This window comes from Aegilops tauschii, chromosome 6 (assembly GCF_002575655.3).
Source record: "Aegilops tauschii subsp. strangulata cultivar AL8/78 chromosome 6, Aet v6.0, whole genome shotgun sequence".
NCBI classification, from domain to species: Eukaryota; Viridiplantae; Streptophyta; class Magnoliopsida; order Poales; family Poaceae; genus Aegilops; species Aegilops tauschii.
In genome coordinates this window covers 230937071-231225428 of record NC_053040.3, presented here as the reverse complement: position 1 = coordinate 231225428, position 288358 = coordinate 230937071, and the positions used below count along the sequence as shown (strand labels likewise).

Genomic DNA, 288358 nt, shown 5'->3' with positions numbered 1-288358 from the left:
AAGAGCGCTACAACTATAGTTATAGCAGTAGCGCGCCTGCTGAAAAACGCGCTACCACTATAATTCCAATCGTGTTGGCGGTAGGCTAGGAATAGTAGTAGCGATGCCACATAAAGTGCGCTACCACTAAGTGCATTGTAGCAGCGCGTTTCCCACGTAGGGCGCTACTGCTAAAAAAGAAAAGAAAATGGAAAAGAAATAGAAAAGTAAATGAAAATGAAAGAAGTAGAAAAAAGACAAATGAAAAAAGAAAATGTAAAGATAAAACAAAAGAAATGAAAAAATAAACTGCTTCTCATAGGAGTAGCGCGTTTTGCTAGAGACCGCTATAGCTAACTTAGCTATAGCCTGTTTTTCAACCAGCACTACTACTAGTTCGGATAAACCACCGCGCGGGCTCCAAATTTTGCCAAGTCTTTTCCCCCCTGTCCACCCTGTTCCCCCAACTCCTCTGTCGCCGCCGTTGATCGCGCACGCCCTCGACCTCACCGCCGCCGCCAGAGGCCACCCTCAACCTCACCGCCGCCGTCCGAGGCCGCCCTCAACCTCACCGCCGCCGCCTGAGGCCGCCCTCAACCTCACCGCCGCCGCCAGAGGCCGCCCTCAACCTCACCGCCGCCGCCTGAGGCCGCCCTTGACCTCACCGTCGCCGCCCTCGACCTCACCGCCGCCGCCCGGGCCCGCCCTCGCCGCCCCTGCCTCCGTCGCCGAGCACCTCCCGCCACCGTCTCTCCCCTCTCTTTAAGCCCCCCCACCCCTCCCCCACCCCTCCTCTCTCTCTGCATTTTCTTCCTGCCATGTTAATTAGAAGTAGTAGTAGATGTTAATTAGTAGTAGGGTTCATAGATGATTTTTTTAGTAGTAGTAGTAGTAGATGATGTTAATTAGTAGTAGTGGTGGTACTAGTTAACTAGGGTAGTAGGGTTAATAGTAGATGTTTTTTAGTTAGGGTGATAATAGATGTTAAGTAGTAGATAATGCAGTTGTTAATTAGTTCAGTAGGGTTTAGTTTTTGAATAGAGTTTGTTTAACTAGATGTTAATTAGGGCAGTAGGGTTTAGTTTAGAGTAAAATTTAGTTCAGTAGTTAAGTAAATATAATCTATATTTGGTTTTTGGATTGCGTTTGAGAGAGCATGAGATTTGTGTAGATTTTCTAGAAGTGTTAAACACTAGGAGATGCAACATAGAAGTGGTTCAATTGTGCCCAAGTGGCCTTTTGTTGTTTCCAGGGAATGAAGCCGAGTGGCTAATGTTTTGCCAGAATGTTGATTAATTTCTGTTCCGGCAAATATCAGGTGCTCAATTTGTCCACTTTTTAGCAAAGGTCATGCTGAAATTTTCCGTGAATTTCAGCATGACTTGTGCTACAAACTACAACATATCGAGTGCCCGGGATTTGCCGCACCGGGAAGGAATCAACGTTCCTGCCAAACATAGGCCTTTTTATGTCATTATTCATTTTATTAGGTCTAATATTAATTGACTAGATTTAATCATAGGAAACATGGATGAAGGACAGCGTTCTGGTGATTGCGACGACGTCTACCGGGCGAAAGATGAATTTTTGAACCTTGCCGAGGATCAACGGTTGTTCTTGCTGGGCCCACCTATCGGATCGGAGACTGAGACCGACATTGAGACCGGTGCTGAGACTGAGACCGGCGCCGAGACCGGCACCGAGACTGGCGGAGCTGGTATAGAACCGAAAGCAAAGAGGCAACGGCACCCAAACCAGCTCATCACTACAAGAGTGGTGGTCACTGAGGTGGACGACGGCAATTTTGAGCCAAAAGTTCCCGTGGAAGCGCACGCGTGCTATGGCAATCAAATAGGCTGCACCGTACGGACAACCGCCACCACCAACGATGGGAAACTAAAGAAGATGCAATATGAGGCCCTCCCTCCTAAAGAAGTTGCACCAGGTATTATTGTTCCTGGGTCGGGATGAAAAGAAATATACTGATCCAGATAAAGACCCAGCAATGAAGAAGATAAGCAAATGTGCCATGACCAAGTTTAGCGATGCGTTGGCTGCTTGGAAAGCAAGGGTGAAACATCGGATCATCAATAAAAAGGACCCTACTCTGAGATTGTAAAGGATAATCCGACAATCACAGCAGAGCAGTTTGAAATATTCAAGGAGGCTTGCGATGCCAAATCTTAAGGGGCTTCAACTGAGGAACATGGGGTGCCACCACCTCGGAAGCCATGGTTATCGCGGGAAGAGGTCCATATGGGCCAAGCAGGACGCGGAACGCGAAAGTCTGGGCATCCCAGACCCCTTGGCAGACTTCACCGTCCCGCAGGAGTGTGATGTCCTCAGGGCCCGATACCATTGGGACCCAGTCAAGAAGGTTTTCGAGACGGACCTAATCACGACGGAGTTCATGAGACTGCTGGTAATTTTAGGTTCTGATCAATTCGACTGCATGTTTAGTCATATTTGTAAACGATCCTTGTTCCTTTTGCAGAGAGAGCAGCACAAGATTGCGGCTGAAAGCTACTCGCCGTCTAAGGCATTGGCGAGGCCCAAGTGGGACACCCCATTCAACCGGGCGTTGAACATATTGAAACGACTTCCAGTGGACACTCGGCCGTCGTATGGACGCGTGCACGGTGTCGGAGACGGCGCCATGTGGAAGAAGTACTACCGTGAGACCACGGAGGAGAGAAAGGAAAGGCGAAGGTTAACTGAAGAAAACATCGACAAGAAGGTTGATATTGTAGTTCAGAAGAAATCAGCTGAGACAGTCGCAACAGCGGTAGCTACCGCAAAAGAGGCGACGAGAAGGTTGATATTGTAGTTGAGAAGAAATCAGCTGAGACAGTCTGGTGTCTTCGTTCCGACCGTTGTCAGTTGGAGCAGGCAAAATCCAAAAAAAAGCAACGGACTTTCCCCTTGCCGACTTCGTTGGGAGCAGCTCAACTAGCGTTGCATCGGCTCCCGCACCAGCTCATAGCAGCCCGTCCTCCATCTCAGACGTGCTTGGCGGTGCTTCGTCTTTGGATGAGCTCGACACCCTCACGGTACCTGTCACACCAGCCCTCTTCAATAAATGTATAATCCCCCGTTTCCGTTGCCTTCCAGATGTCCCATGTCGCAGACATGTCTTTGTAGGCCGACGTAACCCCGTGCACCATGTTATACACCATCAGTGACCAGAAGGTGGACGATAATGAAGCCGGAGGAACCATTGTTCCACAGCCGGCCGATCCCCCCTGATGTCTTCATGGTTTTCGTGGCCAGTGTCAAACCGGGCCACGAGAATTTGGCTCCTCCGGTACGAGGGGGGATGACGACGAGACCCGGCGGCTGCTTGGCGATTGCAATGGGTGGGTCCTATTATGGCCAAAGAGTCTGCTTCGTCTGGAGGGGGCCGGGAGCACACCCACGAGCCCGCAGGCTCAGCAAGGTATGAACATCAACACCCCACCTACCCAATTAGCGTCGGCTGTCGTGCGGGGTGATAGCGGACGGGGTGAGGAAGAGGCTCCATTAGTCACTGATGACGTCGCCATAGATGAGGATGACGATGACGATGACACTCAAAAGTATCTCAATACTAGAGCCTATGATGTCGGAGGATTGATGGCTCAGCAGTACGAGTACTCAGGGTTTGAGCGTCACGAGTCGGTGCCTGAATTGCCGCCTACTGAGGTTGAACGTATTATAGACGACCTTCCGGTAGCAAAGAAGCATAGGAAGAGACCGACGAAAGGCAACAAAGTTGCTTCTATGATCCAGCCGCCTCAGCAGCCTCGGGTTCAAGACCGTATACGTATCCCCGGTGTGGCAAAATGGCATATCCCCGGTGAACCAATCCTACCTAAGGCAGTGGTAGAGGCCACACACTGTGATATAAGGAGACTTCATGACGATGTGCTGCGGAGAGAGAAAAGCCTCATCGCCTCAGAAAATCCAGGATACCCACTCTACGTGGTTAACGTGCCGCGGCAAAGGTCGTATGTCCACACATTCCCCGCGGAGAAGTTCTTCCTTTGATTTGATTACATATTTGACATGTTTCACTTGAAGAAGCTGGATTTCACGTTTGTCTGCCATTATGCCTTGTACATAAACTACATCATCGGGATTGAGCAGATACCTTATATCTGTGTCACTGACCCGTACTTCATGCACGAGGGCTTCTTGACAGTCTGCGCAGTTCACCGTGAATACACGAGGAACTACATCATCGATTTCATGGTTGAAAATAAGGACAAGGAGACGATTCTCGTGCCTTATCATCCCCTGTAAGTCATCCACGCGGATATCCTTCCTTCGATTTCAATCATTCTTTGCACGGTGGATGCTAATTAATTTGAGGTGTACTTATTTTGCGCAGTGGCGGGCGCGCTGTCCTCATCATCCTTTACCCCCGATACTCCCATGCTCTTTACTTGGACTCATCGAAGAACATGCACAAAAAGGATTACACCCACATCAAGTATGTTCTCGACAGTGCTATCTTTTACTACGGCGTACGGGGTGGAGAGATCAAGGACAAGAAGAAAAGGGACGGTAGGCCCGCCTTCGGCCATAAGACCGACTTCTGCTGCATCCAGCAACCGAGTGATACTTTTAGTGATGGATTCTTTGTCCTACACCACATGCTGGAGTACATACGGGATCAGCAGAACCTTCGCATGTCACCTAAATCTGGTGATGCCCATATTCTACAATGGGCAAAGAACGTAGAAGATATCCCGGATCATCAACTTCTAGCTGAGTTCTATCACTTACAGCATGAACTTGCCCAAGTCATCATGAAGGAGGTCCTCGAAAAAGCATGGATGTTCTACGAGGAAGGGAAATGTCGTGGGAAGATGTCCGACCACGCGTAGTCTCTCAGCGTCTCGACCTGAAGCCTTTCACTAAGCTTGGGGAATATCTCCCTGACTTGGATGGATGGCACGACATGTTGGAGTGATTGTCGATATATGACAATGTGTCCGTCTAGTCCATACTTTCAGTATGACGAAACTTTGAGTTATGCACGATGAAACTTTATTTATGATGTAATTAAACCGTCCTCCTCGACTAGCGAAGATCACTCTAGTTAGGGCATTTTGGGTACGTTGAACTTTGTTATTTATGCTTATGATATGTTGCTTCTATTTTTGCCAAGTCTGTCTCTTTCTGTTGCTCAACTATATATGTTGCATATCATCGACTCATGTGACAATGCAGGTGCATAGATCATTGATGGTGAAGAAGTGCTATGCCAGGACTGTCAGGCCCAGGCATACCAGCATCCGGTTTCCGAGCGACAGCCAGTAGTTAGTTTAGGTTGGAAGAAGTGCGAGAGAGGGATACGAACTCATGTACTGCATAGTTCCGCTCTCACTCATAGTGATAGCTCTTCTCGCGTATATCATTGTTTAGATGGATGACGATGTAGTTGCAAGTAATCGAGGCTTGTATCGCTATTTTCGAGATGACAAAGAGAGACCACTTTGTGTTGGATGATGATTATGATGATGACATGATTTGATGACATGATTACATTTGTATGTGTATGATATGCTAAAGATTATTGTATAAAGCCTGTTCAAATACAAAACAAATATGCAGAAAAAAACAAATACTAATAAAACTAATGGTAGCGGGGGGAATAAAGTTAGCAGCAGCGCGCCATTACCAGTAGCGCTCCCTAGTTAAAAGTGCTGCAGCTATTAGCAGCAGCACATTGTACTAAAGCACGCTGCTGCTAGCCGAGTATAGTAGTAGCATGGGGCAACACACGCTACTGATACATGTTAGCTGTAGCGCGGAACCCCGCGCTACTGATACACCAAATACCCACGCTACTGCTAGGCTTTTCCCTAGTAGTGCTCCTTAGTAATCAAATGAAGCAACTAATGGAGCTGCACCGGATAGCGGAGCCGGCCATGAAGAACCTCTGTGTCTGCTGGTGGCCCTCCGAGCCCATACTGAACAGCTAATTTGGCTTGGTCCAAAAGATGCATGACGCCTCCCTCTCTCTAGATGCCGTGAAGTGCTCAGTATGCATTGAGGGGGCTCGGATGGCATTCTCGAAGACCAGGGTACATTGGCCGAAAATCAAGCCAGTCGAGATGGCCACCGGACCTCCACCTGCTGGAAAGGAGCATAGGTGCCCAGAGCGGTCTTTCTCCATTGTAATGGACGGCACTCGGGCGGTAGAAGCCCAGTGCTCGAAGGATGTACTCCTTGAGTGATCGAACTTATCTTTCTATTTAAAAATGGTAGAAGCCTTTGTACTTGCGGTGTGGTTGATCTGTATGGTTTATCATACTTGCATGTTTCTTAGTTTAATTTTGACTCTTGTGTGGCCTTATTTATCCTGAAAGTTGTCAGTCTTCTGCTTCACCCCAACATAGATGCTACAAGGGTGTTTCGTCCTCCGCGCTGTGACTCTTAGCCGACGTCTTGGTGCCCGAAGGCGGTACTGCCGGAGGAAAACAAGGTAATCAGACTATGCGGCTTTATTGCTTTCACTTAGTCATAGGAGCTTGACTGCGGGGGCTGGTGACTAGCCCCGAGTGTGATATTCAGGAGATCTGAGGTATGTACCTGTATCATTTGTCTTGGCCGAGGACATAAACCCTTCGTATTACACGGTATAATCGCCAACGATTTTTAGTTTAACACTGGTCATCAGACGCCGACCCTTTCTCGCTTATTATGACAGTCAATTTTTGGCTTTCTCCACTGAGGTAGCACTACTACATGATGCCGCTAACACGGCACTATGATCAGAGACCCTTCGATGAAACTGTGCGCAATGCAATAATTGCAAACGGTGGTGTAAAAAACCGTCAAAAAGGTGCAAAACGGTTGCGATGGAGGATGCATCAAACACGGTTCAGATTTTAGTTGCGTGTGCGATGCAGGGCATACGGTTCCATTCAATTAACTGTATGTGATGAGGAGGAACAAAAGAAATGGGTAGCTAGATGAAGGTGTGTGTGATGTACAACATACGGTTCACTCCGATGAACTATTTTTGATTAGGCAACACAAAAGAAACGGTCAGCCAGATCAAGGTGTGTGCGATATACGGCATGCGGTTCACTCGGATGAACTGTTTGCGTTAAGACAAGAGAACAGAAACGGTTCAACTTAACAAGATGTGTGTGATACGCGGCAGATGGGTCTGTAACCGGAAACATGTGCGAAGACCGATAACAACACAGACAATTGCTGCTAACAAGCCGTGTGTATTGTGAGCAAATGATTGCTGGTATACAATTGTGAGTGATTGATGAAAACATCACCGACGGGTTCCAGTGTTTAGTCCGTGTGTGATGTGATTTTCTTTGTCCGCACAACTTCTATGCTCTGTCTACAGAGCATCAACATATATACTTAAAAAGACAGCATTGCATAACCAAATTAAGCAGACAATTACACAAGTGACTACACACATAACATTTACACACACCAAAGTAAGCAATTACATGCATACTAAACTAGGAGAAACGAGGATCTAATTATCTACTCATTGTTGCGACGACGCTTGCCATTTCTCTGCTTCCGGCTGGATCCCTGGCCGTTTTGGGGAAGGAGGCACTTCCTCATGTCAATGATCTGCCTGTACATGTCATAGCTCATGTATACCTCCTTGGCCGCGTTCATGACGTGAGCTTTGTCGAGTTTCTCCATCCAGGCCGAGTGCCAGGCACACTTGTCGTTGTTGCACAAATCCTTCATGTCTCTGTAGTAGGGGTCGATGATGGCCTCGACGAGGTGAACTAGTGAGTCCTCTCATGCTCCTTGCTGCCCTAGATCTTGTAATTGCCCTGGATGTCGACAAGATTCTGGAAGGCGATGCCCGAATTCTCGAGCGCCTTTACATCGTTGGTGATGTCCACCATAGCGAACATGTAGTGGGGGCTGTTCACAAACCTGGCAAAATGCTCGCAAGGCCTTGTGGCCAGGCAGTAGTGGTAGACGAGGACGTGGTGGCGCACGCACATCTGGGCGACGTTGACCTTGGGACGAGAGCCGGCACGAGCGCGGGTGTCGAGGTTGAACCCGACCACCTTGTACTTCTCCTCGGCAAGCAACAGCTCCATGATGTGGATGGAGTGCTCCACCCAGACCAGGTCGTTGGTGTACGCCACCGAGAGGTCCATGAACCTTCTGTGGGTGTCCACCATGGCACGCATGGTGAACTGCTGCTCGTCGTCGGCAGCCGCTCGGAGTGCCATTAGAGCCGCGTAGGATACCCTCTAAGAATTTCTCGTGGTGGGTGTGCTTCTTGCAATGGTGGGGCGCGATCGAAAGGTTGAAGAGACACAACGGTTAAATGGTCGCTGTAATAAATGGGGGTCGGCCGGCCTGTAATCGTCACGTCTTGTCACGGCGTTCATAGCGGAGGATTCCAGTGCATGCTTGACAACACCGCACCTCACGCGTGGGCTCGAAGAGGCGCCAAATGTATCGTTGGTGAGCCTGTTCCCGTGCTACCATGCAGTTTACCGCGCAAGCTTCCCGCCCGGCTAGTTTGGCCACGCGGCGGCTAGAAGAGGACAAATCATGGGCGTTTATTGGCAAAAAGCTTGTAAAAACAAAGTGTGTGGAATGACTTCGGTCATAAGTTTACCTGTGGGTGATGAGGTCAAAGTTACACAGAAGGGTGATGATGGACACTCTAGTGCGATAATTAATTATGCGCTCTACAGGGCACACGGTGGAAGAAACCAACTGTGTGCAATAATGTCGAAAATCGCAGTCGAGTTAGCTATACAAATCATGTGCTGTGAGATAGACAAGGTAAACAGATTCGAGAATGGTTAATAAAATCTAAGACCATTGCATATAAAGTCAAAATAGTCCTACCAATATACGAGTTTCATACGCTGCCATTTCAACGATTGTACCACAAAAGCTCAAAATATTACAAGGTTCAAATTCCAGAGTTATATGGCTCAAATTCAAAGATTACAAGGTTCAAACTGATATTAGAAATGAAATTCAGCTCATCAGCTGCAAACGCTCGCGCTGATCCGCTGAACATGGATATCAGAGTGGTGCAAACTAATATTACCACTTCTAAGTCTGGTTTCGAACCTCACAATTTTTTCAAAGGGGTCAACCACTGAGAAGTCATGTATGGGGTTGACACGATGACTTCCGATTAGTCTGTCATCTGAAGTTCCAAAATGAAATTCAGCATTTTTGGAGCCTATTCCATTCTGCCGCAGGCGCCGGCGCTGATCAACAAACCATTCATTTTTGCGAAATAAATGTAGGGAAAACCTCATTTCCTTCAGCACCCTTGCTCTGAGAACAAAGAACCTGGCGAATATAATCTCCAGTAAGGTCCCTCGGTAGGAGTTCGAAGTAATTTCTGAGATTTGCAGATCTAGGCATTCGACGTGATTTTATCCACCACTAGGCCTAATCTTATTATCCACCACTGGGCCTAATCTTATCTGCAAAATAAGAAAACGTGTTAGTGCCTACATGCAGTTTTGAACATTACTACAGGCCTATTTGGTTTGGAGGATTTGTAAAATGCACTAACATGCCATCTTCGATCTACCATGATTAACATGGGCATTTGATTACATTCTAGAAAAATGTAGCCTTCTTCACAAGAGGTTGAAGTGGATGAAAAGTTCCCTAAGAAAACTAGTACAGATGAATCCAAAGGAGAAATGCTTATTGATTGTAACCATATGGATCAAGCAACCAATATGTGGGGGGAACATGTATGTACTGAAATCCTCCAAAAGAATCCTTCAGAAATCATAGTACATTGTCATTGTAAACTTGGAAAAAGGTGTCACAAATTGAACTCCCTTATGGTTAACATTTCACAAGAAAGGAACATCACCTCGATATATAGCTACTCCAGGCATGGAAAGCATCTCAGGAAACTGACAACTTGCTCCCGGTTGGGGCAGATAGATTCTAGTCCCAAGAGCTTCAATGTGCACAGTTTCGGGGTCAAGCTTGTTCGAATCTTTTTCTGAATGACAGAGGAACAAACATCATCAAAATTAGAAATAATGTTAATTTGTAGAAGGAGAGGTAGAAGGCTGCCGTTGTACCTGAACGGGTGTGGATCCAATAACAAGTTCGGAGTGTTTGTCAGGCGAGTAGCCCACCACTGTCAATTTTGGCGCAGAAATGACATTGATTCTTTTTGGACCTTCTTGATCAACTACAAGTAATCTCTCAAGTGCAGGTGTGTTCTCAATGACCATACCGTGGTACACATCTTATGATGTCTTCCTGCCGCACCAGCAACACACATAAATAGTCCGGAGAGTCATCGAGGTGATGTGGAAGGTACTCAATCCATTGATCGCCTGAAGACGAAGGTACTCGAGTGCAGTACAGCCATGGAGCAGGCGCTCCATGTCACCGTTTGAGTGGCAGACGGCGAGGAGCTCGAGGTGCTTCAGTCGTGGTAGAATAAGAGCGAGAGCGCCATTAAGGGGGGAGTGGCAGTTCCTGAACTTGGCGACGCGCAGCGTTGGCGCGAGGCGGCGTGCAGACATTGGCAGCGACCACATATGCCCATCATCAAAAGTAAGCTCCTCGAGTTGATCTAGGGCGGGGGATCGGAACCAGTCGTCAAGCTTGGCTCGGTCCTTGCCGTTGGAATGGAACTTGCCCATTCTAAGGCCTCTGGTTGGGCCAAGGTGACTATCGAGGATCTTGGAGAACGCATCCAAGCTTTTGCGATAGCCATGGCAGAGCTCGTGGGTGTCGATGAGCTCGAGAGGGCTGGAGTTCCATAGGGGGCACCACCGTCGGGAAAGGAAGGTTGTCCGTGCCCCATATTTGATTGGGAGGAGGGAGTTGATGAGTATCAACATATCATCGGGGAGGCTGCTGATGAAGTCTAGGCCTGCTGGAGTCACTTGCGGTTCTAGCTCGCCCCGCCTCCGCTTGTTGGCAACCCCGTTCTCCACCTCCGGAGTCTCCTTGTCAGCGGCGCTTTCTGATAGAAATGGGAGTACAGGGAATATTTAGTTAAAACAAGGCAATAGAAAAGTGTATTGGTAACTAGAACTTATTAGGTAGGAATATAGTAAGAAAAGGGAATAACAGTTGGTTGCTTAAATACTACACAATTCATTTGATATTGCTGGGTAAGTCAACATGCAGATAGTTGAAAAGAAAACTTACTTCAAACAAAGTCTGGACGGATGATATCTTCGGCGAAGTTACCATATATCTCATGACCAGGCCCTTTTATGTGCAGTGCAATTCCAGTGCCAGCTTTTAGTTCATAAAACTTAGCAATTTCTCTCCAAAATCCAGTACCAAAATAGGAGTTACCACGTTCATCAAGTCTTACAGTAGGAACAATTGTAAATCCATGGTTTGTGTGCAGTATGACATCCCTGCAGTCTTGATTTATGTAAAGGGAAAGATTGTGCACTACAGATTCTGTTGCATAGCAAGGGACGCGCTACAGAAAATGGTAGGATTGTTAAAGAAAATATGGTAACATGCAAATATGGGCCCAAATTGAAAGAACTGTACAACAGTCGAAATCGAAGGACAAAAATTTAGAATTAAACATACAGGGTAAACATGATGTCATGGAAATATGAGAGTAATCGAAAGAACAATACATCATTAATTTGCCTAATACAGAAAGAAGAGGGGGGAAATCCCCTTTGACATATATGCTGCATGTGGCACCTTTTATCCAAATATAGTAATATTTAGAATATGTTCTGGAAAGTAGGCCATGCTAGCCGATTTAGAGTGAGATTGAACATACCGCGCGAATCATCAAGTCATCTGGTACGGTGAGATGGAATGTCTGGCGGAGGCTGCAAGGTCCTGATGTGTCCGCGCACTATACACTCTCTGAACGGAAGAAACCCACAAATCAGCTCGAATAAAAATGAATTTATGGTTATTTTGGCCGGGTGATTAAAGGAGGCAGATGAACTGGGATAAGAGATGAGATAATATCTCATTAAATTAGTTACATTGTTGTCCATGAGAAATAACCCTCAGTACGGCAGATTCCCCAACCGAGCGGAGCTGGGTCGACAGCGAGCAGCGTCGAGAAAGTCGATGGCGATAGGCAGCGGCAAGCGGAAGTGGCTAAATGCGGTGGGCTTTGCAAGCATCCTGGCGGCAGCGGCAGGCGTCGAGCTAAGTGTTTACCGCCGTGATAGGCGGTGCCATGCAGAGACGCGGAGGAGCCTTTATAGGTGTGAATGGGGACCGGAGGGGGTGGCAGGCGGGGTGAGGGTTTTTGTGACGTGGGGATGGTGAGGGTTTCTTTTTTCTTTTTTGAATTGGGTGGTGAGGGTTTTCTGTCCCACAAAGAATTTTGGAGGTGACGGTTTGCTAGAGCCAACCGTGTGTGATTGACGCAACAGGCAAAATGAAAGTCATTGCACACGGTTCCAATTTTGGGAACCGTGTGTGATTGACATACTATCTTCGTCCTGGTTTATTGGTCCCCTTTGTAATTTTTACCAAATATTTAGCTAAGAAATGTTTATGCATGTCACCAAAAATTATATCATTGAACGATATAATACCCATCCAACGATATATTTTTCGCTGACCTGCACTAACATTTTGTCAGTTAAACCTTTGGTCAAAATTTAACACAAATTACAAAGGGGACCAATAAAGCAAGATGGAGGTATATTCCATCAACCGAACTGATTGCATCCATATCCCACGGTTAGACATAAGTAAACATAGATTAAACATACTCAGACATAGATAATAAGCGTACACGTACACAAACATAGTTCAACCATAAGTACATAGTTCAACCGTCATTAAGCATACTCAAGCGTCTATAGTTCGATCCCACATCTCATCTCACATGCCAGCACGATCCTGAAGCTTCTCCAGGTACTCGGCGTACGCGCCGTGCGCCATCCTACGAGAATACTTCTGCTTGAAGGAGCCAACGGCCCGTCCTCTTGCATGCGCCAGAACACTTAGATACGCGTCATGAAGCATGTGGTTGCAAAATGGGCATCGATAGCCGCCGTTCCAGGTCCTAATACGCATGTGATGCATTCCCACATAAAGCTCCCTCAGGATTTGCCTCTTGTACCTCCTCTGGCCATCTTCATCCTCGTTGTCCACATCATCAGACAACACCTATACAAATAGTAAAACAAATTTGGCATCAAATCAATGATTAGATGCCGTGAAGTGGGATTAGGAATTTATGGCTATTTATTTATACATATCCAGAGATTATGGTTCAATTTTTAAGGACAGTCGTCTATGTACAAACAAATCTTGAAGAAAATAATTGCAAAAACATATGTAGGTCATTCAAAATCAATTGTCAAGTCCTGACTAGGAATTATTAGCACGAACACTAAACCTAGTCGGATTACTAGCAGAAATCATTTGCACAGATGAAACAACTAATCACTTATCACTTGTACCATTCAAACAATCAATACACTACACGGATCTAATAGAACTTACTCAGATGTCATGCATTGGGAGAACATAACCATAGGATTTCTATTCCAAAAAGGGGGAGGCAGGAGTAACCAGAGAAACCCTATGATCTATTTGACACATAAATGGGTATAGATGAGTAACCAGCTGTTCGTCGTCATCGGAGTCGTCGCCGGAGTGGTCGTCGGAGTCGTTGCCGGGGTCGTCACCAGAGTCAGTGTGGAACTCCGCCTCCGGCTGTGGATGCTCGAAGCCGTCGACGATGTCAGGGTGCAGCGATAACTTGCCGGCGGTGATGGCAACCTCTGTCTCCATCTCCACGCCGTGCTCCGGTGCTTTAGTAGCCCCGGCGTCGCTACTCCCTCCGATGGGCGCTTCGGCGGCATCCTCATACACTGACGGCTTTGAGGACAGAGAGCAGCGTCGAGGATGCAAGCGGAGAGATAGGATTGTGTGTGTGGCGAGGATGGGGGGTGTGGCCGCTCGGGTGCACAATTAATATGGAGTAGTGGGAGTTGTAGGAGAGAGGCGGGCGGCGGTCAAACCGATGGCTCGCCTCCCGGTGAGCCTGCGCACCAGACTACTTCCATGCCTACCAAAGTTTCACACAGGTACCCGCACGCCTCCCGATGACACTCCGCAGCGAGCATGCCTCCGTCAATTCACACACCTGCACGCACGCCACCCGGTCTGCCTGCGCGGCAGACTGCTCGCATGTGTCCCGTCAACTCACGCCTGCTCGCACGGCACACGGGTCACGCGGAGGCACGTATATTGTTTTTCTATTTGGATGATTAATGATGCCACTTTATTGCTTAACCGAAGCATGGCACGTTTTCGGTGTACAAAAAGAGGGGCACGCTTTTGTACCCCTTTATGTGTGCACGGGCAGTCAGAGCCACACCCACGACCACACCAAGTAGAACAGGGGAGGTGAGCCAAGGTAAGACCGAAGCCCAAGACAATCAAAGCAATGCCAAGGCCAAGACCACAAAAAGCAGAGGGGTGAAGCAGGTTCCCCAGGCAAGACCCTTGTCGGGCGGCCTCAGCGGCCCCGACAAGACCCTTGCCGGGACAGTTCGCCCCACACCAACAGAGCGAGCCACCCTTGAGCCCACGGCCCCCAACGCCGTCATCAACATGGGGTCAGGGCTCGGGAAGGCACCTCTGTGGTGGCATGCAGATCTTTGTGAAGACATATTCAAGATCAGATGAGGATCGGAAGACGACGATTCTCGGCAAGATCCCTGCCGAGGAAGGCCACCAGACCCCCGGCAAGGTCCTTGCCGGGGGTCGACAGCACGCCACGGCAAGACCCTTGCCGGGCCACCCGGCAAGACCCTCACCAAGGACGCTAGCGGGGCCACCGCCAAACCCGCGCCAAACAAGCTTCCACCACCGTTCACATGGAGCTGCCAGCCCAACCAGCTGGGCAGGCACCTGCGTGGCAACATGCAGCTCCCAGGCCAACTCATCGAGCGCCTGCGTGGCGGCATGCAGATCTTCATGAAGACTCCACCACCACGCCACCTCAGCTGCCTGACTGCCTACATGGCACCACGCACCTCACTGGCCAGGGCGCGTGTCAAGGCGAGGAGGAGCGGCGACGGACGGGACGGGACGGGCCTCGCCCCCGTCCCCAATAAAGCAAGGGACACCTAAGCTATACATTAAATGTGTCTTGTCCTGTAATACGAGCGATAAGCTCAGGGCACTGTACGCCTTTCCACCTCATGTGTGTCACTGTGGCTGCCCCTTTCAACTATAAAAGGAGGCCCATGGCATACTGGAGGAGGATTCGACTCTTTCGAACCACGCACTGACCACAACTAGTTCGAGAGCTCAAGAACTCTCAGAAATACACCCACCAAAGCAGGACTAGGGTTTTACGCATCCTCACGGCCCGAACCTGGGTAAACGATCCATGTGCTATCTACTAGCCCTGCTCTCCTCGCAACCCTGCGCCCCGACAACCGTAGTAGGATTCTTGTGATCCCATAGGTGTCGTTCCACACCGACATCTTTGGCGCGCCAGGTAGGGGGCGCAATTGTGAGAATCTGGTCTGGTACTTAGCCTAGTAGTTCTTCGTTGCCATGGCCCCTAAGAAGATGACGGCCACGGCGATCGGCTCGTTGGGAGCCGAACGGCCCGTGCCGGTGCGGACGAGCAGCAGACCAGTCACATACAGGACCCCGGCCGCGGCCCGCGAGCACTAGCATCGCCCAGGTAGTCGGAGCCTGGCGAGCGGCGTCGTTCGCGCGCCAAACGACTGGCTACACGTCGCCGGATCCAAAGACGGAGCTGGCCCCCCCGCAGGCGGCGCGGGGCCCTCCAGGGGCGTCGTTGTGCCGACTCCGGGCGGCGCGGCGACCTCCAGGATGCCTACACCGGCGACCACCGCGCGTTCTTCCCATGGTGTGCGCGCCGAGCAGCGTCACCACGTTGGTGACCCTGGGCACCGCCGTGGGAAGAGCCATGTGCGTCATCGGCAAGAGGAAGGGGTTCAGCACGCTCGCCGAAGCGCTGGTGAAAATGGCACGCAGCCGCTGGGTCGTGACGGAGCTCCTTCTAACATAGTTAGAAGTCAAAGCGCACCGCGATCCACGTAGCTGTCGCCGCCGCCCACACCAGCGGAAGCTTTGGCGCGCGCGCAGCTGCTCCTCGATTTCCCTCCTGCTGCTGAGAAGCTCGACGAGTGGAGGGCCACCATCCGGAGCCTCGTCACCGTCGCCAACAAAGACGATCCGCGACTAGCGGGGCCCTCGGGTCGGTGCCCCACCGAGCCACGACATGCTGGCGCTGGGAGGACCGATGAAGCTGCGGCCACGGTGCACTCTCCTCCTCGTCGCCAGCCGCCGCGGGCGTCGGCCCGTCGTGACGACGCTTGTGATAACATCTCCATAGCGTCGTCCGACCCGCGGACCCTCCGCGACCAGCGCCAGGTCCTTCGGGAATGAGCTCACGAAGACGCTCGAACCATCGTCGAGCGTCGGTGCGAAACGCGCCGCCAGTCGGACAAGCGGGCATGACCCACTATGGACCACCCGGCACCGGGGGGCTCCGGCGTCGTACCTTACGAGGTGGGCTGCCCGGTCTTTACCCGTGAGCTGCGGCAGTTCCAGTGGCCGTCCCACCACACGTTCAAGCCCGACGTCGGCGAGAAGTACACTGGCAAAACCCATCCGTCCGAGTTCCTCAGCATCTACACCATCACAATGCAGGCTGCTGGGGCTCGCGACGACAAGGTGCTTGCCAACTATTTCCCGCTGGCGCTCAAGCCCAATGTGATGTCTTGGTTGATGCACTTGCCGGTGGATTCCATTTCTTCTTGGTCAGATCTGTGCCATGAGTTCGTTGGCGCCTTCACAGGAGGCCACCAAGCTCATGGTCAGGCCAGTGATCTGCACATCATTCCCCAGAAGGAAGGGGAGACCCTGCGCAAGTACATCCAGAGATTCAGCCGGGTGCAGTACAACTTCCCCGACGTTCATCCCGCCGCTGTGATTAGCGCGTTCCACCAGAACGTGCGCAATCGCAACATGCGCGAAGAGCTGGCGATGACCAAAGTTAAGGACGTGGCCGAGCCCTACGTCCTAGCCGATAGGTGCGCCCGGGCTGAAGAGGGAAGGAAGTACCCCGGCAAAGACGCCGGCGCGGAAACCGACTCTACCGATGAAGACGCCGCTACCCGACGAGGAAGGGCCGGCGTCGCAACAGGAAACGCAAAGGCAAGACCGTGCTTGCCGTTGAGGGATCTGATGACACCGGTGCCGGCAAGAAGGTCAAAGCAGACGCCCCCGGCAAGGAGATTGCCGGGTGCGCCGCCTGCTGAGCCTTGGCGGCTACCGACAAGCCAGGAAGCTCCGGCAAGCAATACTGCAAGATCCACCGCACCAAGGTCCACGACCTCCAGAACTGCCGGCAGAACTTTGACCTACATCGGGAGTGGTTAATTAATTTCACCATCGATGAGAATTCTTTTGGGTTGTACATATTACGACATGAGCATATAGTATGTGGTGAAGAGGGGGCAAGGGGACCATCATATGTAGTACGTTTCATGAACCCCGCTCTGTGTGGGTGCATGGTTTATGGTTTTTGAGGCATGTGGCACATCAAAGTTGTGCATTTTTGGTATTCAACAAATATATGTTTGGCCCACATGCAAAGCGGTGGTGGTTGTCCTCTCGCACCCACTTAAACGGTTATCAGCGATATCGATGCTTTCCATTTGTGGGCCCGCTTGGTCCATCACTACTTTTTGCCTGACAACACAAGAGAGGTTAATTTGACTTAAGAGGGGATTTTTTTTTGCTTGTAATACGGTGTGTGTGTGTGTATATATATATGGGTCATGTTGTGGAATGACACGCATGACACAGTTTGAGCACACACACATGCATGTGTACGCATGAATCCCTCCCATCGAGTCGAAGTGGCTAGTACAATGACACATCATGAACCGGTCTCGCTCTGTGTGGGGAGCTAGTGTATGATTTTTGATGCACGCGCCACATCAATGTTGCGAAATCGTATTCAAACATGCATGCACGCATCACCTCCATACATATGCATGTAGTGGTTGCCTTCGAAGGGTACACTCCCTCGTGTGGTTATCGGCGACAAGCCTATATATTCATGGGCCCACGTGTACATCCATGATCACCTTAACCGACAACAAGATAGGTTACCGTGGCAGATTCTTCATTTGGTTCGTGTTATCGTAGTATAGGTCATGGTGAGATTCAGACGTAATTAAGTTTGAGCACATATACTATGCACGCATGCATGCATGAATCCCCGTCGTTGGCTTGAAGTGTGGTGTAACATACATATGCATCGTCAACCTGACCCTCACTCAGTGTGGGGATTTCTAGTTTGAAATCACGGTGCCACATCAAAGTTGTTCCATTGTTACTCAAAAACACACCTCTCCATACATATGTTTGGGCCACACGCATGCAGTGGTTGTCTTCGGGGACTAGCTACTTGCGTGATTATTGGCGAGCTAGCCCATCTCCGGGGTCGCATGGACGGCCATCACTTTGACCAAAAACAAGAGAGAGGTTGTACGACCAAGGTAGATTATTCTTGGTCCGTTTTACGATCCATCTTGGTGAGATATGCCTCTCTAGCCCGCCGACTGAAAGTGTGTGTGGGGGGGGCTGCTACTTCGCACTTTGCTAGGTGAACCTCGGTTGGGGGGCATGCATTCATAGCTTAGGATTTCCTTCGTGGCGACACAAGGGGGAGCTCCTAGCTGCTACTTCGCACTTTGCTAGGTGAACCTCGGTTGGGGGGCATGCATTCATAGCTTAGGATTCCCTTCGTGCCGACACGAGGGAGGGGGGCTGCTAGCTACTTCGCACTTTGGTAGGTGAACCTCGGTTGGGGGGCATGCATTCATAGCTTAGGATTCCCTGCGTGCCGACACGAGGGCGGGGGCTGCTAGCTACTTCGCACTTTTCTAGGTGAACCTCGGTTCGTGGGGGCATGCATTCATAGCTTAGGATTCCCTTCGTGCCGACATGAGGGAGCGGGGCTGCTAGCTACTTCGCACTTTGCTAGGTGAACCTCAGATGGGAGGGAGGGGGCATGCATTCATAGCTTAGGATTCCCTTTGTGCCGACACGAGGGGGGTGGGGGCAAGCAATACCATGCGCTTTGTGAGATAGGTGCCACATCGAAGTTGCATTTGGTATTTGAAAATCAAACCACCCTTTTCATACATAAATTTGGTTCACATGCAAGTGTGTTCGTCTTCTGACCCTCTCCCGTGTCATTTTTCGCCAAATTTATGAACATTAGACAAGTCGGATGATGCAACAAAACGGTTCACTCAAACTAACAATGTGCATTGGGCTCCATGAGGCTTCCCCTCTCAAAAATATCTACCCGCCTGCAGCTTTTTTCTTTTTGATAACACACGGTTATTGTGTTTCGACCGTGTGTGCTGTTTCTTGTTCCCAATACCGCCCGCATCCCTCGAAAATATCTGTCCGGCTCGAGAGTTTTTCGATTTCATAACACACGGTTGTTCTCTCCGAACCGTGTGCGATGCACCAGCATCAAAATTTTCAATAGCACAGGCATTTCACTCCCGCATTTGACTCCCGCGTAGTAAAATTTTCAGTACCTGCGTCATTTCCTCAAACACCCCCCGCCCCCCCTCCACACACACACACACACCAAAACCTCATCGGGCGTGCGCACACACACACCATCCCTCGCTCGAAACACTAGCAAGGTCCCCGCTGCCGCCGCCGCAAGGCCTCCCTTGTCAACATCTGCCGGTTTGCCCGTGCAGCTTACCCACCGATCTCCATACCCAGGCCGCCCTGAATTTCTTAGATGACGCCTGCCAAACGCCCCCTTTCCCACAGATCCCCATCCCCCACTCCAGAGCGTCGCAGCCTAAGCCCGGCTATGCTCCCCGTGGAGCTCGAGGAGCGACTGGCCCAAAAGAGGTGTATCGCGGTCTCTTCGCCCGATGTCGCCGAGGAAGCTGACGACCATTACTAGCAGCAGGCACTCAAGCAGCGGGCTAGAGTATGCGGGCAAGTCTCGGCCGCCTGCTAGGACATCGAGGTCATCGACAGCGATGGCCTGAGGCGGGCTATGTCATAGGTTAAGTGGCCCACCCCCAACCCCTTGGGTTCAACCGCCGTCGATCTCATCCATGGCCCCGCCGCTGGTCTCCTCTGGCTCGCTGTCAACAATTTGCCATCCTGCATCGCCATCGAGCCCCTTTTGTCATTTCTGAAGGACACGTTCTGCGATGTTGGCTTGGGATCCACAGCTTTCAGGTCAGACCTCATCGACGGCGACCACGAGGAGGGCACCCTCTCCGGCTCTTCCAAGGGGAAAGAGCCCATCTGCTCTTCCAAGGGGAAAGCGCCCGTCTGCGACATCAGGGAGGGCACCCTACAGCCATGCTCTTCCAAGGGGAAGGAGCCCATTTGCGACAACATCGAGCGCATCCAGGGTCCGTGCTATTGCCACGGGAACGAGCCCATCTGTGACAAGTGAGGAAACCAATGATTTGTTTTTCCGTGCCTCTTCACAGGGGGAAACCCATGATTTGTTTTGTCGAGTCCCTTTTGTAGTGTAGTGAGAATATGTCTAGTTTTAATTGCTATATTTGGTTGTTTGCAGTATGACTTGTTTATTTCAGTTGTTCACAATGTGATGCTCTATATGTGCAATTATTTACTGTGCAGTACATTTCATCAGTCCAGTTTTAAACATACCGATACGAATGCATATATTTGCTTGTTGTTAAGCCTGTTATAGCTAGCATATGCCTCTTTTAAATTTTTTGATTGTTCGGTTGTTTGTAGTTAGCATATGTCCACTTTCAAATGCTATCTTTGGTTGTTTGTAGTATGCCTTGTTTATTCCAGTTATTCACAACGTGATGTTTTATATGTGCAAGTATGAACTGTGCAGTTCAATTTAATCACTACCAGTTTCAACAATACCTCTATGAATGACTACATTTGGTTGCTGCATCTTGTAGTTAACGCGCCTTTCCATTTTTATTTAACAATAACAAGTGTACTTAGATAGGCACAATACCAGTTTGAATGACTATGTTTGCTTGTTGTTAAATGTTAGGCCCATTGCAGTTGACACACCTTTCCACATGTTTTGCTTTACTAGCATGCTTAAACCTCCACACTAAAGCAATCTTTTGGAGATTATTTTGTCTGCCATGGATAATTTTGGTTGATGTTTAGGCTGTTGTGCTTAACATGCTTCTCGATGTACCTACACAGGACAATTTTGGGAACGACTGCTGTTTTTCATCGAGGTTAGTTTCATCCCATGGCTTATATATGCTCACTGTTCAGGATATCGGTAGCTGGTACCATATAGGCCAGGGGCTGATAAGGGACTAATCAGTGAATTGGACTTTTAACTGAATATACCTGCAACCCATTTGTCGTTAGGTTAACTAGGGCCATATGTAATATATCTGAGGCTACATAGCAAAATGCACTGTACTTAATGCCTAAATATGCAATCCTACGCTACATAGCAACAAGGAAGAGTGTTGCATTAATGTTCTGATGATGTCTAGATATACGTAGAAGAGCAGCAGTGTCGGTGTACAAAAGTAGGGGTCCCTTTTTGCACCCCTTTACTTGTGCGCAGGCAGTCGCAGCCCCACGCCCCTGACCACGCTTGGCGGGGCAAATGGAGCAAAGACACAAAACAACCAGACCAACGCCAAGACAGAAACACAAAGAGCAGAAGGGCGAGATGGACTCCCCCGGCAAGACCCTTGCCGGGGCGGCCTCCACAGCCACGGCAAGAGCCTTGCCGGGGCAACTTGCCCAAGCGCCAGCAGGGCTGCCACCCTCGAGCATGTGAGTTCCGACGACCACAACCACATTGGAACCCAAGCTCGGGAGGCGCCTCCATGGTGGCATGCATATCTTTGTGAAGACCAGAAGCATACAAAATCAGATGAGAATCAGAAGACGACGATCCTCGGCAAGATCCTTGCCGAGGATACCCACGAGACCCCCGGCAAGATCCTTGCCAGGGACGACCACGACGCCGCGGCAAGACCCTTGCCGGGGCCCCGGCAAGCCTCTTGCCGAAGGCATCCGCGGGGCTGCAGCTAGGCCCACATCTGCCAAGATTCCACCGCCCTTCCCATGCAATTGCCAGCCCAACAACTAGGCGAGCACCTGCGTGGCGGCGTGCGGTCTCTAGGCCAACTCAGCAAGCACCAGTGTGGTGGCATGCAGTTCTTCGTGAAGACCCTACCTGTGACGCCCCCGATTTGACCGTACACTAATCATGCACGCAAATGTGTACGATGAAGATCAGGGACTCACGGGAAGATATCACAACACAACTCTAAAACATAAATAAGTCATACAAGCATCATAATACAAGCCAGGGGCCTCGAGGGCTCGAATACAAGTGCTCGATCATAGACGAGTCAGCGGAAGCAACAATATCTGAGTACAGACATAAATTAAACAAGTTTGCCTTAAGAAGGCTAGCACAAACTGGGATACAGATCGAACGAGGCGCAGGCCTCCTGCCTGGGATCCTCCTAACTACTCCTGGTCGTCGTCAGCGGCCTGCACGTAGTAGTAGGCACGTCCAGCGTCGTAGGTGTCGTCGTCGACGGTGGCGTCTGGCTCCTGGGCTCCAGCATCTGGTTGCGACAACCAGATAGAAAGGGAAGGGGAAAAGAGGGAGAGAAGCAACCGTGAGTACTCATCCAAAGTACTCGCAAGCAAGGAGCTACACTACATATGCATGAGTATATGTGTAAAGGGGCATATCAGTGGACTGAACTGCAGAATGCCAGAATAAAAGGGGGATAGCTAGTCCTGTCGAAGACTACGCTTCTGGCCATCTCCATCTTGCAGCATGTAGAAGAGAGTAGATTGAAGTCCTCCAAGTAGCATCGCATAGCATAATCCTACCCGGCAATCCCCTCCTCGTCGCCCTGTTAGAGAGCGATCACCGGGTTGTATCTGGCACTTGGAAGGGTGTATTTTATTCAGTATCCGGTTCTAGTTGTCATAAGGTCAAGGTACAACTCCGGGTCATCCTTTTACCGAGGGACACGGCTATTCGAATAGATAAACTTCCCTGCAGGGGTGCACCACATAACCCAACACGCTCGATCCCATTTGGCCGGACACACTTTTCTGGGTCATGCCCGGCCTCGTAAGATCAACGCGTCGCAGCCCCACCTAAGCACAACAGAGAGGTCAGCACGCCGGTCTAATCCTATGCGCGCAGGGGTCTGGGCCCATCGCCCTATGCACACCTGCACGTTGCGTACGCGGCCGGAAGCAGACCTAGACTAGTGGTGTTCCAGTCCAATCCGGCGCGCGCCACTCAGTCGCTGACGTCAAGAAGGCTTCGGCTGATACCACGACGCCGGGATACCCATAACTACTCCCGCGTAGATGGTTAGTGCGTATAGACCAAATGGCCAGACTTAGATCAAATACCAAGATCTCGTTAAGCGTGTTAAGTATCCGCGAACGCCGACCAGGGCCAGGCCCACCTCTCACCTAGGCGGTCTCAACCTGCCCTGTCGCTCCGCCACAAAGATCCACTTGCGGGTACTCCTACGAGCCGACCCGACTTTAGTCATCACATGTGTCATGTATGTAGTATATAAGTATATACCCGTGATCACCGCCCAGGTGATCACGGCCCGATAGTATAGCACAGCAGACGGACAAGAATGTAGGGCCACTGATGGAAATCTAGCATCCTATACTAAGCATGTAGGATTGCAGGTAAAGGTATCAACAGTAGTAGCAAGGATAGGCTATGCATCAGGATAGGATATCGAAAAGCAGTAACATGCTACACTACTCTAATGCAAGCAGTATAGAGAAGAATAGGCGATATCTGGTGATCAAGGGGGGGCTTGCCTGGTTGCTCTGGCAAGTAGGAGGGGTCGTCAACTCCGTAGTCGAACTGGGCAGCAGCAGTGTCGGTCTCGTAGTCTACCGGAGAGAAGAGGGGGGAAGAAACAGTAAATACAATGCAAACATAAGCATGACGATGCGTGACATGACAATGAACAGTGCGAGGTGTGTCCTAACGCGACAGTAGGTGGTACCGGCGAAGGGGGGGGAACATCCGGGAAGTATTCCCGATGTTTTCGCGTTTTCGGACAGACGGACCGGAGGGCGAAAGTTGCGAGTTCGATAGGTTAGGGAGGTGTGGTGGACGAACGGACTGCGTATCCGGATTCATCTCGTCGTTCTGAGCAACTTTCATGTTGAAAATATTTTAATCCGAGTTACGGATTAAAAGATATGATTTTCTAAAGATTTTATTAATTTCTGGAATTTAATTAATTATTTAATTTAATTCGAGATTTGGATTTATGACATCAGCATGATGTCATGCTGACATCAGCAGTCAACAGGGGTTGACTAAGTCAAACTGACATGTGGGTCCAGTGGGACCCACCTGTCATTCACTGTTTAGGTTAATTAGTGCTTAGCTAAATAATTACTGCTTAATTAAATTAAACAGCATTAATTAACTTAATTAATTTTGTTAATTAATTAATTAAAATTATTTTTATTTTATTTTCTTTATTATTTTTATTAATTAATTTATTCTTATTATTATTATTAATTTATTTTATTTATTATTTTATTTTTATTTTTATTTTATTTAAACCGTTCTGGGGCGCTGGGGCCCGTTTGTCATTGGGCCAGGGGGTCGGGCCCAGTGGCCAGTGGCTCAGGTGGGGCGAGGCCCACCTGGCAGTGGCCCAGAGGAGGGGGGCGATGCGGGTGCGGGTTATCGGGCACGGCCCGAACGGGCAACGGGGCGGGGCGCTGGGCGCGCACGGCGCACGCCGGCGGCCAGGGCCAGGGGAGGCGGGGCTCCGACGAGCCACCGGAGCGGCGACGGAGCAGCGCGAGCGGAGCAGAGGCGAACGGCGGAGGCGAGGCTGCGGCCGTGCGGGCGGGGTCGCCGAAGGAGGGAAGGGCGTCGGGGCCGGAGTGGCCGGAGCGGGACGGCGGCGGCACAGCCCGCGGGCAGGGCGGCACGGAGAGGAGCGCGGCGGACGCGAGCCCGTCCGGAGCTCGGGCGCGGGGCGCACGGGGGAAGGGGGGCGCGCGGCGCGAGGTCGACGCGGGCGCGCGGGCGAGCGGGTCTGGGCGCGCCGGAGCGCGAGCGGGGCGGCGGTGACCGAGAGGAGAGGGGGCGGGCGACGGAGGCCGGTGGCCTCACCGTGGGTATGCAGGGTCACGGCATGGGGGTCGAGGGGGAGACGGGGACGACGGCGATGCGGTGACGAAGCGCAGTCCGGCGAGGAGGAGGAGGCAGGCCGGCAAGGCAGCGCTCCGGCGAGGCGAGGGCGAGGCCGGCGGGGGCGGTCGGCGGCGGTGGCCTCCAGTGGCGGCGGGGTCGAGTGCCTCCTCGGTCCAGATCGGGGAAGGCAGAGGAGGGGGGGATATTTCGGGGGTGGGGGGTGTCGGTGGGGGGGGCCTGGGGAGTGGATAAGGGGAGAGAGGTGGGCCGGGGTGGAGCTGGGCCTTTCGGCCGGGGGGTTGGCCCAGTTGGGCCAGGTCCAGTGGGGGGGGCTTTTGTTTTTTTTGTTTTTTGTTTTCTGTTTTGTTTTGCAATTTCTTTTATTTATTTTCTTTCACCTTTTAATCCATTTTAAAATACTTAGGCATTTTCTAAAAAGGAGTTTTCTCCACAATAATTACCAGTGTATTATTTGGCACCCACCGAACATTTTTGTTTAAATTTTTGAAAACTTTTATTTTCCACTTTAATTTTAATTGAAGTTTGAATTAGGAGTTTGAAAAGAAATGTGATTCCAATGTGATCAAGCCCTGTTTAGCAACATGATTAGCTTAATCACAGAGAGTTACTGTAGCATGATTCTCGGGGTGTTACAAATCTCCTCCACTACAAGAAATCTCGTCCCGAGATTTAGGAGGTAGAAGGAAACAGTGCGGGGTATTCTTCGCGTAGACGACCCTCTCGTTCCCAAGTGGCCTCATCCTCAGAATGGTGCGACCACTGGACTTTGAGGAACTTGATCGCCTTCTGACGTGTGCGGCGTTCAGCTTGCTCGAGAATGCGGACCGGATGCTCCTTATAGGAGAGGTCTTGTTGCAATTCGAGCACTTCATGATCCACAGCTCGGATTTGGTCCTTGAAGCAACGGCGGAGCTGTGACACATGGAACACATCGTGAACCTGAGAAAGGTTCGGCGGTAGCTCCAGTTGGTATGCCACTTTTCCACGCCTTTCGAGAATAGTGAATGGGCCAATATAGTGAGGAGCTAGTTTGCCCTTGATCCCGAAGCGGTGAGCACCCTTCATAGGTGTGACTCGAAGATAAGCCTTTTCGCCAGGTTGATAGACCATGTCTTTATGATGACGGTCATACTGACTCTTCTGATGTGACTGAGCAGTCTTGAGATTCTCACGGATAATGCGGACTTGTTCTTCGGCATCTTGGATAATATCCGGACCGAAGAGTGGACGTTCCCCAGTTTCTGACCAGTTCAGAGGGGTTCGGCACTTTCGTCCATATAACACTTCGAAGGGGCCATCTTCAGACTAGCTTGATAGCTATTATTATAAGAGAACTCAGCATACGGGAGAGATTCCTCCCATTTCTTGCCGAAGGAAATAACACAAGCTCGAAGCATGTCTTCGAGAACTTGGTTGACGCGTTCAACTTGCCCTTGCGATTGAGGATGAAATGCAGTACTGAATGACAGATGAGTTCCCATAGCTTCTTGGAAACTTGCCCAGAATCTTGAAGTGAATAAGCTGCCACGGTCTGAGCTGATAACCAATGGAATACCGTGGAGTGAAACAATCCTGGACATGTAGAGCGTTGCCAACTGACTAGCAGTGATCGTTGCTTTGACCGCCAGAAAATGTGCAACTTTAGAAAGCCGGTCAATGACGACAAGAATAGCATCATTACCTTTCTGTGACTTGGGAAATCCAGTGACGAAGTCCATCTCAACATGGTCCCATTTCCATTCAGGAATAGAGATAGGTTGCAGAGTTCCAGCAGGCCTTTGATGTTCTGCTTTGATACGACGGCAAACGTCACACTCAGCAACATAACGAGCAATGTCTTGCTTCATATTAGACCACCAGAATCTCTGACGGATGTCTTGGTACATCTTTGTACTACGAGGGTGGATACATAGAGGCGTATCATGAGCTTCTTTCATAACTTCCTGTGTCATATCCAGGTTTTTCTCTGCACACGGCACCACTAGGCGGCCCTTGAAGTATAGGGTGCCATCCTCAGCAATGGTGAAGAATGAGGGCTTTCCTTCTGCGAGGTAGCGCTTAATCTTGTGGGCTTCAGAGTCATACTTCTGTAGCCTTTTGATGCTGTCCTCGAGATCTGGTTTAGCAACTAGGGTATTGAGGGAACCCTGGGTAACAACGTGGAGGTTCACCTTGCCAAACTCCTTAGGAGGGGGAGCGAGTGCACCCAGAGGAACAATATGGAGGTTCAGCTTCCTGAATTCTTCAACAAGCGAGGGCTGAACTTTATGAACCTGGAGGTGGTTGCAGTAAGACTTGCGGCTCAAGGCATCAGCCATTACATTAGCCTTGCCTGGCGTATAGGAAATACCCAAGTCAAAGTCTGCAACAAGCTCCATCCATCTCTGTTGACGGAGGTTCAGATCTGGCTGAGTAAACAGATACTTTAGACTTTGGTGGTCAGTGAAGATCTCGCAACGATTACCAAGAAGGTAATGTCGCCACTGCTTCAGCGCATGAATGACAGCAGCAAGTTCGAGGTCGTGAACTGGGTAGTTCTCTTCGTGAGGGCGCAATTGCCGAGAGGCATAAGCAATCACTTTGCGGTCTTGCATTAGGACACGGCCTAATCCTTGACGGGAAGCGTCGCAGTAAATGACGAAGTCCTTCTTAGTATCAGGTGGAGCTAGAACTGGGGCAGAAGTCAACTTGTCTTTGAGTGCCTGGAAACTTTCCTGACATTTGTCTGTCCATTGGAACTTGACACCCTTATGCAACAGGTTAGTCAGGGGCCTGGCGATCTTGGAGAAGTTCTCGACGAATCGACGGCAATAGCTGGCGAGACCGAGAAAACTTCTGACTTGCTTAACGTTCTTGGGAGGAGTCCAATCAAGAATAGCCTGGACTCGTTCAGGGTTGACGGCAATACCATCCTTAGAGATGACATGCCCAAGATAGGTTACTTCCGGTAGCCAGAATTCACATTTGGAGAACTTGGCATATAGTTGATGCTCTCGTAGCTTCTCCAGCACAAGTCGAAGATGTTCAACATGTTCTTCTTCGTTCTTGGAAAATACCAGGATATCATCCAGATAAACCACGACGAACTTGTCGAGGTAATCCATGAATATATAGTTCATCAGACGAGAGAAGGTGGCTGGAGCATTGGTTAAACCGAAAGACATGACGGTGTACTCGTATGAACCATAGCGAGTCACGAAGGCGGTCTTTGGGATATCCTCTTCGCGAACACGGATCTGGTGGTAGCCCAACCTCAAGTCGAGCTTAGAGAACACTGACGAACCCGCCAGTTGATCATACAGATCATTGATCCGAGGAAGAGGGTATTTATTCTGAATGGTAGCTTGGTTTATAGGACGGTAGTCTTGAACTAACCAGTTTGTCCCATCCTTCTTCTTGACAAAGAGAGAAGGTGCTCCCCAAGGAGAGCAACTTGGGCGAATAAATCCTTTGCGAAGAGATTTGTCGATTTCCTCCTTAAGCTCAAGGAGTTCATGCGGCGGCATTTTGTAGGGTCGCTTGGCTATAGGAGTGGTGCCTGGTTTCAAGTCGATGATGAATTCGACGGCTCTAGCAGGGGGAATCCCTGGAAGTTCTTCAGGGAAGACGTCGAGGAATTCACGCACGACGGGAATGTTTTCAATGCTCTCGACTGGTGCAGCGTTCAATGCATTCAATGCATAGAGCCTTGCCTCAGCATTTTGCACCAGATTAGCTTGGTAAGCAACTATTTCATCTGAAGGGTGTAGCAGATGGACGGTTTTAGTGGCGCAAACTATAGAAGCAGTATGCGCTTTCAACCAATCCATACCCAAAATGAGGTCGATGTTAGACGACTTCAGGATAATGGGAGAGGCATAGAATTCCAGCCCTTCGATTTCCACGGGACATCGATGCCAACCAAGGAGGTTTGACACTGTCCCACGGGGGTTTTGACCAGTACCGAAGTGTTCATCTCCTCACATTTAACGTCGTGCTTGTATGCAAAATCTTCTGACATGAATGAATGCGATGCACCTGTATCAAATAAAACGGATGCTGGTACTGAATTTACGAGGAGTGTACCCATCACAGTAGCAGGCTGGTCTTGAGCTTCGTTGAGATCAACGTGGTTGCATGAGCACGACCATAAGACTTAGCATTGTTGTTGCGGGGCTGATTGTTACCACGGCCAGTTGCTGGAAGGGCCAGTTGATTCTGGTTCTGGTTGCATTCTCTAGCACGGTGTCCTGGTTGACCACACCTGAAGCACAAGCCATTATTCGGAGTGGGAACAGGAGCTTGGGATGGTGGAGCTGGAAGTCTTGACTGCCTAGACGGTGGTGGAGGCAGACGAGGTGCAGCATAGGTCTGCCTTGGGGCAGATGCATTTGGACGGTACATGCTGTTCGGGATCCATATCTTACGCTTCTATGCGGGCGAGCCCGAAGATGAGCCCGTGTCACGGTTGCGCCTGTGAGAGCTCTGGTATTCCTGCAGACCAGTTTCGACATTGATGGCCTTGTTCACCAAGGTGGCGAAATCAGCAAAGTCATGCACTAGAAGTGCGAGCTTGATGTCAGCTTGAAGGCCATCACGGAACTTCTCCTGTCTGCGTGCATCAGTTGCAATGTCTTCTTCAGCATAGCAGGACAAGTCCAGAAACTCCCGCTGATAAGCTTCGACAGTTTTGTTGCCTTGGGTGAGGTTGCGGAACTCACGCTTCTTCCGGTCCATGACTCCTTGAGGAATGAAGCGGGCACGGAAAGCTGCTTGGAAGTCTGGCCATGTGATGATTGTTCCAGCTGGCAGAGTACGCTTGTGGCTGTCCCACCATTGAGCTGCGGGTCCCTTCAAGAAGAAGGAAGCAAAGGTGACATAGCTGGCAGGGGCTACATCAGCAGACTCCATCTCATAGGTGATGTCACGGAGCCAGTCATCAGCATCCAGAGGCTGAGTTGAGCTGCGGTAGATGGTTGGGTTGAGGCGTATGAAATCTTGAAGAGTCACTTGGGTTGGCTGCTGGTTCATATTGGGCGAGGAAACTGAGCCATCATATTTTCCATGAATTGGCGGTTCAGTTCAAACTGTTGGATCATACCAGCCATGTACTCAGGTGGTGGTGGGGCATCGCCACCACGACCACGACCACTTGGTCTAACCATCCTGCTAATATATAACAGGGGTAGTTCAGCATTGAGAAATATTTGCAAAGACAAGAATCATTCATGATGAAACATGCATAACGAGAGGAGCACGATAGCTACTACATAGTAGTCGGCATAACTTACAAAAGGGGTCATGCATAGAGTTCAGTACACAGAGTTCAGTACATAGACTAAAACATCATAGGCGGCACACAGGCTCGCGGCGACTGCAACTAATACTTAACTAAGCAAGACTACATCAGTCCCAAGAGGTACTGTGGAGGTAATCGTAGCCCGACAGCTGGTAGTGAGGCAACGGATAGCCCTCCACGTCAGCAGACTGGGGGCCGCGGATACTCAGGTGTAGAGCCCGACGCTCAGGTGGCAGAAGAGGACCAAGTGCGGGAGAGTAGCCTCCCACCTCTGGCCAACCGACACCGTGGGGCATCACGGTCCTGGCTGGGTAGATCGCAGTACGCGGTACCTGTCCAGATCGGACAAAGGGGTGCAGCAGCGTCAGAGCACGGTAAAGGTGCTGACGGGTGGTGTACATCTCGTGGCGAAGAGCTCGGTTAGCTCGATCCAGCCCATCAGCATGCAGAACCAGGTTCTGATGGTAAAAGGGCTCTCGGGTGACAGTGGAGTAGGCAGCCGTATAGTATCCCTCCGCACCAACATCAGAGGCGATAGCAATGTGCCTGAAGGGGGAGGTGTCCAACTCCCGATACTCTCCACGAAGACGTGTCAGAGCAGCATAGGCAGCATCGTGGACAGCCATATCGATGGTCACACCAACACCATGTGCGGTCTGCAGCACAGTAGTGGAGTCATACTCCCGCGAGTAGAGGTGGACGATGGCACGGTACTGCTCCTGGTTAAAGTCCTGGTACTCCTCGTAGACGGTGTACTCAGGGTGCCAGCGATAACCCAGATAGGTCATCATCTCAACTAGCACCGCAGGTGATCCCGAGGCACCAATGGCCGTCGTGTGGCGAACGACCTGCCTCGTGGGTTCCATCTAAAAGCAAAGACGTTTCAAAGGAGTCAAATGACAGTGTGTGAATTGTTCAAAATACTATTCTAAGAAACAACTATGGCTTATCCAACTTTGGGGTGAATGTGGTCACGGGATCCTAGTGTTAGAGTTAGTAAATTCGTTTAACCCGAGTAGAAGAGAGTTCAGAGACCCAGAGTAAAGGTCGAGGAGTAAAAGATCCTAGTACCACCCAACGGCGACGTGGGCCCGTAAGACACACAGCCATGTTAGTAAAAGTTTTGTAATGTCTAGACTCGACTTCGGCCAAGGAGTGTGGAAAGGGGGATTCCTACAGGCAGTCGGCTCTGGTACCAACTTGTGACGCCCCCGATTTGACCGTACACTAATCATGCACGCAAATGTGTACGATCAAGATCAGGGACTCACGGGAAGATATCACAACACAACTCTAAAACATAAATAAGTCATACAAGCATCATAATACAAGCCAGGGGCCTCGGGGGCTCGAATACAAGTGCTCGATCATAGACGAGTCAGCGGAAGCAACAATATCTGAGTACAGACATAAATTAAACAAGTTTGCCTTAAGAAGGCTAGCACAAACTGGGATACAGATCGAACGAGGCGCAGGCCTCCTGCCTGGGATCCTCCTAACTACTCCTGGTCGTCGTCAGCGGCCTGCACGTAGTAGTAGGCACCTCCAGCGTCGTAGGTGTCGTCGTCGACGGTGGCGTCTGGCTCCTGGGCTCCAGCATCTGGTTGCGACAACCAGATAGAAAGGGAAGGGGAAAAAGAGGGAGAGAAGCAACCGTGAGTACTCATCCAAAGTACTCGCAAGCAAGGAGCTACACTACATATGCATGAGTATATGTGTAAAGGGGCATATCAGTGGATTGAACTGCAGAATGCCAGAATAAAAGGGGGATAGCTAGTCCTGTCGAAGACTACGCTTCTGGCCATCTCCATCTTGCAGCATGTAGAAGAGAGTAGATTGAAGTCCTCCAAGTAGCATCGCATAGCATAATCCTACCCGGCAATCCCCTCCTCGTCGCCCTGTTAGAGAGCGATCACCGGGTTGTATCTGGCACTTGGAAGGGTGTATTTTATTCAGTATCCGGTTCTAGTTGTCATAAGGTCAAGGTACAACTCCGGGTCGTCCTTTTACCGAGGGACACGGCTATTCGAATAGATAAACTTCCCTGCAGGGGTGCACCACATAACCCAACACGCTCGATCCCATTTGGCCGGACACACTTTTCTGGGTCATGCCCGGCCTCGTAAGATCAACGCGTCGCAGCCCCACCTAAGCACAACAGAGAGGTCAGCACGCCGGTCTAATCCTATGCGCGCAGGGGTCTGGGCCCATCGCCCTATGCACACCTGCACGTTGCGTACGCGACCGGAAGCAGACCTAGCCTAGTGGCGTTCCAGTCCAATCCGGCGCGCGCCATTCAGTCGCTGACGTCAAGAAGGCTTCGGCTGGTACCACGACACCGGGATACCCATAACTACTCCCGCGTAGATGGTTAGTGTGTATAGACCAAATGGCCAGACTCAGATCAAATACCAAGATCTCGTTAAGCGTGTTAAGTATCCGCGAACGCCGACCCGGGCCAGGCCCACCTCTCACCTAGGCGGTCTCAACCTGCCCTGTCGCTCCGCCACAAAGATCCACTTGCGGGTACTCCTACGAGCCGACCCGACTTTAGTCATCACATGTGTCATGTATGTAGTATATAAGTATATACCCGTGATCACCGCCCAGGTGATCACGGCCCGATAGTATAGCACAGCAGACGGACAAGAATGTAGGGCCACTGATGGAAATCTAGCATCCTATACTAAGCATGTAGGATTGCAGGTAAAGGTATCAACAGTAGTAGCAAGGATAGGCTATGCATCAGGATAGGATATCGAAAAGCAGTAACATGCTACACTACTCTAATGCAAGCAGTATAGAGAAGAATAGGCGATATCTGGTGATCAAGGGGGGGGGGGCTTGCCTGGTTGCTCTGGCAAGTAGGAGGGGTCGTCAACTCCGTAGTCGAACTGGGCAGCAGCAGTGTCGGTCTCGTAGTCTACCGGAGAGAAGAGGGGGGAAGAAACAGTAAATACAATGCAAACATAAGCATGACGATGCGTGACATGACAATGAACAGTGCGAGGTGTGTCCTAACGCGACAGTAGGTGGTACCGGCGAAGGGGGGGGACATCCGGGAAGTATTCCCGATGTTTTCGCGTTTTTGGACAGACGGACCGGAGGGCGAAAGTTGCGAGTTCGATAGGTTAGGGAGGTGTGGTGGACGAACGGACTGCGTATCCGGATTCGTCTCGTCGTTCTGAGCAACTTTCATGTTGAAAATATTTTAATCCGAGTTACGGATTAAAAGATATGATTTTCTAAAGATTTTATTAATTTCTGGAATTTAATTAATTATTTAATTTAATTCGAGATTTGGATTTATGACATCAGCATGATGTCATGCTGACATCAGCAGTCAACAGGGGTTGACTAAGTCAAACTGACATGTGGGTCCAGTGGGACCCACCTGTCATTCACTGTTTAGGTTAATTAGTGCTTAGCTAAATAATTACTGTTTAATTAAATTAAACAGGATTAATTAACTTAATTAATTTAGTTAATTAATTAAAATTATTTTTATTTTTATTTTCTTTATTATTTTTATTAATTAATTTATTCTTATTATTAATTTATTTTATTTATTATTTTATTTTTATTTTTATTTTATTTAAACCGTTCTGGGGCGCTGGGGCCCGTTTGTCATTGGGCCACGGGGTCGGGCCCAGTGGCCAGTGGCTCAGGTGGGGCGAGGCCCACCTGGCAGTGGCCCAGAGGGGGGGGGCGATGCGGGTGCGGGTTATCGGGCACGGCCCGAACGGGCAACGGGGCGGGGCGCTGGGCGCGCACGGCGCACGCCGGCGCCGGCGGCCAGGGCCAGGGGAGGCGGGGCTCCGACGAGCCACCGGAGCGGCGGCGGAGCAGCGCGGGCGGAGCAGAGGCGAACGGCGGAGGCGAGGCTGCGGGCGGGCGGGCGGGCGGGATCGCCGAAGAAGGGAAGGGCGTCGGGCCGGACTGGCTGGAGCGGGACGGCAGCGGCACAGCCCGCGGGCAGGGCGGCACGGAGAGGAGCGCGGCGGACGCGAGCCCGTCCGGAGCTCGGGCGCGGGGCGCACAGGGGAAAGGGGGGCGCGCGGGCGAGCGCGTCTGGGCGTGCCGGAGCGCGAGCGGGGCGGCGGTGACCGAGAGGAGAGGGGGCGGGCGACGGAGGCCGGTGGCCTCACCGTGGGTATGCAGGGTCACGGCAGTGGGGGTCGAGGGGGAGACGGGGACGACGGCGATGCGGTGACGAGGCGCAGTCCGGCGAGGAGGAGGAGGCAGGCCAGCGAGGCAGCGCTCCGGCGAGGCGAGGGCGAGGCCGGCGGGGGCGGTCGGCGGCGGTGGCCTCCAGTGGCGGCGGGGTCGAGCGCCTCCTCGATCCAGAGGTGGGGGTGGGGGGTGTCGGTGGGGGTGGCCTGGGGAGTGGATAAGGGGAGAGAGGTGGGCCGGGGTGGAGCTGGGCCTTTCGGCCTGGGGTTGGCCCAGTTGGGCCAGGTCCAGTGGGGGGGCTTTTGTTTTTTTTGTTTTTGTTTTCTGTTTTGTTTTGCAATTTCTTTTATTTATTTTCTTTCACCTTTTAATCCATTTTAAAATACTTAGGCATTTTCTAAAAAGGAGTTTTCTCCACAATAATTACCAGTGTATTATTTGGCATCCACCGAACATTTTTGTTTAAATTTTTGAAAACTTTTTTTTCCACTTTAATTTTAATTGAAGTTTGAATTAGGAGTTTGAAAAGAAATGTGATTCCAATGTGATCAAGCCCTGTTTAGCAACATGATTAGCTTAATCACAGAGAGTTACTGTAGCATGATTCTCGGGGTGTTACACTACCACCATGCCAACTCAGCAGCCTGCCAGCATACATGGCACTGCATGCCTCGTTGGCCTGGACGCGTGTCGAAGCAAGGTGGAGCGGTGTCGGAGGGGACGGGCCTCGTTACTGTCCCCAATAAAGCAAGAGGACACCTAAGTAGCACATTTAATGCGCCTTGTCCTGTAATGACAGGCGATATGCTTGGACACTGTATACCTTTTCACCTCCTATGTGCCACTGTGGCAGCCCCTTTGTCATTAAAAGGAGGCCCGCGGCGTACTGAGAGAGGATTCGGACCTTTTGAACGAGGCACGTACCGTAGCTAGTTCAAAAGCCCAAGAACACTCAAATATACACCAAAGCGGGACTAGGGTATTACGCATCCTTGCGGCCCGAACCTGGGTAAACGACCTTCGTGCTGGCTTCTAGACCCGCTCTTTGCACAACCCCACGCCCGCCAACCGTAGAAGGGTTTCAAGTGATCCCATAGGTGTCGTTTTCCCCTATCATGTTTAGCGCACCAGGTAGGGGGCGCAGTTGTGAAAATCCGGCCTAGCAGCTAGTTTGGCGGTTCTTCGTCACCATGGGTTCCAAGGAAGAAGATGACCAAGCGAGCGACATCATCTACAGACATAGCAACCACTCGTATGGCGACAAAGAAGCTAAGTCATGCAAAACTTTGAGCAATTCCTTTTTACATAAGATTATTTTCCTCGGAGATCCTGCTGTCTGTATGATAAACCCGCACGCAATGGGGCCCTTCCACTATTGGCAACGCCTCGTTCTGTTCTGAGTCCGCTCAACAGTTCGAGCGGCCGCGTCGAGAAGGGCAGGGTGCCTTTCCACTACTGGCAATGCTTTTCTTCTGTCTCGTGTCCGCTCGAAAGTTCAAACGGCCACACTGGGAGCGGTAAGGTGGTTTGCCTGGCTGCAAGCGCACCCGGCCGGCTGTTGAGGATCCGTCCTCAAGACACCGCAGCCTAGGTTTACGCGCCGGCAAGCCTATCCAATTAAACATAGGGTGGACATACAAAGAGAAATCGAACCGGGAAATAACATGCATCGTTTCAAAGTACTGCAGAGTTATATTACACCAATTGTTGCTGCGGTTCTAACTAAAGATTAAAAAAATCTTGGTCGTGAACCTGCAGCGGCGATGAGAAACGGGGTGCCTAGTCCCGGCGCTGGCCTTCTATCCTCCGAACTCCGTCGACGCGGCTGATGATGGGCTTAATACGTTCCTCGAGCGTCGCAAGGTCCACATCCTCCGGCAAGCTCTCCAGCGCGGTGTCAAAGTCAAGCTCGGGGTTCCAGTACGCCACCTTGGTGAGAACCTTGGTCATGGCACCCCAGCAAAGCTTCCAGGCCTCATCGGCCAGGGAGGTCGCCCTGTTGGAGCGGAACTGCTCTAGGGCCCCGAGAACACCCTCGAAGAATAGGGTCAGTTTGACGTTGGGGCTCACATTCGGCTTCGGGGCGTACCTCATGTTTGGCATCCCCATGGCCGCCAGCTTCGTGGTGATCCTGCCGGCGATGTTGGCGAGGCGGCTGATCCAGAGGTTCTCGCCCTTCACATAATCCTCGTGGTTGGCGGCGCCATTCCTCCGCAGCTGCCTCTCCTTCTCTAGATTCTTGGTCAGGGTCTCCTCCCGGGCCTTGACCTCCGAAAGCGTCCCCTGGAGACCCTCCAACTTCAGCTTCAGGTCTTTGATGGAGTCGTTGGCCTTGGAGAGCTGCTCAGCCTTGCCGAGGACTGCGGCCTGCGCCTCCACCAAAGCACTGTTGAGTGTGTCCTTCTACTTCGCCACCTTCAGAGCCTGATCCTTCAGCCCATCCCGCTCCACCTCCAGCTCCTTCACCTTGCCAGCATGGACCAAGGCTTGGGCATCGAGCGCCTCCCTATGCCTCTGCTCTAGCTCCTGAGTCCGCTGTGCGACAAGCTTCCCGGCCTCCTCATCCTTGACGCGGAGGGTGGCGGTGAGCACCCCCTCACGAACAGCAAGATCCTCCTCCTGGGAGTTTAGCTCGGCCTGGTGCTGGTGTCGAGCGGCCTCGTCTTTGGCGGCCTGCTCCTTCGCCAGCTCCTGGGCCTTCTCGATATCAGCCTGCTTCAAGACAAGCTCCTGTTTGCGCTGAGCCAACAGATCCTGGGCGATCCTTAGTTCCTCGTGGGCTTGGCGGAACCAAGCCTGCGTCTCGGCGACGCCACCCGTGAGGTCCGCCTCCGCCTTGTCCATCGCCGCCATCCTGGACTTTGCCTTGTCCAGGCTGGCACAATGGAGCGCGTCGAGCTTGTGGAAGTTGGCGCTCATGCCCCGAAGGAGCTGCTCCTCCTGGGAACTGCCGCCACCGGCGCTCGGTTCGTCGACAACCTCGAGCCCAGCGGCGGCGAGCACCTCGTCATCGAACACCTCCCCCTCGGTGGGCGCCCTGGTTCTCGCCGCCCCTGGGAGGTGGACGAACAGGTCGTCGCTCACCTTCAGGTATTTGCCCGAGCCGGAGGCGGCTGGGAAGGAAGGTTGGTCGTCGACCGCCCCCTCCTCGGCAGCGTCCTTGCCGGTCTCCCCGGCAGGCCCCTTGCCGGCCTCCTCGGCAGCGGCCTTGCCGGCCTCCCCGACAGGCCCCTTGGCGGCGTCGTCATCAGCGGTCTTGGCGGCCTCCTCGGCAGCGATCTTGTTGGCCTTGGCCTCAACATCCATGGCGACCTCCTCGATGATAGTATCGATGTTCTCCTGATCCACGGAGGAAGCGCCTAGATGCCAAGAAGTAGGATAAGGCCGAGCCAAATCAAAGTTCAAAAAAAAGAGAATTCAAAAGAAGAAGAAGAAAGAACAGGGACAGGCAGCAAGCAAACTTACCAGCACCGGGCTGGGAAGAAGTGGCGCCCTCCCCGCCAACGTTCGTTGCCGGGGCGGAACCACCAGCACCCAAGTTCGTCTCCTCCTCCTCCATAGGCGTGGGCTCGGCGGTGGATTCCCTTGCCGGGGACGCCCCTCGGGGCGGCGTAGTCGAGTGGGGTGGCGTGTTGCGGGTAGCCCTCGGCGGCTCCTCCTGCTGCCGTTCTTCTCCTGCAAACCCGGCAAGATCAGCATAAAAAATTCACACCCTGAAGTTCATTAATGGAGGAGTGAGTGATGGACTCACGCTGGGGGCTGAAGCGGGGGCTGCGTCGGGGGCTGCTCTCCGGGCTGCTCTCTGCCACCAGCGGCGTACTCGAAGTACCCGTCGGGGGCTTGTCGCCCGTCGAGACCTTGGCCCTCTTCATCACCCTCTGCGCCAGCATCTCCGTGCCCCTGTGAAGACAACATCAGGTCAAGCAAAGATGACGCAGGAGTAAAGTGAGGGGATAATGCAGGGGGGGCGAGATACTTACACTTCCTCCACCTCCTCCTCCACTGGCTTCCTCTTCCTCCTTGGGCTGAGAGACCCAAAATGGAAGACGACCTCCGTGTTGACATCTGCGGGGGGAGAAGGGGGGATGGAGTCCGGCAACGCTTGGACGAAGAAGAGGCAGTCGCTTTCTTCTTCGCCACCGCGGCCTTCACCGCCTTCTTCGCTGCCGCGGCCCTCGTCTGGCGCACGGACTGCTCCTGGACCTGTTGCCGTGGCACGGCCCTGTCGGGCCGAACTGGTTCATCGGAGCCAGCCCGGCATAGGACGCGTCTCCTTCCTGGGGCCGGAGGGATGTCGGCCTCGGCCTCCCCCTCGGTCGACTCTTCAACTACATCTTCGACAAGAGGAGCCCCAACGCCGGCACTGCTGGCCTCCCCAGTGGACTCCACCCATCCGGCGAGCTCCTTGTCCTCCGCGGCCGCGCCGACCTCGTCCTCCATGGCGCCAACGCTGCCGGCCTCTCGGGCCAGCTCCGCCTCCGCCGCCCTGGTGGCAATATAATCCAGCTCCTCCTTGGTGGTATCCCGGATAAGCGCAGGTTCATCACGGACGTACTTCTCCGACAAGCTATCAAAAAAGTCCTGCACCCGCTCTGCTTCCTGTTCGACCCAGCTCGGGTCAAGGCTGTTTGCATTGAAGTCCGGCATCATAGCAATGATGTCGGTCTGGCGAGAATTGTTTCTTAGCGGGACCACCCCCACCGGCAACCCAAACAAGGGCCCCTTGACGGCCTTGCCGGCCTTCGCGGCCTTGCCGGTCCTCTCAGCCCTGCCATCGTGATCCACGTCGAGCTGGAAGAGCCTCTGGCAAAAGTGGGCGTGCCCCATCACCGTGAAGTTGTGGTTTAAGCCAGGGCAAAGCCTCATGATGTCAGCCGCATTCCTGTAATCCCAGGCCGGCCTCCCCTTGTTCTGCAATGGGGCCATCCGGCGGTGGATGAAATCAGCCCCAATCATTTCAAGGGTGAGCCCCGCCACGGTTAGGCGATGGATCCTGGTGGTGGCGACCGAGAGCTTCTTATCGTTGGCATCGATGTCGCCCCAGTCATCCCTACGGACCGGGGGCGCCTGACGGACCCGACAGAACTCATGCGGGTCTTCCTCTTTAATCCAGCACCATCGGCCCCGCCACTCTTCCCACCTCTCCTTCTGGGCGCCCTCCAGGTATACACCCATCTCCTGGCTCCTTGGGATCCAGGCGACATAGCCAAAGATGGCGCCTCCTTTCTGGATACGAGGGTAAAAATAGTGGCGGAAGAGCGTCGTGCTGGGATGCACTCCGGCGAAGCCCTCACGGAGATGGGCAAAAATGGCCATGCACGCCACCGCATTTGGGGTGAAATCTAGAAGGTGGAAGCTGTAGGTGTGCATGACGTCATTGAAGAAATCAGAGAAGGGGGGACAGAGACCACAGGAGAAGTAGTCGACAAAGAAAGGATACCGATTTGGGCCGGCCTCAGCGAAATCGGCCGGGATGATGTGCGTGGCCGGATGCCCTGTCGTCTTCGCCCCCCACAGAGGCTTGAAGTAGTCCCTGAGATGGATAGCGTCGACCGTAGAGGGGAAGTAGGTGTGTTGCGTCCGAAGCACCGCCAACTCGCTCTCCGGCTCCTCCCTCTCCCCGGCATCCTTGGCCGCTCCCTTGCCCCTGATGGTTTTGGGCGCCATGGCAGCTTGAGGGGGCGAAGAATCAAGAGCAATGGGGACAGCGGCGGCAAGCAGAGGCAAGAGAGTTTTTTGCTTTAGGGGAGAAGTGGGGGACGGCGGTTCCGAGATTGAAGAGACGCGGAGGGTAAATGAGCAGCACGCCTGCAGTTTTCTCTTTATTTTTGGGGAAGGCGCGGGCCGCCTCTTTACCATTTACTGCGATGTGACGCATGAGGGCAGCAACTGCCCCACGCATGACCCCCACGTCACGCACGACCCCCACGTCGCGCATTCAACACGGGTCGTGGGGAAGCGCAAGCGAGCGGGGCAATTACTGCGGTAAAAACCCCACCGCCCGCGCGCCCGCGCATCTTTCTGGGCCTGGCCCAAAGCTCTCCGCGCTTATATGTGGCCCAGGCCCGGGGACTCCTGTCGGTGTACAAAAGTAGGAGTCCCTTTTTGCACTCCTTTACTTGTGCGCGGGCAGTCGCAGCCCCACGCCCCTGACCACGCTTGGTGGGGTAGAGGGAACAAAGACACAAAACAACCAGACCAATGCCAAGACAAAATAACAAAGAGCAGAAGGGCGAGATGGACTCCCCCGGTATGACCCTTGCCGGGGCGGCCTCCACAGCCACGGCAAGAGCCTTGCCGGGGCAACTTGCCCAAGCGCCAGCAGGGCTGCCACCCTCGAGCATGAGAGTTCCGAAGACCACAACCACATTGGAACCCGAGCTCGGGAGGCGCCTCCATGGTGGCATGCAGATCTTTGTGAAGACCAGAAGCATACAAAATCAGATGAGAATCAGAAGACGACGATCCTCGGCAAGATCCTTGCCGAGGATACCCACGAGACCCCCGGCAAGATCCTTGCCGGGGACGACCACGACGCCGCGGCAAGACCCTTGCCGGGGCCCCGGCAAGACTCTTGCCGAAGACATCCGCGGGGCCGCAGCCAGGCCCACATCTGCCAAGATTCCACCGCCGTTCCCATGTAACTGCCAGCCCAACAACTAGGCGAGCACCTACGTGGCGGCGTGCGGTCTCTAGGCCAACTCAGCAAGCACCTGCGTCGTGGCATGCAGATCTTCGTGAAGAGCCTACCACCACGCCAACTTAGCAGCCTGCCAGCCTACATGGCGATGCATGCCTCGTTGGCCTGGACGCGTGTCGAAGCAAGGTGGAGCGGCGAAGGACGGGACGGGCCTCGTTACCGTCCCTAATAAAGCAAGAGGACACCTAAGTAGCGCATTTAATGTGCCTTGTCCTGTAATGACAGGTGATAAGCTTGGACACTTTATACCTTTCTACCTCCTGTGTGCCACTGTGGCAGCCCCTTTGTCTATAAAAGGAGGCCCGCGGCGTACTGAGAGAGGATTCAGACCTTTTGAACGAGGCACGTACCGTAGCTAGTTCAAAAGCCTAAGAACACTCTAATATACACCAAAGCGGAACTAGGGTATTACGCATCCTCGCGGCCCGAACCTGGGTAAACGACCTTCGTGCTGGCTTCTGGACCCGCTCTTTGCACAACCCCGCGCCCGCCAATCGTAGAAGGGATTCAAGTGATCCCATAGGTGTCGTTTTGCCCCGACAAGCAGCAACAACAACAACAACACATCCCTATTTGGATACTCAACTTAGCTTGAGGTTAGAGTTAGTTTCTTGCTCATGACTAACACTGAACTAACTCCATCCAAAGAGTTGTTTGGATGGCAGGGTTAGATTGACAATAAATGCACTAGGAGAACTAGCTGCAATTAGCACCTCTTGGGTTCGATAGTTTTTTGTGTGGGTTATAGATGCAACTAGTTCAAACTAGCCCTCATGTTTAGATATACTTTAGGGCTTTTTGATCCCGAACTAGCTCAAACTAACTGTAACCCATGGATACAGCAGCAGCTAATCAGCAGATAATTTGTAAGAATGCACTAAACTCCTTCCGGCCCATACTGTAAGATGTTAATTCATCTAATATGTGAGTATATTGGATGTTATAAGATATTATAAAAAGAGTGTTGTACTACATCATTGCGCAATTGCTGTTTAGCTTCTAATATTAACTTGGTGCTTTTAGGTACATATGGCATTGGTAAAGATCCGTACTTCGACCCTTTCTGCGTATGGGGCAATGAGATATCAATGAACCAGCATCAAGTGAAGAAGCTGATAAAGATTGTTAGTAAAATGGGTCCAAAGATGGAAATTAAACTATTTGTTTACACTTTATCCAAGACAACAGCGAACTGCAGGATGTTAAGTAAGAACTCTGCAGCCTTCTTTTTACTACCTATAATGAGTTGTGTTAGATAACAATGTCTGAATCTTTTTCCTTTGCAATGGTTGCCAAAGCAGTTTACTCAAGATTACCTCTCAAACTATATGATTGGTGGGCATGCAAAGGTTAAAGTATTTCTACCAGAACACGATGAAGACCGCGAGGGATGTGCGGTCGGCCATCAAAAGGGGTTGGACTAGAGTCGTGTGTGCCTTTGGAGGAGGGCACAATATGGGCATTCCGCTTCACCTTGTTCAGCAACCAGCATGTATTTCGCCTCTTTCTTTACCATCTTCAATAGTAGAAGTATACAATTGTGGTTCACCATTCTTTATTTGGTTCTTATGTAATTCTTGAACATATGTACCTATGAATCAAATAATGCATTGGTTGTTTGAACCTGATGGATATGAATAAAGTTGTAGCATACATTCAAATTCAAATTCAAATCCGGTACAATTTGAAATAGCAGCAATTAAATTATGGTGAAATTACGCTCTCCAGGTCGTTACGGCACACACGGTTGGTAAAACACAAACGTTTGTGATATACACCATAATCTGAGACGGTTCACCGAGAGGAAACGTGTGCAAGCATCCACACGGTTGCTGTTTGCAAAGCGTGTGCGATGTCAGACAATATCACAAACGGTGCGGGCAAACTAAACGTTTGTGTTAGTTGCCTTTTCGTACACGATTCGCAACCATGAACTATTTCTTATGAAGTATGCATCGTAAACGTTGCACCACAGAATAGCGTGTGCGATAGTTGTCGTGTACGACGATGTTATGGCGGTCTGACATTTCGTAATCCTGTCCGACACTTGTACGACGATTAGCTAATCTTCTTAATTACTTATCGCATACAGTTTGAGAAAAGCAAATGTGTGTGATTCTATGCTTATCATACACGTTCTATAATAGTGAACCATTTGTGATGGGCTGCGCATCGTAAATGTAGCACCACTAAATACCGAGTGCGATGGCAATGCAAGCACAAACGAGTAGGAGTATTGTAGGGTCCCTATCCCCGACGGTTTCTGGGTCATGTGGAAAGGACCCCCCTACCGATGTCACTCACTAGGTGACGGTTCCAAATCCCATCGTGGAAAGGGGTTAAAAACCGTTTGTATAGCACCGACGCGTACCAGTGTACTTAGCCAGGCTATCCGGAGGTACAACCACAGTGGTTCTCCATTACCATCTTAGCCGAACGTGCCGAACGAAAGAGGGTAAACACAGGAGCCGGGCAACCCAACTATTGACCCAAGACATGATTCAGAACTGGTGCATATATTGCAATATCCGAGACGCGGAACACATAGAGAAAGAGTAGTGCCGGACTTGAGGGATAGGGCGAGTATTATGTTCGTGCCCCCAGTCTACCCGATTGTTTCTTCAAGGAAAACATTGTGTCAAACTGGTTTATAATGGCGTTGAAGAGCGAGAGAAAGGTACAATAAAAACTGCAGGAGGAACTTGAAGAGTGATCTTTATAAAAGCTCATTACGTCTATCCGTACAATCCGAGCTGCCAAGGCATCTGTTACAGGCACTTTATAAGAAAAAGGAAATGTTTTACAGACGAAAGGTTTACACAAGTCCTTGAAGCGTGGTTTGATATCCCTAGTGTGCCCTGCTGCAGGTTTGCCTCTTTGCTTCTGTAGTAAAAGGAGCTCCATTGAGGGTTTGAGAGTCGGTGTGACGGGCACTTGGCTAGGAGTCATGAGAGGTCGCCGAGCTATTCTGGCTTAAAGCCAGGTCGGTCCATGATGGAACCTGTTCGACGTCCGAAGACGCGAGTGACCATAGTTCGGTTGAGCCGAGCACTTGGTTTTTAGATGAATTTGGCCCCCACAGCTGCCCATGGTATTTTTAGTGCGAAGTTGTGCTGACTAGGCATATAATATGCGAATGGGGTGGGCGTGATGTGGGGGCACAACCCTATATACATGGGGCGGCGAGGTGGTCCTCAAGTGGAGATAGAGCTCGGGACCATTTCCTTGCTTCTCGTGCCTTCACGGCGGGCTGATAATGGGCCCCCTCTATATTGGTTTGCACCTCGGTCGCTAAGGCTGTTGTATGTTCTTTAGTCCGGAGTGAGCGTTCCATATTGCCATTGACTATGATGACGCCCTTAGGTCCGGGCATCTTTAGCTTTAAGTATGCATAATGGGGACGGCGTTGAAATGAGCGAACGTTGTGCGGCCCAACAGTGTGTGATAACCGTCGTGGAATGGGACGATGTTGAAGATCAGGTCCTCGCTGAGGAAGTAGTCCGACGAACCAAACACCACTTCCATGGTAAGGGTGCCCGAGCAGCGGGCCTCCACACCAGGATTACCACTTTGAAGGTAGTGTTACTGGGTTTGATCCTTGACGGGTCAATACCCATTTTTCTCACCGTATCTGCATAGATCAGATTGAGGCTGCCGCCTCTGTCCATGAGGACTCTAGTGAGGTGGTACCCATCTATAATGGGATCGAGGACTAGGACGGTCGACCCTCTGTGACGGATACTGGTCGGGTGCTCCCTACGATCGTAGGTTGTCGGGCATGCTGACCATAGGTTAAATTTTGGGGCTACAAGCTCTATGGCATAGACATCCCGAAGTGCGTGCTTCCGCTCCTTCTTGGGTATGTTGGTGGCGTAGATCATATTCACCGTCTTTACCTTGGGAGGGAACTTTTTCTGGCCCCCATTGTTCGGCCTGCGAGGTTCTTTGTCGTCCTCGCTGCGGGGGCTTTTGCCTGCATCCTCGTCTGTGATTTTGCCAGCATGTTTGATTACCCAATAGTTACGATTGGTGTGGTTAGCGGGCTTGTCAGTCGTGTCGTGGATCTGGCAGGGTCTGTCCAGGATTGTGCCCAACTTGGTGGGTCCGTCCTGGTTCCCTTTAGAGAGCTTCCTCCGAGGTCCTGACTTGGGGTTACGGAATCCTCCATTGACTGATGTGTCTTCGGCTTCACTGCCGTTATGGCGGTGCTTGTTTCGGTTGCGCCGTGGATTCCCGTTTCCATCCCGGGTGTCCGAGGTCACGAGGTCTTCGATTTTGGTTCTTCTATGAGCCAGCCAACTATCTTCTCTCGCACAAAACCGGGTCATGAGAGAGGTAAGTGCTGCCATTGTCCTCGGCTTGTCTTCGCCGAGTTGGTGTGTGAGCCATTTGTCCCGGATACTATGTTTAAATGCGGCTATGGCTTCAGCGTCTGGACAATCGACGATCTAGTTCTTTTTGGTCAAAAACCGATTCCAAAATTGCTGGGCTGACTCACCGGTCTGTTGGACCACATGGCTCAGGTCATCAGCATCCGGAGGCTGGACATAGGTGCGTTGAAAGTTAGCTCGGAAAACGTCCTCGAGCTCTTCCCAGCTCCCGATGTAGTCTTCTGGGAGACTCTTCAACCAATGCCGAGCTGGTCCTTTGAGCTTTAATGGCGTGTAGGTTGAGGGAGTCCTGGATAAGGGGGTCCTCGGGTGTCCGAGCTATGGGACATGGGCCGGGCCGATGGGCAGTGAAGATACAAGATAGAAGGCTTTCCCTCGTGTCCGGATGGGACTCTCTTTTGCATGGATAGCAAGCTTGGCGGCCAGATGTGTAGTTTCCTTTCTCTGTAAACCGACTTTGTACAACCCTAGTCCCCTCCGGTGTCTATATAAACCGGAGGGGGTAGTCCATAGAGGCCATCATAATCATATAGGCTAGACATCACTACTGGAATCAGCTTCTTTGCCGTCTGCCATGAAGACGGCAAAGGCATACATCCCGGACGGCAAACACCTTTGCCGTCAGCTAGCGGACGGCAAACTGTCTGTTTGATCACGTCCCAGCAAAGGCCTTCTTTGCCGTCCGCTTCTTAGAAACGAACGACAAAGGATTGTGCGGTCCGCCATCCGAGGCCAGCAGACGGCAAAGATAACGGACGGCAGTGGGGTGGGGTGGGAGCCGTGAGGGGGTTAACAACACGCTTTGCTGGCCGCCAGCGGATGGCAAAAAGGCAAAGCTCTTTGCCATCCGCTGACAAACGGCAAAGAGCTCAGCTCGGCCAGCACTGAGAAGCTGCCATGTGTCCAGCTATGCCGTCCGACAGCCAATGGCAAAGAGGTTTGAATCTTTGTCGTCTGCTGGTGAACGACATAGCTGGCCCTGTTTGCCAGTCCTATTTGGTCACTTTGCCATCTGCCAGTAGACGGCAAAGTGACTAAATAGGCAGCCGGTGTTCCCTGTTTATACAGGTAGCTGCCACGTGTCCTCTTTGTCGTCTGCTAGCAGACGGCAAAGAGGCTATGTATCCCCTGTTTTTATTTGACTCCATTTAATTTCACAGGAATTCACACACAGATATACATATATTTTTTTCACAGGCACAGCAGACATATGATGTATCCAACACATAGCTCCATCCATGACAACATACATACATAAGAAACACAGTTCCATCCATACATATTACAGTAATATCACAATGTTCATCCAACACATTGTTCCATGCATCCATATAACAAGTTCCACATTTTTCATCGATACAAACGAAAAGAAGAACAGGGAAACAAGCACTCCATCCATGCAAGCTTCCATATAGTGAATTAAATCTGCAAAATGGGAAACAAGAAAGTTAGAAGAAGAAGACTAGAATCAGAAGAAGAAGAAAATGAATAAGAAGAAGAGGAAGAAGAACAAGTAAGCATACTTAGGTAAAATGGAGCTAACCTAGCTAATTATGCCATTTTTGAGTGAACTAAGCATATTATGCCATTTTTTATATAAAGCAGCTTAGTATAGGTCATTATTGAGCTAACCTAGGTAACTAAGCATATTAGAGCTAGCTTAGAGCTAACTTCATTTTGGAGAAGAAGAAGAAAACTAGAAGAAGAAGAAGAAGAAGAAGTTCTTCTTCTTCTTCTTTTCTTCCTATTCCTTCTTTTCTTCCTCTTCCTTGATTTTCTTCATCTTATTATGTCATTTGTGGACTAAATAGGCTAAATTATGTCATAAATGGACTAAATAGGCTAAATAAGAAGAAAAATGGCATTTTTGAGCTTACCTAGCTAATTATGCCTTTTTTACCTAACTAAGCTTATTGTGTCATTTTAGAGGAGAACAAGCTAAGTATATGACATTTATGAGGTTAGCAAGGTTAGTATATTGTGTCATTACGAATAAAAACAAGTAAGAGGAGGAAAAGAAGAAGAAGAAGAAGAAGAAGAAGAAGAAGAAGAACTTCTTCTTCTTTTCTTCCTATTCCTTCTTTCCTTCCTCTTCCTTGATTTTTTTTCATCTTATTATGTCATTTGTGGACTAAATAGGCTAAATTATGTCAAAAATGGACTAAACAGGCTAAATAAGAAGAAAAATACCGTTATCACGGAGGTGTAGGAATGGTCGGGGCTACGCCAGTGGCAGACGGAGGTGAAGGACCGGTCGGGGTTCCGCCATTAGCAGACGCAGAAGGATTGGTTGATGCTTGTCGGGAGCCATGCTGCACCAAAGATCATGTCCAATAATGTCTCGTTAGCATGATGCAAACTGAAATGTGAATACTAGTAACTAACGACCATTCAAATCAAACTCACCGTGGTCGCCAGAGCAATCTGGGGCATCAGCAGAGGGGGCTGACCATTCTTCTCGCACATGGTATGCACATTTGGTTCTCACGAGTCAGTCATATTAGTTAGTAATGCGAAAATTACGTGCATGATTGGGCTAATATGCGCGAGAAACGTACCACGATGAGCTCGTATAGGGCCCGGCTGGACGCCTCGTTTCAGTTCCTCTCCTCCTCCAACAGCTTAGCCGTCCTCTCCTCCAGCTCCCTCTCCCTCTCCGCCGCCTCCCTTTTTGCCTACTCCAAAAGCGCCTGGGTGTTCAGTCTCTCTTTCTCAACCATGGCCTGCAACACACCACTCCTCATTAGCATTGTAATCATCGACGCAAGCAGACACAATGTAATGGAGGAAAGGTGAGAGAGTATGTATAACTAACCGCCATGGCGAGCTCCACGGGCCATGCACGAGGCGTTATCTCAGGATCAGAGCTACTCTGGCGCTTCTTGATCTGCAGGAGAGTCCTAGGACAACGTATCAGTCCATCACCAATGGCTATCGAGCCATGGGACCTCCCGCCACCAGATATCATCACCAGCTCTATATCAAAAGGATCCTGGTTGGGGTTAAAGTCCTCCTCTTTCCTCGCCTTCCCCTCATCTCTATACTTCACAAGCTTGTGGTGGGAGGAGATGTTGGTGAAGCTCTCTAGATGATCTAGGTCAAACTCCGTGAATGGCTTGGCCTTCTTGTACGGGGCAGTATGGGCCATGCCATAGAGGTCGAACAGATTTGGCACATGCTTCTTCTTGTGGTGCGCCTGAGAGAGAGGAACAAAATATTAGTTAAGGGCTCAAGCTAGCATGAAGAATGATATTGCTATGTAAATAGGTCATTTTGGAGCTAATTAAGGTTATTATGTCATTTTCGAGGAAAATAAGCTAAATTTAGGTTATTATGTCATTTTAGAGCTAATTATGTCATGAATGAACTAGCTAAGATTAGTTTAGGTCGTTATTGAGCTATCGAAGGTAGTTATGCCATTTTTAACTAACTAAAGCATATTAAGTCATTTTATAGAGCTATCTAAGGTTATTATGTCATTTTAGAGCTAAATATATCATAAATGAACTAGCTAAGATTAGTTTAGGTCATTATTTAGCTATCCTAGGTAGTTATGCCATTTTTAGCTAACTAAAGCATATTTAGTTATTTTATAGAACTATCTAAGGTTATTATGTCATTTTAGAGCTAGTTATGTCATAAATGAACTATCCAAGGTAGTTATGCCATTTTTTAACTAACTGAGCATATTAAGTCATTTTGGAAGGGATAAATGCTAGCATGAAGAATGAAATTGCATGAATCATGTAGCAAACCACATACCCAGTTCTCCCCGTACTCAAACAGGTTAGAGCTCCCTTGATGGTGTGGCACACCTTCCATTTGGTCGCGCTTATCCTTGGCCCTATGGTGTTCGACTAGCCATTGGGGAGAGCACCACGCATCCACCAACGCCTCCCAACAGTCCATCTTATCCACACACCATCTCGGGGGCACCTAAGTTGGTCAAGAGAAATTTCAGCGCTACGCCTACGAATCAAATCAAGAAAACTAAGTTCAAGGCCTTAAGAATAGGTAATTACCTGCATGTACTTCTCCTTACTCAGAAACTTGCCGCAACACTTCTTCTTGGCCCTCCTAATACCCTTCGAGGCGTAGTAGTCTCGAACGGCCTACACCCGAGCCTCGTGTCATAAGTTCTGAAGTAGGCGCTTGCACTCGGTTTCGACAACCATAGACGCGGCCTCCTGCTCTCCCTCGGAAACCCTGTAGAAGGTCTGCAATCAAAAAAGACAACACTGATTAGTACAATCACTAGGTAGTGTTGATTTTTAATTCTGTAAAGGAGAAATTACCCAAAACCGACGGAACACCATGTCAGCCACCGTCTCGCACAAGACACCGGCGACCATCTCCTCCGGCGGGGCCGGGGCAACCGAGTACAGCTCCCAGCTCAGTGCTAGCTGTGGAACCTGGCCCTCACCGGGCAACGTGACCCACCCAGGGAAGTGATGTCGGCAAAGCACACCAAGGACATGGTTGGGCATGCGGACACCACGGGGGTGTACCCAGCCCCTGCAGTATGACAAGGCCAACGCATTAGATATTAATTTGAAGGAACATGAAGGCAAAAGGTTAAAAATAGTAAATGCACTTACTTCAACCCATTAGGCGCAATCAACCACCTCTGGTCGGGGGTCGTCGGCACGGGCGGGAGCTTTGTAGAGCCACGCTTGTAGACCTTCTTGCCCTTCTCAACCAGCTCATTGTCGCTATAGCTATCATCAGAAAAGGTGTCCTCGCTACCATCAGTAGGGCCACTAGCCTCCGGAGTCTCGTGGGAAGAATACTCCGAGATCGGAGTCTTCTGGGACGAAGACTCCGGGACCGGAGTCTTCTGGGACGAAGACTCGGGGACCGGACTCACGTGGGGCGAAGGATCGGCAACACGAGTCTGGTGGGGCAAAGGATCGGCGACCTGAGGCTCATGGACCGGAGTCCGAGACGGGTCCACATCAGACGGAGCAGTCCTGTGGTCGGGTGAATCAGCTGGGGGTGGTGGCGAGGAAGGCGTAGCAACCTTCCTACCTCTCCCGCTGCCACGTCCACCTCTAGCAGCCTTCTTCGTCCTCCCCCGACCTCTCCCAGCCGAAGAAGAAGTGCTCGCCGTTGTTGTCTGCATACTGTCTAGCAGCGCTCTGCGGAGTGACTGGGGTGGAATAATGGAACCACCCCTCCCAGTAGCGCTCGCAGGAGGCTCGGGGCGCTCGGGACCCTTGCCCACCATCTAGTCAACACCTGCAATGACAAAGAGTAAACAAAATTAGTACAACATAAAAAATTTGAATACCTGACATGAATAATATGTATATAATTTAAGTGTATCATCATCATGAACATAATAAAAAATTGAATACCTCACATTACTAATATTACTCTGAATCGTCTATATATGCTCCGGGATCATTCAATGCACCATCGTCATCACTATCAGTGACGTGCTCTTCATCATCGTCAATAAATGCATCAACATGTGGAAGGCCTCCTTTACGTAATTGTTCAAGCATTGACAGGTCATCTGCAGCAGTAACTTCTTCTTGTTCCGGCTCTTCTTGTTCTAGCTCAGGGGTGAAGTCGGATTCACTATCGTTGTCTACTTCAATGTTCTGGGGTGGAGTAGAGCGGTTCTTGAAATGTTTTTTGGAAAGACGTATTTCTTGGAAGAATTCTCCTTCGTCATATGTGTCTTGGTTAATGTGAGGTTCATAATCCTCTTCATTGGGGGAGGTGGTCTAACACGTGGCGGCACTTCATAAACGACATCCCAACCACTGAGATTTGGATCACTTTGACAGGCCCACGGTAGATAGAAAACTTGGGTTGCCTGTTGAGCCGTAATATAGATATCGGGAATATCCATATGGGTGCTTTGTTTGATTTCGACTAGCCCTATATGTTCATGAGTCCTTCTAGTCTCCCTCGGCTGGAACCAATAACATCTGAAGACTACGACGTTTGGTGGGTTTTCACCATAGAATTAAAGTTCATAAATTGCTTCAACTGTTCCATAATACTCGATATCTCCTTCACCGATAGCAGAGACACAACAATTTGTATACTTTCGGTCGGCCATAGATAGCTCTTTGCCATAGGTACGAAAGCGATACCCGTTGATGTCATATTTGTCAAATGAACGGACCTTATAGTCAAAACCATTAGCTACTTGTCTCAATTCGGCACCCATAATCTCTGAATTAGCCTACATGTTTAAGATGAAAGGATTGTTGCATTAGTCACAAATTAGCCAAAGAAATGAAATGATCTAATGGAAATTACCGTTTTTTTGAACCAAGAGATGAAACTGGGATATTCGCCTTCTTGCTTTGCCAGAAGCTCATACTCTTCGACGGAATCCTTTTGGATCACCGCTCCATACGAGAATATGGCAACGTATTGACTGCATCAAATATCCAGGAATAAGGGCAGTTCAAAGGAATTAGAAGTTGTGAAATAATGTACCGAGATCTTACTCGATGTACGGCCACACTTCTGTTAGGTTGTTGAAGAGATACAGCGAAATGGTCCGCCATTCTTCAACATCCAATGATACTGGTTTCCAACCACTGGCTAGTGCGAGATTCCCTTTGAATAGGCTGAGGTTGGATCGACCCTTTTTAGGGTCGTCAGGATTGTACCGAGGCTTCGGATTATGCAAATGATGATTTTTGGCTTCTTAGTGTGCTGTCACGAAGTTTGCCGCCTCCTCGGTGATGAATGCCTCGGCCATCGATGCCTCACATCTACGTTTATTTTTACATTTTGCTCAAAGCGTCTTCCGCATCCTCTCAGTTGAGTAGCACCAACGATTTTGCACGGGCCCCCCCCCAATCGTGCCTCGGTCGGGAGATGCAAAATCAAGTGTTGCATTGGATTAAAGAAGCTTGGCGGAAAGATCATCTCTAACTTGCAGATCAACTCTGGCGTCAACTGTTCCATATTCTTTTAGGAGGCCAGGCGATAGTTCTTTCGCACAAAGAACGCAGAAGAAATAGCTCAGCTCTGCCAGTACTAGCCATTCATCCTCAGGGATGAAGCCACGAACATCACCGGCATTATCCGCTCAATCCATATGTGCCAATCATGACTCTTTAGACCAAATATTTTCAATTTTTCAAGACTCGCTCCCCTCTTTAGATTTGCTGCATACCCATTGGGGAACATCAAATGGATTTTGCTACCTCTTGAGCACTGTGTTGGTTTTCCCTTGAAGAGGAAAGGGTGATGCAGTAAAGTAGCGTAAGTTCCCTCAGTTTTTGAGAACCAAGGTATCAGTCCAGTAGGAGACCACGCACCTACACAAACAAATAAGAACCTCGCAACCAACGCGATAAAGGGGTTGTCAATCCCTTAACGGTCACTTACAAGAGTGAGATCTGATAGATATGGTAAGATAATATTTTTGGTATTTTTATGATAAAGAGAAATAAAGATGCAAAGTGAAATAAACGGCAATAGAAATAGCTAAGTGTTGGAAGATTAATATGATGGAAAATAGACCCAGGGGCCATAGGTTTCACTAGTGGCTTCTCTCAAGATAGCATAAGTATTACGGTGGGTAAACGAATTACCGTCGAGCAATTGATAGAATTGAGCATAGGTATGAGAATATCTAGGTATGATCATGTATATAGGCATCACGTCCGCGAGAAGTAGACCGACTCCTGCCTGCATCTACTACTATTACTCCACACATCGACCGCTATCTAGCATGCATCTAGAGTATTAAGTTCATAAGAACAGAGTAACGCTTTAAGCAAGATGACATGATGTAGAGGGATAAACTCATGCAATATGATATAAACCCCATCTTTTTATCCTCGATGGCAACAATACAATACGTGCCTTGCTGCCCCTGCTGTCACTGGGAAAGGACACCGCAAGATTGAACCCAAAGCTAAGCACTTCTCCCATTGCAAGAAAGATCAATCTAGTAGGCCAAACCAAACTGATAATTCGAAGAGACTTGCAAAGATAACCAATCATACATAAAAGAATTCAGAGGAGATTCAAATATTGTTCATAGATAATCTTGATCATAAACCCACAATTCATCGGATCTCGACAAACACACCGCAAAAGAAGAGTTACATCAAATAGATCTCCAAGAGAATTGAGGAGAACTTTGTATTGAGATCCAAAGAGAGAGAAGAAGCCATCTAGCTAATAACTATGGACCCGAAGGTCTGGGGTAAACTACTCACACATCATCGGAGAGGCTATGGTGTTGATGTAGAAGCCCTCCGTGATCAATGCCCCCTCCGACGGAGCGCCGGAAAAGGCCCCAAGATGGGATCTCACGGGTATTGAAGGTTGTGGCGGTGGAAATAGGGTTTTGGCTCTGTATATGATGTTTCCAGGGTATATGGGTATATACAGGAGTAAGAAGTACGTCGGTGGAGCAACGAGGGGCCCACGAGGGTGGAGGGCACGCCCAGGGGGTAGGCGCGCCCCCTACCTCGTGGCTTCCTCGTCTGTTGCTTGACGTCCACTCCAAGTCCTCTGGATCACGTTTGTTTCGAAAGTCACGTTCCCGAAGGTTTCATTCCGTTTGGACTCCGTTTGATATTCTTTTTCTGCGAAACACTGAAATAGGCAAAAAACATCAATTTGGGCTGGGCCTCCGGTTAATAGGTTAGTCCCAAAAATAATATAAAAGTGTATAATAAAGCCCATTAGTCATCCAAAACAGAATATAATATAGCATGGAACAACAAAAAATTATAGATACGTTGGAGACGTATCACATTTTCACCCACAGAATAATTTCCTTCATAGCTGGCCTTCCATGATTGAACCATGCCTTTGGCTTCGTCCAGTTCCGCTTTCCTTTCGGTTCTTGCATGTTTTGTAACGGTCTATCACATAGGTCCTCTTGATCGACTCTAGCCTTAGTATTATCCTTTGATTTCCCCTCTATGCCGAACAATGTACCAAAAATGGCTTCGTTTTCAGTGTGCATCATGTCGATGTTGTGTGGGCAAAGGAGGTCTTTGAAGTAAGGCAGATCTCACAAGCATGTCTTGTGAGTCCAGGCGTGTTCCTTATTATACCCCTTGAAATACCCCGGACGCTTTGGATCTGGCTTGAGAGCGTTTAACTCATCCAGGGTCTGTTGGCCTGTCAACCCAGCTGGTGCAGAGTGTTTGACAACTCTACCTTTGATGAAGTTCTTCGTGTCTTTCTTGAACTTATGGCGAGGATCTAGAAACGGTCTATGCAAGTCGAAGCAAGTATACTTGTGCCTTGCCGTCAGCCAACGAAACTCAAGAGCTCCCTTGCATGTGGGGCACGGGAACCTTCCATGCACACACCAGCCAACGAATAGCGCATACGCCGGCAAGTCATGCGTCGAGTACATGTACCAGATATGCATTATGAAGTTCTGTTTTCTAAAGGCGTCGTATGTCTTGAACCCATTATCCCAAGCTTCTTGCAATTCGCCCTTAAGCGGCTGCATGTACACATTCATATTCTTCCCCGGATAGTTGGGCCCTGGAATTATCAACGTCAGGAAAATGCTCTTTCTTTGCATAATCTGCCCGGGGGGAGATTGAGTGGAATGACAAACACGGGCCAACAACTGTATGGGGCTGCCGCCTGACCAAACACACTGAACCCATCCGTGCTGATGGCGACTTAAGGATGCCTTGGATCTGCCTTTTTTCCTTATGTAATGCATCAAAGCGCTTCCACGCTTCACCATCCGATGTGTGCACCATCATCACATTCCCATCTGCATCTAGTTCGGTTCTTTTTCCCGTTTTGTGCCATGTCATCTGTCTAGCCGTCTCTTTGAACATGAAAAGATGTTGAAGTCTTCGTACGATTGGCATATACCGAAGAACATTAACGGGTATTTTGGTCTGTGTCTTCTCACCCATAACGTTGTCTACCACAACATACCTGGAAGAATTGCAAATGGGACAATAGTTCAAGTCCTCGTACTGAAGCCTAAATAAGACACATCCTTTCTCACAGGCATGTATCTTATCATAGGGCATCTTAAGAGCACGGAGGATTTTGTCTGACTGGTACAGGTTTGCAAGTAGCACATGGCCATTGGGCAGAAATCATCTAAATACTATCATCATCGCGTCGTAGCATTCTCTGCCCAAAGTTGAATTGAGCCTTCAAAGCCATTATTTGTGAGATGGCATCCAGCTGACAAAGCTCAGTGTGCTCGTGGAGAGGACGTTTTGAGGACTCCAACATTTCAGTGAAGGCCTTTGCAGATTCCTCCATCTCCTCGTCCGAGTCCCGAGCATCATCAAAACCTTGCACCATGTCTTCCATCCCGGTACCATGCTCGTCGGTGCGACGACGAACCACCTCTGCTCTGGCACGTTGGGCAGACTCACCATGAAATGTCCAGACCGTGTAACCAGGCGTAAAACCAAACTTCTGCAGGTCTTTACTTATTTCAAGCTCATCACTCTTATTATAGTTGTCGCACCGGACACAGGGGCACCAGCTAAATTTCTGGCCATTTGCAAATGCGGCTCTAACAAACCCTTTGGTTTTTGTTAACCATTCCTCGGTCCAAACTTTCTGTCTAGTATAACCGGTGTACATCCACGCATGATCACTCATATTGACTTCCTACTGGACACACAAGAAATATATACATAATTAAGCAAACCATATCCATCATTTAATGGAGTTTGTCAGTTTTATTACGTCCATGCAACCTACACACTAATAGGTAAAGATAGGTCCTAATCCCACCCGAGTATGTGTAGATTGGGTTCATTTTCCCATGCTCTGCTCCGGATCTGACGTAAAATTTTGGCAGCACCTCCCCGCTGCTCTCCTGATACACGTCTCGGTAATAAGCAGAGAGGATGTGTACCCGGAGAACAACAGGGAGGCACTGACGAAATTCTGCATCGGATCCGGAGCAGAGCATATGGGAAAACGAACCCAATCTACACATACTCGGGTTGTCCATGGATAACGTTGGACAATTCGAAAGAATCACAATTATAAATATGCAAATGCATGCATATTTATAGGTGTAACCCTTTCGAACGGGAGACGCATAGTGGTTACGCATACTGATGATTGACACCTATATCTAGCAAGTTTCACAGGCACGAAGCCCGGAACAGAGCAAATGGAGGGGGGGAGGAGATGTCATTTGTGCTCACCAACGAACGCAGGGGCGGAGCTCGTCGAACGCACGGGGAGGTCGTCAAACACCACACCCTCGCAGTGACGAAACAACTGCATATTTAAATACACCCGATCAACACAAATATATATATATATATATATATGATGTTTTGCATAACAAAATCGAAAAATATACAACCTAACTCATAATTCACAAATATATGACCCCGTCGGGGTCGGGGTGTGGTTGTGGTGTGAGGGTGTCGGGGTCAATCGGGGTGTCAGGGTGTCGGGGTCGGGGTCGGGGTGTGCTGTCGGGGTGTGGTGTCAGGGTGTCGGGGGTCGGGGGTCGGGGTGTCGATTGTCGGGGTCTCAGGGTGTCGGGGTGTCGGGGTCGGGGTCGGGGTGTCGGTGGTCGAGTCGGGGTCGAGGTGTGGTGTCAGGGTGTCGGGGTGTCAGGGTCGGGGTGTCGTGCCGGGGTGTCGTGTCGGGGTTGGAGTGTCAGGGTGTGGGGGTCGGGGTCGGGGTCGGGGTGTGGGTCGGGGTGTGGTGTCAGGGTGTCGGGGTGTCGGGGTCGGGGTGTCAGGGTGTCGGGGTGTCGGGGTCGGGGTGTCGTGCTGGGGTGTCGGGGTGTCGTGTCGGGGTCGGGGTGTCAGGGTGTCGGGGTCGGGGTCGGGGTGTGTGTCGGGTGTCTTTTTCTTTTTCTTCTTCTTCTTCTTCTTCTTCTTCTTCTTCTTCTTCTTCTTCTTCTTCTTCTTCTTCTTCTTCTTCTTCTTCTTCTTCTTATTCTGCTTCTTCTTCTTCTTCTTCTTCTTCTTCTCCTCCTCTCCTCTAGCTTTCTTCTTCTTCTTTCTTCTCCTCCTCCTCCTCCTCCTCCTCTCTTCTTCTTCTTCTTCTTCTTCTACTTCTACTTCTTCTTCTCCTCCTCCTTTTTCCTCTTCTTCTTTTCTTCTTCATCTTCTTCTTCTTCTTCTTCTTCTTCTTCCTCTTCTCCTTTTTCCTCTTCTTCTTCTTTTCTTCTTCTTCTTTCCTTGTCTTCTGATTTTTTTTCATCTTTCTTATTCCTCTTCTATTTATCTAAGCCTAAGCCTAAACCTAAAAACTCAAAACTACACCTAAACCTAGAACTAACCTAAAACAAAACAGGAAAATAAAGAACAAAAAACAGGAAAAAATAGAAAAAAAATTACCTCTTGCTCCCGCGAGGTCGGCCGGTGGGGCGGGGCGGCGCAGGGGCCGCGGGGAGGGGTCCGGCACCAGGGTAGCCCAGCGCAGGCCTCTCCGGCGACGGGGCGCAGCGGGGCGGTCGCCGCGGCCTGGCTCCTGTTGGCGGGGGGAGGGCTGGGCGGCGGCGGGGTTGGCCGGCGGCGGGGGCTGGGTCCGGGGGCGGGGCTGGCCGGCGGCGGCGACAGAGGAGAGAGGCAGGCATGCGGGAGGGAGAGAGAGAAAGAGAGAGAGGGGGAGACGGCTCGGCCCGTTAAGTGGGCCTTCTTTGCCATCTGCTAGCAGACGACAAAGAGGGCGACCGATAGGGCTGGCCCACGTTTCCTCTTTGTCGTCCGCTAGTGGACAGCAAAGAGGTGACTACTTTGCCGTACGCTAGCATACGGCAAAGAATCTTACCTAGCCATGCCGTGCCCTGTGGGGCCCACCTGGCTCTTTGTAGTCTGCCGTCTAGCTCTTTGCCGTCCGCTGGCTGACGGCAAAGAAGCAGCTGACGGCAAATAGCCTTTTTGCCATCTGCACTTTCTTTGTCGTCCGCTTCCACAAAGCGGACGGCAAAGAGCCTCTTTGTCGTTAGCTGGCAGACGGCAAAGAGGTGGCAGACGGCAAAATGCCAGATTCCAGTAGTGCATCTAGGGTTTAGCCATTACGATCTTGAGGTAGATCGACTCTTGTAATCCCTATATTCATCAAAGTCAATCAAGCAGGAAGTAGGGTATTACCTCCATTAAGAGGGCCCGAACCTGGGTAAACATCGTGTCCCCTGCTTCTTGTTACTTTTGATCCTCAGACGCACAGTTCAAGACCCCCTACCCGAGATCGGCCGGTTTTGACACCGACATTGGTGCTTTCATTGAGAGTTCCTCTGTGTCGACAATAGAAGGATCGATGGATCGCCTTGTCGTCAACGACAAAATCACCTCTGGAAAGGCCCTAGCTCCTGGGAAGATCCCACAGCTTGGCAGTTTTACCATGGGCGCCCGCTCAGCCGTTAAGCCAAAGCCGGTCCCCCAAATTGCCAAAAATCATCTCCGCATTGGCCTCGAACACTCCGATATGATGGATCAAGCTGATGTCTCGTCTTTGAACGAACTGCTAGATCGCATCGCCGCCCTCGGGGTTACAACAGACTATAATCAGATTGGGCTTAAACCTGATCAGAGGGGAATCAGTTCCCCGCCAGTCACCCATCTGGTTGCGGTTGTGGAGGAGCAAGCCAAGGATACCTCTCCCCTATGCTGAGAACAAGCTATGTTCGGATTTCCGAGCCCTGCGAGCCGGATACCCATCTTCGGGAAGAGACTCCCTGTCCTCCGAACATCGAACCAGGCGATGAGCCTGAAAACTCCCAGGATACTCCGGATCCTGGGCTAGTGACCTCAGAAATTCTTAAAACGCCGGATCCCACAGTAGGTCAGGGTTCGGATTTAAGCCCGCCCACCCACCACAAGCAATATTCCCCAAGCAATTCCGGTCCTCCGGACATATGCGACCTAATGTATGTGCGGCAGCAACCTCAGGAAACAGTCCATCACTTTTGGGCCAGATTCCTCCTTGTTAAAAACAAGATCAAAGATTGCTGCGACGATGACGCGCTTTCAGTACTTTGCCGCAACTGTACGGACGAGGGGATCCTCAATGCCCTCAACCGACGCCGCATACTGCACTTTGCAGATCTAGCACACATAGTACATAAGTATTGCGCAACAGAAAGCGCCTGGAAAACCCAGACAGCTCAATGGGAACCAGCTGCCTTTAAGCCACCCAACGGACGGGCAAAAAGGATGCACCCTCACGGGGCACATTATCATCACCCTACGGACAAGAAAATTAAGCCCTTGACGGGACACAGAACTGTCCTTGATGAATGGCTCGACAAGCCCTGTCAGATACACATGATGCCAAATTTCGAACCAACACACAGCCTTCGGGCATGTTGGGTACTCCGGCAGGTGGCCAAAAGTGGTGAGGCTATCCTCACCAATACGACCTCAGAGAAATACTCTCTGGAGGACGATGATCTTAACATCTTTACGGTCTTCGAGACCTTTTCTTCAAATAATCAGCGTAAAAGGGCACTCCGCGACCTCGCCGAAGTCAACCAAGTAGCCGAAGTAAACCCTTGGAATGATGTGGCGATTACTTTCACCGCCAATGACGAACCAAGGGCTCGATCAGTCCGTGCACCATCCGCTTTGGTCTTAAACCCAATCGTCGATGGCTTTCGGCTTGCTAAAGTTCTCATGGACAATGGCAGCGGACTGATTCTCATCTACAAGGACACGCTCGATAAAATGCAAATATACAAGAGCCGCATCGAGCAAAGCCGTACATCCTTTCGAGGCATTATCCCCAGTCGAGAAGCACGATGCTTGGGGAAAATCAAACTCGATGCGGTATTCGGCACACTAGAGAACTACGGGTCCGAAGAGTTAATCTTCCACGTGGCACCTTTTAACAGCGGATATCACGCGTTGTTGGGGCGAGACGCATTCACACGCTTTCAAGCCATACCCCATTATGGGTACATGAAGCTCAAAATGCCCGGGCCCAACGGAGTTATCACCATCACCAATGATTCGAACATAGCACTCCACGCCGAAAACAAAACCGCATCCTTGCTCCTCGAGGCATTATCGGAGGCCCTTGCGGCCGAGGAACTCACTGCTCTGCGTTCAACAGTGGACAGAGATGACATAATCCTCGATAAGAGGCCCAAATCCACTTCTTTCAAGCCAGCAGACGAAATAGTCAAATTCCAAGTTCACCCGACGGATCCTAATAAAACAACAGCCATTGGAGCACAGCTGGATCCGACGGTCGACACCGCTCTAAGAGCATTCCTGCGCGAAAATTGGGACATATTTGCCTGGCATCCTTCGGATATGCTAGGTATCCCATGCAGATTGGCCGAACACAGCCTCAACATTATAAATGGGTACAAGCCAATCAAGAAAATGTTGCGGCATTTTTCTGAACCCAAGCGACAAGCTATGGGAGAGGAGCTAGCCAAACTACTCGAAGTCGGGTTCATTAGAGATATCAAACACCCGGATTGGGTCGCAAACCTGGTCATGGTACCACAGAAGGACAAATCCTGGCGCCTTTGTGTCGATTTCAAAGACTTCAATAAGGCCTGCCCTAAGGACCCCTTCCCACTACCCCGCATTGACCAAATCAATGATGCAACTACAGGACACGATTCACTGTGTTTCCTCGACGCATACTCCGGATACCATTAGATTAAGATGAAGGAATCAGATCAGGTCGCAACGGCATTCATTACTCCGTATGGGCCTTTTTGCTTCAACACTATTCCTTTCGGACTCAAAAACGCCGGTGCCACTTACCAACACATGATTCAAACATGCCTGGAAAAACAAATTGGCAAGACAGTGGAGGCATATGTAGATGATGTAGTCATCAAAACTAAACATGCCGAATCATTGGTGGACAACTTACGCCTTACATTCGACAACCTCCGAACCTACGACATACGGCTCAATCCGAGAAAATGCGTTTTCGGCGTTCCGGCCGGAAAGCTGCTCGGGTTCATTGTTTCCAATAGAGGAATCGAAGCAAATCCGGCCAAAATCCGAGCCCTGTCACAATTGGCAACACCAACAGACCTAAAGCAGGTCCAAAAACTAGCTGGGTGTGTGGCAGCCTTGAGCCACTTTATCTCCAGATTGGGAGAGAAGGCGTTGCCACTCTATCGCCTGCTCCGACGTACTGACCACTTTGAGTGGATGGACGCGGTAACAGCTGGGTTGGAAGAAATAAAAACTTTGTTAGCAAACAACCCAATCCTTGCCAAACCTAACATCGGCGAACCTATGCTACTATACATATCTGCAACTCACCAGGTGGTAAGTGTTGTACTCGTCGTCGAACGAGAGGAAGAGGGACACAAATTCCCACTCCAAAACCCAGTATACTATGTATCGGCGGTTCTCAAACCATGCAAATCCCGATACCCGCACTATCAAAAGATAGTGTATGCGGTTTTCATGGCATCTCGGAAGCTGCGGCACTACTTTCAAGAGTGCTCGATCACGGTGGCCTCTGAGGTACCACTCAATGACATCATAAACAATCGAGATGCCACCGGCCACATTGCTAAATGGGCTATCGAGCTCTTACCATTTGAAATAACATACAAGCCACGCCGAGTTATTAAATCTCAGGTGTTGGCTGGCTTTGTCGCCGAGTGGACAGAAGCCGAACTCCCTAAAGAGTACGGCACATACTCCAACTAGGTGATGTACTTTGACGGCTCCAAAATGCTAGCCGGATTGGGGTCGGTGTCATCCTAACATCCCCTAGAGGGGACACAGTCCGTTATGTATAACAAATCATGTATACGGACTCCAATAATGCAGCCGAATATGAGGCACTAGTGCATGGTCTCCGGATGGCCGTTTCTATGGGCATACAACGCCTTGAGGTGCGCAGGGATTCGAACCTCGCAATATCCCAAATAAACAGAGAATTTGATGCAAAGGATCCAAAGATGGCACCTTACCGCAACGCCATACTCAAAATATCAGCTTGGTTCGAGGGGCTCGAGTTTCATCATGTGGCCCGTGACAGTAATCAAGCAGCGGACATCCTTGCTCGAATGGGCGCTAAACGTGACCCCGTCCCACCTAATACCTTTGTGGACAGGCTTTTTAAGCCATCCGTGGTATGGCAGGACGAGAGCGGAAATACCAGTCCGGCGCTGATCACACCCCCGCATGCCGAACACGATTCGGATATCATCGGGGGCTCGGGCACCGAACAAATGCCTTCCGCCCATGTAATCATGGCGGTAATCGCTCCATGGACCGAACCTTTCCTGGCCTACCGTAATAGGCGAGAGCTCCCTGATGACCAGAATGAGGCTCGTTGTATCGTTCGACACTCGAAAGCCTACAAAGTTCATGAAGGAGAACTCTAGAAGAAAAGCACTACTGGAGTTCTTCAAAGATGTATCTCCGAGGAGGAGGGGCGGCAGCTCTTGGCGGAAATACATGCTGGCCTTGGCGGCCATCATGCCGCAGCTCGGGCCCTTGTAAGCAAGGCCTTCCGTACCGGTTTCTTCTGGCCCACGGCCCGAGCAGATGCATAGGCCCTTGTACAGCGCTGTGTCGGATGCCAGCTTTTCGCCAATCAAAGCCATATGCCGCCCACGGCCCTAAGAAAAATCCTCATTACCTGGCCATTTGTGGTCTGGGGCCTAGACATGAGCGGACCCCTTAAAGGTTATGGTGGATAAATTCACTAAGTGGATAGAGGCCAAACCAGTAAAAATGGCCGAAGTCGGACCGGTGATAGATTTTATCTCCGGTGTTGTGCACCGTTATGGTGTCCCACATAGTATAATTACTGACAATGGCTCGAACTTCATAGCCGACGAGGTGAAAAATTTGTGTGCTAATCTGGGTATCAAGCTCGATTACGCCTTCGTATATCACCCTCAAACAAATGGTCAGGTTGAACGGGCCAATGGCCTGATAATGAGTGGCATTAAACCCAGACTAATGCGATCCCTAAAGGAGTCGGATAAACACTGGGTCGAGGAACTCGACTGCATACTCTGGGGGCTGCGAACCACGCCCAATCACACGACCAGATACACACCCTTCTTCATGGTGTACGGCGCAGAGGCTGTCTTGCCCTGCGATATTATCCATGACTCACCTCGAGTAGCATGTATGAGGAGAAAGAGGCCAAGCTTGATTGGCATGACAACTTAGATGGCCTGGAGGAGGAGCGTGATGTCGCAAAAGCCCGTTCTGCATTCTACCAACAACAAGCTCGAAGATACCAAAGCAGAGAAATGCGACAAAGACTTATAATGTCGGTGAACTCGTTCTACGCCTACCAGAGAAGAAAAAGGACAAGCTCAAACCCAAATGGGAGGGTCCCTTCATTATAGATGAAGTTCTCACTGGAGGAGCCTATCGCCTTCGCAATGCATCGGATAATCGCTTAGAGCCGAACCCATGGAACGCTGCTAGGCTCCGAAGATTCTACGCCTAAGTCCGGACACATACCTTTGTTCGTTCCCTTTTTCCCCTTTTCAATTTTTTCTTTTTTCCTGTTTTTATACGATCTTTAGCGTGTGTTCGGGTAAGAAGCACACTTGAGGGGTATACATCCTTAAATGCACACACCCACCATAACTGGGGGCTTCTCTCAATAGAAGCTTATTATTATTTTGAGAATAAAGCTCACTATATATATGTGTTGTTTGCTCATAAATGTCCTGTCTTCGCCATTATATGCACCTCTATGAGTTAAGTTTTTGCCAAGCTGGGTTGCCTGGCTCATGTGCTTATGCCCTACATTCCTGCTTGTTCGGCTAGGGCATAAAGGGAGCACCTCTGCGATTGTTACAACCGGGTCATCCGGACATGTACCTCAGACGGGTGAAGCCGAAAGCTAGCGTTCTTACGGGAATATTTGGTCGGCGGACAAACAACAAACTGCCTTCGTTGCAATATAAACTCTCAAAATATAAAAACTCTTGTGATTCTTTCGCATCACAGCTTGGGCATGCATAAATAATGCATGTTGGCCCAGGGAAAGGAACCCTTAATGGAACTATTCTCTCTGGAAGATGTTTCTTACGTTAAAAAGTAATATAACATAACTCCCCGAATATAGTTTGTATGTTCAAGCATTATGACCGGATTGGCTGGTTTCCGAACATACTTGGTGTTTCCCACAGGTATAGTATTCGGAAACACTCCAACCCGTGGGTTTCGGAGGTAGAAGCGAAAGGTTTGCCATGACAATCTTTTCCAGTTCGGACGGAGATAAGTTTGGTGATAAAGTACATTGTTACATGGAATCAAATGCCTACTCTTTATCTATACCATCTATCAGGCTGTCTAGTTTATAGTCCTGTTGTGAAAATTTGGCGGCTGTCTTTACTTGGTCATGCACCAAGCTAACCGGAATTTCATGTCCGTCTGGTCCCGAGGTCCGACCCTGGCCATATGATTCGGATCAAGTCCGGTATACCGTGTTTTCACCATGGCCCAGGCTTCTCGTGCACCTTCTCGACATGCTGATGCCTTCCGTAGCTCAAAACGAAGACGAGATCCCTTGAATAAATTCACGAGCTCCTCCATAATTCCTGGAGGAGAATCGGATGGCCATAAAGCCTTAGCCATGTTCCTCATTGCTTTCCGAGCTCGCTCGTGCACTTTGGATAGCACTTGCAGCAAGTTGCCTTGAAATCTGGACACTTCTCCCTCGGGCCGCCCAGTTAACAAACCTACAGGAACAAATTTCGTTAAACTTTCCGTTAGGGGACAATATGAAAGTTAGGTTTAAGGACATACTAAATATGCCGACTTTCAGCTTTCTGTTCTCCTTCAAGGCATTCGACAGTTGGGCTCTTACGTCCTTTAGCTCTTCGACTTGCTTGATGTTTGCATCATGTAGCTTGTTCTTCTCATTAATGGTTCGTGTTAATACACGTCGACCAGCGGCTTCTTGCCCCTCGGCATGTTGTTTGTCCTCCTGAGCAGCCTTTAGCCTCTCCTCCAACTGATCTGCCGATCCTGCTGCTGTAAACAAAACAATGCATATTTAAAAATCATTATTGGCACAAAATTGTTTTTTTACACTATTGTGCTTACCATCCTGTGCCTTCTTGGATTTCTTCAAATTTTCCAGTTCGGCGGTGACAACAGTTAGCTTGGTCCGGCATTCTTCAAGCTCCTTGGACAACATGTTATTCATCTCCGTGAGTACGTGATGATATAATGACCCTTAAATCAGTTGGGCCAACTGCTTCAAGTCTCGGGGGCTACTGGCTCATGATTATTGAATATACGCAAAGTTTTTACCCGCATATCCTTTGAAAGCTGGTGAGTGGCTCCGGCAAGTCCATCCCGAGCAGCTCGGATATATGCATCCGCAGAGCTGAGGGCATTGAACGCCTCTTCAGTAAAACTTGGGTCGCGCATGGCCTCTTTCCGCCGCCGATGATTCATCGCGCTCTCCACTTCGAAATTGGTGACGGACACATTATCTGAATCCTCTTGGACATGACAATCTGGCGTCGTGCCCGTATCAACCCTAGTCCTTGTGGCAGGGTCCGAGGCCGGATTGGTCGATGCTTGGCCGGCGAGGTCCCCGGATATAGTCTGGCGTATGCTCTTCCTAAAAAAATGGCCCAGCGGAAAATGTCACAATTCGGTCCATCTACCGAGTACATGTTAAAAACTATACCTCTTTAGTGAAGGCGGGGGCCTGGTAGTATCTCCGTTTGCCTTCCTTTTCAAAGACTCGCCCTGCGCGGGCGTCGCCTTCTTAGAGGACGCCTCTGATATAACTCGGCGAGACGAGCGCCGCCCCTTCGGAGCACGAGACAGTGCGGTGGGTGAGGCGCAATGGGAAAACTCTTTTGGAGGAGACTTCTCCTGGGTAATTACATGGGAGGAGGGGAGAAGGCCGGGGTAATTGGCTATAATGGCCACTTCGGTGCCATCATAGCTCGCCTGATAAAAGACTCCCTCCTTAAGTTCTATAAATATATCCGGATCTTCTTCATATCCGAGATCCAGGTCTCGAACATGGTCCTCTGGCTGCGGAGCGGGGTTGTAGATCCCCTCGATGACCTTTCTCCACTCCTATTAAAAGTAGTCGGATTAAATTCAACTAGCATAACTCTGGAAAAAGGTTGAGTGATGCCAATAATAAAAAAACTCACCCAGTCGATGGGGTTATACATGGAAAAACCTTCCCGACATTTCAAGCGAGTGAAGTCTTCCTTCTCCTCTTTGTAAAGGTCAGCTAAGATGGTGGCCAGGGCGGCAAAATTGTCTGGACCCTTGCATAGACAATGGGATGCATCGTCCTCCCCGTTGTAATTCCACATAGGAAAGCCTCTAGATTGGAGCGGCTGAACGCATCACGTTATTGAAATCGCCATTACCTCGATTATAGACAGCCCGGAGTTGGCAAGTACTCTGATCTTGCTTGCTAACCTCGTAACCTCCGCACTGTCATCTTCCTCGAGGCTTCGGGGACGCCAGCTGGCGCGCTTCTTTAAAGGAGCACTGGAGAAGTCGGGAAAGCCACGCCAGATTGGGTCTGGAAGAACGACGTCTTCAATATAAAACCGTTCCGAGGGCCACTCTTCGGATGCCTTCTTCGGAGTGCCAGACAGGTATCATGTCCCGGCTATGCGCCATACTTCGGCGCCGCCCACCTCGAATATAGATCCCTTTTGGGAGCAGGGGACGAGGCAGAAAAATTTCCGCCATAGCTCGAAATGAGCCTCACAACCTAGAAACAGCTCGCAAAGGGCAACAAAGCCCGCGATGTGCAGGATGGAGCCTGGCGTCAGATTGTGCAGTTGGAGGTCGTAATACTCCAGGAGACCTCTAAGGAAGGGGTGGATAGGAAACCCTACGCCTCTCAAAAGGAAGGAAACGAAGCACACCCGCTCCTCTTTAGAAGGATTGGGGAAATTCTCTGCCAGGGCTTCGCCATTGACGGAAGTTAATCCAGCCCGAACGGAGACTAGATCCATGGGAGGAAGATACCCATGTGTCTGAAGTTCATTCAGATGGGCGCGGGATGCCGAGCAGCTTTCCCAGTCGCCTTTTTGAGGGCCGTGGGGGCGTGAGGAAGAGCTAGGAGCGCCGACCATGTTTGGACAATTTCCTATCGCGAGTTCTAAGGATTTTCTCGTGGTGTGGAATGGAATCTGAGATCTAATCTCCTTAAATAGGCGCCTTCCCTGCGTGGTCGAGGGGTTATTTGTAAAAACACCTAGACCATTCACATTCATTTGACACGTGGAAGCCTAAGCGACGGCAGCAAAGAATCAATAGAATATGATATTTAATGTGGAGCCGAATTATCGTCAATCCGAAGTGTAATGAAGAACCCGCCTTGCAAAGCCGAATACATAAAGCCAGATACTACGTCGTCATTGAAGGAAAGTTCGGGGGCTACTGAGGGAGTCCTGGATAAGGGGGTCCTCGGGCGTCCGGGCTATGGGACATGGGCCGGGCTGATGGGTCGTGAAGATACAAGATAGAAGGCTTTCCCCCGTGTCCGGATGGGACTCTCTGTTGCGTGGATAGCAAGCTTCGCGGCCAGATGTGTAGTTTCCTTTCTGTGTAAACTGACTTTGTACAACCCTATCCCCCTCCGGTGTCTATATAAACCAGAGGGGTTAGTCCATAGAGGCCATCATAATCATACAGGCTAGACATCTAGGGTTTAGCCATTACGATCTCGAGGTAGATCGACTCTTGTAACCCCTATATTCATCTAAGTCAATCAAGCAGGAAGTAGGGTATTACCTCCATTAAGAGGGCCCGAACCTGGGTAAACATCGTGTCCCCTGCCTCCTGTTACCTTTGATCCTCAGACGCACAGTTCGGGACCCCCTACCTGAGATCGGCCGGTTTTGACACCGACAGAGGTCTTCTCCTCGGGCCATATGGATGTGGAGAAGGAAATCTTCGATCCACACGGCTGGGTTTGTTGTCCCTTTGTAGGGCTCGATGTTTACGGGTTGAAACCCTTCTGGGAACTAGTGTTGCATCGCCTCATTAGTAAAACACATGGGGTGAGCGGCGCCCCTTACTCAGGCTACGTCGCGTCGGAGCTCAGTTTCCACCCAGGCCCGGTGCTGCTCCCGGGCTCTATCATTCCGATCAAGCCACGCTTGGTATTCTTCCCATCGATCGGGAGGGTATCCTCTCGATCCATAAATGGCTCTTGATTGACCCGCTCTAGCGGCTAGGTCATGTCGCAGATCATATCGATATATATGGTTGCGCTGCCTCCTTGCCTTTTCAGCGGGGGTGGACAGGTGGGTTTTCAGCCTCTCTAGCCAGCATGTCCCGTCCTCCACGGGGCCGGTCTCGCTGGTCCCTTGTGTTCGTCTGGGCGGTACGGGCTCGAGGGGCCTCGTTGTCGAATTGCGGCAACAGTTTGCGCTTGGGGTAGCTCCTCGTTTGTTGCTTGTAGCCATACCCTTCTTTGGTTGTTATGACTTTCGTCCATATGTCATTGAGGGTGTCTTTTTTGTCTTTTATTTGTTGTTGCTTCTTCTTCAAGCTCCGCGTGGTGGTTATGAGTTGTTGCTTGAACCGCTCCTATTCCAATGGATCTTCTGGAACAATAAAATCTTCAACTCCAAGGTTGACCTCCTCTTTGGAGAGAGCATGTAGTTGCTATCTTCGGAATCATTGGGGTCCTCGGGGTTATACTGACCTTCATGCCCCTCTGAGCCATCAGGCTGGTGCTCGGGGGCGGGGTCGCCGAGGTCTTCCACGTTGTCCGGGGTGTCGCCCTCTCCAGTGCCCGTGTTGCTTGATACGTCTCCAATGTATCTATAATTTTTTATTGTTCCACGTTGTTTTATCATCAATATTGGATGTTTTATAATCATTTATAGTCATTTTATATCATTTTTTGGTACTAACCTATTGACAAAGTGCCAAGTGCCAGTTGTTTTTTTCCATGTTTTTTACATCGCAAGAAATCAATATCAGACAGAGCCCAAATGCCCCTAAACTTTGCGGAGAATTTTTATGGGCCAGAAGGAACACAACGGGCCCTAGTTGCACCTGGGGGGAGTCCCGAGGAGGGGACAACCCACCAGGGCATGCCAGGAGGCCCAGGCGCGCCCTGGTGGGTTGTGCCCACCTCGGGTGCCCCCAGACCGCCTCTTTGCTCTATAAATACCCCACTATTCCAGAAACCCTAGGGGAGATGACGAAATATTCATCCAGCCCCCGTAGAGTCCATTACCACCAGATCCAATCTAGACACTATCTCGGATGGGGTTCACCACCTCCATTGGTGCCTCTCCGATGATGCGTGAGTAGTTCTTTGTAGACCTTCGGGTCCATAGTTAGTAGCTAGATGGCTTTCTCTCTCGTTGAATTCTCAATACAGTGGTCTCTTGGAGATCCATGTGATGTAACTCTTTTCGCGGTGTGTTTGTTGGGATCTGATGAACTTTGAGTTTATGAGCAGTCATATCTTTTTATATCCATGAAAGTTGTTTGAGTTTCTTTGATCTCTTATATGCATGATCTCTTATAGCGTCATATTTCTTCTCTGATATTTTGTTTTTTTGGCCAACTTGATATATTTATCTTGCAATGGGAAGAGGTGCCCGGTAGTGGGTTCAATCGTACGGTGCTTGATCCCAGTGACAGAAAGGGAACCGACACGTATGTATCGTTGCTACTAAGGATAAAAAGATGGGATCTATATCTATGCAATAGATAAACGGATCTTGTCTACATCATGTCATCGTTCTTATTGCATTACTCCGTTTTTCCATGAACTTAATACACTAGATGCATGCTGGATAGCGGTTGATGTGTAGAGTAATATTAGTAGATGCAGGCAGGAGTTGGTCTACTAATCTTGGACGTGATGCCTATGTAACGATCATTGCCTGGATATCGTCATAATTATTTGAGGTTCTATCAATTGCCCAACAGTAATTTGTTTACCCACCATTTTCTATCTTTCTCGAGAGAAGCCACTAGTGAAACCTACGGCCCCCGGGTCTTCTTCCTCATATATTTTCTTGCGATCTACTTTTCCTTTGCATTTTTCAGATCTATTAAACCAAAAATACAAAAAATACTTTGCTGCACTTTATTTTATTTGCGATCTATTATTTCAATCTACTACAAATTTCTGGCATCGTTACCCGAAAAGGATTGACAACCCCTTTAACACGTCGGGTTGCGAGGTGTTGTCATTTGTGTGCAGGTGTTGTTTACGTTGTGTTGCTTGGTTCTCCTACTGGTTCGGTAACCTTGGTTTCTTCACTGAGGGAAATACTTACCGTCGTTATGCTGCATCATCCCTTCCTCTTTGAGGAAATACCGACGTAGTCCTAGCAGACAGGAGCTTTTCTTGCGCTATAGTCAGAGAGCGATCAATAGGAATTTCTGGCGCCGTTGCCGGGGAGGATCTTCATCATAACCAGGTTCCTAATCACAAATCTCATCTCCTCACAATTTACATTATTTGCCATTTGCCTCTCGTTTTCCTCTCCCCCACTTCACAAAATTTGTCGATTTATTCGCCTCTCTTTTTCCGTTTGCCGTTTTCTTGCCGGATCTGTTTTTGAGTGCAATCTTGTTGTGTAGTCATCATGACTCAAGAGAACACCAAGTTATGTGATTTCTCAAATACCAACAACAATGATTTTATTGGCACTCTGCTTGCTCCTCCCGCCACTAGTGCGGAGACTTGTGATTAATACTGCTTTACCGAGTCTTGCTATCAAAGACCAATTTTCCGGTACACCTAATGAGGATGCCGCGTCCCAAATTATTTCCATTTTCTTTGCGTGATTCTGCAAAAATTTGGTTCTCTTCTTTGCCTCGTAATAGTATCGATTCTTGCAATAAGTGCAAAGATGCTTTTATCACTAAGTATTTTCCTCTCGCAAAAATTATTTCCCTTAGAACCCAGATCATGAATTTCAAGCAACTTGAACATGAGCATGTTGCACAATCTTCAGAAAGGATGAAAATGATGCTAAGGAATTTCCCAACTCATGGGTTAAATCTTTGGATGATCATACAAAAATTTTATGCGGGATTGAATATTGTTTCTCGTAATCTTTTAGATCCTCCGCAGGTGGTACTTTTATGGAAATTACTTTGGGTGAAGCCACCAAATTTCTTGATAATATCATGGCAAATTATCCACAATGGCATACCGAAAGGGCTCCTACTAGTAAAAAAGTTAACTCGGTTGAAGAAATTTCTTCTTTGAGTGAAAAAGTTGATGCTCTTATGAAATTGGTTGCTAGTAAAAGTGCTTCTATTGATTTTAATGCTATGCCTTTGTCTACTTTGATTGAACAAAATAGTGATGCCATAGATGTGAATTTTATCTCTCGAAATAATTTCAACAACAATGCTTATAGAGGTAATTTTAATCCTAGGCCTTTTCCTAGTAATTCCTCTAATAATTATGGTAATTCCTATGGAAATCAATCTTATAATAATAATAGGAGCACCTTTGTTTTTGAGAATAATATTAAAGAATTTATCAACACTCAAAAGGTTTTCAACACTTCCATAGAAGAAAAGTTGAGTAAGCTTGATGATTTGTCTAGAAGTGTTGATAGAATTGCTCGATGTGGAAAATCCCAAGATGAAAATTTTTGTGCCTAAAGTAGATGAATCAATTAAACTCTTTATGTTTCTATGGATGAAAGTAAGAAAAGAACCACAATGCTTAGTGCTAAAAGAGAATTTTTAGAAAAAGCGTTTTCTAGTGATTTCTTTCGCAAAAGTGATGAAGATCTTAAAATGATTAGAGTTTCTTCTCTTGATTCCTTGTTTAGTAAAGTTAAGATAGATGAAAAAGGGTCTGGAGAAGAGTCAACTTTAGGTAGAAGGCGTCCCAATATTTCGGAGGGTGAAAATACTGTTGAGAAAATTGATAAAAGTGGGTTTGGAGAGGTCAAAACTTTAGCTAGTGATGTGCCCACTCTTTTGGATTACAAAGACTTTAATTATGATAGTTGCTCTTTGATTGATTGTATTTCTTTGTTTCAATCCATGATAAATTCACCCCATGCTTATGAACAAAATAAGGCTTTTACTAAACATATTGTTGATGTTATGATGAAAGCTCTTGAAGAAAAATTGGAATTAGAAGTTTCAATTCCTAGAAAATTTCATGATGAATGGGAACCTACTATAAAAGTCAAGATTAAAAATTATAAGTGTTTTGCTTTGTGTGACTTGGGTGCTAGTGTTTCTACAATTCCGAAATCTTTATGTGATGTGCTTGGTCTTATCGATCTTGAAGAATTTCTTTGAATTTGCACTTGGCGGATTCTACTATTAAAAAGCCTATGGGAAGAATTAATTATGTTCTTATTCTTGCAAATAGGAATTATGTGCTCATAGATTTTATTGTTCTTGATATTGATTGCAATCCGTCTTGTCCAATTATTCCTTGTAGATCGTTTTTACGCACTATCGGTGTCGTGATTGATATGAAAGAAGGCAATATTAAGTTCCAACTTCCTTTGAGAAAGGGTATGGAACACTTTCCTAGAACTAGAATTAAGCCACCTTATGAATCAATCATGAGGGCATCTTATGGATCTCGAACCAAAGATGACAAAACTTAGATCCTTGCTTTATGCCTAGCTAAGGGCGTAAAACTATAGCGCTTGTTGGGAGGCAACCCAATGAATAATTTTTTTTTCTTTTTTACTTTCTGTTATTGAGTTTTAACACAATTATGCTACTGTTGTGATTGTGTTTTTTGTGTTTCAATTAGTGTTTGTGCCAAGTAGAACCGATAGCATCTTCTTGGGTGATAGTTGTTTGATCTTGCTGAAAAAGACAGAAACTTTGCGCTTACGAAAATAATTCTCAGTTTTTATCCGAAAGTACTTTTGACCTAATTCTTTTTGCAGAAGATTAATATACAAATTTCTCAGGCCTTCCTATTTGTTCAGAATTTTTGGAGTTCCAGAAGTATTCGAACAAATCAGATTGCTACAGACTGTTCTGTTTTGACAGATTCTGTTTTCTTTGTGTTGTGTGCTTATTTTGATGGCTCTATGGTTTTCCTTCATGAGTTTTTGCAATAGAAAAGTTGGAATACAGTGGATATAATAAAAAAACAAAATAATAATTGGTTTGACACAGCACTTATAGTAGTGATTTATTTTTATGACACTAACGGATCTCACGAAGGTTTTGTTGAGTTTTCTGTGATTGAAGGTTTCAAGTTTTGAGTTATCTTAATATGGATGAAAGAAGGATAGAAGAGCCTAAGCTTGGGGATGCCCCGACATCCAAAGCTATTATCCAAGAATGAGCAACCAACTAAGCTTGGGGATGCCCCCGAGTGGCATCCCCTCTTTCTTCTAACAACTATCGATATTTTACTCGAGGCTATATTTTTATTCGTCACATGATATGTGTTTTGCTTGGAGCGTCTTGTATGATATGAGTCTTTGCTTGTTTTATTTTGTGTTTTAAGTCATCAATCCTTGCTGGACACACCTACTTGAGAGAGCCAAAATTATATCATGACTTGTTAAAATTGCTCTCTATGCTTCACTTAAATCTTTTATGAGCTAGGACTTGCTCTAGTGCTTCACTTATATCTTTTTGAGCACGGTGTGCTTTATTATTTTTGAAGAAATGCTCTCTTGCTTCACTTAGATTTATTTGAGAGTTATTAAAAAATTTAAGAAATTCTCTCTTGCTTCACTTAAATTATTTTGAGAGAAAGAAAATGTGTTATGCTCATGATCTTCACTTATATTTTTTTGAGCTTATGAAAAGCAACAGATGAAAATTAGTCCCAAAGTGATAGATATCCAAGAAGGATAAAGAAAAAGAAAAAAATTCATGAAGATCATTGGACAAAATAAACTTGATTCTTAGTAATGGTTTTGAGATATGATGATGTGATATGTGAGTTATGTTGATGATGTAATTGTGCTCTAGTAAGAATATTGGTGTTAAGGTTTGTGATTCCCTATGCAAGTACGAAAGTCAATAGTCATGCAATGAAATTATATCCTACTTGTGGTGCATTATTCGGTGTTATTTATGCTTAATGCTTGCTTATGAGATTATTCGTTTCTTGGTTGGTCGCTTCCCAATCTTTTGCTAAGCCTTCATTTTGCACTAAGTATGACCTCTACTTGTGCATCCAAAAACACTTAAACCAGTTTTGCCACATGTGTCCGCTATATCACCTATATGCGGTATTCTTTTGCCGTTCTAAGAAAATTTGTATGCGCCATCTCTAATTTTCAAAATAAACGTCTCTTTTGTGTGTTTGTTTCGCTCGCAGAGCGGTGAAGGGTGGCTAATATTTTCCATGCTAGATGTGTTATTCTCAAGATGAGTGTTTATTCACTTGTCATTGCACGAGAGTAAGGCAAAGGTATTAGGGATGCCCAGTCCCGAAAGCAAAAAAAATGAATTTACTTTATGTTGTCAAATAATAAATTCCTTGGACAGTGTTGGTATGGAGGGCACCCGTGGATACGATTAGCCATGGAAAGTGAAAGTATGGTGGAAAAAGGAATAAACTTTATTTTCTATTTGGGAACCGCCTATGGCATATCTAGCATGGAAAGTGTTTGGAACTCTGAGTCGTTTTTGTTGGTGGGATGGATACGCCTCCCAAAATGTTTTTATCTCTAAGTTTTTCGCTTTGAGCTCTGGCACCTCTACAAATCCCTACTTCCCTCTGCGAAGGGCCTTTGTTTTACTTTATGCAATTTTTTATTTTGAAATTCGAGTCTCCATCTTCTCTTATAAAAAGCACCAACTAGGAGGCAATATGATTGTACTTAAGTATTGGGTGTAGCTAATATTCGAGTGTGTTTCATAAATGGATCAATGTTTGAGCATGATGGGCTAGGGATAACTTATTTTAGCGTTGATATTTTGGAAGACATGGTTGCTTGTTGATATGCTTGAGTATCTAAATTATTATTTCAAAACTAGACTATTGCTTTGAATCACATAAAAGTCCAAATGTCCATGCTATAAAGAAAAGAATATGATATGACATGATGAACAGCACTCCACAACAAAAATTCTGTTTTTATCACTTACCTACTCGAGGACGAGCAGGAGTTAAGCTTGGGGATGCTGATACGTCTCCAACGTATCTATAATGTTTTATTGTTCCATGTTGTTTTATTATCAATCTTGGATATTTTATAATCATTTATAGTCATTTTATATCATTTTTGGTACTAACCTATTGACATAGTGCCAAGTGCCAGTTGTTGTTTTTCCATGTTTTTTACATCGCAGGAAATCAATATCAGACGGAGTCCAAATGCCCCAAAACTTTACAGAGAATTTTTATGGGCCAGAAGGAACACAACGGGCCCTGGTTGCACCTGGGGGCGAGTCCCGAGGAGGGGACAACCCACCAGGGCACGCCAGGAGGCCGAGGCGCGCCCTGGTGGGTTGTGCCCACCTCGGGTGCCCCCCGGACCGCCTCTTTGCTCTATAAATACCCCAATATTCTAGAAACCCTAGGGGAGTCGACGAAATATTCATCCAGACGCCGCTGAGTCTAGAACCACCAGATCCAATCTAGACACCATGTCGGATGGGGTTCACCACCTCCATTGGTGCCTCTCCAATGATGCGTGAGTAGTTCTTTGTAGACCTTTGGGTCCGTAGTTAGTAGCTAGATGGCTTCTCTCTCTCTCTCTCTCTCTCTCTCTCTCTCTCTCTCTCTCTCTCTCTCTCTCTCTCGCTGAATTCTCAATACAATGGTCTCTTGGAGATCCATATGATGTAACTCTTTTTGCGGTGTGTTTGTTGGGATCTGATGAACTTTGAGTTTATGATCAGTCATATCTTTTTATATCCATGAAAGTTATTTGAGTTTCTTTGGTCTCTAATATGCATGATCTCTTATATCCTCGTATTTGTTCTGCGATATTTGGGTTTTGTTTGGCCAACCTGATCTATTTATCTTGCAATGGGAAGAGGTGCCCGGTAGTGGGTTCGATCATACGGTGCTTGATCCCAGTGACAGAAAGGGAACCGACACGTATGTATCATTGCTACTAAGGATAACAAGATGGGATCTATATCTACGCAATAGATAAATGGATCTTTTCTACATCATGTCATCGTTCTTATTGCATTACTCCATTTTTCCATGAACTTAATACACTAGATGCATGCTGGATAGCGGTCGATTTTGGAGTAATAGTAGTAGATGCAGGCAGGAGTCGGTCTACTAATCTTGGACGTGATGCCTATGTAATGATCATTTCCTGGATATCATCATAATTATTTGAGGTTCTATCAATTGCCCAATAGTAATTTGTTTACCCACCGTTTGCTATCTTTCTCAAGAGAAGCCACTAGTGAAACCTACGGCCCCCGGGTCTTCTTCCTCATATATTTGCTTGCGATCTACTTTTCCTTTGCATTTTTATTTAAATCTATTAAACCAAAAATACAAAAATACTTTGCTGCACTTTATTTTATTTGCGATCTATTATTTCAATCTACTACAAATTTCTGGCATCGTTACCCGAAAGCGATTTACAACCCCTTTAACACGTCGGGTTGCGAGGTATTGTTATTTGTGTGCAGGTGTTGTTTACGTTGTGTTGCTTGGTTCTCCTACAGGTTCGATAACCTTGGTTTCTTCACTGAGGGAAATACCTACCGTCGCTGTGCTGCATCATCCCTTCCTCTTTGGGGAAATACCTACCGTCGCTGTGCTGCATCATCCCTTCCTCTTTGGGGAAATACCGATGTAGTCCTAGCAAACAGGAGCTTTTCTGGCGCTATAGTCAGAGAGCGATCATTGCTTCCCTTGCTTCGACGCCCCTTGGATCGTCGGCGTTGTCTTCGGCATTTGAGGGGTCCTCGCCGGGCTCGCTGGGGGTGTCGTCCCCATTGCTAGCGCCGTCACTGTTGTCCTTGGGGGTGTCCACCATGTAAATGTCGTAGGTGGAGGTGGCCGTCCATCGGCCTGTGACGGTCCATCGGCCTGTGACGGGAGGGGCAGTGTCCCTGTGGTCCATAGCTTCACTGTCATCGTCCATGTCATCGGCCTCCTCGGAGGCGTAGTCCAGCATGTCGGTTAAGTCTTCGACAATGGCTACTAAGTGGGTGGTGGGTGGGACGTAGAATTCCCCATGGCCTACCTCAAGACACGGCTGAGCGCAGGCCGAGGGTGGGCTATCTAAAATAGTCATTATCTGGATCTGGTCGAGAACCTTGTTTAACAGGGCGAGACTGGTCGGATTGGAGTTTGAGGTTTCTTCGGAGTCTTCCTCCGGAGTGATGGTAAGGTGAGAAGTGAATTCGTCCGAGGCTGATCCCTAGTGTCCGGATGTGGAGCTGTCGCCAAGGCTTTAGGCCAGATTTGTTGTAAGTTGGGGGAATCCGGCCGAGAGTGATTCCCGGTTTTCAGACATAATGCGGGCATCTGAGCTCAAAGCTGGCCACACGACAAGGCCCAATCCCGAGATCGGATCGGGGAGAGGCCCCGAAGTTAATGCTTCGGGGTCCGCAGGCGCCTCAGGTGAAGTTGAGAAGGGTGAAGATCATATTGCCCCGAGCATCGACAACGTGCTCTAGGTTACCAAACTTGATCTCATGCTCGGGGGCGAAACTGTCGACCTGGTCGAGATGACCGATCAAGTCTACATGCAGCATGATGCTGCCAGACACGAAGAGCTGGCCGGGACAAAGGTGTCCCCGGCCTTGATGCCGTCTCCGAAGATCAGGCGAGCCATCGATCCTTTGGCGATCCAACAACGGAACTCTCAATGGAAGCACCAATGTCGGTGCCAAAACCAACGAATCTCGGCTAGGGGGCCCGAGCTGTGGATCTTGGATCCATGGGGAACAGGGGACTATGGACACATGTTTACCCAGGTTCGAGCCCTCTCAAATAGGTAAAACCCTACGTCATGCTTGATTATATTGCTTGTGTATATGAGGATTACAGAGTCGATCTACCACGAGATCAGATGAACTAAACCCTAAACTAGTAGGATGATGGTTGTTGTTCTAGCCTCTATGGACCAAACCCTATGGTTTATATAGATACCGGGGGTACTAGGGTTACACATGTCGGTTACAAGGAAAGGATAAACATGCCGATTCTTCTTATCGTGACTTGGAGGCCATGCCAAGGCACCAAATAACCTCCTGTCCGGATACGGGGTCGTCCCGTAGTTCGGACTTCTAGTAGTTACAAAGCGGCCCACCTGTCCGGCCCACCAGAGATAGGTCGGCAGCCCAAGGACCCCTTAATCCAGGACTCCCTCATGTGGGGGTTAGGCTTAGCTCACGGGTGGGGGCAGGGGTCATATAGGCCAGTTGGGAGCGGGTGGGCCGGCTGTGCCGTGCCCCATTTGGGCCAGGGGGAGTTTCTGTTTTTATTTTTATTTTTGCTTTTGTTTTACTTTTACTTACTTTTTGTTTATTTTTTCTAATTTATTTCTACTTAGTTTTTTTTCAAAACATACAATTAGCACCTAAATTAGTATTACTAAAGTTACTACTGCCATATTAGTTCTTACCCCTAAATAAAATAGTTTAATATTTTATAATTTATAAAAGGCATTTAATTAATTATTTACGCCATTGTTTTAATTATTTTAGTGCATTTAAATATTTTATAAAAATATGATCTCTCCACAAATATTCCTTATGAATTATCTGTCACAGTTTGTACTTTTTAGTTCTGACATTTGAAAACTTTAATTATCTGACTTTATTTTAAATTTGAATTTTGAATTGGTTTGGATCAACGTGGAACTTATCAATAGTAACAGTGTTGACATGGCATCATTAGTAGGGGATTACTGTAGCTTAATTATTTGGGTGTTACATTATAGTATGTCAAAAATGGTAATTACAGTAAACTCAACATGGCAAACAAAGTGTAGTCTACATGGAAATTATGGTTTTTTCAACATGGCAACTATATCAAACTTTCGCATGGCAAACATAGCTTACTCCACATGGCAACTACCTACATTCCGCAAGGCAAGTATAGTACATTCTACATGGCAACCAGAATATATTCTACATGATAGTTATGGTTTGTTCTCCAATTGACAAATATGGTTCTTTCCACATGGCAAATATGGTTGTTTCCACACGGCAAATGTAGTTAATTTTAATTTTTTGGGCAGTTAAAGTGTGACTCAAATGGCAACCATTCTACTCTCTTACATTTTTTGCACATGTCAAACTAGCAGGTGTGCATTGCATATTTATAGTATGTCAAACATGGCAATCATAGTAAACCCAACATGGCAAACAAAGTGTAGTCCACATGGCAATTATGTTTTTTAACATGGAAACTATATAGAACTTTCACATGGCAAACATAGGTTACTCCACATGGAAAATACCTACATTCCACATGACAAGTACAGTACATTCTACATGGCAACCACAGTACATTCAAGATGGCAAAACAAAGGGCAAAACACATTACCTAAAAAGATTTTGTTGGTGTATATTTTGCTCATCTGCCTCTCCATTCGTTTGTATGTGGGGAAATTAGGTTGCTTAAGTGTTGTGTCCGCTTCTTGCTGCAGTTCTGCACCTAGTATTTTCTGCTGCAAAGCTGTATATTGCTTGGCAAACTATAGCAATGAGTTGTCGGGGCTCACGTAATGCTTCAAAACCGCATCGAGACCTTCACTGTGCTGCGTAGTTTGCAGAAATGGGTAGAAGCATTGCATGAAGAAGGCTGGCACCAAGTACTTTCGCCTCTCCCACGGGTTTTGAAGGGTCTCATTGTCCTGAACTTGGTATTCTTCAATCATGGCCTTCCAACTCCGTTCCAACTCTTCCATTATCAAGTTGTGGTCCACAACTCGAATGCCTTATGTAGATCTTGACGGTTAGCAAAGAACGGCCCTAGAGTCTCTTCTGCTTTCCTTATAATATGCCACCTGCAATGCATGTGCACTGCAAGGGGGAAGAGTTCCTTGATGCCTCCACGCATGCTAAAGTTTTGGTCCGTTATTATGTTCATTGGAGCAAGTCCATCCATGCACTCCAAGAAGGTTTTTAACAGCCACGTTTAGTTATCGATATCTTCATTTCGTAAAAGGCCGTAACCTAACCGCAAGGACTGGTTGTGGTTGTTTATCCCTAGGAATGGAGCACATGGCATCTTGTACATGTTCAACAGATATGTCGCGTCAAAAGAAATGCAGTCACGAAAATGTTTGCAGGATCTCCGCGTTGCACCATCCACCTAGTACATGTTTTGAGGCGATCCTCGTCGTCGAATCTTATTCTGTAGAAGAAATTGGGGTCCTCCTTTTCTTTCTCTTTGAAGTAGTCAATGGTGTCTTCTACGTCATCTAACTTGCTTTCTCTGCGATACTTTGCCTTCAGGTTTGTGATGTCCGCTGGTAGGTAGGGCAATCTACTCAGTACCTCGACCATTCTCGCAGTATTGACATTGCAATCGTGCAGCAATTTTATAAACTGCTTCTCCTAGGGGCAGAATCCTCGGTGGGCGCTCAGAAATTTTACCAGGTCAAACTTCTGAATCATCTCATTATTGTGATTGTCGACAAACTCTTTGACGATGTACCAAGCCCTTCCAATTGAGCCTCATTCTGGCAGGGCATCCCATCTTCAAAACGACGCCTCTTCTGCCATTTGGTACGATTGGCCCACCAGCCTTGGATTTCATATTCTTCTCGCTTTGTAGCATCTCAGCTCACCTCTATTGTACTCCCCGGTTCTTTCCAATTTTCTACGGTATTCCATGTTTATCGCGAATCCACTGATTTTTGCATAACTTTGGTAGTAGTTCCTGGCATCATCAAATGTACTAAATTTCTGACCAATGTACGGTGGTTGAGTTGGCATGAATTCAGACAATCCCTCTCTTCCTCTTTGTGCATCTCGTCATCATTTTCCTCATTCACTTCTGTATTGGTGGTGGTTTCTTCTGTTTGTACGTTGCTTGTGTCGGTGCACACATGCGTGTTGGTTGTCATTACTGCAACGATGGCAAGCCCCGACAGTGAATCTACATTGTTCATGCTTGGCTGGTTGGCCTGCTTGTGGAACGACCCTCCTGGGTGGCCTTAGGTACCTGTAGTAGACGTAGTTGGCACACTGCTGAATGTAGTTGAAGCTCCTGCATTTTTTCGAGAATGTGCATAGTTAGTGCTTTTTTTAGTGGAAACTTTTTACGATCACACATGGCAACTGCAGTTGAGCCCACAAGGCAATTTTATTTCCCAATGTATGTCTGATGTATTCAATCATGTATGGCAACTGCAATAGTTCAACTATGGCAAATGCAATTGATTTCACATGCCAACTATATTTGTAAGGACATGGCAAATGCATTTGAAAACTGATGGCAACTACAGTTTGAAACAGACATGGCAAATGCACTTGACAAGTCATTGCAACTGTACTTTGACAGACATTTTCTTTTTTTGTAAATGCAGTTCTGATAAGTGACGGCAACTGCAGTTGATCAGAGATGGTAACTACTCTTTATCAGTCATGGCAACTGCAGTCGATCAGACATGGCAAACACAGTTGACAATTCATGGCAAATACATTTTCATCAGACATGGCAAATGCAGCTGGTAGGTCATGGCAAATGCATTTGATCATAGATGGCAACTGTAGCTTACCACACATGGCAAATGAAGTTGAATCAGATACGTCAATTGAAACTTGACAAGTGATTTTTGGCAAGCGCATTTGTTATGTGATGGCAACTTCAGATGGTAAGTGAACAGTCATGTAGCACATACTTTCTGATTTTTCTGACATTTTTGTGCGTGCGAGCAGTTTTTCATGCCTCACCTGCGTAAGATGTTGATGGCAGGACTTCCGCTGTGAGCTGGTCCCATGTGCTGCACGCCATTCTTGCGTTTTACAAATTTTGTAAGCTTGATACTTCCTCATGTATGTTGCTCTTATGGTTTTTATGAGTTCATATATCTTTTTGTTCTACTTGCTATCACATTTTACTTTTCCGCATGATTTTTTGGGGTACATAATACCTTGATTCGCCGTATGTGATACTCGTAGTTGGTGTCCTGTTTCTGCATTACTAGTAGTTCCTTGTGGTGCAGCTTGCTACGGTTCTCCCGAAGGTGTGGTTGTATCGTAAGTCCCTGCGAACATGTCAGTACAAACATCAACCATATGCCACCTTATTTATACAATCATGGAAAATCTTCCTTTTTCCTCGGTGGATCGTACTGATGTCTGCGTATGCTGAAATGAGTTCATTGTGTTCTAGCGCATCCCACGGGGGTGCGTGTGGCTGTCCGTAAAACCAAGGAGTAGACTCGTCTCCAGGATCGATTCGACCTTTTTTTTGCCTTTGCTTCTTCTCAGTTTCTCCACCACTGTAGAATGAAATAATCATGGTATGCATGAGTATGAATTTCTCTTTGTTAGTGTAACTAAAATAGACACGACAATTTTTCATTGCCATTTGTGAATGGCATGCATCCCTAGCATAGCATGACAACTAAAATGTTGAAAGCCGTGTCTATGTTTGTCAATGCAACCTTTCTGGAAAATGTACACGAACTCTATTAAGCACATAGTTTTTGGGGTGGCTAGCAATCGCATGAAATTCGGGCGGCAACTATCAACATAGTTACATTGCAAGTACTATTGTAGGTTCATTTGGCGGCAACAACTTACATAATCGGGTGGCAACTTACAGCAAACATGTTCGACAATTTTTCCCAAACATCCCCTTTTGGAGAAAAAACTTTGCTTTTCCCCTGTCCCGGCACCCCCAAACCCCCATGTTTTTCACTGCATTGGATCTGACTTTCAAGTAGATCAAATCGGTGGCAACTCCAAGGTTCCAAAGATGCAGCTCGAATTTAAGATAGTTGGCATGGCAGTTTAACAGATCCAATTTTGGATCAAGGATTCCTTGGTGTGAGGCATGGCAAGTTTTGTTGGAAAAATTGAAACGTGGGGGAAGAGGAGAAGGGCTAGATTCATGTGATTACACACCTTGATGAATTTGTTGTCGTTCTTCTTCGTCTAGATCGAGTTAGGGTTTGCTACGGTTACCATGGCAACTTGAGAAACCATAGGATGGAGGCAGGGGAAAGGAGCCGATCAGGAGGTGGGCGTTGGAAGAAGGGTTATGTGAGGTTTTTTTGGGTGGTGACTCTCTCGTGGGGGACCCACGCTAGTTCGTGGGGAGGGGCAGGTGCTAGTTGGTCGGGCAGGCTAGCGGGGTTCATGCCCGAATGTGTGGGCCGTTAGGTCGTCGCGCGGACGTGCGGGTGTTGGGGTCTTCGTCCGAACGGCGGCCGTGCGGGCTGGCTTGGTGAAACACCGGATGGGTCGTGCGGCACGACCCCCTGGTAGCCCGCACTTATGGCAGTTATCGGCGTAATTTTGATAAGAAGGGTAGCACATCCCTAAAAAAAGATAAGGAGGGTAGCACACAAAACAAACCCTGAGTAGCATATGACTTTTTTCAAGAACACGTTGGACTATATAACTGGGAAAACTCTTCTGATCCACCGGCTGATAGTACAAGCTCGTAAGCCGCCTCCTTCTTCTGACGCGTGTCCCGCGTGGGCCTCACCACTCGCACGCTTCACGCGCCTTTTGTTCCCCACAGTAGAAATCTTATCCCCTGTTCTCGATCCTTCCTCTTCCTCTCTTCCTATGGTCTCATCCCCATCTCACCAAAGTCAGAAAGCAAGACGCAGCTATGTCACCGGGTGCACGAAGAGGCCGGAGGCGACGCCCAGCTGCACCTTGTAGCGAGATCCCACCACCCCGCCGCTCCGATGCTGCAGGAGGAGGCTCCGCCGGCGAGCGGCTCTGGCCGCGGGCACTGCTAGGCTGTGGCTCGGCGGCTGCTAGCCCGCACGAGCTGCTCCATGGGGCAGACGACGACCACTACTGACGCTCTTGTGTTCCAGGTTCCAACAACCCCGAGGTGCCGACGAGCGTGCGGAATCAAGCTGCCGCAAACCCAACATCGACGATCCTGCATCGCAACTTCGGCAATGTCGATGCCTGCTGCATCGCAACTCCGGCGGCGTTGACGCCCGCTGCATCGCAGCTCCGGCACCCGGTGCATCGCAACTCCGGCGGCATCGACAGCCGTTGCATCGCAGCTCCGGCGGCGTCGTGGCCGCTGCATTGCAGCTCCGACGACGTCGACGGCCGTTGCATCACAGCTTTGGCGGCCGCCGCATCGCAGCTCCGACGGCCGCTGCATTGCAACTCTGCCGGCGTTGGCGCCTGCTGCATCGCAGCTCTGGCGGCCGGCTCATCACAGCTCCGATGGCGTCGATGACCGCTGCCTCACAGCTCCGACAGAGTCGACGCCCGCTGCATCGCAACTCCGATGGCTGCTGCATTGCAGCTCTGGCGGCGTCGATGACCGCTGTCTCACAGCTCCGGCAAAGTCGACACCCGCTGCATCGCAACTCCGATGGCCGCTGCATCGCAGCTCTGGCCGCGTCGTCGACGCTCACTGCATCAGAACTCAGACGCCCGCTGCATGGCAGCTCCGGCGGTGTCGATGGCCGTTGCATCGCAGCTCCGACAGTCATTGCATCGCAGCTTCGGTGGTGTCCCAACCGTTGTCGCCGAGCTGGTAGTTGTGCTTGGAGCGCAACAGCGGGCGCTGCATGGGTGGTGCCTCTGTTGCGTGAGAGGGAAGATGTTGACGGGTAATGTGAGACCAAGCGGACGGCTACGATGTGCATGATCGGATGATTACCAAGACGGCTGATAACTCACATTTATCATTCGGCTTACGCCTAGCATCCGCCATATAACTGTGGCTCCAGCCAGGGAAAGGAGCCACTCTTGCAGCACTTTGGCCAGCCCACCCCGCTGGTCTCGCTCGGGATACCCCACGCGACGAACACAACAACACCACGGCCAAAAGCGAAGCAAGAAATTCCTCTTTCCCTTTCCACTTTCCTCCCCCATTTCCACCCACCATCCAGCAGGCAGAGGCCACCGGCCCCTCGCTCCTTGTCGCCGCTCTGGATGGCCACCGCTCCCAACATCGAGATGATCGCCTCTTCGCTGCGCAGCTGCTCCCTCAACGGCGGCGGCCGGCGGCCGGGCCGGCGCCACCGCCACGGCCACGCCAGGGGCGCTGAGGGCAGCAACGACAGCGAGGGCGTCACCGTCGAGCTCAACTCCGACGTCGCCCTGCCCTACCACTGGCAGCAGTGCCTCGACATCCGGGTACGCACACGTCCCCATCTATACATTCCGTCATTTGTTCCCCTTCACAACATCCGAATCGGAGGGATCGATGGCCGTGCGCCCCCGTGCGCGTGCGTGCATGGGCGTGTGCGCTCTCCCAATCATTTGGACATAAATGACAAGCGGCTTACGAGGTAGTTGGGTGTCTGTACTTAGTAGTTTTGAGGCCCGGATTCGATGGGTCAATCATTCGCATCATTTAATGGCCAAAGCGGCTGAACACTTGAGACGGATTGAGCTTCATTAATCGCCTCCACTTTTGGCCCCCTCTTTTGTTCTCTTGTTATTGGACTCTTGCATAATCTGTTCCTAGCCGGCAACTCTTTTCTCTTGCAAAATTTCATTTTGATTATTTGATCCGTCTCCTTGTGATTTCTTTCCAGCTTCAGAAAGGCTCGACCCTTTCCGCTGGATGCCAACTTGTTCTCCCCCATTGCTATGCTGCTGTTTTCTCTTCTTGAAATACTACTAATATCCTAGTGCGCCATCAGATCTGCGTTTGTCTTGTAAATCCTGACATATCTGTGTGGATCCATTCCTTTTTGCTCTGTGTCCCTCTCTTTGTAAAGCTAGATTTCGCCATAGGTTTCTTCTGGACCACAGCCATGTCGATTATCACCGTAGTTGTGAGGATCTTTATTGCCCTAGGATAGAGGAACTAGGATAGATGCCACCCTGCTTCCAACAAACTAGTGACTTGAAAAAGTTAGTTAAAAAGGAGGTGCGATGTAGCCTGAATCTTCACCGTTCGATTTCCGAATCCTAGAGAAAAAAAATATGTTGCGGGTTTTCTCATTTTATTTTCTTATTACACTACACAAATACTCTCCGCACTCGCTCCTCTTCATTTTGATTCTCTCCGCACCCATCTCTGTTTTTTTCCAAGCTAAAAACCACCACAACTGTCACACACTGACCGAAGAGAATCTTGCATATATTCCCTGCGAGGTCACGAGTTGCATAGAGCACATTTCATCTGATCCAGCATTTCTATTCCACATTGCTCTGCCCCTGTATTGATGTCCATCGGTTCTAGTTGTCAAACATTTTCCTTTTGCTTGGTAATCCAACATTGTGTTCATGGCCTATCTCAAATCAAGATGTACATACATTTTGAAAGTTTTTTTGCAACATCTCCTCATTTCTATTTTTAGTTGATTTTTCTCAACATCTATTTTTTTTCCCACGATTTTTCTCAACACCTAGATGCTACTGGGAATCTATTGAACTTGCTACCTTTTTTTCCTAATGATCTGATGCAGACGGGGCAAGTGTACTACATCAACTGGGAGGACGGCACCCGGACGACTATCGACCCTCGCACGCCGTCGCTTTGCTCCGCCTTGTCGACGCCGCGGTCCACCTGTTTCACTTCACACCGCGCAGCCTTCACTTCGTCGTCCAGCTCTGGCTACACCTCCGCGGCGTCCAGCGTCACCGGCGGCTATGGCTACGGCTATGATGACAGCGACGGCTATAGTGAAGGCTACGGTGACGACGAGGAGAGCAGCAGCAGCAGCAGCCGGAGCTCCGGCGTCTCGTCCGTGCTCTCGTCTTTCTTCCCCAGTAACGAGCCCGCCTCCAGCGACAGTGGGCACGCCACCAGCCACGTGCTCGTTGCGGTCGGGTGCAGGGCGTGTTTCATGTACTTCATGGTGCCCAAGAGCGTCGGCCTATGCCCCAAGTGCGGCAGCTCCGGCCTCCTCCACCTCGGAGCCTCTTACGCCTGAGCTGCCAGCCTGCTACCACCTGGTCCCCCGTGAGTCACTACTTGCGAGGCGTGGTGCAATTTCGTGGCTGTCATGGACTACCGAAGACAGGGTTTTGTGCGAGGAGGTCCCCAAATCGTTGCCACTGATTCCTGGTTCCTGTGCTTGTGTGCCAATGTACGGGACAAGGGAAGGAAAGAGACCCATGTCATTGCTTTCTCTATGTCCTCGTGGGACTCGACGACAGAGACTAACCTTCCGTCCTTCCATTTCAAGAGTGAACATTTGTGCTCCAATTAAATACCGTTGTTGGGTTAGCATTTTATTATTTTATAAAATATTGAAAGGGAGCAAAAGACCATGGCATGCACACAAAGTTTGTAGTTTTTTTTATAACATAGTAAAAACTACAAACACGGATGCTCGCATACATGCATCCTATGAATGCACGCACACCCTATCCCTTTGAACACCATCGAGATATTGAGTCGGCGTAACATCATAAGATTAACGAAGTCACCCCAAGTGCCTTTGTAGTTGACGAGAACGTCCCCTCACATTGAACGAGCATCATCGGCTGAAATAAATTTAGAAAAATATGAGCACTACCGGCAAGTCCACGGCGTGAAACTTGGTAGGTTGGTTTCAACACAAGAAACCTAATTATCTGAGCTAGGTTCAACTCGCACAGTATCAACTAGTTGCTAGTTGGTGCAGTGCTTACTTGGCAATTTGGCTATATTATTATATTTATTTCTAGATTTTTTGGCGATTCAGAACTTTTAGACATCATACAACATTATGAAGTTCATGTCGAAAGAAGGGAGATTCTGGCGACCCGGCCCAAATGGATCGAAGTCTTTGTGCTTAAGTGCTATTACATGAATCGGCTTGCTAGCACACACAATACTTGATAAATAACAGAGTTCAATCACACACTTTATTACATCAGAAATCCACAAATTGAGTATTTATTACATAAATATGGTTGAAGGTCATCTAAATCGAGATACTACGGAAGCATAGAAGAATAATGGGTCCATCAACTCCACTGGTAGAATTGAGTGTAGAACAACGACCTATCGCACATTACTCTTCGTCGGAATAATCTGAAACATGATAAGTTGCTGCCGTGTAGGTCAGCACATGGAATATGCTGGCAATATCACACCCTGGAATAAAAATGATAATTTTTATCTCTACATACAATCTGGCTGGTGGAAGGCTCTAAGTTTCAAGTTTTTGAACAAAGCTAATTTTGTCCTATATCAAATTAATTAAATTATTGCTACAAGTTCATGTCATTATTGTGATGGTTCCTTCTGCTCAATCCGAAACCAAATTTATTTATGACCCAATTCATTAAAAATGATGAGATCACTCAATAATTTCACTTCTAGATGCTCAAGTTGTTCGTAACCGGGGACACGACTAATCGATTAGTTTTACACTCTAGGGAGGTTTGTGCAAATTTCCCCACAAGACTCAATCACCTCCTTTGTAGTCCTCACACTGCCTGATGTTTGAGAACCGGAATATCGAGACAAAGTCTTTGAGATATGTTACCCCTTAACCATGGATAGGCCGACACACCTACATTCCTTTACATCTGCTAGCCTACCTGGAATGGTTCCCACAAACTACTCAACTAAGCCAGAGCCAATAATAGCTTGTGTCCGCACACGTAAGCTTACTACTCTCTTAACAACTTTCATGATTCAGGAATACCACCCCGTGTACAATAGAAATGCTAAGCAAATAACTATAATAATGATTCCCGAGGTGTTTCAAGGTTCATAGGTTCCCACCTCAATGATCTAGAAAGCATACCCACAACTTATTCCAACCATGTATAGTATTAAGTGAGACTAAGTGCATATCAAAAACATGGGTATGTAAAAGTATGATCAAAGTGTGAACTTGTCTTGATGATGATTCTTGAACTCTAAAATTGATAGTACCTAGTCTCGCACTCCAAACAATCTAGCGTAAGCAAACAATAGCACAAACATAAGCAATCAAAGATCCAAAACAAAAGCAAAGACTAGAATTATGCAAAAACTCCAAAAAGATCCAAACCAAGCTTCTAGACAGAAACATGTTTTAACAGTAGGTAATTTATGTGACCATGATCCCAAAAGAAAATAGATGTGAAGAGCTTCAATTTGCAAAAAGAATCAAATCAATCGGGGTTATGGATTGAAAGTTATGGCCTAATTAAATTTAAACTTGAAACTAGTTAACTTCAAATTTCAAAGTTTCAAAAATATTATTTTCTGGGTCTACTGGATAGATGGGATCAATATGAATCAGTAGGAAAAAGAATCAATGCGATTGGATTTGTAGAACTAAAGATATACTAATAAGAAACTTTGAAGAAAATCTATAGAAGAAAACCTCTGCCATGGCATCGTTTATTAAAGCGATACATTGCCACTACTGCTGCATGACGTGCCACCTGGCGCGGCACGATTGGCTACGGGTGTGTGTTGTGGGGCTTAAGCGGCGGACGATCGAAAATCAAGAAAACTGAGCGGCTGTGGCTAAATAAGAAACATAGCGGTTTGATTTTATTAAACTGCTAGGGGTTTGATTTATTAAGCGTTGGAGTGGTTACTGAGGTAGGATTGGATGATGCAAGACCCGGGTCAATGTTTTGTGACTTCACTGCGTCTTCGCGTAAATCTAAATCCCATTTCTCAAAAAAGTGACGAGGACATGACTACCTTGGATACGACCAAAAATATTGCATACATGCATATTTGTCAGGTGATCTCTAGTGCAAACTATTCAATAATCTATTTATGTTATCCAGAACAAAAATACTTCACACACTTTTGTGTTTTGTCTAATTGCAGGTGTATGGAACATTTGTACAATCCACATATGAAGATAAGGCAAAAGGAGAAGTTTAGGTTCTATTCAAAAAGTCCTTTCACGTCACTTTTGGGCCAAGAGAAGATAGAGTCCAAGTCTATCACGTTCTGGGTTCAGATTCGGACTGCACAGATATACCTAACTTAAAACGCCAACAACTTTTTCATACGGACTCCGAATTGGGGGATTGTTTTTTTGTTGGAAAATAGATTTCGTCCTCTTTCCAACCCAATTGGATTCACCTTTAAATTCGACCGGAGCGTTGAGATATGGACGAAACAATCTGACGCTGCAGTAGAATCCGAGTCAACCAACAAGTCCAAAGGTGTTGCATCACCTCCACTTGGGCCATGAGCCTTGTACGACCTAGGGTTCGTTTAGGCTGCCTTGGGACGTGCTCCCACCTCCTTGACCGCCACCCCTTGCTCCTATATAAGTAGATCCATGTAGTAGCTTTTTCCTTGGGATTTGTTTAGTTAAAAGTTAGCCATTGCAACTTCGTGTACTTCATTTGTGTCCAACGACCAGACCAAGACCGCTTCCGGATCCCCACCTTTATCAATACTTCATCTATATTCGCAATATTCAGATTGCTTTATCATATTCTTGCTTGTTCTTCGATTGCTTGCAGGAATAGACCTTCGTGGCCAGGTTGATCGTGCTCCAGCGTGGTCAATAACCTCTCGGAGTTGGTTTAGCGATTGCTAAGGCGCAACATGGTGCACGTTGTAGTCAGATCGTCAAAGTCATCTCCACCAAATCGATAGTTATCATCTCATCGAAAGATCGGGACACCCTCGCCTCTATCAAAAAGAGAAAAAACCCGCCCAAGAAGGTGAAGAAATCCACCCCTACCCGAGTTTCCACATGAGAGGCATGTTTTGGAATAGCAGAGGTCTTTCAGACTTGGCTAAACATAAACACATCGGTGATTTGTGTGCGAGAACATGGGTTGGATTTCGTGGCAATTTTCGAGGCTGGTAAATGTGACTTCCGTGCACATGTCCTAGACCACTTATCAGGTGGCTTCGACTTCACATGGCATAGTCTACCAGCATGTGGAACGTCTGGAGGAATCTTACTTGGGATACAAACCGCAACCATGGACTTGTTAGCCTTTTCGACTGGTGACTTTCACATGAAATTCCACCTCTGAAATAGAGTTGATAATTTTACATGGAGTCTGGTTGCAGGCTATGGGCTGCCCAAGATGAGCATAAATCCGCTTTTCTTTGGGAATTGGTGAACCTAGCTAAGGATAGCCCACATGCAATGCTTATTGGATGGGACTTTAATATCCTTAGGTACCAGGAAGAGAAAAATAATGACCACTTTGACACTCACTGGCCTTTTCTGTTCAATGTTGTAATTGACACTTTGAATCTCCGAGAAGCTAGTTTGCCTGGCCGACAATTCACTTGGGCCAATAACCATTCTGTGCCAACATACGAAAAGCTTGACAGGGTACTCATGGATACCGAATGGGAGATAAAATTTCCTCTGGTAACTGTAAGGGCCTAGAGCGTAACGAGGCGCTATCGGATCATGCGCCCATCATTTTTATTCTAATTCTACGAACCCATCCGCTCGCCGCCCTTGGATGTTTGAATTGGGATGGTTGCACCGAGATGGCTTTGGAGACATAATCAAGAATATATGGCAGAGATCCGCAATTGGTCGCACACCTATTCAGAGATGAAACTTTAAAATAAGAGCCATAAGGCGATACCTATCTGGATGGGAGAAACACACCAATAGAATATACAAAAAATAAAAGCAATGGCTCGCCACCATTATTGATGACCTCAATAAAATCGCAGAAACTCGCATCTTGTCACAACAAGAGATTGAATTGAAAAATCAATCCAATCAGAAGATTGCACGTCTTTTGCGAGAAGAGGAAATCAAATATTACGAAAGATCCAAAGCCGAATTCATCTTGAAGGGAGACAGTAATACATGATACTTCCAACTTGACGCCAATGGTCGGCATAGGAAGAAGTGTATATTCAGTCTCCAACAAGATGAGGGGCGGATCGAAGGTCAGGCAGAGCTCAACAGTTATATCTCGAAATACTACAAATCTTTCTTTAGGGCACCTGATGAAGGGAACTTCACCCTTGACGAGACCCAAGCAGATGATATTCCACAAGTCACAGCAGAAGAGAACGATATCCCCAAGGCACCTTTCTGTGAGGAGGAGGTGAGAGCGGCGGTGTTTCAAATGGGGCATAACAAAGCTCCAGGCCCTGATGGCTTCCCCGCAGAATTCTATCAGAATTTCTGGGATATCATCAAGACTGACCTATTGGAGTTGTTCAATTGTCTTCATGCTGGCCGACTTGATCTATTCAGGCTTAACTTTGGCGAGATTGTTGTTGTAGAAAATTAAGGAGGCTGGGCGAATCCAGCAATATAGACCCATATGTCTCTTTAATGTCAGCTTCAAGATTTTCACCAAAGTGGCTACTAATAGGCTCAACACGGTTGCTGACCATGCAAGGTAGAAATATACTCGATGGAGTAGTAATCCTACATGAGACCATTCATGAGATGCACCGTAAACACATGAGTGGAGTAGTGTTCAAGACTGATTTCTAAAAAGCCTATGATAAGGTCAAATGGTCGTTCCTTCAACATGCCCTAAGAATGAAAGGATTCTCCGATAAATGGCGCCAGTGGATCCAAAATTTTGTTATAGGTAGTGTGGCTGTCAAAGTCAATGATGGCATAGGCCATTACTTTCAAACAAAAAAAGGACTACGACAGGGTGACTCCATGTCTCCAATGTTATTTAACATCGTGGCCGACATGTTGTCTATTATGATTGATCGTGCCAAGCATGATAAGGACATGACTACCTTGGATACGACCAAAAATATTGCATACATGCATATTTGTCAGGTGATTTCTAGTGCAAACTATTCAATAATCTATTTATGTTATCCAGAACAAAAATACTTCACACACTTTTGTGTTTTGTCTAATTGCAGGTGTATGGGACATTTGTACAATCCACATATGAAGATAGGGAAAAGGATAAGTTTAGGTTCTGTTCAAAAAGTCCTCTCACGTCACTTTTGGGCCAAGAGAAGATAGAGTCCAAGTCTCTCATGTTCTGGATTCAGATTCGGACTGCACAGACATACCTGACTCAAAACGCCAACAACTTTTTCATACGGACTCCGAATTGGGTGATTCTTTTTTTGTTGGAAAGTAGATTTTGTTATCTTTCCAAGCCAATTGGATTCACCTTTAAATTCGTCTGGAGCGTTGAGATATGGACGAAACAATCTGACGCTGCAGCAGAATCCGAGTCAAATAACAAGTCCAAAGGTGTTGCATCACCTCCACTTGGGCCCATGAGCCTTGTACGACCTAGGGTTGGTTTTAGGATGCCTTGGGATGTCCTCCCACCTTCTTGGCCGCCACCCCTTGCTCCTATATAAGTAGATCCATCTAATAGCTTTTTCCTTGGGATTTGTTTAGTTAAAAGTTAGCCATTGCAACTTCGTGTACTTCGTTTGTGTCCAACGACCAGACCAAGACCGCTTACATATCCCCACCTTTATCGATACTTCATATATATTCGCAATATTCAGATTGCTTTATCATATTCTTGCTCGTTCTTTGATTTCTTGCAGAAATAGACCTTCGTGGTCAGGCTGATCGTGCTTCCGGCATCGTCAGTAACCTTAGGAGATTGATTTAGCGATTGCTAAGGCGCAACGTCGTGCACGTTTGTAGTCGGATCGTCAAAGTCGTCTCCACCAAATCGATAGTTATCATCTCATCTAAAGATCAGGACGCCTCCGCCTCTATCAAAGCAGGGCGGTCAAATTGCACGAGTAGTGCCCCACCTTGTGGATGGTGGCCTCTTTGTTCTGCAATATGCCGATGATACAATTCTTTTTATGGAACATGACCTGGATAAGTGATGAGGACATCAATACCATTGTTACACCCACAGCCCCTGCTGCTATACATACTGGACCAATTACTAGAGCTCGCGCACGCCAATTAAATTACCAGGTACTTTCGTTTCTTGGTAATGATTCTAATGTTCATGAGAATATGATGTTGCCTAAATTGGATACATTTGTTTTGCTTACAAATGAAGGGCCTAGCTTTGAGAAGGATGAACATTGGAGCAAGAACAAGCATGGAGATGATGGCATGCGCATGGGGGACAAGAACGGAGTTACAAGTGATGATTTCAGGACATTGAAGCCACCATAATGCGTGCATGAAGCCTTGGACGAAATATACAAGATGCTACTTCATAACTTTCGTCCAGAGGCTATTCTAGGTGCCGCGTCACCTTATTATTGGGCCAGGCCCATGTAATTTCGAAATACTTGAGTATAGGCTATTTTTAGAGTCTGTATGTGTGGGGAAACAAGAGATAGGGTTGGTTTCGGACCCCTTCCCCAAGGGCCATGAAATTCCCCCCTCTTCCTCCATATATACAGCCCTTAGGGCGTCGTTTAGACTTTGGGTTTTGTTTAGATTAAAAGTTCGCCATAGTTGCAACTTCGCGTACTTCGTTTGTGTTCAACGACCACACAAAGGCGTCACAAAACCCCACCTTGATCAATAAAGCTTTCATCTTATATTCGCAATATCCAGATTGCAATCTCAGTTTCTTGCTTGTTCTTCGTTTGCTCGCAGGAAACAGACCCTCGTGGTCAGGTTGATCGTGCTCCGGCGTGGTCAATAACCTCTCGGAGTTGGTTTAGCGATTGCTAAGGCGCGACGTCATCGCACGTTCGTAGTCGGATCGTCAAAGTTGACTTCCACCAAAGTGATATCCATCATCTCATCGAAAGACGGGACACCTTTGCCTCTATCAAGTGGTATCAGATTTCCAGGTTGCTCGGTGAGATTTTACAGTTTTTCGTAGTTTAGATCGAGTCTGTTCTTCATACCTACAGTCCACGAAAAAGCCACAAAAAAAATTAGGGTTAGTTCATCATATCCGAACCAATCTGAGCCTTTGCATAATCTTTTTAGGGTTTTTGCTTTGTTGAATTTGCGGTTGCATCGTCGTGTCAAGTTGCTGGTCTTAGAGTCTAGTCTTTTAGAGTTTCGAGTTCTGGTCATAAGTTGTCACGCCGCCGCCGCACCATCATCATCGCCTTGCCATCTACCACCATTGCTTATCCGCCACCGCTCTGAATCCGTATCCATATACCACCACCAATCTGTATCCATATACCACCACCGATCCGTATCCATATACCACCACCGCTGCTATATCCTACCACCATATATCCACCACCAATCCGAGTTCTTTTCATATTCAGTTTGTTTTAGAGATCCATCTATTTTCCGTTTCGTGTTTCCTTGCCTGAGTAGGTCTCGAAAAAAAAGAGTCTGGAGACCCCCGGGCAGTTTTTAGGCCAAAATTTCGGCGACCAAAAATATTTTTTCCCTATCCTATTTTTAGGTCCCGGGGAGTCTTTTGAGACACTCGCCATCATAGTGATTTTTTGTCGCACTTTTTCGTCGTCGCTGCCCTGATTTCCGAAAAAAATAGTCAAATTTTTTTGTGCCTATCCTGTCAGTTGGACCTGGGAAGAGTTTTGAGACACTCGCCATTATAGTGATTTTTTGCAAAAAAAAGAGCGCAAAAAAAAGAAAAAAAAGAGCGCGAAAAAAAAGAGCAAAAAATAATTCCAGAGTGTGCTTTTCCCTTGTTTACGTGCAGCGCCGTGATTTTGTTAGTGTTCTAGGCTCGCGTCTATAGCACGGTCTAGCCTAAGACCAGCACAGTACCGTCGTTGAGCGTTTATTCAACTTTGCATCTCTGAATTGATTATTGCTGACCATTTTTGCTACCATATTATAAGCCTTCCCAGCTCCACATACATCTACATCGTGCGTTTGACTCTCCCTGGTAATCGCTCTATCCAAGCTTTGAGAGTTTTGACTACAACGGTTGCCGATCACCACCTGCTGCTGGGTAAGAACTGGTAAGAATTTGAGATTCGCTTGAAGGATTTGTATCACACCACCATCACCACTACTTCCTAGTAGTCTGTAGGATCATATTCTTTTGTGTTTCTATTGCTGCTAACCTTATTGCTGACCATTTTTGCTACCATATTATAAGCCTTCCCAGCTCCACATACATCTACATCGTGCGTTTGACTCTCCCTGGTAATCGCTCTATCCAAGCTTTAAGAGTTTTGACTACAACGGTTGCCGATCACCACCTGCTGCTGGGTAAGAACTGGTAAGAATTTGAGATTCGCTTGAAGGATTTGTATCACACCACCATCACCACTACTTCCTAGTAGTCTGTAGGATCATATTCTTTTGTGTTTCTATTGCTGCTAACCATGGCAGGATCACAAGCCGATGAGACTGATTGGGAGAACATGACGAACAAGGAGTTGCATGATAAATTTCAGCAAATGATGAGTGGCCAGGTGGGAGATGTGCTAAACAGATTTGAAGAGGCTATGGAGAAGATAGATGTCGTGGAGAAGTCGTTCGAAACAAAGCTGGATAACAAGTTTACTGAATTACTCAAGCGTCTTCCCCAACCACCACCGGCTGCATATGTCGCACCTCTACAACGACAACCACATCTCCAACGCTGCCTTCCAAATCAAGTGGGACGAGCAAAGCGCGTTCCAATTGAGACTGGTCAAAATTCGGGTGCCGCTGCACCTACTGTTGATGCTTCTTTGGCTCCTGCTACTGCGGCGGCTGAGGAGGATGACGATTATGCGGGCGATTATGAGGATGAGGTTGATCAAAATCAGAACTACGTGCAGCCACCAGCACCACCACCGGCAGGTCGACCTCAGGTATATATTCACAACGGTAGGCCGGCACCACCACCTCAGGTACGAGATCATGACCATCTCCCTAAACTGAAATTGAATATTCCACCATTTGAGGGTAGATATGTTCCTGATATATATCTTACTTGGGAGTTAGAAACTGAACAACGATTTACATGTTTACAATATCCTGAGGAGAGACGTGTTCCTGCTGCTGTTTGTGCTTTCACTAGCTTTGCATGTGTTTGGTGGTCTGAACATTGTAGATTATATCCTGTTCCAGCTACTTGGGCTGCTTTGAAAACTACTATGCGTACTCGTTGGGTTCCACCATATTATCAACGTGAATTACTTCAAAAATTGCAGCGCTTAAGACAAGGGAAAAATTCTGTAGAAGAATACTATCAGGAATTACAAACTGGCATGATTAGATGTGGTATTGTTGAGGAGAATGAAGCTATGCTTGCACGTTTTATGGGTGGATTAAATAAAGAGATTCAGACCATTCTAGAGTATAAGGATTATAATAATATCACTCGTTTATTCCATCTTGCTTGTAAAGCTGAACGTGAAGTGCAGGATCGACAGCCATTGGCGCGAACTAACTTTTCTGCAGGTCGACCTTCATCATGGACACCGCGTGCATCTTCTACTTCCACTGCACCAGCACCTCCATCAGGTTCCACCTCCAGCCGTGATACAAGAAAGCAGGCACAACCACCACTATCTGCCAAGAGCGCATCTGTCGGGCCTGCATAGAGCTCTTCTTCTTCCATGGCATCGACAGGGCACACAAGTGATATTATTTGTCGCCGTTGTAAGGGAAGAGGACATTATGCGAGAGAATGCAAATCTCAGCGTGTAATGATTGCTACTGAGGATGGTGGGTATGAGTCCGCTAGTGACTATGATGAGGAGACTTTGGCTCTTATTACACGTGAAGAACATGGTGAAGATGATTCTGAAAATGAGACGCAATACATGGCTCCTGAAGACGCTGACAGGTATGAATGTTTAGTTGCTCAACGTGTTTTGAGTGTGCAGGTCACACAAGCAGAGCAAAATCAGAGGCATAATTTGTTCCATACAAAGGGAGTTGTGAAGGAACGTTCTGTTCGCGTCATCATAGATGGAGGGAGCTGTAACAACTTGGCTAGCATGGAGATGGTGGAGAAACTATCTCTCACCACAAGACCACATCCACATCCTTACTACATCCAATGGTTCAACAACAGCGGCAAGGTTAAGGTAACACGTACTGTTCATGTGCATTTTAGTATCTCTACATATGCTGATTATGTTGATTGTGATGTGGTACCCATGCAAGCATGTTCCTTATTACTTGGTAGACCATGGCAATTTGATAAAAATTCTGTACACCATGGTAGAAACAATCAGTATACTCTTGTTCATAAGGATAAAAATATTACTTTGCTTCCTATGACTCCTGATTCCATTTTCAAAGATGACATTAATAGAGCTAATAAAGCAAAACAGGAGAAAATTAATAGTGAAAATCAGATTATGGCAAAAGAATTTGAGCAACAAATGAAACCTAATAATAAACCATCTAGTGTTGTTTCTGAAATTAAATTGAAAAGTGCATGTTTACTTGCCACAAAATCTGATATTGATGAGCTAGATTTCAGCAAATCTGTTTGCTATGCTTTTGTGTGCAAAGAGGCATTATTTTCATTCGAGGACATGCCTTCCTCTTTGCCCCCTGCTGTCACTAACATTTTGCAGGAGTTGGCTGACGTCTTCCCACAAGACGTGCCACCGGGATTACCACCTATTCGAGGGATTGAGCATCAAATTGACTTAATTCCCGGTGCATCGCTACCCAACCGTGCACCCTACCGTACCAATCCAGAGGAGACGAAGGAGATTATGCGTCAAGTACAGGAGCTGCTCGACAAAGGTTATATACGCGAATCTCTTAGTCCTTGTGCTGTTCCTATTATACTAGTGCCTAAAAAGGATGGTACATCGCGTATGTGTGTTGATTGTAGAGGCATTAATAATATTACTATTCGTTATCGTCATCCTATTCCTAGGCTAGATGATATGCTTGATGAATTGAGTGGCTCTACAATATTCTCCAAAGTTGATTTGCGTAGTGGATACCATCAAATTCGTATGAAATTGGGAGATGAATGGAAAACTACATTTAAAACTAAGTTTGGTTTATATGAGTGGTTAGTCATGCCTTTTGGGTTAACTAATGCACCTAGTACTTTCATGAGACTAATGAACGAAGTTTTATGTGCTTTCATTGGACGATTTGTGGTAGTCTATTTTGATGATATACTGATTTATAGCAAATCTTTGGAAGAACATTTGGAACATTTACGTGCTGTTTTTATTGCTCTACGTGATGCACGTTTGTTTGGTAACATTGGGAAGTGCACCTTTTGCACCGACCGAGTATCTTTTCTTGGCTATGTTGTTACTCCACAGGGAATTCAAGTTGATAAAGCCAAGACTGAAGCTATTGAGAGTTGGCCGCAGCCCAAAACGGTCACACAAGTGCGGAGTTTTCTTGGACTCGCTGGTTTCTATAGGCGTTTTGTGAGAGATTTTAGCACCATTGCTGCACCTCTCAACGAGCTTACAAAGAAGGATGTGCCTTTTGTTTGGGGTACCGCACAGGAAGAAGCCTTCACGGTATTGAAAGATAAGTTGACACATGCTCCTTTACTCCAACTTCCTGATTTTAATAAGACTTTTGAGCTTGAATGTGATGCTAGTGGAATTGGATTAGGAGGTGTGTTATTACAAGATGGTAAACCTGTTGCATACTTTTCTGAAAAATTGAGTGGCCCTAGTCTGAATTATTCTACTTATGATAAAGAACTATATGCTCTTGTTCGGACTTTATAAACATGGCAACATTATTTATGGCCCAAAGAATTTGTTATACATTCTGATCATGAATCTTTGAAACATATTAAAAGTCAAGCTAAACTGAATCGTAGACATGCTAAATGGGTTGAATTCATTGAAACTTTCCCTTATGTCATTAAACACAAGAAGGGTAAAGAAAATGTTATTGCTGATGCATTGTCTCGTCGCTATACTATGCTTTCACAACTTGACTTCAAAATATTTGGTTTGGAGACCATCAAAGATCAATATGTGCATGATGCTGATTTTAAAGATGTTTTGCAGAATTGTAAAGAAGGAAGAACCTGGAACAAGTTTGTCGTTAATGATGGATTTGTGTTCCGTGCTAACAAACTATGCATTCCAGCTAGCTCTCTTCGTCTTTTGTTGTTGCAGGAGGCGCATGGAGGAGGATTAATGGGACACTTTGGCGTGAAGAAGACGGAGGATGTACTTGCTACACATTTCTTTTGGCCAAAGATGAGACGGGATGTTGAGAGTTTTGTTGCTCGCTGCACTACATGTCAAAAAGCTAAGTCACGACTCAATCCTCATGGTTTATATATGCCTTTGCCTGTACCTAGTGTTCCTTGGGAGGATATATCTATGGACTTTGTTTTAGGTTTACCTCGAACAAAGAAGGGGAGGGGTAGCATATTTGTTGTCGTGGATAGATTCTCAAAAATGGCACACTTTATACCATGTCATAAAAGCGATGATGCTGTTAATGTTGCTGATTTGTTCTTCCGTGAAATTATTCGTTTGCATGGTGTGCCAAATACTATTGTTTCAGATCGTGATACTAAATTTCTTAGCCACTTTTGGAGATGTTTATGGGCTAAGTTGGGGGCTAAACTTCTTTTTAGTACTACTTTTCACCCCCAAACTGATGGACAAACTGAAGTAGTCAATAGAACATTGTCTACTCTGCTTAGGGCTGTTTTGAAGAATAATAAGAAAATGTGGGAAGAATTCTTGCCTCATATTGAGTTTGCTTATAATCGTTCATTGCATTCTACTACTAAGATGTGCCCTTTTGAAATTGTGTATGGTTTCCTACCTCGTGCACCTATTGATTTGTTGCCTCTTCCATCTTCGGAGAAGGTTAATTTTGATGCTAAACAACGTGCTGAATTGATCTTAAAAATGTAAGAGTTAACTAAGGAAAACATTGAGCGTATGAATGCTAAATATAAACTTGCTGGAGATAAGGGTAGAAAACATGTTGTGTTTGCACCTGGAGATCTTGTTTGGTTACATTTGCGTAAGGATAGATTTCCTAATTTGCGCAAATCAAAGCTAATGCCACGTGCTGATGGTCCTTTTAAGGTGTTAGAGAAAATAAATGATAATGCATATAAACTTGACCTGCCTGCAGATTTTGGGGTTAGTCCCACTTTTAACATTGCAGATTTGAAGCCTTATTTGGGTGAGGGAGATGAGCTTCCGTCGAGGACGACTTCATTTCAAGAAGGGGAGGATGATGAGGACATCAATACCATTGTTACACCCACAGCCCCTGCTGCTATACATACTGGACCAATTACTAGAGCTCGCGCACACCAATTAAATTACCAGGTACTTTCGTTTCTTGGTAATGATTCTAATGTTCATGAGAATATGATGCTGCCTAAATTGGATACATTTGTTTTGCTTACAAATGAAGGGCCTAGCTTTGAGAAGGATGAACATTGGAGCAAGACAAGCATGGAGATGATGGCATGCGCATGGGGGACAAGAACGGAGTTACAAGTGATGATTTCAGGACATTGAAGCCACCATAATGCGTGCATGAAGCCTTGGACGAAATATACAAGATGCTACTTCATAACTTTCGTCCAGAGGCTATTCTAGGTGCTGCGTCACCTTATTATTGGGGCAGGCCCATGTAATTTCAAAATACTTGAGTATAGGCTATTTTTAGAGTCCGTATGTGTGGGGAAACAAGAGATAGGGTTGGTTCGGCCCCTTCCCCAAGGGCCACGAAATTCCCCCCTCTTCCTCCATATATACAGCCCTTAGGGCGTCGTTTAGACTTTGGGTTTTGTTTAGATTAAAAGTTCGCCATAGCTGCAACTTCGCGTACTTCGTTTGTGTTCAACGACCAGACAAAGGCGTCACAGAACCCCACCTTGATCAATAAAGCTTTCATCTTATATTCGCAATATCCAGATTGCAATCTCAGTTTCTTGCTTGTTCTTCGTTTGCTCGCAGGAAACAGACCCTCGCGGTCAGGTTGATCGTGCTCCGGCATGGTCAATAACCTCTCGGAGTTGGTTTAGCGATTGCTAAGGCGCGATGTCATCGCACGTTCGTAGTCGGATCGTCAAAGTTGACTTCCACCAAAGCGATATCCATCATCTCATCGAAAGACGGGACACCTTTGCCTCTATCAATAAGGCTCGAAACCTGAAATTATTACTTTCAGCGTTTGAGCAGATGCCAGGTCTTAAAATTAACTTCCATAAAAGGAATTGTTCTGCTTTGGAGAAGCCAGTGAGGCAGCTGCTGAGTATGCCGACCTGTTTGGTTGTGCGCAAGGCCAATTCCCGATTAAATATTTGGGAATTTCGATTCATTATCGGCGACTCACTAATGCGGAGTGGAAACATGTAGAGGAGCGCTTAGAGAAATGGTTGAGTAGTTTGAAAGGCAAGTTGCTCTCTGTTGGAGGACGACTGGTCTTAATCAACTCAGTCCTCATAAATATGGTTCTCTATATGCTCTCGTTTCTCCAAGTCCCAAGAGGGGTCTTGCAGAGGCTGGATTATTTCAGATCCAGATTCTTTTGGCAAGGGGACAGTGAAAGAAAAAATACAGGCTAACCAAATGGTGCGTGGTTTGTAGGCTGAAAGACCAAGGTGGACTTGGCATCCATGACCTTCAGGTCAAGAATGATGCCTTACTTAGGAAATGGTTGTTCAAACTACTTACTGAGGATGGCGTTTGGCAAAACCTACTGTGCAATAAGTATCTAGGCCAAAAAGCTATGTCATAGGTCTATTGGAAACCTGGTGACTCACACTTTTGGGCTGGTCTAATGGCGGTGAAGAAACACCTTTTCTGTTTTGGATCCTTTGCGATAAAAGATGGGTCGGAGATTCGTTTCTGGGAGGATAACTGGCTGGGCAATGCCAGCCTCCGAGAACAGTATCCAGTTTTGTACCGCATAGTTCATGATAAGAATGGTACTCTAGCGCAGGTGCTCAGTTCATTTCCGCCGAATTTTTATTTTAGGCGGGATATGATTGGCCCACGTCTTATGTCATGGCAAAATTTATTGTCTCGATTGGAGTCGATAAACCTGACACAAGGACGGGATGTGTTTCACTGGAACCTCACTACATCTGGGTCCTTCACAGTCGACTCTATGTATCGTGCACTCACGTATTCAGTGGTCCCAGTGGATAATAACAAGAAAATTTGGACGTCGAAGATTCCACTAAAGGTTAAAATCTTTATGTGGTATCTTCGAAAGGGAGTTGTGCTAACCAAAGACAATCTCGCCCGTTGCAATTGGCACGGAAGTAAGAAGTGTAGTTTTTGTACTCATGACGAGACAATCAAACACCTCTTTTTTCAATGCAAGTTTGCGCGCTCTACATGGTTAGTCATCCAAATAGCGTCCAATTTGTATCCGCCCACAAGTGTTGCCAATATTTTTGGTCATTGGTTGGACGGCATTTCAAATAGGTTTAAAATGCTAATTTCGGTGGGAGCATATGCCTTATTATGGGCACTATGGCTATGTAGGAATGATTTGGTTTTTGAGGGAAAAACACCTCTCCTATGTAGGTTATTTTTTGCTGTATGCACTCGCTTCGTACGTGGTCTAGACCACACCAAATGGAGTATCAACCGCTATTCAAGATGGTGTGTACGTGGTTGGAGCGGGTGGCCAGGGAGGTCTTCACTCAGCATGGGTAGCAGCATAATCTATGGATAGCCGCACCAACTCCTTCGGCATAGGCGGACTGTCGGTCCTATATGATCCTACTATTGCTGATATGTCGCCTTTTTTATGTTATTTCAATCTGTTTTTGTTTGGCTATGTGCATCTTAGTTATGCAGAGGCCGGGTGATTCTCATTACGTTTTGTATCCGCCTGATGCTACATTTTGAGTCAATAAAAATGCCCTTTATTGAAACAAAGTTTAGTTTAACTAAACCGAAGAAAACTGGGTTAAACGCATACCAATTTGCAGCTCTAGATATAATCCTATGCATTAATTTCAGATCGGATGGAAGAGGTTCAATGGCAAGTTACCATGATTGGTAAGCGACGGTGGCGCTCGATGTCGATGGCGGCGATGCTCCAGTGGTCATAGGCGGCGGCGGAATAGTCGAGTGGATGTGACGGAGCGAGATGCGTCCGACGGTGGTGAAGATGGTGATCGATGATGACGGGAGCGAGCGGGGCGAGCTTAGAGAACCTTCGGTGTCCGAGGAACTCCGTGAGAACGGGCGAAGACGAGCCGATGGTTTCGGTGGCTCCTATGCGTCGAAACCGTGTCAAACGGGGTCATAAAGAAGAGAGAAGGCGGCAACTAGATATTGAGGAGTCGAGGGTGCTCACCTGCGATGGATTTTCCTGTCGAACTTGCGTCGGCCGGCAAGATCAATCTCTCCTATACGGCTTGTGGGCGTCGTCTTGGGTTTTGAGTTTTTGGGCAAAAGGGAGCTAGGGTCACGGGGTGTTTATAGGATAGCTTCGTGAGCAAGGGGGAAAGCGAGGCGATAGATTCCCGAAGGATTTGAACGGCGGGCGGCGAGTGCGTGCGAGGCCCGGACTGCTCCGCCGTGGGGAAGAAGAAGGAATGGCAGGTGGTTTCCACCTATCGGCGAAAGAGAGAGAGAGAGAGAGAGAGAGAGAGAGAGAGAGAGAGAGAGAGAGATGGTGGCGCATACCACTTCAGTGGGTAAGTAGGCTGTGGGCCGTTTTTGCGGCTCGGCCGGTTGGCTGGCACCGGCCTGTTGAGACTGTGTTTATTTTATTTTTCTAAATTAAATAAACTCTTTTCTATTTAAATAAATATAGTCTAGACAAGGCTAAAATAAAATATTAAAATATCTAGACGGATTCCGGAAAAATTCACATAAATATATGGGCGTATGTAGAGCCGTGTGAACTTTTTCTATGGCTTAAATGCAAACTTTCGAAAATACCTATTTTTGCTAGGCTTTAAAATTTTCAATAAAATAAAGTTCAAATAATTCAAAATTGGACTGAAATCATTTTCCACCCTTTTATTGTTGTTTTTAAGAAGTCATATTTTGTTGTCTCTTTTATATTTATTTGGGATAAATGGAAAAAGAATTGAACTCCAACTTCGACCAACTTTCAAATTTGATCCAAAAGAGATTCAACTCTCTTGTATAATTTTTTGGAGAAGTCATGCTATCTTCTCTCATGGGGTCCTTGAGTTGCATGAAGTATTTGTGTAGCGACCCGACCTCAGACGGTCAAGTCTCTGTGCTTCAGTGTAATCCCTGGATCGGTAATGCTGACACACAGTACTCGAAGGATTTATAACAGAGTAGCAATCACACACGTATTACATCGAATGTCTCAAAAGAGAACTTATTACAATAAATATGGCTTAAGGCCATCTAAATAAGGTAACAGTGGAAGGCTTGGAAGATAAAGTGAGTCCATCAACTCCAACGGCATAGCTGAGTGCATGACAAATGACCTATGGCACCTTACTCGTTGTCTGAAAAGTCTGCAACATGATACTTTGCAGCCCGAAACGGGTCAGCACATGGAATATGCTGGCAATATAACACAGTAGAGCAATGAACAGATAAAAGCTATCATTACATGCATATATGGTTGGTGGAGGCTCTATGGTTATATTGTTTTTGCGAAAAGCCAATTTTTTCCTACAACAAAGGAATATATTTTATTTAACTATCATGGTCGTTGAAACATCATTGAGAAGGTTTCTCCAACTCAATCCCAATTAAAGTAGTCATTATCATCCCAACAAATTAATTTAGAGTGATGAGATCATATCAATAATTCAAGTACCAGATAGTCAAGATGTCCATAACCGGGGACACGGCTAACCATGATTAGTTTATACACTCTCCAGAGGTTTGCGCACATTTCCCCACAAGACTCGATCCCCTCCGTTTGATTTCTCGCACTACATGGTGTTTGAGAAACGGATGACCGAGACACAGTCTTTCAGAAGCATTAACTCTTTACTATGTGTAGACAGTTACACCTACTTTCCCTCTTGTAGCGACCAGACCTCAAATGGTCTGTGCTGCTGTGCACCAGTGTCATCCCTGGATCAGTAATGCTGACACGCACAGTACAAACGGAGGATTTATAACAGAGTAGCAATCACACACTTATTACATCGAATATCTCCGAAGAGATCAAGTATGATAAACATGGCTTAAGGCCATCTAATAACGATAACAGCGGAAGACTTGGAAGATAAGTGAGTCCATCAACTCCAGCGGCATCACTGAGTATAAGACCACGACCTAAGGCACCTTACTCGTCGTCTGAAAAGTCTGCAACATGAAACGTTGCAGCCCGAAAACGGGTCAGCACATAGAATATGCTAGCAATGTAACACATAGAGAATAATGAACAATAACAATGCTATACTACATGCATATATGGCTGGTGGAAAGCTCTATGGTTACAATTTTGCGAAAAGCCAATTTTACCCTACCTCAAAGGAATAAATTTTATTTAACTATCATGGTGGTTGTGAAACATTGAGATGGTTGACAGCATCTCAATCCCAATTAAATGTCATCAATAACCCAACAAAATAATTTATTAGTAACATAGTGATGAGATTCACATGATAATCCAAGTACTAGATACTCAAGTTGTCCATAACCGGGGACACGGCTAACCATGATTAGTTTGTACACTCTGCAGAGGTTTGCGCACTTTTCCCCACAAGACTCGATCGCCTCCGCTTGATTCTCGCACTACATGATGTTTGAGAAACGGATGACCGAGACACAGTCTTTCAGAAGTGTTTGCACCTTACGTATGGGTAGACAATTACACCTACTTTCCCCTACATCTGCTAGTCTACCACTGTAAGAGTTCACACAACTTAGTCAACTATGCTAGAGCCCATAATAGCTTGCGGCTGCACACGGAAGTTTCTAGCATGAATAATCTCATGATCCCTTTGAACCTGGGTGGCGGTCCAAAAGAAAAACAGGCAATCCTGGAATACCCAGGTACCTCAATCCACCCAGATGTGAGTTTTAGTTGCCACCTTAAGTAAACCATTAATTAACAATCTCACATCTGTCATGGAAATCTCTCAAACCCAATCCACGTCTACGAGCATAGCATGGCAATAATAATAGCAAACGTAGAAGTAACTCCCAAGGGTTTGAATAGAAACAGGTAATAGGTACTACCACATCTACTTCCCAATACCCACAATTTAATTAGATCCTAATCATGCAAGTGTTTGAGGAAAACAGATCTAATGCAATAAAACTGGGTACGGAAGGTATATGATCAAAGTGTTACTTGCCTTGCTGATGATCCGCGAAACCTAGCGATTCGAAGTAACAAGCGGCACACTCCGGGTACTCTATCGCAAACAAACAAGCATACAATCAGTACTCATCTAATGCACAGGTAAAACTCGAATGAAAGATCCAACCAGAAAGTTCAACTTAAGAACTCCGGTTTGCAAAAAGAATCAACTCGAAAGAAGCAACGAAAGTCAAACGGCGAAAGAAAGAAACTTCGTTTACTAATCTGGATCTAGGTCAAATTTTACTGTAGCAAAACTTGTTTGAGTAGGTTAAACGGAAAGAGAATTTCGAGACGAAACTCTAGGCGCTTGAATCACCTGATTCCGATAAACGAGCGAGAAGTTAAACAGAATCGAAAATTCGATCAGAAATAGAATCTGAGATAATCGCAGAAAAATCCGACGAAAAAGAAAAAACGGACGAACGGTTAACGAACGGACGTTCGTTAACAGAGAAAAACCGACGAACGTGTTCATTAAAACGAACGGTTCGGTGAACGCTCGCAAAATAATAAAACCAAAAAAAACCGATCTAGGTTTTTTTTTAAACGAAGGGTTTTTTTAGAAGAAAACTGGCAACGACGAACGGGGCAGCGGCAGTACCTCGTCGGGGCGTCTCCGGCGAGGGCTCCGGCGGGGGCGCGGGGTGCGGGGGTGCGGGCGAGGGGCGGCGGCTCCCGACGGCGGCGGCGGCGGGATGAGTGCGGCGGCGGCGGCGGGTTGAGGGGAAGAGAGAGAGGGGGGGTATATAAAGAGGGGGGGGGTTGCAAGCTTGGGGAAGGGGGCAAGCTCCGGGGCGGCTCGGTCCCGTGGCCATGGCGGACTCCGGCGGCGCGGCGGCTCCCGTGCGGAGGAAGGAGAGGGCGCGGGCGGGCCGGCGCTCGGCTGGGCTTCGGCCCGGTCGGGCGTCGCGCAGTTTTTTTTTAAAATAAGTTCTGCGGAAAATAATTCATAGAAAAATAAATAAAAGTCAGAAAAATATAAAATAAATTTTCCCCGTCTAGTTAGAAATTCTAGAATAGGGTGAACATTTTTTTAAATCAAAATAAATATTTTGAAAACATGCAATATTTTTAATGCAATAAAAATTGCAAATAAAATCCGAATAAATTCCAATAAAATATTTTAACATTTTTCCTCCAGTATTTCAATTGTTTTGGAGAAGTCATATTTTCTCCTCTCGTTTATTTTCAACATGAAATATTTTTCCGGAGAGAAAATAATTAAAACCAAAAATCCTCGTCTTATTATTTGATGAAAATCAAATATGAAAACTCGAGAAAATCCCCAACTCTCTCCGAGGGTCCTTGAGTTGCTTAGGATTTATCGAGGATTTGCCAAAATGCAATAAAACATGATATGCAATGATGATCTATGTATAACATACCAAATTGAAAATTTGGGATGTTACAAACCTACCCCCCTTAAGATGAATCTCGCCCTCGAGATTCGGGTTGGCTAGAAAACAGGTGGGAGTGGTCCTTCCGTAGATCTTCCTCTCGCTCCCAGGTGGCTTCATCCTCCGTGTGGTGACTCCACTGGACTTTGCAAAACTTGATAACCTTGCTGCGGGTAACTCGGCTGGCATACTCGAGAATCTTAACTGGTTTCTCCTCATAGGTCAAATCACTTTCCAACTGAATCGCTTCTAGCGGCACAGTATCTCTCAGTGGTATTTCAGCCATCTCTGCGTGACACTTCTTCAACTAGGAAACGTGAAATACATCATGTACTCCAGACAATCCTTCGGGCAATTCCAGCTTGTAAGCAACTTCTCCCATACGTTCCACAACTCTGTATGGTTCGATAAAACGGGGCGCTAACTTTCCCTTAACTCCAAAGCGCTTCACTCCTCGAAGTGGTGATACTCGAAGATAAACTCGGTCTCCGACTTTGTAAACTGTCTCTTTTCGTTTAGAATCAGCATAACTCTTCTGCCTGGACTGGGCTACCTTGAGCCTATCGCGAATCAACCTCACTTTCTGTTCAGACTCCTTAATCAAATCAGGTCCAAACAACTGGCGGTCTCCAACTTCGTCCCATAACAACGGTGTTCTACACCTTCTTCCGTACAAGGCTTCAAAAGGGGCCATCTTCAAACTGGTCTGATAACTGTTGTTATAAGAAAACTCTGCCTATGGCAAATTGTCGTCCCAACTAGATCCATAATCGAGTGCACATGCTCTCAACATGTCCTCCAAAATCTGGTTGACTCTCTCGGTCTGTCCATCTGTCTGTGGGTGGAAAGCTGTACTAAATTCCAGCCTGGTTCCCAATGTTTCATGTAACTGCTTCCAAAACTTCGAGGTAAATTGGGTTACTCTATCTGATACAATGGTCCTCGGAACTCCATGCAAACATACAATCCTGGTCATGTATATCTTTGCCAACTTAGCACTGGTGTAAGTGGTCTTCACTGGAATGAAATGCGCTACTTTCGTCAAACGGTCGACTACAACCCATATCGACTCATAGCCCGAACGAGTCCTGGGTAATCCTGTGATAAAATCCATGCCTATTTTATCCCACTTCCATTCGGGTATCGGCAATGGTTGTAGCAATCCTGCTGGCTTTTGATGCTCTGCCTTCACTCTCTGACATACATCACAAACTGCTACATATTCCGCAATATCCTTCTTCATTCTGGTCCACCAGAAAATATTCTTCAAATCCAAATACATCTTGGTATTCCCTGGGTGAATCGAGTACGGTGAATCATGGGCTTCTTGCAAAATCAACTTCCTGATCTCCGGATCATTTGGCACATATACGCGGTCCTCAAACCATAAGGTATCGTGCTCATCCTCACGAAATCCCTTGGCTTTTCCTTTGCTCATCTTCTCCTTTATCTCTTCAATCTCCTTGTCTGTCTTCTGAGCTTCTCTGATCCTTTCCATCAAGGTAGACTGAATCTCCAATGTCGCTAAATAGCCTCTTGGGACTATCTCCAAACATAGCTCGCGAAGGTCCTCGGCTAACTCCTGAGGTAACTCTCCGGTCATGAGGGTGTTGACATGACTCTTGCGGCTCAACGCGTCTGCTACTATGCTAGCCTTTCCAGGGTGATAATGCAATCTCATATCATAATCTTTAATGAGCTCCAACCATCTCCGCTGTCTGAGATTTAGCTCCTTCTGCGTGAAAATGTACTTCAAACTCTTGTGATCCGTGTACACCTCACAATGGTTTTCGATGAGAAAATGTCTCCATGTCTTCAATGCATGTACCACGGCTGCTAACTCCAAATCATGCGTAGCATAATTCTTCTCATGGGGTTTAAGTTGTCGTGAAGCATATGACACAACTCTTCCTTCCTGCATAAGCACTGCTCCAAGTCCTCGACGAGAAGCGTCGCAATAAACTTCATAATCCTTGCATTGATCTGGCAGAATCAACACTGGTGATGTAACCAATCGTTTCTTCAACTCTTGGAAACTAGCTTCACATTCCTCAGTCCAATTGAATTTGGTGTCCTTCTTCAATAGCTCAGTCATGGGCTTAGCAATCCTTGAGAAATTCTCGATGAATCTCCGGTAGTATCCTGCAAGTCCAAGAAAACTCCGGATTTCTCCAACTGTCGTGGGTGATTCCCAACTTGTCACTATGTCAACCTTGGCAGGGTCTACTGCTATTCCTTCTCCAGAAATAACATGTCCAAGGAATCCAACTTCCTTCAGCCAAAACTCACATTTGCTGAACTTGGCGTATAATTGATGTTCTCTGAGCTTCTCAAGTACCAATCGTAAATGCTCCTCATGCTCTTCCTCATCCTTGGAAAAGATTAAAATATCGTCAATGAACACTACGACGAACTTATCCAAAAACTCCATAAACACTTTGTTCATCAGATTCATGAAATAGGCAGGTGCGTTAGTCAGTCCAAATGACATAACGGTATACTCATACAATCCATATCTGGTGGTAAAAGCCGTCTTGGGTATATCCTGCTCTCGAATCTTTAACTGATGGTATCCTGATCGTAGATCGATCTTGGAAAATACTTTAGCTCCTTGTAGGCGGTCAAACAAATCGTTGATCATCGGTAGTGGGTACTTGTTTTTGATGGTCACTTCATTCAATCCTCGGTAATCAACAACCATCCTCAGCGATCCATCTTTCTCCTCCACTAGAAGTAATGGTGATCCCCAAGGTGACGAACTTGGGCGAATATAGCCTTTATCCAGTAACTCCTTGATCTGCTTCTTAATTTCCTCCAAATCCTTTGCGGGCATCCTGTACGGTCTCTTAGATATTGGCCCTGTGCCTGGCAAAAGTTCAATCAAGAACTCAATGTCTCTATCCGGTGGCATGCCTGGCAACTCTTCTGGAAATACATCCGGATAATCTTTCACCAGTGGTACTTCCTCCTGTACAACTCCTGATAGGGAATTTACTTGAGTCCTCTTCGGCATATGCCGGGATACATACTTGATCCTTTTTCCTTCTGGGGTGGTAAGCAAAATCGTCTTGCTGGCACAATCGATGTTTCCTCCAGACCACGATAGCCAATCCATTCCCAAAATCACATCCAAACCTTGCGATTCCAAAACAATGAGGTCTGAGGGGAAAACATGCCTACCAATGGCCAATGGTATCTGAAAACATCCTTGGGTGGCCATATACTCTGCTCCTGGCGAGGTTACTAACATAGGGTTTCTGAGAACTTTGGTGGACATCTTAAACTTATTCACGAATCCCCTTGATATGTATGAATGCGATGCACCAGTATCGAAAAGAACGGTTGCAGTAAATGACTTAACCAAAAACTTACCTATTACTGCATTAGGCTGAGCTTCAACCTCTTCCACGCTCACGTGGTTCACGTGTCCTTTGTTGAACGGGTTCGGCTTCTTCCCAGAGCTTCCATTGCCATTTCCATTTTGGGCTTCAGGACATTCATTGGCATAATGTCCATTCTTCTGGCAGTTAAAGCAAGTGACTTGGCTCAGGTCCCTCTTGGCTGGGGTAGATGGGTTGGTGCGGTTCTGTCCGTTGCTTCCTCCATTCCCATTACCATTCTTGGAGCCATTATGGTTGTGCGAACTACCTCCTCCATGGGTATGCTGAAACTGTCCTCCCGGCTTTGGGGTAAATCGAGGCTTCTGCTGAGCTCCTGAGTTATACTTCCCTTGTCCATACTTCCTCTTACGGTTTTCAATCTGCTGTTGCTTCCCTTCAATCATGAGAGCTCTATCTACCAGCTCCTGGTAGTTGTTGAAAGTTGCTACCATCAACTGCATACTCAGCTCATCATTCAGTCCTTCCAAAAACTTCTCCTGCTTGGCTGCATCTGTAGCAACGTCATCTGGTGCATAACGTGCTAACTTACTGAATTCCTCCACATACTGGCCTACGGTGCGTCCTCCTTGGCGTAGGTTGCGAAACTCACGCTTCTTCATAGCCATAGCTCCTGCTGAAACATGAGCTGTATGGAAAGCTTGCTGAAACTGGTCCCATGTGACAGTGTCAATAGGGTGCGTGGCTGTATAATTCTCCCACCATGATGCTGCGGGTCCATCAAGCTGATGTGCGGCAAAACGCACTCTTTCCGCATCTGTGCATCCTGCAGTGGTCAACTCCCTTCCAACTTTGCGGAGCCAATCATCTGCAACAATCGGCTCGGTGCTACTGGAAAACACCGGCGGGTTTAGCCTCAGGAAACGGGCTAAGTGATCAACAGGTGGTGGTGGCGGTGGGTTGTTGTTGTTGTTGCCTTGGTTCTGCACTAACACTTGCATCAGGGCATTCTGTTGCTGAATCAACTGGGTGATCTCTGGCGGGAAAACAAATCCGGTGTCGCGTCTCGGAGGCATCTGATAGGTTTAGAAAAGATGAGAGTTAAGAATAGAATGAGGTCTAGAGAGAAAACACTACCCATATGCTCATGATACAAATTCAATCAATATCACTCAATCAATTCAAACAAGGCAAAACAATCGATCTAACTAGCGTTACAAAGTGCTTGAACTATACTATTAAATGGGGGAAAACTACTACTGATATGGTGGTCTACTAGAAATTCTGATCCGTTGAAGACTCCATGATGTCTGCTCCAGCTTCATCAACCCAGTCGTCTTCACTTGGTTCCGAGTCAGTGTCGTCGATAATGATGTAGTTATCCGGACAAGTGCATTCGTCGACTTCTGCTTTTGGCACTGGATTTCCCATGAATATTCCAATCTTCTTCTCCAGGTCGTCATTCTTCCCTACTAGTGCGTTGATTTCTTCCAAATAATCCTCGCGTGTAGCCTTGAGTTCTTCCTCCAGCTCCTTGATCTTCGTCAATGCCTTCTTCAGCTCTTCCTTGTCTGAGCACATCTGGTTCTCCTGGCGACGAATGTGTTGGTTTTGCTCCTGGATGAAAGCTGCAATTGATCCATCCTTCTTGGTTCTGATCATCTCCCATTGCGCGTCTCGGCGTCCACAAATTTGGTAAATTGTATCGTTAAGCTCCTGGTGATAGACTTCTCCAATGCGTCCCATGGCGATGTGTGCGACCATGCTCTTCCCTAAACTCCAGGTTGGTGCTTCGAAAACCAATCTTATGGCACTAAACATCCTTCCTAGAATGATAACTTGAATCTTCCAGCTCTCCTCTTCAGGTAATGTGTAGGTTCCGGTGATGCTTGGTATTCCTATGTTCAAGTACTTGGTGACTTCCTTCAAGTGTCGACCAAACGGCGTGTCTTCATCTGGTTGCATGAACTTGCTCCTTGCATTCGCCATTCCTAAAAGAGTAGAAAAAGGAGAGGGGTCAGAAATGAGAAGAGAGAAGCTTTCTAGGGCTTAAGCTTAGTGGTCGTGTCCTACAGTCAGCGTGTGCTCTGATACCAACTTTGTAGCGACCAGACCTCAAATGGTCTGTGCTGCTGTGCACCAGTGTCATCCCTGGATCAGTAATGCTGACACGCATAGTACAAACGGAGGATTTATAACAGAGTAGCAATCACACACTTATTGCATCGAATATCTCCGAAGAGATCAAGTATGATAAACATGGCTTAAGGCCATCTAATAACGATAACAGCGGAAGACTTGGAAGATAAGTGAGTCCATCAACTCCAGCGGCATCACTGAGTATAAGACCACGACCTAAGGCACCTTACTCGTTGTCTGAAAAGTCTGCAACATGAAACGTTGCAGCCCGAAAACGGGTCAGCACAAAGAATATGCTGGCAATGTAACACATAGAGAATAATGAACAATAACAATGCTATACTACATGCATATATGGCTGGTGGAAAGCTCTATGGTTACAATTTTGCGAAAAGCCAATTTTACCCTACCTCAAAGGAATAAATTTTATTTAACTATCATGGTGGTTGTGAAACATTGAGATGGTTGACAGCATCTCAATCCCAATTAAATGTCATCAATAACCCAACAAAATAATTTATTAGTAACATAGTGATGAGATTCACATGATAATCCAAGTACTAGATACTCAAGTTGTCCATAACCGGGGACACGGCTAACCATGATTAGTTTGTACACTCTGCAGAGGTTTGCGCACTTTTCCCCACAAGACTCGATCGCCTCCGCTTGATTCTCGCACTACATGATGTTTGAGAAACGGATGACCGAGACACAGTCTTTCAGAAGTGTTTGCACCTTACGTATGGGTAGACAGTTACACCTACTTTCCCCTACATCTGCTAGTCTACCACTGTAAGAGTTCACACAACTTAGTCAACTATGCTAGAGCCCATAATAGCTTGCGGCTGCACACGGAAGTTTCTAGCATGAATAATCTCATGATCCCTTTGAACCTGGGTGGCGGTCCAAAAGAAAAACAGGCAATCCTGGAATACCCAGGTACCTCAATCCACCCAGATGTGAGTTTTAGTTGCCACCTTAAGTAAACCATTAATTAACAATCTCACATCTGTCATGGAAATCTCTCAAACCCAATCCACGTCTACGAGCATAGCATGGCAATAATAATAGCAAACGTAGAAGTAACTCCCAAGGGTTTGAATAGAAACAGGTAATAGGTACTACCACATCTACTTCCCAATACCCACAATTTAATTAGATCCTAATCATGCAAGTGTTTGAGGAAAACAGGTCTAATGCAATAAAACTGGGTACGGAAGGTATATGATCAAAGTGTTACTTGCCTTGCTGATGATCCGCGAAACCTAGCGATTCGAAGTAACAAGCGGCACACTCTGGGTACTCTATCGCAAACAAACAAGCATACAATCAGTACTCATCTAATGCACAGGTAAAACTCGAATGAAAGATCCAACCAGAAAGTTCAACTTAAGAACTCCGGTTTGCAAAAAGAATCAACTCGAAAGAAGCAACAAAAGTCAAACGGCGAAAGAAAGAAACTTCGTTTGCTAATCTGGATCTAGGTCAAATTTTACTGTAGCAAAACTTGTTTGAGTAGGTTAAACGGAAAGAGAATTTCGAGACGAAACTCTAGGCGCTTGAATCGCCTGATTCCGATAAACGAGCGAGAAGTTAAACAGAATCGAAAATTTGATCAGAAATCGAATCTGAGATAATCGCAGAAAAATCCGACGAAAAAGAAAAAAGGGACGAACGGTTAAAGAACGGACGTTCGTTAACAGAGAAAAACCGACGAACGCGTTCGTTAAAACGAACGGTTCGGTGAACGCTCGCAAAATAATAAAACCGAAAAAAAACCGATCTAGGGTTTTTTTTTAAACGAAGGGTTTTTTTTAGAAGAAAACCGGCAATGACGAACGGGGCAGCGGCAGTACCTCGTCGGGGCGGCTCCGGCGAGGGCTCCGGCGGGGGCGCGGGGTGCGGGGGTGCGGGCGAGGGACGGCGGCTCCCGACGGCGGCGGCGGCTTCTGGCGGCGGCGGCGGCTGGCAAGTGCGGCGGCGGCGGCGGGATGAGTGCGGCGGCGGCGGCGGGTTGAGGGGAAGAGAGAGGGGGGGTATATAAAGAGGGGGGGTAGCAAGCTTTGGGAAGGGGGCAAGCTCCGGGGCGGCTCGGTCCCGTGGCCATGGCGGACTCCGGCGGCGCGGCGGCTCCCGTGCGGAGGAAGGAGAGGGCGCGGGCGGGCCGGCGCTCGGCTGGGCTTCGGCCCGGTCGAGCGTCGCGCAGTTTTTTTTAAATAAGTTCCGCGGAAAATAATTCGTAGAAAAATAAATAAAAATCAGACAAATATAAAATAAATTTTCCCTGTCTAGTTAGAAAATCTAAAATAGGGTGAACATTTTTTTAAATCAAAATAAATATTTTGAAAACATGCAATATTTTTAATGCAATAAAAATTGCAAATAAAATCCGAATAAATTCCAATAAAAGATTTTAACATTTTTCCTCCAGTATTTCAATTGTTTTGGAGAAGTCATATTTTCTCCTCTCGTTTATTTTCAAAATGAAATATTTTTCCAGAGAGAAAATAATTAAAACCAAAAATCCTCGTCTTATTATTTGATGAAAATCAAATATGAAAACTCGAGAAAATCCCCAACTCTCTCCGAGGGTCCTTGAGTTGCTTAGGATTTATCGAGGATTTGCCAAAATGCAATAAAACATGATATGGAATGATGATCTATGTATAACATACCAAATTGAAAATTTGGGATGTTACACCTCTACATCTTCTAGCCTACCACTGAAAGAGGTCACGCAACATACTCAACTATGCCAGAGCCCATAATGGCTTGTGGCTGCAAACGGAAGTTTCTAGCATGAATAATCTTATGATCCCTTTGAGCCTGGGTGGCGGACCGTAGGATGATCACACGGGTACTCCGGGATATCCTAGGACAACACTGGATTCTCCAGGTGCCCACAAGCAATCCACCCAGATGTGTATTAAAGTTGCCACCTTAAGTTGAACCATTAATTAACAACTCACATCTGTCATGGATTCACTCAACCCCCAATCCACGTCTACGAGCATAGCATGGCAATATAAGCATAACGTATAAGTAACTCCTAGGGGTTTGATAATAAACAGGGCAATAGGTTCTACCTCATCATCTACTACCCAAACCCACATGTTAAGAGATCCTACTCATGCAATGTTTGAGGGTTGAAACTAATGCATAAAAACTGGGTAATAAAGAAGTATGATCAATGTGTTACTTGCCTTGCCGACGATCCGCAAAACCTAGTGACTCGTAGTAGCATGCTTCGCACTCCGGAAATTCTATCGCAAACAAAGAATAGCATACATAAGCACTCAAGCAAAGATGCATGGGTAAAACTCAAATAAGAAGATCTAACCAGAAAGTTCAACTGAATAACTCCGGTTTGCAAAAAGAATCAAATCAAACGGAGCAACGAAACTCAAACTACTAAAGAAACAAGATCCGTTTACTAATCTGGAATAAAGTCAAATTTTACAGTACCAAAATCTTTTTCAAGTTGGTTAAACAGAAAGAGGACTTCGAGACAAAGATCTAGGCGCTTGTTTCACCTGATTTGGATAAACGAGCGAAAAGATAAACTAAAACGAAAATTAGGGCAGAAATCGCGATCGGAAATAATCGTGGAAAAACCCTGGAAAAAGAAAAACTGACGAACAGGCTAACGAACGAACGTTCGCTGTCTGCGGCTAACGGATGAACAGCGTTCGTTAAAACGAACGTACGGACGAACGTCCTAGCCGAACCGAGAAAAACCGAACGAACCGAAAAAACGAAACTAGGTTTTTTTTTAAAAACCGAACGATTTTCTCGCGAAAACCGGCGGCGGCGGCGGTTATACCTCCGGCGAGATCGCATCCGGCGGTGGGGCGGCGGCTCCGGCGGCGAGCGGCGGCGGCAGGGCTCCGGCAGGACGACGGGTGGCGAAGGCGGGACGGGGCGGCGGCGGCTGCGCGGGTGGGGGCTGGCAGGGCTAGGGTTTGGCGGGGTCGGGCCTCCCGACTTATAAAGGCCGGCCGGGCTTGGAGTCGTAGTCGGACACGGCCCGGTTAGGTCGGCGTAAACTTTTTTTGAAACCTGTCGCGGAAAAACAAATAAAAGAAATACTAAAAGGAGTCCAAAAATCGTGAAATAAATTTTCACGGTCCTCTAATAATATTACGGACAGAGTGAACATTTATTTGGGACTCTACTGCAATTTTGGAAAACACATATTTTTCCTAATTCAAATAAAATAGCAATAAAAGTCCAAAAATATTATTTATTTGATTTTAATATTTTTCCTCCAATATTCCCTTTATTTTGGAGAAGTCATATTATCTCCTCTCTTATATTTTAATATGAAATATTTTTGAAGAGAAAAATAATTAAAACCAAAGTGATCCTTGTTTCGATATTTGATAAAATTCAAATATGAAAAACATGAAATCCCCAATTCTCTCCGTGGGTCCTTGAGTTGCTTAGAATTTCGAGTGTCGCAAAGCAACAATGCAGTAAAAATATGATATGCATGAATGACCTATGTATAACATTCCAAATTGAAAATTTGGGATGTTACAAACCTACCCCCTAAGATGAATCTCGTCCTCGAGATTCGGGTTGGCTAGAAAATAGGTGTGGGTGGTCTTTGAGTAGATCATCCTCTCGCTCCCAGGTGGCTTCATCCTTGGTATGGTGGCTCCACTGAACTTTGCAAAACTCGAAAACCTTGCTGCGAGTAACTCGGCTGGCAAACTCGAGAATCCTGACAGTTTCTCCTCATATGTCAAATCACTATCTAACTGAATTGCTTCCAGGGGCACTGTGTCTCTCAGAGGAACATCGGCCATCTCTGCATGGCACTTATTTAACTGGGAAACGTGAAACACATCATGAACTCCTGACAGTCCTTCGGGTAACTCCAACTTGTAGGCAACCTCTCCCATGCGTTCCAAAACTCGGTATGGTCCTACAAATCTCAGGGCTAACTTTCCCTTAACTCCAAAACGTTTAACTCCTCGCAGTGGTGACACACGGAGATATGCTCTGTCTCCGATTTCACAGGCTACCTCCTTGTGTTTCGAGTCTGCATAACTCTTCTGTCTGGACTGAGCTACCTTCAGTCTATCTCGAATCAGCTTAACCTTCTCTTCGGACTCTTTAATCAAATCCGGTCCACACAACTGACGGTCTCCAACTTCATCCCACATCAACGGTGTTCTGCACCTCCTTCCATACAAAGCTTCAAAAGGTGCCATCTTCAAACTGGCCTGGTAGCTATTGTTGTACGCGAATTTCGCGTAGGGCAAGTTGTCATCCCAACTAGATCCATAATCTAGCGCACAAGCTCTCAACATGTCCTCCAAAATCTGATTGACTCTCTCAGTCCGTCCATCTGTCTGCGGATGAAAGGCTGTACTGAACTCTAGCCTGGTACCCAAAGTCTAGTGCAGCTGGTGCCAAAACTTTGAAGTAAACTGTGTTCCTCTATCTTATACGATGGTCCTCGAAACTCCGTGCAGACATACGATCCTGGTCATATATATCTTTGCCAACTTCGCACTTGTATAGGTGGTCTTCACTGGGATAAAGTGAGCTACTTTGGTAAGATGATCTACTACTACCCAGATAGAATCATATCCTGGTCGGGTCCTGGGTAATCCGATGATGAAATCCATGCCAAGCTTGTCCTACTTCCATTCGGGTATCGGCATAGGCTGCAGTAATCCTGCTGGCTTCTGATGTTCGGTCTTCACTCTCTGACATACGTCACATACGACTACATACTCAGCAATGTCTTTCTTCATACCAGTCCACCAGAAATGCTCCTTCAAATCCAAATACATCTTGGTGTTTCCGGGGTGTATCGAGTATGGCGAGTCATGAGCTTCCTGAAGTATCAACTTCCTGATCTCTGCGTTATTGGGCACATATACACGGTCCTCAAACCACAAGGTGCCGTGCTCATCCTCACGAAAACCTTTGGCTTTTCCTTCATTCATCTTCTCCTTTATCTCGGCAATTTCTTTGTCATCCTTCTGAGCTTCTCGAATTTTTCCCAATAACGTTGATTGAACCTCCAATGCTGCAACAAAACCTCTAGGAACAATCTCCAAACAGAGTTCCCTGAGATCGTCGGCTAACTCCTTTGGCAATCCTCCTGTTACTAAGGTATTGGCATAACCCTTTCGGCTCAAAGCGTCTGCTACGACATTGGCCTTGCCTGGATGATAGTGCAACTTCATATCATAATCCTATATAAGCTCCAACCATCTCCTCTGCCTAAGATTCAGCTCCTTCCGTGTGAAAATGTACTTCAAACTCTTATGATCCGTGTACACATCACAACGATTTCCAATAAGAAAATGTCTCCAGGTCTTGAGTGCATGCACTATAGCTGCTAACTCCAAATCATGCGTGGCGTAATTCAACTCATGCGGTCGAAGTTGTCATGAGGCATATGAAACAACTCTTCCGTCTTGCATAAGTAGTCCTCCAAGTCCTAAGCAAGAGGCGTCGCAATACACTTGGAAATCCTTGCATATATCCGACAGAATCAACACTGGGGCTGTAGTCAAACGTTTCTTCAACTCCTGGAAACTTGCTTCGCATTCTTCAGTCCAATGGAACTTAGTATCTTTCATCAACAACGCCGTCATAGGCTTTGCAATCTTGGAAAAATTCTCAACAAATCTCCGGTAGTATCCCGCGAGTCCCAGAAAACTGCGGATCTGTCCAACTGAGGTGGGTGCCAACCACTCAGTGACAGACTAAACCTTGGTAGGATCCACTGCTATACCTTCTCCTGATATAACATGTCCAAGAAATCCAACTTCCTTCAACCAAAACTCACATTTGCTAAACTTGGCATATAACTGATGTTCCCTGAGCTTCTCAAGAACTAAGCGCAAATGCTCCTTGTGTTCCTCTTCATTCTTCGAGTATGCCAAGATATCATCAATCAACACCACTACAAACTTATCCAAGAACTCCATGAATACCTTGCTCATCATGCTCATAAAATAGGCAGGGGCGTTAGTCAATCCAAATGACATAACATATACTCATATAGCCCATACCTTGTGGTGAAAGTTGTCTTAGGTATATCCTTTTCTCGAATCTTCAGTTGGTGATATCCTGATCGCAGATCGATCTTCGAAGACACTTTAGCTCCTTGCAGCTGGTCAAACAAATCATTGATCATCAGCAGTGGGTACTTGTTCTTGATCGTCACTACGTTCAACGCACGATAGTCCACAACCATCCTTAACGATCCATCCTTCTTCTCAACCAAGAGCACTGGGGCTCCCCATGGTGATGAACTTCGTCAAATGTACCATTTCTCCAATAACTCCTTAATCTGCTTCTTAATTTCCTCCAGATCATTTGCGGGCATTCGGTACGGTCTCTTCGATATCGGTCCGGTGCCTAGCAACAGCTCTATCAAAAACTCAATGTCTCGATCCGGCGGCATTCCTGGTAGCTCCTCTGGAAGTACATCTGGGTAATCCTTCACTACAGGCACTTCCTCCTGAACAACTCCAGTGAGAGAATTTACTTGGGTCCTCCTTGGCGCATGCCTGGATACATACTTGATACTTTTTCCCTCTGGGGTGGTGAGTAAAATCGACTTACTGGCGCAATCGATGTTTCCCCCATACATCGATAGCCAATCCATTCCTAGTATCACATCCAATCCTTGTGACTCCAAAATTATCAGGTCTGAGGGGAAAACATGGCTTCCAATGGTCAATGGTATCTGAAAAGATCCTTGACTTGCCATATACTCCGCTCCTGGTGAGCTGACTAACATAGGTGTCCTAAGTACTTTGGTGGGCAACTTATATTTATCCATGAATCCCCTTGAAATATATGAATGCGATGCACCAGTATCAAAAAGAACAATTGCGGTAAATGACTTAACAAAAAACTTACCGATAACTGCATCCGGCTGCTCTTCAACCTCCTCCACGTTCACGTGGTTCACTTGTCCCCTGTTGAAAGGGTTGGGCTTCTTCGCAAAGCTTCCATTGCCGTTCCCATTCTTCGCTTCAGGGCACTCAGTGGCATAGTGTCCAGTCTTCCCGCACTTGAAACAAGTAATGTGACTTAGATCCTTCTTGGCGGGTGTGGCTGGGTTGGACCGGTTCTGATTACTGCTTGCTCAACTCCCATTCCCATTCTTGGGGCCATTGTGATTATGGGAAGCTCTTCCATTGTGAGTGTGGCCTCCATGGTTATGGGTGTATCCTCCCGAGTTCGGGGTAAAACGAGGCTTCTGCTGTGCTCCTGAATTGTACTTCCCTTATCCGTACTTCCTTGTGCGGCTCTCAATCTGCTGCTGCTTCCCTTCAATCATAAGAGCCTTGTCTACCAACTCCTGGTAGTTGTTAAATGTTGCCACCATCAACTGCATGCTCATCTCATCATTCATCCCTTCCATAAACTTCTCCTGCTTCGCGGCATCTGTGGCCACATCATCAGGGGCATAACGAGATAGGTTACTAAACTCATCTACGTACTGAGCCACAGTACGATTTCCTTGGTGCAAGTTGTGAAACTCACGATTCTTCATGCTTATAGCTCCAGTTGAGACATGGGCTGTGCGGAATGCTTGCTGAAACTGGTCCCAGGTGATATTGGCTATAGGGAAAGTGGCTGTGTAATTCTCCCACCATGAGGCTGCTGGTCCATCCAACTGATGTGCGGCAAAATGCACCTTCTCTGCATCTGTGCAACCTGCGGTAGTCAACTCCCTTCCAATCCTGCGTAGCCAGTCATCCGCAACTATTGGCTCGGTGCTACTAGAAAACACCGGCGGCTGCAACCTCAGAAAATGGGCTAAGTTGTCAACTGGAGGCGGGTTGTTGTTGTTGTTGCCTTGGTTCTGGACTAATATCTGCATCAAGGCATTCTGTTGTTGGATCAACTGGGTGATCTCAGGTGGGAAGACAAATCCTGTGTCACGTCTCGGAGGCATCTGATGGGTTTAGAGGGGAGAGATTAGAATAGAATGAGGTCTAGTGAGAAAGCACTACCCATATGCACATGAGACAAACACAATCATATCATATCACTCAATCAATCAAGCAAGGGCATACAATCGGTCTAGAACTATCGTTACAAAAGTGCTCGGACTACTACTATATACATGGGGGAATACTACTAATCATATGGTGGTCATTCTAGAAATATTGATCGGTGGAAGACTCCATGATATCCGCTCCAGCTTCGTCTTCATAATCATCATCACTATCGTCGGGGTCGGAGTCAGTGTCATCGATGATGATGTAGTCTTCAGAACGGATTTCCTTGGGTTCGTCGTCTTCTCCTCCTGGTGTGGGGTCTCTCATGAAAACTCCTAGCTTCCTTGTCAGGTCGTCATTCTTCTCCACGAGTAGCATCATTTCCTCCTCATAGACATCATGTGTAGACTTGAGTTCCTCTTCTGTGATCCTGGTCATCGCCTTCTTCAAATCTATCATGCCTGCGCACATTTGGTTCTCCTCGCGTTGAATGTGTTGGTTTAACTCCTGGATGAAAGCTGCAATGGACCTGTCCTTCCTGGTGCTGACTATCTCCCATTGCTCATCTTGGCGCCCACATATTTGATAGATGGTGTCCTTAAGATCCTTGTGATAAACTTTGCCGATGCGTCCCATGGCGATGTGGGCTGCCATGCTCTTACCTAAACTCCAGGTTGGGGCATCAAAGGAAAACTCTATGGGCTCCGTGACTGGCATGGATGTCCTTCCTGGAACTTGAACTCGGATCATCCAACACTCCTCTTCTGGTAAAGTGGTGGTGTAGGTTCCGGTGAAGCTTGGTATTCCGATGTTCAGGTAACTAGTGACTTCCTTCAAGTGTCTCCCAAAAGGTGTGTCATCCGGTTGTGCAAACTTGTTCCTTGAGTCCGCCATCCTAAAGAGTAGAAAATGGAGAGGAGTCAGAAATGAGTAGAGAAGAGTGACTTATGGCTCATCTTAGTGGTCGTGTCCTACATTCAGCGTGTGCTCTGATACCATCTTGTAGCGACCCGACCTCAAACGGTCAAGTCTCTGTGCTTCAGTGTCATCCCTGGATCGGTAATGCTGACACACAAGTACTCGAAGGATTTATAACAGAGTAGCAATCACACACTTATTACATCGAATGTCTCAAAAGAGAACTTATTACAATAAATATGGCTTAAGGCCATCTAAATAAGATAACAGCGGAAGGCTTGGAAGATAAAGTGAGTCCATCAACTCCAACGGCATAGCTGAGTGCATGACAAATGACCTATGGCACCTTACTCGTCGTCTAAAAAGTCTGCAACATGATACGTTGCAGCCCGAAATGGGTCAGCACATGGAATATGCTAGCAATATAACACAGTAGAGCAATGAATAGATAAATGCTATCACTACATGCATATATGGCTGGTGGAGGCTCTATGGTTATATTGTTTTTGCGAAAAGCCAATTTTTCCCTACAACAAAGGAATAGATTTTATTTAACTATCATGGTGGTTGAAACATCATTGAGAAGGTTCCTCCAACTCAATCCCAATTAAAGTAGTCATTATCATCCCAACAAATTAATTTAGAGTGATGAGATCAAATTAATAATTCAAGTACCAGATAGTCAAGATGTCCATAACCAGGCACACGGCTAACCATGATTAATTTATACACTCTCCAGAGGTTTGCGCACTTTTCCCCACAAGACTCAATCTCCTCCATTTGATTTCTCGCACTACATGGTGTTTGAGAAACGGATGACCAAGACACAGTCTTTCAGAAGCATTAACTCTTTACTCTGGGTAGACAGTACACCTACTTTCCCTCTACATCTGCTAGCCTACCATTGAAAGAGGTCACGCAACATACTCCACTATGCCAGAGCCCATAATGGCTTGTGGCTGCACACAGAAGTTTCTAGCATGAATAATCTTATGATCCCTTTGAGCCTGGGTGGCGGACCGTAGGATGATCACACGGGTACTCCGGGATATCGTAGGACAACACTGGATTCTCCGGGTGCCCACAAGCAATCCACCCAGATGTGTATTAAAGTTGCCTCCTTAAGTTGAACCATTAATTAACAACTCACATCTGTCATGGATTCACTCAACCCCCAATGCACGTCTACGAGCATAGCATGGCAATATAAGCATAACGTATAAGTAACTCCCAGGGGTTTGATAATAAACAGGGCAATAGATTCTACCTCATCATCTACTACCCAAACCCACATGTTAAGAGATCCTACTCATACAATGTTTGAGGGTTGAAACTAATGCATAAAAACTGGGTAATAAAGAAGTATGATCAATGTGTTACTTGCCTTGCTGACGATCCGCAAAACCTAGTGACTCGTAGTAGCACGCTTCGCACTCCGCGAATTCTATCACAAACAAACAATAGCATACATAAGCACTCAAGCAAAGATGCACGGGTAAAACTCAAATAAGAAGATCTAACCAGAAAGTTCAACTGAAGAACTCCGGTTTGCAAAAAGAATCAAATCAAACGGAGCAACGAAACTCAAACTACGAAAGAAACAAGATGCGTTTACTAATCTGGACTAAAGTCAAATTTTATAGTACCAAAATCTTGTTCAAGTTGTTAAACAGAAAGAGGACTTCGAGACGAAGATCAAGGCACTTGTTTCACCTGATTTGGATAAACGAGCGAAAAGATAAACTAAAACGAAAATTAGGGCAGAAATCACAATCGGAAATAATCGCGGAAAAACCCTGGAAAAAGAAAAACGGACGAACAGGCTAACGAACGAACGTTCGCTGTCTGCGGCTAACGGATGAACAGCGTTCGTTAAAACGAACGTACGGACGAACGTCCGCTAAATAACCGAACCGAGAAAAACCGAACAAACCGATAAGAAAAACGAAACTAGGATTTTTTTTAAAATCGAACGGTTTTCTCGCGAATACCGGCGGCGGCGGCGGCGGTTATATCTCTGGCGAGATCTGGTCCGGTGACGGGGCGGCGGGACGGCGGGTGGCGACAGCGGGACGGGGCGGCGGCGGCGGAAGGCGGCGGCGGCTGCGCGGGTGGGGCCTGGCGGGGCTAGGGTTTGGCGGGGTCGGGCCTCCCGGCTTATAAAGGCCGGCCGGGCCAGGAGTCATAGTCGGACACGGCAAGGTTAAGTCGATGCAAACTTGTTTTTTTAAAACTAGTCGCGAAAAAACAAATAAAAAAATACTAAAATAAATTTTCACGGTCCTCTAATAATATTACGGACAGAGTGAACATTTATTTGGGCCTCTAATACAATTTTGAAAAACACATATTTTTCCTAATTCAAATAAAATAGCAATAAAAGTCCAAAAATATTATTTATTTGATTTTAATATTTTTCCTCCAATATTCCCTTTATTTTGGAGAAGTCGTATTGTCTCCTCTCTTATATTTTAATATGAAATATTTTCAGAGAGAAAAAATAATTAAAACCAAAGTGATCCTTGTTTCGATATTTGATAAAATTCATATGAAAAACGTGAAACCCCCAACTCTCTCCGTGGGTCCTTGAGTTGCTTAGAATTTCGAGGATCGCAAAGCAACAATGCAGTAGAAATATGGTATGCATGACTGACCTATGTATAACATTCCAAATTGAAAATTTGGGATGTTACAATTTGAATATTTGAAAAAATAAAAATAAGAGTCAAATGAATATTTGTTGAAGTACTTCTATTCTCTCCCATTATAATTATTTCATAAATTCTATTTTTTTTAAATATGCATGGAAATAATGGTATGCCTAAATGATTATGGTAACATTCCGAATTTTGAGATGTTACAAATGTACCCCTCTTCAAATGAATCTCGTCCTTGAGATTCGAGTTGGCTAGTAATTGGTTAAGGTTGGGTGCTCGCAAAATTCCATATTCAAAGCACCATGCTTACTCCATGCTTGTTACTCGTACTCCTTGATATGAATGAAAATCATGCACCAATACCGAAGAATGATTGTAATATTGGCACTTGATGGGAATCTTACCTAAGACTAGGGTATTATACACTCTTCTCATTCTTGTGTGGTTCACTTGTCCTCTTTTGAAAGGGTTGGGCTTCTGGCTTCCGGAATTTTCGTTGCCATTCCCATTCTTCAACTTAGGACAATCTGTCGCATAGTGCCCTGCGTTCTTGCACTTGAAACATATGACATGGCTGATACGTCTCCAGCATATCTATAATTTTTTGCTTTTTCCATGCTGTTATATTATCTCTCTTGGATGTTTTACAATCATTTTATAGCAACTTTATATCATTTTTTGACTAACCTATTGACATAGTGCCAGTGCCAGTTGCTATTTTTTGCTTGTTTTTTACTTCGCAGAATATCAGTACCAAACAGAGTCCAAACGGAGCGAAACTTTTTTGCGAATTTTTCTGGACCAGAAGACACCTGTAGTGCCAAAGAAGTACCAGAGGGGGGTTCCAAGGGGAGCACAACCCACCTGGGGGCCCAGGCGCGCCCCGTTGGATTGTGCCCACCTCGGCCGCCTCCCACACCGCCTCTTTGCTCTATAAATACCCCGAAAATCCAAAAAGCCTAGGGGAGTTGACGAAACACAATTCCAGCCGCCAGAAGTTCCAGAACCACCGGATCCAATCTAGACACCATCATGGAGGGGTTCATCATCCTCATTGGTGCCTCTCCGATGATGCGTGAGTAGTTCATTGTAGATCTATGGGTCCGTAGTTAGTAGCTAATTGGCTTCCTCTCTCTCTTTTGATTCTCAATACAATGTTCTCTTGGAGATCTATTTGATGTAACTCTTTTTGCGGTGTGTTTATTGGGATCCGATGAACTTGGAGTTTATGGTCAGATCTATCTTATCCATGAAAGTTATTTGATTTTTGATCTCTTATATGCATGATTACTTATAGCCTTGTATTTCTTCTTTGAATCTTTGGTTTAGTTAGGCCAACTAGATCGATTTTTCTTTGCATGGAAAGAGGTGCTTTGTGATGGGTTCGGTTGTGCGGTTTTCTTTTCCGGTGACAGAAGGGGCAGCAAGACACATATTGATTGTTGCCATTAAGGATAACAAGGTGGGGTCTATTCCTACATGAATATATCTTGTCTACATCATGTCATTGTTCTTATTGCATTACTCCGTTTTCCATGAAATTAATACACTAGATGCATGCTGGATAGCGGTCAATGTGTGGAGTAATACTAGTAGATGCAGGCATGAGTCGGTCTACTAATCTTGGACGTGATGCCTATATAATGATCATTGCTTGGATATCGTCATGATTATTTGAAGTTCTATCAATTTCCCAACAGTAATTTGTTTACCCACCGTATGCTATTTTTCTCGAGAGAAGCCACTAGTGAGATCTACGGCCCCCGGGTCTATTCTTTATCATATTTGCTTTACGATCTATTATTTGCCACTTTTATTTTCAGATCTATTATTCCAAAACCCCAAAAATAGCTTGCTGCATTTTTTTGTTATTTGTTTTATTTCGCGTTTATTCGAGATCTATTTATCCAATCTACTACAAACCAATCTATCTTTTACCCGAGTGGGATTGACAGCCCCTCTTACGCGTGGGGTTACAAGTATTTGTTCTTTGTGTGCAGGTACCGTTTACATAGTGTTGCTTGGTTCTCCTACTGGTTCGATAACCTTTGTTTCATAACATAGGGAAATATCTACCGTAGCTGTGCTGCATTATCCTTTCCTCTTTGGGGAAATACTGACGCGGACACGAGCCATCAAGAAAGGATTTCTGGCACCGTTGCCGGGGAGAGATCATCAACATCTATCAGGTTCCTAATCACAAATCTCATCTCCTTGCAATTTACATTATTTGTCATTTGCCTCTCATTTTCATATCTCCCACTTCACAAAAAATTTCCATTTTTCGTTCGCCGTTTTCTCGTGAGATCTATCTTTTTGCTTGCCATCATGAGTGATTTTGGTATGGCATAAACAGATGATGGCCTAACTCCTAAAATTGGACGATCTGGCAATCTGGATGCTATAACTTTTGTTTTGGGGCAAGGGAATGTTATGGGAAAAGAACATATCCAAGAATTTTTCAATTGTGTTGGTAATTTGAGTCTTGATGATGCTCCTATACTTAAAAGAACTAAATCTTATGTGGAAGCTATTTCAGCACTAGTTCTGAAACTTGAAAATAAATTTATCTGTACCCATCCTACCTTGCGAAGATTATTTTATGAGCTACCTGTTATAAAGAATTTCAAAGCTAAAAAGCTAACTATTATAATGAATTTGATTACATAATAAGGGAAGCTAGGGAATTTTTTTTATGGTATGAATCGTGAAAAACTGGTGATAGATGAGATTCTTTATAATAGTGATTATATGTTGAGACATTTGCTTGGGAATAATCAATTTTTTTATGAGAATCTTAAAAAGGAAATCCCTGTTTTAGATATAATCCAACAAGTTTTTAATGATGTTAATCAACATTATTCTTTGATTGTTGCCAGAAATTGAAGGGGATATGATGATAAGCAACTAGATAGTGCTAAAGTTTCTATGGATAATGTGTTTCAAGTCATTTTTGCAAAACCTCCTAACAAAAACACATCCGAGGAAAATAAAGAGAAAGATGACAATACTTGAATCTATGCATTATGCCTAGCTACGGGCGTAAAACGATAGCGCTTGTTGCGAAGCAACCCAATGAATAAAATTTATTTTTGTCCTTTTCTTTCTGTTCTTGAGTGTTTGCACAATTATGCCTCTGTTATGATTGTGTTTTTTATGTTTTAATTAGTGTTTGGGCCAAGCAAAGCCTTTGGGATCATGTTGGGTGATATTTGATTTTGTTGGACAACAAAAACTTTTGCGTCCAGTAAAAGAATTTTAATAAATCACAGAAGCAGCAAAAAATTCTGAATTTTTTACACAAGATTGATATACAAATTTCCTACATCCTCCTAATGTTTGAGAATTTTTGGAGTTACATAAGTATACAAAGATTTCAGATTTCTATAGACTGTTCTTTTTTTCACAGATTCTGTTTTCTTTGCGTTGTGTGCTTATTTTGATGAATCTATGGACTTTATCGGGGGGTATAAGCCATAGCAAAGTTGGAATACATTAGATATAATGCAAAAATAAAATATGAATGGGTTTGCAACAATACTTATAGTAGTGATTTGCTTTCTTATACTAACGGATCTCATGAAGGTTTTGTTGAGTTTTGTCTGATTGAAGTTTTCAAGTTTTGGGTGTGATCACGATGGATGAAGGAATAAAGAGTAAGAAGAGCCTAAGCTTGGGGATGCCCCATGGCACTCCAAGTTATTATCCAAAGAGAAACAAACAACTAAGCTTGGGGATGCCCCGAGTGGCACCCCCTCTTTCTTCTAAGGACCATCAGTATTTTACTTGGAGCTATATTTTTATTCATCACATATCATGAGTTTTGCTTGGAGCATCTTGTATTATATGAGTCTTTGCTTGTTTTTCTTTTTAGTTTGTGTCATCTATCCTTTTTGGACACACCTATTTGAGAGAGCCAAAATTATACTATGATTCGTTAGAATTGCTCTATGTGCTTCACTTAAATTTTTGAGCTATGGAATTGCTCTAGTGCTTCACTTATATGTTTTTGATCATGGAGTGATTTAATATTTTTGAAGAAATGCTCTCATGCTTCACTTAGATTTATTTGAGAGTTACTAAATTTTTTAAGAAATTCTCTCATGCTTCACTTATATTATTTTGAGAGATGAAAATTTTTATGCTCATGTTTTTCACTTAGATTTGTTTGAACTATCAAAAGCAATATATGGAACTAGTCCCAAAGTGATAGATATTAAAGAGGGATATAATAAGAACTTTCATGAAGATCATTGGACAAAATAAACTTGATTCTTTGTAATAGTTTTGCGATATGATGATAGTGATATGTGAGTAATGTTGGTGAGTAATTATGCTTTAGTAAGAATATTGGTGTTAAGGTTTGTGATTCCCTATGCAAGCACGAAAGTCAATAGTTGTGCAATGAAATTACATCCTACTTGTGGTGCAGTATTCGGTGTTAGTTATGCTTAACGCTCGCTTATGTGATTTTTCATTTCTTGGTTGGATGCTTCTCAATATTTTTGCTAGCCTTCACTTGTACTAAGTAGGAATACTACTTGTGCATCCAAAATCCTTAAACCCAGTTTTGCCATATGAGTCCACCATACCTACCTATATGCCGTATTCCCTTGCCGTTCTAAGCAAATTTGTATGTGCCATCTCTAATTTTCAAAACAATTTCCTTTTGTGTGCTCGTTCCGCTCATGAAACGGTAGGGGGTGGCTGATATTTTTCCATGCTAGATGTGTTATTCTCAAGATGAGTGTTTATTCACTTGTCATTCAACGAGAGTACGGAAAAGGTATTAGGGATGCCGAGTCCCAAAATGAAAAAATGAATTTACTTTATGTTGTCAAATAATAAATTCCTTGGTAAGTGTTGGTATGGTCGGCACCCGTGTATACGGTTAGCCGTGGAATGTGAAAGTATGGTGGAAAAACGAATAAAATTTATTTTCTGTCTGGGAACCGCCTATGATATATCTAGCATGGAAAGTATTGGGAACTACTCGATCGTTTTCGTTGACAGGAAAAGCATGCCACCCGAAAAGTTTTATCCCTATTTTTTCGCTTTGAGCTCTGGCACCTGTACAAATCCCTATTTCCCTCTGTGAAGGGCCTTTCTATTTACTTTATGCAATTTTTATTTTTATTTGAGTCTCCATCTTCTCTTATAAAGCACCAACCACTACTGCAGGATACTGCTAACGCGACACTATGATCAGAGACCCTTTGCCGAAACTGTGTGCGATGCAATAACCGCAAACGGTGCTGTAAAAAACCCGTCAAAAAAGGTGCAAAGCATTTGCGATGGCGGAGCCATCAAACATGGTTTAGATGTTAGTTGCATGTGCGATGCAGGGCACACGGTTAATCCATTCCAACTGTTTGCGATGAGGAAGAACAACAGAAATGGGCAGCCATATCAATGTGTGTGAGATGCAGGACACACGGTTAATCCATTCGAACTGTTTGCGATGAGGTAGAACAACAGAAATGGGCAGCCATATCAATGTGTGTGCGATATACGGCATAGGGTTCACTCGGCCGAACTATTTTCGATTAGGGAACACACCAGAAATGGTTCAACTTAACAAGATGTCTGTGATATGCGGCATACAGTTCACATGGATGAACTATTTGCGATGAACCAAAAGAACACAAATGAGTCGTTTAAACAAGATGTGTGTGATACATGGCAAATAGCCGCCTCGGATGAACTGTGTGCGATGAGAAATTACAACACAGACGGTCAATACAGTTACTTAGTGTGCGATTCTGTGTGTACAAAGAACTTTGAAAAATGCAAACTAGTTGCTTGCGGTGGCTAGGAGTATTGCACACGATGCATCTGCGAGTACTCGTGTGCGATGATTAGTATGTTACACATACGTTTCATTATGTTAACATGTGTGTGAATTTGCAATATGGACAGTTAATATGCAAATGCCTTCTGGACATTGGGCACACGCTTAAACTCAATGAACTATATATGATACTAATACTTTCCGTGAAAATTTATGAACTTGGGTAACAACATTTGAGTAACATATATATAGTGGTTACACTATTCGACAAAAGGAGGATCTTCGTAACACGGTTTTGACAACCATATGGTCCATATCTACATACTTAACATAGTAACAACTATCACATTTTAAGAGGCTAAGGGCCAACAACCATATGGTCCATATCTACATACTTAACATATATAGTAACAACTAGCACATTTTAAGAGGCTGATGCCAACAACCACAACTATCCACTGGAAGCAGCTTGATCACGGCGACTCGACATGTCTTCAATGAAAAGGAAGAGCCCTCCTGTGCCTTGGTAGAGCATGAGTAGAACAGTGTCTCCCATTTTCCAATATGGATGCATTGCCACGAGAAGCGAGAACTTGTTAATTTGAATGGTTCCATTTCTGCGGGAAATGCAGTACCTTGCAATCACTTTGGCGTTATTAGCAGGGAGAAGTGTAATTCGACCACGCCGAGAAATCGATCCAGGAACTGCTACGGGGGGCAATTTCTTTTGACATGTAGAATAAAAACCAATTGTAACATATCGTTGAAGATATATATAGTTTATGAGCATCAACATTAAAATAAGACTTTTTAGCAGTGTTTTGTGCACACAATTGGTCTTGTTCAGTGTGTGCACCATAGGTCTAATTAATCCCATCCAAAATCCAGCGTTCATACGCTGTCCTATCTCTGTCAGATTATCAACAAAGTTTATGACATGCTTCAAGTCCTTCCAGTGAAATTTCGTACGCTTAGTAACATACAGATCGTTCACTATGCATCCAACATATCCTGCTTAAAAGGTGGAAAGGTATTATTTATTCAGAACATGGCAGAAGAATATATAGTGCGCATAAATTGGTAAATAGAATTCGTTACTGCCTAGGAACGGAGTCAGAATATGATATCACAATTGGTTGCTTAAATAGCAGGCAGAAGTGTAATTCGACCACGCTGAGAAATCGATCCAGGAACTGCTATAGGGGGCAATTTCTGTTGACATGTAGAATAAAAACCAATAGTAACATATTGTTGAAGATATATATAGTTTATGAGCATCAACATTAAAATAAGACTTTTTACCAGCATTTTGTGCACACAATTTGTCTTGTTCAGTGTGTGCACCATAGGTCTAATTAATCCCATCCAAAATCCAGCGTTCATACGCTGTGCTATCTCTGTCAGATTATCAACAAAGTTTATGACATGCTTCAAGTCCTTCCATGAAATTTGGTACTCTTAGTAACATACAGATCGTTTACTATGCATCCAACATACTTGCTTAGAAGGTGGAAAGGTATTATTTATTCAGAACATAGCAGAAGAATATATAGTGCACATAAATTGGTAAATAGAATTTGTTACTACCTAGGAACGGAGTCAAAATATGGTATCACAATTTGTTGCTTAAATAGTGATCAATTAGTCAGAACAAATACCCCGATTTTGCTAAGTAATATGACAGCATGGAGAAAGTTGAAAGGACACTAACCTCGACCAGACTTTGATCGGCTGATGACGTCGAGGAAGTAAACATCCTTGTTAATTAGACCAGGCTGTGGTGCACGCACTAGAATTTTATTGCCAATTTCAGTTCATAACACTTAGACATTTTTCTCCGAAGGTCCGCATTAAAATAGGAGTGACCATCTTTATCAAGTTTTACGCTAACTGTCATTGTAAATCCATGCTGTGTTGTCAATATGACATCCTGGGAGTCATCAACAAAGTAAAGCCCAAGATTTCCTTCTACTCCTGTTCTTGCAAAGCAAGGTGTACTGCTAGAAATGAAAATTAAGATCGTAAATTAGATATATTGAAATAACAGAGCAAGATGCAAATATGAGAGTAACTGATCGAACAGATCAATATATAGATGAAAGCAAAGTACAAAAATATAGAATTAAAAATAGATAATGTAACAAAGATTTGATACAAATATATAGATAATGTAGCAACAGACGATATATGTTCACAAATTCAGGCCATGCCGACCGTGATAGGTTGAGATTGAACATACCGAGCGCTCCCTGAAGTCATCCGGAATGGTGAGATAGAACTTCATTTCCGACTGGCCATGATCACAGTTGCCCGATTTGTGCTCGCACTATGGACACATGAATGAACACCCACGAATCAATTAGAACAAAAATGATTCCACGGCGATTTCCGCCGGTTGATTAACAGCGACGGACGGACTGCGATAAGAGATGAGTGAATATTTTGCTAAGTTGATTACCTTCTCCATGAGAAAAATCCCCGGCCCAATCCCGCAGAAAACCCCAGTCGACCAGAGTCTAGAATGTCGGTGCAGATAGGCGGCGGAAAGGGGTAGGGGTGAAATCCCGTGCCGTTTGGAGCGCGACCTACGCCCGCCGCCAACAGCCGTCGAGCTTAGGGTGCAGAGTTGTGGAGGAGTCCGCGGCGAGTGAGTGGGGACGAAGTGGGCGAGGGTTTTATTTTTCCTTTTGCATGTGTGAGTGAACACACACGGTTCGCAGAGGCGACGGAGATGAATCGTGTGCGATAGTAAATCACCGAGATTGAATGGGAATCCAAACTTCCTTTGTCCTTCATCCATGAGTTTTTTCTACGATGAACATAAACCCTATTAATCACCGTATTCAAATTTGACACTTTTCCGGGTTCATTTACAATATTTAGGGGATCATGTGCATTTTGTAGGCATTAATGCACATAATTCAAATTGAAACAATTGGTGCTTGAAAACGTGCACAAGAACGGTCTGGAAAAACCATATCGTGGTATTTAGTAATTTCTCAAGTCTTTTACAAGGAATGGGCGGAGATTTCAATGGAATGCGTGGCAATAGTCAACCACAAATGCGTCATTTACTGGGTTACCAACTATAGAACAATGAAATACGTCCTTGAAAAACATGACGCCTGGCATGGTGGCATGGTATGGCCTCACCGTGCCATGGTTAAAAGCTGAGAAGGTTTAATCTATGCCGTCATGCACGCCCTTCATAAATCGAACCATCACCGAGGAAGTTCAATGCTTTCGAGAGGGGAATCACCAAGATTGAAGGGGAATCCAAATTTCCGTCCTATTTTGTCCTTCAGTTTTTTCCAATGATCAACATACCGCCTCAAATGCAACGTGTTTAAATTTAAATTTTTTCTGAATTCATTTACCATATTTAGGGGATTATGTGCATTTTCTAGGCATTAATTATCCACATAATTCAAATTCGAACAATCGGTGCATGAAAAGGTGCACAAGAACGGTCTGGAAAAACCATGCTCGTGCTATTTAGTACATTCTCATGCCTTTTACAAGGAATGGGCAGATATTTCAAGGAAATGTGTGGCAATAGTCAACCATAAACGCGTCATTTACTGGGTTAACAACTATACAAAAAATGAACTACATGCTTGGAAAACATGACGCCGGGTGTGGTGCCATGGTATGGCCTCACCGTGCCCTGGTAAAAATGTCGTCATGCACACCTTTCATAAATCGAACCATCACCGAGGAAGTTTCATTGTTTCTAGGGGGGAATCACCAAGATTGAAGGGGGGTCCAAATTTCCTTTGTCCTTTGTCCACGAGTTTTTTCTACGATGAACATACAACCTGCAAATCACCGTGTTCAAATTTGGCACTTTTTCGGGTTCATTTGCCATATTTAGGGGATTATGTGAATTTTCTAGGCATCATTGCACATAATTCAAGTTCAAACAATCGGTGCATGAAAGGGTGCACAAGAACGGCCTGGAAAACCATGCTCGTGCCATTTAGTAAATTCTCATGCCTTTTACAAGGAATGGACAGATATTTCGATGAAATGTGTGGCAATAGTCAACCACAAATGTTTGTTTGTTGGGTTTTCAACTATAGAAAAAATGAAATAAATGCTTAAAAAACATGACGCCTGGCATGGTGCCATTGTATGACCTCACCATGGCCTGGTAAAACTTTGAGAAGGTTTGGCTTATGTCGTCATGCACGCCCTTCATAGATCGAAGCATCACCGCGGAAGTTCCATGCTTTTGAGAGGGAAATCCCCAAGATTGAAGGGGAATCCAAATTTCCGTCCTATTTTGTCATTCAGTTTTTTTTCCAATGCATACCGCCTCAAATGCAACATGTTCAAATTTGATTTTTTTCGGACTCATTTACCATATTTATGGGATTATGTGCATTTTCTAGGCATTAATGGAAATAATTCAAATTCGAACAATCAATGCATGAAAAGGTGCACAAGAACGGTCTGGAAAACCATGCTCGTGTTATTTAGTACATTCTCATGCCTTTTACAAGGAATGGGCAAATATTACAAGGAAATGTGTGGCAATAGTCAACCATAAACGTGTCGTGTACTGGGTTAACAACTATAGAAATAATGAAACACATGGTTGGAAAACATGACGCCTAGCGTGGTGCCATGGTATGGCCACACCATGCCTTGGTAAAAATTGGAGAATGTTTTCCTTATGTCGTGATGCACGCCTTTCATAAATCGAACCATCACCGAGGAAGTTTCATGGTTTCGAGGGGGAAATCACCAAGATTGAAGGGGGATCCAAATTTCCTTTGTCCTTTTCCACGAGTTTTTTTTTCTATGATGAACATACAACCCGCAAATCACCGTGTTCAAATTTGGCACTTTTCCGGGTTCATTTGCCATATTTAGGGGATTATGTGCATTTCCTAGGCATTAATGCACATAATTGAAGTTCAAATAATCGGTGCATGAAATGGTGCACAAGAACGGCCTCGAAAACCATGCTCATGACATTTAGTAAATTCTCATGCCTTTTACAAGGAAGGGACAGATATTTCGATGAAATGTGTGGCAGTAGTCAACCACAAACGTTTGTTTATTGGGTTTTCAACTATAGAAAAAATGAAATAAATGCTTGAAAAACATGATGCCTGGCATGGTGTGCCATGGTATGACCTCACCATGCCCTAGTAAAGTTTTGAGAAGGTTTGGCTTATGTCGTCATGCACGCCCTTCATAAATTGAACCATCACCGAGGAAGTTCCATGCTTTAGAGAGGGAAATCGCCAAGATTGAAGGGGAATCCAAATTTTCTTCGTTCATTGCCCTGGAGTTTTTTCTAAGACGAACATACACCCTGCAAATCACCGTGTTCAAATTTGGCATTTTTCTGGGCTCATTTACCATATTTAGGGGATTATGTGCATTTTCTAGGCATTTAGCGCATATAAATCCAATCCAGCTACAGGTGCACGGGTGTGATGTGAGGGACGTGGATTGCTGTTCGATCGTGGTGCATCCTACGGTGCACACGCGCGATCCACGTGGCTGGGGTTCCGGCCAATCATAACGCAACACACAATAGGCTCAGCGCACACTGTTTCCGGCAGCGACGGAGATGAACCATGTGCGATAATGAACGAGCAAAATTGTAAGGGAAGCCAAATTTCTGTTGCCGTTTGTCGTTGAGCTCTTGAATACCACCGCACTATATGGCTGCCCGGCCCCACCGTCCCAGAGCTCTGTCCAGGCGTCGTCCATGGCACCGCGGTGCACAATAACTGGTAAGGAAGCTATGGCATCCCGCCGCACCACGTTCCTCGCCGCCCGCAACCGCACACATGGTAAGGAAGAGATGGCATCTCGCCGCACCGAGTTCATCGCCGCCGGCGGCCAGACAGTTACATGGGCGGACTTTGAGGCTGCCATGGCCAAATGGGTGGTGGATCTAGAGGCGGCCAAAGCCGCACAGAAGGAGCGGAAAAGGCAGAAAGCAGTCAAGAAAAGATAGTCCCGCCGCCGCAAGAAAAAGAGGCCGCACGCCGTGGTGAGGAGAGCTTGGCGGAGATGGAAGCACAGTGGGCTGCCGCCTACAAGGCCGGGAAGGAGAACACCAGCGTCTAGCCAGCATGCCCCGATGGCAGCATGTGAGAAGTAGTTTAAGTTTGTAGTATTAGAGCAAATTACCAGTAGTACTTTAAGTTTGTAGTATTAACGTACAATGTCGGTAAGAGCATCCTTTGAGGGCTTTGAGCGTTGATTAGCATGTGTGCCCGTGTGCGTTTTTTTGCGTTAATCATTTGAAGATCACAAAACACACGGTTTCTATGCCGTACCCGTCTGCGTTTTTTTGCGTTAATGATCCATAAGTCAGTTACCTGCGCGATTTTTCCTAATAAACTAGGTGTACCATTGAACGAAAAAAATCAACTACACGTGTACATTTTTTTGGAGACAGGATCTGCCAACTTTCTTTTTTCTCGCACACGAGTATTTTTCGTGCTTCGTCTGTGTTGTGTGTTTCCCCCGCCCAAGTTTCAAGTTTCGCAGCGAAATTTTCATTAGGCACGCGATTTCAGAATTTATTCCTCCAACCACATCCTCACCCTCAGTATCCCCCCTCGCGCCTCCCCCTACCGGCATCTCAAACCGCCACCGCCGCAACCACAACTTCAACTATATCTACGTTCTGCTCGGATCCAGTCAGGTAACCCACCAATCTGTATCACAGCCCTGTCTTGATTGCTTAAATGGCGCCTGTGAAACATCCTCATGCCTCCAAATCCCCACCGGCAGGAGCTGATGGCGGTCCATGGCGCGATGGCCGTTGTGCGTGTTAACCCGGAGGAACACCTCACCTCCGCCGCTGCCGCCCACATGGTGCAGGCTCTGGCCCAGATGGAGTGCCCCAGCGACTACCCCCCAGGACTTAATAGGTAAGACCTGCCCAGCTAAATCTTACCAATAACACTTGCAACGGCTATGATTTGTATGGTTGATGTATTAAGCATGTCCGTGCCTTGTTTATTTCAGTACTGCATACTGTGTGATGTTCAAATATTTCCGTGTGCGGCTCAATTTCACCAATACCATCAACAAACTTACAATACATGACTCAGGATATCACTAGAGATGCTGCCCATTTGCTATTTTTAGTGGATGCTAACCCTGTTGTACTTAACATGCATGTCCATGCACTTACGCAGGGTCATAACGGCCAATGTTGTTGTTTGCCGTCGAGGTTAGCTGCATCCCATGTCTTACAGTAGTTCACATCATTTGTGCAATTGCAGTTTAACTTCTACCATTTACTGGTTGCCTGTAGGTACACATGTCAGTGCCACTGATCCACGCTTCGACCCGGCGGAACAGCTCACCTCCGCCGTCGCTGACTTTGGGTGGGCTCTGGCCAAGATGAAGTGCCCCAGGAACTACCTCTCAGGACATACCAAGTATGTACTCACCAGTTCAATCTTATCAATACTAGTTGCAATAGGCTATGTTCTCTACGGTCAATGTATTAAGCATGTTCTAGTAAACATGCCTAAGACGTTTTTGCTACTTTCCCTACCTTTTTATAGACATCTGGGCCATTCTCTGCTCTGGCAGCACCTGCCTTGTGATGTTTAACTATGCCAATTGTATTTTATCAGTACCGGTTTCAATGTCTATTAAGCCTGTTGCAATTAACAGTTGAATCCATTTTTAAACAGTTGTATTTCAATGGCTACAAGCTTACAAAACATGACTTTGGATGCTGTTAAGCCTGTTGCAATTAACAGTTGTTTCCATTTTTAATCTGTCCATTTGCTACCATGCTACTCTCCGCAATGAAGATATACTAGAGATGCTGCCCATTTGCTATTTTGGGTGGATGCTAACCCTGTTGTACTTAACATGCCTCTCCATGTACTTACGCAGGGTCATAACGACCGATGATGTTGTTTGCCGTCGAGATTAGCTGCATCCCATGTCTTACAGTATTTCACATCATTTGTGCAATTGCAGTTTAACTTCTACCATTTACTGGTTGCCTGTAGGTACACATGTCAGTGGCACTAATCCACGCTTCGACCCGGAGGAACAGCTCGCCTCCGCCGCCGCTGACTTTGGGCGGGCTCTGGCCAAGATGAAGTGCCCCAGCAACCAACTCTCAGGACTTACCAAGTATGTACTCACCATTTCAATCTTACCAATACCAGTTGCAATTAATGGCTATGTTTTGTACGGTCGATGTATTAAGCATGTTCTAGTAAACATGCCTAACACATTTTAGCTATTTTCCCTACCTTTTTATAGACAATTGGGCCATTATCTGCTCTGGCAGCACCTGCCCTCTGATGTTTAACTCTGCCAATTGCATTTTTATCAGTACCGGTTTCAATGGCCATTAAGCCTGTTGCAATTAACAGTTGTATCCATTTTTAAAGAGTTGTATTTCAATGGCTACAAAGTTACAAAACATGAATTAGGATTTTTTAAGCCTATTGCAATTAACAGTTGTATCCATTTTTTAGTCCATCCCTTTGCTAGCGTGCTACCCTTTCGCAATGAAGATATCACTACAGATGTTGTCGTTTTATTACCATTTGCTATTTTGGTGGATGTTTACCCTGTTGTAGTTAACATTGGCTTTCCATGTACTTACACAGGGCTACAATGGGTGATGTTGTTGTTTGCCGTCGAGGTTAGCCACATCACATGTCTTATACACCATCTATTCCTAAATATAAGTATTTTGAGAGATTCCAATATAGACTACATAAGGAGCAAAATGAGTGAATCTAGATTCTAATCTAAAATATATCTATAATTCTATATACATCAGTATGTAGTTCATATTGAATTCTCAAAACAAAATTGTACTTAGGAACATAGGTTGTTGTATTTTACATCATTTGTGCAATCTCAGTTTAGCTTCTAACATTTACTAGTTGCTTGTAGGTACATATATGAGCGGTACTGATCCACGCTTCGATCCGTTTTGCAATGGGGCAATGAGATATTCATGAACAAGCGTCAAGTGAGGAAACTAAGAAAGATTGTTAGGCGAAAGAAACGGGTGATTGGAATTAAGCTCTTTATTTACACTTTGTCCAAGACAACAGTGAACTTTAGGATGGTAAGTAATGTGTTGCCTTTTCCCCTGCCCACAACAAGTTACTCTATTAGACCTCAGTATCTGATATTTTATCTTTCAGTGGTTTCTGAAGCTATTTACTGATGATTACCTTGCAAACTACATGACCGGAGTGGAGGCAACTAAGGTTAAAGTATATAATTCATGCTACCATGATAATGCTCTAGAAGTCTTCCTGAAGGCGGTGAAGGATGGGCGGGCGATCGTCACAAGGGGTTGGAAAAAAGTGGTTCGTGCTTATGGCATGCAGGAAGGCACATTATGAGCATTCCGCTTCTTCAACACCGTCGGCAGTCAAAATGATTTACACTTGTCTCTTCACCTTTACCGCCTTTAAATATTGTGGTTCATCATAGTTAATTGCTGCCTAATCCTGTAATTGATGAACATATTGTACTGGCAATTTTATTTATGGATTCGTTGTTGAACCATTGTGCTGAGAATTTGAATTGCACGTTTCATATTTCAAAATTTCCAGTTCGAATAATAAATTACAGGCAAAAATAAAAATATACAAGAGCTAATAAAATAATGTGCACAAGGTTAGAAAGAAAACGGCGTGTGTGATGTAAAAAGAGAACAGACGGTCATGGAACTTTGCAAACGGTTCTGGCAGTAAAAGCGCTTGTGATGGATAGCCCAATGCCACACAGTTTTCTACATCAAATCGTGTGTGATGTAGTTCATAAAAGCAAACAGTTAACCAATGTAGAGCGTGTGTGATAGTTACACCTTTCACACACGTGCGTATACATAAAACTGTGTGGGATGTACATACGAACGGAAACGTTTTCCCTGGATTGACTGTGTGGGATGTACATTAGAACGAAAACATATTCCTTTGATTCACTACTGGAATCAGCTAATTTGCCATCTGCCAGCTCTTTGCCGTCTGCTAGCTGACGGCAAAGAAGCTCTTCGCCTTCAGCTACCCAAAAGCAGACGGCAAAGAAATGGCAGACGGCAAAGAAGCTCTTTGCCATCTGCGTGCTCTTTGCCGTCTGCTAGCAGACGGCAAAGAATCTTTGCCGTCCGCTGGCAGACGGCAAAGAGGTGGGTGGGTCCAGTTATTGTTTAACCAACTCAAGCCCACCGGCCCCACCTCTTTGCCGTCCGCAAGCGGACGGCAAAGAAACTTTGCCGACCGTTGGCTGACGGCAAAGAGGCGGGTACGTCAACGGCCGTCCCGCCCCGTCTCTTCTCCCCACTCTCTCATTCGTCCCCACCCACACCCGCGCCGCCGACGCCGACCCCATCTGCCGCCGCCGCCGACCCCGTAGCCGGCTGCCCCGCCGCCCCACACCCCTCCCCTGCGACCCCCGACCTCCACCGCACCCCCGCCGCCCCTTCCACGTCACCCCGCCCCCACCGCCCCTCCCCTCCGTCACCATCCCCCACCCACACCGGCCCGCGCCGCCGCCGTCGACCTCGTCCGGCGTAGCCGGCCGCCCCGCCGCCCTGCATCCCTCCACGACCTCCACCGCGGCCCCGCCGCCTCTTTCACGTCGGGAAGCCGCGCCGCGGCTGTCCCCGCCCCGTCCCGCCGCGGCCGTCCGACCTCCCCCTCCACCGGGTCGCCGCCTCCTCCAGCGGCCGCCGCAGCCGTCCGGCCTCCCCCTCCACCGGGTCGCCGCCTCCTCCAGCGGCCGCCGCAGCCGTCCGTCCTCCCCCTCCACCAAGTGAGCTCCTCTCCCCTTTTTTGTTTAATTAGTTTCTTTTTGTTTATTTTAGTTTAGTTTTTGTTTTAGTTATAGTTATAGTTTAGTTTTAGTTTTAGTTTAGTTTATTTTAGATTAGTTTAAGTTTAAGTTTATTTTAGATTAGTTTTAGTTTATTTTAGATTAGTTTTAGTTTTAGTTTAGAAGAAGAAGTAGAAGGAGGAGGGAGGAAGAGGAGGAGGGAGAAGAAGAAAGAAGAAAAGAAGAAGAAGAGGAAAAAGGAGAAGAAGAAGAAGAAGAAGATGAAGAAGAAGAAGAGGAGGAGGAGGAGGAGAAAGAAGAAGAAGAAGACGGGGGATGAGAAGAAGTTGAAGAATGAGAAGAAGTAGAAGTAGTAGAAGAATGAGAAGACCCCCTGACCCCATGACCCCCCAACCCCGACACCACACCCCGACACCCGACCCCGACTCCACCCCGACACCCGACCCCCTAACCCCCTGACCCCGACACGACACCCCGACCCCCCGACCCCGAAACAGCACCCCGACCCCGACACGGCACCCCGACACCGACACGACACCCCGACCCCCGACAAGACACCCCCGACACCCCGACCCCGACACGGCACCCCGACACCGACACGACACCCCGACCCCCGACACGACACCCCCGACACCCCGACCCCGAGACCCCGACCCCGACCCCGACCCCGACACCCCGACCCCGAGCCTGACCCGACACCCCGAGCCTGACCCGACACCCCGACCCCGACACCGACACGGCACCCTGACCCCGACCCGGCACCCCGACACCGACACGACACCCCGACCCCCGACACCTCCCGAAAAGGTGTTCTTTAGCCTTCCAGAGGCCGATGGGGTCATATATTTGTGAATTATTAGTTAGGTCATATATTTTTCGATTTTGTTATGAAAAACATAATATATAATTGTGTTGATCGGGTAGTTTTAAATGTGTAGTTGTTTCATCGCTGCGAGGTTTGGTGTTCGACGACCTCGCCGTGCGTTTGACGAGCTCTGCCCCTTCGTTCGTGGGTGAGCACAAATGACATGTCCTCCCCCCCATTAATTATTTGATCTATTCCGATGAAACTTGATAGCTAGCTATATATGTGTCTTGAATCATTAGTATGCGTAACCAATATGTGTCTCCCGTTCGAAAGCGTCATAGTTATAAATATGCATGCATTTGCATATTTATAACCTTGATTCTTTCGAATTGTCCAACGCTATCCATGGACAGCCCGAGTATGTTTAGATTGGGTTCGTTTTCCCATATGCTTTGCTCCGGATCCGACGCATAAATTTCGTCAGTGCCTCCCCTGTTGTTCTCCGGGTACACATCCTCTCTGTTTATTGCAGAGACGTGTATCAGGAGAACAGCGGGGAGGTGCTGCCGAAATTTTGCGTAGGATCCGGAGCATAGCATGGGAAAATGAACCCAATCTAAACATACTCGGGTGGGATTAGGACCTATCATTACCTATTAGAGTGTAGGTTGCATGGACGTAATAAAATTGACAAAGTAGATCAACTGATGAATATATACATGGTGAATTATATATATATATTTGTTGTGTGTCTAGTAGCTCTGAAAGTCAAGATGAGTGATCGTGCGTGGATGTACACCGGTCACACTGGTCAGAACAAATGGAGCACTGAATGGTTCACAAAAACCAAGGGGTTTGTGCGAGCCGCATTTGCAAATGGCCAGAGGAAAACCTGGTGCCCCTGTTTACGGTGCGGCAATTGGGAAAAGAGGACAGAGGCTAAAATGGGCAAACACCTGCAGAAGAGTGGTTTTACGCCCGATTATACGGAGTGGACATTTCATGGTGAGTCTGCCCAACGTGACCAAGCTGAGGTGGATCGTCGTCGCACCGACGAGCATGGTACCGGCATGGAAAACATGGTGCAAGACTTCGGTGATGCTCGGGATTCGGACGAGGAGATGGAGGAATCTGCAAAGGCCTTCAATGAAATGTTGGAGTCTTCAAAACGTCCGCTCCATGAGCACACTGAGCTTTGTCAGTTGGATGCCATCTCACAAGTAATGGCTCTAAAGGCTCAGTTCAACTTGGGCAGAGAATGCTACGATGCAATGATGGCAGTATTTGGATGCTTTCTACCCAAAGGCCATGTAATGCCTGCAAACCTGTACCAGTCGGACAAAATCCTCCGTGCACTGAAGATGCCCTATGATAAGATACATGCCTATGAGAAAGGATGTGTCTTGTTTAGGCTTGACTATGCGGACTTGAACTATTGTCCCATTTGCAAGTCTTCCAGGTATGTTGTGGTAGACAACGGTATGGGTGAGAAGACACAGACCAAAATCCCCGTTAGTGTTCTTCGGTATATGCCAACCGTACCAAGACTTCAACGTCTTTTCATGGTCGAAGAGACGGCCAGACAGATGACATGGCACAAAACGGGCAAAAGAACCGAACTAGATGCAGATGGGAATCTGATGATTGTACACACATCGGATGGTGTTGCGTGGAAAAAGTTTGATGAATTACATGGTGATAAAGCGGCAGATCCGAGGCATCCTCGAGTCGGCATCAGCACGGATGGGTTCAGTGTGTTTGGTATGACGGCAGCCCAATACAGTTGTTGGCCCGTATTTGTCTTTCCACTCAATCTCCCCCCCAGACAGATTATGCAAAGAAAGAACATTTTCCTGACGTTGATAATTCCAGGGCCCAACTATCCGGGGAAAAATATGAATGTGTACATGCAACCGCTTAAGGACGAATTGCAAGAAGCCTGGGATAATGGGTTCAAGACATACGACGCCTATAGCAAACGGAACTTCATAATGCGTGTCTGGTACATGTACTCGACGCATGACTTGCCGGCGTATGCGCTATTCGTTGGCTGGTGTGTGCATGGAAGGTTCCCGTGCCCCACATGCAAGGGAGCTCTTGAGTTTCGTTGGCTTCAGGCCGGTCGCAAGTTTTCTTGCTTCGACATGCATAGACAGTTCCTGAATCCTCGCCATAAGTTCAGGAAAGACAAGAAGAACTTCATCAGAGGTAGAGTTGTCAAAAACTCTGCACCACCTGCATTGACAGGCCAACAGACCCTGGATCAGTTAAACGCTCTCGAGCCAGATCCAGAGCGTCCAGGGTACTTCAAGGGGTATAATTCTAAGCACGCCTGGACTCACAAAACATGCTTATGGGATCTGCCTTACTTCAAAGACCTCCTTTGCCCACACAACATCGACGTGATGCACACTGAGAAGAATATCGCTGAGGCACTTTTTGGTACATTGTTCGGCATAGATGGGAAGTCAAAGGATAATACTAAGGCTAGAGTCGATCTGGAGGCGCTATGTGATAGGCCGTTACAAAACATGAAAGAACCGAAAGGAAAGCAGAACTGGACGAAGCCAAAGGCATGGTTCAATCTTGGAAGGCCAGCTATGAGGGAAATTTTCTTGTGGGTGAAAATGCAGTTGATGTTCCCCGATGGGTATGCAGCGAATCTACAGAGGAGAGCCATTCTTGATAAATTGAAGATATTTGGTCTGAAGAGTCATGATTGGCACATATGGATTGAGTGGGTAATGCCGGTGATGTTGCGTGGCTTCATCCCTGAGGATGAATGGCTAGTACTGGCAGAACTCAGCTATTTCTTCCGTGTTCTTTGTGCGAAAGAACTATCGCCTGGCGTGCTAGAAGAAATGGAAGAGTTGGCGCCGGAGTTGATCTGCAAGTTAGAGAAGATCTTTCCACCGGGCTTCTTTAATCCAATGCAACATTTGATTTTGCATCTCCCGACCGAGGCAAGATTGGGGGGGCCCGTGCAAAATCGTTGGTGCTACCCAACTGAGAGGATGCAGAAGACGCTTCGAAAAAAATGTAAAAATAAACGTAGAATTGAAGCATCGATGGCTGAGGCATTCATCACCGAGGAGGCGGCAAACTTCGTGACAGCACACTACGAAGCCAAAAATCGTCATTTGCATAATCCGAAGCCTCGGTACAATGCTGACGACCCTAAAAAGGGTGGATCCAACCTCAGCCTATTCAAAGGGAATCTCGCACCAGCCAGTGTTTCAAATCCAGTATCTTTGGATAACGAACAATGGCGGACCATTTCGTTGTATATCTTCAACAACCTGATAGAAGTGCGGCCGTACATCGAGTAAGTTCTCGGTACATAGTTTCGCAACTTCTATTTCCTTTGAACTGCTCTTATTCCTGGATATTTCATACAGTCGATACGTCGCCTTATTCTCGTATGGAGCGGTGATCCAAAAGGATTCTGTCGAAGAGTATGAGCTTCTCGCAAAGCAAGGAGGCGGCTATCCCGGTTTCATCTCTTGGTTCAAACAAACGGTAATTTCTATTAGACTTGTAGGCTAATTTGTAGGCGGCTACCCCGGTTTCATTCGCTAATTTGTGCGTAATGCAACAATCCTTTCATATTAAACTTGTAGGCTAATTCAGAGTCTATGGACGCCGAATTGAGACAAGTCGCTAATGGTTTTGACTATAAGGTCCGTTTATTTGACAAATACGACATCAACGGGTATTGCTTTCGTACCTATGGCAAAGAGCTATCTATGGCCGACCGAAAGTCTACAAATTGTTGTGTATCTGCTATCGGTGAAGGAGGTACCGAGTATTATGGGAGAGTTGAAGCAATTTATGAACTTCTATTCTATGGTGAAAACCCACCGAATGTCGTAGTCTTCAAATGTTATTGGTTTTAGCCGAAGGAGACTAGAAGGACTCATGAACATATAGGGCTAGTTGAAATCAACCAAAGCACCCATTTAGATGTTCCTGATGTCTATATTACGGCTCAACAGGCGACCCAAGTATTCTATCTACCGTGGGCCTGCCAAACTAATCCAAACCTGAAAGGTTGGGATGTCGTTTATGAAGTGCCGCCACGTGCTAGACTATCTCCCCCAAAGGAAGAGGATTATGAACCTCACATTAACCCAGACACATATGAAGGAGAATTCTTCCAAGAGACACGTCTTTCCAAAAAGCGTTTCAAGAACCGCTGTACTTCACCCCAAAACATTGAAGTAGACAGCGACAGTGAATCCGACATCACCCCAGAGGAGGAACAAGAAGAGCCGGAACAAGAAGAGGTTACTACTGCGGATGACCTGTCATTGCTTGACCGATTAGGTCAAGGTGGCCTTCCACATGTTGATGCCACTGAACCCTATGAGCCCGTCATTGATTATAGTGATGATGATTATTATGCATTTATTGATGATACTGACCGAGCTTATTAGTAGTGTCAGGTATTAAATTTTTTTATGTTGTACTTGATGATGATACACTTAAGTGATACACATATTATTATTCATGTCGGTCTTTTTTTATGTTGTACTAATTTCGTTTACTGTTTGTCATGGCAGGTGTTGAAAGATGGTGGGCGCTGGTCGGGAGCGCGCCAAGGCCCCTTCTTCGTCGGCGCGTGGTCTGAGGTCTTCCATTCCAGACGCACCTCTCCGCCGAGCATTGCTGGACAGTATGGCCACACCGCCGGGCCCTTCTTCATCGACCGCGGTGGCCAGCAGGGGACGAGGTAGGAAGAGAGGAGGTGGGGCACGTGGTCGCGGGAGAGGAGGTAGGGTGACTGCTACGGCGCCTTCCTCGCCGCCACCCCCAGCTGTTTCACCCGAGCACGTGACTGCTAGGGTGGACTCGTCCGAGGAGGAGGCTACACGGACTCTGGTCCTCGAGCCTCCGGTCCACGGGTCTTGGGCCCACGAGCCTCGGGTCGACTGGCCTTCGGCCCACGAGAGTTCCTCCCACGAGACCCCGGAGGAGCACACGTCCGGATGGGGTACCTGGCCGGATTAGCCCGAGGAGCCGAGTGGCCATGCTAATGATGGCGGGGAGCCGACTGATCTTGAGGAGGAGGGGGGCACCGTCTACCAGCATGGTGCTACACGGCTCCCATCCGTGCCGGCGACCCGCGAGCAGAGGTGGTTGATTTTCCCTGATGGGGAGAGGTACGTAAGTGCATTTAATATTTTTGTACCTTGTGCGTTCACGTTTCTTCAAATAAGTAATGTGTTGGCCTTGTCATGCTGCAGGGGTTGGGACCACCATCATAGTGTCCGCCGGCCCAACTCCGTCCTTGGAGTTCTTTGCCGGCAAAACTTCCCGGGGTTTGTCATGTTGCCTGGTGAGGGTCGGCTTCCAGAGCTTGGATTGAGCTAGGAGCACTACGTGGCTGCCCCGGCCCCGCCGGATGAGATTATCGACGGTGTCGTGTGCGACACGAGGGCAGACATGGTGATCAGAAAGTTCTGGGTAATTTCTCCTTTACACATTTAAAAATCTTCAACTAGCTAGTTATTAATTGTACTAATCAATATTGTCTCATTTGATAGCAGACATTCTATAGGTGTGAGGCGGGATACGAGGAGGACGCGGCACATGTTATCGAGAACGTCTGCAAGCGCCTACTCCAGAACTTACGGCACGAGGCTCGGGTGCAGGCTGTTCGAGACTACTACGCCTTGCGTGGTATCAAGAAGACCAAGCCGGCGTGCCGCGATAAGTTCCTGAGTAAGGAGCAGTACATGAAGGTAATTCTTAAGGCCTTCTACTTAAGTTCCTTCATTTAGTAATTCTTAGCCGTAGCGCTCAAGTTTCTATTTGCTAACTTAGGCGCCTCCGAGATGGTGTGCGGATCGGATGGATTGTTGGGAGGTGTTGGTCGATGAGTGGTGCTCAAAAGAATGGCTAGCCCTCCACAACGAGGCCAAGGACAAACGTGCCCAAATGGAAGGTGTGCCACACCATCAAGGCAGCTCCAACTTATATCAGTTCGGGCGCAACTGAGTATGTGGTTTGCTTCATGATTCATGAAATTCATTCATCATGCTAGCTTGAGCCCTTTAATTACTAATTTTCATTGTTTCTCTCTTTCAGGCACGCTATAAGGCGGATAAGGTGCCAGAGGTGTACGACCTGTATGCCATGGCCCACACTGCCTCTTTCAAGAAAGTCAAGGCTTTCTCTCAGTCTGACCTCGATGATGCAAACAACTTCACCGGACTGAGAGCACAATTATTGCCATCCGCTCTCTTTGCCGTCCGCGGCAGACGGCAAAGGGCCTTTGCCGTCAGCCGCCAGGAAGCAGACGGCAAAGTAGCTGTTTACCGTAGCCTACTTTGCCGGAGCCTTTTGCCGTCCGCGGCTGACGGCAAAGGTCTTTGCCGTCCGCCGTTCATGCCTTTGCCGTCCGCCGTGGCAGACGGCAAAATAGCTGATTCCTGTAGTGATTGACTGTGTGTGATATACATACGAACGTAAATGTTTTTCTGGGATTCACCATGTGGGATGTACATACTAACGTAAATGATTGGGTTTCGATGCCTCGCCCGATCGCACACGGCCCCAGCCTGTGTCCCAGGAGGGCCTATCCCCGACGATTTCTGGGTCGTGTGGGAAGGACCCCCCTATCGCCCACACTCACTTGGCGACGGTTCCAAATGTCGTCGTGGAAAGGGGTTAAAAACCGTTTGTATAGCACCAACGTGTACCAGTGAACTAAGGGGCACTATGATCGTACTTGAGTAATGGGTGTAGCTAATATGCGAGTGTGTTTCATGAATGGATCAATGATTGTGCATGATGGGCTAGGGATAACTTGCTTTAGTGTTTATATTTTGAAAGACATGGTTTCTTGTTGATATGCTTGAGTATTTAAAACTTCGTGTCAAAACTAGACTATTGCTTTGAATCATATAAAAGTCCATATGTCGATGCTACAAAAGAAAAGAATATGTGATGAACATGTTAGGCAGCATTCCACATCAAAAATTCTGCTTTTGTCAATTACCTACTCGAGGACGAGTTGGAATTAAGCTTGGGGATGCTTATACGTCTCCAATGTATCTATAATTTTTGCTTCTTCCATGCTGTTATATTATCATTCTTGGATGTTCTACAATCATTTTATAGCAACTTTATATCATTTTTGGGACTAACCGATTGACATAGTGCCCAATGCCAGTTGCTTGTTTTTTACTACGCAGAATATTAGTACCAAACAGAGTCCAAACGTAGCAAAACTTTCTAGAGAATTTTTCTGGACCAGAAGACACCTGTTGGGCCAAAGAAGTACCAGAGGGGGGCTCCAAGGGGAGCAGAACCCACCTGGGCACGCCTGGGGCCCCAGGCACGCCTGGGACCCCAGGCACGCCTTGGTAGGTTGTGGCCACCTCGGCCACCTCCCACACTGCCTATTTACTCTATAAATACCCCGAAAATCCAAAAATCCTAGGGGAGTCGACGAACAGAATTCCAGCCGCCGCAAGTTCCAGAACCACCAGATCCAATCTAGACACCATCACAGAGGGGTTCATCATCATCATTGGTGCCTCTCCGATGATGCGTGAGTAGTTCATTGTAGACCTACGGGTTCGTAGTTAGTATCTAGATGGCTTCCTCTCTCTCTCTTTGGATTCTCAATACAATGGTCTCTTGGAGATCTATTTGAAGTAACTCTTTTTGGAGTGTGTTTGTTGGGATTCGATGAACTTTGAGTTTATGATCAGATCTATGTTATCCATGAAAGTTATTTGAGTTCTGATCTCTTATATGCATGATTACTTATATCCTCGTATTTGTTCTTCGAATCTTTAGTTTAGTTAGGCCAACTAGATCGATTTTTCTTGCCATGGGAACATGTGCTTTGTGATGGGTTCGGTCGTGCGGTGTTCTTTCCCTGTGCCAGAAGGGGCAGCAAGACACGTATTGATCGTTTCCATTATGGATAACAAGATGGGGTCTATTCCTACATGAATAGATCTTGTCTACATCATGTCATCGTTCTGATTACATTACTCCGTATTTCCATGAACTTAATACACTGGATGCATGCTGGATAGCGGTCGATGTGTGGAGTAATAGTAGTAGATGCAGGCACGAGTCGGTCTACTAATCTTGGAAGTGATGCCTATATAATGATCATTGCCTGGATATCATCATGATTATTTGAAGTTGTATCAATTTCCCAACAGTAATTTTTTTACCTGTCATATGCTATTTTTCTCGAGAGAAGCCACTAGTGAAATCTACGGCCCCGGGTCTATTCCTTATCATATTTGCTTTCCGATCTATTATTTGCCACTCTTATTTTTAGATATATTATTCCAAAAACCCAAAATACCTTGTTGCAATTTTTGTTATTTGTTTTATTTCACGTTTATTCGAGATCTATTAATCCAATCTACTACAAACCAATCTATCTCTTACCCGAGAGGGATTGACAACCCCTCTTACGCATCGGGTTGCAAGTATTTGTTCTTTGTGTGCAGGTACTGTTTACATACCATCACTCTGGATTTGTGCATGCACTCCTTACATAAACTCACTATGTTCTATTCCTATGCATGTCAGTTATTGTACACAATGGAACTAAACATGTAGAGCAAAACAGACGAGCCTTGCGTGGCAATAAAATTTCATGTAGACGTCGCTCCATGGTGGGCGCAAAGGCGGCCCCCCTCCACCCATTTCGGATTGTAATCAAGAGGAAGATAATCGTTCTGAGGGGGATTCAGAAGGAGAAGACCACTCCTATTTACCCCCCGAGGTATTTGCTCTAACTTAGCATGCTGATGTTGGTAATATCATGCATATGGTGCCTTGCATTGCTTACTTTATAAATCAAATATGTCATCTGTTTAGTTTAGACATGCTTTGTGAATGCCATATGTTTAGTTTCTTTATCGTATATATGAATCATGCAATGCCATCTTGTTTAGCCAGGCATCATATATGTGAATTTTGCAATGCCCTGGTTAGCCAGTCATCTTATATGTGAATTATATCAAGCCATCATTTTTTATTACGTATTATATTTGTCAACAATTTTAGTACATTCAATTACTCTTCTTGTGCATCAGCCATTCGACACGGTCATGGAAAAATCTGGAGTGGAAACAAGATCTTTAGATGTCGGGTGGTTGGTGCGACATATGCCAAGGGATGGCTTATCATTGTGGGAGCCAATAAAACGTCGCCGGTGCCCGGAAACGGGATGAGGCGAAGACATGCACGCCGGCGGATCTTACCCAGGTTCGGGGCTCTCCGAGGAGATAACACCCCTAGTCCTGCTCTGCGGGGTCTCCGCATGATCACTAGATCGATGAAAGGTAGCTACAATCGCTCCTAGAGCTGTTGAGATCAAGGGAGAAGAAGAACAGGGCTAGCTCTTGCTTCTCTCTATCTATGGTGTGTGTGTGTGTGCTATGCTTAGAAGCAAACTATGCTCAGAGGCCAACCCTTGGCATGGGTGCTCCGGGGGGTTTATATAGGCCTACCCCCCCGGGGGTACAATGGTAATCCGGCTGGGCTCTGGTCCCAACCGTCAGTGTCTACGCTCGCCGGCTTCTCCGCCGGCTGCTGGGTCCCGCCGGCTGGTGGGTCCCGCCGGCTGCCGGCTACTTGGTCGACAGGCCGGCCCCACCGCCTGGGGTCTTGTCGGCGGCTGCTTACTGTAGCCGCGCCTCTGATGACGAGGGCTTTGTCGAGGTAAGCGTGGCTACAGTGGGCCGCCTCGGGGGCTCTCACTGTAGCCTTACCTCGTCTTGTCTCCTTAATGGGGCTCCTGCTTCGAGGAAGGGAGTAGCCGGCTTCTGGAGGCCGGCTACGCTCTTGGCCGACTGGGAAAGGCCGGGCCGCCTTCACGCCTCTCTCTGGCTGAAGGGGACCGCCACCCGCGGGCCGTACGGGGGTCGGTCGTGGGTGACGTCGAGGCCAGCATGGCTACAGTGCCGAGCCGCACGGGAGACGGCCGTCCCGTACGGCCTCCTGTAGCCATGCCCGCCTCGGGCTTTGGGGGTAGTGGGCCGCACTGTGGCCACACCCCGTCGTGTCGCCGTTATGTGGGAACAGCTTGGAGTGGTTGTGGTCTCGGCCGGCTCTTTGGAGTCGGCGTCCTTCTTGGCCGGCTTCTTGGAGTCGGCCACCCCGTAGTCGTCCTGGGGAGGAGTTGGTGAGGCTGGGTTGCCTTCCGGGAGTCGGCTTCAGAGGTAGCCGGCCAGGGAAGGCGGCCCAATGCTCGGAGTGCTTGGAGGCCCGAAGGCCTGATAATTTTTTCAGAAGAACCAGGGGCAGTCGGTTAGGCTACCCGTGGCCATTTACTCCGACAGTAGTCCCCGAAGCTGATTGGGCTTCGAGGTGGAGTAGGGGTTGAGAAGCTCGATCAGCGTCCTATTGTGACAAGCCGGCAGCTGGGAGCCGGCCTTGGTCAGGCGCGCCGCCTGAGTCGAAATCTTCTGGAGTCGGAGGGCGGGAGCCCGCTGGCACATGCACCGGGCCGCGGGCCGGCCACGGGCCATCGGCGAACCACGTGGCCGGAAAGCCTGCCAGCCCACGCGCGTGACGGGACGTCGCCGCAGGGAGGGGGCCCGCCACGTCCGCGCCCCGGCCCAGGCGCGGATCCTTTGTGTCCCGAAACCGCCCGCACGTTCCGTGCGGCAGTTTCGGCTCGCATTTATGCGCAATAATCGCAAGACGTGGGGGAGTGGGCGTAGTTAATCCCACGTCCCCCCCCCCCACGTCCGGCCTCTTCGGCCTCGTGAGGCTATAAGTAGGGGGAGGTGGAGGGCGGCAGGCCCTCGCACGCTCCTCCTGCTTCCACCGTCTTCTTCCTCTTGCCAGTTCTTGCGACAGCGCCTCGCCGCCGCGCTCTTCCACCGCACGCTCCTCCGCCGCCGTGCTAGCTTTCGCCATGCCTCCCACCGTAGAGCGGCTTGGCGGGGATTGGGACGGCTCCAACGTCCATGACGACCACGTCGACTTCCTCCGCGACGCGCGACGGCTGCCCAGCGCGGACAAAGTGGAGGTCCGCCTCGCGCCGGCGAAGGAAATCTCGCCGAGGCCGCAGGAGGGCGAGCGGGTGGTCTTCCGCTCGCACTTCTTGCGCGGCTTCGGCCTGCCAGTGAGCGCCTTCTTCCGCTCCTGGCTCGACTTCAATCAGCTCCAGCTGCACCATCTCACCCCCAACGCGGTGGTGCTGCTATCCGCCTTCGTCACCCTGTGCGAGGGCTATCTCGGCGTCCTCCCCACCCTTGAGCTCTGGGGGGAGTTCTTCCAGTCGAAGCTGGGCACGTGCAGTAAGGGCGTGCCGGCTCATACCGGCGCCTTCATCGCGTCGCGGAGATCGGCTGCCGACAACCCCTTCCCCGTCATCACGCTGATCCAATCGGTGAAGAAGTGGAAGAAGTCGTACTTCTACATGCGGAACATCGCTCCACGGGGCGACTACATCAACCTGCCGGCTTACGTAGCCGGCCCACCGGCGGGCAGGCTGCCCCAGTGGTCCTTCTGGGCTGTGACGCTGTCGCCGGCGGGAAACGCCGCCATCGCCCGACTGCGGGTGATGGTCCAGTCGGAGGGCCTGACGGGGCCCGACCTTCTGGCCGCGTTCGTCACGCGCCGGGTCCTTCCGCTCCAGAGCCGGCCTCATCCGATCTGTCAGATGAGCGGCCAGCTCGATCCGAGCCGAATGTGCACCAAGGAGATGCCGCGCGAGGAGGTCGCCTACATGGTGAACTACCTTGCGAACTGCGAACTCGCCGAAGCATGGCAGTTCGGCAAGGAGCCGTATAGCCGAGCCAATCCGCCGCCTACGGTATGCTCTCCCTGTGTCATTTTCTCTGTCTCTCAGCCTTGTTGCCGAGCATCTCTTGGCCGACTCTGACTTAGTCGGCTTGTTCTTCGACAGAGCCCTCTGCTTCGGCCGGCCGGCGGGTCAGACGCGGAGCGCCGCTTCGTCCCCGACCGGACCGAACATGACCTGGAGGACCCCGACCTGGGGGCGGTCCATATGGACGACGACGTCGAGCCGGGCGGAGGCCAAGCCGGCGGCGAAACAGGCGGCTCCGGGTTCACTGCCACCTTTGCCGACTGGCCGGACGAGGACGAAGCCGAAGCCGTCCCGCGCCGCCAGCCGGCATCTGGACGCGGCGCGGGCTCCTCCGCCGCGCAGCCTGCTCGGGGTGGAGGTCAGAAGCGTCGCGCCGCCCAGGGCTTGTTCGGCAGCCGAACGAAGAAACCCAGAGGCGGGGCGGCAGCCACCAGGCGGGAGGAGGCGGCCGCGAAGGCGGCTCGTTTCCGCAAGGTGGTGAAGCAACCGCAGACCGTGTCGGCGTAAGTCCGAATCTTTCTTTGTGTACTTTCTTTCTTTCTTTTCTTTGGTGGTTCTTGAAACCTTTGTCTTTTTCTTCGACGATCAGAGCTCCGTTGTCACTTGAGCGGGCGGCTGCCGGCTCCGTCGTCGAGTCGCCAAGGGGCTCTGGGAGCACCACCCGCCGCGTGGACCCCCGCGCCGACCTCCAGGAGGCGACGGAAAGGAACGCGCGGGAGGCGGGGGAGGAGCAGGAGGCACAGGAGGCGGAGGCACGGAAATCGGCCGCTTCCCAGGCGGCACGGGAGGAGGAGGCGGCGAAGGCACTCGCCGAGGCCGCAGCCAGGGCCCAGGCAGAGGCTGAGGCCGCGGCGGCGGCGGGGGAGGTTTTGATGGTCACCCCGCTGCGCGTCATGGCGCCTGGGGACATGGAACCCTCGCCAGGGGGAGCCAGCGGCGACCAGCCGGGGCTGGGGGGAAGCGGCGACGACGTCATCATCTTGGAGAAGGCGCCGGAGCCGACCCCGCCAACTGGGGCGGCCCAAGGCGGCCAGCCTGATCCGCCGCCTGCACAGTCGGCGGAGGGCGAGCTGACCGCGAGGGCTGAGGTGGCGGTCCGGGTGCCGCCGAGCCGGCACGCGGGGAAGGCCGCGTCGGAGCCACAGAAGGCCGCGTCGGAGCCATAGCCGGCCGTGGGCTCCAGCTCGTCGGCCCGGGACGCGGAGGCGGCCAGCGCTACCTTGGGGTGGACGCCAGGCGGAGGGACAGCCGTAGTGAACGTGGCTGCACAAGACGTCCGGACCCGGCTCCAAAGCCAAGCCGCGACGCTGAGGCAGTTCACCGACGAGTTCCTCGCAACGCGGGCGGCCATCCGGGTTAGTACTCCCGTCTTGTTTCTTCTTGACTTTGCTTTTTTCTTGATCTTGATTTCTTCCGTGGGGGCGCGTCAGCGCACCCACTGGGTGTAGTCCCCGAGTTCCGAGCCGGCTGCTGAGCAGGCGGCTTGGAACTTCTTGGTGGATTTGCCTTTGCTATTTTTGTTCTCACTTCGGTCTTCTGTCCATCTTGCAGGACTACCACAACCTTCGAGCGGCCGCCTTCAACTCCCAGGCTCGGGAGCTGACTCAGAAGACCGCCAATCTTACTGAGAGCCGAGGTACGTGGTTTATTCATTATCTCATGTGGGGGCGCGTCAGCGCACCCACTGGGTGTAGTCCCCGAGATTCGGGCCGACTGCTAAGCAGTCGGGTCGGATCTTCCTTGACGATTTCTTACTGTTCTTCTTCTTCTTCCGACTTCGCAGCGGCCAACGCCAGTCCGAGGGCACAGCTGGGGGAGTCCCAGACTGCTCTTCGTGCCAAGGATGCCGAGCTCGCCGCCTTGGTGCAGGAGCGCGACCGCCTGGCCAAGAAGTTGGCCGACCAGGAAGAAAGCCACAAGGCGGCACTGAAGGCGGCGCAGGACCGCGAAGCCACTCTCCAGGCCGAGTTCGAGACGCAGGCGGCCGGCTGGGCTGAGGCCAGGCAGACTCTAGTCTCTGGCTATGGCCAGATCGAAGATCTGGTTGACGGTAAGCCGCCTACCCCTTCGTCCTTTCTTGCCGTCTGCCACTTTGGCTCGTTTTTCTGATTTTGGTGTTCTTTTCTTCCTTTCTTCTTCTTTCTTGCGCAGAGTATTTCCCTGGCTATTCTACTGCCGCCAACCAGACCATCGAGGCCCGTCGCCAGGCGCGGAGGCAAGCCGGCTTTGAAATCTCGCCAACCGCCGGCCGCTCGCTTGAGGAACAGCTCCTGGCGATCTAGGCTCGCATCCAGCCGGCTCACCGGCTGCTCCGCCGGCTTCAGCGTGCCGGGGCGCAGGTCTTGGCCACCCTATGGCCCGGCCAAGTGGTCCCTCGCACCCCCAGTCGGACCGCCGACTGGCTGGAGGTGGCAGTCGGCCGCTTCGAGGCTTGGAAGGCCTCGGCGGCTCGCTCCAGCGCCAGGCGGGCACTGGAGTTTGTCAAGGCCTGGTATCCCGGCCTGAGCCTGGACCAGCTGGCTACCTGGCGGCAGCAAGCCGACACGGAGCTGGAGCCGGCGCGGCCGGCCATCATTCGGCGGGCTTCGGCGATCGCCGACTACACCGACACCAGCGTCTTCGCCCCCGAGGTGGACGACAATGGAGTCGCCCAGCCGGAAGAGTGGTTCGGGCTGGACCCGGCGTACGGTGAGGACTCGGCGGAGGAGATCGACTCTAGCGACGAGGGCGAAGAGGAGGAGGAGGAGGAGGGTGAAGACGCCGAGCCGGCTGGTGGAGTAGCCGGCCAGCCTCAGTCTGACCGCGCCTCCAGCACTACGTCGCGCGCCTCCACGCCTCCTGCCGCAGGTGGTGGTCAAGCCGGGGCCCGCTAGTCGGCCACTCCTTCAGCCGGCGAGGCTGCCTTCACCGACCAGCTCGGCCTCCATGTCGCGCCCTAGTCTGCCGTCTTTTGCTTTTCCTGTCTTGTTAGTCTTTAGAACAATGTTTGGTTAAATTCGCACAATTCCACCCACTGGGTGTATTCGAACTTACGTCTGTTGCCGGCCTGTTGGTGGCTTTATGTATATATATGACTTATGCATTTGGCCTTTCCTTGTACTTTTTGCTTTTTGTCCTTCTACTTTTTCCTTTGCCGCCCTCCCTTGGTTGCCGCCTCCCCAGTCAAACAGTTGCTCTGCAATCTGTAGCCGGGGGAGTGCCTGGCCGATTGGGGAGGGGGAAGTACTTTAGCTCTGCTGGACTAAAGCTAAGTTTTTTAGGAATCCGGCCAGCCGGCTGCTCTGGTAGCCGGCAGGCATGTTTGGAGGCCGTCCCTTTGCTATATAGGTTCGTTGTTCCTTAGCCGTTTTTCGTGTGGGCGTCCTTTCTGTCTTTCCTCTTGCTAGTCGGACAGTCAGTTCTTTGAGCTGCGACTTTCAACAAGAGAGGACTCGGGAGCCGGCGCACTACTTTTCTGACTTTAGGAAAAACTTTCGATATAGCTCAAGGCGGCCAGTCCCCGGGCCGACTAATCGAACCCGGTGCCGGACAAAAATTCAAAATGTAATAATACATTCATGGATATGACACTCGTCATTCATAGATAAGTAAAAGGCAGTCCCCGAGTACTGTTCGGGGGGCATGTTGGTTTGTACTTAATACAAAAAGGGGAGCGTGATACATACTGCTTTTCAGCTGTAAAATCGTCTTAGGAGGTTTGCGTTCCATGGTCGTTTCGACTCCTTGCCGGAGTCGTCTCTCTTGCGTGCTCTTGGTTTTTGCGCGTCGATCAAGTAGTAGGAGTCGTTGCCGAGTGCCTTGCTGACGACGAAGGGGCCTTCCCAAGGGGCCGAGAGCTTGTGCTGGCCGGCTGTTCGCTGGATCAGCCGGAGCACAAGGTCGCCCTCTTGGAAGGATCTTGGCTTGACCTTGCGGTTGTAGTAGCGGCGCATCCCTTGCTGGTAGATGGCGGACCGGCTGAGGGCTAACAGCCGGCCTTCTTCCAGTAGGTCGACGCCGTCTTCTCTTGCTTCTTTGGCTTCCTCCTCCGTGTACATGGTGATCCGAGGCGAGTCGAACTCGATGTCTGTTGGGATGACAGCCTCGGCACCGTACACGAGGAAGAATGGAGTGAAGCCGGTTGACTTGTTGGGTGTAGTGCGCAGACTCCAGAGGACAGCCGGCAGCTCTTCGAGCCAGCAGCCGGCCGATCGCTCCAGTGGTACAACCAGTCGGGGCTTGATGCCGGAGAGGATGAGTCCATTTGCTCGCTCGACCTGGCCGTTTGACTGCGGGTGGGCAACGGACGCTAAGTCCAGTCGGATGCCCTGCGTCGCGCAGAAACGTGCCAGTGCTCCTTCGGCAAAGTTCGTGCCGTTGTCGGTGATGATGCTGTGCGGCACGCCGTACCGAGTAGTGATGTCGGTGATGAATGTCACGGCAGTCGGCCCGTTCAGTTTCTTAATCGGTTTAGCTTCGATCCACTTTGTGAACTTGTCCACGGCGACCAGTAGATGTGTTAGGCCGCCGCGGGCTGTCTTGAAAGGGCCCACCATGTCCAGTCCCCAGACGGCAAAAGGCCAAGTAAGGGGAATGGTCTTGATGGCAGAAGCCGGCAGGTGTTGCTTGGAACTAAAATCTTGACATCCTCTGCAGCTCTTGACTATTTCTTTAGCATCCTCCAAGGCAGTCGGCCAGAAGAAATCATGGCGGAAAGCCTTGGCCACAAGGGATCTTGAGGCTGCGTGGTGGCCGCATTCGCCTTGGTGGATGTCTTTGAGGATTGCCACTCCTTTTTCTGGCTCGACACAACACTGGAAGACTCCAGTGACGCTGCGCTTCACAAGCTCTCTGTTGATTATTGTGTATGCTGCGGCTCGTCGTTGCACTAGTCTTGCTGAGATCTCGTCAGCCGGCAGCTCTCTGCTGACTAGGAACTTGAGGATGGGCTGGGCCCATGAGGGAGCTGTGACTTCTTCTTCTGTTAATGTGGCCACCATGACTCGGGTGGGTGGGTTGGGTGTTGCATTGGAGTCGGCCACCGCTTCTTGTGTCGTTGCAGTCCCCGGGCCGACTGCTGCAGTCCCCGAGCCGGGTTCTGAAGTCCCCGGGCCGGGTGCGACTATGGTAGTCCTTGGGCCGGTTGTCGAAGTCCCCGTGCCGCCTGCGGGATTTCTCCAGTCGGATCCGACTGTATCTGGCGCAGGCAGTACGAAGATGGAATCCGATTCTGGAGACGGCTTGATGGACGGCTTGAGGAGGCGCTGGAGGGAGACGCCAGTCGGTATGGCTTGTCGGGTGGAGCCGATCCATGCTAGGCATCTGCTTGGTCGTTGTCGGCCCTTGGCACGTGAAGGAACTCGCACCCTTCGAAGTATCCGCTTATCTGCTGGACGAGGAAACGATAGCTCGCCATGTTCGCATCCTTGGCGTCCCAGTCGCCGGATGATTGCTGGACCACCAAGTTTGTGTCGCCGTAGCACAGGATCCGGCGTATGCCGAGTTCTTTGGCTAGCCGGAGCCCGTGTACGAGCGCCTCGTACTCGGCGACGTTGTTGGAGGCGGCGAAGTGGATCTGCAGCGTGTACTTGAGCTTGTCGCCTTTGGGAGAGGTGAGGACGATGCCGGCTCCCAAACCGGTGCGCATCTTGGACCCGTCAAAGTGCATCCGCCAATGGGTAGAGTCGGGAGCCGGCGGTAAGTACTGGGTCTCGGCCCAGTCGACGAGGAAGTCGGCCAATGCTTGCGACTTGATGGCGATGCGGGGTTGATAGAAGATCGTGTAGGGCGCCAAGGCAATGGCCCATTTGGCCACCCGGCCGGATGCATCCCGGCTACCTATGATCTCGGCGAGCGGGGCAGTGCATACGACCGTGATGGGGTGCTCTTGGAAGTAGGGTTTCAATTTCTTGGCAGCGAAGTACACCCCATAGCACATCTTTTGGTAGTGCGGGTAGTTTTGCTTTGAGCTGGACAGTACTTCGCTGAGATAGTACACCGGCCTCTGGACCAGCTGGGCTCGGCCTTCCTCCGGGCGCTGGACCACAACAACAGTGCTGACGACTCGGCTAGTCGCGGCGATGTAGAGGAGCATGGGCTCCTTCTGAGTCGGCGCTGCCAGGACAGGCGGAGTGGTCAACATTTTCTTCAACTCATGGAAGGCTTGGTCGGCTTGATCATTCCACTCAAAGTGAGTGGACTTCTTCACGAGTCGGTACAGGGGGAGAGCCTTTTCTCCTAGTCGACTGATAAAACGATTCAGGGAGGCTAAGCAGCCAGTGAACTTCTGCACATCTCGCAGCTTGGTGGGAATCTCCATCCTCTCGATGGCCTTGATCTTGACGGGGTTGCACTCAATGCCGCGTTCGGAGACCAGGAATCCTAGCAGCTGGCCGGCTGGCACTCCAAACACGCACTTCTCGGGGTTGAGCTTGATTTGGAATCGGTGCAAGTTGGCAAATGTTTCTCTCAGGTCCTCCAGCAAGGTACCGCGCTTCTCTGTCTTCACCACAATGTCGTCTACGTAGACGTGGGCATTTCTGCCGAGTTGTTTCAAGAGACATTTCTGCATGCAACGCTGAAAAGTGGCACCGGCATTTCTCAAGCCCAATGTCATTGTCAGGTAGCAGAAAGCTCCAAAGGGTGTGATGAAGGCAGTCTTCAGGCGGTCAGCTGGGTCCAACTTGATCTGATGATACCCTGAGTATGCATCCAAAAAACGTAACAGCTCGCATCCGGCTGTGGAGTCTATCACTTGGTCAATCCGTGGCAGGGCAAATGGATCCTTTGGGCAGGCCTTGTTCAGACTAGTGTAGTCTATACACATACGCCACTTGTTATTCTTCTTCAGAACCAGAACTGGGTTGGCAAGCCACTCTGGAAAGAACACTTCCATGATAAAGCCGGCTGCAAGGAGCCGGGCTATCTCTTCTCCCACAATTCTTCGCTTCTCTTCTGACAGTCGGCGGAGGGGCTGCTTGACCGGCTTCGCATCATCTCGGACATGTAATTTGTGCTCGGCGAAATCCTTCAGGACACCCGGCATGTCCTTTGGGGACCATGCAAAGATGTCTCGATTCTCACAGAGGAAGTCGACGAGCTCGCTTTCCTATTTACTTTCCAAGTTCGCCCCAATGACAGTGAACCTCTCCGGGTGCTCCGGGTCCAGAGGTATCTTCTTCGTCTCTTTTGCAGGCTGGAAGGATCCCTGCGCATCACAATCCTTGGGGTTGGGGGACAAGGCCGGCTGCTTGCCGGCCATGGCCACAACCCGTTCCAACATCTTCTTCTCTTCGGCCACCACGAGGGACTCGGCCAGCCGGCTACTGGCCATGGCACACTCGATGGACTTCTTGTAGTCACCGGCTACCGTGATGATCCCCTTCGAGCTCGGCATCTTCATTTTCAGGTAGGCGTAGTGGGGCACAGCCATGAACTTGGCCAAAGCAGGTCGGCCAAGCAATGCATGATAGGGGCTCTCCAAATCCACTACCTCGAACCATATTGCTTCCCGGCGAAAATGATCTTTGTCTCCGAAGAGAACATCCATTTTGATCTTGCCGATTGGAGAGCAAGACAGGCCGGGTACGATACCATGGAAGACGGTGCGGCTCGGCATGAGCTGCTTTGGTTTGATATTCAGCTTCTCCATGGTATCGCGGTACAGTATGTTGATACTGCTTCCGCCGTCTATCAAGACGCGGGAAAATCTGGCAGCTCGCCTCTCCATCGCGAGGGTGACGTCCAAGACCATTGCATAGGAACCAGGCGAAGGCATCACCTCTGGGTGGTCGGCCTGGCTCCAGCTGATTGGCTTTTCTGACCAGTGCATGAACTCGGCGGTGCTAGAGGCGACTGCATTCACTTCTTGGTGCTGTCGGCGTTGGCTGCGCTTGTCGTCGGCTTGACTAGTGAAGACGACGTAGGCGGCGTGCTCTTCGGGGAATTCGTCTTGGATGGCGCCGACTGCCGGTCGAGCCGCCGGCTGCTGAGGGGCTAGAGGCGGCGGGCCGGGAGGCGGAGGCGGCAACATTCCCTCGCCCTTGGTGATGCGGGTGAGCCAGTGACATTTCCGAGTTGTGTGGTTGGACGGCTTCGCGCCACTGTGGAACTTGCAGGGGGCATCGAGTGCTTGTTCGTAGGAGAAAGACGGCTGCCAAGCCGGCCTTCCACCCTTCTTCTTGGGAGCGGGCCATTCTTCAGGCTGCTCGTCTTCAACTGTGGCCACCTGCCGACTGGAGGAAGTCGGCATGGGGCCCTTGCGCTTGTGGTCGTTCTGGTAGGGGCGCCGATTAGGGTCGCCAGCCGGCGTCTTGGGAGCCGGAGCAATTACTTTCCCCGAGGCATCCACTCAGAGCTCGGTCTTCATTGAGGAGTCGGCGGTGGCGTATTTGTCGGCGATGACTAGTAACTCGTCAAGGGTAGCCGGCTCGTCGCAGAGGAGTCGGTGCTTGAGGAGGGTGCCCTCTCGGCACCCGGCGGTGAAGTACTCGATGGCCTGGACCTCGTGCACTCCCTCGCAGGAGTTGCGGAGCTCGGCCCATCGCGTGAGGTAGTCGCGGGTCGACTCGTTGGGCCCTTGGACGCAGAGGGAGAGCTGGCGAGGCTTGGGAGGCCGCTTGTAGGTGCTGGTGAAGTTGCGGACGAAGACTTCGGTGAAGTCCAGCCAACTGTTGATGCTGTAGGGATTGAGGCTGTTGAGCCATGTGCGCGCCGTGCCTTGCAGCATGAGGGGGACGTACTTCACGGCGACGCGCCGATTGCCGTTGGCTATGCTGACAGCCGTGGAGTAGTCGATGAGCCAATCGTCCGGCTTCACCGAGCCGTTGTACTTGGGCGTGTCTCTGGGGAGCGAGAACCCTTTGGGGAAGGGCTCGTCGCGGATGCGGGGGCCAAAGCATGGCGGGCCGACATCGTCTTCTTCTTCTAACGCCAAGGATCGAGCAAGGCGGTCGATCCTGTGGCGGGCGTCGTTCTCGCCGACTCCTTCTCGGCGGCCGAGTCGGTCGCCAAGAGTCGGGTGTGTGATAGGCGGCGGAGTGAGGCGTCTTTCTCTTCGAGGCGGGGGAGGAGGCAGATTTCCTTGGTGCTCTACAGCTCGAGGGCGGCCATCCGCGTCGCGCTCGATGGTGATGCGAGTCCGACTGCGGCTGGCAGCCGGCTCCTTGTCTTTCTTCTGGCGCGCGCTGCTCGCAGTCGGCGAGCGGGACGTCGCGGCGTGCCGTTCTGCAGCCGCATCGAGCGGCTGTTGGATCCGTCTCGTCATGTAGGGGAGCTCATCGGCTCCCAGCCCATTGAGCTCTTCTGCAGCCGCCTGAGCGGCTCGCAGATTCTCGAGCGGGGTGGCGTAGACGGGGCGATCTGCGCCCAGCATGCTGGCGACGGCTGCGCCGCACTTCTGGACGAGGCCGGCTCGGCTCGGGCTGCTAGGCAGCGGCGTGCCGAAGGCGGCGCGGTCGACTTCGCGCTAGTGGGCCTCGGTGAGGCGTCTCATCGAGGCTATCTTCTGGCCCTCCGTGATGAGGGCAAGGCGGCGTGCCTCCAGGGTCTCGGCGTCGGCGTCGGCCGAGATGGGGACGGAGAGGTCGTGCATCGCCGCTTGTTGAGCGTCGCGGGCATTCTCGCCCGAGTTGGAGACGTGGCTGATGACCAGCACTTCGGTGACAGCGCTGCTGCCGCTGTCAGCTCGAGGGACGGGGTCGTCGAAGACCACCACGTCGGAGGGGTAGGCGTCAAGCGACGCGGTGTTGGAGTCGATGAGCATCGGGTCGGTGGAGCCGACCGACTCCATGTCCGCAGCAGGCTCGCTGGAGACGTGAAGTTGGTCGAGGAGGCTGACGAGGCGGCTCTCGGGGTAGTCGGTGCCTGCGTCGGACGCAGGCTCGTCGGAGATGCGAGTCTCGCCGAGCAGATCGGCGAGGCGGCTCGCTGCGCAGGCATCGTCGACGCCTTGCAGCGCGTCGAGGCAAACGCCATCGGGCGCAGCAGGCTGGCTGCGCTCGCGGGGGAGGAAGAGGGTTCCCGTCCAGAACAGGTCTCCGGACGACGGTGCACCTGGCCCCACGGTGGGCGCCAAATGTCGGGTGGTTGGTGCGACATATGCCAAGGGATGGCTTATCATTGTGGGAGCCAATAAAACGTCGCCGGTGCCCGGAAACGGGATGAGGCGAAGACATGCACGCCGGCAGATCTTACCCAGGTTCGGGGCTCTCCGAGGAGATAACACCCCTAGTCCTGCTCTGCGGGGTCTCCGCATGATCACTAGATCGATGAAAGGTAGCTACAATCGCTCCTAGAGCTGTTGAGATCAAGGGAGAAGAAGAACAGGGCTAGCTCTTGCTTCTCTCTATCTATGGTGTGTGTGTGTGCTATGCCTAGAAGCAAACTATGCTCAGAGGCCAACCCTTTGCATGGGTGCTCCGGGGGTTTATATAGGCCTACCCCCCGGGGGTACAATGGTAATCCGGCTGGGCTCTGGTCCCAGCCGTCAGTGTCTACGCTCGCCGGCTTCTCCGCCGGCTGCTGGGTCCCGCCGGCTGCTGGGTCCCGCCGGCTGCCGGCTACTTGGTCGACAGGCCGGCCCCACCGCCTGGGGTCTTGTCGGCGGCTGCTTACTGTAGCCGCGCCTCTGATGACGAGGGCTTTGTCGAGGTAAGCGTGGCTACAGTGGGCCGCCTCGGGGGCTCTCACTGTAGCCTTACCTCGTCTTGTCTCCTTAATGGGGCTCCTGCTTCGAGGAAGGGAGTTGCCGGCTTCTGGAGGCCGGCTACGCTCTTGGCCGACTGGGAAAGGCCGGGCCGCCTTCACGCCTCTCTCTGGCTGAAGGGGCCCGCCACCCGCGGGCCGTACGGGGGTCGGTCGTGGGTGACGTCGAGGCCAGCATGGCTACAGTGCCGAGCCGGACGGGAGACGGCTGTCCCGTACGGCCTCCTGTAGCCATGCCCGCCTCGGGCTTTGGGGGTAGTGGGCCGCACTGTGGCCACACCCCGTCGTGTCGCCGTTATGTGGGAACAGCTTGGAGTGGTTGTGGTCTCGGCCGGCTCTTTGGAGTCGGCGTCCTTCTTGGCTGGCTTCTTGGAGTCGGCCACCCCGTAGTCGTCCTGGGGAGGAGTTGGTGAGGCTGGGTCGCCTTTCGAGAGTCGGCTTCAGAGGTAGCCAGCCAGGGAAGGCGGCCCAATGCTCGGAGTGCTTGGAGGCCCGAAGGCCTGATAATTTTCCAGAAGAACCAGGGGCAGTCGGTTAGGCTAGCCGTGGCCATTTACTCCGACATTAGAGCAGACAATGCTATCTGATGAATCGCGTGTCTTGCTCGTTACGGATAGCTCCTCGGAGGAGGATTCAGAGACAGGTGACCAGTCCTATTCCCCCCAAGGTGCATGCTCTAACTTGGCAGGGTTATATTGCTCATATCGTGCATATGGTGTCTTCCATTGGTATGTCATTTGCTAAGTTTAGACGTTCTTTGTGTGAATGCCACCTGTTTAGTGTCTAATTACCATGAATGTGAATTTTGTGATGCCATCTTGTTGCAAGACATTATATACGTGAATTATGCAATGCTATCTTGTTGCAAGGCATTATGTATGTGAATTATGCAATGCCATGCTGTTTAGCCAAGCGTCATATATGTGAATTATATCATGACGTCCTTTTTTGTATTACTCATTGCATTTGTCGAAAATGTTTGTATATTCAACTGCTCTTCCTGTGCATCAGCCATTTGAATTGGTGATGGAGAAATCTGGAGCGAAAACAAGGTCTTCAGACTAGACAATTCTACCTGCTGAAGCAAATATCTTGCTGGTTACAGATAGCTCCTCAGAGGAGGATTCAGAGGCAGATGACCAGTCCTATTATCACCCCTGAGGTGTATGCTCAAACTTGGCAGGGTTATATTACTCATATCATGCATATGTTGTCTTGCAATGCTTAGTTTTTACATCATATACACAATATTGAATGCCATCTCCTTAGTTGACACATCATATATGTGATTGCCCTCTGCTCACTTGTTTAGTATATAAATCATATATTTGAATTGTATCATGCCGTGATGTTTACATAGACAACATGTATCTGAATTATGGCATGCCAACCCATTTCGTAAAGACATAATATAGTTATATCATCTCATCTTGTTTACATAGTCATAATATTATGAATTATGTTATTCTATTCGTGAATTATATCATGCCATCATGTTTCCATCAACGACATGTTTGTGAATTATGGCATGCCAACCACTTTAATAGACACATCGTATAGTTATATCATGTCATCCTGTTTACATAGTCACCATATTTTGAAGTATGTCATTCTATCCTGTTTAGTTAGCCATCTTACATGTGGAATTGTGTCATGTTATCCTGTTTAATTAGCCATCATACATGTGAAATTATGTCATGCTATTCTATTTGGTTAGACAACATAAATGTGAATTATTTCATGCCCTGTTTTCTTCCCTACTATCCATTGCACCTATCTATCTTACAACGTCTATACATTCAATTACTTTTCTTGTTTACCAGCCATTTGAATTGGAGGGGTGATGGCAGTATCTGTGGGAGTAAAAACACGGTTTTCAGAAAGGATCGTGCAACCTATCGATGCAGATAGAACCACGGTTGTACTTGCCCAAGAACTAGCCCCACCACACATAACCCAGACTCACGCAGATTGTACCCCTACCCAGTTGGACGGAGAACCATCTACACCCATTCTAACCCCAACCCCAGCAGATAGTAACCCAGTTCCAGTTGACACAACACCGTCTCCACCACAGAGCACCCAAACATGAGCAGTTAGTAAGGCAACTGCAGAGCCCAAAGCACGAGGACCACCACTCCAAACCCCAAGTCAACGCTTAAAGCAGAAGCAGAATTGTTCACAGGTCAGGTTTCGTAGCTATGGTTCATACTTCTTTACTCTTGCATCACTGTATTCTTTAACGTGTTTTCTGTTTTTGAAGGATGCAATTGAAACTCCAATGGCGCAACAGGTATGTTTTAAACCTGTTTCTTTAACGTGTTTTCTATTTTAACTTGCTCTATCTTGATTTCAGTTTCAATTGAATAAACAATTATGTTCTCATGCCATGCACACTACAAGTGTTGTTATTGTTGTGTAGTTTCCCACACTTAAATTCTGTCTATGCTGCTTTGTCTTAAATAGATATGATTTGAACTGTCTCTATCTTGATTTGGCAACATAAACTAGAATGATATAGACCATATAGCGACCATACTACATAGATATTTGTTTGTTTCATGTTGTTCTACTATCCACCTTACTACTGAACTGGTTTTCCAAAATGAGTTTGATATACAACATGGTAAACCTGTGATGTGTCTGTTTGTTTCTCTTTTAGAATGCGGATAAAATATTGGAGAAGAGTACCCCGTTATGCAATGGTAAAGGAAGTACTGCAGATAAGGTTCAAGATAGTGAGACATCCCTGTTGGTCTCCAAGAAAGCTGATAAAAACTATATTGAAGACACTGAGACAACCCCAAAGTCCTGCCTTGATGTAGTGTTTGAGTTACTGGCCACTACTGCTGGCACCAGCTCTTCGAACTCGCTGCCTGAATTAGTTCGGCTTCCTGAGTATCAACTTCAAGTTGAAAGACATCAATCAGATGTTGTGCGACAGGAAGCCGAAGGACTGAGGAAGTCCCTGCATAATACAGACGCATACTTTCTGGTGCAACAATAAGCGCTGGAGGATTTAAGCGCCAAACAAGAGAAAGTTAATAAGCTTGCTAAGCATCTTGCCAGCATTATGGGTACCCATGATATTTCTTCTTGAGCTCTTCTGAAGTGGTTTCAGTTCTGGACTTGTTTTGCTGCAGCGTTTATTTGCACTGGTCGCCAACTTTGACAACCAGTGTATGTGATATGCTGCTTTGTTCCCTATATTTGCACTGGTGGCAAACTTTGATGCCCAGTGTATGTAATATGTGTAATAACCGTGATAGCCTAGCGTAGTTGCTTGCTTATTTATTTCCTTGTTGTCTTGTTTATTTATTTGCTTGTAGTCAGTGTAGTTCTTCTTCTGTGATTTGCTAGTGGCCGCAATAACCTATTTTTTAAAACTAGGCCACAATAACCATGGGCTACATATTTACTGTAGTGACCCTAGGCCTCGTACGGGCCATAGAAACAATCACTACTGGAATCAGCTAATTTGCCATCTGCCAGCTCTTTGCCATCTGCTAGCTGACGACAAAGAAGCTCTTTGCCATCAGCTACCCAAAAGCAGACGGCAAAGAAATGGCAGACGGCAAAGAAGCTCTTTGCCGTCCGCTGGCAGACGGCAAAGAGAGAGGTGGCCCCCACCCCCCGCCCGTTTGGAAAAAACTTAACGGCCCACCTCTTTGCCGTCTGCCAGCAGACGGCAAAGAGGCAAAAGGGCGGACGGCAAAGAGGACACTACCTAACGGCCCGTACCCCCCCCCCCCGCCCGTTAGTCTGTTCTCTCCTCGCCGAGCCCCGCCACCACTTCCCACCCCACCGCCGCCGCCGCCCGCCGCGCGCCGCCGCCCCCACCACTCGCCGCCGCCCGGTCGCCCCACCACCCCGCCGCCCCACCGGCCCCCCGCCCCGTCGCCGCTGCCGCCCGGCGCCGTCGCCCCACCACCCGTCGCCCCCGCTGCCCCGTCGCCCCCGCCGCCCCGGCCCCCCGTCGCACCCCCGGCGCCCCGGCCCTCCTGCGCCTCGGCCCCCCGCCGCCCCGCGCCCCACCGCCCCGGGCCCGGCCCCCCGCCGCCCCAGGCCGCCCCCGCGCCCCGGCCACCTCCTCCACCGCCCCGCCCCCCTCCACCACCGGCCCTGCCCCAGGTGAGCCCCCCTCCTTTTTTCTGTTTTTTCTGTTTTTTTCCTTTTTAGTTTTAGTTTTAGTTTAGATTTAGTTTTAGTTTTAGTTTTAGGTTTAGTTTTAGTTTAGTTTTAGTTTTAGGTTTAGTTTTAGGTTTAGTTTAGTTTGAGGAAAGAAGAAGAAGAAGAGAAAAAGAGGAGAGGAGGAGAAGAAGAAGAGGAAAAAGGAAAGGAAGAAGAAGAAGAGGAGGAGGAGAAGAAAAAAGAAGAAGAGGAAGAAGAAGAGGAAAAAAGAGGAGAGGGGGAGAAGAAGAAGAGGAAAAAGGAAAGGAGGAAGAAGAAGAAGAAGGAAAAAAAAGGAAGAATAGGAAGAATATGAAGAAGAAGAAAAGGAAAAAAGAGGAAAAAACCCCGACCCGACACGGCACCTCGACCCCGACACGACACCCCGACCCCTAGACCCCGACCCCGACACCCCGACCCCGACCCCGACACCCCGACCCCGAGCCTGACCCGACACCCCGACCCCGACCCGGCACCCCGACCCCGACCCCGACACCCCGACCCCGAGCCTGACCCGACACCCCGACCCCGACAACGACACGGCACCCCGACCCCGACCCGGCACCCCGACCCGACACCCCGACCCCGAGACCCCGACCCCGACACCGACACGACACCCCGACACCGACACCCTGACACCACACCCACCCTTACCCCGACACCGACACGGCACCCCGACCCCGACCCGGCACCCCGACCCGACACCCCGACCCCGAGATGGCACCCCGACCCGACACCCCGACCGGACACCCTGACCCGGCACCCCGACCCGACACCCCGACCCCGACACCCCGACTCCGAGCCTGACCCGACACCCCGACCCCGACACCGACACGGCACCCCGACCCCGACCCGGCACCCCGACCCGACACCCCGACCCCGAGACCCCGACCCCGACCCCGACACCCCGACACCGAGCCTGACCCAACACCCCGACCCCGACACCGACACGGCACCCCGACCCCGACCCGACACCCCGACCCCGACACGGCACCCCCGACACCGACACGACACCCCGACCCCCGACACCTCCCGAAAAAGGTGTTCTTTGGCCTTCCAGAAGCCGACGGGGTCATATATTTGTGAATTATGAGTTAGGCCATATATCTTTCGATTTTTTTATGAAAAACATCATATATAATTGTGTTGATCGGGTAGTTTTAAATGTGCAGTTGTTTCATCGCTGCGAGGTTTGGTGTTCGACGACCTCGCCGTGCATTTGACGAGCTCTGCCCCTTCGTTCGTGGGTGAGCACAAATGACATGTCCTCCTCCCACATTAATTATTTGATCTATTCCGATGAAACTTGATAGCTAGCTATATATGTGTCTTGAATCATCAGTATGCGTAACCAATATGTGTCTCCCGTTCGAAAGCGTCATAGTTATAAATATGCATGCATTTGCATATTTATAACCTTGATTCTTTTGAATTGTCCAACGCTATCCATGGACAGCCCGAGTATGTTTAGATTGGGTTCGTTTTCCCATATGCTTTGCTCCGGATCCGACGCATAAATTTCGTCAGTGCCTCCCCTGTTGTTCTCCGGGTACACATCCTCTCTGTTTATTGCAGAGACGTGTATCAGGAGAACAGCGGGGAGGTGCTGCCGAAATTTTGCGTAGGATCCGGAGCATAGCATGGGAAAATGAACCCAATCTAAACATACTCGGGTGGGATTAGGACCTATCATTACCTATTAGAGTGTGGTTGCATGGACGTAATAAAATTGACAAAGTAGATCAACTGATGAATATATACATGGTGAATTATATATATATATATATATATATTTGTTGTGTGTCTAGTAGCTCTGAAAGTCAAGATGAGTGATCGTGCGTGGATGTACACCGGTCACACTGGTCAGAACAACTGGAGCACTGAATGGTTCACAAAAACCAAGGGGTTTGTGCGAGCCGCATTTGCAAATGGCCAGAGGAAAACCTGGTGCCCCTGTTTACGGTGCGGCAATTGGGAAAACAGGACAGAGGCTGAAATGGGCAAACACCTGCAAAAGAGTGGTTTTACGCCCGATTATACGGTGTGGACATTTCATGGTGAGTCTGCCCAACGTGACCGAGCTGAGGTGGATCGTCGTCGCACCGACGAGCATGGTACCGGGAAGGAAAACATGGTGCAAGACTTCGATGCTGCTCGGGATTCGGACGAGGAGATGGAGGAATCTGCAAAGGCCTTCAATGAAATGTTGGAGTCTTCAAAACGTCCGCTCCATGAGCACACTGAGCTTTGTCAGTTGGATGCCATCTCACAAGTAATGGCTCTGAAGGCTCAGTTCAACTTGGGCAGATTATGCTACGATGCAATGATGACAGTATTTGGACGCTTTCTACCCAAAGGCCATGTAATGCCTGCAAACCTGTACCAGTCGGACAAAATCCTCCGTGCACTGAAGATGCCCTATGATAAGATACATGCCTGTGAGAAAGGATGTGTCTTGTTTAGGCTTGACTATGCGGACTCGAACTATTGTCCCATTTGCAAGTCTTCCAGGTATGTTGTGGTAGGCAACGGTATGGGTGAGAAGACACAGACCAAAATCCCCGTTAGTGTTCTTCGGTATATGCCAACCGTACCAAGACTTCAACGTCTTTTCATGGTCGAAGAGACGGCCAGACAGATGACATGGCACAAAACGGGCAAAAGAACCGAACTAGATGCAGATGGGAATCTGATGATTGTACACACATCGGATGGTGTTGCGTGGAAAAAGTTTGATGAATTACATGGTGACAAAGCGGCAGATCCGAGGCATCCTCGAGTCGGCATCAACACGGATGGGTTCAGTGTGTTTGGTATGACGGCAGCCCAATACAGTTGTTGGCCCGTATTTGTCTTTCCACTCAATCTCCCCCCCGGAAAGATTATGCAAAGAAAGAACATTTTCCTGACGTTGATAATTCCAGGGCCCAACTATCCGGGGAAAAATATGAATGTGTACATGCAACCGCTTAAGGACGAATTGCAAGAAGCCTGGGATAATGGGTTCAAGACATACGACGCCTATAGCAAACGGAACTTCATAATGCGTGTCTGGTACATGTACTCGACGCATGACTTGCCGGCGTATGCGCTATTCGTTGGCTGGTGTGTGCATGGAAGGTTCCCGTGCCCCACATGCAAGGGAGCTCTTGATTTTCGTTGGCTTCAGGCCGGTCGCAAGTTTTCTTGCTTCGACATGCATAGACAGTTCCTGAATCCTCGCCATAAGTTCAGGAAAGACAAGAAGAACTTCATCAGAGGTAGAGTTGTCAAAAACTCTGCACCACCTGCATGACAGGCCAACAGACCCTGGATCAGTTAAACGCTCTCGAGCCAGATCCAGAGCGTCCAGGGTACTTCAAGGGGTATAATTCTAAGCACGCCTGGACTCACAAAACATGCTTATGGGATCTGCCTTACTTCAAAGACCTCCTTTGCCCACACAACATCGACGTGATGCACACTGAGAAGAATATCGCCGAGGCACTTTTTGGTACATTGTTCGGCATAGATGGTAAGTCAAAGGATAATACTAAGGCTAGAGTCGATCTGGAGGCGCTATGTGATAGGCCGTTACAAAACATGAAAGAACCGAAAGGAAAGCAGAACTGGACGAAGCCAAAGGCATGGTTCAATCTTGGAAGGCTAGCTATGAGGGAAATTATCTTGTGGGTGAAAATGCAGTTGATGTTCCCCGATGGGTATGCAGCGAATCTACAGAGGGGAGCCATTCTTGATAAATTGAAGATATTTGGTCTGAAGAGTCATGATTGGCACATATGGATTGAGCGGGTAATGCCGGTGATGTTGCGTGGCTTCATCCCTGAGGATGAATGGCTAGTACTGGCAGAACTCAGCTATTTCTTCCGTGTTCTTTGTGCGAAAGAACTATCGCCTGGCGTGCTAGAAGAAATGGAAGAGTTGGCGCCGGAGTTGATCTGCAAGTTAGAGAAGATCTTTCCACCGCGCTTCTTTAATCCAATGCAACATTTGATTTTGCATCTCCCGACCGAGGCAAGATTGGGGGGGCCCGTGCAAAATCGTTGGTGCTACCCAACTGAGAGGATGCAGAAGACACTTCGACAAAAATGTAAAAATAAACGTAGAATTGAAGCATCGATGGCTGAGGCATTCATCACTGAGGAGGCGGCAAACTTCGTGACAGCACACTACGAAGCCAAAAATCGTCATTTGCATAATCCGAAGCCTCGGTACAATGCTGACGACCCTAAAAAGGGTGGATCCAACCTCAGCCTATTCAAAGGGAATCTCGCACCAGCCAGTGTTTCAAATCCAGTATCTTTGGATAACGAACAATGGCGGACCATTTCGTTGTATATCTTCAACAACCTGATAGAAGTGTGGCCGTACATCGAGTAAATTCTCGGTACATAGTTTCGCAACTTCTATTTCCTATGAACTGCTCTTATTCCTGGATATTTCTTACAGTTGATACGTCGCCTTATTCTCGTATGGAGCGGTGATCCAAAAGGATTCTGTCGAAGAGTATGAGCTTCTCGCAAAGTAAGGAGGCGGCTATCCCGGTTTCATCTCTTGGTTCAAACAAACGGTAATTTCTATTAGACTTGTAGGCTAATTTGTAGGCGGCTATCCCGGTTTCATTCGCTAATTTGTGCGTAATGCAACAATCCTTTCATATTAAACTTGTAGGCTAATTCAGAGTCTATGGACGCCGAATTGAGACAAGTCGCTAATGGTTTTGACTATAAGGTCCGTTTATTTGACAAATACGACATCAACGGGTATCGCTTTCGTACCTATGGCAAAGAGCTATCTATGGCCGACCGAAAGTCTACAAATTGCTGATGATGGCGGGGAGCCGACTGATCTTGAGGAGGAGGGGGGCACCGTCTACCAGCGTGGTGCTACACGGCTCCCGTCCGTGCCGGCGACCCGCGAGCAGAGGTGGTTGATTTTCCCTGATGGGGAGAGGTACGTAAGTGCATTTAATATTTTTGTACCTTGTGCATTCACGTTTCTTCAAATAACTAATGCGTTGGCCTTGTCATGCTGCAGGGGTTGGGACCACCATCATAGTGTCCGCCGGCCCAACTCCGTCCTTGGAGTTCTTTGCCGGCAAAACTTCCCGGGGTTTGTCACGGTGCCTGGTGAGGGTCGGCTTCCAGAGCTTGGATTGAGCTGGGAGCACTACGTGGCTGCCCCGGCCCCGCCGGATGAGATTATCGACGGTTCGTGTGCGACACGAGGGCAGACATGGTGATCAGAAAGTTCTGGGTAATTTCTCCTTTACACATTTAAAAATCTTCAACTAGCTAGTTATTAATTGTACTAATCAATATTGTCTCATTTGATTGCAGACATTCTACAGGTGTGAGGATGGATACGAGGAGGACGCGGCACATGTTATCGAGAACGTCTGCAAGCGCCTACTCCAGAACTTACGGCACGAGGCTCGGGTGCAGGCTGTTCGAGACTACTACGCCTTGCGTGGTATCAAGAAGACCAAGCCGGCGTGCCGCGATAAGTTCCTGAGTAAGGAGCAGTACATGAAGGTAATTCTTAAGGCCTTCTACTTAAGTTCCTTCATTTAGTAATTCTTAGCCGTAGCGCTCAAGTTTCTATTTGCTAACTTAGGCGCCTCCGAGATGGTGTGCAGATCGGATGGATTGTTGGGAGGTGTTGGTCGATGAGTGGTGCTCAAAAGAATGGCTAGCCCTCCACAACGAGGCCAAGGACAAACGTGCCCAAATGGAAGGTGTGCCACACCATCAAGGCAGCTCCAACTTATATCAGTTCGGGCGCAACTGGGTATGTGGTTTGCTTCATGATTCATGCAATTCATTCATCATGCTAGCTTGAGCCCTTTAATTACTAATTTTCATTGTTTCTCTCTTTCAGGCACGCCACAATAAGGTGGATAAGGTGCCAGAGGTGTACGACCTGTATGCCATGGCCCACACTGCCTCTTTCAAGAAAGTCAAGGCTTTCTCTCAGTCTGACCTCGATGATGCAAACAACTTCACCAACATCTCCTCCCACAACAAGCTCGTGAGATATAGAGATGAGGGGAAGGCGAGGAAAGGGGAGGACTTTAACCCGAGCCAGGGTCCCATTGATCCAGAGCTGGTGATGATATCTGGTGGCGGGAGGTCCCATGGCTCCATAGCCATTGGAGATGGACTTATCCGTTGTCCTAGCACTCTCCCAGAGATCAAGGCGCGCCAGTCGAGCTCCGCTCCTGAGATAAGGCCTCGTGAACGGCCAGTGCAACTCGCCATCAAGGTTAGTGTTACGTACTCAGTTATCTTTCTCCATTACATTGTGTTCGCTTCCATCAATGATTACAAATGGTCATGTGAGTGGTGTTGCAGGCTGCTATACAGAGTGAGAGAGATAGAATGGAGAAACTTCTGGCGGAGGCGGCGGAGAGGCAGCGGGAGTTGGAGGAGAGGACGACAAAGATGATGGAGGAGGAGAGGGCACGGAATGACATGCAGGCAAGGGCCATGTACGAGCTCCTTGTGGTAAGTTTCTTCTGCAGATTAGCCAAAACATTCATGTAGTGTTTGTCTCATTACTAACTAGTATGACTGAGTCGTCGAAACCAAATGTGCAGTCTGTGTGCGAGAAGACAGGTCAGACCGCTCCGCCGATGCCAGTGATTGCACCTGGGACCACGGTGAGTTTTATTTGAATGGACATTACTTGCTAGTCTTAACATTTGAGTGTCATCATGCTAACAAGACATTGGAAATGATCTTTGGTGCAGCGTAACTCCAGACAAGCATCGCACGATCCTTCTCGAGCTACCGACACGAGCCACCCCGCTCCTACACCTCCTGGATCTTGGTAAGTTTATCTAGTGTTTTGCTTAACACATGCATAAAGACCTAGACTTAGCTTTAATTAGCTTAGTTAGCTCATAGACGATCCATTTTACTTAAGTTAGCTCTAAAATGACCCATTTTACCTAGGTTAGCTTATAAATGATCCAGTTCATCCAAGTTAGCTCAAAAATGACCCATTTTACCTAGATTAGCTCCTAAATGATCCATTTTACCTACGTTAGCTTTAAAATGACCCATTTCAACTAGGTTAACTCCAAAATGACCCATCTTACCTAGGTTATCTCATAAACGATCCATTTCAACTAATTTAGCTCATAAACGATCCATTTCACCAAGTTAGCTAAAAAACGATCCATTTCACCTAAATTAGCTCTTAAATGATCCATTTCACCTAAGTTAGCTCAAAAAGATCCATTTCAACTAAATTAGCTCATAAATGATCCATTTCACTAAGTTAGCTAAAAAACGATCCATTTCACCTTAGTTAGCTAAAAAACGATCCATTTCACCTTAGTTACCTCAAAAACGATCCATTTGACCTTAGTTAGCTCATAAACGACCCATTTCAACTAAGTTAGCTCATAAATGATCCGTTTCACCTTAGCTAGCTCATAAACGACCCATTTCAACTTAGTTAGCTCATATATGATCCATTTCACGTAAGTTAGCTCATAAATGACATACTCTTCTTGTTCTAGTCTTCTTCTTGTTCTACTCTTCTTGTTCTAGTCTTCTTCTTGTTCTACTCTTCTTGTTCTAGTCTTCTTATTCTAGTCACCTATTTCTAACTTTCTTATTTTTCATTTTGCAGATTTCATTCACTTGACGACAGCTTGCATAGATGGAGTGCTCCTTATCCCTTTCCCTGTTTCTTTTGTATCGTTGAACTATGCATGTATCTTGGTAGTTGGATGAACTATGCTATGTATGATCGAACTATGCATGGAACTTGGTAGTTGGATGGAACTATGCATGGAACTTGGTAGTTGGATGGAACATATGTGATGAAGTTATGTGATGGAACTATGTATGATGGAACTATGCATGTTCGATATCTTATATGTTTGCTCTGTAATTGCCTTGTGAAATATATCTATATATGCCATATATATTTTCTGTGAAAATTGTTGGATTTAATAAAAAAAGAAAAAAGACCCAATATGCAGGCTCTTTGCCGTCTGCCACCGACGGCAACGGGCCCTTTGCCGTCTGTCGCAGACGGCAAAGAAGCCACGTGGCATCCAGCTGTGCTTCCTGGGAGCTGACCCATTTGGTCAGTTTGCCTACAGTGGCAGACGGCAAAGAGTTTGCCGTCAGCGGCGGACGGCAAAGGCCTGCCATGTATTGACGTGTAGATGACATCATATGGCAGACGGCAAAGGCACTAGAAAGTTTGCCGTCCGCGGCGGATGGCAAAGGCCTGCCGTTAGCCACTTAATGGACTGAGAGCACAATTATTGCCGTCCGCCCTCTTTGCCGTCCGCGGCAGACGGCAAAGGGCCTTTGCCGTCAGCCGCCAGGAAGCAGACGGCAAAGTAGCTGTTTACCGTAGCCTACTTTGCCGGAGCCTTTTGCCATCCGCGGCTGACGGCAAAGGCCTTTGCCGTCCGCCGTTCGTGCCTTTGCCGTCCGCCGTGGCAGACGGCAAAATAGCTGATTCCTGTAGTGAATGGGCCTTCTACGGGCCGTAGAAACAATGGACCTTTTACGGGGCATAGCATCAATGGGCCTTCTACGGGCCGTATGATCGATTGGCCAAACATGGGCCAATAACGGACCGCGTTATGGGCCGTAAACGGGCTAGAGTTGGAATCGTCCGTTCATGGGCCGACCATAACGAGCCGTCGTTAATCGCCCGTATTTGATGGCGCTATAAAAACGGCCCAACGGATTAATGGGCCACAAACGGGCCGACTGTAACCACAGGCTGAATTTGGCCCACAAGCAGAAAAGGCCAGTAAGGGCCCGTAATTAACCGAATGCTGGAAATGAGCCCAAGAATAAATGGGCCTTGAGAAGGCCGAAAGATAAGATGGGCTGGAAACGGCCTAATGGAATAATGGGCCTTTAATGGGTATAAAGCGATACACTATTCATCGGGCTAGTTTCACCACGGGCCACTAATGGCCCAAGAGTTACAAAGGGCCTCATATGGGCTGAAATACGTCATGGGCCATACACGGGCCAGAAGTTACAATGGACTGGAATCATATTGGACGGCCCAGATGACGCTACTGGGCCTAATTCGGATAGGCCATAACGGATCCTGTGTTAGCGGGCTATAAATGGGCTATATGCGAACATGCCGTTAACAGGCTTTCCATGGGCCGGCCCGCTACCTTTTGACCAAGTTAAACAGGCCGGCCTTTTCACAGGAATGGGCCTCTGTTGGGCCGTGCCATGGGTCGACATATCATAGGCGCCTTCGGTCCAATGAGTGGATGACATCTGTCCCAACGGTGAGCCGACACGTGTTTCCTCCAGCCAAAGATGATTTTACACGTGGAAAATCCCCATTGTTCCAAGCTGTTAACGGGTTATCGGATCCAAACCGGAACCCATAGCTTAATGGCGACCCGTTACGGTGGATGCCACATGACGGTTACCCTTGACAAAAGCACTTCCATGACGCGCCATTTATCGTCATGGAAGCAGAGACTTGCGTGATGATAATTTTGGCATTGTATGGAACACTTCTACGACAACACAGGTATGACTATCTTGATTCTGTCATAAGATCGTCATGGATGTACATGCATGACAAAAAACGTGACCTACTGTGACAAACACGTATCATCACGGAAGTGTATTTTTTTGTAGTGGTAGCCACTCTGCGCCATAGCCGCTCTGCGGACCTCCCCTGCTCGCCACAGCAGTTGCACCCACCGGTGCCTCCCGCATGCTGCGGCTCGCCGTGCCAGCGCCGTCAGTCGCCCCGCCCGCACAGCCCGCTCGCCTGCGACCCAAGCGCGCCCGCGTGCCGCCCGTGCCACTCGGCCCCACCGTTCGCCTAGCTCGCCCTGCCGCCTCCTAGCAGCCCCCCCGGGTGCGCCCTCGCATCAGCCCGCGCCCGTCCACCGACGAGCGCCCGCCCCGGCCACGTCCCGTCCCGCAGCTCCTGTCGGCCTGCGCTCACTTCTGCCGCCGCCTCCGCGCCCCACGGCTGCTCCCACTGGCGCCCTGATACGTCTCCAACGTACCTATAATTTTTTATTGTTCCATGCTATTTTATTATCTGTTTTTGATGTTTAATGGGCTTTAATATGCTCTTTTATATTATTTTTGGGACTAACCTATTAACCGAAGGCCGAGTGCCTGTTTCTTTTTTTGCCTATTTCAGTGTTTTGCAGAAAAAGGATACCAAGCGGAATTCAAACGGAATGATACCTTCGCGATGATCTTTCTTGGAACGAAAGCAATCCAGAAGACTTGGAGTTGAAGTCTGGAACTCCGCGAGGCGGCCACAAGGCAGGAGGGCGCGCCCCCACCCTCGTGGGCCCCATAGAGCTCCACCGACGTACTTCTTTCGCCTATATATACTCTTATACCCTAAAAACATCAGGGGGAGCCACGAAACCACTTTTCCACCGCCGCAACCTTCTGTAACCGAGAGATCCCATCTTGGGGCCTTTTCCGGCGATCTGTCGGAGGGGGAATCGATCACGGAGGGCTTCTACATCAACACCATAGCCTCTCCGATGATGTGTGAATAGTTTACCACAGACCTTTGGGTCCATAGTTATTAGCTAGATGGCTTCTTCTCTCTCTTTGATCCTCAATACAAAGTTCTCCTCGATGTTCTTGGAGATCTATTCGATGTAATATTCTTTTGCGATGTGTTTGCCGAGATCCGATGAATTGTGGATTTATGATCAAGTTTATCTATGAATAATATTTGGTTCTTCTCTGAATTCTTATATGCATGATTTGATATCTTTGCAAGTCTCTTCGAATTATCGGTTTAGTCTGGCCTACTAGATTGATTTACTTGCAATGGGAGAAGTGCTTAGCTTTGGGTTCAATCTTGCGGTGTCCTTTCCAGGTGACAGTAGGGGCAGCAAGGCACGTATTGTATTGTTGCCATCGAGGATAAAAAGATGGGGTTTATATCATATTGCTTGAGTTTATCCCTCTACATCATGTCATCTTGCTTAATGCATTACTCTGTTCTTATGAACTTAATACTCTAGATGCATGCTAGATAGCGGTCGATGTGTGGAGTAATAGTAGTAGATGCAGAATCGTTTCAGTCTACTTGACACGGACGTGATGCCTATATTCATGATCATTGCCTAGATATTCTCATAACTATTCGCTCTTCTATCAATTGCTCGGCAGTAATTTGTTCACCCATCGTAATATATGCTATCTTGAGAGAAGCCACTAGTGAAACCTATGGCCCCCGGGTCTATTTTCCATCATATAAGTTTCTGATCTACAATTCTAGTTTCCTATTTATTTTATTTTGCAATCTTTACTTTCTAATCTATACAACAAAAATACCAAAAATATTTATCTTATTATCTTTATTAGATCTCACTTTTGTGAGTGACCGTGAAGGGATTGACAACCCCTTTATCGCGTTGGTTGCAAGGTTCTTGATTGTTTCTGCAGGTACTAGGTGACTTGCGTGTTATCTCCTACTAGATTGATACCTTGGTTCTCAAAAACTGAGGGAAATACTTACGCTACTTTGCTGCATCACCCTTTCCTCTTCAAGGGAAAACCAACGCATGCTCAAGAGGTAGCAAGAAGAATTTCTGGCACCGTTGCCGGGGAGATTTGCGCCAAGTCAAGTCAAGATTTGATCTCCCGTCAACTAGCCATTTCTGGTGCCGTTGCCGGGGAGATCTACGCTCAAGTGAAGACATACCAAGTACCCATCACAAACTCTTCTCCCTCGCATTACTTTATTTGCCATTCGCCTCTCGTTTTCCTCTCCCCGACTTCTAAAACAATTTTAAAAAACCTTTGCCCTTTCTGCGCCTCTTTTCCGTTCGCCTCTTTCCGCTTGCTTCTTGTATACTTGTGTCTTGGATTGATTGTTTGTCACGATGGCTCAAGATAATACTAAATTATGTAACTTTTCCAATACCAACAACAATGATTTTATTAGCACTCCGATTGCGCCTATTACCGATGCGGAATCTTGTGAAATTAATGCTGCTTTGTTGAATCTTGTCATGAAAGATCAATTTTCTGGCCTTCCTAGTGAAGATGCCGCTACCCATCTAAACAACTTTGTTGATTTGTGTGATATGCAAAAGAAGAAAGATGTGGATAATGATATTGTTAAATTTAAGCTATTTCCATTTTCTTTTAGAGATCGTGCCAAAACTTGGTTCTCTTCTTTGCCTAAAAATAGTATTGATTCATGGAATAATTTCAAAGATGCTTTTGTCTCTAAGTATTTTCCTCCCGCTAAGATCATCTCTCTTAGAAACGATATTATGAATTTTAAGCAACTTGATCATGAGCATGTTGCACAAGCTTGGGAGAGGATGAAATTAATGATACGTAATTGCCCTACACATGATTTGAATTTATGGATGATTATACAAAAAATTTATGCCGGATTGAATTTTGCTTCTAGAAATCTTTTAGATTTGGCCACGGGAGGCACTTTTACGGAAATCACTTTAGGAGAAGCTACTAAACTCCTAGATAATATTATGGTTAATTATTCTGAATGGCACACCGAAAGATCCACTAGTAAAAAAGTTCATGCGATTGAAGAGATTAATGTTTTGAGTGGAAAGATGGATGAACTTATGAACTTGTTTGCTAATAAGAGTGTTTCTTCTGATCCTAATGATATGCCGTTGTCCACTTTGATTGAGAATAATAATGAATCTATGGATGTGAATTTTGTTGGTAGGAACAATTTTGGTAACAACGCGTATAGAGGAAACTTTAATTCTATGTCGTTCCCTAGTAATTCCTCTAATAATTATGGTGATTCCTACAACAAATCTTAGGAAATTTTAATAAGATGCCCTCTTATTTTGAGACTAGTGTTAAAGAATTTATGAATTCGCAAAAGAATTTCAATGCTTTGCTTGAAGAAAAATTGCTTAAGATTGATGAGTTGGCTAGGAACGTGGATATGATTTCTCTTGATGTTGATTCTTTGAAACCTAGATCTATTCCACCTAAGCATGATATCAATGAGTCTCTCAAAGCCATGAGAATATCCATTGATGAGTGCAAAGAAAGAACCGCTAAGATGTGTGCTAAAAAAGATTGCCTTGTGAAAGCATGTTCTTCTAGTTTTCATGATAATAATGACGAAGATCTAAAAGTGACTGATGTGACTCCTATTAAATCTTTGTTTTCCAATATGAATCTTGATAAATATGGGACTGGAGATGAGTCAACTTTAGTTAAAAGGCGTCCCAATGATTCGGAGTTTTTAGACCTTGATGCTAAAATTTATAAATGTGGGATGGAAGAGGTCAAAACTTTACATAGCAATGAACCCACTATTTTGGATTTCAAGGAATTTAATTATGATAATTGCTATTTGATAGATTGTATTTCCTTGTTGCAATCCGTGTTAAATTCTCCTCATGTTTATAATCAGAATAAAGCTTTTACTAAACATATCGTTGATGCTTTAATGCAATCCTATGAAGAAAAGCTTGAACTAGAAGTTTCTATCCCTAGAAAACTTTATGATGAGTGGGAACCTACAATTAAAATTAAGATTAAAGATTATGAATGCTATGCTTTGTGTGATTTGGGTGCTAGTGTTTCCACGATTCCAAAAACTTTGTGTGATGTGTTAGGTTTCCGTGAATTTGATGATTGTTCGTTAAATTTGCACCTTGCGGATTCCACCATTAAGAAACCTATGGGAAGTATTAATGGTATTCTTATTGTTGCAAATAGGAATTATGTGCCCGTAGATTTCATCGTTCTTGATATAGATTGCAATCCTACATCTCCTATTATTCTTGGTAGACCTTTCCTTAGAACGATTGGTGCAATTATTTACATGAATGAAGGAAATATTAGATTCCAATTTCCATTAAGGAAAGACATGGAACACTTTCCTAGAAATAAAATTAAATTACATTATGAATTTATTATGAGAGACACATATGGATTGCATACAAAAGATGACAATACTTAGATCTATTTTTATGCCTAGCTAGGGGCGTTAAACGATAGCGCTTGTTGGGAGGCAACCCAATTTTATTTTTGTTTTTTGCTTTTTTTTCCTGTTTAGTAATAAATAATTCATCTAGCCTCTGTTTAGATGTGGCTTTTTGTTTTAATTAGTGTTTGTGCCAGGTAGAACCTTTGGGAAGACATGGGTGAAGTCTTTGCAATCTTGCTGTAAAAAACAGAAACTTCTGCGCTCACGAGATTAGATGCCATTTTTTACTGGAGGGTGCTTTTAGGTTGATTATTTTTGCATATTATTAATAGACAAATTCCTCACGTCCACCAAATTATTTCAGAATTTTTGGAGTTACATAAGTATGCGTATGAATCAGATTGCTACAGACTATTCTTTTTTGACAGATTCTGTTTTTCGTGTGTTGTTTGCTCATTTTAATGAATCTATGGGTAGTATCATGGGGAATGAACCATAGAGAAGTTGGAATACAGTAGGTTTAACACCAATATAAATAAATAATGAGTTCATTACAGTACCTTAAAGTGGTGGTTTGTTTTCTTATACTAACGGAGCTCATGAGATTTTCTGTTATGTTTTGTGTTGTGAAGTTTTTCAAGGTTTTGGGTAAAGATTTAATGGATTTTGGAATAAGGAGTGGCAAGAGCCTAAGCTTGGGGATGCCAAAGGCACCCCAAGGTAAAATTCAAGGACAACCAAAATCCTAAGCTTGGGGATGCCTCGGAAGGCATCCCCTCCTTCGTCTTCGTCTATCGGTAGCTTTACTTGAGGCTATATTTTTATTCACCACATGATATGTGTTTTGCTTGGAGCGTCTTGTATGATTTGACTCTTTGCTTTTTAGTTTACCACAATCATCCTTGCTGTATGCACCTTCTGGGAGAGACACACATGAATCGGAATTTATTAGAATACTCTATGTGCTTCACTTATATCTTTTGAGCTAGATAATTTTGCTCTAGTGCTTCACTTATATCTTTTTAGAGCACGGTGGTGGTTTTATTTTATAGAAATTATTGATATCTCATGCTTCACTTATATTATTTTGAGAGTCTTTTAGAACAGCATGGTAATTTGCTTTGGTTATAAAATTAGTTCTAATATGATGGGCATTCAAGATGGGTATAATAAAAACTTTCATATAGAGTGCATTGAATACTATGAGAAGTTTGATACTTGATGATTGTTTTGAGATATGAAGATGGTGATATTAGAGTTGTTCTAGTTGAGTAATTGTGAAATTGAGAAATACATGTGTTGAGGTTTGCTAGTCCCGTAGCATACACGTATGGTAACCGTTGTGTGACAAATTTGAAGCATGAGGTGTTTCTTTGATTGCCTTCCTTATGAGTGGTGGTCGGGGACGAGTGATGGTCTTTTCCTACCAATCTATCCCCCTAGGAGCATGCGCGTAGTGCTTGGTTTTGATGACTTGTAGATTTTTGCAATAAGTATGTGAGTTCTTTATGACTAATGTTGAGTCCATGGATTATACGCACTCTCACCCTTCCACTATTGCTAGCCTCTCTTGTGCTGCGCAACTTTTGCCGGTACCATAAACCCATCATTTACCTTCCTCAAAACAGCCACCATACCTACCTATTATGGCATTTCCATAGCCATTCCGAGATATATTGCCATGCAACTTTCCACCGTTCCGTTTGTTATGACACGCTTCATCATAGTCATATTGTTTTGCATGATCATGTAGTTGACATTGTATTTGTGGTATGGCCACCATTCATAATTTTTCATACATGCCACTCTTGATTCATTGCACATCCCGATACACCTCCGGAGGCATTCTCATAGAGTCATATTTTGTACTAAGTATCGAGTTGTAATTCTTGAGTTGTAAGTAAATAAAAGTGTGATGATCTTCATTATTAGAGCATTGTCCCATGTGAGGAAAGGATGATGGAGACTATGATTCCCCCACAAGTCGGGATTAGACTCCGGACAAAAAAAGAAAAAAAGAAAAAAGAGGCCATAAAAAAGAGAAGGCCCAAACAAAAATATATATAAAATGAGAGAAAAAGAGAGAAGGGACAATGTTACTATCCTTTTTCCACACTTGTGCTTCAAAGTAGCACCATGATCTTCATGATAGAGAGTCTCTTATGTTGTCACTTTCATATACTAGTGGGAATTTTTCATTATAGAACTTGGCTTGTATATTCCAATGATGGGCTTCCTCAAATTTCCGTAGGTCTTCGTGAACAAGCAAGTTGGATGCACACCCACTTAGTTTCTTTTGTTGAGATTTCATACACTTATAGCTCTAGTGCATCCGTTGCATGGCAATCCCTACTCACTCACATTAATATCTATTAATGGGCATCTCCATAGCCCATTGATACGCCTAGTTGATGTGAGACTATCTTCCTCTTTTTTGTCTTCTCCACAACCACCATTCTATTCCACCTATAGTGCTATGTCCATGGCTCGTGCTCATATATTGCGTGAAAATTGAAAAAGTTTGAGAATACTAAAGTATGAAACAATTGCTTGGCTTGTCATCAGGGTTGTGCATGATTGGAGCATTTTGTGTGACGAAAATGAAGCATAGCCAAACTATATGATCTTGTAGGGATGAGCTTTCTTTGGCTATGTTATTTTGAGAAGATGATGTAGGGTGGAACCCTAGATGGCCGATCTTTCACGAAAGGAGCGGACCCCTACGAAGAACGCGATGAACGCGAGGGGAAACACGAGGGAAACAGGAGGGGAACATGAGAGAAATCACTCAACCAACAAGAATAGATCACACATGCGCTAGATCGATGAACACAAAGGTAAGATACAAGATCCAAATCCAACAAAGGATGATACAAGGGGTAACCGGTTCTTCTCCGTGAGGAGGTCTTGAGGGGGACGCCCAAGAGGGGGGGGGTCTTGAATCCAAGGGGATCTTCTCTGTAGAGTGGCCGCGGTCTCTCTCGTGGAGTAGATCCGTAATGGATGAGCAAAGCTCTATCTCACATATGAGCTAATCCTTTGCTAACCCTAACTAGAAGGAGGTGGGGAGTATAAATAGTTTTAGCCCACGAAGGGGTAAGTGAGAGGGGGATACATGGGCCCTTGGCCCGATCTCTGCGCACAGGCAGGTGCCGGATGTCCGGGCTGGGGGCCGGATGTCCGGCGGCTCACGAAGAGCCGGATGTCTGGGCTGACGGGGTTCAGCTTCGGGTGCGTTCTGTGATGGGCGCCGGATTTTCGGGCTGGTGCCGGATGTCCGGGCTTGCGGGAGGGGCCGGATGTCCGGGCTCTGTAGCACTTCGGTTGCTGGGCTGCTGCTGTTGTTGACATCTTCAGGGGCCGGATGTCCGGGCCGGGGCCGGATGTCCGGGTCCTGTAGCCTTTCTCCGGTTGCTCTCGTCGTGCTCCTTCATCCTTGTACTTGGGGACTTGTCCATCATTCCGAGCATCTCCGAGAGGGTTTCCTTGGTACCTAGGCATGTGTAGTGTCCTTGCATTAGGTAGCAACCATGTCTCACATGAATGGAAAGAAGAAGCATTTAGGAGCGGGTTCACCTTAGGTCCAATGGTGTAGGCTCGAGTGTACATGGGGATGATCGTAGGATGCTCCGCATCATCTCCCCTCCCTTGGGAAAGATCCGACCTCGGGTCGAAATCCTCATCACCATGGAAACGGTTGTCGTGGACGGACTTGTAATTGGACGGAGTGGAAGTCATGGCGCAATCCAATTACTCCAAGGTGTCTCCGGAGTGGTATACATGCAAAGAGAGCAAACACAAACGACACTCGAAAATACAATGGTTAGCGCACACAAAGTGTCCATCATGTAAGAATGAGTCCGTGCGACAAGATTGTTCGTGACAAAACACATGAAGCTTATCAAGATGATAGAGAATGATATGCAAAGCGTTCATGAGAGAAAAATCATACATTGTGCACACAAATGTGTTGTGAATATGATGATTGCAACCACGGTGCAAAATGATGTCATAGTGAGACGGTTTATCAATAGCATGAATATGGCAGTGGATGCTCAATATGATTATGTTATCATGCAATTGATGGTAGGCAATGTGATCATTATGTATGAATATGCCATCAAGAAAGATCACAACAAATTTGCTAAGGAAATGCACAAGCTCATATATCATGGATGACATGGAAATAGATGCAACAAGACAAGCATAATGTGAGTCAATCCATGCATAGGGTGCAAACTTGTGGTGAGTATGATATGTCCATCGAGCATGACATGTATGAGCACAATCAACAAATATGAACGTGGGGGTGCAATGTGTCGAAGGAGTGTTGATGTACCAATGCTCGATGTCATGGCATGAGTGGAGGTTCGAAGGTGCATCCAATAAGTCCGAGCGCTCCTCAATGTGAAGGTCCATAGAGTCGATCTCCAATGTCGGTCCTCCATCCAATAGATGTATCATGTAGACAATAAGAAGGGAACAACAATGAAAGAATGACCCGTCCAATATGCATATATGAGGATGGCTCAAAGGGAAGGAGGTCACCATTAGGATTTTCTCAAGGATGATGGAGTATTGGAGTTGCACATCTTGTATGCCTTCACATAACCAATATGTCTCGTGATGGTACCTCCTTTTGAATCCTTCAAAATGAAAGAACGTGACAAACACTCGGAAAAACAAATGAGGTTAGCGTAAATGCAAAACCTATCATTCGAGTGGTGAGATACCCAACAAGTGTTCTCATCATTCTTATCATAAGAAAGGACAAGGGAGTATTTCATAGTATGGAGGCATAAGATGCGATAACAACCAAAGGCATTAGGCTCAAACAAACAAGCATGCTTCACAAGAATATGCCCAAGTCTCCAAGATAGATAAGCATAGCATGGGTGCACTCACTATAATGGCATATGGAAGGTTCAACTAATGGAGACAAGAGACAATGATCAAGATATATGATGTGAGAGGCATGAGCATATATGTCATCAACCCAAGAAAGCGAGTAATAATGGAACATGGGTGATGCGACAAAGCAATCAATCATAGTGATCAACTCGAGGAAGCTAGTAGTGCGAAGATGCAACGTACTAGGAGGAATCATGGCAAGCATGTCATGTGTGCAAATAATGGTCATGAATAATGCACATAACATATCGCAAGCATGAAAGCAAGATATGAGCAAAATAGCATCAATAGCATGAGGCACATGATAAACATGGCAATAGCAACAAGGATCTCCACCAAACATGCAAATACACATAGGAGTAGCATAATGGTGAATCATGGGTAGATGCAAGCAAGGGTCACAATTGCATGACAAAATCATAGAAAGAGGCATAGCATGCAAAGTGAACACGGGAAAATGGGCATAACGTAACAAGTGATATATAGCCCAAAGCCGTGTGAGAGCCAAGTAAATGGAATGCGCGAAGTCGTTGCGCGGAGGGAATAGTGGGAAGGACAATCCACGGGATCCCAAATCGTCGTTGCTCTCAAGAGCTCGTTTCGTCAACTCTTGGGATTGAGAGGTTGACGAGTATACGTGAGTACCTACACAAAACAAATACAAAGGGAAAATTATGTGTGCGTGGTATATGTACACATCATCCATCATGATGCGCACGTGCAAGTGTTGGTTAGCACAAAATAGCCAATGCTCAAATAAATGAGATGCGTGATATAGAAACATGTCATTCATCATGATAGGTTTGTTGTTATGTATAGCATAATGGAGACTCAAATTGTGTAATGCATCACAAGAAATATGTAGAGCATTATTATTCAAGGAATGCATATGGTGCAAGCAATTATGGGAATCATGGAAAGTATGGAATGCATCAAAATCTCCTAATATGTATGAGGAAACTATGGGGGTCTCCTCATGAGCATTAGTAGAAACATCACATGGAGAATATTGACAACATCCAAAACAAAGCATATTTGGAACAATGTGATCATGGCATGACATAGTAGATGAATGGCAATATCATCACATGAAAAACAAAAGCCAATGACCATCGTCTCATCATCTATGCCATAAGTGCAAATGGGATTTATTTTAATGGGGCATGCATAGTTACTATGTTGAGATTGAAATGAAGCAATATGGGAGATCTCACTCATAGCATATGACAAGTTCAATGGGTTGTCGAACATGATGTGACCAAAAGAATTTTCACAAGATATCCTATGGAGCATAGCATCACAACTAGGCAACTCAACATGCTCATCATCATATTCATCATAAATGGGTAAGTCATGACATGAAGAAGTCGCACTAGCATGAAGCATGGGAATAGGTGGATGAACATCATGCAAGCAATCATTGGCGAGATAGTCCACTAGTGGGACAAGAGAAGCATTGTCACCTATGTTACCTTTGGAAGGTCGCTCATGTTTTGTAGGTGAGGTGTCGAAGATCCACTCGTTGTCATCTTCATCTTGATGGAACCATGTGGGGGTGCATCATCGTCCACCATGGCCATCGTCGTCTCCATTGGAGGTATGTACTCATCGAGGATAGGCATGTCATCATGTAGGAGACCTAGCACCAAAGAAAACACACTCGGAGTAGAGTTTAAGTTGTTAGAAATCATAGTGGCCTCATGTGCCCTCTCAACTACCTCACTCACTAAGTGTTGTGGTTCACTCACTCCCTCAAGGATGCTCTCACTCATATGGTTGGTGGAGTCACTCAAATGGCTCTCAACCTCACATAGGTTGTGTGGCATGCTCTCATATGTGGGGTTAGTGGTGGTCACACTCATCCTCTCATAGGAAATGCTCTCAATGTCATATATGGTGGAGTCACTCATGTCACTCATGGTGGGGTGGCTCTCCTCACATGGCAATTGGGGCATCTCTTCATATGTGGGCGTCGGAGAGATGTTGGTGCAAATGTCTCCATGCTCAATCATGTCGTAGTCGTAGCCGTGGATGAAGGCCGAAGATGGCACATCATCACTCTCCTCTAAGACCAAAGATAAGGTCTCATGTGCGGTCTCGTAGCTTGACTCGGAGTATGAGTCCTTTTGGGGCGCTATCTTCATGTAGTTGAAGAGGTTCGTGCTTGTTGCCGTGGTCGAAGGGGATGGCCCTTGCTCGACCGTCTTGTCGCCGTCTTGTTGTTGGAGGCCCATATGATGTGGCACCTCGTAGCTCGTCTCCATGACCGAAGGGAATTTCCCATGCTCGGCCATCTTCATTGAGGGGCTTCCAAGGATGGAAGTGTCGCCCTCGCTTGTAGGTGCTCACCTTGTTGTTGAAGATGTCGATGTAGGAGAACTCATGGGAAGTAGGCGAAGATGCCGTACGTCCAAAGGCGAAGATGCCTTGAGAACACTTGGCGAAGATGCCGAAGTGGTTGGTGTAGCCGTAGCTCCGTCTTGGTGGTGCTCGTCTCGTGGTCTTCTCTTATGCTCATGAAGCTTGGACTTGGCGTGAAGTAGAGCTTGTTGGGACTTGTTCATTTGCGCTTGTGGAGTATCTTCATGATGATGGTGTTGTTGTCGCACTTGAGCTCGTAGTAGATGTTGTTCGTCGTCGTCGTGCACATGATGCTTGGAGGTGACTAGCCCTTCATGACGATGTGGATCACGAACGTGATGGTGGTCGCCATGGAGATGTGGACGTGGACGACTTGCGCTTGTATCGCATGCGCGCTCCGAAGATGATCAACTTGCTCGCCGCCTTGAGGATGATGAAGGGGAAGAAGACTTGTAGTCGGCCACCATGTCTCGTAGTTAATCCTTTAGCTCACCCTACTTGGTGTCGAGGTAGTCCCTTTTCCTTGCTTTCGAGTGGTGTATGTCGATGGCGAGGTTGTCGAGGCGCTCTCGCAAGGTAGATTGTGCGCTTTGCATTTGTCGTTGTAGTCTGAAGATGGACGCTTTGGTGATGTAGTTGTTCACGCCGTCATCATTATCGAAGACCGGAGATGAAATGCCTTGCCTATCCATCACAAGACTCGAGCAAATATGAGTGGGAGAAAGAGAAGAACTATACCAAATGTACCTTGACCGATGTTGAAGATGGATCAATGATCACTCAATGTGTAACAAGGAAATAGCACAATTGGTACCAATTCTTGTCGGTTTCTCACACCTACACAAATAAAGCTTATGGTGGAGCTCGGTGAGGATAGTGGCACAAAAATTTAATGCAAAATGTTAGCAAGAGTCAATAATGTTGAAAGAGATTCACAAATTCGCAAGTGAAACAAGTAGACCAATAGCAATGAATGGCACACGGAAACACACACACGGATAGATAAATGGGGTCGTGCAACCAAGGAGTGAGCACAAAATGTGGAATCCACGGAAAACGCTCATGTTGCACAACTCAAGAGAGACGCTAGCACGATTGCTCAATAGGCGGATATGACACTTCTGCAGGACCTATAAGATGCAAAATGTATCCACTTCTATCCCAATTATGCTATGTATATATGGTTCCCGATGTTTCTCTCAATATGATCCAAGATGATCGGATATGACAATCTGATGAGGACATCAATACCATTGTTACACCCATAGCCCCTGCTGCTATACATACTGGACCAATTACTAGAGCTCGCGCACGCCAATTAAATTATCAGGTACTTTCATTTCTGGGTAATGATTCTAATGTTCATGAGAATATGATGCTGCCTAAATTGGATACATTTGTTTTGCTTACAAATGAAGGCCTGTCATGGATAAGAGGGATGAACAGTGGAGCAAGACCAAGCATGGAGATGATGGCATGCGCGAGGGGAACAAGAACGGAGTTACAAGTGATGATTTCAGGACTTTGAGGCCACCATAATGAGTGCATGAAGCCTTGGACGAAATACACAAGATGCCACTTCATAATATTCGTCGATAGGCTATTCTAGGTGTTGCGTCACCTTATTATTGGGCCAGGCCCATGTAATTTTGAAATACTTAAGTATAGGCTGTTTTTAGAGTCCGTATGTGTGGGGAAACAAGAGTTAGGGTTGGTTTCGGACCCCTCCCTCAAGGGCCACGAAATTCCCTCCTCTTCCTCCATATATAAAGCCCTTAGGGCGTCGTTTAGACTTTGGGTTTTGTTTAGATTAAAAGTTAGCCATAGCTGCAACTTCGCGTACTTCGTTTGTGTTCAACGACCAGACAAAGGCGTCACAGAACCCCACCTTGATCAATAAAGCTTTCCTCTTATATTCACAATATCCAGATTGCAATCTTAGTTTCTTGCTTGTTCTTCGTTTGCCTGCAGGAAACAGACCTTCGTGGTCAGGTTGATCGTGCTCCGGCGTGGTCAATAACCTCTTGGAGTTGGTTTAGCGATTGCTACGGCGCGACGTCCTCACACGTTCGTAGTCGGATCGTCAAAGTCGACTTCCTCCAAAACGATAGCCACCATCTCATCGAAAGACGGGACACCTTTGCCTCTATTAAGTGGTATCAGATTTCCAGTTGCTCGGTGAGATTTTACAGTTTTTCGTAGTTTAGATCGAGTCTGTTCTTCATACCTACAGTCCACGAAAAAGCCACAAAAAAATTAGGGTTAGTTCATCATATCCGAACCAATCTGAGCCTTTGCATAATCGTTTTAGGGTTTTTGCTTTGTTGAATTTGCGGTTGCATTGTCGTTTCAAGTTGCTGGTCTTAGAGTCTAGTCTTTCAGAGTTTCGAGTTATGGTCATAAGTTGTCACACCGACGCCGCACCATCATCATCGCCTTGCCATCTACCACCACTGCTTATCCGCCACCACTCTGAATCCGTATCCATATACCACCACCAATCCGTATCCATATACCACCACCGATCCGTATCCATATACCACCACCGCTACCATATACCACCACCGCTGCCATATCCTACCACCATATATCCACCACCAATCCGAGTTCTTTTCATATTAGGTTTGTTTTCGAGATCCATCTATTTTCCGTTTCGTGTTTCCTTGCCTGAGTAGGTCTCGGAAAAAAAGAGCGCAAAAAAATTTCGGCCAAAATTTCGGCGACCAAAAATATTTTTTCCCTATCCTATTTTTAGGATTCTCTGAGTCTTTTGAGACACTCGCCATCATAGTGATTTTTTGTCGCACTTTTTCGTCGTCGCTGCCCTGATTTCCGAAAAAAATAGTCAAAAAAATTTCGTACCCATCCTGTCAGTTTGACCTGGGAAGAGTTTTGAGACACTCGCCATTATAGTGTTTTTCGCAAAAAAAGAGGCGCAAAAGAAACAGAGCAAAAATAATAATTCCAGAGTGTGTTTTTCCCTTGTTTACGTGCAGCGCCGTGATTTTTTTAGTGTTCTAGGCTCGCGTCTCTAGCACGGTCTAGCCTAGGACCAGCACAGTATCATTGTTGAGCGTTTATTCAACTTTGCATCTCTGAATTGATTATTGCTGACCCTTTTTGCTACCATATTATAAGCCTTCCCAGCTCCACATACATCTACGTCATGCGTTTGACTCTCCCTGGTAATCGCTCTATCCAAGCTTTGAGAGTTTTGACTACATTGGTTGCCGATCACTGCCTGCTGCTGGGTAAGAGCTGGTAAGAATTTGAGATTTGCTTGAAGGATTTGTGACACCCGCCACCACCACCACTTGTTAGTAGTCTGTAGGATCATATTCTTGTGTCTTTCTATTGCTGCTAACCATGCCAGGATCACAAGTCGACGAGACTGACTGGGAGAACTTGACGAGCAAGGAGCTTGATGATAAGTTTCAGCAAATGATGAGTGGACAGGTGTAAGATGTGCTAAACAGATTTAAAGAGGCCATGGAGAAGATAGATGGCATGGAGAAGACGTTTGAAACAAAGCTCGATAACAAGTTTGCTGAATTGCTTTCGCGTTTTCCACCAGCACCGCCAGCTGCACCTATCGCACCTCTACAACGACAACAACAATGCCCCCTCCGAATCAGTTCGGACGAGCGAAGCGTGTTCCTCTTGAGGATGGTCAAACTTCTGGAGCTGCTGTACCTGGTGTTGATGCTTCTGTAGCTCCTGCTGCTACTGCAGAGGTGGAGGACCATTACGAGGATGAGGTTGATCAAAATCAGAACTACGTGCAATCACCAGCACCACCACCACCAGGTCATCCTCATGCATATCATCGCAACGGTAGGGATGCACCACCACATGAGGTACGAGATCATGACCATCTTCCTAAACTGAAATTGAATATTCCACCATTTGAGGGTAGATATGTTCCTGATATATATCTTACTTGGGAGTTAGAAACTGAACAACATTTTACATGTTTACAATATCCCGAGGAGAGACGTGTTCCTGCTGCTGTTTGTGCTTTCACTAGTTTTGCATGTGTTTGGTGGTCTGAACATTGTAGATTATATCCTATTCCAGCTACTTGGGCTGCTTTGAAAACTGCTATGCATAGTCGTTGGGTTCCACCATATTATCAACGTGAATTACTTCAAAAATTGTAGCGCTTAAGACAAGGAAAAAATTCTGTAGAAGAATATTATCAGGAATTACAAACTGGCATGATTAGATGTGGTATTGTTGAGGAGAATGAAGCTATGCTTGCACGTTTTATGGGTGGATTAAATAGAGAGATTCAAACCATTCTAGAGTATAAGGATTATAATAATATCACTCGTTTATTCCATCTTGCTTGTAAAGCTGAACATGAAGTGCAGGATCGACAGACATCGGCGCGGACTAACTTTTCTGCAGGTCGACCTTCATCATGGACACCACGTGCATCCTCTACTTCCACTTCACCATCACCTCCATCAGGTGCCACCTCCAACCGTGATACAAGAAAGCAGGCACAACCACCACTATTTGCCAAGAGCACACCTGCCGGACCTGCACAGAGTTCTTATTCTTCCATGGCATCAACAGGGCACATAAGTGATATTATTTGTCGTCGTTGTAAGGGAAGAGGACATTTTGCAAGAGAATGCAAATCTCAGCGTGTGATGATTGCTACCGAGGATGGTGGGTATGAGTCCGCTAGTGACTATGACGAGGAGACTTTGGCTCTTATTACACGTGAAGAACACGGTGGAGATGATTCTGATCATGGGACGCAATACATGGCTCCTGAAGATGCTGACAGGTATGACTATTTAGTTGCTCAACGTGTTTTGAGTGTGCAGGTCACACAAGCTGAGCAAAATCAGAGGCATAATTTGTTCCATACAAAGGGAGTTGTGAAGGAACGTTCTGTTCGCGTCATCATAGATGGAGGGAGCTGCAACAACTTGGCTAGCATGGAGATGGTGGATAAGCTATCTCTCACCACAAGACCACATCCACATCCTTACTACATTCAATGGTGCAACAACAGCGGCAAGGTTAAGGTAACACGTACTGTTCGTGTGCATTTCAGTATCTCTACCTATGCTGATTATGTTGATTGTGATGTGGTACCCATGCAAGCATGTTCCTTATTACTTGGTAGACCATGGCAATTTGATAAAGATTCTGTACACCATGGTAGAAATAATCAGTATACTCTTGTTCATAAGGATAGCCATATTACTTTGCTTCCTATGACTCCTGAATCCATTTTGAAAGATGATATTAATAGAGCTAATAAAGCAAAACAGGAGAAAAATAAGAGTGAAAATCGGATTGTGGCAAAAGAATTTGAGCAACAAATGAAACCTAATAATAAACCATCTAGTGTTGCTTCTGAAATTAAATTGAAAAATGCATGTTTACTTGCCACTAAATCTGATATTGATGAGCTAGATTCTAGCAAATCTGTTTGCTATGCTTTTGTGTGCAAAGAGGCATTATTTTCATTCGAGGACGTGCCTTCCTCTTTGCCCCCTGCTGTCACTAAGATTTTGCAGGAGTTCGCTGACGTCTTCCCACAAGACATGCCACCGGGATTACCACCTATTCGAGGGATTGAGCATCAAATTGACTTAGTTCCCGGTGCATCGCTACCCAACCGTGCACCATACCGTACCAATCCAGAGGAGACGAAGGAGATTATGCGTCAAGTACAGGAGCTGCTCGACAAAGGTTATATACGCGAATCTCTTAGTCCTTGTGCTATTCCTATTATACTAGTGCCTAAAAAGGATGGTACGTCGTGTATGTGTGTTGATTGTAGAGGCATTAATAATATTACTATTCGTTATCGTCATCCTATTCCTAGGCTAGATGATATGCTTGATGAATTGAGTGGCTCTACAATATTCTCCAAAGTTGATTTGCGTAGTGGATACCATCAAATTCGTATGAAATTGGGAGATGAATGGAAAACAACATTTAAAACTAAGTTTGGTTTATATGAGTGGTTAGTCATGCCTTTTGGGTTAACTAATGCGCCTAGTACTTTCATGAGACTAATGAACGAAGTTTTACGTGCTTTCATTGGACGATTTGTGGTAGTCTGTTTTGATGATATACTGATTTATAGCAACTCTTTGGAGGAACATTTGGAACATTTACGTGCTGTTTTTATTGCTCTACGTGATGCATGTTTGTTTGGTAACCTTGGGAAGTGCACCTTCTGCACCGACCGAGTATCTTTTCTTGGCTATGTTCTTACTCCACAGGGAATTGAAGTTGATAAAGCCAAGATTGAAGCTATTGAGAGTTGGCCGCAGCCCAAAACGGTCACACAAGTGAGGAGTTTTCTTGGCCTCGCTGGATTCTATAGGCGTTTTGTGAGAGATTTCAGCACCATTGCTGCACCTCTCAATGAGCTTACAAAGAAGGATGTGCCTTTTGTTTGGGGTACTACACAGGAAGAAGCCTTCACGGTATTGAAAGATAAGTTGACACATGCTCCTTTACTCCAACTTCCTGATTTTAATAAGACTTTTGAGCTTGAATGTGATGCTAGTGGAATTGGATTAGGAGGTGTGTTATTACAAGATGGCAAACCTGTTGCATACTTTTCTGAAAAATTGTGTGGGCCTAGTCTGAATTATTCTACTTATGATAAAGAATTATATGCTCTTGTTCGGACTTTAGAAACATGGCAACATTATTTATGGCCCAAAGAATTTGTTATACATTCTGATCATGAATCTCTGAAACATATTAAAAGTCAAGCTAAATTGAATCGTAGACATGCTAAATGGGTTGAATTCATTGAGACTTTCCCTTATGACATTAAACACAAGAAGGGTAAAGAAAATGTTATTGCTGATGCATTGTCTCGTCGCTATACTATGCTTTCACAACTTGACTTCAAAATATTTGGTTTGGAGACCATCAAAGATCAATATGTGCATGATGCTGATTTTAAAGATGTAATGCAGAATTCTAAAGAAGGAAGAACATGGCACAAGTTCGTTATTAATGATGGCTTTGTGTTCCGTGCTAACAAGCTATGCATTCCAACTAGCTCTGTTCGTCTTTTGTTGTTGCAGGAGGCGCATGGAGGAGGATTAATGGGACACTTTGGCGTGAAGAAGACGGAGGATGTACTTGCTACACATTTCTTTTGGCCAAAGATGAGACGGGATGTTGAGCGTTTTGTTGCTCGCTGCACTACATGTCAAAGAGCTAAGTCACGACTCAATCCTTATGGTTTATATATGCCTTTGCCTGTACCTAGTGTTCCTTGGGAGGATATATCTATGGACTTTGTTTAGGTTTACCTCAAACAAAGAAGGGGAGGGATAGCATATTTGTTGTCGTGGATAGATTCTCGTAAATGGCACACTTTATACCATGTCATAAAAGCGATGATGTTGTTAATGTTGCTGATTTGTTCTTTCGTGAAATTATTCGCTTGCATGGTGTGCCAAATACTATTGTTTCAGATCGTGATACTAAATTTCTTAGCCACTTTTGGAGATGTTTATGGGCTATGTTGGGGACTAAACTGCTTTTTAGTACTACTTGTCACCCCCAAACTGATGGACAAACTAAAATAGTCACTAGAACATTGTCTACTATGCATAGGGCTGTTTTGAAGAATAATAAGAAAATGTGGGAAGAATGCTTGCCTCATATTGAATTTGTTTATAATCGTTCACTGCATTCTACTACTAAGATGTGCCCTTTTGAAATTGTGTATGGTTTCCTACCTCGTGCACCTATTGATTTGTTGCCTATTCTATCTTCAGAGAAGGTTAATTTTGATGCTAAAGAACATGCTGAATTAATATTAAAAATGCATGAGTTAACTAAGGAAAACATTGAGCGTATGAATGCTAAATATAAACTTGACGGAGATAAGGGTAGAAAACATGTTGTGTTTGCACCTGGAGATCTTGTTTGGTTACATTTGCGTAAGGATAGATTTCCTAATTTGCGCAAATAAAAGCTAATGCCACGTGCGGATGGTCCTTTTAAGGTGTTAGAGAAAATAAATGATAATGCATATAAACTTGAGCTGCTTGCAGATTTTGGGGTTAGTCCCACCTTTAACATTGCAGATTTGAAGCCTTATTTGGGTGAGGAAGATGAGCTTCCGTCGAGGACGACTTCATTTCAAGAAGGGGAGGATGATGAGGACATCATTACCATTGTTACACCCATAGCCCCTGCTGCTATACATACTGGACCAATTACTAGAGCTCGCGCACGCCAATTAAATTATCAGGTACTTTCGTTTCTTGGTAATAATTCTAATGTTCATGAGAATATGATGCTGCCTAAATTGGATACATTTGTTTTGCTTACAAATGAAGGGCCTGTCATGGATAAGAGGGATGAACACTAGAGCAAGACCAAGCATGGAGATGATGGCATGCGCGAGGGGAACAAGAATGGAGTTACAAGTGATGATTTCAGGACTTTGAGGCCACCATAATGAGTGCATGAAGCCTTGGACGAAATATACAAGATGCCACTTCATAATATTCGTCGATAGGCTATTCTAGGTGCTGCGTCACCTTATTATTGGGCAGGCCCATGTAATTTCGAAATACTTAAGTATAGGCTGTTTTTAGAGTCCGTATGTGTGGGGAAACAAGAGTTAGGGTTGGTTTCGGACCCCTCCCTCAAGGGCCACGAAATTCCCTCCTCTTCCTCCATATATAAAGCCCTTAGGGCGTCGTTTAGACTTTGGGTTTTGTTTAGATTAAAAGTTCGCCATAGCTGCAACTTCGCGTACTTCGTTTGTGTTCAACGACCAGACAAAGGCGTCACAGAACCCCACATTGATCAATAAAGCTTTCCTCTTATATTCGCAATATCCAGATTGCAATCTTAGTTTCTTGCTTGTTCTTCGTTTGCCTGCAGGAAACAGACCTTCGTGGTCAGGTTGATCGTGCTCCGGCGTGGTCAATAACCTCTCGGAGTTGGTTTAGCGATTGCTAAGGCGCGACGTCCTCGCACGCTCGTAGTCGGATCGTCAAAGTCGACTTCCTCCAAAACGATAGCCACCATCTCATCGAAAGACGGGACACCTTTGCCTCTATTACAATCTTAGGTGCAACGTAGTATGATGCTATGGCACTTGCTTACAAGCTCTTTGTTCACTCTTTTTTTTCTATATGGCCACGATGCACAAACCAAGATAGCAATTGTGTATATGCGGGAACAATCTTGTGGCACAAGGGATGATATGATACCAATATGATATGGTATGTATGCAATGGATGGGATGATCACTAATGTGCACAAGTAACGTTGTCGGCAATACTCAAATGGCTAGTCTCGATAGGTAAGTGACGCAAAATGGGCTAGGGGTTATGAATGCAATTGCAAGGGAATATACAATGGAGGGATACCACGATATCAAGATGATATGGAGGTTACTGTCGAGGGTTTCTCGTTTGTACGCCAAGGACGGATGATGATGAAGTGGTTAATGTAGATGATGACCTCGTGGCGATGATGAGTGGCGGTGTTCTTGATAGAGATACCAAGATGATGGAGACTCGTTCCTAAGTAGCCGAAACACCTTAGGAAACGGAAAAACCGCGAACTCAAAATCTCAAATGTCAAATGTCAAATGGTGGTAGCGGGGTGTGGAGGTGGTTGCGGAAGCTGATGGGATTGCGAAAATGCAATGATGGGTTTTTGCGAGTAGGCAATGCGGAAGTGGAGGGTAAGGTGGTGAACTTTACACGGTGTCGGAGCTCGAAGCACGGTCCCTAAGTAGCCGAAACACCTTAGGAGACACAACTCACAGCACAAACAAAATTGGGTTAAGTTGGGTTGGCGGAAGTTTATGGTGGGCAGGCCTATGTGGAAGTTATAGTGGTGGTGGTGGTTGATGAAGAAGCAACCGTCCCTAAGTAGCCGAAACACCTTAGGAGACTCGAATCACAACTCAAACAACCACAAATGCTATGGGGAACAAAATTGGTTAGGTTGCGGAAGTCGGTGGTGGCAATGCGGAAGTTATTGTGGAAGCCCTAGGCAAAGATGCCAAAGTTCCAAAAATTTGATGGAGTCAAATGGGGATGGTAGTATTTTTGTGGGATGGGGGATGTCAATAGCTTCAAAACGAGCTAAAGAACGTCAAAAACGGACTCCGGATGAATTAGTTATGCACAAAACGGTGAAACGGGGAAGGCTGAAATCCCAGGGGCCGGAGATCCGGGGCTCGGGCCGGATTTCCGGGACCTGATGTCCAGAACCGCGCGCGAAATTGCGCTCCAGGAGCCGGATGTCTGGGCCACGGGCCGGATGTCCGGGGCTACGGGCTGGATGTCCGGGCTCCAAATACGAGGATGAACTCGAGGAACTCGATTTTGGGGGCGGAAATTGATGATTTCAAGGGCAAAATTGCGGAGATTTCGTGGACGGAAAGTGGGGAAACTTGGGGAAAAGCAAGATCTACTCAAGACACAACGAATCCATGGATCAAATCCAACAAAACATCATCACACCAACAAATCACAAAAAAAATTGGGGGCTATTTTTTTGGTGGGGATTTTCGAATTTGGGACAAAATCAACAAAACTAGGCTAGAAAACACAATGGGGAGGCTCCAAATTCATGATAAACCTAAGCCCTGATCCAAGATGATGTAGGGTGGAACCCTAGATGGCCGATCTTTCACGAAAGGAGCGGATCCCTACGAAGAACGCGATGAACACGAGGGGAAACACGAGGGAAACACGAGGGGAACATGAGAGAAATCACTCAACCAACAAGAATAGATCACACATGCGCTAGATCGATGAACACAAAGGTAAGATACAAGATCCAAATCCAACAAAGGACGATACAAGGGGTAACCGGTTCTTCTCCGTGAGGAGGTCTTGAGGGGGCCGCCCAAGAGGGGGGGGTCTTGAATCCAAGGGGATCTTCTCCGTAGAGGGGCCGCGGTCTCTCTCGTGGAGTAGATCCGTAATGGATGAGCAAAGCTCTATCTCACATATGAGCTAATCGTTTGCTAACCCTAACTAGAAGGAGGTGGGGGAGTATATATAGTGTTAGCCCACGAAGGGGTAAGTGAGAGGGGGATACATGGGCCCTTGGCCCGATCTCTGCGCACAGGCAGGTGCCGGATGTCTGGGCTGGGGGCCGGATGTCCGGGCCTCTGGCCGGATGTCTGGGCTGACGGGGTTCGGCTTCGAGTGCGTTCTGTGATGGGCGCCAGATTTCCAGGTTGGTGGATGTCCGGGCTTGCGGGAGGGGCCGAATGTCCAGGCCCTGTAGCACTTCGGTTGCTGGGCTGCTGCTGTTGTTGACATCTTTAGGGGCCGGGTGTCCGGGCCGGGGCCGGATGTCCGGCTCCTGTAGCCTTTCTCCAGTTCCTCTCGTCGTGCTCCTTCATCCTTGTACTTGGGGACTTGTCCATCATTCCGAGCATCTCTGAGAGGGTCTCCTTGGTACCTAGGCATGTGTAGTGTCCTTGTATTAGGTAGCAACCATGTCTCACATGAATGGAAAGGAGAAGCATTTAGGAGCGGGTTCACCTTAGGTCCAATGGCGTTGGCTCGAGTGTACATGGGGATGATCGTAGGATGTTCCGCATCAGAAGACATAATTGCTTGGTTAGTATGCTTGAAGTATTATTATTTTTATATCAATATTAAACTTTTGTCTTGAATCTTTCGAATCTGAACATTCATGCCACAATAAAGAAAATTACATTGAAAAATATGTTAGGTAGCATTGCACATCAAAAATTCTGTTTTTATCATTTACCTACTCGAGGACGAGCAGGAATTAAGCTTGGGATGCTTGGTACGTCTCCAACGTATCTATAATTTTTGATTGTTCCATGCTATTTTATTATCTGTTTTGGATGTTTAATGGGCTTTAATATGCTCTTTTATATTATTTTTGGGACTAACCTATTATCCGAAGGCCCAGTGCCAGTTTCTGTTTTTTTGCCTATTTCAGTGTTTTGCAGAAAAGGAATACCAAATGGAGTCCAAACAGAATGAAACCTTCGCGATGTTCTTTCTTGGAATGAAAGCAATCCAGAAGACTTGGAGTTGAACTATGAAACTCCGCGAGGCGGCCACGAGGCAGGAGGGCGCACCCAGGGGGGTAGGCGTGCCCCACCCTCGTGGGTCCCCTCGTAGCTCAACCGACATACTTCTTTCGCCTATATATACTCTTATACCTAGAAAACATCCGGGAGAGCCACGAAACCACTTTTCCACCGCCGCAACCTTCTGTATCCGTGAGATCCCATCTTGGGGCCTTTTCCGGCGATCTGCCGGAGGGGGAATCGATCATGGAGGGCTTCTACATCAACACCATAGCCTCTCCGATGATGTGTGGGTAGTTTACCGCAGACCTTCGGGTCCATAGTTATTAGCTAGATGGCTTCTTCTCTCTCTTTGATCCTCAATACAAGGTTCTCCTCGATGTTCTTGGAGATCTATTCGATGTAATACTCTTGTGCGGTGTGTTTGCCGAGATCCGATGAATTGTGGATTTATGATCAAGTTTATCTATGAATAATATTCGGTTCTTCTTTGAATTCTTATATGCATGATTTGATATCTTTGCAAGTCTCTTCGAATTATCGGTTTAGTTTAGCCTACTATATTGATCTTTCTTGCAATGGGAGAAGTGCTTAGCTTTGGGTTCAATCTTGCGGTGTCCTTTCCCAGTGACAGTAGGGGCAGCAAGGCACGTATTGTATTGTTGCCATCGAGGATAAAAAGATGGGGTTTATGTCATATTGCTTGAGTTTATCCCTCCACATCATGTCATGTTGCTTAATGCATTACTCTGTTCTTATGAACTTAATACTCTAGATGCATGCTGGATAGCGGTCGTTGTGTGGAGTAATAGTAGTTGATGCAGAATCATTTCGGCCTACTTGACACAGACGTGATGCCTATATTCTTGATCATTGCCTAGATATTCTCATAACTATGCGCTCTTCTATCAATTGCTCGGCAGTAATTTGTTCACCCACCGTAATATATGCTATCTTGAGAGAAGCCACTAGTGAAACCTACGGCCCCCGGGTCTATTTTCCATCATATTAGTTTCCGATCTACAATTCTAGTTTCCTATTTATTTTATTTTGCAATCTTTACTTTCCAATCTATACAACCAAAATACAAAAAATATTTATCTTATTATCTTTATTAGATCTCGCTTTTGCGAGTGACCGTGAAAGGATTGACAACCCCTTTATCGCGTTGGTTGCAAGGTTCTTAATTGTTTGTGCAGGTACTAGGTGACTTGCGTGTTATCTCCTACTGGATTGATACCTTGGTTCTCAAAAATTGAAGGAAATACTTACGCTACTTTGTTACATCACCCTTTCCTCTTCAAGGGAAAACCAACGCATGCTCAAGAGGTAGCACGCCCCGCAGTTGTACCGCGCTTCCCCTGGCCTTCGCTCGCCGGCGGCCACGCTGGCCGTGCCCGCCGCGGCTGGCCTGGGCCAGTCCCTAGTCAGGTCGGCAACCGTGTGCCTGTTATCTGCCCACCCACGATGGCCAGATGGGTCATTGACCACTAGGGCTCGCCCCGAAAAAAAAACAAAAAATTAATTAATTAATTAACTTAATTAATCAATCTAATTACACTAATGTGACTATGAGAGTGGGTCATGCCCCTTGATTGTCTTGTTAAAAATAAGGTTAGGTTAATTTGTCAATGATGGACGGGCCCCATCTGTCAGTTTGACCAGTCAATTGACTGTTGATGTCATGTTGACGTCACACTGATGTAATAATTCTTTTTTGAATTAATTTAAATAATAATACTAATTTAGAAAATGATTAAAACTTTGAAAATTAATTAAAAATAAACTGTAACTGGGATGAAAATAGTTTGCAGATGGAAGTTGGTCAGAGAAATATGACGATTCCGAATACGCCCTCCGTTCGTCTGTCACATGCCCCGAGCATAGCGAACATGGGACCGTCCCCTCTTGTTTATCTATCCAAAAATGCCAAACTTCGGGCCCGGATATTTCCCCCCTTCATCGGTATCGTGTAGCACTACGTTAGAACCCCCTAGCACCGCATACCATCATGTCATGCTTAGTGATGCACTACTAGGGAAAACTGTATGCACAGAGGTATAGCGGTAGCGCTGGTTAGAACAAAGCACTACTGCTACTTACCCGTAGCGCATGTCAACAAAGCGCGCCACAATTATGGTTGTACTAGTAGCGCGTCTGCTGGTAAAAGCTCTACTGCTATAATTCCCACATTGTTGCCGGTAGGCAAGGAATAGTAGTAGCAATGCTGCAAAAAGAACGCTACCTCTAAGTGCCTTGTAGTAGCGTGTTTTCTATATAGAGCGCTACTAATAAAAATAGAAAATAAAATGGAAAATAAATAGAAAAGTAAATGAAAATGAAAGAAGTAGAAAAAGGAGAAATGAAAAAAAGAAAATGTAAAGAAAAACAAAATAAAAATAAAAAAGGAAAAAGGCATAGCAGTAGCGCTTGTTGTTACAAAGCGCTATAGTTACTCTACTAGTAGCACGTTTTATACGCACGCACTATAGCTACGTTCCTTAGATAAAAGGAAAAGAAAAAGGAAAATAAATAACTACTTCCTATAGCAGTAGCGCGTTTTCATAGAAAGCGCTATTGCTAACTTAGCTATAGCGCTTTTTGCCTGCCAGCGCTACTGCTATTTTGACTTAACCCCGCGCGGGCTCAAAATTTTGCGAAGTCCTTTCCCCCCTCTCCCTCCTATCCCCCAACTCCTTTGTCGCCGCCGTCGATCGCCTTGCCCGATCAAGCACGCCCTCGACCTTACCGCCACCGCCCGAGGCCGCCCTCGACCTCACCGTCGCCGCCCGAGGCCGCCCTCGACCTCACCATCGCCGCCCTCGACCTCACCGCCACCGCCCTCGACCTCACCGCCGCTGCACGAGCCCGCCCAGGACCGTCGCTGCCCGAGCCTGCCCTCACCGCCGACCGTAAGGCTCTCCCTCTCCTCTCCCCTGCCCTCCTCTCTCTCTCTCTCTCTCTCTGCTAGGGCAATTCATATGTTGCTTCTGTGATGTTCATATGAACCCTAGGTGTTCATGCGAACCCTAGATTTGTTTAGGGCAGTAGGCATTTTTTTAGCATTTAGGAAAAAAGATTAGCAATTTTTTTTAGGAAATTAGCTAGGGATTTTTTAAGAAAACACCTGAACTATAATTCCAATTAGCTTTAAATTAACAGAGGGTATATAAATAATAGTAGCATTTAGCTTTAAATTAATAGAGTCTATAAACCAAAAATAGTAGCATTTAGCTATAAAAAATTATTTGGACTATTTGAATTATTTGGACTATGGACCTGAATGTGGTCCAAATTTCATTCAAAGAATTTGGATTTTTGATTTTGATAGAACAGACTTTTGGGTTCTGTCCTAGGAAGAGAAGTGTTTAGTGAGGTCATTTTGCAAAGGTTTTTGATTTTCTAAAAGACCACTATTTTGTAGGAAACGAATTTAGGCAAGTTTTATTTTAAAGATGAAACCTTCCTATACTTTTAGCTTTAAACAAAAAACAAAAGCATTTAGCTAAAAATAAGAAACAGTGGCTATGGTATTAGCTATAAATAGAAAAGCATAATTGATGTTATATGATATATGTCATTGATGTTCATTTCATATTCCATTATTGTTGATTATATCTTTTCATTGAAGTGGTTCGGTTGTGCCCAAGTGGCCTTTTGTTATTTGGAGGAAATGTTTCCGAGTGGCCTATGTTTTGCCGGAATGTTGATTCATTTCTGTTCCGGCAAATTTCAGGCGCTCTATTTGTCTACTTTGTAACAAAGGTCATGCCGAAATTTTCCGTGAATTTTGGTATGACTTGTGCTACTAACTTGGACACATCAAGTGCCCGGGATTTGCTGCAATGGGAACGAATCAACATTCCTGCAAAACGTTGGCCTTTTTTATTGTCATTTATTAGGCCTAGAATTAATTGACTAGATTTAATCGTAGGAAACATGGCTAGCAATGATGAAGGATAGGGTTCTGGTGATTGCAACATCTACGCGGCGGCAGGCGCCTATTTGAACCTTCTCGATCAGCAACGGTTGTTGCAGGGCCCACCTGTCACATCCGAGACTGAGACCGGCATCGAGACCGGCGCCGAGACTGGTGCTGAGACTGAAACCGGCGCCGAGACCGGCGAAGCCGCTATAGAACCGAAACCGAAGAGGCAACGGCGCCCAAACCAACTCATCACTACTAGACTGGTGGTCACGGAGGTGGACGGCGTCAATTTTGAGCCAAAAGAGCCTGCGGAAGAGCGCGCGTGCTACGACAATCAAATAGGCTGCATCTATGGGCAACCACCACCATCAACGATGAGAAACTAAAGAAGATACCAGATATGAAGGAGTCCCTCCTAACTAAGCTGCACCAGGTATTCTTGTTCCCGGGCCGGGATGAAATCAATATAAAAATCCAAATAAAGACCCGGCAATGAAGAAGATAAACAGATGTGCCCTGGGCAAGTTTAGCGGTGCGTTGTCCGCCTGGAAAGTAAGGGTGAAACATTGGATCATCGACAAAGAGGAACCCTACTCCAAGATTGTAAAGGATAATCCGACAATTACGGAAGAGCAGTCTTAAATATTCAAGGCGGCTTGCACTGCCGAAGCTGCCAAAGAAAAGTTGGTGATAGAGGCAAAGGTGTCCCGTCTTTCGATGAGATGGTGGCTATCGTTTTGGAGGAAGTCGACTTTGACGATCCGACTAAAAACGTGCGAGGACATCGCGCCTTAACAATCGCTAAACCAACTCCGAGAGGTTATTGACCACGCCGGAGCACGATCAACTTGACCACGAAGGTCTTTTTCTTGCAGGCAAACAAAGAACAAGCAAGAAACTAAGATTGCAATCTGGATATTGCGAATATAAGAGGAAAGCTTTATTGATCAAGGTGGGGTTCTGTGACGCCTTTGTCTGGTCGTTGAACACAAACGAAGTACGTGAAGATGGGGGAATTTCGTGACCCTTGGGGAAGGGGTCCGAAACCAACCCTATCTCTTGTTTCCCCACACATACGGACTCTAAAATCAGCATATACTTATGTATTTCGAAATTACATGGGCCTGGCCCAATAATAAGGTGACGCAGCACCTAGAATAGCCTCTGGACGAAGTTGATGAAGTGGCATCTTGTATATTTCGTCCAAGGCTTCATGCACTCATTATGGTGGCTTCAAAGTCCTAAAATCATCACTTGTAACTCCGTTCTTGTTCCCCTTGCGCATGCCATCAACTCCATGCTTGTTCTTGCTCCAATGTTCATCCCTCTTATCCATGCCAGGCCCTTCATTTGTAAGCAAAAAAAATGTATCCAATTTAGGCAACATCATATTCTCATGAACATTAGAATCATTACCAAGAAACGACAGTACCTGATAATTTAATTGGCGTGCGCGAGCTCTAGTAATTGGTCCAGTATATGTAGTAGTAGGGGCTGTGGGTGTAACAATGGTATTGATGTCCTCATCATCCTCCCCTTCTTGAAATGAAGTCGTCCTCAACGGAAGCACATCTTCCACACCCAAATAAGGCTTCAAATCTGTAATGTTAAAAGTGGGACTAACCCCAAAATCTGCAGGCAGCTCAAGTTTATATGCATTATCATTTATTTTCTCTAACACCTTAAAAGGACCATCAGCACGTGGCATTTCCAGGTTGCTCGGTGAGGTTATTGACCACGCCAGAGCATGATCAACCTGACCATGAAGGTCTATTTCCTGCAGTCAAATGAAGAACAAGCAAGAAACTAAGATTGCAATCTGGATATTGCGAATATAAGAGGAAAGCTTTATTGATCAAGGTGGGGTTCTGTCACACCTTTGTCTGGTCGTTGAACACAAACGAAGTACGGGAAGTTGCAGCTATGGCGAACCTTAATCAAAACCAAACCCAAAGTCTAAATAAAGCCCGAAGGGCTGTATATATGGAGGAAGAGGGGGGAATTACGTGGCCCTTGGAGGAGGGGTCCGAAACCAACCCTAACTCTTGTTTCCCCACACATACAGACTCTAAAAACAGCCTATACTCAAGTATTTCAAAATTACATGGGTCTGGCCAATAATAAGGTGACGCAGCACCTAGAATAGCCTCTGGACGAAGTTGATGAAGTGGCATCTTGTATATTTCGTCCAAGGCTTCATGCACTCATTATGGTGGCTTCAAAGTTTTGAAATCATCACTGGAAACTCCGTTCTTGTTTCCCTTGCGCGTGCTATCAACACCATGCTTGTTCTTGCTCCAATGTTCATCCTTCTCCAAGCTAGGCCCTTCATTTGTAAGCAAAACAAATGTATCCAATTTAGGGAGCATCATATTCTCATGAACATTAGAATCATTACCAAGAAATGAGAGTACCTGGTAATTTAATTGGCGTGCGCGAGCTCTAGTAATTTGTCCAGTATGTATAGTAGCAGGGGTTGTGGGTGTAACAATGGTATTGATGTCCTCATCATCCTCCCCTTCTTGAAATGAAGTCGTCCTCGACGGAAGCTCATCTTCCTCACCCAAATAAGGCTTCAAATCTGCAATGTTAAAAGTGGGACTAACCCCAAAATCTGCAGGCAGCTCAGGTTTATATGCATTATCATTTATTTTCTCTAACACCTTAAAAGGACCATCAACACGTGGCATTAGCTTTGATTTGCGCAAATCAGGAAATCTATCCTTACACAAATGTAACCGAACAAGATCTCCAGGTGCAAACACAATATGTTTTCTACCCTTATCTCCAGCAAGTTTATATTTAGCATTCATACGCTCAATGTTTTCCTTAGTTAACTCATGCATTTTTAAGATCAATTTAGCACGTTGTTTAGCATCAAAATTAACCTTCTCCGAAGATGGAAGAGGCAACAAATCAATAGGTGCACGAGGTAGGAAACCATACACAATTTCAAAAGGGCACATCTTAGTAGTAGAATGCAACGACCGATTATAAGCAAATTCAATATGAGGCAAGCATTCTTCCCGCATTTTCTTATTATTCTTCAAAACAGCCCTAAGCATAGTAGACAATGTTCTATTGACTACTTCAGCTTGACCATCATTTTGGGGGTGACAAGTACTACTAAAAAGCAGTTTAGTCCCCAACATAGCCCATAAACATCTCCAAAAGTGGCTAAGAAATTTAGTATCACGATCTGAAACAATAGTATTTGGCACACCATGCAAGCAAATAATTTCACGAAATAACAAATCAGCAACATTAACAGCATCATCGCTTTTATGACATGGTATAAAGTGTGCCATTTTCGAGAATCTATCCACGACAACAAATATGCTATCCCTCCCCTTCTTCGTTCGAGGTAAACCTAAGATAAAGTCCATAGATATATCCTCCCAAGGAACACTAGGTACAGGCAAAGGCATATATAAACCATAAGGATTGAGTCGTGACTTAGCTTTTTGACATGTAGTGCAGCGAGCAACAAAACGCTCAACATCCCGTCTCATCTTTGGCCAAAAGAAATGTGTAGCAAGTACGTCCTCCGTCTTCTTCACGCCAAAGTGTCCCATTAATCCTCCTCCATGTGCCTCCTGCAACAACAAAAGACGAACAAAGCTAGTTGGAATGCATAGCTTGTTAGCACGGAACACAAAGCCATCATTAATAACGAACTTGTGCCATGTTCTTCCTTCTTTACAATTCTGCATTACATCTTTAAAATCAGCATCATGCACATATTGATCTTTGATGGTCTCCAAACCAAATATTTTGAAGTCAAGTTGTGAAAGCATAGTATATCGACGAGACAATGCATCAGCAATAACATTTTCTTTACCCTTCTTGTGTTTAATGACATAAGGGAAAGTCTCAATGAATTCGACCCATTTAGCATGTGTACGATTCAGTTTAGCTTGACTTTTAATATGTTTCAGAGATTCATGATCAGAATGTATAACAAATTCTTTGGGCCATAAATAATGTTGCCATGTTTCTAAAGTCCGAACAAGAGCATATAATTCTTTATCATAAGTAGAATAATTCAGGCTAGGCCCACACAATTTTTCAGAAAAGTATGCAACAGGTTTGCCATCTTGTAATAACACACCTCCTAATCCAATTCCACTAGCATCACATTCAAGCCCAAAAGTCTTATTAAAATCAGGAAGTTGGAGTAAAGGAGCATGTGTCAACTTATCTTTCAATACCGTGAAGGCTTCTTCCTGTGTAGTACCCCAAACAAAAGGCACATCCTTCTTTGTAAGCTCATTGAGAGGTGCAGCAATGGTGCTGAAATCTCTCACAAAGCGCCTATAGAATCCACCGAGGCCAAGAAAACTCCTCACTTGTGTGACCGTTTTGGGCTGCGGCCAACTCTCAATAGCTTCAATCTTGGCTTTATCAACTTCAATTCCCTGTGGAGTAAGAACATAGCCAAGAAAAGATACTCGGTCGGTGCAGAAGGTGCACTTCCCAAGGTTACCAAACAAACATGCATCACGTAGAGCAATAAAAACAGCACGTAAATGTTCCAAATGTTCCTCCAAAGATTTGCTATAAATCAGTATATCATCAAAATAGACTACCACAAATCGTCCAATGAAAGCAAGTAAAACTTCGTTCATTAGTCTCATGAAAGTACTAGGCGCATTAGTTAACCCAAAAGGCATGACTAACCACTCATATAAACCAAACTTAGTTTTAAATGTTGTTTTCCATTCATCTCCCAATTTCATACGAATTTGATGGTATCCACTACGCAAATCAACTTTGGAGAATATTGTAGAGCCACTCAATTCATCAAGCATATCATCTATCCTAGGAATAGGATGACGATAACGAATAGTAATAGTATTAATGCCTCTACAATCAACACACATACGCGATGTACCATCCTTTTTAGGCACTAATATAATAGGAACAACACAAGGACTAAGAGATTCGCGTATATAACCTTTGTCGAGTAGCTCCGGTACTTGACGCATAATCTCCTTCGTCTCCTCTGGATTGGTACGGTATGGTGCACGGTTGGGTAGCGATGCACCGGGAATTAAGTCAATTTAATGCTCAATCCCTCGAATAGGTGGTAATCCCGGTGGCACATCTTGTGGGAAGACGTCAGCGAACTCCTGCAAAATCTTAGTGACAGCAGGGGCAAAGAGGAAGGCACGTCCTCGAATGAAAATAATGCCTCTTTGCACACAAAAGCATAGCAAACAGATTTGCTAGAATCTAGCTCATCAATATCAGATTTAGTGGCAAGTAAACATGCACTTTTCAATTTAATTTCAGAAGCAACACTAGATGGTTTATTATCGGGCTTCATTTGTTGCTCAAATTCTTTTGCCACAATCTGATATTCACTCTTATTGTTCTCCTGTTTTGCTTTATTAGTTCTATTAATATCATCTTTCAAAATGGAATCAGGAGACATAGGAAGCAAAGTAATATGTTTATCCTTATGAACAAGAGTATACTGATTGTTTCTACCATGGTGTACAGAATTTTTTATCAAATTGCCATGGTCTACCAAGTAATAAGGAACATGCTTGCATAGGTACCACATCACAATCAACATAATCAACATATGTAGAGATACTAAAATGCACACGAACAGTACGTGTTACCTTAACCTTGCCGCTGTTGTTGAACCACTGGATGTAATAAGGATGTGGATGTGGTCTTGTGGTGAGAGATAGCTTCTCCACCATCCCCATGCTAGCCAAGTTGTTGCAGCTCCCTCCATCTATGATGACGCGAAGAGAACGTTCCTTCACAACTCCCTTTGTACGGAACAAATTGTGCCTCTGATTTTGCTCAGCTTGTGTAGCCTGCACACTCAAAACATGTTGAGAAACTAAACATTCATACTTGTCAGCATCTTCAGGAGCCATGTATTGTGTCTCATGTTCAGAATCATCTCCACCGTGTTCTTCACGTGTAATAAGAGCCAAAGTCTCCTCATCATAGTCACTAGCGGACTCATACCTACCATCCTCAATAGCAATCATCACACACTGAGATTTTCATTCTCTCGCATAATGACCTCTTCCCTTACAACGACGAAAAATAATATCACTTGTGTGCCCTATTGATGCCATGGAAGAAGAAGAGCTCTGTACAGGCCCGACAGGTGTGCTCTTGGCAGATAGTGGTGGTTGTGCCTGCTTTCTTGTATCATGGCTGGAGGTCGCAGCTGATGGAGGTGCCGATGCAGTAGAATGTGTGGAAGTAGAGGATGAACGAGGTGTCCATGAGGAAGGTCGACCTGCAGAAAAGTTAGTTCGTGCCAATGCATGTCGATCCTGCACTTCACGTTCAGCTTTGCAAGCAAGATGGAATAAACGAGTGATATTGTTATACTCCTTGTACTCTAGAATTGTCTGAATCTCTCTATTTAAGCCACTCATAAAATATGCAAGCATAGCCTCATTATCCTCAACAATACCACATCTAATCACGCCAGTTTGTAATTCCTGATAATATTCCTCTACATAATTTTTTCCTTGTCTTAGACGCCTCAATTTTTGAAGTAGTTCTATATGGTGGAACCCAACGAGTACGCATAGCAGTTTTCAAAGAAGCCCAAGTAGTTGGAATATTATTCGGATATAATCTATGATGTTCAGACCACCACACACAAGCAAAACTAGTGAAAGCACAAAGTGCAGCAGCAACACGTCTCTCCTCAGGATATTCTGAACATGTAAAACGTTGTTCGCTTTCTAACTCCCAAGTAAGATATATATCAGGAACGTATCTACCCTCAAATGGTGGAATGTTCAATTTCAGTTTAGGAAGATGGTCATGATCTCGTACCTGAGCTGGTAATGCAGCCCTACCATTGCGATTATTTGCATGTGGACGACCTGGTGCTGGTGGTTGCACGTAGTTCTGATTTTGATCAACCTCATCCTCATAATCTCCCGCATAATCATCCTCCTCCTCTTCAGCAGCAGGAGCCACAGAAGTATCAACAGTAGCGCCAATAGTTTGGCCAGGCTCAAGAGGGACACGGTTCGCTCGGCGGAGGGCTGTTTCATGACGTGGAGGTAGTCGTTGTTGTAGTAGTTGTTCTTGCAGAGGTGCGACAGGTGCAGCCGGTGGTGGTTGTGGAAGACGCGCAAGCAGTTCGTTAAATCTGTTATCAAGCTTTGTTTCATACGTCTTCTCAAGGCCAGTTATCTTATCCATGGCCTCTTCAAAATTGTTCAGCACATCTTGCACCTGTTCAGTCATCATTTGCTGAAATTTATCATGCAACTCCTTATTCGTCATGTTCTCCCAGTCAGTCTCATCGACTTGTGATCCTCCCATGGTTAGCAGCAATAGAAACACACAAGAATACGATCCTACAGACTACTAGAAAATGGTGGCAGTGGGTGTCACAAATCTGTCAAGCAAATCTCAAATTCTTACCAGTTCTTACCCAGCAGCAGGCGGTGATCGGCAACCGTTGTAGTCAAAACTCTCAAAGCTTGTATAGAGCGATTACCAGAGAGAGTCAACGCACGACGTAGATGTATGTGGAGCTAGGAAGGATTATAATATGGTGGATAAAAGGGTCAGCAATAATCAATTCAGAGATGCAAAGTTGAATAAACGATCAACGACGGTATTGTGCTGGTCCTAGGCTAGACCGCACTAGAGACGCGAGCCTAGAACACGAACAAAATCACGGCACGGCACGGAAACAAGGGAAAAGCACACTCTAGAAAAAAATTCGCTCGTTTTTTTGGCGCTCTTTTTTTTTGCGCTCCTCTTTTTTTGTGAAAAATCACTATAATGGCTAGTGTCTCAAAACTCTTCCAAGGTCAAACTGACAGGATAGGCACGATTTTTTTTTGACTATTTTATTTTTTGGAAATCAGGCAGCGACGACGAAAAAGTGCGGCAAAAAGTCACTATGATGGCGCGTGGCTCAAAAGACTCAGAAAAGCCTAAAAATAGGATAGGGAAAAAATTTGCCTGTGAAAATTTTGGCCTAAAAACTGCCCGGGGTCTCCAGACTTTTTTTTCGAAACCTACTTAGGCAAGGAAAGACGAATCGTAAATTAGATGGATCTCAAAAACAAACCTAATATGAAAGGAACTCGGATTGGTGGTGGATATATGGTGGTAGGATATGGCAGCGGTGTTTGTTTATGGCAGCGATGGTGGTAGCGTTGGTGGTATATGGATACACATCGGTGGTGGTATATGGATATGGTTTGGTGGTGGTATATGGATACGGATCGGTGGCAGATAAGCGGTGGTGGTAGATGGTAGGGTCGATGATGATGGTGTGGCAGCGGCATGACAACTTATGACCAGAACTCGAAACTCTAAAAGACTAGACGCTAAGACGAGCAACTAGACACGACGATGCAACCGCAAATTCAACAAAGCAAAAACCCTAAAAAGATTATGCAAAGGCTGAGATTGGTTCGGATATGATGAACTAACCCTATGTTTTTTGGGTTTTTCGTGGACTATAGGTATGAAGAACAGACTCGATCTAAGGAAAAAGGTCAGAATGTTGCTGGCGGTAAGGGCCGATGTGGTGAAGTAAACCGCCCTGGAAAATCCTTTTGGAACCATGGAAAGCCCGCCAGAGGTTGAGAGAAGGAGACATGCGATGATGAGAGTAATGGAGGGGATGAAGAGGAAACCAGTGAGCAGAGTGAGCAGGAGTTTCAGAAGGCCACGGATGCCCTGTGCATCGACGGAGGTGCATCTCTGCACACTTCTCACCGCCAGCTCAAGCGGTGGGCGCGAGAAGTCAATGCCGTGGAACCAGCGCCAGAGGTCCGGAAGCCGCTCAAATGGTCCCGTATGTCCATCATCTTTGACGAAGAGGGCCATCCTAGCCGTACCACTACGGTAGGATGCTTGCCGTTGTTAGTCTCTCCAACAATTCGCAACCTCAAGGTCACAAAGATGCTGGTGGACGGCAGGGCCGGGTTGAATCTGATTTCCCCGGCAGTTATCAACAAACTTCAGATAGGAGATGAAGAGCTAGAGGTTACCGGCATGTTTCAAGGAGTTAATCCCGACAGGAGCCGTCCTAAGGGGAAGATCACGTTGCCGGTAACGTTTGGGGGAGAACTGAACTACCGGACTCAGAGGATTGTGTTATGTGGTCAATCTCCCCCTCCGTACAATGGGATTCTTAGGCGCCCGACCCTGGCTAAGTTAATGGCAGCATCCCACTATGCCTACAACACATTGAAGATGCCTGGGCCACTGGGAGTCATCACCATCCAATCAGATGAGAAGGACGCAATCATTTGTGTGGACAAGATGTGCCGGGACACGGTCGCGGCAGAGGCAACGACAGCTCCCGCCAAGGGAAGTAAAGGAAAGTAGAGAGATTGTAGAGACTCCGACAAAGAGTCCGGGAAGCATGCCCCCAGCAAGTGCACAGCACCCGTTGGTGATGTGCCGGAGTGTTCTAACGGCAAGAGATCCAAGGTCGCCGCACCCCAATTGAAGAAGGTCCCAGCAGAGCTGGCTGGCGTCGATGGTACTTTTACTATCAGCGCCACCCTCGATGACAAATAGGAAAGCGCGCTCGTTGCCTTCCTGCGGGCGAATATCGATGTGTTTGTCTGGCAACCATCTGATATCCCCGGTGTTCCCATGGAGGTAATTGAGCACCACCTTGCTGTCTGCCGACATGCTCGACCTGTCAAGCAGAAAGTCTGGAAGCAGGCCTTGGAGAGCCAGCAGTTCATTGCAGAAGAGATCAAGAAACTTGAGGCAGCTGGTTTGGTTAGAGGAGTATTGCACCCCATGTGGTTGGCAAATCCAGTGGTACTCCGGAAGGCTAATGGGAAATGGAGGCATTGCATAGATTTCACAGATCTCAACAAGGCTTGCTGAAGGACCCATTTCCCTTGCCGCGTATCGACCAGATTGTGGATTCCACTTCGGGTTGTGATTTGCTCTCCTTTCTGGACGCATACTACGGGTATCACCAAATCTTCATGTCCAAGGAAGATGAAGAGAAGACGTCATTCATCACCCCGTGTGATTGGTTTTGAGCCGCAGTTGCACAGAAACATAGAAGTCTATATGGATGACATTGTGGTCAAGACCAAGGATAAGGCCACCCTTATTCCAGATTCTGAGGAGAAATTTGCTAATCTGCGCAAGATCAATCTGAAGCTTAATCCAGAGAAGTGTGTGTTTGGTGTTCCCTCCGGCAAGTTGCTTGGGTTCTTTGTATCCCATCGCGGGATTGAAGCCAACCCCGACAAGATCAAAGCCATCGAGCAGATCCAAGCGCCAAGGACAGTTAAGGATGTGAGGCGCTTGACGGGATGTGTTGCCATGCTAAGCAGATTCATCTCCAAGTCTGCCGAGTGCGCCCTGCCGTTCTCCAAAATTTTAAAGAAGGCCGGCCCTGTGAAGTTTACCCCAGAAGAAGATGCAGCTTTGCAAGAGTTGAAGGCCTACTTGTCCTCTGTGCCTACCTTGGTTTCTCCAAAACCCCAGGAGCCGTTGTTGCTATACTTGGCAGCAACCAACCAAGTGGTCAGCGCGGCCTTGGCAGCACAAAGAGAAGTGGATGAGGCAGAAAGTGAGCAGAAAACGATAGAGTCAAAGAATGATCAGGACAGCAATGAGCACAGCAACGAGAGCAACCCCAAGGACACGGCAAGGAAGAAAGTGGTGCAACGTCTAGTGTACTTTGTCAGCTCCTTGTTATAGGGGCTAGATGGAGGTATTCTGGCATGCAGAAGTTGATCTTATGTCTCACTATGGCCTCAAGGAAACTTCGCCACTACTTCCAAGCCTATCAGATCACGGTTGTTACTCGTTTTCCGTTGCAAAGGATACTCCGAAACCCTAAGGCCACTGGCAGAATAGTGGAGTGGGCTTTGGAGTTAGCCAACTTTGGTTTGAAGTTTCAGAGTACATCAACTATTCTAAGCAGGGCCTTGGCAGAGTTTTTTGCAGAATGGACGCCAACCCCTGATGAGGAAGTGACCGACAGTTATCCCCGGCAAGGAATCGCCCCAAGAATGAATTGTGTATTTTGATGGTGCTTTTCCATACAAGGTGCAGGAGCTGGCATGCTTCTTGTCGCCCCCTCCGAGGGGCACTTGAAGTACGTCGTCCAAATGCATTTTGCCCGGGAAGAAGCAACCAAGAATACAACTGAGTATGAAGGGCTCCTTGCCGGGCTCATGATTGCAGCCGAATTGGGGATTAAGAAGCTGATCATTCGACGAGATTAACAGCTTGTGGTGAGACAAGTCAACAAGGATTATCAAAGTCCATTGATGGAGGCATACGTCGAGGAAGTGAGGAGATTAGAGGAGCGCTTTGACGGATTGCAAACAGAGCACGTACCCCGATCGGAAAACAACATAGCTAATCATCTATCAAAGTGTGCTACGTAGAATCTTCCTGTGGAACGAGGGACTTTTGTTCTCCATCTCACTCAGCCCTCCGTATCCCCAACAACAATGGACCGGAAGAGGAGAAAGTTGGACTACGGTAAGCCTCTCCCGGTAGAGCCGTCCGCTGCCACCAGAGACCCTACCGGAAACAACTCCTCACAGCCTGCTGGACCACCCCCTCCAGCCGGGTTCACGAACCCCGCAAACAAGGCTGGTGCTCCCGCAGTAGAGGAGGTGCTGCTAGTCCTCGTTGCCGAGCCCCAGGCTCCAACTTGGGCAATGCACATTGTCCACTTCCTCCAAACCGGAGAGCTTCCCGCCGACCATGATGAAGCTGAGAAAGTAGCCCGGACGGCCAGTATGTACTAGTTTGTCGATGACACTCTATATAGAAGGAGGCCCAACGGTGTGAAGTTGAAGTGTGTCTGCCGGGAAGAAGGAAAGGAACTGCTGGCTGAGATTCACAAAGGAATGTGCAGCTCCACATTGGATCAAGAGCATTAGTTGGGAAAGCATTCCGGCAAGGATTCTATTCGCCCACAACCCTCCAAGATGCGGTCGAGCTAGTAACGACATGTGAAGCCTGCCAGTTCCATTCCAAGAAAACACACCTGCCTGCCCAAGCTCTTCAAACAATCCCTCTATTATGGCCATTTTCGGTCTGGGGGCTCGATATCCTCAGCCCCTTACCCGAGCAATCGGGGGCTTTGAATTCTTGTTCGTTGCCATCGACAAGTTTACAAAGTGGCCGGAAGTGACTACCGTGAGAAAGGTGACTGCTCAGTCAGCTATCAAGTTCTTGAAAGAATTGGTGTGCCATTTTGGAGTTCCGGCAAGGATCATCACGGACAAAGGCACCCAGTTCACGAGCCACGCCTTCATGCAATATGTTCATGCCCTCGGATGCAAGATCTCAATCGCCTCTGTGGCACACCCGCGGAGCAATGGACAAGCTGAGAGGGCGAGCGCTGAAATGCTATGTGGACTCAAGACAAGAACTTTTGATACGCTGGAGAAGCACAACAGGCGGTGGACCGAGGAGCTGCCGGTAGTTCTCTGGTCCCTCAGAACGACACCAAACCGAGCTACCGGGCAGACTCCCTTCTCCCTAGTCTATGGAGCAGAAGCAGTTATCCCCATGGAACTCATTTATGGGTCGCCTCGAGTGCTTGCCTACGATTAAGTAGCGCAAGATCAGCACCAGCGTGACGATGCTGTGCTACTCGAGGAGAACTGTCTCCAGGATGCTACGCATGCTGCACGCTACCAGCAAGACCTGCGTCGCTATCATAGCCGCAGGGTTCATGCCCGATGTTTTGAGGAAGGTGACCTTGTCCTTAGGCGCGTTCAGTCCGCCAAGGGTACACACAAGTTGTCACCGAAGTGAGAAGGCCCTTACCGTGTAGTACGAGTCACCAGACCTGGTGCAGTCCTTCTGGAGACTGGAGATGGCACTAAGTTGCAAAACTCATGGAATATTGAGCATCTCCGCAAGTTCTACCCGTAAGGCGCGGCTATCGGGCCCTGCCCGGCGGCCAACCTTTTGTACAGGCTTTGCCTCAGCTGCATGTAACACCTTGTACAGAGCCAGGGCAATGACCCCGTGTAAGAGAAAATAAAGAAGCGCTGTGGGGGGGCCCCGACCAAGATTGCATGCATGCATGCATGAGAATTACAAGATCACTGCATAAGCATTTCATGAGCATTTGCATCTGCATATACATAGGATCGTATCCTGCATTCATTCTCATCCACATGAAGTTGCAGGTTCCTACCGTGAACTTGGCTTCGACAAGGAGTTGAGAAGATTGCCCGGCACAGCAATCCCCGCCAAGCCAAGCAGATAAGTTCTACCTGCTGCCCGTTAGTGTTCTGCAAGCTATAACTTGTGCATTAGAAATCTTCCCCTCTGCATGGACATACACGTGCACGGGTTCCCGGCAAGGCTCATCTTTTTCATTAATATGCGGATACAAGTACAAGCATTACAAAACACAAACACGGGCACGAGGGATTATATTATTTCAATTAAAATTTGGCAAGTGCCGCAGGTTTAAGATTGAAAAAAGGTAAGTGCCCCATGATCCCCTCTTCTCGTTTTCCCTCCTTCAGGCACAGGGGCATAAGGAGGAAAAGATGAGAAAAGGGGCACCCAAGCAGGAGCCCACCCCGACCTCGTCAGGACCCGCTGGACGCGGCCTGACAAGACCAGGAATGGTGAGGCTATGAAGGAGGAGTATGGAGGACGGGCGGCCCCCCTGATCGCCACCTCCAGAGCCAACAAGAAGCCCCGGCTTGAGCAACGGTGGAGTCATCTGCCAAAGCTCAGCCGGAAGGCTGCTGGAGGGGAGGCGAAGGCGCCAAGAGAACATCCCTCCCTGGCTATCACCCTAGGAGGCTGGAGATGATGATGCCGGGGGGGAGGGGAAGAGCGGGAAGACGAGGCGGCGGGTTGCCGTCGGAGGCGAAGGCATCCACGCCATCGTACTCCGACCTGAACCCCTGCCACCCGCCTTCTCCGTCTTCCCTAGTTTTCTCCTCACCACCGCTGCTCCCGAGAAGCGCCAAGACTTCAGTCCGGCACTTCCCTCAGGAAGATGGCGAGCAGCCACGATGGCCAGGGTGCCCGAAGCGCACTGCTCCCCACCTTGGCGGGCATGAAGGTGCGCCTCTCGTCGACATCAGCCCCAAGACTTTCGGGAGGGAAATTGCTGGGATTACCAATGATCTCCAGCCCCGCCTCCAGGCCGAGCCTCGAAGGAACCAAGAGATTTGCCACACCAAGGACCAAGCTCACTCCCCGAGCATCAGCGCCCGCGGGTGGTAACATTAGCCCCTACCAAGAGCCCGGGGGCTAGCCCTAGGCTCTCCCCTTCGACATCACCAGCGAAAACAGAAGATAACAAGAGGAGGAATGCGAAGATGAGTGACTCCACCCTTCCCTTTTATAGGCGGGGCAAGGAGGGCAGTTGCTCCATCAACGGGCGGCCCCCATCCTCCTCCGCTAATTCGAGAAACCGGGCCCTCACCATGATTCTCTCCCGCGCCACGCACCTCCGTTTCCTACCCCGCGTGATACATGTGGCATACGTGGCTAAGGATAAAGGCGTGATGGGAAGAGTAAATTGGCCGCTTCTACCCCGTGCTTTAAAGTTATTCATGTGCCATTACTGGAGAGGCCCACCACTGTTGGCTTTACACGACGAGCGGAGAGACCGGAAACTGGCCTGGAATCAAGGCTAATGAAGAAATGAAGAAGACTTCAAGAGACTGATACGTCTCCAATGTATCTATAATTTATGAAGTATTCATGCCATGTTTACTATAGTTTTATATGATTTTGGTATGATTTGATTAGAACTAACCCGGACTGGCGCTGTTTTTAGAAGAACTACTGTGGTGTTGTTTTTGTGCAGAAATAAAAGTTCTCGGAATGCGATGAAAATCAACGGAGAATTTTTCTGGAAAATATAAAAAATACTGCAACAAAAATCTACCGGAGGGGAGTCCCGTGGGCCCCACGAGGGTGGGGGGCGCGCCCACCCCCCTGGGCGCGCCCCTGTGCCTCGTGGACTACCCGTGGGACCCCATGACTTGTTCTCAACGCCAACCTCTCCTATAAATACCCAAACCTCCAGAAATTAACCTAGATCGGAAGTTCCGCCGCCGCAAGCCTCTGTAGCCAGGAGAAATCAATCTAGGCCCTCTCTGGCACCCTGCCGGAGGGGGCCATCATCACCGAAGGCCATGGAGGAGGATCCCGGAGGGGCCATCATCGCCATGAAGGCCAAGATATAGAGGGAGAACATCTCCCCATCCAGGGGGGAATGCCATGGAGGAGGAAGCACAAGGGGGAGAACCTCTCCTCCTCTCTCTCGGTGGCACTGGAGTGCCATCGGGAGGGGAATCATCGCCGCGGTGATCGTCTTCATCAACATCACCATCATCATCACCATCTTCATCTCTTTTACGCGGTCCACTCTCCCGCACCCCGCTGTAATCTCTACTTGAACATGGTGCTTTATGCAACATATTATGATGCAATGATGTGTTGCCATCCTATGATGTTTTGAGTAGATATCCTTTGTCTTTGGGTTGATTGATGATCTAGATTGGTATGAGTTGTATGTTTTATTTTGGTGCTGTCCTATTTGTGCCCTCCGTGTCGCGCAAGCGTGAGGGATTCCCACAGTTGGGTGTTGCAATACGTTCATGATTCGCTTATAGTGGGTTTCTTGAGTGACAGAAGCATAAACCCGAGTAAGGGGGTTGTTGCGTATGGGATAAAGGGGACTTGATATGTTAATGCTATGGTTGGGTTTTACCTTAATGATCTTTAGTAGTTGCGGATGCTTGCTAGAGTTCCAATCATAAGTGCATATGATCCAAGAAGAGAATGTATGTTAGCTTATGCCTCTCCCTCATATGAAATTGCAATGACGACTACCGGTCTTGATAACGATTTCCTAGGATAATTCTGCACACCGACCCATCATTATTCCACACTCACTATTTATAATATTTAGTATATTCTAACTTTATGATAACAGCACCTACTTTTATATTTTAGTTCTCCGATACCATGCAAAGTTATCCTCTTCATACTCACAACGTAGTTTTATTTCCCGTTTCTAGTTGGAAGCAAACGTTCGGTGTGCGTAGCGTCGTATCAGTGGCAGATAGGACTTGAGAGAATATTGATCTTACCTTTAGCTCCTTGTGGGTTTGACACTCCATACTTATCACTTCCACCTTTGGGAATTGCTACGATGATTCTCTGCACTTGGGGATTATCATGCTCTTTTCTGGCGCCGTTGCCGGGAGCAATACCGTGGGGTTGATATTTTCATGTATGCTTGTTTGCTTTCTTCACTAAGTAGTTTTTTTCCCTTTTTAGTTTTTCTTAGTTGTGGGTGAAACATACAAAAAAAATTAAAAGAATGAAAACACAAAAAAATTACTTGCCTCTCGTGCCTAAAAAGTTTTTCAATAAGAGAAGTGATTGGAAGGTTATGCATTGGAGAAGTGAACGTCAACCTTGAACACTTGTGTTCATGCTCATGGAAACAATGTAAAAAAAATTCATGGAAGTTTCTCTGAAAATAATTATCCCCTTGTATATATCCATTGTATTATAAAAATAATGTGCCAAGCTTTGGTTTTAGGATGATTAGATTGCCTGTTTACTTTGTGCTGTACAAAAACAGAAACTTTGGCTGTAGCGCGTGAATTTACATTTTTTACTGGAAAGTCAAATGGGTCTGAAACTTTTTGCACATTACTTCTGTACAATATTTTTAAATTTTTCATATTTTTTTAGAATTGTTGGAGTTACAGAAGTATACTGAACTTCCAGATTACTACAGACTGTCCTGTTTTTGACAGATTCTGTTTTCTATGTGTTGTTCGCTTATTTTGATGAATCTATGGGTAGTATCGGGGGTATGAACCATGGTGAAGTTGGAATACAGTAGATATAGTTCTAATATGAAATTGGAATGAGTTTTCAATAGTACCTAAAGGTAGTGATTTTCTTTACTATACTAACGGATCTCACAAAGCTTTTGTTAAAGTTTTGTGTGGATGAAGTGTTCGAAGATCGAGGAGCTATCAATATGAGAAGAATAAAGAGAGGCAAGAGTTCAAGCTTGGGGATGCTCAAGGCATCCCAAGTAAATATTTCAAGGATACTCAAGCATCTAAGCTTCGGGATGCCCCGGTTGGCATCCCATCTTTCTTCTTCAACAATTATCGGTATACCTTGGTTTTTGTTTTATTCACATGATTTGTGTCCTTTGTGTTTTTATTTTTCTTTAAGAACCATGCTATTATGAGATATCCCTTCATCGATTTATAGAATGATTCATGTGCTTCACTTATATCTTTTGAGTATGACCTTATAGAATGCTCTTTGCGCTTCACTTAAATCTTTTGAGTATGGTTTTATAGAATGCTTCGTGTGCTTCACTTATATATTTTGAGCTTGGATATTGCTTAGTCTATATTAATTGTAGAATGCTCCATGAACTTCACTTATATCTTTTGGAGTATGAATAATACTATCATCTAAAGAGGATTTGGAAGAGTGTCGACTTTAGTTAGTAATGATTCCATTATTTTGGAAGAGGTTCCAATTCATTATGAGAACAAAGTTGCTATCTATGATGATTATTGTGATGACATGTATGCTATAAAGAATAATGTTAACCATGAAACTTGTCATCATGATTTTAAATTTCAATTGGATTATGCCTCACATGACAGTTATTTTGTTGAGTTTGCTCCCACTATTCCGAATGAGAAGAATTTTGCTTATGTGGAGAGTAGTAAAATTTCTATGCTTGTAGATCATGAAAAGAATGATTTATGTGATGGTTATATTGTTGAACTCATTCATGATGCTACTGAAAATTATTATGAGGGAGGAATACATGCTTGTAGGAGTTGCAATAATATCAAGTTTCCTCTCTATGTGCTTAAAGTTTTGAAGTTATAATTGTTTTTCCTTCGTATGCTAGTTGATTCTTGTTCCTATAAATTATGTGCTCACAAAATCCCTAGGCATAGGAAGTGGTTTATATTTAAATGTGCTAGTCATATTCTTCATGATGCTCTCTTTATGTTTCAATTCTTATCTTTTATGTGAGCATCACTGAAATCATCATGCCTAGCTAAAAGGCATTAAAGAAAAGCGCTTGTTGGGATACAACCCAATATTTACCCTTACTATTTTTGTGTGTTTACATGATTAAGCTACTGTAGTAATCATGTTTTATAGCTTTTGTTTCAATAAAGTGCCAAGTAAGACCTTTGGGAAGACGTGGGTGAAAGTTAATGTAATCTTGCTGTAAAAAACAGAAACTTTGCGCTCACGAGATTAGCTGTCATTTTTTTTACAGAAGAGTGCTTTTGAGTTCATTCTTTTTGCAGAAGATTAATAGACAAATTCCTCACGTCCACTAATTTATTTCATAATTTTTGGAGTAGAAGAAGCAATCAGATCATTACAGACGGTTCTGTTTCTGACAGATTCTATTTTCATTGCATACTTTGCTTGTTTTCTAGTTTCTATGGATTATATTTCTCAATATAAATTGTAGAAATGATATGGTATAGTAGGAATTGTGTGAGAACAATTATGAACCTTGTCTTTGACAGTACCAAAGTGAATGGTTTACTCTTTATCATACTAACCTATCTCATGAAGTTCCGTTAAGTTTTGTGTGATTGAAGTTTTCAAGCTTTGGGTGGGATATTGATATGAGGAGAATAAGGAGCAGAAAGACCCTAAGCTTGGGGATGCCCAAGGCACCCCAAGGTAACATTCAAGGAAGACTCAAGCGCCTAAGCTTGGGGATGCCCCGGAAGGCATCCCCTCTTTCATCTTCAAAACTATCGGTATACCATACTCAGAGGTATATTTTTATTCGTCACATGATATGTGTTTTGCCAGGAGCGTATATTCAGTTTTACTTGCTGTTTGAATAAAATCATTGGATCTGAAATCTTGAATGAAAAATAATCCTCCCATGGCTAGTTAATTATTTGACTACTCAGTGTCGTTCACTTATATCTTTTGGAGTAGTTTGTCATTTACTCATGTGCTTCACGTATATCCTATGAGTAAATGGTTGAATGAATTGAATATCATAAATCTAAATTTATATATGTTTCATATGCTTATACCATGGGGAGTAATGACTTCACACAAAATAAGAATAGGTAGTAAACTTATTGAAAGTTAGCAAACGCAGAATTGGTCACTTGAACAATTCATGAAAGAATATTGAAGGAAGAGAGATTTCACATATAAATATACTATCTTAGACATCTTTTGTAATTGTGAGCACTAATTAAAATATGACATGCTAAAAGGTTGATGTTGGACAAGGAAGACAACGTAATGGGTTATGTTTTCTTATATCCGAAATAAAGTATATTGTCATGCTGAGCTTGCCTTTCCCCCTCATGCTAGCCAAATTCTTTGCACCAAGTAGAGATACTACTTGTGCTTCCGAATATCCTTCAACCCGGTTTTGCCATGAGAGTCCACCATATCTACCTATGGATTGAGTAAGATCCTTCAAGTAAGTTGTCATTGTTGCATGCAATAAAAAAATTGCTCTCTAAATATGTATGATCTATTAGTGTGGAGAAAACAAGCTTTATACGATCTTGTGATATGGAAGCAATAAAAGCGATGGACTGCATAATAAAGGTCCCTATAACAAGTGGCAATATAAAGTGACGTTCTTTTGCATTAAGATTTTGTGCATCCAACCACAAAAGCACATGACAACCTCTGCTTCCCTCTGCAAGGGGCCTATCTTTTATTCTTGTCTTATACCTTATACAAGAGTCATGGTGATCTTCACGTTTCCTTTTTAATTTTATCCTTTGGCAAGCACATTGTGTTGGAAAGATCCTGGTATATATATATATATATATATCCAATTGGATGTAAGTTATCACGAACTATTATTGTTGGCATTACCCTTGAGGTAAAAGGTTGGGAGGCAAAACTATAGGCCCCTATCTTTCTCTGTGTCCGATTAAAGCTTTGAACCCACAAATATCACGTGAGTGTTAGCAATTGTGAAAGGTTAAATGATAGTTGAGTATGTGGAGTTTGCTGAATCAAAGCTCTGACATAGACCCTTCCTGAAAATAAGATGAATTGCAATTGTTTTATGACCGAGAATATAGTTTGTTAGTTTCAAGAAAGTTTATGATCTATACTTTAACATGTGAATAGCTTGTTACTTGATTATGAGAAGTTTTATGAGTTGAGCTACTGTTATGATATATAGTGATGCTAAAAAAGTGATTGGAATTATCACCGATCAAATTTATGCACTTGCTAGCATTCACACATCATAAATTATTTCTTTTATCATTTACCTACTCATGGATGAGCAGGAATTAAGCTTGGGGATGCTGATACGTCTCCAACGTATCTATAATTTATGAAGTATTCATGCCATGTTTACAATAGTTTTATATGATTTTGGTATGATTTGATTAGAACTAACCCGGACTGACGTTGTTTTCTGCAAAACTACTGTGGTGTTGTTTTTTTGCAAAAATAAAAGTTCTCGGAATGCGATGAAAATCAACGGAGAATTTTTCTGGAAAATATAAAAAAATACTGAAACAAAAATCTACCAGAGGGGAGTCCCGTGGGCCCCACGAGGGTGGGGGGCGCGCCCAACCCCCTGGGCGCGCCCCTGTGCCTCGTGGACTACCCGTGGGGCCCCCTAACTTGTTCTCGACGCCAACCTCTCCTATAAATACCCAAACCTTCAGAAATTAACCTAGATCGGAAGTTCCGCAGCCGCAAACCTCTGTAGCCACGACAAATCAATCTAGGCCTTCTCTGGTACCCTGCCGGAGGGGGACATCATCACCGGAGGCCATGGAGGAGGATCCCGGAGGGGCCATCATCGCCATGAAGGCCAAGATCCAGAGGAAGAACCTCTCCCCATCCAGGGGGAAGGCCATGGAGGATGAAGCACAAGGGGGAGAACCTCTCCTCCTCTCTCTCGGTGGCGCCGGAGTGCCATCGGGAGGGGAATCATCGCCGCGGTGATCGTCTTCATCAACATCACCATCATCATCACCATCCTCATCTCTTTTACACTGTCCACTCTCCCGCACCCCGCTGTAATCTCTACTTGAACATGGTGTTTTATGCCACATATTATGATCCAATGATGTGTTGCCATCCTAAGATGTTTTGAGTAGATATCCACTGTCTTCGGGTTGATTGATGATCTAGATTGGTATGAGTTGTATGTTTTATTTTGGTGCTGTCCTATTTGTGCCCTCCGTGTCGCGCAAGCGTGAGGGATTCCTGCTGTAGGGTGTTGCAATACGTTCATGATTCTCTTATAGTGGGTTGCTCGAGTGATAGAAGCATAAACCCGAGTAAGGGGGTTGTTGCATATGGGATAAAGGCGACTTGATATGTTAATGCTATGGTTGGGTTTTACCTTAATGATCTTTAGTAGTTGCGGATGCTTGCTAGAGTTCCAATCATAAGTGCATATGATCCAAGAAGAGAAAGTATGTTAGCTTATGCCTCTCCCTCATATGAAATTGCAATGACGACTACCGGTCTTATTAACGATTGCCTAGGATAATTCCGCACACCGACCCATCATTATTCCACACTCGCTATTTATAATATTTAGTATATTCTAACTTTATGATAACAACACCTACTTTTATATTTTAGCTCTCCGATACAATGCAAAGTTATCCTCTTCATACCCAAAATGTAGTTCTATTTCTCGTTTCTAGTTGGAAGCAAACGTTCGGTGTACATAGAGTCGTATCAGTGGCAGATATTGATCTTACCTTTAGCTCCATGTGGGTTCGACACTCCATACTTATCACTTCCACCTTTGGGAATTGCTACGATGATTCCCTGCACTTGGGGATTATCAGAGACCAGCCTCTTCAGCAACCCTTGCCTGTGCACTTATTAGGCCCTACCCCGATGATGCTCGACAGCTCGTTCGGGGCAGGCCCAGGGGCTTCTATCGGTGCAACAAACCCTGGGTCTGTTGCCCAAACTGTGCATAGGCACGAGAACAAGATTGAAGCACCAATCCAAGTCAAAGTACAAGGAACCAAGAGATTCGAAGGACCGACATGCAGATCAGAGGGACCAAGAATGAACCAAGGAAGCATGATATCGTCAAGAGAAAATCCTCCCTTGCCGGGTAGGCGAGCCCGGCAAGGGGCGAGGCCACCACCAGAAGCAGAAACCAAGACACCCCGGCAGGGCCTACCAGGGCTCACGGAGGCAGAACCACCTCTCCAACCATTCCACCATAACCCACGTCGTTGATGAATGCGGTGTCAAGCCGCAAAGTGATTAAGTGGCAACCATTTGCCACATGACAGCATTTCCTATAGGAGAAACCCACAGATGACACCCGTCCTACGACGTGTCAAGAGAACAGGCGCGGAGGTGGCAAGATAGCCCGGCAAACCTTGCCGGGCAACCAACGATGTGATGTTAAGAGGTGCATTTAATTCGTCCTGTCAGCCCGTAGAGTTAGGTATGATAGCACTGTTTGCTATCTTATCAGTCTGTAATGACTACTTTGTGATGTGGAGCATCCCAAGGTCATCCCCATGGACCTACCTACGTCTCCCACGACACCACTTGGACCAATGACAAGAGCCCGAGCTAAGGCTATCAAAGATAAGGTGAACTCGCTCCTTTCCGAACTAGCACTTTCGACACATGAGACATGGCTACTACCTCAAACGGAAACACTATGTGTGCTTAGGTACTTGGAGGAAAGCCATGGTACATCTACATCCAACGGACAAGACGGCAAGGCCATCGACCGCGAAGGACAAGAAGAAGAGCTACCGGAGAAAACTCCAGCCACCGGACGACCGGTCGGGACCGGACGTCCGGCGCCTGAAGGCCAACCTGCCCATGTCCCAGCCAACGCAGGCTCCAGCGAGCAGACGTCCGGCCCGGACCGGACGACCGGCCACACTCTCCAGCGAGCGGACGACCGGAGTCACCGGACGTCCGGCACCACCTCAACAGAATGAGCCACTGGACGACCGGTTCCCAGCAGACGTCCGGTACCTGTCTGCGCACAGTGTTCGGGCTAGAGGCCCATGTACCCCTTCACTTCGCCCCCATTTGCACTATGACTATAAATAGGACACCCCCTCCTCCTAAGTTAAGGTTAGCAAAGGTTTAGCTCATGTTTGTGTGAGAGCTTTTCTCATCCACTTAGTTACCTTCTCCTCGGAGACATGCCTCCATCGGAGAAGATCCTTCCAAGCGGATTCAAGACCCCCTCTTGGGTGGCCCCATCAAGATCTCCTCACGGAGAAGAACCGGTTACCTTTGTATCATCCTTTGTTGGACTTGGATCTTGTATCTCACCTTTGTGTTCATCGATCTAGCGCATGTGTGATCTATTCTTGTTGGTTTAATGTTTCCTCTTGTGTTTCCCCGTGTGTTCATCGTGTTCTTAGTTGGGATCCGCTCCGTTCGTGAAAGATCGGCCGTACGGAGTTCCACTCCACATCACTTTGCCACTGTGGTTACCCCTTGATCTATAAAAGGAGGCCCATGGCAACCGTAGAAAGGGTTAGAAGGCTGGATAACTCACACCCCTATACGCGCGTAGTAGCTGCTGCCCCAAGGCAACCCCTGCGGGGCAAGTGTACTATGCTTGCCGCCACCTTTCCACCATCAATCCACCAAAGCAGGAGTAGGGTTTTAGGCCTCACGGCGGCCCGAACCTGCGTAAATTGCCCGTGTGATCTCTGCCGCGCTGCCCCACCATCGTCTGCTCTTTGTGCAATGGGTCGCACCCCTGCCGAACCAGTAAGGGACCTCCTGGTCCCATAGGTGGCCGTGGTTTCCCGTGACAAATAGCCACTGTGGTGACCCCTTTGTCTATATAAGGGGGCCCAAGGCAACCATAGAAAGGGTTGGCTAATCCACCTTCACACAGAGATATATGCGCATAGCCGTTTTCGCCCTGAGGCAACCCTGCCGGGCAAAGCGTGTTGCGCTCACCACCATTTTTCCACCATCAATCCACCAAAGCAGGAGTAGGGTTTTACGCCTCACGGCGGCCCGAAATTGGGGTAAAGACTGCCTGTGTGAATTCTATCGTGCCGTTCGATGCTCCTCTGCTATTTGTGCAACGTGCCATCCCCCCGCCAAACCAGCAAGGGACGCTTGGTCCCATAGTGGTCGTGGTTTCCAACGACATCTTTGGCGCGCCAGGTAGGGGGGTCACTCGCACGAACCTGAAAGCGTGAGCAGCGTGTCATCTTCATTGCCATCTTCATCTTCGACAGCGCCATCGACTATGGCGCCCAAGAAGAAACCCGGTGCTTCAGCTCACCCATCCACTTCAAAGGCTCCGCCGCCCACGGCCACCGACGCCGCGGGGGATGCGGAGGCGCCCCAAGATGTGGGTGCTGCAGGGGACGCAGTCTGCTCAGGCGGCGTTCTCACCACCACCCACACGGCCGAAGCAGGAGCAGGAGGCACTGGAGGAGAGCAGCATCAGCAACATCCCGGTGGCCATGCTCCACGAGGTACGAGCGAAGGGGTTATTCCATCTGTACCTCTTACCCTCGCCGAAGGGCACAACCACAGTGGTGGCACCCGGTCTGGGGCGAATCGGCACCCTCCGGCAGCCCCCTCCACGGGCGCGACCGTAGCGCGTGCGCCTCCCTCAGAGCGGGTTCACCCAGCCGTTGTGCCCAAGGGAGTCGCTGGCCCTCAAGCGCCTTCACCACATCACCGTGCCATCCAAGTGGCCGGCTTGCAATAGCGAGGGCATGGCGTTGTCGCCACCGGCACCATCAGAAGCCGAGCGACGGTGCAATCTAAATCATCATCACCCATGCCAAGCACCACTACGGAGGCCATGGCGTGGGCCCAGCTGCTGTTGAGGTTCCCGCCGGCGGCCAATCAGATGGTCAAATGGACAGCCACCATCCAAAGTCTGATTGGCTTCGCTGAGGCTGGGGGCTCACAGCGAGCTAGCCCGTCGCAACCTCCCCAAACGACGACAACGGCTCGCACTATTGGTCGTACAGAAGGGGCCACCCCCACGATGTAGCTCCCACTGCGGCAACTAGCGTGGGCGTGGCAGAATCAAGAACTCGATGATGTCTCGATGGCCTTTTCCAACCCTCGAGCACGTCCAGGCCAACGGCGAGCCTCGGAGGACAGGCAGAGGGGACACACGCGCGTCGTCGTCGAGCGACGCTGCGACGACCATCATCGGACCAATGGGGGTGATGGTCCCGACACCGACGATCCTGCTCTCGAGGACGGCGGGTACCTGGCTTTTGAGGTTGGGTGCCCTGCCTTTACTCGTGAGCTGCTGCAAGTCTGTTGGCCATCCGCTTGTACATTCAAGCTAGAGATAATAGAGAAGTATGATGGAAGGATGAACCTGGCAGAGTTCCTGAGCTTCTACACCATCGCTGTTCAGGCTGCCGGAGGAAGAGACTAGAAGGTGTTTGCCAACTACTTCCCTTTGGCACTCAAGTCCAATGTGAGGTCTTGGTTCATGCACCTGCCGGAGAACTCCATTTCGTCATGGCTGACCTGTGCCATGAGTTCATTGGAGCCTTCACAGGCGGCCATCAAGAACCATGATGGCCCATCGACTTGCATCTTCTCCAACAGAAAGAAGGACAAACGCTCCGCAAGTATTTGCAGAGATTCAGTAGAGTCCACAAGAATATCCCAAATATCCATCCAGCGGCTGTGATAGTTGCCTTCCAGCCCAACTTGCGCAACCGCAAGATACGTTCCAAGATGAATGTGTGGTTGCCCAAGACTGTGAACCAGCTTTACACCTTGGTGGACAAGTGTGCGCAGATGGAGGAGGGAAGAAATCTGCCTGTGGAGGAAGATTGAATCGACATCGACTCAGAGGATGACGATGAATCCACCAGTCAGAAGAAGAAGAGCAAGAAGCGCGACAAGAGGTGCAAGGATAAGGCAGTGATGACCGTCGAAGGATAGGGCACACTTAGTACCGGCAAGAAGGCTAAAGCTGAAGCCCCCGGCAAGGAAGGTGTCGCGTGCGCTGACTGCCGGAGACACCTTCCTTGCCGGGAGGCTGCGAGTGCCGAGAAGGCTGGGAAAGGCGATGGGCTGTACTGCAAGATCCATCGGACCAAGGGCCACGATCTCCAAGAGTATCATCAGGTTGAGCAGCTCGTCAAGAGGCAGAGAGATGAGTATGAGAACAAGATAAAGAGAAAGGTTAGAATGGTACTAGCGGTAACGGCCGGGGCGGTGAAGCAAATCATCCCGGTAAGCCCTTTTGGAACCAAGGAAAACCTGACAGGGGCCGAGAGAAGGAGGTTTGTAATGATGAGAGTGATGGAGGGGATGAAGAGGAAACCAGCGAGTAGGAATTCCAGAAGGCCACTGACACCTTGTGCATTGACGGGGGTGCATCTTTGCATTCCTCTCACAACCAACTTAAATGGTGGGCGCGTGAGGTTAATACCGTGGAGCCAGCAGTAGAGTCTCGGAAGCCGCTCAAATGGTCACGCACGCCCATCATCTTTGATGATTAGAATGCGTCCAATGCAGTGTTCCAGAGAAGGTACCAGAGTTGCCTGCCACCGTCGCTTGATCCAAGGCGTTTGTTTAATACTCCTGGAGTGGGTCCAAGTACTCCGGACGCCCGGGTGAACCCCCAATTAAACCAGGACATGCCTAGAAGCCGGGCGGCAGCTCAACCTTGTCAGTCTGAGACGGTGCAAAGGGAGGAGCCGGGCCCTAACCCGCCCCCAATCAGACACCGCCGCAGTGTTTTCTGACACCACCGCCAGGACACTTTTCCAACCCGGTGGATAAATGTTAATAGCAGCAACCTACCTGGCAGATATTCCAATCGAGGGTGAGTCACCGGCTGGGGTGGAGAGCTGGAACGCTGTTGAACTCCTTCAAACGGCTGTTGCACACCAAATGGCTTACTCACATAGTCGTGATCGTGTTCACTCTACTCCTCGCCCAAGTCGAAGTTACAGCCGGCGTGTTGAGTCACCTGCAGTTTCTAGCAGTGAACAACGTCATAACCCGCCCGTGATGGTAACCAGCCCCGTGATGATAACCTACTGGTCAATGCTCAAGAAATTGTGGATGAAGCTAGAGCTCGTCATGAGGCGGAAGCGGCGACCCAGTTGGGGGCTTATCAGCAGCCTCCGATGACCACTACGACCTTAGTAGGGGCTGGGACGATTTCCAGGACAGTGGGAGTGGCATGTTTTAGTATCGGCTTTGTGTAATGAGCGTTTGCCCAAGGATTTCAAGGGCCCTCGCAAGTTTCCTAATTATAAAGCTGATCTCCCTTCGGAAGGTTGGATTGAGAGTTATGAGTTAGGCATGGAGATGTTGGATGTCAATGATGTGGTCTGTGCCAAGTACTTTACAATGATATTGGATGGGCCAGCCCGTACATGGTTAAAAAGTTTGCCTACTAACTCCGTCAGCTCATGGCCAGAGTTGAAGGCATGTTTCATCAAGAACTTCCAAGGGACATGCAAGCAGCCTCTGACGATTATCGATTTGGATAACTGCGTGCAGTGTGGGGATGAGTTGGCCCACCATTGGGTCCGACGGGGCTCGGATATTATTCACTTGTCGGATAGCATTGCGGCGAGTCAAGACGTTCTAGTCTTGGAGAAGAACTGTCACTTCACCCCCTTAAGCAGAAGCTTGGGCGGCTTAAGCGTTGTTATAATGACATGGGCGAGCTCGTGGTGGCTCTCACTAAGTATGCAGACTCTAATAACACTAAAGACCCTGGATCCGATGATGAGAAATCCAACAAGGGTAAGAAGAATAGAAATGGTTAGGGTCAACAGCAGAATATGGCAGGGCATAATGGCAACAACTAGGGTAATGGTGGTAAGCGCAGACACCCCGATGGCGGGTCTGATCTCATAGCTAACACCAACGCTGGGTACTAAGCCGCCTTTTTGCGGTGCAAAACCTCTTAACCTTGAGGCTGGGCTTAATGAGCCATGCCCGAATCACAGTCTTCCCCCTCCACGCATGCCTGGAAGGATTGTTGGGTTATGCAAGAGTTCAGGAATTACAACCTCAGTCAGAATCATGGCAATAACAATGGGCTGCCTGGCGGGTCAGGATCCGGCTCTCAGGGGTCTGACTTTGGTGGTGGCGGCTCAAGTTCTGGATACCCAGGTCAAGGTAACCAGAGTGGTTATAACCAATAGTCTGGTCAGGGTAACCAACAGCAAGGTAATCAGTCAGGATATCAGATTAGTCCGAAGCAACTAAATGGTGGGCAATACCATGTTTTCACCACAAGTCTTTGCAAATGAGATCAGAAGGTTCATAAGTGTGTTGTCAATGCTGTTGAGCCGGCAGTGCCACAATACTTATGATGGTCAGAGCATCCGATCATGTGGAGTTGAGAGGATCACCAGCCCCGGGTTGAGAATCCGGGTCACCTAGCATTGTTGGTAGCCCCTCAAGTAGGCGGTTATAAATTAACATAAGTACTAATCGACGATGGTAGCATCATCAACATGTTATATTACGAAACCTTCTTTTGCATGAATCTAACTCACAAGCACCTCAAGCCATCATCTACAGTTTTCCATGGTGTGGTGCCCGGTAAGTCGGCTTATCCAGTGGGGAAGATTTCATTGGAAGTGGCTTTTGGTGATGATCGTAATAACAGGATAGAGTCCTTGTGGTTTGAAGTGGTCAAGATCAAGAGTCCATATCATGGTCGGTTTGGTCGGTCGGCTTATGCTCGGTTTATGGCTCACCCTTGTTATATTTACTTCCATCTTAAGATGCCAGGGCCAAATGGGACGACCACGGTTCATGGTGATCGGAAAATTGCCCTGGAGTGCGTGGAAGGAGATGCAGCCTATGCAGAATCATCTTGTGCTACTGAGGAGCTCAAGTTTTATAAGGACAATGTTGACCCGGCTGATATGACCCGTCTGAAGAAGCCCAGTACCGAGCAGGACCCTCTGTTGAAGTTTAAGTCGGCTGATGACAGAAACAGGTGGATTTTGTCCCTGGTGACTCGTCTCAGCACTTCACCATAGGGGCTAATATGGATCCCAAATACGAAAGCGCGCTCATCGAGTTCATCCGTGAGAATCGCGACATCTTTGCATGGAAACCTTCTGACATGCGAGGTGTACCGAGAGAATTCACTGAGCAAATCCTTAATGTGGATCCCAGGTTTAAGCCGGTCAAACAGTTCCTCCGTCGTTTCAACAAAGAGCGACGTAAGGCTATTGGAGAAGAGGTAGCCGGCTCTTAGCGGGCGGGTTTATCGTGGAAGTTTTTCACCCTGAGTGGTTGGCTAACCCCGTGCTGGTACTTAAGAAGAATGGCATGTGGCGTATGTGTGTTGATTACACAGATCTCAACAAGGCTTGTCCAGCCGATCCATTTTCTCTCCCCCATATCGACCAAATCATTGATGCAACGGCTTGTTGTGAGAGTTTATGCTTCCTAGATGCATATTCTGGTTATCATCAGATCAAGATGGCAGTTAAAGACCAAGAGAATATATCTGAAAGCATCGATCTAGTTGACTAGAGGGGGTGAATAGGAAACTAACAATTTTTAGCTTTTCTTTACCAAATTAAACTTTGCATCAAAGTAGGTTATCTAGATATGCAACTAGGTGAGTAACCTATATGATGCAACAACAACAAGAACACAAGCAAGCAAGGGATGCACCACAATATAAGCTTGCATGAGTAAAGGTAAGAGATAACCAAGAGTGGAGCCGGTGAAGACGAGGGTGAGTTACCAAAGTTCCTTCCCTTTGAGAGGAAGTACGTCTCCGTTGGAGCGGTGTGGAGCCACAATGCTCCCCAAGAAGCCACTAGGGCCACCGTATTCTCCTCACGCCCTCACACAATGCGAGATGCCGTGATTCCACTATTGGTGCCAATGAAGGCGGTGACTGAACCTTTACAAACAAGGTTGGGGCAATCCCCACAACTTAATTGGAGGCTCCCAACGACACCATGAAGCTTTACCACAATGAAATATGGCTCTGTGGTGACCTCAACCGTCTAGTGTGGTTTTCTATGAAGGAAGTGCCACCTATCCTTTCTTGATTGCTCCCAAACTTTTTGGGCATGCTATCTCATCCAAATCATCGCCTCATGCCAAAATTCAGCTCCATTTGCCTAGTGAATCTTCCTCAGCAATTTTCAAAGTTTTTGTCAGACATAAGCCATTGTGAAGGAAGTATTAGCTAGGAGTATCCAAATGAGTTGAAATTTTGCATGCCTCTTCATATGCTCTTATTATCACACTCCTCCAAATTTCAACTCCATGCCTTGATCTATGTGAGCACAGAATCAAAAATTTGCTTCTGTTAATATTTTCAGGTTGTGAAGCAAGTATAAGTTATATTGCTTCATTAATTCTGAAAATTTACCAGATCATGCTCCTGCCCATATAACTACTCTCCACCAAATATGGGATCATTTAACCAATCTATTTTTGTCTCCAAAATTATTTCAAGTTTCTAGACAAAGAGGATAGTTGTGAAGGAAGTACCATTTTGGTATGTCCATTTGGTATAATTCTTTTACAGCATCTTCATATGTCCAAATCATTAGGCCCTGACAAATTTTAGCTCAAGTGGCTACACTATGTGAGTGCACCTTCATGATCAAGTTTCTGGACTATATTTGAAGTTACAAAGCAACTATGTTGTTTTGTGCTCCATTTCTTCTCTAATTGCACAGGATAATAGTCCTTCCTATACTAAACACCCACAAATCACATTTGGCTCCTAGCTCTTCTCAGTTGATCACATAAATGTGGACAAGTTTGCTACAACATACTTTCATCGATGCCTATCTTAGCTACAAAGCCTCTTCTCTCGAGCTTTTGCTTTCCATAGTCTCCAAGTTGGAAGGACATCATGCTAGACACAGTTTCCCCGCCTCTCGTGACCTCTCTTTGCCTTGTCTCGTGGTGACTACGATGCTGGCACGGCTGGTCACGCGCTCTGCTCGTTGTGGCCGCGTCCAGGATGTCGCCTAGCTCCGGCCCCTCCTCCTCTCGTCGGCTTTGCGTGCGTGACCAGGTCTAGTGTCTTCCCCTCGTCGTCGCCTTCACCATGGACCCCTCTCCCCCTCCGGCCGCTTCCTCATCGGCGCTCGCTGCCGCGTGCCCACGGGCAAAAAGTGGCTGTCATGGCTTTGAATGCGCTCTTCTCTTCTTCCCCGTGTCCTTGTCATTGTCTTTTGCTCCGTGAGCTCCCTCTGCCACTCGCCAGTTGTCTCCACCCTCCCTGTGACACACTCGGCCATCGCCGGAGCTGTGCAGCTTACTGCGGCGGCGTCAAGCCCTGCCTCCCCTTCCCTCAGCTATTTAAGCCATCCCCAGCCGCGTCTCTCCTCACCTCTCGCCTCACCCACCTCCCAGGACCCCGCCCATCTATTTCCCCAAGCCCCGGAGCTCCTCCTCTCCATGGTTGGCTGCCATGGCTGCTGCCTCTGTTCGATCGAATCCGAGCCATCCGAGCTCTCCCTCCTCACCTAGCCACCACCAAACACCTCCATCACCACCACGGAGACACCCTAGCTCAATTCCTCCTCCTCCGGTGGCCGTTTGCCACGAGCTTGCCATCGGCCAAACCTCCTGTCCGCTGCCGCCAGAGCCCTGCTCGACCCCAACCTCTCCGGTGAGCATGACTGGTCCAGGCGTATGCGGCTCGTTCTGCTGACCACGCCGGCATGCCGAGCACCGCGGCAGACGGCCGGAGTCGCCGGCAAGTCTCGCCGGAGCACGCCTCTGCTTCGTCCAGACGCGGGTGAGGAAGAAGGAGATGGTGCCGCCCCCGCTAGCTGGCCAGTGGGCCCTGCGGCCCCACACGTTAGCCACTCACGTGTTGACCCAGCCCTGCTGACTGGATAAGTGGAAACGTACTCCGCGGGATTACGTCTTCGGTTCCGGAAAGCGTATTTCTGTGCTACTGCATCCAGGAAGGCGTTTTCATTCGCCGAAAGCGTATTACGGTGAATGTGTTTTCTGTTTTTCAGTCAGGGACTTGTTTGTGGATATAAGTTTTACAAAAACGTCCCTGGCAGAAAAACAATCATATCTTTTTGCTCACCACTCCAAATGAGGTGATTCCAAAGCCCACTTCTTCGTCTCGTCCGAGAGAGAAAGTTCTCCGGCGATTCTTTCCGCGAGCTTCTCGCACTTCCTCCCGGTGAATCTCTCCACCCTAGGCAAGCCACACCCTCCATTTTCATGATTGCAATGTAGTGACATGGTTTACTTATTTAAACTTGCTTAAAATTTGCATTAGCTACATATGACATGTTCATGGCATTTCTTGGAGTAATATTTTGATCTTGCTATTGCCATGATGTTGTTTGGAGTTCTAGGACTAATATTTTGCAGTTTATGAGGATGACATGTTGCCATTGGATTATTAGTGGCTATTATGATTATTTCCATGATGGTATTTGATATTATTCTTTGGAGTATTACTTTGGATATGATGTTATCATGTTGATCTATGGTTAGCTAGCTTGCTCTTGTTACTGGAGTAGTAGTATCTTGGTACTTGGATTCATCAAGATAGTAGTGATATGTTGCCCTCAGAGTATTTTGATATGATGATAGTATGCTCTAGATTATTTGTTGGATATTGCTATAACTTGGGTCACAGGTTGATATGATATCGGAGCATCAGTTATCATAGATCTATCTTGGGGATAAATTCTGTTATTTCGTTGGTTAGGTGCCACCGAATCGGGCTTTTCCAGTGCAACCACATTAGCCTTAATGGGAAGGCCCTAATGCGGTCTATTGTCATGGCTCTCGCTGGTTCCTCCAACTAGGGAAGGTTATGTGCGCGTGCTACCCTGGCCCAGTAGGCGGCGATATCCTTGTGTGCCCAAGTTGGATGGATCCATTGTCCCCGTTTGGGACATTTTTGTTTTGCCACGACGATGGCCGTTGGGTGTCACGAGGTGACATCGGGGCCACCCATGACTTAGACCAAAGGGGAGTTGGTCGGAGTGGCCGGGAGACTGTCATGGCAGTAGATCGGTTTTGTCGGAATGCCATTGGTCCACCCGAATGGGAACACGAGGCCATGGATTCTGTGATGTGGGTACAGTGTGCTAACCTCTGCAGAGTGTGTGTTTAATCTATCGATAGCCGTGTCCTCAGTCATGGGCTCAAGTTCGTACTAGGTCACACTGTCCGATCAACACTCACATGACGGAATGACTTATAGGTGATTTATATGTTGATATATTGTGAGCAGTAACAGTTTGGCATGATGTTGATGATGATGTTGGGATGATCTCGAGGGTGATCATTGAGTTTGTGATGTGGTCACACGGTGATCACGTGGAGGTATTGATCATGAGGTGATCGAGGTGATTTATTGCTTGGCCGGTTAGCCAAGAGTGAGATGGTTCTTGAGATGTTGGTTCAACAGTTATTCTAGTAGTTTCATATCATGCTTAGTTGTTGCTTCCGCCTCATAGTAGATTTTAATAACTTAACCTTTTAAATGCTATGTTATTGTCTTGCCTTGATGTTTATGGTTGTTGTGAGCTTGCAAGTACATTCCATGTACTGACCTGGCGTGTCATGCCAGATTGCAGGTGATGCCATGATTGATTGATTGCTTGTCGAGGTTACTGTGCATGCGAGCTAGATCGTGTCCCGGCTAGAGTCCCTGCGGAGTGGAGTTCACCACCTTCGTCGTTGTTCCGCTGCTAGTATAGAGCTATCTTAGCAGACGTAGTGTCGCCATGCTGATGTGATCCTTTGTAACATCAGACCTTTGTATCACTAATCCTTTGTAATAAGAGCTGATTTGTTCAATGTCAAGCAGTGCCGTATTCCAGAAGACTTATCTCGATCTCTGGGTTGGAATACGAGGTGTTCTGGTTTCTCTGAGCCGGGGTGCCACACTCTATCAGCCTGCAGAGTTAGGTATGATAGCACTATTTGCTATCTAATCAGTGCATAATGACTAATTTGTGTCAGTGCAACAAACCCTGGGTCTGTTGCCCAGACTGTGCATAGGCACAAGAATTAGATTGAAGCACCATCCTAAGTCAAAGTACAAGGACCCCAAGAGATTCAAAGGACTGACATGCAGATCAGAGGGACCAAGAATGAACCAAGGAAGCATGATATCGTCAAAAGAAAAGCTTCCCTTGCCGGGCAGGCGAGACTGCTCAGGGGCGAGGGCTCCACCAGAAGCAGATAACCAAGACACCCCGGCAGGGCCTGCCCGGGCTCACGGAGGCAGAACCAACTCTGCAACCATTCCACCACAACCCACGTCGTCGATCAATGCAGTGTCAAGCCGCAAAGTGATTATGTGGTAGCCATTCGCCACATGGCAGTCATTTCCTACAGGAGAAACCCACAGATGACACCCGTCCTGCGACGTGTCAACAGAACAGGCGCGGAGCTGGCAAGATAGCCCGGCAAACCTTGCCGGGCAACCGATGATGTGACGTTAAGCGGTGCATTTAATGCGTCCTGTCAGCCCGCAGAGTTATGTATGATAGCATTGTTTGCTATCTTATCAGTGCGTAATGACTACTTTGCCACTTTGGTTACCCCTTGATCTATAAAAGGAGGCCCATGGCAACCATAGAAAGGGTTAGAAGGTTGGATAACTCACACCCCTATACGTGCGTAGTCGCTGCTGCCCCAAGGCAACCCCTGCGGGGAAAGTGTACTACGCTCGCCACCACCTTTTCCACCATCAATCCACCAAAGCAGGAATAGGGTTTTACGCCTGACGGCGGCCTGAACCTGGGTAAATTGCCCATGTGATCTCTGTCGTGCTGCCTCACGCTCGTCTACTCTTTGTGCAACGCGTCACCCCCCTGCCGAACCAGCAAGGGACCTCTTGGTCCATAGGTGGCCCTGGTTTCCCGCGACATCTTTGGCGCTCCAGGTAGGGGGCACGCTTGCGCGAACCTGAAGGCGTGCGAGTGCGTCGACTTCATCACCATCGTCATCTTCGACGACGCCATCGACCATGGTGCCCAAGAAGAAGCTCGGTCCTTCGGCTCACCCATCCACCTCGAAGGCTCCGCCGCCCACGGGCTCCAACGCTGCGGGGGGTGCTGAGGCGCACGAGGACGCGGACGCTGCTGGGGAATTGGTCGGGGCAAGCGGCGCCGTCACCACTTCTCCCGCAACCAACGCATGAGCATGAGACACCAGAGGAGTGCGGCATCGACAGCACCCCAAGGTACGGGTGAGGGGGCCACTCCATCTGCGCCCCTCTCCCCCACCGACGGGCAAAGCCACAGCAACGACACTCGGACCGGGGCGAACCGCCGCCCTCCGGCCGCCCCCACCACGGGTTCGGTCGCAGCGCGTGCACCTTCCCCGGGACGGGCCGACCAAGACGCTGCGCCCAATGGAGCCACTGGCCCTCAAGCGCCTTCACTGCACCACATCCAGGTGGTCACCCTGCAGCAGCAGCGGGGGCACAGTACTACCCCCGCAGGCACCGTCAAGAGCCAAACAACGATACGATCGACTTCATCATCATCCCTGCCAAGTACGGCTTCGGAGGCCATGGCGCGGGCTCAACTGCTATTGAGGTTTCCGCCAGCGGCCGAGCAGATGGACGAATGGCGTGCCACCATCCAAAGCCTACTCTGTTTTGCTGAAGCTGTGGGCTCAAGGCGAGCTGACCCGCCACGTCCTCCCCGAGTGACAGCAACAGCTCGTGCAGCTGGCCGTACGGAAGGGGCCATCCTCACGGTGCAGTCCCCGTCGCGGCAGCCAGCGCGAGGACAACCGAATCAAGACCCCGACAATGTCTCGATGGCTTCTTCTGACCCTCGACCACGTCCAGGCTAACATCGAGCCCAGAGGATAGGCCGAGAGGAGACGTGCGTGTCGTCGAGCAACACTGCGACGACCTCCACCGGACCGACGGGTACGACGGCCTCAATGTCGATGAGCCTGCGCTTGGTGTTGGCGCGTGCCTACCTTTCGAGGTTAGCTGCCCTGCCTTTACGTGAGAGCCGCGGCAAGTCCGTTGGCCGTCCGTTCGCACATTCAAGCCAGAGATACCTGAGAAGTACGACGGGAGGCTAAACCCGGCAGAGTTCCTGAGCATCTACAACATCGTTGTTCAGGATGCTGGGGGAAGAGATGAGAAGGTGTTCGCCAACTACTTCCCTTTGTCCCTCAAGTGCAATGTGAGGTCTTGGCTGATGCACCTGCCGGAGAACTCCATTTCGTCATGGATTGACCTGTGCCATGAGTTCATTGGAGCCTTCACTGGCGGTCATCAGGAACCCGGCAGGCCCAGCAATTTGCAGCTTCTCCAGTAGAAGGAAGGAGAAACCCTCCATAAGTATTTGCAGAGATTCCGCAAAGTTCATAGAAATGTCCCAAATATCCATCCGGCAGATGTAATAGCTGCCTTGTAGTCCAATGTGCGCAACCATCGTATCCGTTCCAAGATGAACGTGCAGTTGCCCAAGACTATGAAGGAGCTTTACACACTGGTGGATAAGTGTGCTCGGATGGAGGAGGGAAGGAAGCTGCCCGGAGAGGAAGGTTGCACCAATGTTGATTCAGAGGATGAGGATGAATCAACTAGTCAGAAGAAGAGCAAGAAACGCAACAAGAAGCAAAGAGATAAGGCAGTGATGACTGTTGAAGGATCTGGTACGCCTAGTACTGGCAAGAAGACCGAAGTTGAGGGCCCCGGCAAGGAAGCTGCCATGTGCACCGACTGCCGGGAGGCCGCTGCTGCCGAGAAAGCCAGAAAAGGTGATGGGTCGTACTGCAAGATTCATCGGACCAAGGGCCACGACCGCCAAGAGTGTTATCAGGTTGAGCAGCTTGTCAAGAAACAGAAAGCGGAGTATGAGAAGCGTGATAAGGAAAAAGGTCAAAATGTTGCTGGCGGTAAGGGCCGAGGTGGTGAAGTAAACCGCCCCGGCAAACCCTTTCGGAACCATGGAAAGCCCGCCAGAGGTCGAGAGAAGGAGACCTGAGATGATGAGAGTAATGGAGGGGATGAAGAGGAAACCAGTGAGCAGGAGTTTCAGAAGGCCACGGACTCCCTGTGCATCGACGGAGGTGCATCTCTGCACACTTCTCACCGCCAGCTCAAGCGGTGGACGCGAGAAGTCAATGCCGTGAAACCAGCGCCAGAGGCCCGGAAGCCGCTCAAATGGTCCCGTACGCCCATCATCTTTGACGAAGAGGACCATCCTAGCCGTACCACTGCGGTAGGATTTTCGCCGTTGTTGGTCTCTCCAACAATCCGCAACCTCAAGGTCACAAAGATGCTGGTGGACGGCAAGGCCGGGTTGAATCTGATTTCCCCGACAGTTATAAACAAACTTCAGATAGGAGATGAAGAGCTAGAGGTTACCGGCATGTTCCAAGGAGTTAATCCAAGGAGGAGCCGTCCTAAGGGGAAGATCATGTTGCCGGTAATGTTTGGGGTGGAACTGAAGCACCGGACTGAGAGGATTGTGTTTGATGTGGTCGATCTCCCCCTGCCGTACAGTGGGATTCTTGGACGCCCGGCCCTGGCTAAGTTCATGGCAGTATCCCACTATGCCTACAACATATTGAAGATGCCTGGGCCACTAGGAGTCCTCACCATCCAATCAGATGAGAAGGTCGCAATCATTTGTGTGGACAAGACGCGGTCGCGGCAGAGGCAACGGCAGCAGCAGCTCCTGCCAAGGGAAGTAAAGGAATGAAGAGAGATTGTAGAGACTCTGGCAGAGAGTCCGGGAAGTGTGCCCCCACCGAGTGCACAACACCCGTTGATGACGTGCCGGAGTGTTCTAACGGCAAGAGATCCAAGGTCGCTGCACCCCAAGTGAAGAAGGTCCCGGTAGGGCTGGCTGGTGTTGATGGTACTTTTAGTATCAGCGCCACCCTCGATGACAAATAGGAAAGCGCGCTGGTTGCCTTCATGCGGGCGAATATCGATGTGCTTGCCTGGCAACCATCTGATATCCCCAGTGTTCCCATGGAGGTAATCGAGCACCACCTTGCTGTTTGCCCACATGCCCAACCTGTCAAGCAGAAAGTCCGGAAGCAGGCCTTGGAGAGGCAGCAGTTCATTGCAGAAGAGATCAAGAAACTTGAGGCAGCTGGTTTGGTCAGAGGAGTATTGCACCCCACGTGGTTGGCAAATCCAGTGGTAGTCCGGAAGGCTAATGGGAAATGGAGGCTTTGCATAGATTTCACATATCTCAACAAGGCTATCCGAAGGACCCATTTTGCCGCGTATCGACCAGATTGTGGATTCCACTTCGGGTTGTGATTTGCTCTCCTTTCTGGACTCATACTCCGGGTATCACCAAATCTTCATGTCCAAGGAAGATGAAGAGAAGACGTCATTCATCACCCGGTGTGATTGGTTTTGAGCCGCAGTTGCACAGAAACATAGAAGCCTATATGGATGACATTGTGGTCAAGACCAAGGATAAGGCCACCCTTATTCAAGATAATGAGGAGAAATTTGCTAATCTACGCAAGATCAGTCTGAAGCTTAACCCGAAGAAGCGTGTGTTTGGTGTTCCCTCCGGCAAGTTGCTTGGGTTCTTGGTATCCCATCGAGGGATTGAAGCCAACCCCGACAAGATCAAAGCCATTGAGCAGATCCAAGCGCCAAGGATAGTTAAGGATGTGAGGTGCTTGACGGGATGTGTTGTCGCGCTAAGTAGATTCATCTCCAAGTCTGCCGAGCGCGCCCTGTCGTTCTTCAAAATTTTACAGAAGGCCGACCCTGTGAAGTGGACCCTAGAAGCAGATGCAGCTTTGCAAGAGTTGAAGGCCTACTTGTCCTCTGTGCCTAACTAGGTTGCTCCAAAACCCCAGGAGCCATTGTTGCTATACTTGGCGGCAACCAACCAAGTGGTCAGTGCGGCCTTGGTAGCATAGAGAGAAGTGGATGAGGCAGAAAGTGAGCAGAAAACGACAGAGTCAGAGAAGGATCAGGACAACAATGAGCACGACAACGAGGGCAACCCCAAGGATATGGCAAGGAAGAAAGTGGTGCAACGTCTAGTGTACTTCGTCAGCTCCTTGTTATAGGGGGCTAGATCGAGGTACTCTGGCATGCAGAAGTTGATCTTTGGTCTCATTATGGCCTCAAGGAAACTTCGCCACTACTTGCAAGCCCATGAGATCACGGTTGTTACTCGTTTTCCATTGCAAAGGATACTCCGAAACCCTGAGGCCACCGGCAGAATAGTGGAGTGGGATTTGGAGTTACCCAACTTTGGTTTGCAGTTTGAGAGTACATCAACTATTCAGAGCAGGGTGTTGGCAGAGTTTATTGCAGAATGGACGCCAACCCCTGATGAGGAAGTGATAGACAGTTATCCCCGGCAAGGAATCACCCCAAGAATGGATTACGTATTTTGATGGTGCTTTTCCCTACAAGGTGCAGGAGCTGGCGTGATTCTTGTCATCCCCTCCGGGGAGCACTTGAAGTACGTCGTCAAAATGCATTTTTTCCCGGGAAGAAGCAACCAACAATACAACTGAGTATGAAGGGATCCTTGCTGGGCTCAGGATTGCAGCCGAACTGGGGATTAAGAAGCTGATCATTCGAGGAGATTCACAGCTTGTGGTGAGACAAGTCAACAAGGATTATCAAAGTCCATTGATGGAGGCATACGTCGAAGAAGTGAGGAGATTAGAGGAGCGCTTTGACGGATTGCAAACAAAGCACGTACCCCGTGCGGAAAATAGGATAGCTGATCATCTGTCAAACTGTGTTACGCAGAATCTTCCTTTGGAACCAGGGACTTTTGTTCTCCAACTCACTCAGCCCTCCGTATCCCCAGCAACAATGGCCCGGAAGAGGAGAAAGTTGGCCTACGGTAAGCCTCTCCCGGTAGAGCCGTCCGCTGCCACCAGAGACCCTGCCGGAAACAACTCCTCACAGCCTACTGGACCACCCCCTCTAGCCAGGTCCATGAACCCCGCGAACGAGGCTGGTGCTCCCGTAGTAGAGGAGGTGCTGCTAGTCCACGTTGCCGAGCCCCAGGCTCCAACTTGGGCAATGCACATTGTCCACTTCCTCCAAACCGGAGAGCTTCCCGGCGACCATGATGAAGCTGAGAAAGTAGCCAGGAGGGCCAGTATGTACCAGTTTGTCAATGACACTCTGTACAGAAGGAGGCCCAACGGTGTGAAATTGAAGTGTGTCTGCCGGGAAGAAGGAAAGGAACTGCTGACTGAGATTCACAGAGGAATGTGCGGCTCCCACATTGGATCAAGGGCATTAGTTGGGAAAGCATTCCGGCAAGGATTCTATTGGCCCACAACCCTCCAAGATGCGGTCGTGCTAGTCACGACATGTGAAGCCTGCCGGTTTCCTTCCAAGAAAACACACCTGCCTGCCCAAGCTCTTCAAACAATCCCTCTATCATGGTAATTTTCGGTCTGGCGGCTCGATATCCTCGGCCCCTTTCCCCGAGCAATCGAGAAAGGTGACTGGTCAGTCAGCTATCAAGTTCTTGAAGGAATTGGTGTGCCGTTTTGGAGTTCCGGCAAGGATCATCACCGACAACGGCACCCAGTTCACGAGCCACACCTTCATGCAATATGTTCATGCCCTCGGATGCAAGATCTCATTCGCCTCTGTGGCACACCCCCGGAGCAATGGACAAGCTGAGAGGGCGAACGCTGAAGTGCTGTATGGACTCAAGACAAGAACTTTTGATACGTTGCAGAAGCACAACAGGCGGTGGACCGAGGAGCTACCGGTAGTTCTCTGCTCCCTCGGAACGACACCAAATCGAGCTACCGGGCAGACTCCCTTCTCCCTGGTCTACGGGGCAGAAGCAGTTATCCCCATGGAACTCATTTATGGGTCGCCTCGAGTGCTTTCCTATGATGAAGTAGCGCAAGATCAGCACCAGCGTGACGATGCCTTGCTACTCGGGGAGAACCGTCTCCGGCCTGCTACGCGTGCTGCATGCTACCAGCAAGCCCTGCGTCGCTATCATAGCCACAAGGTTCATGCCCGGTGTTTTGAGGAAGGTGACCTTGTCCTTAGGCACTTTCAGTCCGCCAAGGGTACACACAAGTTGTCACCGAACTGGGAAGGCCCTTACCGCGTAGTACGAGTCACCAGACCCGGCGCAGTCCGTCTGGAGACCGGAGATGGCACTCAGTTGCAAAACTCATGGAATATTGAGTATCTCTGCAAGTTCTACCCGTAAGGCGCGGCTGTCGGGCCCTGCCCGGCAACCACCCTTTTGTACAGGCCTTGCCTCAGCTGCATGTAACCCCTTGTACAAAGTCGGGGAGATGACCCCATGCAAGAGAAAATAAAGAAGCACTGTGGGGGGCCCCAACCAAGATTGCATGCATGCATGAGCATTCCAAGATCACTGCATAAGCATTTGCATATGCATATACTCCCTCTGTTCGGAATTACTTGTCTCGAAAATGAATGTATCCAGAACTAAAATACGTCTAGATACATTCATTTCTATGACAAGTAATTCCGAATGGACGGAGTAGATAGGATCGCATCATGCATTCATTCTCATCTGCATGAAGTTGCAGGTTCCTGCCGTGAACTTGGCTTCGACAAGGAGTTAAGAAGATTTCCCGGCACATCGATCCCCGGCAAGCCAAGCAGATAAGTTCTACCTCCTGCCTGTTAGTGTTCTGCAAGCTATAACTTTTGCATTAGAAAGCTTCGCGTCCCTTTTGAGAAAAAGGTGCTCCCATCCATGACTCGAACGTTGCGTCGGTTAGGATGGTCACAGTGGCCTTTGGTGAAAAGGAGTTGGCGGGGGGCTGGTCCCTCTATCTGTCCCCCGGCAGACACGCTCTCCGGCAGACAAGAAGGGTACCGGCAGGAGACGAGAAAAGGGGCACCCAAGCAGGAGCCCACCCCGACCCCATCGGGAATGGCGAGGCTGCGAAGGAGGAGTACGGGGGACGGGGCGGCGCCCCTGATTGCCACCTCGAGAGCCAACAAGAAGCCCCGGCTTGAGAACCGGTGGATTCATCCACCAAAGCTCAGCCGAAAGACCACTTGAGGGGAGGCGAAGGAGCCAAAAGAACATCCCTCCCCGGCTATCACCCTAGGAGGCTCGTGATGATGATGCCGGGGGGGAGGGGAAGAGCGGGAAGACGAGGCGGCAGGTCGCCGATCGGAGGTGAAGGCATCCACGCCATCGTACTCCGACCTAACCTCCTGCCACCCGCCTTCTCCGTCTTCCCTCGTTTTCTCCTCACCACCGCTGCTCCCGAGAAGCACCAAGACTTCAGTCCGGCACTTCCCTCGGGAAGACAGCGAGCGGCCAAGACGGCCAGGGGGCCCGAAGCGCACCACTCCCAACCTTGGCGGGTAGGAAGATGCACCTCTCGTCGACATCAACCCCAAGACTTCCGGGAGGGACAGTGCTGGGATTACCAACGATCTCCGGCCCCGCCTCCAGGCCGAACCTCGAAGGAACCAAGAGATTTGCCACACCAAGGTCCAGGCTCACTCCCCAAGCATCAGCGCCTGCGGGTGGTAACATTAGCCCCAACCAAGAGCCCGGGGGCTGGCCCCTGCCGCACGAGCGGTACTGCCGCGTGCCCTTGCGGTACTACCACAAGGCAGGGTTCCATCTGTGCTGGGAAGGCATGGACTAATAAAATTACATCCGTGGCTACTTCCGCTGAGTTTCGGTCTGTGCGAAAATCCGGCATGGTACTATCGTTCACAGGGACCGGTACTACCGCGTAGGGTGCAGATGTAAAAAATTACTTCCGCCCCTACTCCCGCGCATGCCAGCCTTCTGGGCTAGAGGCCACGGTACTACCGCTCGCTAGGAGCAGTACTACCGCACGACGCGGTACTACCACTACCTTGAGCGGTACTACCGTTGACCACTGCGGTACTACTGCTCCCTTGAGCAGTACTACCGCACGCCACAGAACAGTAGCACTTGGTGGCCTTCATCTTCGCATAAGACAAGGGAAAACGACCGGTGCTCCAATGAAGCGAAGGAAAGGTGGTGCAAAGGAACAAACGTGTACGTGTTGATTCCACCCTAACCTTTCCGAAGCGGACCCCCTCTTAATAGTACGGCTTTCCTATGACTCAAATCCACCGAAAAGAAACATAGAGAAACACCGTCTTCGATAGGCTCCGAGGGGCACCGAATCGGCTTGTGCCTAGACATGAGATATCTGAAATGCTCAATGCACACAATTAGTCCGCAAATGCATTGTCATCAATCACGAAAACCACATAGGGAGAAATATGCCCTTACAATCTCCCCCTTTTGGTTGGATTGATGACAATACGGGTTTTGCACATAGGGATATAATATGAACATAAGCAAACCCAACATCTATACAATATAGATAGGCTCCCCCTAGATGTGTGCACTCTATAGAGATGCTTTGGACTGCATGACACACATACTAGGATCAACACTCCCCCTATATTTTATAAACAAGGCAATCCTTGCAACAATATAAATGATACTAAGCAAGAAGGCAAAGTAAGGAAATGAGCATGAAGTAAAGGGCACAAGATAGCATAAGCTCACAAACTACTAAACATACTAGACAATAAGATAAGACAATAAAATAAGCTGAGGGCATATGTGTCACACCATATGATAGTCTCCATGTCTCACACGAACACAACCACAAACCAAAGCAGCGAAGGTTCAATGGAAATAAAGCAAAGCGACACAAGACACGACACAAGACTCGCAAATCCTACACTCTCTCCCCCTTTGGCATCGACACACCAAAAAGGCAAAGAGTACACCTACGACACAGGTGGTGGTAGAACTCCAAGGCATCACCAGTCATGTTCCTCCTCCTCAGACTCCTCTGCAGCACGGGATGAAGAGGGAACTCCAGTAACCTCCTCAGACTCACTCCACTAGCAGTGCTTTCTAGTCCATTGTTCCTTATCTGTGATCCTCTCCTCAGAGCCATCCTGGACCTCAAGGCCAACCTGCCCCATAATAGCCTTGTTGCGACGACGAGCCATCTTGGCATTCACATGAGCCTGGTAGTGTCCCTTGGCCTGCATGTAGAACAAAGCCTTCATCTTGGCCTTGAGCTTCTTAGCCCAAGTTGGCTCAGTAGGTGGAGGAGCGCACCCCTCAGAACTGTCCTCAACCGCCTCCTCCTCAAACTCATCCTCATCCTCATCGACATCCATCCGTGCAGCTTCAGCCTCAGCCCGGGTCGTGGTATTAGCCCACTTGCTCTTGATGCATAGCTTGATAGGCTCATGGCGAACCCAGTTGGGAGCAAAAAACTCTTCACCCGAAAAGAGCTTCTCCCAAGTCTTTGAGATCAAGAGAAACAGGTAAGGTCCATAGATGGGCACCTTATGATTGAACACAGTAAACAACAACTCACACCACATGATATGAGAGACATAAAGTGGTTCCGTCTGTTGGAGATGCGCCTTCTCACAGATGAGCATCATGTCCACAAGATAGGCATGCACCTTATCCTTGTCGCCTATGCGAGGAAAAAGGGAGTTGCAGAAGATACGGTGCATGAAGTCAAGGAATGGGTTCAGCACCCAAGTCTTCTTGTCATTGGCTAGCTTCTTCTCAACAAGGTATGGTTGAAGCTTGTTCTTGTTGGCCGACTCGGGGTTGGCATGTGGGAGGACACCAACGGGCGCATTTAGCCCCTCATCACGAATGTGAAACATCTCCATGAAATCCTTCCACTTAGCAGACATCCTCTTCCCATTAGTCATCCAAGTCATGGTCCGCTGCTCATCGGTGTGGAAGTAGACAGAAGCAAAGAACTGAGCCACAATCTCCGGGTCAAAGTCCATGTGGAACGTGAGTAACTCCTCAATGCCAAACTGCCGCACCAAATCCAGAGGCTCACCAAAATATGCCCAGTTGTTGTCCTTCTTCATATGAGCCATGTCAATCCACTGCACTGGCACATAGGTGTTCTGCTTGGCCTTGATCACATCTAGGAAGATGAGATTCTACAGCTTGGTCCAAAACAAGTCATTTCCCCTTGAGATCTCCCTAAGATTGACATAGGGATTGAGCTTCCTTCGAATCAGAAACTCCCCTAGAGGCATCTCATCCATGCCAACATTTGGCTCCTTGGTCTTGGTAGCTGTGCTCTTGGTTCTGCATTGTGGGGCAATGGAGCCCTCAGGAGCCTGTTGCTTGCGAAGGCGCTTCGAGTTCGTGTCACGGCTGGGATTCGAGCGCCGGACATGGGAACCGGAGCCACCACCTGATAGAGGCGAGGGTCCCGATCTTTCGATGAGATGATAACTATCGATTTGGTGGAGACGACTTTGACGATCCGACTACAAACGTGCATGATGTTGCGCCATAGCAATCACTAAACCAACTCCGAAAGGTTATTGACCACGCCGGAGCACGATCAACCTGACCACGAAGGTCGATTCCTGCAAGCAATCGAAGAACAAGCAAGAATATGATTGAGCAATCTGAATATTGCGAATATGGATGAAGTATTGATGAAAGTGGGGTTTCATAAGCGGTCTTGGTCTGGTCGTTGGACACAAATGAAGTACACGAAGTTGCAGCGATGGCTAACTTTTAACTAAATAAAACCCAAGTGTAAAAGGTGCCATAAGGGCTATATTTATAGGGAAAAGAGAGGGGATTTCGTCCACCCTTGGCAAGGTGGGACTAAAACACCTCCTAAGTCGTTTCCCCTACAAAACGGACTCTAAAAATAGATTACACGGGCCTAGCCCAAAATAAGGTCGCGCAACACCAATAATAAACTATGGACGAAATTTATGAAAGCCCATCTTGTATATTTCGTCCATCTTCTTGTATGTCATCATGGTGGCTTCAATGTCCGGAAATCTCCACTAGAACCTCCGTTCTTGTTCTCTTGGCACGCACCTTCATCTCCGTGCTTGACGATGCTCCAATGTTCATCCTTCTTGTCCGTGCTAGGCCCTTCAATTGCAAGCAACACAAATGTATCTAAGTTAGGCAGCATCATATTCTCATTAACACTAGAAACATTACCAAGAAACAAAAGTACCTGATAATTTAATTGGCATATGCGAGCTCTAGCAATTGTTCCAAGATGTAAAACAGCAGGGGATATGGGTGTAACTGTGGTAGCCATGTCCTCATCATCCTCCCCTTCTTGAAAACAAAGCCGTCCTCGGCGTTGCTTAATCTGTAATCTGGCTAAAAAAAGAGATAAGGTGTATACAATGTATATGTATATGTCATTCATTTTTACTGATCTCAGTTGGGGCACATGTGACACAGTTATACAAGAGCACCCTTCAAAAGTCGTGAAATATAAATCCAATATATTATCACAAGAAGTCAAAGGCATGAAAATATTGCAACTCAGTTTGCACATATAAGTGAAACTCTTATTCATATCAAAAGATTGACAATGTTTATCATTAAACCATCCCAACATTGATGAAACATCACCAAGATTAGAGGTCATATCAAAATGATTAAACATTGGCACAATTATTTTCAAACGTATTTGATCCAAATCTGATTTATTCCCTGATTCACTTGATTCTTTTGCATCGATAGTTAATTCAATGGGTTCACTCAAAATATTTGATCACATGGCACAGTCAAATCATCAACATAGTCCTCTAAAATAGCTGGTGTGATCAAAGTAGTGGGTAGCTCACCGCATGGTGCATTTAAATTGACAAGACATTCATCATACTCATGTGGAGGTGGAAGATCAGTACCTTTGTATTACCTCTTATGATCAACTCAGATGATGTAGGCACTCTCGATGATGATGTCTCACATGGTGGAGGTGATGTAGTCCTCACAACAACGGATGTGGTTGTCATAGTATGCCTAGTAGTTGAAGGGACAACCGTATCAACTCTTGGAATGTGCATCCCGCGCTTATTCTCCTTGTGGGCAACACATCATTTTACTTCCTGTTCAGCTCTGCAAGCAAGATGAAACAAATGATCCATAGGATAACACTCTTCATGAATTAGTATCTCCTGAATGTCACGATTTAATCCTCCCCAAAATCTATCCATAAAATCTTCTTCACTTTCCACTAAAGAGGAATGCAGCAAGGTAGTTTGTAAAGTATCATAATATGTTGTTACGGTGTCACTACCTTGTTTTAAATGTTGCAACTTTTTAATCATGTCACGAGTATAATAAGCGGGAACGAATGTATATCGCATGGCAAGTTTCAAATCATCCCAAGTAGTAGGTATATCATTACGGTGTAACCGACAATATTCACTCCACCAAACTATAGCATAACTAGTGAAAGAACCAACCGCAACCTTAACTTTTTTACGTTCATCAAAATTATTGGAAGCAAATATATTATTTATGTCAAACTCCCATTCAATATATAAAGCAGGTCTAAAAAGGCCATTAAATGGTGGTATAGAAACATTAACCTGATCATGTGCATTTGGATGTTTGTGCACCTCTCGTGACAGTTGTGGTATTTGCATAGGTGATGGCACGTCTCCCACGATCGACAAACCCCATGAATTGACTCTAGATCCTGTCATGATTAGTAGAAACAAGAAACAAAATCCAAAAATAATGTTCCTATGAACTACTGGGAAATGATGGTAAAACGCTCACAGTATGGCAAATCAAAGTCTTACAAGTTCTTACCATGCAGCAGGTGGTGATCGGCAACCAGCGGTGTCAAATAACTTCATGAGTTGGGTAAAGCGATTGCCAGGTGAACGTATGTATGCACGATGTAGAAATATGTGGAGTTGGGTTGGCTTTATATATGTGGAAAAAATGCTACAACCATGCTAATTAACGCAAGCTGAAAATTCGCTCAAAGTGATCGAGTGCTGGTCCTAAACTAGACCGTGCTAGAGACGCGAGCCTAAGACACGAGTGAAATCACGCGGCAACGGGAAGGAACAACTGCAAAAAAAAACGCTTGCAGATATTGTATAACGTGGAGCGATGGAGCAAGAGAAGGCGTCAACAATATTGCGGTGGCGACTGAATAAGAGCGGACGCAAAGCAAATAAATCTTGAACTACCTTCCCTGTAGTAGGCACGGAACCAAACTGCCCAAATCATCAAACAAATCAGCGTACTTTCCACAATGTTTTTTTTTCAAACAACACACGTGAAAGCCTTCTTGGAACAGCCCAAATCCTTCCTTCCAATCTCTTTTTTAATTATCAACCAAGCAACGTGGCAAAAACCGAGGTGGACTCTCTTTGTATCTTTTTTTTACCAAGTCCAAAAGCTTCACGCTTGAATCCAAGCAATCTGCACCTTTTTTTTTCTCCTAATCTTTTTTTGTCAATTCAACTCTCCAAACGGAGCAAAAATATCAGCACTTTTTCCTTCCCAAACATGCATGCATGCACGACAAATGAGGATTTTTTTTCTCCAAAGTCCAAAACGTGAAAGCTATGATTCTCTTGCCAACAAACTAGGAAAGGTAAAAAAGATGGATTATCCTTCGATCGAACAAAATTGCCTTGTATTCTCTTTCCAAAAGAAACAGCCTAGGCGTCAATCAAGTCCTCAGAACAGTAAATAAATCTGTCCAAACAAAAACCACACTACCAATGAAGTGTAGTTTCCTTGAATATCTCTTTTCGTGGCCGATCAAGACTTTCCGAAATATCAGCAGCCTTTTTTTTTTGGCGCTGGTCACTTTCCCAAGATAGAGCCGAACCCTTTTATTTTATATTCCGTTTTCTCTTTCCTTTTCTCTCTTTTACTTTCTTTCCTTTTTCTGCTCTCCCGAACGTATCTCATTTTCCAAAACAACAAAATTACTACTCCGCAGCAAATCTTTCGAAATAAAGGACACACTCATTTTGTTGATGGAAACGGTGGGTGGGGCGATTCTGATTCCTTTCCAAACTCTCTCTCTCTCTCTTGTTGCCTTTTCTTTCTCTCTTTCCAAACAAATCGTTTAGTACTTTTCTTTTTTGCTTATCTCTTTCCTTTTTTTTCACTGAGTTTGCAGAACGGAAAAATTAATGCCCACACGTGTGGGCGTTTGCACATCGCCCACACCCCTTCATCACCACTCATTTTGCCACGTATGAACAGATGACATCAGCAGATTTTTTTTTGGTTTTTGGCTTAAAAATGTTTTATCTCCTAATTAAAAAGCGAATTAAAAATCCATTTTCACCATTAAATTCCTCTCGACGAGATCTTTAAAACTAGACCCCATGTTGATATGTTTCGACGAAAAATTTTTTTGCCCAAAAGTTGCCATGATGTTTACACTGTAGTTGCCATAGTGCTTAAACTAAAGTTGCCATGTGGCAATTTTAGTTTGTAGATCATGGCAATTTTAGTTTTTCGATGATGGCAATTCCAGTATGTTGATCATGAAAATATTTTTTTGTATGAACCGTGGCAATTTTAAGTGCATGTATCATAATAATTTTAATTTATGATGCATGACAAGTCTAGTTTCTTAATTCCCCGTTTTGTAATATGTCAAAATTTACTTTAAATGTAGAAGAAAATAGCTGAAACATATCATGGCAACTTCAGTATAAACATCATGGAAATTCATATGCAATAGACATGGCAACTTTTAACAAAAAAAAATCGTCGAAATATATTGATATGAGATCTAGTTTCGAAGATCTCAGGGATTTAATGATGAAAACGGATCTTCAATCGGATTTTTCATTTAACAGATAAAACATTTTAGAAACAGAAAATCCAAAAAGATTTTCACGTGCACGCATGCGGTGACATGACGTACTATGTGTGTTATAGGGCGTGTGGGCGGGTTTGGCTCCCACCACATGTGTGGGCGTTAGCGTTATCCTTCCAGAAACGTGAATGGAAAGGACTCCCAACCGAACAGTACTCCTATACCGTGGGAAACAAACCCCCTTTTTTGTTTGCGGTCAAAACCTGCCAACCACCCACGTAATCTACTTCTTCCAAATCTTTTCTCTCTTTTTTTGCTATATTTTTTTTCTCCAAGGACACGTCCAGAATGTGGAAACCACCAACCGAATCCACGTGCACGTTCCTTCTTTCATCTCCAAACGTGATGATCCAAGGCAACAAATCCACGAGCACGTTTCTTCTCTTTTTTTCTTAATTTTTCCTTCGAAAATCCCACCACGTCCAGAACTTGGAAACCTCCAACCGAATCTCTTTTTTTTCGCTGACCGCAACCTTTCCAAAGTAGCAACAGATCGGCTGTACTCTTTTTTTATAAGAGGAATTCGGCTCGAATATGAAATAATGTGATGATGACGACGAACGACAAGAGCGGACGGATGGTGATGATGTTGGCAGTGGCGGCCAAGAAATTAAATGGCAATGGATGATGACAACAAAGTGAATGATGGTGTGAGCGGACGCGGCGTGACCAAAACGTGACCAGAACTCGAAACTCTAAAAGACCAGACCTAAAACCAGCAACTCGACACACGAAGCAACCGAAAGTTTAACAAAGCAAAACTAAGTGGTAATGGCGAAAAAGGCTCAGACTTTCTGGGACACGGATGAACTAATCTAACTTTCTTTTTTTTCTTTATTTGGACTCTAGGTATGAAGAATGGATGCAATCTAGACTAGTAAAAACTGGAAAATCTCACTGAGCAACCTGAAAACTGATATCACTTGATAGAGGCGAGGTGTCCCGATCTTTCAATGAGATGATAACCATCGATTTGGTGGAGATGACTTTGACGATCCGACTACAAACGTGCACGACATTGCGCCTTAGCAATCGCTAAACCAATCTCCTGAGGTTACTGACGATGCACGGTCAGCCTGACCACGAAGTTAGCCATTGCAACTTCGTGTACTTCGTTTGTGTCCAACGACCAGACCAAGACCGCTTTCAGATCCCCACCTTTATCAATACTTCATCTATATTCACAATATTCAGATTGCATTATCATATTCTTGCTTGTTCTTCGATTGTGTGCAGGAATAGACCTTCGTGGTCAGGCTGATTGTGCTTCCAGCATCGTCAGTAACCTCGGGAGATTGGTTTAGCGATTGCTAAGACGCAACGTCGTGCGCGTTTGTAGTCGGATCGTCAAAGTCGGCTCCACCAAATCGATAGTTATCATCTCATCGAAAGATCGGGACACCCTCATAAGCGGTCTTGGTCTGGTCGTTGGACACAAACGAAGTACACGAAGTTGCAGCGATGGCTAACTTTTAACTAAATAAAACCAAAGTCTTAACGGTGCCATAAGGGCTATATTTATAGGGAAAAGAGAGGGGATTTCGTCCACCCTTGGCAAGGTGGGACTAAAACACCTCCTAAGTCGTTTCCCCTACAAAACGGACTCTAAAAATAGAATACATGGGCCTAGCCGAAAATAAGGTCGCTCAACACCAATAATAACTATGGACGATATTTATGAAAGCCCATCTTGTATATTTCGTCCATCTTATTGTATGTCATCATGGTGGCTTCAAAGTCCGGAAATCTCCACTAGAACCTCCGTTCTTGTTCTCTTGGCACGCACCTTCATCTCCGTGCTTGACGATGCTCCAATGTTCATCCTTCTTGTCCGTGCTAGGCCCTTCAATTGCAAGCAACACAAATGTATCTAAGTTAGGCAGCATCATATTCTCATGAACACTAGAAACATTACCAAGAAACGAAAGTACCTGATAATTTAATTGGCGTATGCGAGCTCTAGAAATTGTTCCAAGAGGTAAAACAGCAGGGGATATGGTTGTAACTGCGGTAGCCATGTCCTCGTCACCACCTATGACACACAACACAAACAAACGAGAAAAATGAGAAGGATTATTGCAAAGACCAAGGCCAACACCAAACGAAACATGTAGAAATGAGATTGAGTGGACAAAACAAAGCAATTTTTAACTCAACGGTAGTACCGGGCAAGGATACGGATGTAAAATTTTATAGCCGCGGTAGTACTGTGCCGGGGTGGCACGATAGTACCGCGCCTGGAGCGGAAGTAAAATTTTACTTCCGCGCCCCGGGCAGTAGTACCGCTCCAGCGGAGCAGTAGTACCACGCGGAGTGGTTCTCGTACGAGCGAGCGATAATACCGCTCCAGGGGGGCGGTAGTACCGCACGGAACAAATCATGCAAGAACAGCCTCTACGGATCTAGAAACATTCGCAAAAGTAGATCGGTACTACCGTTGATCAAAACTACACTGTTGTATCACACCAAATAGCATATCTACAGCACTAGCACTCTCCTACAACCTCCTCTTGCAAAGATTTAGCCGAAAATCACAAGAACTACACATGCATCTCCACAAGACCTAGAAGCACAACAACAAGGCAAAGAGAGAGGGACTAGGGGAGATACCGGGGTCCATGGCAAGAGGGCAAGGTGGGGATCGATCCCACCGGTCAGAATGCGAGGAGATCAGCCGGAGACATAGATCTGGCGAGATCCTCCGGCTCCGTTCTTGGGTAGGAGAGAGAGAGACGAAGTGGGGAAAAGAGATGAATGGGTACGGGGGAGTTGGAACTCCCCCTGACCGCTCTTAACCCCTACCTGCTTGCGATGACGCGGTAGTACCGCCCCGGTGGAAGTACCGCACACAGGGAGGTAGCACCGCTCTTCCAGCGGCAGTAAAAAATTACTGACGCGATGGAAGCGGTAGTACCGTGCCTGGGATGTAGCTGTGCACGCAAAGGGCAACCCATCTCCAGCGGTACTACCGTGCCTTGCCACGATAGTACCGTAAACCCAAGAAAGTGCATGTTTCGACAAAAACAGGAAAACACGGCCTTTGCAACTCATCCTTTAAGCAACCAGACATGCAAAAGAGCACACACACGAGCCAACTCAAACACAAACACGAATCAAAGGAAGGCAAAAGACCATGAGGACCAAACAGGAAACAAAACCTCTCAAAAGGAGAGGGCCGTTGCCGGAGCCACATATGTTTGAGTCAATTGGTATGGCACCGCAAAGAATTATCCTTGGGACCATGACCAAAACTCGTCTTTGAAGCACAAGTACCATAAAAAATGGCTAATGTGAAAGAGTTGATCAATTTATGCATAATGGGGGGAGGGAGAGTTCATTGAGAGAACAACACTCCCCTATGTCCATGCCTACAACTAAACAAGACATCAAGATGAGTATGATGGGGTGTGAAAAGGTTCAAGCCACATTGCTCGAATCAATGATATTTAGCTCATGCCTTAACTCGTGAAATCTTGCTTCATCCAAGATATCTGCAAGGTTATCATGAGTGTTGACATAGTTGAGCTCGATCTCCCCTCGCCTAATATGATCCTGGATGAAGTGATACCGAATCTCAATATGCGTCATCTTGAAGTGTTGCACCAGGTTGAGAGAGATCTTGATGGCACTTTCATTGTCACACAAAAGAGGCACTTTGCACAAATGACACTGTAATCCTTTAAAGTTTGCCTCATCCAAAGAAGTTGAGAACAACAACTACCAGCGGCGACATACTCCGCTTCGGTGGACGAGAGAGACACACAACTTTGCTTCTTAGAAGACCAACTCACCAAAGAGAACCCAAGAAATTGGCACCCTCCGGAAGTTGACTTCCTGTCCACTTTGTCTCCCGCTATCGACGTTCTGGAAACGGGGGTCCCCAGACTTTCCTGCCTGCGGCCCAAGGCGCGGCTGAGCTAGCAGGCCTGCACGGCCCATCTTGCTCAACAAGGCATTCAAGACCCTCGCGAGGGGCCGAGCCTCACGAGGCGGACGATGCAAGACCTCCTCAGGAGCGGCCTCGCCAGGAAGGCTCACGAGGGGCGGAGAGATCAAGGCAAGGCGAACCCCGCGAGGTCCTCGTGACGTGAGCCATGACGATCGAGACCAGGCGGGCGCCAGCACGCGTAGCGTCCTTGTTTCCTCTTTGGTTCTAAAGGGGCAAGCGCAGGCGCGGAGTACCGAGGCATCAAGCAAAGGTTTCCATATCGGTGCAACGAGACCAAGACCAGCAGGACGACAAGATGGAGGTCACCATGGAGCCCAAGGCGGCGTCACCACCAGAGCCTTTTGCAGGCGAAGACTACTTTTGTCAGGATAAGTTGTACTAGCTATCCCCTTTCAAATTGGCCGTTGTTGGCTCCCTTCCCGCTCGATATTTGGGGAGAGGACCAGGGCCTCTATAAATAGGACTAGAAACCACAGTAGAGGGCAAGCTAATCTGATCTAGAGCCAACCCTTAGCCACTCACCGAGCAAAAGGACACCTCAACCTCAGGAGGCTGTTCTTCCCCTTGTACTATTCATCATCGGCCCAAGAGGCAATCTGATGTGGAGTGGAACTCCATGCGGCCGATCTTTCATGAAAGGAGCGAATCCCGACGATGAACACGAAGAACACGAGGGGGAAATGGGGGAAAACACGAGGGGGAAACACTAAACCAACAAGAATAGATCACACATGCGCTAGATCGATGAACACAAAGGTGAGATACAAGATCCAAGTCCAACAAAGGACGATACAAGAGGTAACCGGTTCTTCTCCGTGAGGAGGTCTTGATGGGGCCACCCAAGAGGGGGTCTTGAATCCGCTTGGAAGGATCTTCTCCGATGGAGGCACGTCTCCAAGGAGAAGGAAACCAAGTGGATGAGCAAAGCTCTCACACAAACATGAGCTAATCCTTTTCTAACCCTAACTAGGAGGAGGGGGAGGTCTATTTATAGTCTTAGTGCAAATGGGGGGCGAAGTGAAGGTGTACATGGGCCTCAGCCCGCAACTGGACACAGCCAGGGTCCGGTCATGACGAGATGATGGTCATTGGCTTTTGTTTTTCATGTGATGCCTTGGTCGTCCAGAAGGGCTTAAACCTATGAATATAGAGTCATATGATGGAACAACTGACCCTGCAGTATGGATTGAGGCGCAAATCATGTAAATTAAAGGGACTAGCCCGGCACTAGCTAAACAGCCTTCCAGAGAACTCCATTGGCAACTGGGAAGACTTGGAAGATGCCTTTGGCGATAACTTCCAAGGTACATATGTTCGGCCTCCGGACGCCAATGACCTCAGTCACATCATCCAGCAGCCTGAAGAGTCAGCCAGGAAACTCTGGACTAGGTTCCTAATTAAAAAGAACCAAATTGTCGACTGTGCGGACGCCGAAGCCCTCGCGGCCTTTAAACATAGCGTCCGAGATGAGTGGCTTGCCCGTCACCTCGGCCAAGAAAAACCTAAGTCCATGGCAGCCCTTACTGCACAGATGACCTGCTTTTGCGCGGGAGAAGATAGCTGGCTTGCTCGTAGAAGCAATAGCAGCAGCGATCCTGGCACTTCCGAAGCCAGGGACGGCAATGGCAAGCCATGACGCAATAAAAACAAGCGTCGAAACAATAATGCAGGAACCCAAGACACGACGGTCAATGCCGGATTCAGTGGCCCCAAATCCGGTCAGCGAAAGAAGCCATTCAAGGCAAACAAAGATGGTCCGTCTAGTTTAGACAAGATACTGGATCGGCCCTGTCAGATTCATGGCAGCCCTGACAAACCCGCCAACCATACCAACAAAAATTGTTGGGTTCTCAAACAAGCCGGCAAGCTCAATGCCGAACACAAAGGGAAGGGGCCGCCCTGTGGCAGCGAAGACAAACAGACTCGCCAACCAAACACTGGGGGACAGAAGCAATTTCCCCTGAAGTAAAAACAATAAACATGATATATGTGATGCATATCCCTACAAGGGAGCGCAAGCACGCACTACGAGACGTCTACGCCATAAGGCCAGTCGCCCCAAAATTTAACCCATGGGCGGCCTGCTCGATCACTTTTGATCGCAAGGACCACCCAATCATTATCCGTCACGGAGGTTCGGCAGCTCTGGTCCTCGATCCAATGATCAATGGATTCCATCTCATGCGAGTCCTTATGGACGGCGGCAGTAGTCTTAATTTACTCTACCAAGACACTGTCCGCAAGATGGGCATTGATCCCTCAAGGATCAAGCCCACCACAACTACCTTCAAGGGAGTAATACCCGGCGTTGAAGCTCACTGCACGGGCTCAATCACATTGGAAGTTGTCTTTGGTTCGCCAGACAACTTTCAAAGCAAAGACTTGATCTTCAATATTGTCCCGTTCCGCAGTGCCTACCATGTACTGCTCGGGCGGACCGCTTTTGCTCGTTTCAATGCGGTCCACATTACGCCTATCTAAAACTTGAGATGCTCGGTCCACGCGGGGCCATCATAATCAACGGAAACACGAAACGCTCCCTCCATACCGAGGAGCATACCACGACCATCACACAAAGCGGCCCCGTCAAGCCGCATATCTCATCGGCCATTAAGCCGTCGGCCTCTATTACACAGGACCGGCCAATTTTAAAGCTGAATTAGCAGTTCCGCCTCCGTCGTTCGCCACATATACCCGCAAAGTTTGTATCGCGCATGCATAATTATGCACTTAAAATACCTTGGTCATCGGCGGAGGCACAGTACGGACATGCCTATAATACGGTTCATCCTCCTACAACCTTTTTCTCTTTTCTAACTATATCTTATCTTTTGCCACTGGCGAACCAAAAATGGCTCATCCTACAGACCTAGAAGGACTCTTTCTGAGACCGGTTTCGTACAAATAACCAAAGATTGCTCCTTTTAAGGAACACTTTTCGCTGAGGCAACGGCAGCGCAGACGTGCGACAGGAGGTCCAAAAGATTTTTTGTAGACCAAACACTCTATTTACAACCTGTATAGAGCCTTTTTCCTCACCCTTCGACCCCTGGCATGTAAAATGGCCTGGGTAGTGGTGTTATAATCTGTAAGATTGCGTTCGACGTATCAATCAGATTCCAGTGAACATAATCCGTCTTAAGTATTTGCTTTTCCTCATAGAACTATATTTTGCTTCTTCGTTTGTTTCACGCACACACCTCAGCACAAATCGCCATGGGCTCGATATGGCAACATATGGGTTGCCGAAAAGTCTGAACAGCTCTACAGCATACTTCGGCATCACGAGTTTGGCATTATATGCATCATCTTCGAATCATGTCTTTGGTCAATAGTTGGGTTGCCCGGCTCCTGTGCTTACTACCTTACGTTCCATCTTATTGGCTAGGGTAGTAAAGGGAGAACTACTGTGATTGTGTTTCCGGTTCACCTGGTTAAACACCTCAGTAGAGAAAGCCGAAAACTGACTGTCATGATGCAGCGAGAGCTGGTCAACCACTCGACGACTTATTGGAATCTTTTGCGATTTCTCCTGTACTACACGAAGGACCGTTCTTTATTTTTTGGTCACCTATGTAACGCAACCGTATTCGGATAACCGCGTACATACCAGGGGCTACATCATAGACCCACCATAAAACTCCTATGGCTAAGTGAAAGTGTTAAAGCCCTATAGTCCGATTGCCTAGTTCGCCGCACTGACACCTCCGTTACGGACGAAGACGTTGGGTCAAGAGTGATCAGGTGCTATTCCGAACACCCCCGTATCATATGCGAGGGGGGCAAAGCCGACGACTGGCAAACTTTCAGATTATAAAAGATGGCCGCACAGGAGGAAATAGGTTTCAGGCAAAGGTATGAATATAACACAACCTTAATATATCATAATATTGTTCTCACAACTCCGGTGCATTTATTCGAACATAACATCCTTCGAGCACTGACCCTCTATCAAGCAGGCGCCCTCTAGGACGTCCTCCAAATAATGCTCCGGCGTGTGATGGTCCTTACCTCCGGGCGGGCCTTTAGCTACAACATCGGTGGCCTTCATCTTTGCCCAATACATCTTGACGCGGGCGAAGGCCATCGGGGCACCTTCTATGCACCCTGACCGCTTGACGGCGTCGATACGTGGCACTGCATCGACAAGTCGCTGCACCAAAATGAAATAGCTGTTCGGAATGGGTTCAGTCGGCCATAGCCGGACCACGACTTCCTTCATGGCAGCTCCGGACATCTTGTGGAGCTCGGCCCACTGGGCCATCTGTTCGTTCAGCAACGCCGTGGCACGTTGAATTATGACTAGAAAAGCTTCTCCGCAGCACGTCCTTCCTGTGCTTGGAAGAACTGTGTCGCGTCAGAGACACTCTTCGGCAGTTCCAAGAACGCGTCTGGAGAACTCCACAATTGATTAAGAAGAGCATACTTCGGGTCGCCGAACTTAGTCTGTAAAAGAAAGGGCTTACCAGCCGCTATCTCCCCAGCTTGCCGGATCTCCTCCCAAGCCGCTCTAGACTCGGACAGTGCTTCTCTGGCTTCTTGCAAGGCTTTGGCGAGTTCAGCTGCCTTGGCTTTGTTATCCTCCTTGAGTGATTTGCATTTGCCAGTGTCATCCTTTAGCTCTCGCTCCATGGTAGATATTCTCTACTCGCACTGGCGCCGAGTGGCCTGTTCGGCCTTTAAATCAGCAGCCGCCTTCTTGGCAGCCGCATTGCTCACTCTGGCCTGCTCCTTGGCTAGTGCAAGCTCGGCCCGAAGGGTCTCAACCGCGGTAGCACTATCTACAGTTATGCATGTCACAATATATAATTTTCTGCTTCGTGCTCATACTATTATACATGCATAAGCGGGGTGTCCCAAAACATACCTTGTGCCTCGTCGAGCCGCCTATTAATAAGGGTAATGTCCTCATCATCTAACTCAAGTTTATGCTTTAAATCTGCAACTTTCGCAGCTTGGGCAGTCGCCATTGACATAACAGCCTATTTTCAAATTAATTATGTTACTTCCTGAGCATATCTTTTTTGATCCTCTGATCGCTTTCCTATGGAAATCGACCAGAGTCTCAGGGGCTACTATCTATACACAGGCGCAGTTTTGGCATGTAAAGAGCAGTTAAAGCTATTACATTGTATACCTCGAAGCCTCTCAGCAGGCCCGTGAAGGCCTCATTCAATCCGCTTCTCGCGGACAGAATCTTCTCAACTACCGTACCCATTAAGGTACGATGTTCCTCTGAGATAGACGCACTTTGCAATGTGCCCATCAGTGTACCCGGCACCTCCGGATTCCCGGGTGCTGCTGCGGGAGTACGGACTCCCTTCGATAGTTTGAGGCCCTCATTGTTGGTCCCCGTGGGGGCTGCCTCCCCTAGACACTTGATGGTCGAAGTATCACCTTCGGGCGCTGTCTTCATTGTCCCCCGCGTCGCTGGATGGTCAGGGGAGATCTTGCGGGACAACACCTCGAAGTAGTCCGCCCTTAGCGGCGAGTAAGCTTGTGGAGGCATATCGCTTTCCATCATCTCCGGAGGCAAGTCCCCTGATGAGGAGGACTGTTGAGGTAGATAGCGGGCCGGACTTCAAACATATAGTTTAAATGTTACCCCTGCAAACCGAAAAGAACGGGACATGTCTAGGGTATCCTTGTTCACTTACGATTCGGCAAAGGGCCTGTCCCTAGAGAGGAGCTCTGTGTCAACATCGGCTTCCGAACCGAACCATCTGACAGGGATATCTTCCCTCTCTTGGGTGCTTCCACCTCCAAGTCTTCAGAGGCGGTCCTTTTCTTCCCGTGGGGGGAAGGGATATCCCCTTCTTCTTCTTCCCCTTTGTCTTCGTCTTCAGAGGAGGGAGATTCAGTCTCCCCGGATGTAGCGTCCAGTATACCTTTAGAGGGGAGGCCACCTTCAGCCCTTTTGTTCTTCTTCTTGTCCTCCCTCGCCAGCATTTGATACGGCGCCGGGGCCAGCATCCTCATTAAGACAGGATCAGCTGAGTCTTCAGGATGTGGAGCCGAACACCTAATTCGTTCCACCTTCTTTGTCCAACCCTGATCGAAGATAGGTTTCTCAATACATCACTATGGGATAATCAGCCGAGTTGCGTTCAGAAGTTGGGTGCTTACCGAGGTATCCGGATGGTTGCAGTCGAGGCTGATGTCCTCGGATGTGTCCGGCCACTGCTTTCGAGTCTTGAAGAATAGTTTCCACATCCCTCTGTGCGTTGTGCCGAAGAATTGCTGAAGGGTCTGCGGTCCTTCCGGATTTAACTCCCACATGCGGAGAGGCCGTCGCTAACATGGGAGGATCCGGCGGACTAGCATCACCTGGATCACGTTAATAAGGCCGGTGTCCTTTTCGAGGATGCTCTGGATACGACTTTGCAGTGTCTGCACTTCATCAGTTGATCCCTAGTCAACCCCTTATTAATCCACGATGCGAGTCGCAATGGAGGGCCGGATCGGAACGCAGGAGTGGCTGCCCATTTGGTACCGCGGGGTTCGGTGATATAGAACCACTCCCGCTGCCATAAGTTGGAGGTTTCCGTGAAGGTGCCTTTTGGCCAGATAGTATTGGCGAGCTTGCTCACCATAGCACCGCCGCACTCCACCTGCTCCCCGTCGACTATCTTCGGCTTCACATTGAAGGTCTTGAGCCATAGGCCGAAGTGTGGGGGGATGCGGAGAAAAGCCTCACACATGACGATAAACGTCGAGATATGGAGAAAGGAGTCCAGAGCTAGATCGTGAAAATCTAGCCCATAATAGAACATAAGGCCACGAACGAAGGGGTGGAGGGCGAACCCTAGCCCGCAGAGGAAGTGAGAGATGAATACAACCCTCTCGCCGGATTTTGGTGTGGGGTTAACCTGCCCCTTGGCAGGGAGACTGTGGGGGATTTCCGCAGTCAGGTACCTCGCCTCCCGGAGCTTCACGATATCTTCCTCGATGACCGAGGAGGCCGTCCACCTGCCTTGGGAGCTAGATCCGGACATAACTAGAAGGCTTGGTAGCAATGAAAGAAATCGAGACCTGGGCGCTGGGGCTTGAGGCTGGAAAGGCTGAGGAAGAGGCAGGCGTGGGGGAGAAAGACGGGTCTGTACCTCTTTATAAAGGCGATGAATATCAAACGCCTCCCCACGGGCCTTAAAGCTCGCCTATTCCCAAGGGATTGTGCAAGCAAGACGGTTGGATTACCCACGCCCATATTGTCAAGAATCCCGTGATAAGGGGGCACGATCTCTGCTTTGACAAGATGTGCCAATAAAGACCGCGTCTCGTAACATAGAGCGAGGGGCTGAAAGAAGGTTCGAAATAATAACCATGCAGGCGACGTAACGTCTCGCCACAACAGTTGTCAGTAGATGGGACTTGTTAAATATTATACCCTATTGTGGTTGTGTGTGGTGTCTGTTTCGCAGAGCCGGACACATTTTCTGTGTTTGAGGACAACTTTGAAGTATTTGGAGGAGGAACCCGCCTTGCATTGCCGAAGACAATCTGCGCGCCGGACACTGATACGTCTCCGTCGTATCTATAATTTTTGATTGTTCCATGCCAATATTATGCAACTTTCATATACTTTTGGCAAATTTTTATATTATTTTTGGGACTAACATATTGATCCAGTGCCCAGTGCCAGTTCCTGTCTATTGCATGTTTTATGTTTCGCAGAAAACCCGTATCAAACAGAGTCCAAACGGGATAAAAAACGGACGGAGAATATTTTTGGAATATTTGGAGAATATGGGAAGAAGAATCAACGCGAGACGGTGCCCGAGGTGCCCACGAGGCAGGGGGTGCGCCCTTGACCCTCGTGGGCCCCTCGTAAGGCGGTTGCTACTCTTCTTCGGCCGCAAGAAAGCTAATTTTTGGAAAAAAATCTTGGCGAAGCTTTCAATCCAATCGGAGTTACGGATCTCTGGATATATAAGAAAGGGTGAAAGGGCAGAATACCAGAACGCATAAACAGAGAGAGACAGAGAGACAGATCCAATCTCGGAGGGCCTCTCGCCCCTCCCATGCCATGGAGGCCAAGGACCAGAGGGGAAACCCTTCTCCCATCTAGGGAGGAGGTCAAGGAAGAAGAAGAAGAAGAAGAAGGGGCCCCCTCTCCCCTTCTCTTCCGGTGGCGCCAAAACGCTGCCGTGGCCACCATCATCATCACCGCGATCTTCACCAACACCTTCGCCATCTTCACCAACATCTCCATTATGATGTGGAGTGGAACTCCGTACGGCCGATCTTTCACGAAAGGAGCAGATCCCAACTAAGAACACGATGAACACACAGGGAAACACAAGAGGGAACACTAAACCAACAAGAATTGATCACACATGCGCTAGATCGATGAACACAAAGGTGAGATACAAGATCCAAGTCCAACAAAGGACGATACAAAGGTAACCGGTTCTTCTCCGTGAGGAGGTCTTGATGGGGCCACCCAAGAGGGGGCCTTGAATCTGCTTGGAAGGATCTTCTCCGGTGGAGGCGCGTCTCCGAGGAGAAGGTAACCAAGTGGATGAGCAAAGCTCTGACACAAACATGAGCTAATCCTTTGCTAACCTTAACTGGGAGGAGGGGGTGTCCTATTTATAGTCATAGTGCAAATGGGGGCGAAGTGAAGGGTACATGGGCCTCTGGCCCAAACACTGTGCGCAGACAGGTACCGGACGTCCGCTGGGAACCGGTCGTCCGGTGGCTCACGAGGGACCGGACGTCCGGAGTCGTCAGACTTCCGCTAATTCCGTTCTGTGAAGGATGCGCCGGACGTCCGGTGGCTTCGGACTTCCGTTAATTTCCATTCTGTTGAGGTGGTGCCGGACGTCCGGTGACTCCGGTCGTCCGCTCGTTGGAGAGTGTGGCCGGTCATCCGGTCCGGGCCGGACGTCCGCTCTCTGGAGCCTACGTTGGCTGGGACTTGGGCAGGTTGGCCTTCAGGCGGCGGACGTCCGGTCCCGACCGGTCGTCCGGTGGCTGGAGTTTTCTCCGGTAGCTCTTCTTCTTGTCCTTCGCGGTCGGTGGCCTTGCCGTCTTGTCTGTTGGATGTAGATGTACCACGGCTTTCCTCCAAGTACCTAAGCACACATAGTGTTTCCGTTTGAGGTAGTAGCCATGACTCATGTGTCGAAAGTGGTAGTTCGGAAAGGAGCGAGTTCACCTTATCTTCGATAGCCTTAGCTCGGGCTCTTGTCATTGGTCCAAGTGCTGTCGTGGGAGGCGTAGGTAGGTCCATGGGGATGACCTTGGGATGCTCCGCATCATCTCCCCTCCCATGGGAAAGATCCGACCTCGGATCAAATTCTTCATCACCATGGTAGGGCGAAAGATCCTTGACGTTAAAGATGTCGCTCACGTTGTACTTGTCGCGTGGTAGGTCGATCTTGTAAGCATTGTTGTTGTAGCGTGCTAGCACCTTGAAGGGTCCATCCACTCGTGGTAGAAGTTTGGACTTGCGTTCGTTGGGGAAGCGGTCCTTGCGAAGGTGTAGCCACACAAGATCGCCAATGTTGAAGATCATGGGGTGCTTGTTGACGTTGAGCTTGGTCGCGAGTCGTTGTACTTGACGTTCGATGGTGTTCCTAGTATCATCATGCATCTTCTTGAGATAGTTGACTCGGCCACTCGCGTCCATGTTGATGCGCTCTTGTAGTGGTAGAGGAAGAATGTCCAATGGGGACAACGGGTTGAAGCCGTAGACGGCCTCAAAGGGGGACTTGCCGGTAGTCGAATGTCTTGCTTGGTTGTAGGCGTACTCGGTGATGGGTAAGCACTCTTCCCACTCCTTGATGTTCTTCTTGATTAGCACGCGAAGAAGGGTGGAGAGCGTACGGTTTTTCACCTCCGTTTGGCCGTCGGTTTGTGGATGATATGCCGTGGAGAATAGTAGCTTGATTCCGAGCTTGGCGCATAAGGTCTTCCAAAAGTAACACAAGAACTTGACGTCGCGGTCTGAGACAATCGTCTTGGGCACTCCATGAAGTCGCAAGATTTCCCTACAAAAGAGATTGGCAACATGTGAAGCATCATCTATCTTGTTGCAAGGAATGAAATGAGCCATTTTAGAGAATCGGTCCACAACAACAAACACGGAATCCTTTCCATTTCTAGTTCTAGGCAAACCAAGCACAAAATCCATGCTAATATCTTCCCATGGTTGATATGGAATTGGAAGTGGCATGTAAAGGCCATGAGATTGAGCTTTAGACTTAGCTTTGCGACATGTAGAGCATCGGTTGGTGTAGCGGTTGACGTCGCGAAACATCTTGGGCCAAAAGTAGTTCTTGGAGAGCGTAGCAAATGTCTTGTTGCGTCCAAAGTGACCCATGAGTCCTCCTCCATGAGATTCTTGCAAAAGTAACAAACGAAGAGAAGACTCGGGGATGCAAAGTTTGTTAGCTCTCATAAGATATCCATCTTTGATGTAATAGCGTTCCCAAGATGTATGCGTCAAACATTTAGCATAAGGAATGGCAAAAGTAGGATCATGCTCATACAAGTCTTTTATGTGCTCAAATCCAATGACATTCAATTCAAGTTGAGTAACAAGCATGCATATACGGGAAAGCGCATCCGCCACAACATTTTCCTTACCTTTAATATACTTGATGACATAAGGAAAAGACTCAATAAATTCACTACACTTAGCATGACGCTTGTTCAACTTAGTTTGACCCTTAAGGTATTTAAGCGTTTCATGATCGGTATGGATGATAAATTCATGAGGGCGAAGGTAATGTTCCCATTCACGCAAAACTCGCACTAAAGCATATAGCTCTTTGTCATAGATGGGATAATTGAGTTGCACGCCGGAAAGTTTCTCACTAAAGTATGCTATGGGGCGCTTCTCTTGTGTTAACACACCTCCTATGCCATTACCACTAGCATCACAATGTATTTCAAAAGGTTTGTCAAAGTTGGGTAATGCAAGCACGGGGGCATGAGTAAGCAAATTCTTAAGCTCATTGAAAGCGATATCTTGAGATGTTCCCCAAACAAACGGTGCATTTTTCTTACTCAAAGCATGCAAAGGTGAAGCAATGGTGCTAAAATCCTTCACAAATCTACGGTAGAAACCAGCTAAACCAAGAAAACTACGCACTTGTTGCAAATTGGTTGGTTGGGGCCAAGTTTTAATAGCATTGATCTTAGATTCATCAACATGAACAGCCTTAGAAGAGACTACAAAACCCAAGAAAACAAGCTTATCAACACCAAAGAGGCATTTTTCCATATTAGCATAAAGTTGCTCTTTTCGAAGAGTTTGTAGCACGGTGCGAAGGTGGGTGACATGCTCTTTGAGAGATTTGCTAGACACAAGGATATCATCAAAGTAGACAACAACAAATTCACCAATGCAAGGGCGAAACACATAATGCATGAGACGCATGAAAGTACCGGGTGCTTCCGATAAACCCATAGGCATGACTAACCACTCATATAGACCAAACTTTGTTTTGAAAGCGGTTTCCCATTCATCACCCTCTTGTATGCGGATTTGATAGTAACCACTTTTAAGATCAATTTTGGAAAAGATAGTGGCACCGCTAAGTTCATCAAGCATATCATCAAGGCGTGGAATGGGGTACCTATATCGCACAATGATAGCATTGATAGGTCTACAATCGGAACACATGCGAAAGCTACCGTCTCGTTTTGGCACAAGAATGACTGGTACGGCACAAGGACTCAAACTTTCACGCACATGTCCATGGTCTATGAGATGCTTTACTTGCCTTTGTATTTCTTTGGTTTCTTCGGGGTTGACGCGGTATAGGGCCTTGTTAGGTAGAGGGGCTCCGGGGATGAGGTCAATTCGGTGCTCAATGCCTCGTAGTGGAGGTAGACCCGGAGGTAGCTCGTCGGGGAAAACATCTTGGAATTCCTGCAATAAAGAAGATAACACCAAGGGTAGATTGTGAGAGGTGTTAGTTTTTGGTGCCTCGTCCTTGCACAATAGAACATAGTGTAGGACACTCGATGGGTTCTCACACACTTCTCTCATCTCACGTTTGGTGGCAAATAGAACTAAGTTTTTCTTGTCGCTCATCGTGGAGGCACTCAATTTGGGCTTGTGGCGCTCACTCTCTTTTTGGTGGTTCGCTCTCTCACTAGTCTCTCCATGATGGGTGTCTTGCTTGTCGGTGAGCACTTGGCTTGGAGACATAGGTCGTAGCACAAACTCCTTCCCTTTCATCTGGAAGCTATATTGGTTTGTGCGCCCGTTGTGGATGACACCTCGGTCAAATTGCCATGGTCGTCCAAGAAGGAGGTGGCACACGGTCATCGGAAGGACATCACACTCCAAAGTGTCTTCATAAGCTCCGATCTTGAAAGAGACTTGTACCCTATGCTCGACTTGGATGGTGCCATTGTCACTTAGCCATTGAACCTTGTAAGGGTGCGGGTGCTTCATCTTGGCCAATTGGAGTTTGGAGCAAAGTTCTTCACTTGCGAGGTTATGGCAACTCCCTCCATAGATGATAACCTTGACGGACCTTCCAATGATTCCGGCCTTGCTGTGGAAGATATGGCATCTTTGATCTTCGTCTTGTTGATGTTGAAGAGTCAAGACCTTGGAGACAACAAGAGCGGGACTTGAATCTTCATCACAAAAGACTTGATCATCTTCGTCTTCGTTGTTCACTTGGCGGTGCATGGCCACTTGCTCAAGGGCTTCCATTTCTCCTTCACTCATTGAGTCATAGGTTTCGTCGTCGTTGAGGATCATGGTGCGCTTGTTTGTGCACTCGAAAGACTTGTGGCCTCGGCCTCCGCATGTGAAGCATTTGATGGAACTTGTCTTGATGGTCTCATCGGTTGGAGTAGATGATGATGAAGCTTTCGGCTTGTAGTTGCTTGTAGTAGGAGGACGACTTGAGCTTGTCGAAGCTTTCTTGTAACTTGACTTGTCGCCGTTGCTTGTAGATGGTTTGGTTGAGGTAGAAGGTGTTGGAGTCGTTGAAGCTTGGGTGTTGGAGAAGCCGTAGGACTTGGATGAGAACTTGGCATACTTGAAGTCGTCTTGTACTTGTCGTTCCGCTTTGGTTGCTTGGTGCACTAGCTCGATGAGGTTTGAGTATGGTTGGAAGTCGACAATCTTCTTGATAGGGTGATTGAGTCCATTCAAGAAACGTGCCATAGTTTGCTCATCATCTTCTTTGACATTGACTCGTATCATGGCAATCTCCATTTCCTTGTAGTACTCTTCAATGCTCTTGGTTCCTTGCTTGAGTTGTTGGAGTTTCTTGAAGAGGTCGCGGTTGTAGTAGTTTGGCTCGAATCGTGCTCTCATGACATCCTTCATTTGCGCCCAAGTAGTGATGGGTGGTTCACCTCTTGCCACTCGGCGCTCAATGACTTGTTCCCACCAAATGAGGACGTAGTCTTGGAATTCGAGGGATGCCATTGCGATCTTCTTCTCTTCTTCGTAGTTGTGCAACCGGAAGATTTTGTCAACCTTCAATGCCATGAGATGTACTCTTTGGGGTCTTTGCTTCCGGTGAACTTGGGCATGGTGAACTTTAGCTTGCCATATCGTTGCTCTTCATTGTGTTGGGGTCGGGGATGATGACGCCCATGTCGTTGAGGATTGACAATCTCATGTTGCTCTTGGCGAGGAGGGTTGTCTTCCTCATGTTGCTCTTGGCGAGGAGGGTTGTCTTACTCATGTTGCTCTTGGCGAGGAGGGGGTCCATTGTCTTCTTGCTCTCGACGGACTTGACGTTCGTGTCTCGCTTGAGGAGGATCTTGTCGATCTTGACGAGGAGCTTTGTCGATGCACACGTTGATAGAGGCAAAGGTGTCCCGTCTTTCGATGAGATGATGGATATCGCTTTGGTGGAAGTCGACTTTGATGATCCGACTACGAACGTGCGATGACGTCGCGCCTTAGCAATCGCTAAACCAACTCCGAGAGGTTATTGACCATGCCGGAGCACGATCAACCTGACCACGAGGGTCTGTTTCCTGCGAGCAAACAAAGAACAAGCAAGAAACTGAGATTGCAATCTGGATATTGCGAATATAAGATGAAAGATTTATCGATCAAGGTGGGGTTCTGTGACGCCTTTGTCTGGTCGTTGAACACAAACGAAGTACGCGAAGTTGCAGCTATGGCGACCTTTTAATCTAAACAAAACCCAAAGTCTAAACGACGCCCTAAGGGCTGTATATATGGAGGAAGACGAGGGAATTTTGTGGCCCTTGAGGGAGGGGTCCGAAACCAACCCTAACTCTTGTTTCCCCACACATACGAACTCTAAACACAGCCTATACTTAAGTATTTCGAAATTACATGGGCCTGGCCCAATAATAAGGTGACGCAGCACCTAGAATAGCCTATGGACGAATATTATGAAGTGGCATCTTGTATATTTCGTCCAAGGCTTCAAATCTGCAATGTTAAAAGTGGGACTAACCCAAAATCTGCAGGCAGCTCAAGTTTATATGCATTATCATTTATTTTCTCTAACACCTTAAAAGGACCATCGGCACGTGGCATTAGTTTTGATTTGCGCAAATTAGGAAATCTATCCTTACGCAAATGTAACCAAACAAGATCTCCAGGTGCAAACACAACATGTTTTCTACCCTTATCTCCAGCAATTTTATATTTAGCATTCATACGCTCAATGTTTTCCTTAGTTAACTCATGCATTTTTAAAATCAATTCAGCACGTTCTTTAGCATCAAAAATTAACCTTCTCCGAAGATGGAAGAGGCAACAAATCAATAGGTGCACGAGGTAGGAAACCATACACAATTTCAAAAGGGCACATCTTAGTAGTAGAATGCAATGAACGATTGTAAGCAAATTCAATATGAGGCAAGCATTCTTCCCACATTTTCTTATTATTCTTCAAAACACCCCTAAGCATAGTAGACAATGTTCTATTGACTACTTCAGATTGTCCATCAGTTTGGGGGTGACAAGTAGTACTAAAAAGCAGTTTAGTCCCCAACTTAGCCCATAAACATCTCCAAAAGTGGCTAAGAAATTTAGTATCACGATCTGAAACAATAGTATTTGGCACACCATGCAAGCGAATAATTTCACGACAGAACAAATGAGCAACATTAACAGCATTATCGCTTTTATGACATGGTATAAAGTGTGCCATTTTCGAGAATCTGTCCACGACAACAAATATGCTATCCCTCCCCTTCTTTGTTCGAGGTAAATCTAAAACAAAGTCCATAGATATATCCTCCCAAGGAACACTAGGTACATGCAAAGGCATATATAAACCATGAGGATTTAGTCGTGACTTAGCTTTTTGACATGTAGTGCAGCGAGCAACAAAACGCTCAACATCACGTCTCATCTTTGGCCAAAAGAAATGTGTAGCAAGTATATCCTCCGTCTTCTTCACGCCAAAGTGTCCCATTAATCCTCCTCCATGCGCCTCTTGCAACAACAAAAGACGAACGGAGTTAGCTGGAATGCATAACTTGTCAGCACGAAACAAAAATCCATCATTAATGACGAACTTGTTCCACGTTCTTCCTTCTTTACAATTCTGCATTACATCTTTAAAATCAGCATCATGCACATATTGATCTTTGATGGTCTCCAAACCAAATATTTTGAAGTCAAGTTGTGAAAGCATAGTATAGCGATGAGACAATGCATCAGCAATAACATTTTCTTTACCCTTCTTGTGTTTAATGACATAAGGGAAAGTCTCAATGAATTCAACCCATTTAGCATGTCTACGATTCAGTTTAGCTTCACTTTTAGTATGTTTCAAAGATTCATGATCAGAATGTATAACAAATTCTTTGGGCCATAAATAATGTTGCCATGTTTCTAAAGTCCGAACAAGAGCATATAATTCTTTATCATAAGTGGAATAATTCAGACTAGGCCCACTCAATTTTTCAGAGAAGTATGCAACATGTTTGCCATCTTGTCATAACACACCTCCTAATCCAATTCCACTAGCATCACATTCAAGCTCAAAAGTCTTATTAAAATCAGGAAGTTGGAGTAAAGGAGCATGTGTCAACTTATCTTTCAATACCATGAAGGCTTCTTCCTGTGCTGTGCCCCAAACAAAAGGCACATCCTTATTTGTAAGCTCATTGAGAGGTGCAGTAATGGTGCTGAAGTCTCTCACAAAACGCCTATAGAATCCAGCGAGGCCAAGAAAACTCCTCACTTGTGTGACAGTTTTGGGCTGCGGCCAACTCTCAATAGCTTCAATCTTGGCTTTATCAACTTCAATTCCCTGTGGAGTAACAACATAGCCAAGAAAAGATACTCGGTCGGTGCAGAAGGTGCACTTCCCAAGGTTACCAAACAAACATGCATCACGTAGAGCAATAAAAACAGCACGCAAATGTTCCAAATGTTCCTCCAAAGATCTGCTATAAATCAGTTTATCATCAAAATAGACTACCGCAAATCGTCCAATGAGAGCACGTAAAACTTCGTTCATTAGCCTCATGAAAGTACTAGGTGCATTAGTTAACCCAAAAGGCATGACTAACCACTCATATAAACTGAACTTAGTTTTAAATGTTGTTTTCCATTCATCTCCCAATTTCATACGAATTTGATGGTATCCACTACGCAAATCAACTTTGGAGAAAATTGTAGAGCCACTCAATTCATCAAGTATATCATCTAGCCTAGGAATAGGATGACGATAACGAATAGTAATATTATTAATGCCTCTACAATCAACACACATACGCGATGTACCATCCTTTTTAGGCACTAGTATAATAGGAACAGCACAAGGACTAAGAGATTCGCGTATGTAACCTTTGTCGAGCAGCTCCTGTACTTGACGGATAATCTCTTTCGTCCCCTCTGGATTGGTACGGTATGGTGCATGGTTGGGTAGCGATGCACCGGGAATTAAGTCAATTTGATGCTCAATTCCTCGAATAGGTGGTAATCCCGGTGGCACGTCTTGTGGGAAGACGTCAGCGAACTCCTGCAAAATGTTAGTGACAGCAGGGGGCAAAGAGGAAGGCACGTCCTCGAATGAAAATAATGCCTCTTTGCACACAAAAGCATAGCAAACAGATTTGCTAAAATCTGGCTCATCAATATCAAATTTTGTGGCAAGTAATCATGCACTTTTCAATTTAATTTCAAAAGCAACACTAGATTGTTTATTATTAGGTTTCATTTGTTGCTCAAATTCTTTTTCCACAATCTGATTTTCACTCATATTTTTCTCCTGTTTTGCTTTATTAGCTCTATTAATATCATCTTTCAAAATAGATTCAGGAGTCATAGGAACAAAAGTAATATGGCTATCCTTATGAACAAGAGTATACTGATTATTTCTACCATGGTGTACAGAATTTTTATCAAATTGCCATGGTTTACCAAGTAATAAGGAACATGCTTGCATGGGTACCACATCACAATCAACATAATCAACATATGTAGAGATACTGAAATGCACACGAACAGTACGTGTTACCTTAACCTTGCCGCTGTTGTTGAACCATTGGATGTAGTAAGGATGTGGATGTGGTCTTGTGGTGAGAGATAGCTTCTTCACCATCTCCATGCTAGCCAAGTTGTTACAGCTCCCTCCATCGATGATGACGCGAACAGAACGTTCCTTCACAACTCCCTTTGTATGGAACAAATTATGCCTCTGATTTTGCTCAGCTTGTGTGACCTGCACAATCAAAACACGTTGAGCAACTAAACATTCATATATGTTAGCATCTTCAGGAGCCATGTATTGCGTCTCATGATCAGAATCATCTCCACCGTGTTCTTCACGTGTAATAAGAGCCAAAGTCTCCTCATCATAGTCACTAGCGGACTCATACCCACCATCCTCAGTAGCAATCATCACACACTGAGATTTGCATTCTCTCGCCAAATGTCCTCTTCCCTTACAACGACGACAAATAATATCACTTGTGTGCCCTATTGATGCCATGGAAGAAGAAGAGCTCTGCGCAGGCCCGGCAGGTGTGCTCTTGGCAGAGAGTGGTGGTTGTGCCTGCTTTCTTGTATCACGGCTGGAGGTGGCACCTGATGGAACTGCTGGTGTTGTGGAAGTAGAGGATGCACGTGGTGTCCATGATGAAGATCGACCTGCAGAAAAGTTAGTTCGCGCTAATGCATGTCGATCCTGCACTTCACGTTCAGCTTTACAAGCAAGATGGAATAAATGAGTGATATTATTATACTCCTTATACTCTAGAATGGTCTGAATCTCTCTATTTAATCCACCCATAAAACGTGCAAGCATAGCTTCATTCTCCTCAACAATACCACATCTAATCATGCCAGTTTGTAATTCCTGATAATATTCTTCTACAGAATTTTTTCCTTGTCTTAAACGCTGCAATTTTTGAATTAATTCACGTTGATAATATGGTGGAACCCAACGAGTACGCATAGCAGTTTTCAAAGCAGCCCAAGTAGCTGGAATAGGATATAATCTACAATGTTCAGACCACCAAACACATGCAAAGCTAGTGAAAGCACAAACAGCAGCAGGAACACGTCTCTCCTCAGGATATTGTAAACATGTAAATCGTTGTTTAGTTTCTAACTCCCAAGTAAGATATATATCAGGAACATATCTACCCTCAAATGGTGGAATATTCAATTTCAGTTTAGGGAGAAGGTCATGATCTCGTACCTGAGGGGGAGCCCTACCATTGCCATTATTTGCATGTGGACGACCTGGTTGTTGTGGTGCTGGTGGTTGCACGTAGTTCTGATTTTGATCAACCTCATCCTCGTAATCTCCCGCATAATCATCCTCCTCCGCATCAGTAGCAGGAGCCACAGAAGTATCAACAGCAGCACCAACAATTTGGCCAAGCGCAAGAGGGACACGGCTCGCTCGGCGGAGGGTTGTTTCGCGACGTGGAGGTAGTCGTTGTTGTTGTTGTTGTAGAGGTGCGTTAGGTGCAGCTGGTGGTGGTGGTGGAAGACGCGCGAGCAATTCATTAAACTTGTTATCGAGCTTTGTTTCGAATGCCTTCTCAATGCCATCTATCTTCTCCATGGCCTCTTCAAATCTATTTAGCACATCTTCCACCTGCCCACTCATCATTTGCTGAAACTTATCATGTAACTCTTTGTTTGTCATGTTCTCCCAGTCAGTCTCGTCAGCTTGTGATCCTGTCATGGTTAGCAGCAATAGAAACACACAAGAATATGATCCTACAGACTACTAGGAAGTGGTGGGGATGGTGTGGTGGACAGTCACAAATCCGTCAAGCAAATCTCAAATTCTTACCAGTTCTTACCAAGCAGCAGGTGGTGACCAGCTACCGTTGCAGTCAAAACTCTCAAAGCTAGGATAGAGCGATTACCAGGGAGAGTCAAACGCACGACGTAGATGTATGTGGAGTTGGGAAGGCTTACACTATAGTAGCAAAAAGGGTCAGCAATAATCAATTCAGATATGCAAAGTTGAATAAACGCTCAACGACGGTACCGTGCTGGTCCTAGGCTAGACCGTACTAGAGACGCGGGCCTAGAACACTAACAAAGTCACGGCGCTGCACGTAAACAAGGGAAAAGCACACTCTGGATTTTTTTTGCTCTGATTTTTTGGCACTCCTCTTTTTTTTGTGCTCCTCTTTTTTTGTGAAAAATCACTATAATGGCGAGTGTCTCAAAACTCTTCCCAGGTCAAACTGACAGGATGGGCATGAAATTTTTTTTGGACTTTTTTCGGAAATCAGGGCAGCGACGAGGAAGTGCGAGAAAAAATCACTATGATGGCACGTGGCTCAAAAGACTCAGAAAAGCCTAAAAACAGGATAGGGAAAAAATATTTTCGGCTGCCAAAATTTTGGCCTAAAAACTGGCCGGGGGTCTCCAGACTAAAAAAATATATTTTTTTTTGGCCTAAAAATATATTTTTTCCGAAACCTACTCAGGCAAGGAAACACGAATCGGAAATTAGACGGATCTCGAAAACAAACCTAATTTGAAAGTAACTCGGATTGGTGGTGGATATATGGTGGTAGGATATGGCAGCGTTGGTAGTATATGGATACGGATTGGTGGTGGTATATGGATATGGATTGGTGGCGGTATATGGATACGGATTGGTGATGGTACATGGAGATGGATCGGCGGCGGATAAGCGGTGGTGGTAGATGGCAGGGGCGATGATGATGGTGCGATGGCGGCGTGACAACTTATGACCAGAACTCGAAACTCTAAAAGACTAGACTCTAAGACCAGCAACTAGACACGACGATGCAACACAAATTCAACAAAGCAAAATACTGAAAAGACTATGCAAAGGCTCAGACTGATTCGGATATGATGAACTAACCCTAATTTTTTTGGCTTTTTCGTGGACTGTAGGTATGAAAAACAAACTCAATCTAAACTATGAAAAACTGGAAAATCTCACCGAGCAACCTGGAAAGCTGATACCACTTGATAGAAGCAAAGGTGTCCCGTCTATCGATGAGATGGTGGCTATCGTTTTGGAGGAAGTCAACTTTGACGATCCGACTACGAACGTGCGAGGACGTCGCGCCTTAGCAATCGCTAAACCAAATCCGAGAGGTTATTGACCATGCCGGAGCACGATCAACCTGACCACGAAGGTCTGTTTCCTGCAGGCAAACGAAGAACAAGCAAGAAACTAAGATTGCAATCTGGATATTGCGAATATAAGAGGAAAGCTTTATTGATCAAAGGTGGGGTTCTGTGACGCCTTTGTCTGGTCGTTGAACACAAACGAAGTACGCGAAGTTGCAGCTATGGCGAACTTTAATCTACACAAAACCCAAAGTCTAAACGATGCCCTAAGGGCTGTATATATGGAGGAGAGAGGGGGGGGATTTCATGGCCCTTGGAGGAGGGGTCCGAAATCAACCCGAACTCTTGTTTCCCCACACATACGGACTCTAAAAACTGCCTATAATCAAGTATTTCGAAATTACATGGGCGTGGCCCAAAAATAAGGTGACGCAACACCTAGAATAGCCTCTGGACAAAATTTATGAAGTGGCATCTTGTATATTTCGTCCAAGGCTTCATGCACTCATTATGGTGGCTTCAAAGTCCTGGAATCATCACTTGTAACTCCGTTCTTGTTCCCCTTGCGCATGTCATCATCTCCATGCTTGAACTTGCTCCAAGGTTCATCTTTCTTGTCCAAGCTAGGCCCTTCATTTGTAAGCAAAACAAATGTATTCAATTTAGGCAGCATCATATTCTCATGAACATTAGAATCATTACCAAGAAACAAAAGTACCTGATAATTCAATTGGCATGCGCGAGCTCTAGTAATTGGTCCAGTATGTATAGCAGCAGGGGCTGTGGGTGTACCAATGGTATTGATGTCCTCATCAGGAAGTATGATCACTAATGTGCACAAGTCACGTTGCCGGCAATACTCAAAGGCTAGTCTCGATGGGTAAGTGACGCAAAAGTAAGGCTATGGGGTTATCAATGCAAATGCAAGAAAGTATGAGGATATCACGATACCAAGATGATACCAATGTGAGGTTGATACCACAATGGTGTAGCCATTCGTAGTAGTCCTTGGCGAAGATGAGCGGTGGTGATGTTGATGTCGAACCGTACCTAGATAGCCGAAACACAAAAGGATACGGTGAGCCACAACTCAAAGTCTCCAAGACCAAAATGTGTCAAAAACGTCGAATGTGGATAGCGGACAAGCTATGGGGGTGGTATACGGAAGTGGTGGTGGTATAGGAATGTGTATGCGGAAGTGGAATGTGGTGGCTGAACTGTCGGGGGGGGGGGATTCAGTTTCGTCAGGGATGAGCGAACGTCCGGAAGTTGCGGTCGTCCAGTCGTCCAGGGTCTCCGGACGTCCGGTAGCTGACGGTCGTCCGGTGGGTCGGGTCAACGCGAGGTGCGTGATGCGATTTTGGGCGGAATTTTGGGATTTTGGGGGACAAAATTCGAACGAATTCGTGGATGGAAAGTGTAGAAAATTGGGAAAAAGCTAGATCCACTCGAGGCAAAGCAAATCCATGGATCAAATCCAACAAAATTTTATCACACTAACAAATCACAAAAAAAAATTGGGGCTCTTTTTGTGGGGCAATTTTCGGATTAGGATGAAAAACAACAAAATCAAGCTAGAAAACAAAGAGAGGGGGCTCCGAAATCGTGATCAACGTGGCTCATGATACCAATATGATGTGGAGTGGAACTCCATACGGCCGATCTTTCACGAAAGGAGCGGATCCCAACTAAGAACACGGTGAACACACGGGGAAACACAATGGAAAACACAAGAGGAAACACTAAACCAACAAGAATAGATCACACATATTCCCTATACTTTTTTCTGGCGCCGTTTCCGGGGAGCCATAGCGTGGGGTGAATATTCTCGTGTGTGCTTGTTTGCTTTATCACTAAGTAATTTTTATTTGTTGTTCTTAGTTGTTCTTTATCTTTAGTTATGGATATGGAACACGAAGTACCAAAACAATTAGGTGTACTTGCTACTCATGGAGATGGGGAGCCTCCTCAAACCCTCGATGATCATTATGTGAAAAATATTTTGTACCACTTTGATAATCCTAAGAAAACCTCATTCAATTATGTAATGGGAGACACGTTGGACCAACGTGAATACTTTAGGGATTATCGCTTGACTCAAAAAGGAAAACTATTATGGGATCAAATTTATATGTTGAAGTGGTATGCTCGGCAAGTATGCTTGAGATATGATTATACTTGTTGCTCTAGGATGAAGGCTCCACACCTTCCCTTTCCATGCATATTTAATGATAATGAAACCTTGGCTTCTTATGCTAGAGGTATATATTATTACTATGATGTGGAACAAATAGAAGAATTTGTTGCTTTTATGGGTGCTTATGAAATTGAATCTATGTTAGAACAGTTTCAAAATCTTTATGATGCTGTTTACAGACCTGAAAATTTAGCTATCCTTAAATATTGCTATGCCAATTATGAATTCAATTCCGATATTGATTCATTTATTGAGAAAGTCTCTGCTCTCCAAGAAGAGACTAATATTTTTCAGGAGTCTATGGAAGAAGAAATTGATGACATTGTGAGCTCATTGGATGAAAAAGATGAGGAGGAGAGCGAAGAACAAAAGGAGGAAGAGCGGATTAGCTACCCGTGCCCACCTTCTAATGAGAGTAACTCTTCAACTCATACATTGTTTAATTTCCCTTCGTGCTTACCGAAGGATGATCGCTATGATGATTGTTATGATCCCGTTGATTCTTTTGAAATATCCCTTTTTGATGATGCTTGCTATGCTTGTGGCCAAGATGCCAATATGAATTATGCTTATGGAGATGAACTTGCCATAGTTCCTTATGTTAAACATGAAATTGTTGCTATTGCACCCACACATGATAGTCCTATTATCTTTTTGAATTCCCCGACTACACTATATCGGAGAAATTTGCCCTTATTAAGGATTATATTGATCGGTTGCCTTTTACCGTTGCACATGATGATTTTGATAGATATAATATGCATGTTCTTGCTGCTCCTACTTGCAATTATTATGAGAGAGGAACTATATCTCCACCTCTCTATGTTTCCAACATGGTAAATTTGCAAGAAACTGTTTATACTATGCATTGGCTTTTACTATGTGTGCATGAATTGTTCTTTTATGACATTCCAATGCATACGAAGAGAGTTAGACTTCATTATTGCTTGATATATGTTGCTTTGTGCTCACTACTAAATGCCAAATCATTGCTAATTAAAGTTGGCTTTGATATACCTTGGGATCCGGGTGGATCCATTACTTGAGCACTATATGCCTAGCTTAATGGCTTTAAAGAAAGCACTGCCAGGGAGACAACTCGAAAGTTTTAGAGAGTCATTTATTTCTGTTGAGTGCTTTCATATAGTTAAAAAAATAAAAAAATAAAGAGGGGAACCTAAAACTTTTTTCAAAAAGAAAAGTGAAAGTGAGATAGACGAGCATTGTGAAAGTGGGGGACGTCCTTGAACTTTGTTCATGCCCATGGAAACTTTGTGAATCTTAATTACAGAAACTTTTCAACAAAAATAATTATCCCCTTGTACAATTCCATTGTATTATAAAAATAATGTGCCAAGGTTTGCCTTTAGGATGTTCACAAAGCTTGTTGGTTTGTGCGGTGCAGGACAGAAACTTTGGCTGTAGTGTGTGATTTTTAATGTTTTACTGGAACGTCAAACGGTTCTGATTCTTTTTGCACTGTCTTTCCATACAAATTGTTTATTTTTCCTAATTTTGGGAGAATTTTTCAAGTACCAGAAGTATGGTGAATGTTCAGATTGTTACAGACTGTTCTGTTTTAGACAGATTCTGTTTTTGATGCATAGTTTGCTTGTTTTGAGGAAACTATCAATTTCTATCAGTGGATTAAGCCATGGAAAAGCTATATTACAGTAGAAACAATGCAAAAAAAAATATGAATTGGTTTGCAATAGTACTTAGAGTACTGATTTGCTTTATACACTAACGGATCTTACCGAGTTTTCTGTTGAAGTTTTGTGTGGATGAAGTGTTCGATGATCGAGAAGGTCTCGATGTGAGGAGAAGGAAGAGAGGCAAGAGCTCAAGCTTGGGGATTCCCAAGGCACCCCAAGTAAATATTCAAGGAGACTCAAGCGTCTAAGCTTGGGGATGCCCCGGAAGGCATCCCCTCTTTCTTCAACAAGTATCGGTATGTTTTCGGATTCATTTCGTTCATGCGATATGTGCAATCTTGGAGTGTCTTTTGCATTTAGTTTTGACTTTTATTTTATGCACCACACTGGTATGAGATAGTAATTGGTGGATTTATAGAATGCTCATTGCACTTCACTTATATTCTTTGAGTATGGCTTTATAGAATTCTTCATGTGCTTCACTTATATCATTTGAAGTTTGGATTGCTGTTTCTCTTCACATAGAAAACTGCCATTTGTAGAATGCTCTTTTGCTTCACTTATATTTGTTAGAGCGTGGGCATATCTTTTGTAGAAAGAATTAAACTCTCTTGCTTCACTTATATCTATTTAGAGAGATGACAGGAACTGGTCATTCACATGGTTAGTCATAAAATCCTACATAAAACTTGTAGATCACCGAATATGATATGTTTGATTCCTTGCAATAGTTTTGCGATATAAAGATGGTGATATTAGAGTCATGCTAGTGGGTAGTTGTGGATTAGTAGAAATACTTGTGTTGAGGTTTGTGGTTCCCGTAGCATGCACGTATGGTGAACCGTTATGTAACGAAGTCGGAGCATGAGGTATTTATTGATCGTCTTCCTTATGAGTGGCGGTCGGGGACGAGTGATGGTCTTTTCCTACCAATCTATCCCCCTAGGGCCATGCGTAGTAGTACTTTGCTTCGAGGGCTAATAAAATTTTGCAATAAGTATATGAGTTCTTTATGACTAATGTGAGTCCATGGATTATACGCACTCTCACCCTTCCATCATTGGTAGCATCTTCGATACCGTGCATTGCCCTTTCTCACCTTGAGAATTGGTGCAAACTTCGCCGGTGCATCCAAACCCCGTGATACGATACGCTCTATCACACATAAGCCTCATTATATCTTCCTCAAAATAGCCACCATACCTACCTATCATGGCATTTCCATAGCCATTCCGAGATATATTGCCATGCAACTTCCATCATCATCATATACATGACTTGAGCATTCATTGTCATATTGCTTTGCATGATCGTAAGATAGCTACCATGATGTTTTCATGGCTTGTCCATTTTTTATGTCATTGCTATGCTAGATCATTGCACATCCCGGTACACGACCGGAGGCATTCATATAGAGTCATATCTTTGTTCTAGACATCGAGCTGTAATATTGAGTTGTAAGTAAATAAAAGTGTGATGATCATCATTATTAGAACATTGTCCCATGTAATGTTATCAAAATAAAAGAGGCCAAAGAAGCCCAAATAAAAAAAGAGGCCAAAGAAGCCCACCAAAAAAAGAAAAAAAGGAGAAAACAAAAAAATGAGAGAAAAAGAGAGAAGGGGCAATGTTACTATCCTTTTACCACACTTGTGCTTCAAATTAGCATCATGTTCTTCATATAGAGAGTCTCCTGAGTTATCACTTTCATATACTAGTGGGAATTTTCATTATAGAACTTGGCTTGTATATTCCGATGATGGGCTTCCTTAAATGCCCGAGGTCTTCATGAGCAAGCAAGTTGGATGCACACCCACTTAGTTTCCAGTTTGAGCTTTCATACACTTATAGCTCTAGTGCATTTGTTGCATGGAAATCCCTACTCCTCACATTGACATCAATTGGTGGGCATCTCCATAGCCCGTTGATTAGCCGCGTCGATGTGAGACTTTCTCCTTTTTTGTCTTCTCCACATAACCCCCATCATCATATTCTATTCCACCCATAGTGCTATATCCATGGCTTGCGCTCATGTATTGCGTGAGGGTTGAAAAGGCTGAAGCGCGTTAAAAAG

At 47.1% G+C, this 288358-nt stretch overlaps 1 protein-coding gene across 1 annotated transcript; it reads left to right on the top strand.

Annotated features, from left to right (window-relative positions):
* The first annotated feature begins 85422 nt into the window (after positions 1 to 85422).
* On the top strand, positions 85423 to 87856 carry LOC109745712 (protein CURLY FLAG LEAF 1). Its single transcript, XM_020304829.4, has 2 exons — positions 85423 to 85825; positions 87109 to 87856. The coding sequence occupies exons 1-2, from the start codon at positions 85622 to 85624 to the stop codon at positions 87574 to 87576; spliced, it is 672 nt and encodes a 223-aa protein (XP_020160418.1). The 5' UTR covers positions 85423 to 85621; the 3' UTR covers positions 87577 to 87856.
* The last annotated feature ends 200502 nt before the right edge of the window (positions 87857 to 288358 follow it).

What these genes read in the sequence shown, in the direction of transcription:
- LOC109745712 (XM_020304829.4), top strand. Translation starts at nt 85,622, where the DNA reads ATGGCCACCGCTCCCAACATCGAGATGATCGCCTCTTCGCTGCGCAGC. An exon ending in AGCAGTGCCTCGACATCCGG is followed by an intron (nt 85,826 to 87,108) that starts GTACGCACACGT and finishes GATCTGATGCAG; the next exon opens with ACGGGGCAAGTGTACTACAT.